Source organism: Rana temporaria, chromosome 2 (assembly GCF_905171775.1).
Source record: "Rana temporaria chromosome 2, aRanTem1.1, whole genome shotgun sequence".
In the NCBI taxonomy this organism is placed as follows: Eukaryota; Metazoa; Chordata; class Amphibia; order Anura; family Ranidae; genus Rana; species Rana temporaria.
Genome location: NC_053490.1, coordinates 65,905,167 through 66,121,107, shown reverse-complemented (window position 1 = coordinate 66,121,107; position 215,941 = coordinate 65,905,167). Strand labels below are relative to the sequence as shown.

The window sequence follows — 215,941 nt, the reverse complement described above, 5'->3', positions numbered from 1 at the left end:
CGCTTTTGCAAAATCCAAGTATATCACGTCCACAGCCACGCCTCTGTCCAGGGTTTTACTTACCTCTTCATAAAAGGAAATCAGGTTTGTCTGACAACTTCTGTCTTTCATGAATCCATGTTGTCTGTTGCTTAAATAGTTTTTATCCAGCAAGAACTCATCTATGTGGTCTTTTATTAAACGTTCCAGTATCTTCCCAACTATAGAAGTTAAACTAACAGGTCTATAGTTACCGTATTTATCGGCGTATAACACGCACAGGCGTATAACACGCACCCTAACTTTAGGAGGAAAGTTTCAGGAAAAAAACTATCCACAGCCCCCTGCGTATAACACGCAGGCACAGTTTACCCTCTATTTTCAAGGTAAAAAAGTGAGCGTTATACGCCAATAAATACAGTACTTGGTAAAGACTTTGTTCCCTTGTTAAATATGGGCACCACATTGGCCCTACGCCAATCCAGTGGTACTATCCCCGTCATTAATGAATCCCTAAATATTAGATACAGTGGCTTTGAAATTACAGAGCTCAATTCTTTTAGGATCCGTGGGTGGATGCCATCAGGTCCAGGTGCTTTATTCTGTCTAAATATTTCTGGACCATATCACTTTTGAGCCATTGTGGATCATTTGGGGCTGTGTCACTCCCACCCCCATTATGGACATGAGCTCCCCCATGCTCCACTGTATACACAGAGCTGAAGAAAGTATTTAAATTAGCCTTCTCTTTGTCCTCAGTCACCCACTCTTTAGATTATTTTGTAAAGGGCCTACATGTTCAGACCTGACCTTTTTTACTATTAATATATTTGAAGAATTTCTTGGGGTTTGTCCTACTATATTTTGCAATCTGTCGTTAATTTTGAATTTTTGAATTTCTTCAGTGTTGTCACATGAAGAGATATAATAAAATATTTACAAAAATGTGAGGGGTGTACTCACTTTTGTGAGATACTGTGTATGTGTGTGTGTATATATATATATATAATTATATATATATATATATATATATATATATATATATATACAGTTGTGTCAAATGTTTGCAGACCAAAATGATGGACAAATGAGGGGGAAATAGGGACAGAGGGACACTGCTCCAAATCAGGGACAGTCCCTCGAAATCAGGGACAGTTGGGAGCTATGTATTCCCCACCGTTACAACCTTTTGTACTGTTTGCTCCACTCTATTAGATTGTAAGCTCTTCTGAGCAGGGCCCTCTTAACCCTCTTGTTTTTTTATTGTATTTTAACTGTATTGTCTCCCTTTTACATTGTAAATCGCTGCGTAAACTGTCGGCGATATATATAAATCCTGTATAATAATATTGCACACATAAACACTTGTTAGACACATATTTATCCCTTTGATTGCCTTAGATCAGGGGTGTCCAAACCTTTTTCAAAGAGGGACAGATTTGATTCGGTGAACATGCATGAGGGCGGGCCGACCATTTTGCCTGACATTCTTTGAACCATTAAATTCGGTCTAAGTGTGTTCGTCCGAGCACTAATACACTGCCCAACAAGTTGATTGGTCACTCTACAGAGCTGCACCAGATTTTGTGTGCACCTGTTTTAGTAAATCTCCCCCTTAGTGCCAGATTGCCCACTGTCCCGCTCTAAGTCTCTGATCAGTGCCATTACGAGTATAAAAATAGAAATACACAAAAATTCCAGTATATATCCCATAGCTTGTAGATGCTATCATTTTCATACAAAGCAATATACAGGTATACACTTACTGGGATTTTTTTTTTAAACCAAAGACAAGTAGCAGAATACATTTTGGGCACAATTTGTTAAGATTTTTTATTTATTTTTTGAGATTTGTTTTATAGCAGAAAGTAAAACATATTGGGCCAGATTCTCATACATTAACGTTGCTCCTGGGCAGCGTAATGTATGTGCTATACGCTACACCGCCGCAGGTTTACAGGTTTACATCCTGATTCTCAGAACACTTACCTGTAAACTTGCGGCGGTGTATCGTTAATTCGCTCGGCGCAAGCCCGCCCAATTCAAATGGGGCGGGCACCATTTAAATTAGGCGCGCTCCCGCGCCGAGCGTACTGCGCATGCTCCGTCGGGTAAATTACCCGACGTGCATTGCGCTAAATGACGTCGCCCCGACGTCATTTGCTTAGACGTTTACGTGAATGGCGTCCAGCGCCATTCACGGACGTCTTACACAAACAACGTATTTTTTTAAAACTTTGACGCGGGAACGACGGCCATAGTTAACATTGGTTGCCCCTGCTAATAGCAGGGGCAACCTTACGCGTCGCGTACGCTACGGAAACGACGTAAATTCTCAGCGTCGGACGCGCGTAGGTTCGGGAATCTCGCGTTCTTACCTCATTTGCATAGACGACGGGGAAAACGACGATGCGACACCTAGCGGCGGGAAAAAAAATTACTTTTAAGATCTGACAGCGTAACAGCCTTATGCATGTCAGATCTAATGGTTATCTATGCGCAACTGATTCTGAGAATCAGTCGCATAGATACCCGGGGCCAGATGAGGAGTTACGACGGCGCTAATGGTGTTGCGCCGTCGTAACGCCTTTGAGAATCTGGCCCATTGTTTTTTTTGTTATTTTTTTTAAACTGTCAGTCATTTTTCGTTTATATAATAAAAAACCCAAAGGTGATCAAATACCACCAAGAGAAATCTCTATTTTTATATAAAATTTGTTTGGGTACAGCAATAAACATGTACGTCATCCTACCTGCCTGTGCAGCTCTGCTGCTGTATATCTACTGTGGTCATGCAGCAAGCAGTTATAGGAGTTCTATGGTCACAGCACATACTTTCATTTTATAACATCAGCATTGTAATAACAATAGCTATTTTTCATAATCCAATAAAAGTTTATTTGAGAAAAAACTATTTTCATGTTATGAGTTTTGCATATACATATCCCATGGTACCTTGCTGCCTGCAAGCAAGTGATTCCTGTACTGACTTCACCCCTTGAATCTCTTCCTCTCAGGTCTCTATAGATCAGAAGGCAGGCTCTGTGAAATGTGTGACACAGAAGTGCCTACTCACAGGACATTAATCCATATTCACTAAGAATTCAAGGAGGATCCTTAAAATGAATAGGAGTAGACTAGAAAGAACTGAAATGTAATGTGGAAAATATTTTATATGATTTTAAATGTAACCTTTTCATCGTTCCCCCAGTTCTGTTTTCTTGTTCCAGCCTATTGTACTCTAAACGCTCACATTTATAGAAACCTGTTCCTAGCCCAAATAAGGACATAAAATATGTGCATAAATGCCTGTATACTACATCTACCCCTAAGCCTTGTTTCACACATTATTCTGTGTTGGGATGGACCTGTATATGTGTGTATATACACAGGGCCGTCTTAATAGCATCATGGGCCCCTGGGCAAAGTAATGCTCTGGGGCCCCTACAATGGAGACAGTGCATGTAAACAGAAATCAAGTAGGTAGAAGGTAGGAGATATCTAGGGTGTAGAGGGGTCAGAGTGCTGGGGGATAACTGGGATGTAGAGGGGCAGCCTGGGCTCAAGGACCAGCTGCTTTGGGGAAAGGGCAGGGGCCCCCCATGCAGCTGGGGCCCCCGGGCAGTGCCCAGGTGTGCCCTCTCATTAAGACAGCCCTGTATATACATTATATTGTCAAAGCTATTTGGACGCCTGCCTTTATACGCACATGAACTTTAATGGCATCCCAGTCTTAGTCTGTAGGGTTCAATATTGAGTTGGCCCTCCCTTTGAAGCTATAACAGCTTCTACTCTTCTGGTAAGGCTGTCCACAAGGTTTAGGCTCCATTAGGTAGATTCAGAGAGAATGGTGCAAAGTTGCGGCGGCGTAGCTTAGCGTGTTTAGGCTACGCCGCCGTAAGTTAGCGAGGCAAGTACTTGATTCTCAAAGTACTTGCCTGCTAAGTTACGGCGGCGTAGCCTAAAGCGGGCAGGCTTAAGGGTGCCTAATTCAAATGTGTGTAAGGGGGCGTGTTTTATGTTAATGGGGCTTGACCTTACATTTTTGACGTTTTTTTTCAACTGCGCATGCGCCGGGCGCCTACATTTACCAGTGTGCATTGCGGCTAAGTACGCCGCACGGGCCTATTGATTTCGACGTGGACGTAAACGACCTAAATCCCTATTCACGGACGACTTACGCAAACGACGTAAAAATTTCGAATTTCGAAGCGGGAACGGCGGCCATACTTTAACATTACTATTCCATCTATTAGATGGAATAACTTTAGGCCTGATAATGCCTTACGGAAACGGCGTAAATGTACTGCGGCGGCCGGGCGTACGTTCGTGAATCGGCGTATCTACTAATTTACATATTCTACGCCGACCGCAATGGAAGCGCCACCTAGCGGCCAGCCTCAATATTGCAACCTAAGATAGGACGGCGCAAGCCGTCGTATCTTAGATATGTTTAAGCGTATCTCTGTTTGAGAATACACTTAAACATAAGTCGGTGTAGATTCTGAGTTAGGTCGGCTTATCTACTGATAAGCCGGCCTAACTCTTTCTGAATCTACCTACATGTACATAGCATTTTTTTAAGCTCCTAGAAGCTCTTATTAGAATTTTCTTTTCTGCTCCTAGAAGCTAATAGTGTTATCCTATGTGTCCATGCACACTACTTTAGGCTATTCGCATTTTTTGAGCTTCAGCTCTACTGCTTCTAAATTCTACTAACAGCTTTTTTTTTTTTTTTTGTTTCTTCCTTTATCAAAAATGCTACTAAAAGATAGAACAAAAATTATATCAGCTTTTTTCGTCCAGCATTGTTTTCTAGCTTTTTTTGAGCTTAACAAAAATGCTAGTGTGCATGGAGCCTTAGGAGTGTGTCTATGGAAATGTTTGACCTTTCTTCCAGAAGCGTATTTGTGAGGTCAGTCATTGAGGTTGGACGAGAAGGCCTGGCTCGCAGTCTCTGCTCTAATTCATCCCAAAGGTGTTCTATCAGTTTGAGGTCAGGACATTCAAGTTCCTTTACCCCAAACTGGCTCATCCATGTCTTTATGGACCTTGCTTTGTGCACTGGACCAAATCATTTGGCGGAGGGGGTATTATGGCGTGGGATTGTTTTTCCGGGGTTGGGCTTGGCCCCTTAGTTCCAGTGAAGGGAACTCTTAAGGCGTCAGCATACCAACACATTTTGGACAATTTTATGCTCCCAACTTTGTGCAAATAGTCTGGGGATGGCCCCTTCCTGTTCCAACATGACTGCGCACCAGAGCACAAAGCAAGATCCATAAAGACATGGATGAGCCAGTTTGGGGTTGAGCAACTTGACTGGCCTGCACAGAGTCCTGATAGAATACGATAGAACACCTTTGGGATGAATTAGAACAGAGACTGCGAGCCAGGTCTTCTCAGCAAACATCAGTGCCTGACCTCACAAATGCGATTCTGGAAAAATGGTCAAATATTCCCATAGACACACTCCTAAACCTTGTGGACAGCCTTCCCAGAAGAGTTGAAGCTCTTATAGCTGCAAAGGGTGGGCCAAGTCAATATTGAACCCTATGGACTAAGACTGGGATGTCATTAAAGTCCATGGGCCGGATTCAGATACATAGCAGTATCTGTCGGCGCGGCGTAACGTATCTCACATACGGTACGCTGCCGTAACTTAGGGCGCACGTTCCGTATGCAGAAAGAACTTGCGCCCTTAGTTACGGCGGCGTAATGTATGCTTGTCGGCGTAAGCCCGCCTAATTCAAATGGGGATGATGTGGGCGTGTTTTATGGTAAAATCACTGTGACCCCACGTATTTGACATATTTTACGAACTGCGCATGTGCCGTTCGTGAAAAAATCCCAGTGCGCATGCTCGAAATTACGCCGCAAGTCGTCATTGCTTTAGACGTAAGCGTAACTTACGTACAGCCCTATTCGCGAACGACTTACGCAAACAACGTAAAATTTTCAAAACTCGATGCGGGAACGACGTCCATACTTAACATTAGCTACGCCTCATATAGCAGGGGTAACTTTACGCCGAAAAAAGCCTAACGTAAACGACGTAAAAAAAATGCGCCGGCCGGACGTACATTTCTGAATCGGCGTAATACCTAATTAGCATATTCATCACGTAACTATACGGAAGCGCCACCTAGCGGCCAGCGTAAATATGCAGCCTAAGATACGACGGTGTAAGACACTTACGCCGGTCGGATCTTAGGGAAATCTATGCGTAACTGATTCTCTGAATCAGGCGCATAGATACGACCCCGCACACTCAGAGATACGACGGCGTATCTGGAGATACGCCGTCGTAGCTCCGTTCTGAATTTGGCCCCATGTGTGTGTAAAGGCAGGTGTCCCAATACTTTTGACAATAAAGTGTATGTACATGCTAGAAACGCTGTGTGCTGCCTAAAGCCTATGCTGTATTACAGAGGACAGTGACTATTCTGCTACAAACACAGTGTGGATTAGATTTACATTGTGAACATAATCCTCATATTCTTCAACATTTCAATAAGAAAAAAAGGTACACCTTTGTCAACACCCCTCCTATATCCCACCCTGGTCAACCTACAGCACAGCCAAATCTTCCCTTTATAAAGGTGGTAAAATTATACTTCTGGTACAAAAAATATTGTGATGTTATTGAAAGGAAACAGATATAAAAAAGGCAAAACGTTTACATAAAAATAGTGGGCCAGATTCACAAAAGAGATACAACGGCGTATCTCCTGATACTCCGTCGTATCTCTGTTTCTATCTATGCGACTGATTCATAGAATCAATTACGCATAGATAGGCAGAAGATCCGACAGGTGTAATTGTTTTACACTGTCGGATCTTAGGATGCAGTACCGCGGCCGCCGCTGGGGGGAGTTCGCGTCGTAAACCAGCGTCGGGTATGCAAATTAGGAGTTACGGCGATCCACGACAGATTTTCGCGTTCGCTACGTCGCCGCTAGTCTAGTTTCCCGTCGCAAAGTTAGTAGTCGTTTTTGGTGCCTTAACTTTACGCAGCAATCGTATTGCTGTATAAAGTATGGGCGTCGTTACCGCGTAGAAATTTGAAAAATAACGTCGTTTGCGTAAGCCGTCCGGGAATACGGAATTACGCTACGCGCGTCGCCGTTCGAAAAAATGACGTCACGGCAAGCAAAGCACGGCGGGAGTTAGGAAACTGAGCATGCGCGGTAGGTCCGGCGCGGGAGCGCGCCTAATTTAAATGGCACACGCCCATTTGAATTGGCCCGCCTTGCGCCGGAGGCCGCCGGCGTAGGTTTTCATCGCAAGTGCTTGGTGAATCAGGCACTTGCGATGAAAACTTGCGGCGGTGTAACGTATCTACGGCGAAATCTACGATACGTTACGCCGCCGCTCACCTACGTGAATCTGGCCCAGTGTTTTCAAAGTTAGTGATTGGACTTTACCACAGTGCAGAGTAAGGGCCCTTTCACACGTATGGATCCCGTGAGGATCCGTTCCTTGAACACCCGCTTGCTCAGCGGGGATCGCTCCATTGATCCCCGCTGAACTGGCAGATGACTGGGCGGACCGCTCTGTCATTTCGCCCTGTCAGATCACCGCTCTCCTCTATGGGGGGATCGGATGAACACGTACCATCTGTCCGTGTTCATCCGATCCGCAGACGAATGGAAAAATAGTATTTTCCTCCGTCTGCAGAATCGAAGCATAGCGGAGACCGATGAGATCAAATGTCAGCGGATGTTCATCCACTGACATCCGCAATCCTATAGGGATACATGTATGTCCCTTTTTCATCTGAAAACGGATGGATGAAAAACATTACCGTTCATAATGGAGTAAGCACATTCATCACGCTGTAACAGACTGAAAAGCGCGAATCGTCTTTTACTAAAACAAAATCAGCAAAAGCAGCCCAAAGGGTGGCGCCATCCGAATGGAACTTCCCCTTTATAGTGCCGTCGTATGTGTTGTACATCACCACGCTTTGCTAGAGCATTTTTTTTTCACCAAACGTGTGTAGGCAAGGCCGTTTTAATGATCGGGTTGAAAAAAAATGTTTTAGTTTTTACTAGACCATTAAAAACATCATTTTTTACAACCTGAAAAACGGTCGTGTGTACGCGGCATAAGAGTTTAAATTTGTATGCAATCAGGCAGGCCCTTGCACTATGTTACATGGTTTTGGTAAACCTGAAGATAAAAACCTGCAGGAAAACTGAATGGGCCAGATTTACAGAGATCGGCGTATCTCTGTGCGGGCGTAGTGCATCTCATATACGCTACGCCGACGTAACCTAGAGAGGCAAGTACAGTGGGGTGGATTCAGGTAGGGGCGCGCAAAACTGCGGCGGCGTAACGTATGACATTTACGTTACGCGGCCGCAAGTTTTACAGGCAAGTGCTTGATTCACAAAGCACTTGCCTGTAAAGTTGCGGCGGCGTAGCGTAAAAGGGGCCGGCGTAAGCGCGCGTAATTTAAATGATCCTGTAGGGGGCGTGGATCATTTAAATTAGGCGCGTTCCCGCGCCGAACCTACTGCGCATGCGCCGTCCCTAAAATTTCCCGACGTGCATTGCGGTAATTGACGTTGCAAGGACGTCATTGGTATCGACGTGAACGTAAATGGCGTCCAGTGCCATTCACGGACGACTTACGCAAACAACGTAAAATTTTGAAATCGCGACGCGGGAAAGGACGTCCATACTTAACATTGGCTGCGCCTCCTAATAGCAGGAGCAGCCTTACGGCGAAAACGACATACGCAAACGACGTAAAAAACGAGCGCTGGCCGCACGTACGTTTGTGAATCGGCATAAGTATGCAATTTGCATACTCTACACTGACAACTACGGGAACGCTACCTAGCGGCCAGCGTCAGAATGCAACCTAAGATACGACGGCATAAGAGACTTATGCCAGTCGTATCTTAGGCTACAGTCGGCGTATCTAGCTTTCTGAATACAGAAAGTATATACGCCGGCGCTACTTAGCGATTACGCTGCGTATCTATGGATACGCAGGCATAATTGCTCTCTGAATCTACCCCAGTATTCACAAAGCACTTGCTCCCTAAGTTGCGGTGGCGTAGCGTAAATGGGCCGGCGTAAGCCCGCCTAATTCAAAGTAGGCTGGTAGTGGGCGTGTTGTATTAAAATTAATTGTGACCCCATGTAAATTAAGCACCGAACGAACGGCGCATGCGTGCCATTGCTCAGATTCACGTTGAATTTACGCCCTAAGATACGACGGCTCAATGGCAACGACGTGAACGTAACCTACGCCCAGCCCCATTCACGTACGACTTACGTAGACAACGTAAAAATATACGCTTGTTCCGACGTCCATACTTTGCATTACCTGCGCCTCATATAGCATGGGTAACTTTACGCCGGACGTAAGCCTTACGTAAACGGCGTAGCTAAATCCGACGGGCGCAAGTATGTTCGTGAATCGGCGTATCTAGGTAATTTGCATATTCGACACATAAATCTACGGAAGCGCCCCTTGCGGCCATCGTAAATATGCACCCAATATACGACGGCATACGGCAACTTACGTCAGTCGGCTGAAGCCATATTTCAGGCGTATCTAGTGTTAGGAATCAGGCGCATAGATAAGACGGCGCATCTGGACACTTACGCTGCGTATCTGTAGATACGCCAGCGTAAGTGTTCTCTGAATCTGGCCCATAGTGTGTATGGGGCTTAAGAGTTATTCTCTAAAGCCCCTTTCACTTTGGGGCGTTTTTTTGGGCGTTTTTTAGGTGCTTTGGCTTTAACCACTTAAGACCCGGACCAAAATGCAGGTAAAGGACCCGGCCAGTTTTTGCGATTTGGCACTGCGTCGGTTTAACTGACAATTGCGCGATCGTGCGACGTGGCTCCCAAACAAAATGGGCGTTCTTTTTTTCCCACAAATAGAGCTTTCTTTTGGTGGTATTTGATCACCTCTGTGGTTTTTATTTTTTGCGCTATAAACAAAAATAGAGCGACAATTTTGAAAAAAATGCAATATTTTTTACTTTTTGCTATAATAAATATCCCCCAAAAATATATAAAAAAACTTTTTTTTTCCTCAGTTTAGGCCGATACGTATTCTTCTACATATTTTTGGTAAAAAAAATCGCAATAAGCGTTTATCGATTGGTTTGCGCAAAATTTATAGTGTTTACAAAATAGGGGATAGTTTTTTTGCATTTTTATAAAAAAATTTTTTACTACTAATGGCGGCGATCAGCGATTTTTTTTGTGACCGCGACATTATGGCGGACACATCGGACAATTTTGACACATTTTTGGGACAATTGTCATTTTCACAGCAAAAAATGCTATAAAAATGCATTGTTTACTGTGAAAATTACAATTGCAGTTTGGGAGTTAACCACTAGGGGGCGCTGAAGGGGTTAAGTGTGACCTCATATGTGTTTCTAACTGTAGGGGGCGGGGCTGGACGTGGGACATCATTGATCGTGTTTCCCTATATCAGGGAACACACGATCAATGACAGCGCCACAGTGAAGAACGGGGAAGCTGTGTTTACACACACCTCTCCTCGTTCTTCAGCTCCGGGGACCGATTGCGGGACTCCAGTGGTGATCGGGCCCGCGGTAACGGAGCTTCAGACTGGCGCGCCCGCGACCCACGGCTGGGCACTTAAAGAGGATGTACAGGTACGTGCTTGTGCCCAGTCGTGCCATTCTGCCGACGTCCAGGAGGCGGTCCTTAAGTGGTTATAAAAATGCGTGTAAAGCGCCTGAAAGATGCCTCATCTGCAATCCCAATGTGAAAGCTAAGACCCCTTTCACGCTGAGGCGTTTTTCAGGCGCTTTGGCGTTAAAAAAAATCGTCTCAATGGGAAGGGCGCTTTAGGAGCGGTGTATTTAATGCTCCTAAAGCACTGCAAAGAAGCTGCTTACAGGACTTTTTTTGACGCGGCGCCTCAGTGTGAAAGCACTTGGGCTTTCAAATTGGGATTGCAGATGCAGCTTCTTTTCTGGCATTTTACAGGCACTTTTTTTTTAATGCTAAGACCCCTTTCACACTGGGGCGTTTTTCAGGCGCTTTAGTGTGAAAGCACTCGGCTTTCACATTGGGATTGCAGATGCAGCTTCTTTCAGGTGCATTACCCCCAAACATTATATATATATATATTTTTTTATATATATATGTTGCAATATTTTATGTCACAAGGTATTTGTGCAGCAGTGTTTTAAACGCAACTTTTCGGGAAAAAGACACGTTCAGGAATAAAAAAGAAAAAAGAAAAAGTAAAGTTAGTCCAATTTTTTTGTATAATGTGAAAGATGAAGTTACGCCGAGTAAATAGATACCAAACATGTCACGCTTTATAATTGCATGCACTCGTGGAATGGCGACAAACTACGCTACCTAAAAATCTCCATAGGCGACGCTTTTTTTTTTCTTATTTATTTTTGTAATATAAAATTGTGTTTTAAAGAAAAAAAAAATTGTGATCACTTTTATTGCTGTCACAAGGAATGTAAACATCCCTTGTGACAGTAATAGGTGGTGACAGGTACTCTTTATGGTACTTCTTTGCACTTCAAAGTATTCAGATCGCCAAAAACTGTGATTCTGAATACTGTGTACTTTTTTAAAACCGGCGCCATTGGCAGCCGAGTAAACAGGAACTGCAGCTGCGGGCATCATCCCGGTATAACCCCTGAAAGCCGAGGACGCATATGTGCGTACGCTCGGTGGGAAGGGGTTAAATTAAAAGATATCTAATGGGATCATAAAGCATGAAAGTAGCCCTAAAATGGAGACCTTGAAATTTAAGAGTTTGAAAACAATTGCTGTGTTCTATACAGATTGGCCCATCCTACAATGTGTGTTACATTCAATCAGGGAATAGAAAGTGAAAGTGTCTGGAGGAATTTTCCTTTCTGTCCTAGCACTGAGCTCCATGGCTGATGTACCAAAACAATGTGCTTTCTGTAAGAAGGGTGAGGACGCTGAGAGACTGGACAGAGTTTCTAAAGACATCCTAGCCCATCACAATTGCATGGTTAGTAATTCCTGTCTGTGTGTCCATGTCTACTGTATGTCTGTGATTGTTCCTTCTGCCATGTGGTCTGACAATAGGCTCTGTCTTCCCAGGGATATGGAGATCTGTCCCTGGGAGGAATTGTCAGTGATTTTCAGTACTTCCAGCCGCACTGATATCTCTCCTATGTGTGTTAGATTCACTTTGCTGCACTAATTGTACTTTGGATTACTGCTGTAGACTATATTATGTTTGCTGAGCCTAAAGCTGACCATACACTGATATATACTCACCCACCACTTTATTAGGTACACCTTGCAAGTAATGGGTTGGACCCCCTTTTGCCTTGAGAACTGCCTTAATTCTTCATGGCATAGATTCAACAAGGTGTCAGTGTTGCCAACCGTCCGTAAAAACAGGCACTCCCCCCCCCCCCCCCCGTTTGTAAATGTCCGTGGTTGCGGGAATGTGCCAGTAAAAATAGCCGTGATTGGTTTGGCTTGGAACTGCGCATGGAGATTGGAGGCAAGGGGTGATGGTGGCTGCGGTGGCACCGCAGAGGGGGGTGGAGGCAGGGGGCAATGGAAGCAGGGGAAGATTGGAGGCAGGGGGTGTTGGTGTCACCGCAGAGGGGGATGGTGGCACCGCAGAGGGTGGGGGATGGAGACAGTGGTTGTTGGTGGCTCCGCAGAGGGGGATGATGGAGGCAGGGGGTGATTGGAGGCCGGGGGCCTGGGGGAGATTGGAGGTGTTAGTGGCAGGGGGTGATTGAAGGCAGGGGGTGATGGTGGCATCGCAGAGGGTTGGGATAGAGACAGGGGTTGTTGGTGGCACCGAAGAGGGGGATGGAGGCAGGGGGTGTTAGTGGCAGGGGGTGTTGGTGTCACCGCAGAGGGGGATGGTGGCACCGCAGAGGGTGGGGGATGGAGACAGGGGTTGTTGGTGGCACCGCAGAGGGGGATGATGGAGGCAGGGGGTGATTGGAGGCAGGGGGCCTGGGGGAGATTGGAGGTGTTAGTGGCAGGGGGTGATTGGAGGCAGGGGGTGATGGTGGCAACGCAGAGGGGGAGGGTGGCATCGCAGAGAGTCGGGATAGAGACAGGGGTTGTTGGTGGCACCGAAGAGGGGGATGGAGGCAGGGGGTGATTGGAGGCAGAGGGAGATTGTGTCACCGCAAAGGCGGTGAAGGCAGGGGGGTGTTGGTGGCAGAGGGGGATGGAGGCAGGGGGTGATGTGTCTAAATAATTTGCCCTTAATATATCGAAAATAAAAAAAATATGTTTTTTTACCTTAATATCTACCTTAAATCACATTGCTATTTGCCTAGCGTACTTGTTTGTAGCCTAAATACTGAAATTTGCACCTAAAATGTAATTTAGTAACTTTTGTGAAATGCCAGTAAAAACGTGGCTGCGCCAGTAAATTTCAGGTGTCGTGCCAGTAAATTTCAATCTGGTAGGTTGGCAACACTGCAAGGTGTTGTAAAACATTCCTCAGAGATTTTGGTCCATAGTGACATGATGGCATCACGCAATTGCTGCAGATTTGTCGGCTGCACATCCATGATGTGAATCTCTCATTCCACCACATCCCAATGGTGCTCTATTGGATTGAGATCTGGTGACTGTGGAGGCCATTGGAGTGCAGTGACCTCATTGTCATTTTGAAGAAACCAGTTTGAGATGATTTGAGCTTTGTGACATGGTGCATTATGCTGCTGGAAGGAGCTATCAGAAGATGGGTACACTGTAGTCACAAAGGGATGGACATGGTCAGCAACAATACTTAGGTAGGTCGTGGAGTTTAAATGATGCTCAATTGGTACCAAGGGGCCCAAAGTGTGGCAACAAATATCCCCCACACCATTACACCACCACCACCACTAGCCTGAACATTTGATACAAGGCATGCTTTCATGTTGTTTACGCCAAATTCTGCCCCTACCATCTGAATGTTGCAGCTGAAATCGAGACTCATCAGACCAGACTACATTTTTCCTATCTTCTATTGTCCAATTTTGGTGAGCCTGTGCAAATTGTAGCCTCAGTTTCCTGTTCTTAGCTGACAGAAGTGGCACCTAGTGTGGTCTTCTGCTGCTGTAGCCCATCTGCTTCAAAATTCGATGTGTTGTGAATTGAGAGATGGTATTCTAGAAGAAAGAGAACGGCGCCCTCTAAGTGCAGCATATTTAAAACATCTTTAATATAAAGGCTTCCGGGATTCAGGCTGGCGGGCGGCGCTTCGCGATCGGGACATGCATGTCCCTTCTTTAGGCTTGAGGCCATCAAGCCTAAAGAAGGGATACACATGTCCCGATCGCGAAGTGCCGCCCGCCAGCCTGAATCCCAGAAGTGACGACAACATCACATCACGGAGCCTTCACAATTCCCGTCCCAGCCGCCAGCCAGCGCTGTACACATTCAGTGCAGACAGGACTGCCACAGGACCCAGATGTCCACCATCACCCCGTGATGTACACACTTCACCAGGACTAATGCGGATGAAGCACATTTAACCCTTGACATGCCAGATTATCTCTACTCAAATGTGAGTGTTTTTAATCCCTTTATATTAAAGATGTTTTAAATATGCTGCACTTAGAGGGCACCGTTCTCTTTCTTCGTGTATGTTCTCAGAGCCTCTTCTAGCTTTTTAGACTGGCAGCCATCTACTAACTCAGCTACTTTCCTGTATACCTCCTTACATGGATTATATACCATATATTGATTTTAACCCCTTCCCTGCCCATCCACTTTCCGCTTTCCATTTATATATTTTATTGTTCTTTTTAGACAGCTATATCCAGAGTGCGCCATATCAACCCAGTGTTTTTTGTTTTAGAGATGGTATTCTGCATACCTCGGTTGTAACGAGTGATTATTTGAGTTACTGTTGCCTTTCTATCATCTCAAACCTGTCTGCCCATTCTCCTCTGACCTCTGACATTAGCAAGGCATTTTCATCCACACAACTGCCGCTCACTGGATATTTTCTCGTTTTTGGACCATTCTCTGTACACCCTAAAGATGGTTGTGTGGGAAAATCCCAGTAGATCAGCAGTTTTTGAAATACTCAGACCAGCCCGCCTGGCACCAACAACCATCCTATGCCACTTCAAAGTCACTTAAAGCGGAGGTTCACCCTCAAAACGAAGTTTACTGCATTTATACACTTCAGGCCATTAAAGATTGATGTTGTTTACATTTTTTGTCCACGATGCTCCCTTACCTCTAATCTGCTCCACTTCCGGGTATTCATCCCTACGGGGAGTGGGCGTGTTGCTCTTTTCCCCGACCGCTCTGTGCATTGTGGGAGCAGATTGTATGGTGTCCAGGGAGTGACGTTCAGGCCAATCACAGCACATCCTCAGAAATAGCTAGGCGTCTGGTCTCGCGCTAGCTGGGCAGTCACGTGACGCGGGAGGTGGGTCACGTGACTCGCAAAGCGCTGATAGAGAAGCACTAGTGTGATGGACACAGCGGGGCGTGTCCTTTTCAGGACGCCGCCCGCCGTTGTGATGGTAACTGTGCAGTGTTGACGGCGCGGCTCGCCGTCAACACTGCGCATGCGCGGGATTACGCGGTGAATGCTGGGAGATCAGCATTCGCCGCATCCCGGAAAAGGGTACAGGATCGCTTCAGCCCACAATTAAGATGGCAATGTCCATCATAATATTTTATAAAATATTATTTTCTTGGAAACGAGGATCCTGGCGGCTGCAAGAACGGCACTAGTGAGTAAAATAATTAGTATAGGAACAGCAGCAGATTTGTCTTAAAAAAAAAAAACGTTTTCCCACAGAACCTCCGCTTTAAATTCCCTTTCTTCCCAATTCTGATGCTCGGTTTGAACTTCAACAAGTCATCTTCACCATGTCTAGATGCCTAATTGCATTGAGTTGTTGCCATGTGATTGGATGATTAGCAATTTGTGTTACCTTACCAAACAATTAAACAGGTGTACCTAATTAAGTGGCTGGTGAGTGTGTATGTATATGTATGTGTATATATATATATATATATATATATATAAAACTTCACAGGTGTGGTAGGCAGCACATGGTATACGTCCTAGTGCCAGCAATCAAGCCTTCCCAACAGCCATATATAAGTAAAAGTCCAGGGATTGCTACACTTAAAATGTATTAATTCCACATGTAATAAATGACATAATTTTTATGTTGTTCCAAATAACAGTTTCGGGGGTACAAAGCTTATGTCCTTCTTCAGATGGGAAGCATCTTGTTCCCATCTGAATCTGAAGAAGGATGTAAGCATTGTAGCCCTGAAACTGTTATTTGGAATGACATGAAAATTACCTTATTTATCGGGGTATAGCGCGCTCCTGCGTATAGAGCGCACCCCTAAAGTTGCCCGAATTCCTGTGGAAAAAAGGATGTTTTGTACTTACAGTTTTGGTGTCTTGCGCGGCATCCATCGGCGGCCTCGTCGGGTCCGGCGTCCGTCTGCGGCTTCGGGTGTCCTCTTTGTCGGGTCCGGCGTCCTTCTGCAGCGTCCTCCCCGCTCGTTTCCCGTGCCGAGTTTGAATACTGCGCCGACATATACCGAGCGCAGTACACTCGTGTATCGTCGGGCAGGCTCGGCAACTCTCACGCTGACGTCCTGTACGCTCAGCACGTCAGTAGGAGAGGCGCCGAGACTGCCCGAAGATACATGAGTGTACTGCGCTCGGTATATGCCGGCGCAGTATTCAAACTCGTGGCGGGAAAGTGGGTATCGGCGTATATCGCGCACCCACGATTTTGCCCTGATTTTCAGGGCAAAATAGTGCGCGGTATACGCCGATAAATACGGTATGTCATTTATTACATGTGGAATTAATACATTTTATATGCAGCAATCCCTGAACTTTTTCTTATATATATATAAAGATATCTATATCTATCTCTCTCTCTCTCTCTCTCTCTCTCTCTCTCTCTCTCTCTCTCTCTCTCTCTCTCTCTCTCTCTCTCTCTCTCTCTCTCTATATATATATATATATATATATATATATATATATATATATATATATATATATATGTATATATATATATATATATGTATATATATATATATATATGTATATATATATATATATATGTATGTGTTCAGATACTGGTCTGAGCCCACCTAGGAGCTGTCAGTGCAGAGCAGCAATTTTAAGCAGCCAAGGTTTTCCCGCCCCTTGTATAATGTATGCCTGCGGGGAGGGAAATTCAGGGTGGCTTATGACTGATGGCCCACAGGGACAGCTTCCTGGCAGGATAGCTCAGGCAGGTTCAGGACAGCATCCAAACAAGACTAAGCTCATCCCTAATGCAGAGGTGTGAATGCTCCCTTACATCTGCTGTAGGGCCTATTTGTACGTATAAATCTGTATATAAGTATGACTAAAGCCCAAACGTTATTTATTTTTAAATTTCAAGGTAAAGTTTAGATTCTTTATCACTAGAACATGATTGGCCAGACACCAAGAAATGAGGGTGACAGGTGTCACATGGACAGAAAAACAAACTCATGATGGTTCGAGACTTTCCTTACTTTACTAAAAAGTGTCTTTGTTGCTGTCTTCAGATTCATTTGAGAGACTTCCCTTCAGTTTCCCCCCTGATTCTGTGTCACTAGGACAGGAAGTGAGGGGGTTAGCTTACAACACAGACACGGAAACTGGTAAAAGCCCGACATGGGTTCTAAGTTTCTGTACCCTATCCAAAGCTAAAAAGCATATTTATTGCATTAGAACCCGAAAAAATTGAAAAAACAAAACAAAATACTCAACCCATATGAGAGGCGCCCGCTGTCTTTTCGCTGTGACAACTGTTATATAGGTAAGGGCGGCGCCACCCGCTGATGTAACCGGATGACCCTGCCCCCTCTGATGGCACATGACGTCAGAAGGGCGGGGTCACTTGGTTACGTCACCAGCTGCACCCCCCCCTCCTGTCCACCTGGCTCCATCCCTCCACCTGGCTGCACCCCCTCTCCTGTCCACCTGGCTCCATCCCACAACCTGGCTGCACCCTCTCTCCTGTCCACCTGGCTCCATCCCTCCACCTGGCTGCACCCCCTCTCCTGTCCACCTGGCTCCATCCCTCCACCTTGTACCATCCCTCCACCTGGCTACACCCCCTCTCCTGTCTACCTGGCTCCATCCCTCCACCTGGCTGCACCCCCTCTCCTGTCCACCTGGCTCCATCCCTCCACCTGGCTACACCCCCTCTCCTGTCCACCTGGCTTCAGTCCTCCACCTGGCTGCACCCCCCTCTCCTGTCCACATGGCTACACCCCTATCTCCTGTCCACCTGGCTCCATCCTCCCTCCACCTGGCTGCACCTCCTCTCTCCTGTCCACCTGGCTGCACCCCCTCTCCTGTCCACCTGGCTCCATCCTCCCTCCACCTGGCTGCACCTTCCCTCTCCTGTCCACCTGGCTCCATCCCTCCAGCTGGAGTTCTGGTGCTAAATTTGAATTAATTTAGATTCTTTTTTGGGGGGGGGGGGTGGGAGTAGCTGGACTCGCCTAGGGCGCAAAATAGTCTAGCACTGGCCCTGCCATTTCCAAAGAATCAGCGCACTATCAATCACTTTTCATTCCTGGTATTCAGGGTTTTTCAGGTGCAGCAGACTAAATTAATTGAATTGTCAGTGCTTCCCTTCACCTACACAATGGGGGTGCACAAATACTGCAGCTGCTGACTTTTAAAATAAGGACACTTACCTGTCTAGGGCGCCCGCGATGTCAGCACCTGCGATGGGCCGTAGTTTGGAGACCACAGATGTAGCCCATGTATTTGTGAGCATGATTTATAGACGTTCATATATCTGCTATTAAATATGTGACATACATAAACTAGAAACAAATCATCTGTGTAGTACAGCAAATAAAAATAACCCGGCACTTACATATGATTGTTCTGATTTGCTCTGTTTATTTATTTTTCATTTTATTTTAATTATTTCAGCTTTTCTCACCACAAGTGACTTCAGCATCCCAGCAAGACCCGCAAGACAATGAATTCAATATTGCTTCTGTGATATCAGAAATAAAAAGAGGAATAAAACTGGTAGGAGATATATAAACGTGTGTGTATGTGTATAGATACTGGAGTAGATTAATGTAGGAGATACGCCGTCGTATCTCTGAGTGTGCGGCGTCGTATCTATGCGCCTGATTCATAGAATCAGTTACGCATAGATTTGACTAAGATCCGACTGGCCTAAGTCTCTTACGCCGTCATATCTTAGTTGCAATTTTAGGCTGGCCGCTAGGTGGCGCTTCCGTATATTTACGCATCGAATATGCAAATTAGGTAGATACGCAGATTCAGAAACGTACGTTTGCCCGGCGCATTTTTTTACGTCGTTTACGTTAGGCTTTTTCCGGTGTATAGTTACCCCTGCTATATGAGGCGTATCCTATGTTAAGTATTGACGTCTTTCCCCCGTCGAGTTTTAAAATTTTTACGTTGTTTGCGTAAGTCGTTCGCGAATAGGGCTGGACGTAATTTACGTTCACGTCCAAAGCAATGACGATTTGCGGCGGAATTTCGAGCATGCGCACTGGGATTTTTTCACGAACGGCGCATGCGTTCGTAAAATACGTCAAATACGTGGGGTCACAGTAAATTTGAAAAAAAACATGCCCACACCATCCACATTTGAATTACGCGGGCTTACGCCGGACCACATACGTTACGCCGCCATAACATAGGGCGCAAGTTCTTTCTGAATACGGAACTTGCACCCTAAATTACGGCGGCGTAACGTATCTGAGATACGTTATGCAGCGCGGATCGATACTTCATTCTATCTGAATCCGGCCCACTGTGTGTACATATAGAGAGATTGAGAGAGAGAGAGAGAGAGAGATTACATCCTAGGAGTTGATTGACTATTTGCTTAGATAAGTGAGGCAGCACAGTGGGTTTGCATGTTCTCCCTGTGCTTAAGTGGGTTTCCGCACTCTAAAGACATGCTGGTAGGTTAACAACTTCAATACCGGACACTTTTAACCCCTTCTTGCCTTAGGGCTCTTTCACACGGTGCGGATCAGTAACGATCCACCTCCGTGTGTCCGTAAGCCCAGCGGGGACCGCTCCGTAAATCCCCGCTGAGCCGTCGGATGATAGGGCTGTCTTCGCACACTGTGCAGGGACCGCCCTGTCTTTTCTCTGCTCTCTCCTATGGGTGATCGGATGAACACTGACCTGTATGTCCGTGTTCATCCGATCCGCAGACGGAAGAAAAAATAGGGTTTTCTTCCGTCTGCAAAATCGGATGTTTGCGGAGGCGGATGATTACGGGTGTCAGCGGATGTTTATCCGCTGACACCCGCAATCACATAGGGACCAATGTATGTCCCTTTTTCATCCGCAAACGCATGGATAAAAAAGCGGACATATGGTCCGCACGTCTGAAAGGGGCCTTAATGGAAGTGGCTTTACAAGCATCTCCCTCTTTGTCCACTAGTACATCAAACTTTTTTGATATATGGACTAGGATAGGTGGTTTGCTCCATTGCTTCAGAAATTCTAGATAAAAGGTGCCTGAGGTATCCATATATTCATGGGACCATCTGGATACAAATAGACAAAAGTCCCAAATAAGTTTAGTTAGCTCGAGGCTGTTATGTAGGACCATGACCTCACTCTCCTTACTTTCTGATTGATCGCCCACACTTTCTGAGATGGCGGGGACACCGCCCCTTTTGCGGTGTTAAATAAGGTGCCTAAACTGGAAAAAAGATAACTTGTTTGATGATTTACCATCCAACCGTATCTTGATAGTGCAGGCCACAGCATCCACCTGTGTTTCACTAGCTGGGCTGGATGTTTTGATAAAAGGAGGATATTGTCTTGTTAGTGATAAGAACTGAGACCCAGTACTCATAAAGAAGCTCATAAAGAAGCTTGGATAGTGATCCGAGCCCTCGTGAGGGCTCTGAGGGAAGTGCAGGGTCCAAAGGGGAGACTCTGGAATTGTAAATGGATCTGATCGACCGAAAATCTCAGATACTTCTGTAACAGTTGTAGTATGGGTGCATGCAAGTAAGCATCCCTGAATCCCCAGGTATGTCTAATTCTGCTGTTCTGGGGAATCAAGTCTGACTTTCCCCCGTGACACGGGAAATGGCTTTCTGTACCTTTCTTCAAAGAGTTATTTACTATCAAAAAAACTGTATTTATACTAATTTTGTTTTGACAAAGTGTCAGCCTGTAGTTCTGACCACAATACCCATATGGCTATCACAAGTAGTGACATTAATCTTTCAATGTTGTATGGAATTGTATCCATTGCCATCTTACTGGTGAAGTCGGCTAAGAGCCATAATTCGTCCAAAGCCTTGACTATATTTTCCCTAGGGACATTTTGATAAATCACTGTTTTCGGTCCATGCCCGCAGGGCTTTGGATAAAGATTATAAGGCAATTGCTGACTTCCAGGCATTTATCCACCATTTGGCAAGCTCCTTTAAAGGAGTTGTAAAGGAAAAAAAATGTTTGCCTAAAATTAATGTCTGCAAGGTAGACAGACAGAATAGTGTAATGATTCTGTTAAAAAAACGAGTAAATACCTATTAACCACTTCCCGCCCAAGGACGTCATATGACGTCCTGGACTTTCAGTGGGGATATCTGAATGATGCCTGCAGCTACAGGCATCATTCAGATATCCATCTCTTCAGCCGACGAATCCCTGCACCATAAGAATGATCATAGCGGCGGTTCCGCCGCTTGATCGTTCTTATAGGCGGCGGGAGGGGACGCCCCCCCTCCCGCTGCCATCCGGTGCTTCTCCGGGCTCTTCTTTGCCATCGGAGACCTGGAGAAATGATCCGCCGGCGTCCGATGGAAACCACAGAGTAGACTGGTGACCAGATGGTCACCAGTCATCTCTATGATCGTCGGAGGCCCGTGCACGATGTTATGACGTCACGCCCGGGTCCTGGAATGTAAACACAGCCGCAATCGCGGCTGAAAGCATTAGATCTGTGAATTTTTTTTCACGATCTAATGCTTTCCAGCCTGGAGGAGAGATGTGGGGTCTTATTGACCCTGCATTTCTCCATAAAGAGTACCTGTCACACACTATTCCTATTACAAGGGATGTTTACATTCCTTGTAATAGGAATAAAAGTGATCAAAAAAAAAAAAATTACAAACAAAGTGTGAAAATAAAAGAAATTGAGTAAAATAAAAAATAAAATAATAAAAAAAAATGTTTTAAACGCCCCTATCCCCGGTAGCTCGCGTTTAGAAGCGAACACACACGTAAGTCCCGCCCACATATGTAAACGCCGTTCAAACCACACATGTGAGGTATCGCCGCATGCGTTAGAGCGCCAGCAACAATTCTAGCACTATACCTACTCTGTAACTCTAAATTTGTAACTTGTAAAAAAAAAATAAGCGACGCCTATGGAGATTTTTAAGTACTGATGTTTGGCGCCATTCCATGAGTGTGCGCAATTTTAAAGCGTGACATGTTAGGTATCTATTTACTCGGCGTAACTTCATCTTTCACATTATACAAAAAATTGGGCTAACTTTACTGTTTTGTTATTTTTGAATTCACAAAACTGTTTTTTTTCCCCCAAAAAAAAGGCGTTTGAAAAATTATTGCGCAAATACTGTGCGAGATAAAAAGTTGCAACTATATCACCTCCGGCATTCTAGTTTCTGTTCTCTCATTCACTTCCTAGTTTGCATTGTTCGTTCATGTACTGTAAGAACTACATTTCCCAGTATGTATTGCGGCACGCCCAGTAATTCACACCTCCTTGAAGTCTCTAAGGCCCCGTACACACGACCAAACATGTCTGCTGAAACTGGTCCGCGGGCCAGTTTCAGCAGACATGTTCGGTCGTGTGTAGGCCCGAGCGTGCAGGATTCCAGCAAACATTTGCCCGCCGGGCCTTTTCCCAGCGGACAAATATTCCTGGACTTGTTTTAAAACAGTCCGCTGGAATCCTGTCCCCTCGGACATGTTCGGTCGTCTGTACAGACCTACCGTACATGTCCGAGCGCCCGCCATCCCTCGCATGCGCATGCATGCATCCCTCGGACACGCCCTGCGTATTGTTTACGCGCGGATTTCTGTACGATGGTTAGTACAGCCATCGTACAGAAATCCCCGGCCAGACATGTACGGTGAAAACGGTCCGGCGGACCGCTTTCATCGTACATGTTTGGTCGTCTGTACACGGCCTAACACATAGAGAGCGTCCTGCCGCACAGATGTAGTTCCCAGGATGGGGTGAGCACGCCACTGACCACCACAGTAAAGCCTCCCTTCACGGTGGTCAGTAAAATCAGACAAGCAGGAAGTGAACAGAACAGAGAAGAAATAGAGCAACTTCTGAGCAAAAACGAACAATGAGGAAGTGAAAAGAGGAATGTCTGCAGGTAAAGGATGCTTATTATGAAAAAAAAAATGCCTTTACAACCCCTTTAAGTTTGGGACTATTCGTCTGTCTTAGGCCCCGTACACACGAGAGGATCGATTCGCTGAAATTTATCCGCGGACCTGTTTCAGCGGATAGATCCCCTGGTGTGTACGATCCAGCGGATATTTTTCCGCGGATTTTTTCCCCCGGGGATGGATTTACAGCGGATCAAGATTTCTTAGCATGCTAAGAAATCTATCCGCTGGAATCCAGTCCAGCGGATTGATCCGCTGGTCTGTACAGACTCAGCGGATCAATCCGTCCGATTGCATCCCTCGCATGCGTCGTAATGATTCGACGCATGCGTGGAATTCCTTATATGACAGGGTCGCGCACGTCGCCGCGTCATCATCGCGGCGATGGCGCGACACGTCACCGCGGAGGGAATTCCGCTGGGATTTTGATATCATGGTTAGTACAACCATGAGATCAAAATCCGCCAGAGGATTTATCCGCGGAAACGGTCCCCCGGACCGTTTCTGCGGATTGATCCTCTCGTGTGTACTAGGCCTTAGGCTCCATTCACACCTAGGCAGACAAATTGGCGGCGTTTTGTCGCCGCAAATCGCGGTACAAATAGCGGCGTTTTGTACCGCGATTTGCGGCGACAAAACGCCGGTATTGTCCGCCTAGATGTGCCCCAGATTGACCCCCTCTATGGAGATGGTTGCCATCTCCTAGCCGAACGCCGAAAGCCGCCTGAAAAAAAGGTCCGGGACCTTTTTTCAGGCGGCAGGCGTCCGGCGTCCGGCGTTCAGCGTGGAGATGTGAACCATCTCCATAGAGGGACATGTGTTTTCATCCCTCTGGCGGCAGCGGCGTAGCACTACAGGCGTAAAAACGCCTAGGTGTGAATGGGGGCTAAAGCAGGGATAAGCAATTAGCGGACCTCCAGCTGTTGCAAAACTACAAGTCCCATCATGCCTCTGCCTCTGGGTTCATGCTTGTGGCTGTCGGAGTCTTGCTATGCCTCATGGGAATTGTAGTTCTGCAACAGCTGGAGGTCCGCTAATTGCACATCCCTGGTCTAAAGGATCCTCAATTGAGGATGAATCATCGATTGGTGAGATTAAATTCTTTGTTATACGAACCACTTCCTTGTCTACCTCCAGTGGACTGCCTGGCATTGCAGAATCTTGTGGATAAAGTGGATAAAGTTTTCCTCTAATTTTTAATATGATGATCGACGTGCGCAGCCCTGAAAGGTCAATGCTTCCACGCATGCGTCGAATCACTTCGACGCATGCGAGGGCTTTCGGCCGAGCGGACATGTCCGGTGAGTCTGTACAGACGACCGAACATGTCCGACGGACAGGCTTCCAGCGGACATGTTTCTTAGCATGCTAAGAAACATTTGTCCACTGGAAACCTGTCCGATCCGCCGGAAAATTGTCCGGTCGGCCGTACACACGACTGAACATGTCCCTGAAACTGGTCCGCGGACCAGTTTCAGCGGACATGTTCGGTCGTGTGTACGGGGCCTTAGAAGTAAATTACAAACAGACCTTAAAAATCTAAGCAAGCACGAATTCTCTTGGTGGGGCAGATTATCTGCTTTCAAAATGATTCATCTTCCACAGGTGTTGTATTTTTTTCGGAATTTACCTATTACTATTCCCAATATTTTTTTTTAAATCCTTGCAAACACTTTTATCCAAATTTATTTGGAAGGGAAAGAGGTCTAGATGTGCTCATAACAAATTAATTAAACACTGAGGGCCAGATTCATAAAAGAGATACGATGGCGTATCTCCTGATACGCCATTGTATCTCTGAGATACGACGGTCGTATCTATGCGCCTGATTCATAGAATCAGGTTACGCATAGATCTCCCTAAGATCCGACAGGTGTAAGTGACTTACACCGTGGGATCTTTAGGCTGCAATTCTAGGCCGGCCGCTAGGTGGCGATTCCATTGCGGTCGGCGTAGAATATGCAAATGAGTCGTTACGCCGATTCACGAACGTACGCTTGCCCGTCGCAGTAGATTTATGCCGTTTGTGTACGAGATATGCGGCGTAAAGATAAAGCTGCCCTCTAGGTGGTCTAACCAATGTTAAGTATGGCCGTCCTTCCCACGTCGAAATTTGAAATTTAACGTCGTTTGCGTAAGTCGTCCGTGAATGGCGCTGGACGCCATTAACGTTAACGTCGAAACCAATGACGTCCTTGCGACGTCATTTAGCACAATGCACGTCGGGAAATTTTAGGGACGGAGCATGCGCAGTACGTTCGGCGCGGGAACGTGCCTAATTTAAATGATACTCGCCCCATTTGAATTAGGCGGGCTTGCGCCGGGCAGATTTACGCTACGCCGCCGCAACTTCGCAGGCAAGTGCTTTGTGAATCAAGCACTTGCCCATAAAACTTGCGGCGGTGTAACGTAAATGTAATACGTTACGCTGCCACAGAGATGCGCCGATTCTACCTGAATCTGGCCCTGAATGTCTGGAGGAGTGGGATACATTGACTTTCAAGATTATTATCATTCCTCCATTCTAACACAAGTGAGGGAGTGGTTTAACACTACTTCTACAACTAAATGGGGTAATATTGAATCTAGTTACTGTATGTATGGCCCAACCAATATTTGGTTATATGGGGCCATTTTGGGGGTTAAAATCCCAACACATCTACCACCTACAATGGCTGTTTCCATTAAAACATGGCTTAAATTCTTGACCTCTTATGAACTAACAGATCCCAGCATTGATATTAAGGTCCCTATCCAAGCTTTATACCTTCTTATTAGTCACATTCCGATTGCTTCCTGGCACAAAAAAGGCATTAATTATCTACAGGACTTTAACTCGAATGGATACATTAAATCCTTCCAAACTATTCAATCCGAATATGACCTACCTCACATTAATCATCCTCAATATGCGCAAGTGGTACATTGTTTATATAAACTAGGCCATTTCTTTAAGCTTATTAACACTTCGGCTTGGTCCTATTTGACATCACCAGTACAACAAAAAAAGAGGCATTTCCTTATTTTATAACTTGCAACAAAAACGTACTTTCACTAAATCTTCTTCTCATCTACAGTGGGAAAAAGACCTTAAATGTTCCTTTACAGAAAACCAATGGCATATAGCTTGCAAATCAATCTGCTTCTAAGTGCACCTCCCTATGGGAATTATCTACCAAAATGACTCTACGTTGGTACTATACTCCAGCAGTAATGTCCAAATTTAATTCCCAATCCCCTAACACATGTTGGAGACTGTGTACCACTAAATGGGACATATTTAATTTATTCTGGAGCTGCCCTAAGCTTAAAAACTACTGGACAAAAATTTTCCAAACAATCTCTGATTTGACACAAACACAAGTAACTCCCGATCCTGCATTGGCTCTGTTATCCCTGGGAATAGAAAAATTCCCAGCTAATCTACAAAGAACCGTAACTCACTTCCTCTTGGCGGCTAGACTATCTATTACTAGGAAATGGAAAGATTCTAAGGCCCCATGCACACGAGACGCTGCTAAACTCGAGTTCAGAGGCATTTGGGCATTTTTTTCAACTGCCCCTGAACACATTTAATGTTATCCTATGTGTCCATGCACACGATCACGTTTTTTGGCGTTTTAAAGCAGTTGGGTTTATGTCCGTTTTTTCAGACGCAAAATTTTGGGTTCAGAAGCGTTTTATTTTTGCGTTTTAAACTTTGGGAGGGTCTACAATGTCTTTGAGATAAGCGCTGACAGCCGCAAACGCGGCAAAACGCCGCGCAATTTGTGGCAAAAACGGGCGTTTTAAACGCCGGTTTTTGCCTTTGAAAACGTGAGTTTAGAGGTGTTTGTAATTGCTTCTCGTGTGCATGGGGCCTTATCCGCCATCTCCCGATGATGCTATTGACCTTACCAACCTTCATAACTCCTATGAAAAAATACTGGCATCATCCTTAGACTTACTTCATAAATATACAATCCAAAAGCCCCGTACACACGACCAGTTTCCTCGGCAGAATTCAGCTTCCGACCGAGTTTCTGGCTGAATTCTGCCGAGGAAACTGGTCGTGTGTACACTTTCGGCCGAGGAAGCCGACGAGGAGCTCGACGAGGAAATAGAGAACATGTTCTCTATTTCCTCGTTGTTCTATGGGAGCTCTCGTCCCGCCGAGCTCCTCGGCGGCTTCAGGGCTGAACTGGCCGAGGAACTCGATGTGTTTGGCACGTCGAGTTCCTCGGCCGTGTGTACGAGGCCATTGGGCTTCTTGGAATCTCTGGTACGATACCCTGTCATGATTTACTTCATTTAATTTAATACTAATATTTACTCTTTTTGTTTAGTTAACATTTATTATGGAAGGATTGCCTCCCGGGCACTATGAGTCCCCTCGGGGGTGTTCGGGAGGGTTCAGTCCTCCCTTCTACGATTGAAATTAGATTTTTGTTTCAACGTTGGATATTACTAGGAATTCTTTACCTTATTTAAACAATATTGTATGTACTTGACTTCGTAACTGGCATTGTATATGTACAATCGAAGATGTATGCTATTTCACCTCTTGTATACTGTAAAACATTATTATTTTATTTGCTACTATTGTAAAATGTTTAATAATACAATAAAAATATATTGAAATAAAAAAAATGATTGCGCAAATACCGTGCAAGATAAAACATTGCAATGACCGGCATTTTATTCCCTAGGGTGTCTGCTAAAAAAACATATATAATGCTTGGGGGTTCTGCGTAATTTTCTAGCAAAAGAATGATGATTTGTACATGTAGGAGAGAAGTGCCAGAATAGGCCCGGTATTGAGGTGTGTATAAAAGCCCGGTATTGAAGTGGTTAAACAACATTATTTTTATCAAGTTGTTATGGGTATAACAGTTCCACTTTAAGTCCCTTGTGATTGTTTTTCTGTTTTTACATTTGGCTGCACTTATGCCGCGTACACACGATAATTTTTCGGCATGGAAAAAAAAAAAAGTTTTTTGCATGTAGAAAAAATGAAGTTTTTCTCCAACTTCATCATTAAAACGACATTGCCCACACACCATCGTTTTTTTAAAATTCTCTAGCAAAGCGCGGTGACGTACGACACGTACGACGGCACTATAAAGGGGAAGTTCCATGCAGATGACGCCACCATTGGGGCTGCTTTAGCTGATTTTGTGTTAGTAAAAGACGATTTGCGCTTTTCTGTCTGTTACAGCGTGATGAATGTGCTTACTCCATTATGAACGCTAGTTTTACCAGAACGAGCGCTCCGGTCTCATAACTTGCTTCTGAGCATGCGCGGGTTTTTAACATCGTTTTAGCCCATCATTTTTTACAGCCCGAAAAACGAAAAAAAAATGTGGTGGTTTTTCGGAACTCGAAAAATTATGTGAAGCCCACACACCATCATTTTAAATTACATTTTTTAAAAATGAAGTTTTTTTCATGCCGAAAAATGATCGTGTGTACGCGGCATTCAGCTTTACTATTCATTCAAGCACTGCTCCTTTAAATTTGTATCCTAATTTTAATTTGATGTTTTTTTTGGGGGGGTGGGGGGGTTTCATTGTGCATATTTCTGAGCAACAAATAATTAAAATATTTATATATCTGTTCAATTTTCAGAGGTGTGGAATATGTAAGAAAGGTGGAGCTACTGTTGGCTGTGATCACAAAGAATGCAAAAGACAATTTCATTATCCATGTGTGACTGAAGCCAAAGGTAGAATTATAAGAGATGAGGAAAAAGAACAGTATATGTAAGTCCCATTTATATTCAACTTTTTTTAAGCTACGTATAATATGGGTGTCTTTCTATGGCTCCATAGCAAAGGGCTAACAAGGAGTAAAATCTTGACACTGAGGGAACCTTATTGCTATATTAAACTTTTAAATGTCACATACAAGGTTGTCTGCTTTTACTTTTAGCCGGTGCAGGTCCTATTTAGCTTTACATGGACTTTTTATTTTATTTTGGATACAATAAGGGAGGATTACAACCCTTGTCAGTTTTTTGCCATCTGTGTCCCATTGAAGACATTCCCCTTTACTTCCAGTCTCAGATCCAAAACAGGAAGTGATGGGAAATCCCTCCAAAGTGAGTGAATCCCTGGTTGTCACTAGAACTAGTGTACCTGTTGGAAGATTTCCTGCTATTACCATAATGTATATGCCTGTATAAAAATGCAGTATTTATCTACCAAATAGTGTTTTATAGTACTAGACCTTTCATACAACGTATACGTTGTTAGAATTGTTTATTTCAAAAGCCAGTTTAAAGAAGTAGTGTTAAAAAGTACTTGTGGGTTTAAATTTAACCAATCATTTTTTTCTGCATTCATTCTCTAAGTAATGGGGGTGTGCCCTTTGCCTACACACTGTTTTGCAAATAGGAGCCTCTGTTTCTCAAGAAAGCTTGGAGGTAAGTGCTACTGTTCTGGTGACAACCCAAAATTTTATTTTCACTTTTGGTGAATTAATAAACATGACAAATCGAGAGATTGTATCTTTCTCACGGGGACACAGACAATAAAAACAAAAAAAAAACCTGACAGGTGTTCTAATCCCTCTCCCCGCTATCCAAAACAAAAAAAATAAGAATTGCCTTTAGTTATACTTTAAAGGGTTAGTAAAGGTTCTTTTTTATTTTTTTTTAAATAACAAACATGTCATACTTGCCTCCACTGTGCAGCTCATTTTGCACAGTGGATCCTCGTCTTCTGGGGTCCTTCAGCAGCTCAAGAGCTAACCCCCTTCTGGAAAGCGCTCTCCCAAGGGGGATAGTTAGTGGGCGCGCTCCCGTGATACAGTCGGAAGCCATAGCCGCCAAGTGTATCACTCGGCCCGCCCCCCGGCACGCCACGTCATTAAGTTGATTGACAGCAGCGGGAGTCAAAGGCTTCGCTGCTATCAATCATCTAATGAAGAGCCGAGAAGACAGGGCCGAGAAGTCAGCGTGTTCATGACGCGGGACTTTCGAGGGCTCAGGTAAGTAAACGGGAGGGCTGGGGGCTTGTAAGCATCGGAAGTTTTTTCACCTTAACGCTGTCTCCTATGGAGAGGTCGGACAAAATTGGACAGCATGTCCGTTTTCATCAGATCTCACCCGATCCGATCCGCCATGGATGGATGGCGACGTATCGCCATCTGTCTGATTTTAGCGGATCAGATCAGGTCGGTTGTGAGCGGACATGTCACCGCCGACATCCAACGCTCCATGGAGATGTGTGGAGCGGCCATTCAGGTCCGCCGACAAAACTGACAGGCGGACCTTTCACCGTGTGAAAGGGGTCTTATAGGCTTACCTATAGGTACAAATAATCGATTGAAGTTTACTTCCACTTTAACAAAACAGACCTTGCTTGTTGTGATAGTGCATGAACTTCTCAAACAGAAAGCTTTACATAGCTGGATTATGTCTAGGCTCATCATCAATTATTCTCACAGTTGTTCTGCTTCACGTTTCGCTTATTCTGAAGTGGGATTTATATAAATGGTTTGTTATTCAAATGTTTGTTTTCTCTTTACAGTGTCTATTGTCGTGACCATGCCAACTGTAAGTCAAAATATTTGTTACCTTAAAAAAAATTGTTATGAATCTATCTCTTCAAATACAAAAACGTTTTATTTTTTCATGCTATTATTTTTAATTCTGCATATAATACGTGGTTGATACTGCCAATTCTACTTCTTCCTGGTTGTAAATTGACCATGCAAGAATGGAAGCCGATTCATGCTAGTGTGGTCAGTTTACTTACCATGTACCTCCAATCGAATTTACAGGCACACTGTGCAAGCGCACAGCAACCATGTATTTTACAAAATCTGTTTTGAGCCACGCTTTCTGCCCACTCCTCCTCACTTGATTGGTCGCCCTTTCAAGCCACCAGATTATTGTCATGCTAAAAATAAATTAGATAGGTGGTGCATAGTAAAACACACTGGGCCGTATTCAAAGAGATTTGCGCATTTTTTACGGAGGCGCAGGGCAACGATTTTACCCGGCGCCCCCGCAATTTTTTTGTGCTGCCCTTGATTCACGGAGCGTAGAGCGCATGCTCCGTCGGGAAACTTTCCCGACGTGCATTGCGGCAAATGACGTCGCAAGGACGTCATTTGCTTCAAAGTGAACGTGAATGGCGTCCAGCGCCATTCACGATTCACTTACGCAAACTACGTAAAATTCAAATTTCGCGACGCGGGAACGACGGGTATACGTAACATGGGCTACCCCTGCTAATAGCAGGGGCAGCCTTGCGCGAAAACCGCTGTACGTAAACGACGTAAATTGCGTACGCAGGGCTCGCGCAACGTTGTGAATCGGTGTTAGTATGCAATTTGCATACTATACACTGAGCACAACAGGAACGCCACCTAGCGGCCATCGCTAGAATGCAGCCTAAGATATGCGGGCATAAGAGCCTTATGCCGCGCAGATCTTAGGCTGCAGTCGGCGTAACGAGGTTCCTGAATCAGGACCACTCATTACGCCGGGGCAAGTAAGCAATTGCGCTGTGTAACCCATGGTTACACAGGCACAATTGCTTCTTGAATCCACCCCACTGATAATGTATTAAGCACACTACATTTGAGGACCTGTACATCAATAGAACCAAATACACTGTGTGGAATTTAGAAATAAACAACAAAAACCACTTTGAATAAAACACCACTGTGATGCCTAAACCAGTGATAATCAGTGATAGGTGTTTTCAGCAATATAAAGTAAGCTTGAAAACACAAAAAGTCCAATATAGTGAAGAGGCTAGTCCATGGGTCCCATAAAAGGTTCACAGCAAATTCCAGAGCCCGCCACCTTCACAACTAAGCGCTCACCTGCAATACTGACCTTCCACAGGTCAACATGGGTTTTCCCCTTTAAGGGGCTAAAGAAACCTCTGGTAGGTGGTTGGATCTTTAGTGGTAAGTAAATCCTCTATCTTCTGCGACAATCCTTATTGGTAGTACTCATAAAGAAATCAGAAAACTGAACTGTTTAAAACCACTTTAATAAAAACCATAAGAAATGACATTTTTTAGTGCACTAGCTCTGGGCACTCACATAGCACGCGTAGCACAATAAGGGTGTGCAGCCCCCTTAAGGATCGCTTGGATGTAGTACTAGCAACCACCAAACAGGGTGCAATCTTCCTCTGAAAGCGCGCTGACATCATCAGGCCTTGTCATGACTAGTTTTGTCACACTGCACGTGACTTTATCAAGGAGAGTTTTTGCCGTGCGCTTCGTTTCTGTAGAAACGCAATTCCTAGTCGACATGCGTCATCAAGCACAGGTAGTCTCGCCCAGGTGGTCATGCCCACCGGCTGCTCCTTGATGCACTATGTAGAGGATCAGCCTGGGGCAGGGTTAAAAAGGGGTTAATTGAAGAGGGCAGGTGCTTCCCCTTCAGACCTGCTTATTGCCAGCTGGGCTTAAAATGTCAGAGAGGAGTTGTGCGTTTGGAGAGAGAAACATAGCAGCATGCTGTGTCAGAGGATCCATTGCTGGATTGTGGCCTGCTGGGGTTAGCTAAATTATATAAAAGACTGTTGCTCTGGTTAGAGCGGTGTGTTGTGCACCCCAGCCTGTGGGTGCAGAGACTGAATTTTTACATACGTGCACCTGTATTGCAAGACAAGCCTGACGTTTCTTCTATTTTGTTTTGACGTTTTGCTGAATAAAGCCATATCTGTTTTACTGGACTGTCTCAGCTGGTTGTTCACCCCTCTGATCCTACATATCGGTGAAGAGTGTGGGCAGTTTGAGGGGTACAGGCCAATCCTATGTCCTGGGTGAAAGCTGCACAGGCAGTTACAGGGACCGCAAAGTTCTAATGTGCAGAAAATAATTGGCTAAACAACATAAGTGCTTTTTCCTTACCTCTACTTTACCTTATATTAGCAGGATAAAAAACTTTAAGCAGTAAAATAGTTCCTTTTGTATAGAGATGAGCACATCAGACCAAAACTAGGGACAACTGAAGCTGCATGAGGGACAGAGGGATTTGATCCTAAAAGGAGGGACAACTGGGCACTATGCCAAACACTGCTAGACCTCTGATGTACAGTAGCTCTCCAGTTCACAATAGAGAAAAATAGGGCCGAAACAACTAATCGATTATGAAATTAATCGATTACAATTTTCATAATTGATTAATCGGCCAGTAACATAATGGGGTTAAAAAAACTAAAATTAGCCCTTTATAGTACAAAAAGAGCAAATCGCTACTGTAAATATTACTTTCAATGTCCCACAGTAAAAAAAATGAACCCCTGAGGCCTAGTACACACGAGAGGATTTATCCGCGGATACGGTCCAACGGACCGTTTCCGCGGATAAATCCTCTCGAGGATTTCCGCGGATTTGGATCCGATGGAGTGTACTCACCATCGGATCGAAATCCGCGCCGAAATCCCATCGCGATGACGTGTCGCGCCGTCGCCGCGATGATGACGCGGCGACGTGCGCGACGCTGTCATATAAGAAATTCCACGCATGCATCGAATCATTACGACGCATGCGGGGGATCCATTCGGACGGATTGATCCGGTGAGTCTGTACAGACCAGCGGATCAATCCGTTGGGATGGATTCAAGCGGATAGATTTTAAAGCATGTCTTCAAATTTTTATCCGCTTGAAATCCATCCCAGGGGATAAAAATCCGCGGAAACAGATCCGCTGGATTGTACACACCAGGGGATCTATCCGCTGGAGCCGGTCCGCGGATCAATTCCAGCGGATGGATCCTCTCGTGTGTACGGGGCCTGACAGTAGTGATTATTTGCTCTTTTTGTACTTATTTTTGTTTTTTTAACCCCATTATGTTACTAAACATCTCAGGCTGGGGGTCACACCTCTGTTTTTTGGTGCTTTTTGCAGAAAAACACTACAGTTCATTTACATGTTTTCCTATGGGACACGTTCACATCCATGATTTTTTTTCAGCTGCTGCGTATTTGGAATAAGGGCAAGGAATCTGCCCAACAACAAATTGGCCCCCCAAAAAAAAATAAGAAATGCAATTTTTTTTTTTAAATGCTATTATCTGATTAATCGAAACAATAATCGGCCAACTAATCGATTATGAAAATAATCGTTAGTTGCAGCCCTAGAGAAAAATGAAGTCACTAATAATGAGTAGTAAATGAGCATATCAGCCAATTTAGATTTTATGGTAACTACCATAAACTGAAGCCCAGGCCTAGAAAACCACGTATTTGTAGACAGAACAGTTCTCATTTTATTTAGAAGGTCTAAGATTTTGAATCCACCTTAATTATTTCCTTCCAGGTGAACAATAAGTGTATCCAACACAGCTCACATTTGCAAAGAGGGAATATGATCAGCCAGCGATTGCAAATACATTCCCCATTCCCATTGAAATCAATGGGAAACCGCAGTAATACCGCCGGCAATGTGCCTCTGCAGAGGCGCATTGCCGGAGGTATTAATCCTTTTTCAGGCCACTAGTGGGGGTTAAAACCACACTGCTAGTGGCCGAATATCGTGGTAAATACAACGGTATAGCGGCAATAAAAATCGTGCCGCTATACCGCCACCATACCTCACATGCCCAGTGTGAAAGGGGCCTAACATTAAGGAGACTGACACAGTCTGTGTACATTCCCGACCCTCAGAGCCTTCACTCACCCCTAGTCCTGTGATGATGATGAGGGTCCTGTTGGAGTGATGTGGATCACGATGTCAGGCCCATGGTAGCAGCTTCAGACCCGCTGCCTACCTGGCTCACGCTGGCAGGAACAGTGGCCCTGTGGGTGTCTGAAAAAGAGTAGGGCCTCTTTATCCTGTGTATTCTTTCACGGTAGCTTCTGTCCTGTTGGCCTGTGCGCTGATACTTCCAGTCAGCGGTCCTCCTTTTCTGGTCCCTGTAAAGTTCCAGTGGTGATGGGATGCTCCTATAGTCTTGCCTCAAGTATTGGTCTGCCTACCGGTGGAAGAAAAGTTCCCTGGCTGACCCAAGATAAGCTATTACCATCAGTATACAGGGCAGCCCTGGCACTTCAGGAATGAGAGGCACAGGGCCCACAGATGTAAGTGAAGATACAGCTGTCGCCAGTGAAAACTGAGGGTGGAAAAGTAAAAAATGAATTGATTAAATGACTGAGGCAAGCCTTCCTCCATGGGGAATTAATCAGTTGAAGTAGTCCATGAAGTAGAATATCCATTCTGGGCTGAGAGCAGGGGAGAATACAGAAGTGAGTCCAGCTGAGAGACCTGAGGTAAATGCTGACTCCGCCCAGTGACAGGAGAGGATGAGAGGATAGAAGTAAAAGGTTAAACTCATTGGCTAGATGTTTCCCGCCAAAGGATTTGTCACCTATCCAGTGCTCAGCAGCTCAGGTAAATCTTCCTAGCAACAACAGGCACCTTGTCACCTGAAACACAAAACAGAAAGAACCAGCAAAGCAGTGAAAGAGTCATGTACCTAAATTATTTTTTTAAAAGCCAGCAACTACAAATACTGCAGCTGCTGACTTTTAAAAAATGGACACTTACCTGTCCAGCGCGCCTGTTATGTCGTCAGCCGAGGAAGAGCAATCCCTAGTCCCTCGGCTGCACCCGCCACCATCCCCAGTTAGGGAATCGGGAAGTGAAGCGTTGCGGTTTCACTGCCCGGTTCCCTACCGCGCATGCGCGAGTAGCGTGCCGTGCCGTCACTGGTCCCCGCTCTCTCCTGGCAACAGTGTGTTTCCCAGAAGACAACGGGGGCTGAGGGTAGGGGCATGGCTGCCGCAGTTCCGTATTCCCAGAAGTGGGTGCAAATACATGTCTTAGACAGGTATATGCACCCCCTGCCCCCTGAAAGGTGCCAAATGTGACACCGGAGGGCGGGAGGGTTCCGAAAAGCAGAAACTCCATTTTTGGGTGTAGCTCCGCTTTAACAATCACTATAGCCCTCTGTTAAGCCCCGTACACACAATGAGATTATCAGACGAATGATCGTCCGTTTTTTTTTGCATGCTAATCGCACGTTGAATCTGATGAGTTTACTAAAGTCACAAAAATTCTCGTACGACAGAATAACAATTCGGAAGTGATGTCATGTGTTGTAATGCATTTGTATTGCATTTTCGAACGACAGCTGTACTGACTAAATGAAAATCGCACGATCTAGCATCGTACAAAAAAAAGTTCCATGCATGTCTGATAGAAAAATATCGGATGAACTGAAATGATCGGCTCTCAAAAGCTCTGTACTAATGATCTGATTATCGTACGATCGCTTCGAAAGCAACATTTTTCATACGATTTTCGGATCGTGTGTACAGGGCATTATGGCCTCTTTCACACGAGGCGGACTCCGTCGCTACAGAGTCCGCCAGCTCAGCGGGAGATCTCTCCGCTGAGCCGGCGGATGACAAGTTCCTCTCTGCTTACTGAGCGGGGAGGGGCTTGTGCAGCGCCATTGTCGCCTATGGAGAGATCTGATGAAAAAGGCATGTCCGTTTTCATCAGCTCTCACCCGATTCGATCCGCCATGGACGGATGGGGACGTATCGCCATACGTCTGATTTTGGCGGTTCGGGTCGGATGTCAGCGAAAATGCATGGATAGTCATGCATGGAGCGGTCGTTCTGGTCCGCCGACAAAACTGACAGGCGGACCTGAACGGTCCAACTGCGTGAAAGGGGCCTAAGAGTAACATTTATTTATAAAACAAATGGGCGTTAGAGATGACAATCCCATGGGGCCACTTCTCTATTTTATTCTTTAGTGGCCCTGACATTGTAGATGCATAAACCAATACACCAGCCGCATTTTTGGTTTTATATACAGTGTCTCACAAAAGTGAGTACACCCCTCACATTTTTGTAAATATTTTATTTTATCTTTTCATGTGACAACACTGAAAAATGACACTTTGCTACAATATAAACTAGTGAGTGTACAGCTTGTATAACAGTGTAAATGTGCTGTCCCCTCAAAATAACTCAGCACACAGCCATTAAGGTCTAAACCGCTGGCAACAAAAGTGAGTACACCCCTAAGTGAAAATGTCCAAATTGGGTCCAATTAGCCATTTTCCCTCCTTGGTGTCATGTGACTTGGTAGGGTTACACGGTCTCAGGTGTGAATGGGGAGCAGGTGTGTTAAATTTGGTGTTATCGCTCCCACTCTCTCATACTGGTCACTGGAAGTTCAACATGGCACCTCATGGTAAAGACCTCTCTGAGGATCTGGAAAAAAAAATTGTTGCTCTACATAAAGATGGCCTAGGCTATAATAAGATGCAGCACGGTGGCCAAGACCATACAGCGGTTTACCAGGACTGGTTCCACTCAGAACAGAACACGTACTGTTGTTGCCAGTGGTTTAGACATTCATGACTGTGTGAGTTATTTTGAGGGGCCATCTTTATGTAGAGCAACAATTCTTTTTTTTTTTCAGATCCTCAGAGTTCTTTGCCATGAGGTGCCATGTTGAACTTCCAGTGACCAGTATGTGAGAGTGAGAACGATAACACCAAATTTAATACACCTGCTCCCCATTCACACCTGAGACCGTGTAACCCTAATGAGTCACATGACACCGGGGGGGGGGGGGGGGGGATTGGCCTCTTTCCTCTCCTGACCTGTTTCCTTCCTTCTCTCTAATATAGTGCGCATATAAATGACTGTGATCTGTCATTGGACTGCTCAAATCCTAGGCACACAGTGCAAAGTATCAGGCCCTGTACACACGACCAGTTCATCCGATGAGAATGGTCCAACGGACCGCTTTTATCGGTCCACCGCTGAAGTGGCCTGATGGTCTGATGTGTGTGATGTGACGTGGTGATGTAAAACATACGACGTGCTGAAAAAAACGAAGTTCAATGTTTCCAAGCATGCATCGACTTGATTCTGAGCATGCGCGGGTTTTGAACGGGTTTTGAACCGATGCTTTTGTGTACTAACCATCGGTTTGGCCCGATCGGTCAGCGGTCCATCGGTTCGATTTTAAAGCATGTTTTCAAATTTTGGACCGAAGGACAACAGACCGATGGGCTATACACACGGTCGGTTTGGACCGATGAAACTGAACCTCGGTCCATTCTCATCGGTTTTGTCCGACCGTGTGTACGCGGCCTCAGAGTGGCTCTGTTCCTTGTGATCGCAGTGAACTACAACAATCACAAGTGTAAAGACACTGCTAGTGTTTAAAATAAAAAAAAACATCAGCTCAATCACAACAGAGAAAGGGGAGAGATGAATAATTGTAAACACAGCAGAAAGGAGGATCATGGTGAATTGAAGGTGAAAGTGGGGTTTTTAACCACTTGCCGACCGCTGCACACGAATGTACATTGGCACAATGGCAGCGGTGGGCAAATGGGCGTACCTGTATGTCCCCTTTAATTTGGTCCATGAGTGTTCCCGCAGGGCCCTACGAACTCGATGTTCACTAGTGGCACGCGATCGTGACACGGAGAGGCAGAACGGGGAAATATAAACAAGACATTTCCCTGTTGTGCCTAGTGACATGACAGGGATCTACTGCTCCCTGTAATCGGGAGCAGTGATCACTGTCATGTCAGTGGTAGCCCACCCCCTCACAGTTAGAATCACTCCCTAGGACACACTTAACACCTTGATCGCCCCCTAGTGTTTAACCCCTTCCCTACCAGTGTCATTTACACATTAATCAGTTCATTTTTAGCAATAAATAAATGAAAATGGTCCCAAAATAGTGTCAAAAGTGTCCGATGTGTCCGCCATAATGTCGCAGCCCAGATAAAAATCGCAGATCGCCGCCATTACTAGTAAAAAAAAAACGCTATAGTAGACGCTATAACTTTTGCGCAAATCAATCAATATACACATATAATACAAAATATGTAGAAGAATACATATCGGCCTAAACTGAGGAAAAAAATGTTTTTTATATATATATTTTTTGGGGATATTTATTATAGCAAAAAGTAAAAAATATTGTGTTTTTTTTTCAAAATTTTTGTTTATTGCGCAAAAAAATAAAACTGCAGAGGTGGTCAAATACCACCAAAAGAAAGCTCTATTTCTGGGGAATAAAAGGACATACATTTTGTTTGGGTGTAACGTCGCGCGACCCCGCAATTGTCAGTTAAAGCGACGCAGTTCCGTATCGCAAAAAGTGCTCTGGTTAGGAAGAGGGTAAATCCTTCCGGGGCTAAAGTGCTTAAGTGCCGATTGTGGGATTATGTTTTAAAGGTGGAGAAAGGGAGGTTTAGAGTACCAGTGATCCCCCATTGATTGTGGGCTTGATTTCTTTAAAGGTGGTAATGGTGTGGGTGGTGGGGTGGATAAAAGTGCTACTGATCGCCAATGATTGTAAAACAGTTTTTTTCAAATAAGGCAGGAAGGGAGTTAAAGGGGTTGTAAAGGTACGATTTTTTCCCCCTAAATAGCTTCCTTTACCTTAGTGCAGTCCTCCTTCACTTACCTCATCCTTCCATTTTGCTTTTAAATATCCTTATTTCTTCTGAGAAATGCTCACTTCCTGTTCTTCTGTCTGTAACTACACACAGTAATGCAAGGCTTTCTCCCTGGTGAGGAGTGTCATGCTCGCCCCCTCCCTTGGACTACAGGAGAGTCAGGACGCCCACTAACACACAGCTCCTTTCTTTATCTGCAACGTATAGAGCGTCCTGACTCTCCTGTAGTCCAAGGGAGGGGGCAAACCCGACACTCCACACCAGGGAGAAAGCCTTGCATTACTGTGTGTAGTTACAGACAGAAGAACAGGAAGTGAGGATTTCTCAGAAGACATAAAGATATTTAAAAGCAAAATGGAAGGATGAGGTAAGTGAAGGAGGACTGCACTAAAGTAAAGGAAGCTATTTAGGGAAAGAAAATGTACCTTTACAACCCCATTAATCTCAGACCCACAATAAACATGGGATTGTTTTTTTAAGGGCAAAGGAAAAGTAATCCCACACTGCTTGCCGACCAGCACACGACTATATACGTCGACAGCATGGCACGGACAGGCAGAAGCATGTATATATATGTCCCCCTTTAAAAAGCCGGCATTGTGGGCCCGCGCCCGCCGGGAGCTCCGTGGGTCCCGCAGATTCGATGTCCGCAGGCATACCCGCGATCGTGTCACTTTGAGGAAGGGGGAAATGCTTATGTAAAAAAGCATCTCCCCAGTCTTCCTAGTGAGAGGACAGTGTACATGGCTTTCTCTAATCAGAAGCTGTGATCACTGCCGTGTCACAGTAAGCCCATCCTCCCTACAGTTAGAACACATCCCTAGGCACACTTAACCCCTTTAGCACCACCTAGTGGTTAACCCCTTCACTGCCAGGGTAATTTTCACAGTAACCAGTGCATTTTTATAGCACTGTTCATTGTAAAAATGTCAATGGCCCCAAAAATGTGTCAAAGTGTCCGATGTGTCCGCCATAATGTCGCAGTCATGATAAAAATCACTGATCGCCGCCATTACTAGTAAAAAAAAAAATATTAATAAAAATGCCATAAAACTATGCCCTATTTTGTAGATGATATAACTTTTTTTTTTTGTTTTGTTTACCAAAAATATGTAGAAGAATACGTATTGTCCTAAACAGGAAAAAATATGGTTTTTTTGTATAGTTTTTGGGGATATTTATTATAGGAAAAAGTAAAAAATATTGAATTTTTTCAAAATTGTCGCTATATATTTTTGTTTATAGCGCAAAAAATAAAAACCACAGAGGTGATCAAATACCACCAAAAAAAGCTCTATTTGTGGGGAAAAAAAGGACATAATTTTTGTTTGGGAGCCATGTCGCACGACCGCGCAATTGTCAGTTAAAGCGACGCAGTGCCGAATCGCAAAAAGTGGCCCCGTCATTGACCAGCAAAATGGTCCAGGGCTTAAGTGGTTAATAAATACCACCAAAAAAAGCTCTATCTGTCTCAAAATAATGATACAAAATGTATTTGGGTACAGTGTTGCATGACTGAGTAATTGGCAGGTAAACTATCAAAGCACTGAAAATTGATAATGGTCTTGTAATCAAGGAGTGTATTTATAATCAGTGGCGGCTGGTGCTCCAATTTTTGGGGGCTGCAAACAAACTGAAAAATTCTGAAAAAAAAACCATCAATTGCAGCATCACTTTGCCCATCAAATGCAGCCACTGTGCCATCAATTACAACCACTGTGCCCATCAAATGCCGCAAACGTGCCCATCAAATGCCGCCACTGTGCCCATCAAATGCCGCCAATGTGCCCATCAAATGCAGCCACTGTGCCCATCAAATGCCGCAATTATGCCCATCAAATGCCACAATTGTGCCCATCAAATGCCGCCATTGTGCCGCATCAAATGCAGCCACTGTGACCCCCGCCCGCTGTCTGACCGGCACTTACCCCATCTTGGGGGTGGGTCAGGCGAGCTGGCACAGACGAGCTGTGTCCTCCGTGTGTCTCTTCTTACTCCCTGCTAGTAATAATAAAGTAGTAGTAGTAGTAGTAATTAAGTAGTAGTAATAAACATCGTGCCCCAATTATAACAGGCAGGATTTAGACTTTTTTTGCATACATCAATCTCATGACGTGCAAGGTCCTCTTTCCCCTCGACTGTCCTCACTGGCAGGCTAACCTGTCTTCTGCAGAGAACAGTAAGATGAATAACTCCTGACCAAATGAAAATTACCCAGGAATCGAGCAGAATGCCGTGAGCAGTGATTCCTCATGCAAGGGCCGATTACCCATATTAATCACCTGCTACACACGCCGGGTGCCAGGACTATAAGGCACTTTTAAATGTGAGTGAAATAATTTTTTAACTTTGTATTGAATAAATTCGTTGAATGGCATAGCGCAATGAACATCTTCTTTTGTTATTTCCATCCATTCCTATGAGACTTATTTCTGCATGAAAACGTCATTCCAAAAGTTTTCTACAGGGGTATCCCCACACGCTTAAGAGACCATACTAGAGATAGGTGGTCAACATCCTGGGGTGAGTGTACATCTATGTGGTGCACCCAGTCTGAGCACATCTGCACAGGAGACATCAATTAAGCACGAGCACTGTACATTATCACCTTATAGGAAACCTTATTTGTTTCTTTGTGTGTTTTGTATGTTTATAGTTGATCAACACTAAGCGCAGCAAATTGTCCTGTTATTGCCTTTTGCTCATTTGCCTTTGCTTTTTAGCTAATGATCTACAATGCGCTGATTGTTCAGATCAAGTAGAGCCTTACTTTCTGTAATATAAATTTATATAATAAACGTAGTTTCTTTTTCATCATTTCACATAGGCAGACTGCATTTTGAACATCAAAACTGTTTGTGTATTTTTACTTTCAGCCACTCAGTTAAGTGAGGACACTGAAACTACTGGAACATTCAAAACATCAGCCTCTTCAAAGAAGCCACGTAAAAACAATAGACAGGTAAAGGAAATGAAAAGTTGGTTACTTGTTTTAGGCCTCGTACAGACGACCGGATCTATCCGCTGGGATTGATCCGCGGATCAGTTCCAGCGGACAAATCCGGTTGTCTGTAGGCCTAGCGGATATTTATCCGCGGAGATTTCTCAGCCGGATCGATTTCAAGCGGATATAAATTTCTTAGCATGCTAAGAAATGTATCCGCTTGAATCGGGTCCAGCGGATTGATCCGGTGGTCTGTACAGACTCACCGGATCAATCCGTCCGCTCCCCTCCCTCGCATGCGTCGTAATGATTCGACACATGCGTGGAAGTACTTACATTCCAGCGTCGCGCACGTCTCCGCGTCATCATCGCGGCGACGGCGCGACACGTCACCGCGGATGAATTCCGTGCGGATTTTGATCCGATGGTGAGTACAAGCCATCGGATCCAAATCCGGAGGAGGAATCTCCGCTGGAAACGGTCCGGCGGACCGTTTCCAGCGGAGATCCCCTTGTGTGTACGGGGCCTAACACTGTATTATGCTCAGAGAAACCTTTTTCTACAATAATGCTTAATTTACATGTGTGGCAAGGGGGTGGTAGAAGCCAACGGTTGAGCTGTGGCTTTATTGACTGCCCACCTAAAAGATATAATGCAGCCAAAGAGGGTATTACACATGCTGCAGTTATAATGCCTGCTTTGTAGAAAATTTAAGTTGTTAAGCTTGACAGATGACACTGCCTGTCAAACTTGCAAAATTAGGTCAATGGGACCACTCTATAGCTGTAAGCTTCAGTATCGGCATGGTATTGCAGTACAAAATTCAGGTTTGGCTATATGTATGTACTGTATGTGCGTATATATATATATATATATATATATATATATATATATATATATGTGTATATATATATCCTTGAAAAAGTATTGTATTTTATTGGTATTTTATGTGATAGACCAACACAAAGTGGCACATAATTGTGAAATGGAAGGAAAATATTAAATGGTTTTTAAAATGTTTTACAAATAAATATATGAAAAGTGTGGGGTGCATTTGTATTCAGCCCCCCTGAGTTAATTCTTTGTAGAGCCACCTTTCACTGCAATTACAGCTGCAAGTCTTTTTGGGGATGTCTCTACCAGATTTGCACATCTAGAGAGTTATGCCCTGTACACACGATCGGTCCATCCGATGAAAACAGACTGATGGATTTTTTCATCAGTTATGCGATGAAGCTGACTGATGATCAGTCGTGCCTACATACCATCGGTTAAAAAACCGACCGTGTCAGAACGCGGTCACGTAAATCACGTAGGATGGCACTATAAAGGGGAAGTTCAAATCCAATGGCGCCACCCTTGGGGCTACTTTAGCTGATTTCGTGTTAGTAAAAGACGATTCGCTCTTTTCTGTCTGTTACAGCGTGATGAATGTGCTATCTCCATAACGAACGCTAGTTTTACCAGAATGAGCGCTCCCGTCCCCTAATTTAGTCTGAGCATGCGTGGATTTTTTACCGATGGACATGCCTACAGACGATCGTTTTTTTCCTATCGGTTAGCTAACCATCGGATAATTTTAAAACAAGTTCCTAGTTTTCTAACCGATGGATAAAAAAAACGATGGGGCCCACACACGATAGGTTAGTCTGATGAAAACGGTCCATCAGACCGTTTTCATCAGACAAACCGATCGTGTGTACGCGGCATTACATTTTTGCCCGTTCTTCTTCGTAAAATAGCTCAAGCTCTGTCAGATTGGATGGAGAACATCTGTGAACAGCAATTTTCAAGTCTTGCCACAGATTATCAATTGGATTTAGGTCTGGACTTTGACTGGGCCATTCTAACACATGAATATGCTTCAATCTAAACCATTTCATTGTAGCTCTGGCTGTATGTTTAGGTTCTTTGTCCTGCTGGAAGGTGAACCTCTGCCCCATTCTCATGGTTTTTGCAGAGTCTAAGGCCCCGTACACACGGCCGAGGAACTCGACGTGCCAAGCATGTCGAGTTCCTCGTCGAGTTCTGGGATGAAGCCGCCGAGGAGCTCGGCGGGCCGCCTTCTCCCATAGAACAACGAGAAAATAGAGAACATGTTCTCTATTTTCTCGACGAGCTCCTCGGCGGCTCCATCGAGCCAAAAGTGTACAGACGACAGAGTTTCTCGGCAGAATCCGGGTTTTGACCGAGTTTCTCGGTGAATTCTGCCGAGAAACTCTGTCGTGTGTACGAGGCCTAACAGGTTTTCTTCTAAGATTCCCCTGTATTTGGCTTCATCCAGCTTCCCATCAACTCTGACCAGCTTCCCTGTCCCTGCTGAAGAAAAGCATCCCCACAACATGATGCTGCCACCACCATGTTTTTTTCACCGTGGGGATGGTGTGTTCAGTGTGATGTGCAGTGTTAGTTTTCCACCACACATAGCGTTTTGCTTTTAGGCCAAAAAGTTAAATTTTGGTCTCATCTGACCAGAGCACCTTCTTTCACATGTTTTCTGTGTCCCCCCACATGGCTTCTCTCAAGCTGCAAACGGGACTTCTTGTGGCTTTATTTCAACAATGGCTTTCTTCTTGCCACTCTTCCATAAAGGACAGATTTGTGGAGTGCACAACTAATAGTTGTCCTGTGGACAGATTCTCCCACCTGAGCTGTGGATCTTAACGGCTCCTCCAGTGTTACCATGGGCCTCTTGGCTGCTTCTCTGATTAATGCTCTCCTTGCCCGGCCTGTCAGTTTAGGTGCACGGCCATGTCTGGGTACGTTGTCAGTTGTGACATACTCTTTCCATTTTTGGATGATGGATTGAAGATTTTTTTTATAACCTAACCCTGCTTTGAACTTCTCCACAACTTTATCCCTGACCTCTCTTGTTGACTAAGGTTCTCTTGCAAACCTCTGAGGGCTTCACGGAACAACTCTATTTATACTGAGATTAAATTACACACAGATGGACTCTATTTACTAATTAGGTGACTTCTGAAGGCAATTGTAATTGTATTTGTAAAAAATTGTGAAAACCATTTATCATTTTCCTTCCACTTCTCAATTATAGTTACATAGTTAGTCAGGTTGAAAAAAGACACAAGTCCATCCAGTTCAACCACAAAAAAATAAACAAACAAAATAAAAAACAGTACAATCCCATACACCCAACTCCATACCCACAGTTGATCCAGAGGAAGGCAAAAAACCCCAGCACTTTGTGTTGGTCTATCACATAAAATCATGATAAAATACATTTTCAGTTTTGGTTGTAACATAACAAAATGTGGAAAATTTCTAGGAGTAAGAATACTTTTTCAAGGTACTGTAATATTATAAAAATCAGGCATCCGGGAGGCAGCAAGATTTCCTCCTCAATGCCTGGAGTATGCTGATCCACTATGAATTGATTTTCTGAAGGGCGGTAGAGACTGCCTCTGGATAGATTTCAATAAACATTTGTCAAGCTTATAGCAAGCTTCAATCAGCTTTCTTGATGCCTTTAAAGCAGAGGTTTTAAAGTGATTGTTATTTTTATAGAAAAAAAAACGAGACTTTACAAACATGTTATACTCACCTGCTCTGTTTAGTGGTTTTGCACAGAGCAGCCCAGATCCTCCTCTTCTCGGGTCCCTCTTCTGTGCTCCTGGCCCCTCCCTTCTGTCGAGTGTCCCCACAGCCAGCAGATTGCTATGGGGGCACACGAGCCGAGTCACAGCTCCATGTGTCCATTCAGACAGAGCCCTGGTTTGGCCCACCCCCTCTCTCTCCTGATTGGCTAATTGACTTTGACAGTAGCGGGATCCATTTTGGGGCTCAGGTAAGTAATAGGGGGGCTGCTGCACACAGAAGTTTTTTTTTATCTTAATGCATATGCATTAGGATAAAAAATCTTCTGAATTTACAACCACGTTAATCTTGCTGTACATTTTCAAGTGAATGTTCGTATAAAAATTCTTTGTACATTTGATGACTGGACAAATGTCAATCAAAAGTACTTAAAAAATGTTGCTTCCTTTTAGCATTGTATTTTGCAATGAATGTAATTTCCTGATTGAAAATCACATTCGCTGTTAGAATTTGTTTAAAAAAAATTTCCGTCTTTCTCTTTACTGCAGTCAAAAAAGAATATACATTTGAGCCCACTAATAATTAGAAAATCAAACAAATGTTCTTAAATTCCTCTAGTATATAGCCAGTCTTATTAAATATAGAGGGTGTCAAGTGCGGCCCCTGAAATACCTAACAACTTCATACATAATGAGTGTAAACCTACAGAAACATTCATGCCGCGTACACACGATCGGAGTATCCGATGGTCTAAAATCCAATGGATTTTTTAATCGGAATTCCATTCAAGCTGTCTTGCATACACACTGTCAGACTAAATTCCGACCGTCAAAAACGCGGTGACGTAAAACACTACGACGAGCCGAGAAAAATGAAGTTCAGTACTTCTGAGCATGCGTCAACTTGATTCTGAGCATGCATGGATTTTTCTCCGACGGAATTCCACACAGACGATCGGAATTTCCCATCGGATTTTTTTCCATTGGAAGAATTTAAAACATGTTTTTTTACTCCGATCCGAAAAAATCCGATCGTGTGTACGTGGCATTAGAGACTGTGGACTTACTGCCGGAGATTGGAAGAGTCAGTGGGCATACTACAGATGTGGAGGGAGGCTGTGATCTGAAGCGGTCTCCTATTGCACTCCCCCAATAACACTGCCCCCTGTCTTCAACAATGATACAGGAACTAGTCAAAGACTTGTGAAATGTTGCATGAGACTGCTGAGGATTACAGCTCCATTATTAATCCATGATCTCACACCCCCCCCATAATGCTCCCTACAACCTCAATAAAAATTACTGTCCACACAGCAAGATCAGATGTAAAAAAATAATAGTAATAGAAAAAAGGGAATGTGCAGAAAAAGTAAGAAGTCATAAATAAATAAACCAAACTATTTAATTAGCAGAAGCTGGCCCAATTAATATTTTTTCTTCCCTGGGCTGATTTTTGGTTCTGGCAGTGTGGGCACATAAAGATTTCTCTGACTGCAGCGCAGAATGAGGAATGACTTTCTTTGTGGCACAAGTCATGTGATGCAGAGCCCTAAAGAGTGTCATGTATGCATCTTGTATTATTAGTAGTATATATTATTTATAATATAACATTTTTAATTCAAATTATTAAAACATTGTTTTTAGTAACTATTTTTATGGAACTTAACAATTAAGCCCATGTAGGTGTGTGGCATACAAAAGGAATATGACATAGCATCACGAGAAACAAATTAAGTCTGCCAGCCAGTGAAAGGCTCAAGTCTCCATTTGCCATGTTTTAATATTCGTATGGACAATATTATGTTCCATTGGTAGTTGTGTGCATTGTTTTGGGTAAGTTACAGGATGTTGGGTTAAAGCTTGTGGATTGGAAGTGGGGCCCGGTGGTCCCCAGGGACCCGGATGGCATCCCCCCTTTTTTTTATTAAATTTTTCGTCAGCACCCAAAGCCCCCCCCCCGACCTCTAAGGGGCCCAGTGGTACCCAGGGCCCCGGATGGCATCCCCCATTTTTAAAAATATAAATACATTTCGTCAGCACCCAAAGCCTGAGCACCTCTAAAGGGGAACCCGGTGGTCCCCAGGGCCCCGGATGGCATCCCCCTTTTTTTTATTTATTTTTTCGTCAGCACACAAAGCCCCCCCCCCCCCGACCTCTAAGGGGCAGCGCCCCCCCCGTCATTCGCGGCCCCCCCAGGCTTCTCAACGTGCGTCAACCCCCCGCTTCTCAATTATTTGCGGCGCAGCACCCCCCCCCTGTTCTCTGCTTCAAGGGGCCCATGCCTCTGAAGCTGTGTAAGGGGCCCCAAAATTCCTGATGGCGGCCCTGGACAGGGTATAGGAAGGGGTTATTGGGATTTTTTAAGGGTAACCAAGATAAGGTAAAGTGACAGTAAATGGTATCCTTATTCTCCAAATATAATACATACATATCCATTTCTTATTGGCCATGTGATCTATCTATTACATAAAATGATGTCTTATTGTTTCTTATCTACTAGATTGTGCTCTAAGCATATCACACATCTCATAGTCCCTAGTACATATTGGGTGTGAGCAAAACAGGGTGGCTATGTTCCTATATACAGTGGGACCATGGAGAAGAAACATAGCCATCCTCTAACAGGAAATCAGATCAAACAAACAAAACAATCTGTAGATTTGGAGGATGCAGAGATCACTAGAAGGTACTTTTCCCAGTTAATGCGACTCCAGCCATCCACCTAAAGGCTAAATAGCCAGAGAAGGCTGTTCACATGCCGTGGTCATGATGCTTTGCATCGTAGTCGCATTAAATTTACAATGACATGCAGAGTTGACAGGCGACACCTGTTGGTGCTTATCACTCTTGGCCAGCTCGCACTTTCAGCACATTAGCCCCATTATAAACTTATAAAATAAAAGCTTTGGCTAGTGTGAACCTAGTCTTATCCTGTTAATGTCTTTATCAGCTGCCTGGGATGTTTTAAATGAATGTTGTAAAGAAAGATAAATATATTTAAAATTTTATTGAAGGAACCGTGATATTTTATTTTTAACTTTTTTTTTCTCAAGAAAAAAAGGAAAAAGAAAATGGAACACGGTACTGCAAGGTAAGGGGTTAAACCTTGAAACACTGGAGAGACGTAGGTTCCTTCCGCAGTCTGGGGGATACACAGGAGAGGAAACAAAAGGCAGCCAAAATAGGCATTAAACCCTGCACCTCATACAGCAAACCAACCACCTTTCATAATGCAGAAATCAAGATGACGCGTGCACCAGAGCTGGCTGCTAGCTGTTAGACTATGATGTGTCTTACAACTCCAAGCTGTACTTAAAGTCAGGAATCAATCAGTGTTGTTCTTCATCATGTGCCCACTATGACAGCTGTGACATTATGATCACATGCAGAGGCAACACCAGCAAAAGGTTGCATTCTGCCAGAGAACTGGGGTGGGACTTTATATGAGGTATGTGTGGCAACAGAAACGCAGTCAATAAAAAATACAATGTTTATTGATAAATAATAATTGCATAACATGTAAGAAAACGTATTCATAGGTTTGTGTCCTTAAAGCGGGGGTTCACCCAAAAATTCTTTTTTAACATTACATTCAGCCGAGTTGTCAGAATGACAATCGGCTGTTTTTTTTTATTTTATCTCTGTACATACTGTATTTTCACCGCCGTTTCCAGGTATGTCTTCTGCGGGACTGGGCGTTCCTAACTGATTCACAGGCTTCCGACCGTCGCATACAGCGCGTCACGAGTTGCCGAAAGAAGCCGGACTGCGAGTCGGCTCTATACGGCGCCTGCGCACCGACGTTCGGCTTCTTTCGGCTACTCGTGACGCGCAGTATGCGACGGTCGGAAGCCTGTCAATCAATTAGGAATGCCCAGTCCCGCAGAAGACATAACCGGAAGCGGCGGTGAAAATACGGTATGTACGGGGATAGAATAAAAAAAAACAGCCGATTGTCATTAGGACAACTCGGCTGAATGTAATGTTAAAACATTTTTTTTTGGGTGAACCCCCGCTTTAATGACCACATGTAACAAACATGGTATCTAGAAAACTGGCAACAATAAATGATACATTGTATAATAAACATATGACCACTGCATTAAGATAATACATCGTAGGCTGATTATATAACAGCCATCCTAGCTGACACGGACCACCTCAGAAACAGTATAAGGATAAAATCTGTATATATGAAACTGGTCTAAATCATCTAATGAAGATGAGATGCATACGATTTTTACCTACGAGCTTCATGGATTTATTACACTCTTCAGGGCCAAATGCATTAAATATCTGTGGAAAAACACAAATATATAAAGTAAAAAATTTAACTGTATAAAGCAATCTAGCCAGGGTAATCTAGCCACCCTGGCTAGATTGCTTTATACAATTTGATTTCCACTTTATATATTTGTGTTTTTTTTACAGATATTTAATGCACTTGTTGCGTTTCTGTTGCCGCACATACCTCATATAAAGTCCCACCTCGGTTCTCTTCTGTTTGCCTTTATTTAGCGGCCCATTTTAACGTTAGTACTAGGACACCAAGGTGTGAGTGAGTGAGATACTTATATAGCGCTACAAATGCGAACTAAATCGTCTCAAGGCGTCGTCCTGATCTTTCAGAAGAGGTGGGTCTTAAGTTTTTTCCCGAAGGCCCGATGGTTTTCTTCAATGCGCATGTTTGTAGGTAGAGCGTTTCATAGCCGTGGTCCTTGGACTGCAAATCTTCATTCTCCTTTAGATTTTTAGCGGGTTTTGGGGATGTGGAGAAGGTTTTGGTTAGTTGACCAGAGGGCGCGACTAGGGGGTGTAGTATTTTATTTTCTCGCATAGGTATTGAGGAGCATTTCCTTGTGTGCATTTGTGAGTGAGGCAGAGGGTCTTGAATGTAACCCGATCCTTCACAGCTAGCCAATGTATGGACCTCAGGGATGGGGTGATTGATTCCCAGTTTTTTTTTCCTGTTGCCAGTCTGGCTACTGTGTTCTAGTGTGAATTGGCGATAATGGTAATACTCCATATTCCCATCGCACATTTTCCTGGATAAAGCTCTAGAAGATTTGGGTGCTGCAGCAACCACCAGCTGGAAACTGGTATAGAAAGTCACAATGAGAATATTTGCCAGCACACCATGGATCGACAAGTAGCGTCCAAGCGTATTGTTTCATTGAAACATGATCACATCACAGAGCAGGTAGTGCTCTGCCGTAATGATGTCATCTATATATATAAAACTCAACGTGTGTGTGTGTGTGTGTATGTATGTATGTTCCAGCATCACGTCCAAACGGCTAAAGATATTAACATGAAACTTGGCACACATGTTACTTATATGTCAGCAACAAACATAGGATAGGTGGTTTAACCCTTACCCACCCCCATTTGCCATGGTCAGGGTTTTTCTTTAAAGTCCCATTCAACTCTATGGGAAATACATGTTACTTCATAACTTCCAAACGGCTGTAGATATTTCGATAACACTTGGTCACATGTTACTTATATGTCCACTTAAACTATAGGATAGTTAATTTATCCCTTAACTACCCCCATTTGTGAGGGCCGGGGTTTTTGTTTAAAGTCCCATGCAAATCAATGGGAAATGTATGTTCCCACTTAACTTCTGTACGCCTGGAGATATTTCAATAATACCTGGTACACATATTACTTATATGCCAAATAAAAATATATGACAGTTAAATTAACCCTTACCTACACCCTTATATAAAAGATGGGTATATTTATATTACTATGATTTTCCTCCCCAAAAGGTTAAGATAGGAAGACCGGGCAACGCCGGGTATTCAGCTAGTTGTATGATAAATGACATTAAAAATGTATAACATATACAGTATATAGGATATTAATGTACTTCTGGTAGATTACCAGGAATGTTTCTGCAACTGTGGTATATTATACATGATTTTCCTTGATATTGTTCATATTCTTTATTACAGGAAAAAAAAGAGCTTTGGAGGAAAACCTGAATCTGGTGAGAAATTAAATCAAAGCAAACTTTTCACAGACAATTAAACACTATTTGCTTATGCAATAATCATTATGAAGAGGAGAGAATTTTTTTTATTTTTGGCTGTAAAGCCAAATTCCCACCCGGTATAAATATATACCTCCATGCCAACTTTACAACATTGTGTTTATTTTGATACTGTATTTTAGAAAAGTTGAGAGAAGATTCCTACATACTGATCATCCCCCACAGCAACTACCCTTTGTTCCACTTGACCCTCCCTTCTAGATTGTAAGCTCTAACGAGCAGGGCCCTCTGATCCCTCCTGTATTGAATTGTATTGTGACTGTACTGTCTTCCCTGATGTAAAGCGCTGCGCAAACTGTTGGCGCTATATAAATCCTGTATAATAATAATAATAATACATACTTCTGTTCTCTAAATACTGTCTGAGAACTTTCCTGTGAATCTGATATTTTTCAAAAGAAATGGCTACCGGTAGCATAGGAAAAGATCAGAACCTCTCTTAGATTTTAAATTTTGTCTGTGTCCCCATTGGGAAGATGAACCCTTTTCATATCCCCAGATAACCAATGTCATCAAGACAGAAAGTGTTATGCCCTGTACACACGACCGTTTTTCGAGGCAGGAAAAAAAAAAGTTTTTCCTCTCAAGCCTGCCTTGCATACACACGTTCAGGCCAAATACCGCCCGTCCAAAGCGCGGTGACGTACACCACGTACGATGGGACTATAAAGGGGAAGTTCCATTCAAACAGCACCACTGCTGCTTTTGCTGATCCTCGTGTTAGTAAAAGTTTGGTGAGAGACGATTTGCGCTTTTCAGTCTTCGTGCTTTTCAGTCCGTTACAACGTGACGAATGTGCTATCTCCATTCCGAAACGCTAGTTTTACCAGAACGAGCGCTCCTGTCTCAGGCCCCATACACACGATAGAATCCATCCGCAGATAAATCCCAGCAAATGGGTTTCTGCGGATAGATCCTATGGTGTGTACACGCCAGCGGATCCGTTTCCGCGGAGAAATCTCCTCTGGGATGGATTCCAGCAGATCGGATATTTGCTGACATGCACAACAAATCCATCTGCTGGAATCCATTCCAACGGATGGATCCGCTCGTCTGTACAGACTTACCGGATCCATCCGTCCAAAGGGATTCCCCGCACGCGTCGTAATGATTTGACGCATGCGTGGAATTCCTTATATGACAGCGTCGCGCCGTCGCCGTGTCATAATAGCGGCGACAGCGCGACACGTCATCGCCAGAGGATTTCAGCGCGGATTTCAATGCGATGGTGTGTACACGCCATCGCATAGAAATCTTCTGAAATCCTCGAGAGGATTTATCCGCGGATACGGTCCGCTGGACCGTATCTGTGGATAAATCCTCTCGTGTGTATGGGGCCTTATACTTGATTCTGAGCATGCACTTTTTTTTCCCCTCGGAAAAGCATACACACGACCAAGTCCGATGGACTTGTTTCATCGGAAATTCCAATCGTGTGTGGGCCCCATCTGACTTTTTTCCATCAGGGTAAAAAAATAGAACATGTTTTAAATTCTTCCGATGAAAAAAAATCTGATGTGAAATTCCAATCGTCTGTGTGGAATTCCGTCGGAGAAAAATCCATGCATGCTTAGAATCTAGTCGACCCATGCTCGGAAGCATTGAACTTAATTTTTCTTGACTCGTCGTAGTGTTTTACGTCACCGCGTTTTGGAGGGTTGGAATTTAGTCTGACAGTGTGTATGCAAGACAGCTTGAATGGAATCCCGATGAAAAAATCCATCAGATTATAGACCATCGGATACTCCGATCGTGTGTACGCGGCATAAGACTTTACAGTGCTTTTTTGCAGTTTCCTTAAGTTATCCATTGCACACAATGCAATTTGTTTACATTTTATTTTGTTTTCAGGAACTGTGCAAAATGCAGAAATGTGTTTAAACTCAGATGATGAACAAAGGGCATCACACCAGTTGCTGAATAACCATATAGATGAAGAAGACATGGTCAGTTCTGTGATAATTTGTAAATATATCAAACATTGCTATATTAGGGCATGCAGTAGCTACTCCAATAACCAGTATTATTGTTTAGTGTGTGTACCTATTCCAAAACGTTCTGTGAACTACTTTTTCAGATCTGTTTACTGTACCTGATGGGTTTTTTTTTGTAACTCTTCTTGGTTCTCCCTTAGAGTAGAAAGGATAAGTATTTTAGGCACGGTTCTCTGGGTTGCACTCAGTATCTTCCGCTGTAATTGCAGCAATTAGGGCACCTTTCACATGGGCATCTGGTCTGATAAGCAGAAGATCCATTAACAGATGTTAACTGAGGCCTCGTACACACGACCGAACTCGACGGGCGAAACACATCGTTTTGTTTGTCGAGTACCTTGTTAGGCTGTCAAGGAACTCGACAAGCCAATTTTCTCCATTCCCATTAAGGAAATAGAGAACATGCTCTCTTTTTGGCTCGACGAGTTCCTCGACAGTTTCCTTGTCGAAAAATGTACACACGACCGGTTTCCTTAGCAAAAAAAAAAAAAACAGCAAGTTTCTTGCTGATTTTTGCCGAGAAACTGGGTCGTGTGTACGAGGCCTGAAAGTAATATTAATGACAGATCAAAAAAACAAAATACTGTATACTTACCTGCTGTGTACAATAGTTTTGCAGAGAGCAGACCCAATCCTCCTCTTCTCAGGTCCCCCACTGGTGCTTCTGGCCCTTCCCTCCTGCTGAGTGCCCCCATAGCAAGGGAAGAAACAATATCAAGCAAGTGGACATTGATGGTCAGACTTTCAGGCCAAAGAAGTATGGTTTTGTAAAAAAATATATAATTTAATGGCATATAAATAATTTAAACAAGATATACAGAAGATAAAAATAAATACAAAAAAATTATCACAAATTGATCAACAGCAAGTGACCACTGTACATTCCTCGGAAGTCGCCAACGCACGTTTCGCCGTGGGGCTTCTTCAGGGCGAGGATGAGGAATATAAATTTAGCAGAGAGATAAAGACTTATATGACTGATGGTCCTCTGGCGGATGCATCCACGGGGCATATAAGACACAGGTGGAGACAAACAGGTCGAGAAGTAAGCTTGAATAAAGGCTTTCATATATCGAGAATCTTGGGTAGATCGAAAATAAAAATCCAAGGAATGGAAATTATAGACCACAAGGGGAATTGTAACTCAGACTATTTCTATGAGGTCCTGGACAAACTGGGACAGCAGATGGCAGCAAAGCAGCAGTGTAAGGGAGCTTTTACAAAAGAACCCCTACTGAGCAGCATTTGCATAGGGCATAAGTAAGAGCCATATAGCTGATTGCAGCAATGCGTCTGTGTCCCAGGGTGTACACACGGTAACACGTGTTACCGTGTGTACACCCTCAGTAGGGGTTCTTTTGTAAAAGCTCCCTTACACTGCTGCTTTGCTGCCATCTGCTGTCCCAGTTTGTCCAGGACCTCATAGAAATAGTCTGAGTTACAATTCCCCTTGTGGTCTATAATTTCCATTCCTTGGATTTTTATTTTCGACCCTTTCGATCTACCCAAGATTCTCGATATATGAAAGCCTTTATTCAAGCTTACTTCTCGACCTGTTTGTCTCCACCTGTGTCTTATATGCCCCGTGGATGCATCCGCCAGAGGACCATCAGTCATATAAGTCTTTATCTCTCTGCTAAATTTATATTCCTCATCCTCGCCCTGAAGAAGCCCCACGGCGAAACGTGCGTTGGCGACTTCCGAGGAATGTACAGTGGTCACTTGCTGTTGATCAATTTGTGATAATTTTTTTGTATTTATTTTTATCTTCTGTATATCTTGTTTAAATTATTTATATGCCATTAAATTATATATTTTTTTACAAAACCATACTTCCTTGGCCTGAAAGTCTGACCATCAATGTCCACTTGCTTGATATTGTTTCTTCCCTAATATAATTACAGATGTGGCCCATGTGAGTGCTATCCTCATGTTTCCACTTTAACCTTTTCCCCCCCTGTTTCTCTTCCCCCCCCCCTCTTTTTTTTTTTTTTTTCTCCTTTTCTTATCTTTTTCTTTTTTCTTTCTTCCTATTCTTCCTCTTGGTCCCTTAAAACTCCCCCCCCCTTCTTTGAACCATGCCCCCATAGCAAGCAGCTTTATATGGGGCACCCAAGCAGGCTTGCTCTCGACCTGCTGCTCTGTGTGTTCATTCACATACACAGAGTTGCCCTCGCTCTCTCCTCATTGGCCCACTACGGTCTCGGCCAGTGAGAAGGGAGAAACCTGGGAGAGCACAATGCACACGCTGGATCGAGATGGAGCTCTGGTAAGTAATATGGGGGACTGTGGAGGCTGCTGCACACAAAGGGTTTTTACCTTCATGCATAGAGTGCATGAAGGTAAAAAATCTTGAGCCTTTACAACCACTTGAATCACAGCAGAATGGAATACATGTCACTTTTTTCACATCTTTGTCTATTGAGTTTTTTGTTCCATTTAGGAACCAGAGCTTTCTTATGGGTTAGACCTATGGGCAACCGGATGTAAATGGACCTTCATCCGGTTACATGAGGCTACATCAGATCCATCACATTTACTGTAGGTCTGAAAATACTGAAAAGGATGCAGACCTTTTCTGTGCTGGACAGACTCAGTGGCTATATCCGATTCATCATATTTAGGTCTGACAGTAAGGAAAATGATGCAGACCTTTTCCATCCTTTTTATATTAGAACAGACTTGGAGTTAATTGAATGTAAATGGAAATGTGCAGGGCTTTTTTTCTCTGAGAATAGGTGCAGGAACTCCTCCCTTCTAAGCCATGATTGACTCCGCCCCCTACCCACCTCCGAGCAAAAATAGATCCCCTTCAGCAATAATAGAGTTCCCAGTTGCCAGCATCAATAGACCCTCCAGCAGCCAGCAACAAAGATCCCTTCCTCAACAGTACATACCTCTTAGCAACGACTGACCCCCCAGCAACAATAGATCCCCCACGAGCAACAGAAGAACTCCCCAGCAACAATAAACCCCCTTCCTTCGCAAAAATAGACCCCCTCCAGCAACAATATATCCCCCAGCAGCCAGCATCAATAGAATCTCCAGCACCTCTTTCCATTACATACATTCAGTTTGGAAGGTGCCGGAACTGCGTTCCCCCACGTTCCTGCTGAAAAAAGCCCTGGACACGTGTCTGTTTACATTCAGCCACCCATAGAAGCCCATGAAGCTTCCGATCAGGTCTACCTAAAAACATGAAAGGCAGACCTGGTTGGACCACCTGTGAAAGGGGCCTAATTCTTTGTGTGTGTATATGCACAATTATTACAAATGAGCAACCTGTTTTCATCATTTGTTTAAAAACTCTCTAAGGTTTCTGATAACTACAGCCTACAGTAAGCAACACGTTTGCATAAAATAGCCTTGGGTATACTTTTTTTTCAGTATGTTTCTGCACCTTTATGTGAAAGTTGACACTGCACAGTATTTCAATATTAAGTATTTGTTGATGTCATTAATATCTAGGAAGTCCCAGGACCATCTAGGACAAACCTTGATAATACGTAAGTGATATTGTTTTAGCTAACAAGAAGTGATACATCATGATTAAATCTGTGTTATTTCTGTGGTCAATTTTTCCTACTGTGAGCCCTGGTTCACACTGGGTACGATTTGGAACGATTTGAGATGCGATTTGACATGTCAAATCGCATCTCAAATCGGCGGCAATTGTCGGCAATGGCACTGTCCTAATCAGTGCGACGCCGCATCTGCGATTTCAAAAAGTAGTTCCTGTACTACTTTTTGCGATTTTGGGCCGCTATTTACATTAAATTGCGGCCGAAATCGCGGCCGCAAAATCGCGGTAAAATTGCGCATTTTTCCGCGATTTTGAATTCGCAGCAGTGTGAACCTAGGCTCAATAATGTAAATCTCATTTTATGTGACACCTTCCAAGGAGTGCAAGAGGACATGGTTCACAGGACCTCACATTCTGGGGAAAAAATTCAAGATCTGCAATACCTTTTTTCCCAATAGCTCATGATGAAGACCTGTCCATATTCACTATAGGGATGAAGGGGCTTTAAAAGGTTGCATGCAAAGTGCAGATTTGTAGAGACAAGCAGAAAAGCATGTAAATGTTTAACCAAATTTTACCCAAGCTCAACTGCTAAACATAGGGCCAGATTCATGTACCTGCGCTGCGGCGTAACGTAACTCATTTACGTTACACCGCCGCAACTTTTCAGCGCAAGTGCTTAATTCACAAAGCACTTGCCTGTAAACTTGTGGCGGCGTTACTTAAAGCGGGGGTTCACCCTATATAAAAAAAAAAAAAAATTTCCCTCTAGCATTAAATTCGGCATAGTAGCGCGAGCTACACTATGCCTGTCTGTATTTTTTTTTCCCCGTACTCACTGTTATATCGTACCTCGAAGATTCCGGGGAATGGGCGTTCCTATGGACAGGGAAGGTGATTGACGGCCGGCCCTGGCACGTCACGCTTCTCCGGAAATAGCCGAAATAGGCTTGGCTCTTCACGGCGCCTGCGCATAGCCTGTGCGCAGGCGCCGTGAAGAGCCGAGACCTACTCCGGCTGTCTTCGGGGAGCGTGACGTGCCAGAGCCGGCCGTCAATCACCCTCCCTCTTGCTAGGAACGCCCATTCCCCGCGGCAGACGGAATCGTCTAGGTACGATATAACCGTGAGTACGGGGATAAAAAAATTAAGACCGGCATAGTTTAGCTCGCGCTACTATGCCGGATTTTATGCTGAAATGTTGTTCAGCAGGGTGAACCACCGCTTTAAATCTGTCCGGCGCAAGCCCGCCTAATTCAAATGGGGCGTGTGTCATTTAAATTAGGCGCGCTCCCGCGCCGAACGTTCTGCGCATGCTCCGTGTGAAAATTTCCCGCCGTGCTTTGCGCAAAATTACGGCGGCCCGATGTGTTTTTGAACAGCAACGTGCGTAACGTACTTTCGTATTCCCGGACGTTTTACGCAAAAAAATAAAAAATGTTAAATTAGACGCGGGAACGACGGCCATACTTTAACATGGCTGGTCTAAATCTAAGCCATGAAATAGCAGGCTTAAGTTTGCGACGGGAAAAGCCGACTAGCGACGACGTAAGAGAATGCGACGAACGCGCGTACCTTCGTGGATCGCCGTAAACAGCTAATTTGCATACCCGACGCTGGAAAACGACGCAAACTCCACCCAGCGGCCGCCGGAAAATTACACCTACTATCCGAAGGCGTACGAAGCCGTACGCCTGTCGGATCTATGCCGTCGTATCTTGGTTTGAGGATTCCAAATCAAGATACGACGCGGCAAATTTGAAAATACGCCGGCGTATCAGTAGATACGCCGGCGTATTACTGCTGTGAATCTGGCCCATAATGCCTAGTACATATGATCGGTTTTCCCCTGTACACACAGCCGGTTTTCCCGACAGGAAAACTGCCAGGAGAATTTTGGTCGGGAAAACCGTCCGTGTGTATGCTCCCGCGCAGTGTTTCCCATAGGAAAACTGCAGGGGAAAAAAACGCTGCGATTCGCGGTGAGAAAAAATTCTCATTTTTTAAACTGTCGTTTTCCTGTTGGCTAAGGAGCATACACACTGCCAGTTTTCCCGGCCAAAGGAAAACACGACAGTTTTCCCGACGGGAAAAAAGGTCTTGTGTACTAGGCATTAGGGGCCAGATTCACGTAGAATCGCGGCGGCGTAACGTATCCTAGATACGTTACACCGCCACAATTTTTCATCGCAAGTGCCTGATTCACCAAGCAGTTGCGATGAAAACTACGCCGGCGGCCTCCAGCGCAAGGCGGGCCAATTTAAATGGGCGTGTACCATTTAAATTAGGCGCGCTCCTGCGCCGGACCTACTGTGCATGCTCCGTTTCCTAACTCCCGCCATGCTTTGCGCGTCGTGACGTCATTTTTTTGAACAGCGACGTGCGTAGCGTACTTCCGTATTCCCGGACGGCTTACGCAAACAACGTTAAATTTTGAATTTCGACGCGGGAATGACGGCCATACTTTAGACAGCAATACACTTGCTGACTAAAGTTAGTGCACCAAAAAAAAACGACTAACTTTGCGACGGGAAACTAGACTAGCGGCGACGTAGCAAACGCGAAAATCCGTCGTGGATCCGCCGTAACTCCTAATTTGCATACCCGACGCTGGTTTACGACGCAAACTCCCCCCAGCGGCGGCCACGGTACTGAATCAGTCGCATAGATAGAAACAGAGATACGACGGCGTATCAGGAGAAACGCCGTCGTATCTCATTTGTGAATCTGGCCCTAGAAGTGTATGCTGAGGCCAAGTGCACAAGCTGGGATGTCCAGTTCCCTGTATAGTAAATCCAAAGCAGAAATTTGACGTAAATTAGACGTAATTCCTTTCTCTAAGTAGGCAGAAGCACAGTGATTTTCCCTAATCACAACTACGTTTTTAATAACAAATCACGACTTGCCTTACCAGAATGAAAAGCATTTGGCAAGTATGGTAGTAGATGTAGTGGTGTAAAAAGGGAGATTGCCACAGTCATAAATGTGACACACAGTATGGACATGGGGTACTGAGATTGGTAGAGTTCCCAGCAATGAAGTTATTGTACATAATGTATTCATAATGTCACAGATGCGGCCATATTAACCAATTAAGGACCAAGCCTACTTTTTAAAATTACTTAGAACTCCTAAACATTATATATATATTTTCAGACACCCTAGAGAATAAAATGGCAGTCGTTGCAATACTTTGTCACACCGTATTTGTGCAGCGGTCTTACAAACGCATTTCTTGGGAATAAATACACTTTTTTTAATAAAAAAATAGGAAACCAGTAAAGTTAGCTCATATTGTGAAAGATAATGTTTTACACTGAGTATATTGATACTCAAGATGTCATGCTTCAAAATTGTGCCCGCACGTGGAATGGCGACAAACTTTGACACTTAAAAATCTCTATAGGCGACGTTCTACAGGTTACCAGTTTTGAGTTACAGAGGAGGTCTTTTGCTTGAATTTTTGCTCTCACTCAAATGATCGCTTCGATACCCCACGTGTGGTTAGAACACTGTTTACGTATGCGGACGTGAATTACGTATGCGTTCGCTTCTGTGTGCGGCCACGGTGGAACGGGGCGATTTAACATTTTTTTTCTTATTTATTTTACTTTTTTTTAATTTATTTTTTACACTGTCCCTTTTTAAAAAAAAATAATAATTTTGGAGCACTTTTATTCCTATTACAAAGAATGTAAACATTCCTTGTAATCGAAAAAATGCATGACAGGACCTCTTTAATGTGAGATCTGGCGACAAAAAGACCTCACATTTACATTTGTCTTTTTTTTTTCAATAAAAAAAATTGTCCCTTTTAAAGCTGTTGGACAGAAGTGACGTTTGGCGTCGCTTCCATCATCCAATGGCATTGAGTCGAGTGGGGGCCATCATTCCCTCACTCGACTTCCTTAAATATCAAAGTCGCAACGTAAATCTACGGTGGGTTGGTCTGGAAGTGGAGCACTGCAGGGAAGAAATTATGTAAAAATTATGTATAATTAAACCACAAGGATTTCATTGTATGTTTTGTTCTTTGCATGTGTAGTATGGCAGATAGATTAAAGATCAGCATAACATATTTGCCTAATACAACCCATTAGGCCTGCATGCTATACAATGTTTTTGTGTATTTTCAGGACCACACCAACCTTTGCCATGTTTGCTGTATCTTTTAAAGGTTGGCTTTACAAAGAAACAGGACAATGATGGCAAAACAACGACGGGTCTATTTATAAAGCAGTGAATGTGACTTTCAAAATTCTCTTATGAGGATGAATCCATCACTGTTATTTAAAACACATGCACCAGGAAGATTTACCTGCAGGGAATGTTTGGCAGATGTACTGCTTTCGCAGTACTTTTGCATAGCATACTAGCTCATTATGTAATACTCACCTCAAATTGAAGCCCCCACAGCCGTCCTCGTTCACCGATCGGATGGCCAACATCTCTCCCAGGTGCTGTGATTGGCCGGAGCCGTGGTGACGTCACTCCCACGCATGCGGGCAGGAGCCGCCAGTCACGGCACGGTCACCATTGCTAAAGTGCGCCTGCGCCGTTTTCTACGGTGAATGCGCCATAGACATCGGCACCCACGATTTTTGTAAATATCTCCTAAATCGTGGAAGTTTAGGAGATATTTCAAGCACCTACAGGTAAGCCTTAATCTAGGCTTACCTGTAGGTTAAAGTGGTTGTAAAGGGTTTACAACCACTTTAAGTTTGTCCTAAACATGTTTAGATTTACTTACTGTTGATGGACTTTTAGTATAATAATACTTTGTTAAAAAAAAAAAAAAAAAGAGATCCTGTACCCTTAAAGTAGATTAAACAGCACAGTGCTTGTGTTGTCTAATCTGTCCTTCTCTAAAAAAAAACCTTCTGTAAAAAACCTGGTTGATTATACCTGCTCCTGTGTCCCGCTTAGTGTGCTAACCACGGTAATCATGATGGCTGCTGATCCATGATTACTGTGGTCAGGTTAAATACCTCCGTCATCCCACTTCTCCCCCTTTCCCCTCCCTCCCTGTCAGCTCCTATGTGTGTAAACTGTCTAAAACACTTCTAGTAGCTGGCAGTAGAACTAAAGATATATTAATATATTATTGTCAACCCCTCTGTTCTATCTACCACTAAAGTGTAGATCTACATAGCGGAATCAGGACTTCCTTTATCCTGTTGGTGATCCATTTAGTAATAAGTAAGGGCCAGATTCACATAGAATTACGCCGGCGTATCAGCAGATACTCCGACGTAAGTCCGAATCTAAGGCCGTCGAATGTTTAAGTGTATTCTCAAACTGAGATGCACTTAAACATACCTAAGATACGACGGCCAGCGCCGTTGTATCTTAGGGTGCAATATCTACGCTGACCGCTAGGTGGCGCTTCCATTGCGGTCAGCGTAGAATATGCAAATGACTAGTTACTCCGATTCACAAACGTACGCTTGCCCGTCGTAGTGATTTTACGTCGTTTCTGTAAGAGTTACGCGGCGTAAAGATAAACATGCCCCCTAGGTGGCGTACTCAATGTTAAGTATGGCCGTCGTTCCCGCGTCGCAATTTAAAAATTTTGCGTCGTTTGCGTAAGTCGTCCGTGAATGGCGCTGGATGCCATTTACGTTAACGTCGAAACCAATGACGTACTTGCGACGTAACTTCACGCAATGCGCGGCGGGAAAATTCGAGACAGAGCATGCGCAGTACGATCGGTGGACTTTACGCTACGCCGCCGCAAGTTTACAGGCAAGTGCTTTGTGAATCAAGCACTTGCCCGTAAAACTTGCGGCGGTGTAACATAAAGGAGATACGTTACGCCGCCGCAGTTATATGAGAATCTGGCCCTAAATATCTATATAAGGAAATCAGAACCACCTCCCTCCTGCTGGTGACCCTATGGTGACAATGAAGATCTTTATAGGGGAATTAGGACCTTCTTCCTCTTGCCAGTGACGTCTCTAGTAATAAGTAAACATCTATTTAGAGGACTCAGGATCTCCTTTCTCATGCTGGTGATTCCTAATAGCAATAATCCCTGCCCAGAAACCCTTCAGTTATATCACTTATAAACAGAATAAATAGAACAGCTCCTAGTACAGAGTAGTATCACGGCCGCTGGGCACACGCATCGGCTTCGTCATCGTGCCAGGGGCGCGCTCCCCCTAGTGTTTTTAAAGCGGCCGACGTATACTTATGCCGATTTACCCAGACGAACCAACCTGCCACAGTATAACTGCGGCGGCTGGTCGTCTAGTGGTTAAAAAGCTTTCCTTGGACCCCACCAATCTTAACAACCTAAGCCCCATCTCCTTGCTCCCCTTTTTCTCCAAACTCCTTGAATGTCTGGTCTACAATCAGGCCCCACTGCTAGCCAGTTCATCTGCTGCCTCTGCCCCTAGAAGCCCTGACAAACCACCTTCTCCTTTAGAACCGATACGATCCTCCAACCTGTGATGCCGCGTACACACGATCATTTTTCGGCATGAATTAAAATGACGTTTTTAAAAACGTCATTTAAAATGATTGTGTGTGGGTTTCACATCGTTTTTCGGCTTCTGAAAAATGACCAAAAAAAAATTCAAACATGCTGCATTTTTTAACGTCGTTTTTAAAAATGTAGTTTTTCGTGTTGTAAAAAATGATTGTGTGTGGGCTAAAACGACGTTTTAAACACGCGCATGCTCTGAAGTAAGTTATGAGACGGGAGCGCTCATTCTGGTAAAACTACCGTTCATAATGGAGTAAGCACATTCATCACGCTGTAACAGATAAAAAAGCGTGAATCGTCTTTTACTAACACGGAACCAGCTAAAGCAGCCAAAAGGTAAATAGAACTTCCCCTTTAGAGTGCCATCGTGTTGTATGTCACCGCGCTTTGTTCATAATTTTTTTAAAACGATGGTGTGTGGGCAACGTCGTTTTTAATGATGAAGTTGGAAAAACGTTGTTTTTTGTACATGCTGAAAAAAAAGTTTTTTCTTTTCAAGCCGAAAAAATGATTGTGTGTGCGCAGCATTATTGCTAGTGTCATTTAAATCTGAGAAGACGGAACAGAAACATTTGTTTAAATGATTTCATACAACCAGGTCTTCCTCAACATAAGTATTGTACTCAGTTTTCATTTTTGTGATCGCATAGTTTTGTTTTGTTTTGTTTTGTTTTGTTAAAAATCTGGCATGGAAACACAATATTGGTCCAATGGAAGATGAGTGGAACTAGGCTTTAACGGCACGAAGGCAAATGCCCCCTAAAACAGAACTGTGGGCACAAAAACACTTCAAAGGATATAAATATGCTTTGTGTGGCCCAAATGTCTTTGAAAACCTAGTTATAAGTTGTAAAAGTAGCAGCAGGGCAGCCATCACAAATTTTGGGGCCCCTTACACAGCTTTAGGAAGGGCGCCCGTGAAGTAGAGAACCGGGGGGGGGGTTGCTGACGAACAAAAAAATACAGGAGGGGGCCGGCTGGGCCTGTAAGGGGCCCTGGGGACCATTGGGCCCCTTACAGGTGTAATGCAAAAAAATAAGATTAAAGCAAAAAAATAAGGAGGGGGGCCAGCCGGGCCCCTGGGGACAGGGAGAGAGCAGAGGAGCACTTTTTTCAGTCAAGACACCCTTTAAAAATTACAGACTATCTTGCGGCACACTAAAAATTATGGACAGTCTCAAGGCGTATTCTAAAATGTAAAAACGATTCTAATAGATTTACATAATGCAGCAACATCCATACGTGTAGGACACCCAACGTTAGAGGTGATTTATTCTTCCAAAGCAAATACATTGTTCCAATGTTCCTGTTCTCCCTCAGTTTTTCTGCATCACTCGGCTAATGTGACACCAATACTGATGGAGAGGGGCAGAGGAGGGTCAAACAAGGATGCAGGCGACTGACATCCTCCATATCAACTGATGATGCTGCCATTGGTTGTTAGGATGCCGGCAGCTAGAAGGTTGTAATGGTGCACAATGAAAACCTGTGGCTTTGTGCAACTAAAAGGCTTCATCCACATGCCGGATTGTATACAATTTTTGGGCAATTTTTAAGCATTTTGCCAAGGCACCCCTGAAAATACCTTAAGGCATCCCAGGGTGCCTGGGCACCCCGGTTGAAAAAAAAATGGCTTAGGGGAATTCGACAGGGCATCATTTAATTCTATGGTGTAAAGCATGGGTCTTTAAACTACGGCCCTCCAGTTGTTCAGGAACTACAATTCCCATCATGCCTAGTCATGTCTGTGAATGTCAGTGTGTTACAATGCCTCATGGGATGTATAGTTCTACAACAGCTGGAGGGCCGTAGTTTGAGGATCCCTGGTGTAAAGCATTGGTCTCCAAACTTTCTAGGCGTTTTTTAAATGGGCCTGTTGCCATTTTGTTCACCCGTTAGTTAAAATACTTTGGGATGTTCCATGGTTATGATTAGCAATTGTATGTCTTGTACTGTATGATTAAGAAAATCTTTTTTTGACTTACCTGTAAAATCCTCTTGGAGTACAGTACAGGACACAGGTCCCTCCATACTGTTCCTTCCGATCCGCCTGATGTCCTTGCAGCTTCTTTGCCAGTGTCCAATCACCTAAAGGTAGCTGTCTATAACCCAAGAGATCCGGTGTCCTGTATAGTACTCCAAGAAAAAGGATTTTACAAGTAAGTCAAAAATCCTATTTTACATACTTCCAGGCAAAATGCAAGATTCTTTTAAACAAAGATGATGCTTTCATTATTAATTTCCTAAATATTTTTCCCTTCAATGGTTATAAGAATCTGTTGATCCTTGTATTCTGCTAGTTTTCTTGTTTCTTGTGTTGAGCCGCAATGTCATGGTCCCAAAGGAAATTAATGGACTAATAAATTGGACATTTGGCGGTACAGGTAGTTAATGTAAAAGATCTATAAATATTTATTTTGTAAAAAATGCATTAATAGAAACTTGTATACATAATTTCATGAAACAATATCAGCATATGATATCAGTGCATTTGTGCTGGGAAGGGAGATGCGGCTGATTGTGCACCAGGAGCCGATGAGGGAATTCTGGGCTAACAGGAGGGTTTGGGGAAATTGTGCAGGCAGGGGAGATTTGTACTAGGAGGGGGAATTGGGGTGGCATTTGTGTCCATTAATAATGATTTTCATGTATTTTTTTGTGAAAATATTGTAAAGAATACCGTCAGGTTGTACGGGGCCCCATGATTCCTAACAGCGGCCCTGCCAACGCGGTGACGTAAAACACAACGACGTGCTGAAAAAAAGTTCAATGCTTCCAAGCATGCGTCGACTTGATTCTGAGAATGCGCGGGTTTTGAATGCGATGCTTTTGCGTACTAACCGTCGGTTTTGACCGATCGGTTAGGCGTCCAACGGTTCAATTTTAAAGCAAGTTCAAAATTTTTGGACCGAAGGATAACGGACCGATGGGGCCCACACGCGGTCGGTTTGGACCGATAAAACTGAACTTCAGTTCGTTTTCATCAGTTTTGACTGATCGTGTGTACAGGGCCTTAGTGTTTGAAGCTGAATCCAATATGCAATATACGGAATCACGGCGCCTATGCATGGACCTCCGTTTTTTGCTGGTCTTTTTCCTTGGCTGCTCCAACTTTGATTTGATCAGACACTGTCCTACTTACTGACAGATTTATTTTTCTGTTGGTAGCTGCTGAGGTGGTTACCTCCCCTCTATTGTCTGGCCAATTGGCAATCTGCCATTTGGAGTCTACTTCAGCCTAAGGTCTGCCAGTGGGATCCCGGTTAGGGCTTTTATGCCCGTTTATATACAGTGTTTACCAACAGTTTGTGCCATAATCCTATCTTTGTACCTTTAGACACAACGAGTACCTACCATATGCCCAGGAGGCTGGTTAGGTTAAAAGCGTTGTACATTCCTTACCACACAATCAGTGGTTGGATCGACTCTTTGAGATTCGATTGACCCACCCTTATGTTCCTGATAAAGCGTCCTGTACGCGAAACATGTCGAGAGTAAATGCAAGATCTACTATTATGCATATTGGTTTTAGCTTCAAACATTAAGGCCGCGTACACACGGTCGGTCCAAACCGATGAAAACGGCCTGATCCAGTTTCATCGGTCCAAACCGACCGTGTGTACGGCCCATCGGTCTGTTGTTCTTCGGTCAAAAATTATATAACTTGCTTTAAAATCTAACCGATGGACCGCTGCCTGATAGGTCCAAACCGATGGTTAGTACACAAAAGCATTGGTTCAAAAGCCGCGCATTCTCAGAATCAAGTCGACGCATGCTTGGAAGCATTGAACTTCGTTTTTTTCAGCACGTCGTGTGTTATACGTCACCGCGTTCTGACCCGATCGGATTTTGAACATCAGGCCACTTCAGCGGTGAACCGATGAAAACGGTCCGTCGGACCATTCTCATCGGATGGACCGACCGTGTGTACGCGGCCTAAGAGTTCTATACCTTTTTGACACTATGGGCCAGATTCACAGATTCACTCTCAGAGTATCTATGCGACTGATTCATAGAATCAGTTACGCATAGATAGCCCTTAGATCCGACAGGTGTAATTGTCTTACACCGTCAGATCTTAGGATGCAGTACCTCGGCCGCCGCTGGGTGGAGTTTGCGTCGTATTCCAGCGTCGGGTATGCAAATGAGGTTTTACGGCGATCCACGACGGTTTTTCGTGTTCGTTACGTCGTTGCTAGTCTAGTTTCCCATCGCAAAGTTAGTCGTCGTTTTACCTGCCCTAACTTTACACAGCCCATGTTAAAGTATGGCCGTCGTTCCCGCGTCGAATTAAAAAAAAAAAATTCTTGCGTAAGACGTCCGGGAATATGAAAGTACGCTATGAACGTCGCCGTTCGAAAAAATTACGTCACTTCGCGCAAAGCACGGCGGGAATTTCAAAACGGAGCATGCGCAGTAGGTCCGGCACGGGAGCACGCCTAATTTAAATGGCACACGCCCCTTTGAATTACGCGGAGGCCGCCGGCGTAAGTTTTCACGCAAGTGCTTGGTGAATCAGGCACTTGCGATGAAAACTTGCGGCGGTGTAACGTATATACGATACGTTACGCCGCCGCGATTCTATGTGAATCTGACCCTATGTGCTTTTATGCCATGAATGTATCTGTATAAGTATAAATCTATCTTTTACTTTGTGTTGGATGCACTGATATCATATGCTGATACTGTTTCATGAAATTATGTATACAAGTTTCTATTTATGCATTTTTTACAAAATAAATATTTATAGATCTTTTACATTAACTACCTGTACCGCCAAAAGTCCAATTTATTACTCCATTAATTTCCATTGTCACTTTCCTGGGACGTTGGTCCACTAAAATTAGTGCATTCACAGTGATTAGTCGCCCTGGGATTTTATGCAAGTCTGGCAAGATCCATTTAAATGTCATGGTCCCAGTGCTGAAATAAATGATATCAGTGATATTAAACAGGTCATAGTGCTGTCTACACCCACAGACTTGCTGAGCCACCACACCTGTACGCCACTGAGAGGGGACATCATTAGAGCCTGTCCACTGTCTAGAAGGGAAGAACAGCTTGGGAGCTATTGTTAATCACTTGACCTACGTTGTACATGTTTACCTGTGTTTGACTGTTTTATTTCAAGCACTAACACTGCCCTACCCTCATGTATTCATCCTTTATTTATTTTTTTAACCACAGTACATCAAGCATTAGCAAAGATTCCAGTGGTTCTCGGACCCCACAAATATTACGTACTATCTCTCTCAGTAAGTGCAGTATAATTTGTTTTATTGTGGAAGACAGAGAGTTATTATACATTCCCATTAGGGCCAGTTCACACCAGATGCAGTTCTATTTTTTCTGCACCAATACAGTCAGTTCCGAAACTGAACGGAACTGCGTTTGGTGTGAACTAGCACTTATAGTAAAGATTTATATTTGTCATGACTCAGCAAATACATCTTAAGTTTATTTGTAGGGGTTATTTTACGTTTGCGCTATTACGAACATTTGTGATATACTGCTTCTCTTTCTTAGGGGATTATAGCACTAAATAATCAGTTAGAAACTATAAACACAGCTTTTGACAATCATACCAGCATTACACAGACTATTAGAAATAAGTTGATTGAATTTTGTTCATTAATTTCCTGTAATTACAGAGCACAGATGTTTTATGCAGGTTGGTGTACTTACAACCATTCACATAAATCCTTGTCCTCCTAAAAGTTTCTAATCTGATATATCCATGGATTTTTTTCTCAGAGAAATAGGTGCGGTTACTCCCCCCACCCTCCAGAGTCACCCCTTGCCCTCGCCTCCCACCCACTGCCAAGCACTGTCCATGGGTTCCTCCCTATATCCACCTCCTAGCACTGCCCCTATTAGAGAATACAGAACCAAGTATCATTTAGTGGTGCTAAGTAATTTAATTTATAGACAAAATGGTAATGATAAGAAAAGTAGATCCCCAGCAATAATAGATCCGCCCACAGCAACAATATACTCCCCCTTCCCAGCAACAATAGCTCCCCACAACAGCAATAATAGATCTCCCAATACTAGCATGAATAAAACCTCCAAGAGCCATCAACAGTAAGTCCATCCCAGCAACAATTGACCCACCAGCATTTTAAGAACTATCCAGCAACAATAGATCTCCCCAGGAACAACAGACCACATGCAAAATTGAATCCTTTCGCAGTCAGCATCAATAGACCCTTCAGCACAAACCAGCACCCCTTGTCATTACATAGATTTAATGCTGGAGGTGCTTCATTCCCCTACATTACCGCTGAAAAAAGTCCTTTAGATGCTCACCTAAATACTAGGGCAAGATTAGGACATACAAATGTAATGGCAGTGTGGTACTGGTTGCTGATTATAAGCTGATGATTTTGCTGCCATGTCTTATATTACTACATGTGCCACAAAGGTGGAGTTGCATAGTAATGGCTATTGACCCATCAGCCGAGATTTCCCATATAAACCGTGCAAGTAGATATAATTATGTTAACGTATATGTGAACCCTCACCTTGTAAAACAACCATTTCAAAGTAAAAAAAAAAAACAAGGTAAAACATTTGATATGAAATATGAAAAACATTATAAATATATTTTTCTTTCCTTTTTTATAAGTGATCACATACCTTCTGTTCTCAGCTGCATAAGGATCTCAAAAAGTCAAGGGAGGAAAAACAGCAGCACACTGAGAAGGCTTTCATGTTTTCTGAATAACTAACTGCTTTAACTGGTGTCTTCATACCTGCTCAAAGTTCAGCTTTTTACCTACAAATATATTTTTATAGGTGGCTTTCCAAAAATAAATAGGAAGCGCAAACGGAACAAAAATAATCCAGAGGTATGAGCATTTGCTTATTGTACCTTTTTGTAACCTTTTATATTCTCACTATTCTCACTATGGGTCAGCTACTGTTGTTTAACTTTACCAGAAATGTCTAGTCCGAGCAGGCAAAACAATGGATACTTTAACCTTGGCCTTAACACCGAGTGGCCGCCTATATGTAGCCCTGTTAAAAGAATTTACCGTGCTAAAAGTGTGCCCCCAGCGTGGTAGCCGTCAGGTACCGGAAAGCTCCTGGTGCATACTAGCGATCGGGAGCTTTCCGATCATGTAACTACTGTGACAGGCAATCACGGCAGTCACTAACAGGAACCCCAACCCACCCCCTGGCATCCGAAACCCCTTTTTTTACTTGAAGTGATTGTAAAGGTTTATTTTTTATTTTTTTAAATAACAAACATATCATACTTGCCTCCACTGTGCAGTTAGTTTTGCACAGAGTGGCCCTGATCCGCCTGTTATGGGGTCCCTCAGTGGCTGTCTCGGCTCCTCCCCGCAATAGCTAGCCCCCTCTGGGAAGCTCTCTCCCGAGGGGGTTAGCTTGCGGTCCCGCCCCCCGGCGGCCATGTCATTGGATTTGATTGACAGCAGTGGGAGCCAGTGGCTGTGCTGCTAACAATCTATCCAATCAACGGCGAGACTCCGTGGAGAAGAGGACACCAGGGGACGTGCACAGCAGGTGAACGAGCTCAGGTAAGTAAAACAAGGGGGCTGGGGGGCCCGTGACAGCGAGGTGTTTTTTCACCTAATGCATAGGATGCATTATGGTGAAAAAAAATTAACCTTTACAACCCCTTTAAGGAAAAATGAAAGATGCAGCGCTCTCAACAGAAGCAATCCGATCCTAATGTGCAGCCTGCAGCACAGGTGCCAATGCTCGGTGTGTCTTTTCACACTAAATACAATATATAAGAGAGAAGAGCCAGCAACTCAAAAGTCCTTGATGCAAATATGTATTGGCTACATATGAGCATTAATGCAGACTAGGCCTGAGAACCTGCTCGGCAGTTTTTACCCCCTACACACGGCCGTTTTTTCCTGGCAGGAAAACTGCCACAAGAGTTTTGGCCAAGAATCCCGGCCGTGTGTATGCTCCACCGTGTGTATTTCCCATAGGAAAACTGCCGGGAAAAAGAACGCCAGGAATCCCCGCAGGAAAAAAGAAAACATGTTCTATTTTTTCCCTCCGGGATTCCCGGCGTTTTTTGGGAAAACTACCATGGACCATACACACGGCCAGTTTTCCCGGCCAAAAGCTGTCATGGCAGTTTTACAGATGGGAAAACTGGTCGTGTGTACGAGGCATGAGGTGAAAAAGTCTGTCAAGATTAGAAGTCCACCATTTTTATTCTGTGAAGATAATGAGTAACAATTTGCCAATGTGAAGCTCCAGCATTGCAAATACTTGTTCTATGGGTATCCCATATCCCTTTCCCCCAACCAAGTTCAATCCCCCAAATAAACAACAAAACAAAGCAGAAGACTTTTAATTGTCTACAAGTGTGACGTATGGATGTCTGGCAGCAGGGTGAATATGCTTGAATGTTAGTAACTAGTGGCAGCACACCGCTACGGGGCAATAGTGGGAGGTGGGTAGAGGTTGGAGCCAAGGGACGGTGCTCAAATGTGGGTGGGGATGGAGAAAAGGGGTGACTCTGAAAGGGGGAGTTCCTGCACCTATTCTCTGAGAAAAAAAAGCCCTAGCCCTGAAGTATGTCTTTTTAAACCTAAACTGTACTTGATGTTTTGATGTTTCTTTCTTTGCAATAACAGCTTGAAACTGCTTTATTGTCTATGCACTCGGATGAAAGGGAGGCCATTTCTCAATTGTATGATGAAGTTGGAGGTGAGCGCATAAAAAACATCACATTGTTAATTATTTATATTAAAATCTTTAAAAGGAAAAGAAAAAGCAGCGCAAAAAATAATACATAAATATAGCCCCCAAACTGATTTAACCACTTGCCGACCACGCTCTAGGCGAATGAGGGCTACAGCATGGCCAGCCAGTTGTGGGAGGACATTTGACCACCAACAGGAGGACATCATAAAATGTCCTCCGGACACAGCTGATCACAGATCAAGGTAAAGAGCCAATCAGCGGCTCTTTACCACATCATGTTGACAGCAAGAGTAGAGGAGAACCAATAACCAGCTTGTGTAAATGGGACATCTACACTGATTAAAAGGGCACTGATTATGAGTGCAGTCCCAACAGTGCCCATTAGTGCTGTCAATCAGTGTCCTTATCGGTGCAACCTCATCAGTGTCACCTATCAGTGCTGCCTATCAATGCATTCTCATCAGTGCCGCCCCATCAATGATCTGTTTATATTTCATATTGTATGCTCATGGTGAACAAAACCGATTGGAACTTCCCTCTATGGCAAACGTAGGCTGTACTAGACAAGTAGAACAGGCCAGATCACAGTATGCAGAATGACCCAGGTTTCTGAGGACTGTACTGTACTTACGGAGTTCTGTAGCTGCTGAGCTGTAATTAGAAGAGATAGTCAGCTGTATAATTGAGCAGAATACATTCTATGTAAAATACTAAGCCTGTGCACAGGGACTTAGATCCCCCGCATTTACTTATTTTTCTCTAAGAACATTGCAAATAAAATCTTATTTGCATCTCATTTCAGGTTCATTTCCCATGTTTGAAGACATCTGTGAGGTAAGTCTTTTTTTTTTTTTGACAAATTTACTATTTTGTCATACAACCTAGGTGTATTGTTTGTATTTTCCCACCATGATCCTCAGTTTATAAAACTTTAAAGGAGCCCTTACTTACCTCTTATGACAGCTGAGGCCTCTCGTGTTGTTTACAGCTTGGCTGGTGACATCACATAGACTTGTACGAGACATTGCTTCTGCAGCACATGTACATCCCTTTAAAGTAGGATGGAGTGCCGCAAGCACAAAGCCCATTTTGCCCTGGATCAATGTTATGAGTTGGTGTGCAGACCAGCCATCAGCACCATAACATCCAATGGTGCTCTAGGGCAGGGTGCATGGTGTCATTTGTTACTGTTCATCCTGGCCCTCCTGCACAATGGCAATGCATAACACTGATCCAGGGCAGGCTACTCCCCACATTCAGAAGAAAACAAAAGCCTGTCTCCTCCAGATCTGCTCTGCCTCTTGCCCTCTGCATTGCTGCTGCAGCCAAAAGGTAGGGCTCTGATATGAAGAGGGAACTTTGTGAATCAAGGGCTTTATGATGGGAGAACAGTGTGATTGGGGGGCTCTGTTATGGGGGGAGCTGTGTGATTGGGGGACTTTGATATAATGACAAGACACTGTGATTGGGTGACTAAGTGACGATGGGAAGACTTTGATGTGATGGAGGTATTCTGATGAGGGGGCTTTCCTTTAGAGGGGACTGTGATGTGATGGGGGACTCTGACGTGAATGGGGGACCTCTGATCTGATGTGTGTTGGGAGGCCTCTGACATGAAGGGGGCTCTAATGTGACCAGAATACCTCTAATGTGATAGGGGGACCTCTAAAGTGTGTGGGGGGGGGGGTGGCTCTGATTTGAAGTTATTTTCATCAAGGTGGTTGTGCACATCATATCAGGCTCATATTTCCCATTAATAAGTTACATTTATGTTTTTTACATCTTGGACTGGGCTGCCTCAAGATTATGCATACTTTTAAAGAGTGTTGCGACTCAAAACAGGCTGGTTTAGTGTATTGTTAGGGAAGGAAGGGATCAATCCTGGGATTCTTGAATCTGTTCTTTAACACAGGGATAGGGATCTTTTTTTAGTGATGTGCTTGCAATTTTTAAATCCCATTGGACTCAACTGACTCACTTTTTTGAAAATAAAACAACTACTATTGTTCCATGAATCTTGTGCCATGGATGTAATAGCTAAAAAAATAAAATAAAAAAAGATATAAAACAAAAGTATATAAATATATACACTTTAAATACAATTGACTCGAAACCAATATTAATTTTAGCCTTCACAAGCAAAAACAAGGTAGGTAAAAAATACTATTCACGATGTTTATATTTTAATTGCCCAGCCTTAAAATATTATTTTTTTTCTGAAGGATAGAGTTTTTAATTAGTACTAAATTTCTGCATGCATTTATATGAATGTACTGTAATAGAACCAACATATAATGCAGTCGTTTACAGAGTTGAATTTGTTTTTGCCCCAGAGTAGAATATAATCTAACATACATGTCACAATCGATTCACCCCCCCCCTCCCCGCGCGCGATCTCCAGGCTGGATGACCCACGATTTTCGGGTGCGGTCATAGGAAAGTCAGCGACTTTGGCCTAGCTCCATCTTGGTACACCCGGCAGCAGCTGTCTCGTCAGGAAGTGACGTTTCGTCGCCGCCATCTTGCTCCACCCTACACTCCTGCACAGTAATGTTAGTGAGAAGGGGGCAAGCAGACATCTTGTTACTCCCAACAGAGTTTAAAATGTCACAGTTATTTTCAACACAAAACGGAGCTTATGTGCTTAAATACAGTATTTGTAAATCTGACAGACTGTCTACATGTTAAATTTTAAAAGCAGAAGCAAACCTTACATGCTTGCTAATGTGACAGAACACCTCCTAATTTTCACATTTAGTTAAATGTGAAAATCAGAGGTGTTCTTTCACATTAGCAAGCATGTAAGGTCAGCAGATTTGCTTCGGCTTTTAAAATTTAACATGTAAACAGTCCGTCAGATTTACATAGACTGGGCTAGATTCAGATAGGTGAGCGGATCTTTAGATCTCATTTACGTTACGCCGCCGCAAGTTTTTCAGGCAAGTGCTTTATTCACAAAGCACTTGCCTGTAAAGTTGTGGCGGCGTATCGTAAATCCCCCGGTTGAATTCAAATTTGGCGGGTAGGGGGCGTGTATCATTTAAATGAAGCGCGCCCCCGCGCCGACCGAACTGCGCCGTCCCAAAAAAATCCCAGAGTGCATTGCTCTAAATGACGTCGCAAGGACGTCATTGGTTTAGACGTGAACGTAAATTACGTCCATCCATATTCGCGAACGACTTACCCAAACGACGTAAAATTTCAAAACTCGGCGCGGGAACGACGGCCATACTTAACATTAGCTACGCCTCATATAGCAGGGGTAACTATACGCCGGAAAAAGCCGAACGCAAACGACGTAAAAAAAAAGCGCTGGGCGGACGTTCGTTTCTGAATCGGCGTAGATCCTCATTTGCATATTCCTTGCGTATACAAACAGAAGCGCCACCTAGCGGCCAGCGTGAGATTGCAGCCTAAGATCCGACGGTGTAAGTCACTTACACCTGTCGGATCTTAGGGATATTTATGCGTAACCTGATTCTATGAATCAGGCGCATAGATCCGACGGCCGGACTCAGAGATACGACGGTGTATCTCTTTTCTGAATCCGGCCCACTGTATTTAAGCACATAAGCTCAGTTTTGTGTTGAAAATAACTTTAAATACATATTTTTTTGAGAATTGTGAGAGAATCGTGAGAGAATCGTGAGAGAATCGTGATCTTCATTTTATGCAAAAGAATCTAGTGTATACGTTATAAGTTCAACTTTTTTAGAATTGCAAATGACCAACTCACACACTACTTGAAAAAATACACCCTTTAATGTTTTTTATTTTTTAAATTAATCAGTCTAAAAGTTTAATTATAACATAACGTTATTTATACTTATTTTCAGGATGAGCACATGGAGGATACTTCCGGGACTGTGGAAGACATTTCAAAGGTATCTAACACAGTAGCCAGTTGATTGGTTGTCATTGTCCTCAGTGATTTTTCCAAATAATTCTATAGAAGGTTTCTTATTGAGTAGTGGGCATATAAACAGTGTATCATTGTTAGTGGGATTATTTAGAGGACTCAAGTGTGGATTGAAGCCAAATTCACATACTCTTACAGCAATGTCATAAATTGAGGAGCAGTACCTATCAAGATACCATGGAGCACAAGAAGGTCTGGCAGCAGGTGAAACCCTGGCCCACTTTACCCAAATAATTTCTTCCATTGCTTCTAAAGCAATATTCCCTTTCTTTTAGAAAATACAGTGATTCTTTCATTGTGTGTGCAGTGAAATAAAATTGACCATTTAAGTACTGTAAAATGTACGACTGGTTCAACTGTTCAGGCTATGGACAATTAAATATTTACATAATCTTAACAAGCAATTAATAAGGTTTAAAAAGTCCTCCCCGACCTCTGTAGCGGCAGAGCCAGTCGTCAATCAGGTAGCTTAGTGGATCCCAACAATATGGCCGGGATTCTTCCAGAGCCTGGACCAGCTGTGTGAGGTCAGCTTACAGCAGGCAATAACCAACTATAGGCTGACTCTGGGTCACAGTAGCACAAAAGTAAGTGCACTCCTGTAAACCAGGAGAGAAGTATGGCGAAAAAAGCTTTGGTACAGTGGATGCCACCCTTGTCTTCTATTTTGCACAATTTCAAGGACATAATAGAATGGGAGAATACATCTCTTCAGTACACTAGGGGATCTTTTGCTTAAGGTTTATCTCCTTTTATATGTTGCACAATTTAGTTATAAGTGGGTATTGTATAATTAGTGCTAGTGATACTTTGATGTCCCTATAGAAAAATCGATGGCTTTTTACACATATCTGCAAATATTGTTATCAGCCATTACAAGGACGCAGCAATTGTTTTTCTAGGATGGACATTTTTGCTAAAAATCCTCAAATATTATTGGGGAATCTGGATATGTTTAAACATGCTTAGCTGGATTCAGAGAAATGTGCCTATCTATAGGCGGGCGTAGCGTATCTCAGATACACTACGCCGCCGTAAGTTAGAGCAGCAGGTCCTGTATTCACAAAGAAGTTGCGCTCTAACTTACGGCGGCGTAGTGTAACTGGGCCGGCGTAAGCCCGCCTAATTCAAATGTGGAAGATGTGGGCGTGTTGTATGTAAATTCATTGTGACCCCATGTAAATGAAGTTTTTTACTAACGGCGCATGCGCCGTCCGTGGACGTATCCCAGTGTGCATGCTCCAAATTACCTCGCAAAGACTCATTGGTTTCGACGTGAACGTAAATGACGCCCAGCCCCATTCACGGACGACTTACGCAAACGTGAAAAATTTGACGCGGTTCCGACGTCCATACTTAACATTGGCTGCGCCATCTTTTTGGTGGTTTATCTTTACGCCTGAAAACGCCTTACGTAAACGGCGTATCTTTACTGCGACGGCTGGGCATACGTTCGTGAATAGGCGCATCTCGCTGATTTACACATTCTAGGCGTAAATCAGCGTACACGCCCGTAGCGGCCAGCCTAAATAGGCAGCTAAGACACAACGGTGTAGGAGGTCGTATCTTAGCAACATTTAAGCGTATCTCTGTTTGAGCATACGCTTAAATGTACGACGGCGCGGATTCGGAGTTACGACGGTGTATCTACTGATACGCCGTCGTAACTGTACCTGAATCCGGCTAGCTGTGTTCTTTGATGTGTAATGAGGACCATGTAGTCTGGCTCAAATCTTCTAGCTTTTAATAGGAACACAAATGCAAATTTAACAAGGAGTGGAATTTAGTTGGTGGGGTAAATATAAAAGTAAAAAAGATTACATTTATGTGTTTACAATACACTATAAAAATAGAAAAAAATAATAAAAACTGCAGGCAAATCACAAAATTTAGTTATAAATATGTCAAGTCAAAGTCAAAGTTTTTTTTTTGATTTTTTTTTTGCCTGCTTTTCTTTTTCTGGGGAAATTACATTCAATGCTTTTCATGGGCCTGTAGAAGAATTCAAGACCTATTTTCCCAGCAATGTTCTGTTTCTGTGAGTTACAAGTCGTGTAGTAGCTATAACATATATTGCAATTTTTCCAAACCCCATGTAACTGTAAACTTCTGATGTGTTGTATATGGAAACTTGGGTTAAAAATTACAATTTTTTATGGCATTTTTTACAGGATCAACATATTGGTACAAAGGCAAGATCCGATAGACTTAACCCTAAGATTGCTACATTAGAGTCTTCAGTGTCAATACGTACTCCAGAAGGCCCGTGTGCCAGCTCCACTACTGTACATGATGCCACAAGCGTTTCCCAACTTCCTGGACATTTTCCTAGTGTTACAAGTTCGCCATCTCGACAACTTATTAATGTTAATAACAAAGTAAAAAGAACAGACAGTCTTCAAGGTACAACATTCAATACATTGAAAGTTGTTATTGGCATCGAAAAGTTAGCTTCCACTAATGGTGAAATGTTAAAATCTGCAGATTCTACTGATGGTGTAAGCAATGCCAGAGCACAACCTAAGGACATATGTAATGGTAAAGATAAGTTTGTGTCCATAAGTGCAGTCTATCATAAGCCTACAAAACCTTTAGATGACCATCCTTTGGGGCCCAGCAGTACAAACAAGGCATCAGGTCAACAGCAGCTTATGAATTCTCCAAATAATAACATATCAAGTGAGGAGCATAAAAAAAATACCAAAAACAAGGATCTAGTGCTGGCAAGTTTAGGAAAGACACTGAAGAAACATGCATCTCAATTTTGTTCTAACCATGCCCCAAGCAAGACTTTGGGCTCTGCTAATACTGACATACTGTTGAATAAGGAGCCTCTGAACTCTCCAAGTCTTAGCAAGACATCAAATGAGCAACCTATGAACCTTCAATTTACCAGCAAGTCAACAGAGGACCAGTGTAAGCAATCCCCAGGTGTTAGCAAGTCATTAGGTGAACAGTCCACAAGGAATGTCCATACCACAAAAGCTTTGGTGCACGCCGTAAATTCTCACGATTTCAATGTTCCTGTAGACCAGATGGCAACAGTCCTCAAGAAACAAAGTCAACCAGTAGTTCATCTCTTACCCATTACTACTGGAACTGAGTTGTTAAATTGGCAGCCTTCATACTCTTCCCTTGTTGATAGTAAATGCACAGAAATTGCAGCCAGCTCCCCTACTGGAAAGGAGGCCTTCCTTGAAAAGGAATTACTTAGGAAGAAAGCTCATGCTTCCAGGGAAGATGTAAAACAGCTCAAGCAAGGTAGGTTGTGTGTTCTATCTTGTTTATTAGTCTAGAAGGTAATGTTTAGGTTTGCATAAAATATATATATATAACAAAACATTATCAGTTCATATTTGCAATGCATGCACATTCCCTGATGATTTGTATATATAAAAACACAAGTACTGAAAAATACCCATTGATCTTCCAGATGTGCGGCACTGAAATACCAACAGTGTTATCAGCTCTGCTCAGTTCTCTTGTACTCAAACACCTTCCCCACTCCTTATTGCCATAACATAAGGTGGAAGTGTTCTGTAGTCGACAGAGGAAAACTCAGGCTAATAACACTGCTTGAAATTTTAGTAGAAGTGGAATATCAGTTCGGTAGAGGCAGAGTTAACATGGAAGATAGAAGCTTACTGGGTTTCTGGCAGATCAACAGGTTTTGTTTTTAAACAGATATTTATTACAGAGATGTACTATGTTGTTTCTTTAACTACTTGCTGCCTGCTAACGGTAGTACATGTTCTGCTAGTGGGTGGCACAGCAATGCACTGCGATGTACCTGTATGTCGTGATGAACTTAAGGATTTTCGTGCACACGCCCCTTGCTGACCTGTGCTGTGATTGGACACAGCACAAGTTTGTCAGCAGGTTGCAGCCAATGGTTTTTGCTGTATACCTGCTGTATACATTTAATTTGGGTACAGTGCTGCATGACTGCATAATTGCCAATTAAAGTAGCGTAGTGAAATAGCAAATAAATGGTCTGGTCATGAAGGGGGTAAAACCTTCTGGAGCTCAAGAGGTTAAAGGACACAAACAAGACTTTGAACACTGTTCATTTGATGCACATGGTATGTATTTAGTTGAATTAATGAAAAAAAACTTATGTAGCGCAACACAGATGTAACAAATGCAGTTACCTATGGTGACCAGATCTCAAAGTACCGTATTATATTCAGATATATGAAAGATTACTTCTGATTGGTTGCTAAGGGTCCCTGTACTTTGTATTTGGCATTACAAAATAGAATGTCAATATGTTCTCTCCTTCCACCCTCTGTTACCAGAATAATGAAACTATTGTTATTTTACACATACAGATGACTTGGTCGCTGAACAATCTCCAGAACACAGTATCATTTCCCAGCAAGTAAGACAATGTTTGTTCTGCACTGTTGTACATCTCAAGACTGATCTAAACTTATCAGGTATACTAAGCTTGCTTTCTTTGTAACAGGTTCAGAATTATTTGAGTAATGTCGATGAAAACCTAGGAACCTCAGGTACTGTTTATTTTTCTGTACAAAATTCACGTTTTCTGGGCTTTTATTTTCTTGATTATTGGACTGCTTGATGACAAGCCTTAAAGAATGAAAATATATATATATATAAAAGAAAAACGGCGGTATTACCTATGACATCCTCTCATTTTCTTGCCTCTAATATAAGAAAAACATGTCCTGAATATTTTTTTCTAAAAGCAGTTTTCATTTACATACATTAACCCATTGGTAGCAATGTCTGTACAATGCTTTTGCACCTTCATTATTCTAAGAGGAGTGTAGCACTTCCCCCATAGGGGCTGTTGGTAATAGCTGGTTCTTCCCTAATAGTGCAGTGTAACACTGATACACACGTGAACGTGGTCTGCAATCTCTGAATTTGTAATACGGGAGCTTTTTAAGTCATGCAAGCATTTAAGAGACATTTACCACAGGCTGTTTATCTTGAGTGTTGGGTTAAAGAGAAGTCCCGTCCCCCCAGCAAAAAAATGTAAGTCAGCACCTACACATAATGTAGCGCACAATCCCAAGAATAGACCAGAAACCACTTCATAGGTATTAGATTGCCTATCCCCCTTTATGCCAAATAATCTCATGTCTTTGCACCAGGCTAGGAAAAATATGGATGTCATGGACCTCACAACCAAGTAGGTCCAATAGTACAAGTTTCCAAACGATGCCAGTGTATAAACACACTGTACAGCTTCCTAATATCTAAGCACCATTCCCACCATGCTCGCATAACCCCTTTCCTATGGCCACTAATGTGATCCTTGTCTCTCACTACCATTCACAGACTCCAGTGTCTCCCCCTGTTTCAAAGCATTGGTGTTTCAATGCACTAATATGTAATGTCCATGAGCAATGAAAGATTGTAAAATACAGTTGTGCTCATAAGTTTATATACCCTGGCAGAATTTATGATTTCTTGGTCATTTTTTAGAGAATATGAATGATAACACAAATACATTTCTTTCACTCATGGTTAGTGTTAGGCTGAAGCCATTTATTATCAATCAACTGTAATTACACTTTTTAAATCATAATGGCAACAGAAACTACCCAAATAACCCTGATCAAAAGTTTACATACCCTGGTGATTTTGGCCTGATAACATGCACACAAGTTGACATAAAGGGGTTTGTGTGGCTATTAAGGGTAACCATCCTCATCTGTGATTTGTTTGCTTGTAATTAGTGTGTGTGTGACAGACTCAGACCCTCTTATGTCTACTAGGGGCATAGGATGACTGAGAAATTATATCTTGGACTACCTGAGATGGGATTAGTATGTAATTATTATCCACAATATATTCCAGGATATCTGTAAAGAACTATTTACTGGTTGTTGATTCTGAACTCAACGGGTTAATTGTAAGAGTGACTCCTTCATACTGTTAGATGCAGAAGCACAGAAGCGGAGTGTGGGACGTTCCCGTTACAGTGTGTAAAGGAGATCAGCGGCACACAGAGGCACTGTGTGAATCGAGCGAGGTCCCGCTCGCTCACACAGCGCGGTGGCATCGCTGGATCCAGGGACAAGGTAAGTAAACCAAGCCTGTGGATTCTGCGAGGCGAGCCCGAGTCTGACTCGGGGTTACCGATCCCAGCACAAAAATGTAACCCCGAGTCAGACTCGGGAATACCGCAAGGGGGGTTAAACTGTATATAAGATTGTATTCTTGGTCCTATTAAACACTCCATGTTTAGCACACAAACAAGTCTCATCCCGTTGTGTGTTGAGGGCAGCTGGAATATCTGATATCTATATCCAGACTGATAGAAAGCGGTATATGACGGAAGCACGGAAGCGGGGTGTGGGACGTTCCGTTACATTGGTGGCTTGCAGCGGGACGCTTCCTGCAGTCGGGGACATCCAACCTCCACTTGGATCCAAGGTTCGGATAGAAGAGAGAGAAGCAGATACAGCATAGAGGACCAGTATCAGAGCAGGTCCTGCTGGGATGGTCGGATTCTGTACGCTGCGAACTCTGGAAAGAAGGGCTAGCCCATGAGCAGCGACACCAGGGAAAAGTTCTCCCCTCCAACCGCAGTATGGATTGCGGGTGCTGTTGTTGGGAGAAAAACCGCACAAGGAACAGACAGCTGAATTAAGCAGGCTGGTCTGGGCAGAGATGTGGCTGGATGAGAGCTACAGAGCCCTTCGGTGGCATGTATCCCAAGAATGTCCCTGGATAGCGGATGACAGCCCAACGGAAGGCTTAAGCTACGGCGGCCTGGGACTGTTGTATGTGAAGCTGACAGGGGACTCTAACTTTGGGAATGATTTGGAGTGGCGGTTGGACGAAATCATGGATTTCAGAGAAGGGCTACTGAACATCTCGAAAGTGCACTGGAAGATTTGGAGTTTCTGGCTGTTCAGGAATGGGAGCTGGAGATCACCTACAGACGGCTGCTAGACTCTGCTCAGCGCCAGGGCTGGGCTCCCTTTGCCTGGGACTATCAGGAAATACCAGTGGACAATGCCGAAATCCTGGCTGAAGAATCGGCAATGTGGCAGAGTAACAGTGTGCTTTGCCAACCTGCCCCCCGCAGCTATGGACGTAGAGGCGGATGCAGCAAGAGCTGACTGACCTTGATGATCCTGTTTCTGCATGGGATGATCGGGGATGGAGGAATCCAGCCTCCTTCCCCAACGGTTAGCTGGAGTGGATGATGTGGAGTCCCCAGCAGAAGTGCTGGCAAAAGGGCAGAGCGACGCTGGCCCTTGCCTAGCACATACAGTGTCTCTACAGCTTCATGAAGCTGGGGCAGACGGCCCCTCTGCCCAGCAGCAGGCCAAGCCCCGGAATGTTAAAAAACACCCAGCTGAAGAACTGGCAGCTGGACAGAGAGTCAATGACCTCTGCCCCACACCTACTGTTTTCAACTACTCCTTGCAGCCAAGATTGGAGGTCATGCGGACAGACTATGTGAGTTCACTTTGTCCGACTAACGCATGTCCAGACCAGGTGGAAGTCTGGGACCTTGTTAGTCGACTTTTAATGGGGGAGAAATGTGACAGACTCTGACCCTCTTATGTCTAAAATCATCCTATGTCCACTAGGGGCATAGGATGACTGAGAAATTATATCTTGGACTACCTGAGATGGGATTAGTATGTAATTCTTATCCACAATATATTCCAGGATATCTGTAAAGAACTATTTACTGGTTGTTGATTCTGAACTCAACGGGTTAATTGTAAGAGTGACTCCTTCATACTGTTAGATGCAGAAGCACAGAAGCGGAGTGTGGGACGTTCCCGTTACAGTGTGTATAAAAGGTCAATGCGTTTCTGGACTCCTCACAGACCCCTGCATCTTTTATTCAGTGCTGCACTCACTAACATTTCTGGATTCTGAGTCCTGGGAAAAGCAAAAACATTGTCAAAGGATCTGCAGGAAAAGGTAGTTGAACTGTATAAAATAGGAAAGGGATATACAAAGATATCCAAGGAATTGACAATGCCAATCAGCAGTGTTCAAACTCTAATCAAGAAGTGGAAAATGAGGGGTTCTGTTGAAACCAAACCACGATCAGGTAGACCAACTAAAAATTTCAGCCACAACTACCAGGAAAATTGTTCGGGATGCAAAGAAAAACCCACAAATAACTTCAGATGAAATACAGGACTCTCAGAAAACATGTGGTGTGGCTGTTTCAAGATGCACAGTAAGGTGGCACTTGAAGAAAGATGGGCTGCATGGTCGAGTGACCAGAAGAAAGCCATTACTACGCAAATGCCACAAATTATCCCACTTACAATACGCCAAACAGCACAGAGACAAGCCTCAAACCTTCTGGCACAAAGTCATTTGGAGTGATGAGACCAAAATTTAGCTATTTGGCCACAACCATAAACGCTACATTTGGAGAGGAGTCAACAGGGTCTATGAAGAAAGCTACAAAGGTGGATTTTGGGGATGTGTGAGCTCAGCACAGGAAATTTGGTCAAATTATTGGCAAGATGAATGCAGAATGTTATCAAAAAATGCTGGAGGAACATTTGTATTCATAAGCCAGGAAGCTGCGCATGGGACGTACTTGGGACGTACTTGGACATTCCAACATGACAATGATCCAAAACACAAGTTCAAGTCGACCTGTCATTGGCTACAGCAGAATAAAGTGATGGTTCTGGAGTGGCCATCTCAGTCTCCTGACCTCAATATCATTGAGCCACTCTGGGGAGATCTCAAACATGCAGTTCATGCAAGACAGCCCAAGAATTTACAGGAATGGGCAGCTTTACCATCTGAGAAGATAAGGAGCCTCATCCACAAATACCACAAAAGACTTAAAGCTGCCATTGATGTTAAATGGGGCAATGCACAGTATTAAGTATTAAGTACTGGGGTATGTAAACTTTTGATCAGGGCCATTTGGGTAGTTTCTGTTGCCATTATGATTTAAAAAGAGTAAACACAGTTGATTGATAAGAAATGGCTTCAGCCAAACACTAACCATGAGTGAAAGAAAAGTTTTTGTGTTATCATTCATATTCTCTGAAAAATGGCCAAGAAATCATAAATTCTGCCAGGGTATGTAAACTTATGAGCACAACTGTAAGTCAGTCAGATTCACTTCAACAATTCACACAGGTTTGAGCATTCAGGAAAGGCAGGCCTACCAACTCAACAGCATCATTATAATATTATGGGTACCCTTGAATATATACTGACTGTATATAGCCTTTGCCTTTTTTTTTTATCTCCTGCTCTTTCATTGCCATAAATTGTTTTTTGTTTTTTGTTGTCTACCTTTTAATGATCTCAAGAAATGCACTGGACGTCAGGCTGTTCCATGGCTCTCCATCAGAATAATGTATATCATTATTTTTACATATGTAGGTGGTGCGACCTCTGGACAAACTTCAGAACACTGTATCATTTCCCAACAAGTAAGACAATGTGCACATACATCTGAAAACAGACCTATATCAACTTATTACTATAGGTGTGCTAATCGTACTTTCTTTGTAACAGACACAGAAATATTTGAGTAGTGTGGATGGAGACCTTAGAAATTCAGGTATGGTTTATTTTTTTTTATTGGAGCTGTGTAGTTTAGGTGGTTTTCTTAAAAAAAAAAAAAAAATGTGTAAAAGAAATTGAGGTAGTACCTATGACATTCAGTCACCTGTTTGTCTTATCCTGCCTAGGAATAAAAATATACCCTGATATCATAACTGCCCTAAGGCAGCTCCAACTGGCATCAGAATAAGGATGTTGGACTTACTGCATCTGCAATCAAAGTTGTAGGCCTAGACTGTGACGCTTTGTTAAATGTTTCATTATAATGAACTTACGTCTTACCATAAAACTAAACTAAAACATACCACCTGTACTTTGACATCAACATTATTTTAATTATTTAGCAAAACCAGGGATTATGCAAGAGATCGTATTTCAATAATGTACAATATTTTATATTACAATATTTTTATTGAGGTTTTGCAAAGAAAGACATAAGTAATAATCAAGAGGAAACTGCACGGATGTCTGTTATACATGCAAAACATTCGGTGGTACCAGCCAGTTTAATAGAAACTGGGCCAAAATTCGGTCCGTGTGTATAACAGCCTGTCTGACAGAATTTGGTCGATTGCGGACATGAAGGGACATGACCGAAAAAGGTCTGCTGATCGGCAATGGCTAAGAGCACTGACCGGTGTGTTCTTGGGGGGGGGGGGTGCGGCGCGGCAGTCCCCCTGTCAGAACAAAGAACCCCAGCGGACATCCCGGCACGGACCTATAAGAAGTCAATTGTGCGCCACCTGCTAGATGCAGCCAAGGCTTGCATTCCACTATGCTGGAAGTCCCAACACCTGCCAACTGTTGCTCAGTGGCTTAAGAAAGTGGACGATATCGGTCGAATGGAGGACTTGATCCTCACTAGTCAACAAAGACAGGAGACATACACAAAGACCTGGCGAATGTGGAATCTGTTTAGGTATTCTGATGAGGGACGGAACCTCAGAGGGGAAGTCCAGGTGGCTGGTCAGATCAGCCCTTGCACAAATGCTCTGGCCCCTGGCGTTTAGAGCCTGGGGACAGGCTCTGTTGCAATAAGGCCATATTGGGCCCCCCCCCAGACCCATGATTCGCACTCACCTTCCCCCCCTGTTGCCCTCCTCCCCCCTCCATCCCCCCTGCTTCTTATTTTATCCTCCTTTATCTTTCCTCCCCCTATATTCTGGGGCTATATCTCGAATCCTCTCTCCCCTGTCTTTACACTCCTCCTTCTGTCTGTCCATTTTTCTCTATTTTAATCTTTGAAAACTGGGGAGGTGGCTGGGCCTATTGGTCCTTGACCCCTGTGGCGGGCACGCACAATTGAATAGCGCAGGATCCCCTCCTGCACACGCATCCTTCCAAACACTACACCTGAGTCCCCTTAAGGGGTCACAGACAACATGATACTTAGTCCTGAACTCGTGATGACGTGTAATGCAACCTTTTGTATCTTCGCCTGTATTCCTATATGCTTGCTGTATTCTGTTGTTGAGGTCCATGTGGACCAGTTTCTCTGCTATGAATAAATAAAAAATAAAAAAAAGAACACAGTAGCCCAGCGGGGGAGATCGCTGTGCTAACGCTCGGTTGAACAAAAAAAAAGCTGGTAGTTTATACCAGGCTTGGTCTAGATCTATCAAAGGCAAGAAATAGCCCTTAATTTATCTATAATATCTACAACCCTTGTGGAATCTAATTATAAAACGCTACTATGATGCTACACAGTCCCCACCAGAGCAGCTAAAATGTGCCCACAAATGTCATCTCAATGTTTTAGATGTTTTAGAAACTGTGGCCAAGTGGGTACCATGCTACACATAAGGTGGTGATGCCCTAAAATAACTAGATTCTGGGTCAGAATCTTCAAATTAGTTAATTCTGTCACCATGGTGAATATCTCTAGGCCACTAGAAGAAGCACTGTTTCATAAAATAGACAATGGACTCTAAAAAGGATAAGTGTCATATATAATCCTAACCGCTAGAATTGTGATCGCAAGGTTGTGTCTACTGACCATGTCAAACACAAATTAAACTGGATTAGGAATAAAGATAAACTCACGTGTACTTAATAGCACCCAAATCAAGTTTGAGAAAGTGGGACTCATGGACATGGTATCAATCAGTTGACAACGTGAAACACCAGAGATAACAATCCTCCCCTTCATCATCTATACATTTTTTTCTTCTTCTCTCCTAATCATTTCCCGTCTTTTCCTCACAATTAGCAAAACAAGTTATTTGGTACTTTCCCATCTTCTCATTTGTAACATGGAATAAGATGGCACACCTATAAAAGGGATTGAAACTATACTGTACATTTTTGTAAGTTAATGCAACAATGACCCTTTTCAGATAACATTGTACTTTATATTGTATGATGATATTATGTGTGCCTGTATCAAAACAAAATTACTTATAGCCACTACTGCACTGTCCAACACTGAAGGAAATGTGACCAAATTCTGAATGTATGTTCTCTTTTGTATGTGAAAACGCTAAAAAGAACATATTAAAATATAAAAATGTTAACTCCAATATAACTAAATGAGAAGACATAACAAAAATAATTTTGTGTCGAAAGGTATTTACTTCAGCTCCATTTGATGTTTAATATGTTTATGATAATAATGGTTACAGGGCAGACAGTGGATGAGACAGCTTCTGCTGGTGACCTTCTAGAAGATAGTCACATGCTTGTGGAGGAGGTAGCAGATAAATACACTGTACCCCTTTCTGGTGAGCTCAGATTTTTTTGGTTGCCTATAAAATGTGTTTCTTTGGCTTGGCTGATTATTATTATACAACTATATACAGTACACATATATGTTTTTGATAAGAAAATAATGGTGGTGGCAATTTAGTTAGGCATAACAGATGGTATTTTGTGTTGAAAAGTATTTACATCAGCTCTATTTAATGCCTTTTTTTTATGGTTAAAATGGATACAGGGCAAACACTGGATGATTCAGCTTCTCCTGGTAACCCCCCAGAAGATGGACGCATGCCTGATGGTGAAGACACTGTACTCCTTTCTGGTAAGTTTTTTAGCTGCACATAAATGTGTTGCTTTGGCTTTCCCAAGTGTTAATAAACATGTATACACATATATATCTTTGTAATAAGAAAATAATTATGGCATCAAGTAAGAAGGCTTAACAGATGGAATTTTGTGTTGAAAAGTATTAAAGTTGCTTCTTTTTAGGCTCCATGCACACAGAAGCTGATAAACTGCAGTTTATTGGCGTTTTGGCATTTTTTTAACCCCTTCCCTACCGGCGCATTGTAAAATGACGCCGGCAGGAACCCTCCCTCGATCCGGGTGGACGTCATATGACGTCCTGTGTTCCCGGCGATCTAGGGCGCGCGCCTGCGACCCGGCGCGGGCACCCGCGATTGCCGCCGGGCACCCGCGATTGCCGGTGATCACGGCAGGAGTGTGGATCTGTGTGTGTAAACACACAGATCCTCCTGTCAGCGTTGGGGAGACCAATGTGTGTTCCCAGTACAGAGGAACACGCATCGGTCTCCTCCCCTTGTGAGTCCCCTCCCCCCTACAGTTAGAACACACCTTAGGGAACATATTAATTCCTTCAGCGCCCCATAGTGGTTAACCCCTTCCCTGCCAGTCACATTTACACAGTAATCAATGCACATTTATAGCACTAATCGCTGTATAAATGTGAATGGTCCCAAAAACGTGTCAAAAGTGTCCGATGTGTTCGCCGCAATGTCACGGTCACAATAAAAAATTGCAAATTGCCGCCAATACAAGTAAAAAAATTAATAAAATAAAAATGCCATAAATCTTTCACCTATTTTGTAGACGCTATAACTTTTGCGCAAACCAATCAAAATAAGATTATTGCGATTTTTTTTTACCAAAAATATGTAGAAGAATACGTATCAGCCTTAACTGAGGAAAAAAAATGTTTTTTTTTTTTTTAAATGTGATATTTATTAAAAAAAAAAGTAAAAAATATTGTGTTTTTTTTTTAAATTGTCGCTCTTCTTTTGTTTATAGCGCAGAAAATAAAAAACTCAGAGATGATCAAATACCACCAAACGAAAGCTCTATTTGTGGGGGGGGGGGGGAATGTGTTAGTTCGGGTACAGTGTTGCATGACTTCGCAATTGTCATTCAAAGTGCAACATCGCTGAAAACTAAAAATTGATCTGGGCAGGAAGGGGGTGAAAATGCCCTGTATGGAAGGGGTTAAAAAAGTCCATAAACTGAACTCTATGTTAGCCTATGTGCCTATGCACACATGGGCGTGTTTTTAGTGTTAATGAGCTTTGGAGTTTATTGGCTTTTTTCTGAACGCTGGAAATTTGTGTTCAAAGTTCCGTTTTTCAGCAGGAAAAAACGCTAAAGAATGCTAAACGCCGAAAAACAATGGCGCCGGCGTTTTTTACGTTTTTTTTTTTTAATCCATTGAAAAGAAAAAGCTAAGAAACGCTACACTGAAAAACGCTAATAAACGCTATTGCAAAAACGTTGAAAGGCTACCTGCAAAGCTACTGGTGTTTTTATAGCTTCTGTGTGCATGGTGCCTAACACTTTAATATTTTTTATGGTAATAATGGATGCCAGGCAGACATCAGAGAAGCCTGGTGAACTTGATGAAAATGAATGCATGCTTGTAGAGGAAAATAACACACGCAGATGAAGACACTGTACTTCTTTATGTTGAGTTCAGATTTTCCTGCTGCCCATAAAACAGGGTTTGACAAATTTGCTTAGAATCTAGGAGCCAGCTAAAAAAGTTAGGAGCCATAAAACGCACCCCGTCCCGACGAGCTTGCGCGCAGAAGCGAACACATACGTGAGCAGCGCCCGCATATGTAAACAGTGTTCAAACCACACGTGAGGTATCGCCCCGATTGGTAGAGCGAGAGCAATATTTCTAGCCCTAGACTTCCTCTGTAACTCAAAACATGCAACCTGTAGATTTTTTTAAACGTCGCCTATGAAGATTTTAAAGGGTAAAAGTTTGTCGGCATTCCACGAGCGGACTCAATTTTGAAGCGTGACATGTTGGGTATGAATTTACTCGGCGTAACATTATCTTTCATAGTATTAAAAAAAATGAGGATAACTTTACTTTAAGTGCGCTTGTAAGACCGCTGCGCAAATACGGCGTGACAGAAAGTATTGCAACGATCGCCATTTTATTCTCTAGGGTGTTAGGATAAAAATATATATATAATGTTTGGGGGTTCTAATTAGAGGGAAGAAGATGGCCGTGAAAAATAGTGAAAAATTACATTAGAATTGCTGTTTAACTTGTAATGCTTAACTTGTGATACCAACGGCCACCACCAGATGGCGCCAGCTCGCACATCTGGTGGTAATAACTTGTAATACCAATGACTCACCACCAGATGGCGCCCACCTTCCAAGCCAAGTCGCCAGGACACCATTTCTAGTCGCCATGGTGACCTGGCGCCCGGGATTTGTCGAGCCCTGCCATAAAATGTGTTGCTTTGGCCTTGCCAAGTGTTAATATACATGTACAGTATACATATATATCTTTTTACTATGAAAAGAATAATGGCAACAAGTAAAAAAGTACTGTATTTATTGGCGTATAACACTCACTTTTTTACCCTGAAAATAGAGGGTAAACTGTGCCTGAAACTTCCCTCTTATGCCGCGTACACACCATCACTTTATGTGATGAAAAAAAATGAAGTTTTTAAAAACGTCACTTTAATTGACCGTGTGTGGGGGAAAACGTTGTTTTATGTCTTCTAAAAAACGACCAAAAAAAATTGAAGCATGCTTCAATTTTATGTGTCGTTTTTCAAAACGTCAACTTTTACTTCACAGAAATTGACCGTGTGTAGCAAAAACGTCGTTTAAAACGAAGTTTTTTCATCCGCGCATGCCCAGAAGCTACTTATGAAGCGAGCTTCAATGGAAAAACGTGGTGGAACGTAACCTCGCTTTGCTAGAACATTGTGAGAAAACGATGGTGTGTAGGCAACTTCGTCTTTGAAAATTGAAGTTTCAAAAACGTCGTTTTTTACTTCACAGAAAATGTCGTTTTTTTTCATCACATAAAGTGATGGTGTGTACGGGGCATTAGAGTTAGGGTGCGTGTTATACGCTTGTGCGTGTTATACACCGATAAATACGGTATGTATAAAGACTACGTATTGATTACTCAGAAAACATAAGTAAAGAACAATACATGTATAAATGGGCATGAGTGGAGGATGGACAGTGCAAAAGATTGGGCAAGAGTATTGCAAACTACCAGCCTCACATACAGTGCCATGAAAAAGTATTCCTACCCCTTGACATTTTCCACATTTTGTCATGTTACAACCAAAAACGTAAATTTATTTTATTGGGATGTTATGTGATAGACCAACACAAAGTGGCATATAATTGTAAAGTGGAAGGGAAATGATAAATGTTTTACAAATAAATATCTGAAAAGTGTGGTATGCATTTGTACTCCCCTGCGTCAATACTTTGTAGAACTACCTTTCGCTGCAATTACAGCTGCAAGTCTTTTTGGGGATGTCTCTACCAGCTTTGCACATCTAGAAAGTCACATTTTTGCCCATTCTTCTTTGCATAATAGCTCAAATCCTGTCAGATTGGATGGAGAGTGTCTAATCAGCAATTTTGCATGACTAATAGTTGTCCTGTGGACAGATTCCCACCTGAGCTGTGGATCTCTGCAGCTCCTCCAGAGTTACCATGGGCTTCTAAAGGTAAAATATTTTTTCCTAAATAGCTTTCATTTACCTTAGTGCAGTCCTCCTTCACTTACCTCATCCTTCCATTTTGCTTTTAAATGTACTTATGTCTTCTGAGAAATCCTCACTTCCTGTTCTTCTGTCTGTAACTCCACACAGTAATGCAAGGCTTTCTCCCTGGTGTGGAGTGTCATGCTCGTCCCCTCCCTTGGACTACAGGAGAGTCAGGACGCCCACTAACACACAGCTCCATTCTCTATCTGCAACGTAAAGAGCGTCCTAACTCTCCCGTAGTCCAAGGCAGGGGGCGAGCATGACACTCCACACCACGGACAAAGCCTTGCATTACGGTGGTGAGTTACAGACAGAAGAACAGGAAGTGAGCATTTCTGAGAAGAAATAAGGACATTTAAAAGCAAAATGGAAGGATGAGGTAAGTGAAGGAGGACTGCACTAAGCTAAAGGAAGCTATTTAGGGAAAAAATTTTTTCCTTTACAACCCCTTTAATCCATCTTGACTGCAGATGGTGCCTTTAGGGAGTCCCTAAAAATATAAAAGAGAATCGCAATAGTAAAGTACCAAAAAAAAGCTTTATTAAATAATATGATTTAACTCTCATATGTGAAGTTCATCATCAGCATATTATAAGTGCATTAAATCCATCAGGCTGCAGGTGCAAACTTCAGCATCACAGCACTCACACAGTTCCATCTCCGAGCATGATGTCGTCAGCACACCCATCGTACACATAAGCGTTTTGTCAAAGTGACTTCCTCAGGGTCTGATGGGAAGTCACCGTCATCACGCTTTTATACAATTACCATCCAACAGGACCACCCCAGGATAGGTGCATTTGACCTGCACTTGATATCCTTCTGACCTGCATTTCACCTCCTTCAAGTGGGTTTTACTTTCTTATAGACATATATGGCAATGCAAGTCCATGGACACAGGCTCTAAATGAGCAGCCAACTACCGGGGTTTACAGTACATGAGCTTACAGAAGACAAATCCCTTTGTTTCAGTGGTATTCAAGGTTCAAGGTAAATTTATATTTCAAAGGGATCTGTAACTTTTCTATGCGCCCCCCCCCCCCCCCCCCACCCCCATGCACTAATACAGTTTTGCTGTAATTTAATGGCTTGTTAAACAAGCATTTTCATTTGAACCCATCCTGCAGTGTGGATTTACTTATAAAGTATTTTATTTTCAAGAAATAGGAAATAATATAAAGACAATAAATCACAATACATCTAAGGCCCCATACAGACGAGAGGATTTATCCGCGAATACGGTGCAGCGGACCGTTTCCGCGGATAAATCCTCTCGAGGATTTGTGCGGATTTCCAATGTGATGGAGTGTACTCACCATCGCATTGAAATCCGCGCCGAAATCCTCTGGCGATGACGTGTCGCGCCGTCGCCGCGATTATGACGCGGCGACGTGCGCGACGCTGTCATATAAGGAATTCCACGCATGCGTCGAATCATTACGACGCATGCGGGGGATCCCTTCGGACGAATGGATCCGGTGAGTCTATACAGACCAGCGGATCCATCCATTGGGATGGATTCCAGCGGATAGATTTGTTTAGCATGTCAGCAAATATTTATCTGCTGGAATCCATCCCAGGGGATAAATATCCGCGGAAACAGATCCGCTGGAGTGTACACACCATAGGATCTATCCTCTGAAACCCATTCGCTGGGATTTTTCAGCGAATGGATTCTATCGTGTGTATGGGGCTTTAGTGTAATCAAGATACCTCCCGAGAGGGATATAACAAAAAAGAAAGGATAATCAACAAACAATAAGCGAATATAAACAGAACAGATTAAAAAAAAAGGGAAAAAATAACATCGGAGATACAAGAATATTGGTTAGGGTAGCTTAAGCATCAAATAAGAGGCTAGACTATGCCTAAGAGGCCCCTGAAATGCTGGCCATATGAGGAACGGGTATCCCTATCTCTCCGCGGCACCCTTATAGGGATCAAGCTGTGCCCCGAAGAGAGGACCTTCAATCCCCCACATGAACTTAAATTATAGTCTTTCTAGACTCTATTAAGTCTGCAGTGTGGATTTAGTGCTACTTTCACCCAGAGATCAAATAAATTGGTCTGAAATGGCACACCAAAGCAATGTCATGCCAACAGTTTTGGATCCTGGAGCAAAGATACACACAAGCCTGGTTTCCCAGACTACACCAAAATCTGGTGTCTCTGGGGAACGGTACACCAGCAATTAAGGTTGCTGAAAACTCTGCCAAGAAATTTAACAATAATAAAAATAAGGTAGGATATGTGGAGAATGTAAGGAGCTGCATTTGGTGGTGTCTACATAACAGGATATGTGCAAATTAAAACATGTTTAATCCCCTGATGTGGTTTTATTGAATGATTTACAGGATTTCCTGCAAATGCTGGCAAGCTGATGAATCTAGGCATTGACCAAAAAGTAAGAATTTCCTGAATGTAATTACCTTTTTATGCCCAGTAAACATTGGTATTTGATTATATCAATGTATTCAACTATCATTTTTTTGTATGTGTTTGTCAGTGTCCTGCATATGATATGCCCTTGGTATTTTACTCTAAAGAGTCCCTTTTTCTGCTATTTTATTATGTTGTTGTAGACAGATTTTGGATTAACTTTATCCTGTATGAGCAGAGCACAAGCTTGGATGTACTTAGAGGTTGAGTGCAATCAGGCCTGGACTGAGCCAAAAAAAAGACCCGCCACCCAGGCATTTTAGACTGAGCAGCCCATGATTCCGGTCCCTTCTTCACTCTCCATCCTGACAGATCCCAGAAGCCAGTGGGAGAAAGGAAAGGAGAACCTGTCAGAGCTGCAGGGGGTGAGGGGGTCTGGGAAAGAGCACAGGGGTGGCGGAAATGACAGGTAGGGGTGGAGAGCACTGGGTGGGGGTAGAGAGCATAGGGGGGGCGGAGAGCACTGGGGGTGCCAGAGAGCACAGGGGGAGCAAGAGAGCACTGAGGGGAGCTAGAGTGCACTGGGGGGAAGTAGAGAGTACAGGGGGTGGAGGGCTGGAGAGTACTAAGGGGGGGAGAGAGCATTGGGGGGGGGAATGGAGAGCACTGGGGGGGAGATGGAGAGCAGTGTGGGGAAGCTGGAGAGAACTGGGCGGAGGCTGGAGAGCAGGGGGGGACAGAGCAGTGGGGGGGAGCTGGAGAGCAGTGGGGGAGGCTGGAGAGCAGTGGGGAGAGCTGGAAAGTACTGGGGGGGCCAACAAAAGAAGTTGGACAGGAGGAGCGGGAGGGCAGCTGCATATAGAGGAATTGATCTTTCCATATTCCTCCTGCAGCCACTGAATGCCTGCTTCGCCTCCTCTCCTTCCTGCAGGAATTCAGGAGGAATATGGAACGATCAATTCCTTTTACAGTGCCTTGAAAAAGTATTCATACCCCTTGAAATTTTCCACATTTTGTCATGTTACAACCAAAAGCTTAAATGTATTTTATTTGGACTTTATGTGATAGACCAAAGCAAAGTGGCACATAATTGGGAAGTGGAAGGAAAATAATTGGTTTCTAACGTTTTTTACAAATAATTTTCTGAAAAGTGTGGCGTGCATTTGTATTCATCCTCCTTTACTCTGATACCCCTAACTAAAATCTAGTGGAACCAATTGCCTTCAGAAGTCACCTAATTAGTAAATAGAATCCCCTGTGTGTAACTTCATCTCCATATAAATACAGCTGTTCTGTGAAGCCCTGTAACAGGCGCTCCGCGCGCCTGTTACTTTCTATTGACAGGCGCTTTCGGCGCCGTAGTGCGTTCCATGCTGGAACGCATACGGCGCTTGCGCGATGACGTCATCGCCCGGCGCCGTGCTGCGTTCCAGCGTGGAACGTGGAAGTGCGCCGTGCAGTACGGCGGTCTCCTTGAATCAGTGCGTTGCACTGCAGCTGCATACCTGCCTATAAAGGCACTCGTTGCACACTCTGTTCTATTATTGTCAGCCGTAGTTCAGCCACGCTACTGAATGGTGTCATCGCTCCCCAGCCTGCAACACCGCTCTAGGCAACAACTACTCTTTTAGTGCTGTTGCACCTGCTACAACTCCTATTTTCTATGTGTACTCTCAAAGTACCTGAGCTATATTGCTTGTCATACGCAACTATTAGTTGTCACTACAACTCATATTTACTACGTGCTTGACTCAAGTATAAATTGCTTATAGGCCTTGTCCTACTTGTTGAACATGTTCTCGCTAACTTTTCTATGCTAAGTGTAGATGGTATTTCATACTATCTCCCTTAGTGGCCTAATACATCCCTATATGTAATAAGTGATATGATGCAGAGAACCCCCAAACTCCTGTTGTGAGCAGTGACGCCTGGGGTCCCTTACTGATAATCACTTGCATATAGAGGTGTATTGGAATCTCCAGAAATATATATTTTAAACGCTAAGCTCTGGTCGCATGTTGTAATGCGTCCATGCTTAGTAGCTCAACACCTTTCTTTATGCGACAGAGAGATGATGTAGAGATCCCCCAAACTCCTGTTTGTGTGGAGTGATGCCTGGGGCCCACTACGGAGTTGTCACATAGAAAAGCACATTGAAATCCTTGCTAACCGCAGTTGTGGTTCACTTCGTTCACCAGTGCTGTTACAAGCCCTCAGAGTTTTGTTAGAGAACCTTAGTGAACAAACAGCATCACAAAGGCCAAGGAACATACCAGACAGGTCAGGGATAAAGTTGTGTAGAAATTTAAAGCAGGGTTACTCTTTCACGGAGCAATGTTCAATCCATCATCTGAAAATGGAATGAGTATGGCACAACTGCAAACCTTCCAATATATGGCTGTCCACCTAAGCTGACACGTCGGGCAAGTAGAACATTAGGTAGAGAAATAGCCAAGAGGCCCATGGTAACTCTGGAGGAGCTGCAGAGATCCACAGCTCAGGTGGGAGAATCTTTCCACAGGACAACTATTAGTCGTGAACTCCACAAATCTGCCTTTATGAAAGAATGGCACGAAGAAAGCAATTGGTGAAAGAAAGCCATAAGAAGTCTCATTTGCAGTTTGCGAGAAGCCATGTTGGTGACACAGCAAACATGTGGAAGAAGGTGCTTTGGTCAGATGAGACCAATATTGAACTTTTTGGCCTAAAAACAAAATGTTATGTGTCGCATAAAACTAACACTGCACATTACTCTGAACACACCATCCCCACCGTGAAACATGGTGGTGGCAGCATCATGTTGTGGGAATGCTTTTCTTAAAGCGTAGTTCCATCCAAACGTGCAGGGGAGTGTGTACCCTCTTTTTAGTGGGACTTCCTCTCCCACTTACTCTTTTTTTGGCTGCCTAGGCGACGACTCCTCTCGCCTAGGTGGCCCCTCCCTGCCAGCGATCTTCTGGGACACAACTCAGGTCCCAGAAGATCGGCTGGCCAATAGGAGAGTGTAGTGCGACTTGTGCATGTGCAGTGCTCGCCAGGCCGTGAAGCCGTAAGCTGTCACGGATTGGTGCCCATAGTTACTATGACGGCGCCAAGAAGGGGGAGAGGAGCAAGCTTCCGGGCGACTGCATCGCTGGACCATGGGGCAGGTAAGTGTCGGTTTATTAAAAGTCAGCAGCTATGCTTTTTGTAGCTGCTGACTTTTAATAAAATAAAACACGGGTGGCACTCCGCTTTGATCGGGGAAAGGGAAGCTGGTCAGAATTGATAGGAAGATGGATGGAGCCAAATACAGGGCAATCTTAGAATAAAACCTGTTAAGCCCTGTACACACGATCGGATAGCTGACGGATTCTAATCCGATGGATTTTTTCGTCGGATATCCGATGAAGCTGACTTTCATCCGTGTTGCCTACACACCATCAGTCAAAAATCTGACCGTGCCAAAACGCAGTGACATAAAACACTACCACATGCCGAAAAAAAATGAAGTTCAATGCTTCTGAGCATGCGTCGACTTGATTCTGAGCATGCATGGATTTTTATCCGATTTAGTTCCACACAGACGATTGTTTTTTTCTATTGGCTTTTTATCCATAGGAAAAAATTAAAACATATTCTATTTTTTAACACTGATGGAAAAAAAGACCGATGGGGCCCAACACGATTGGTTTGTCCGATGAAAACAGTCCATCGGTCTGTTTTCATCGGACAAACCGATCGTGTGTACACGGCTTTAGAGTCTGCCAAAGACTTGAGACTGGGGCTCAAACATACAACCAGAGCTACAACGAAATGATTTAGATCAGAGCATATGTATGTGTTAGAATGGCCCAGTCAAAGTCCAGACCTAAATCCAATTGAGAATCTGTGGCAAGACTTGAAAATTGCTGTTCACAGACGCTCTCCATCCAGTCTGACAGAGCTTGAGCTATTTTGCAGAGAAGAATGGGCAAAAATGTCCCTCTCTAGATGTGCAAAGCTCATAGAGACATCCCCAAAAAGACTTGCAGCTGTAATTGCAGTGAAAGTTGGTTCTACAAAGTATTGACTCAGGGGGGCTGAATACAAATGCACGCCACACTTTTCAGATATTGATTTGTAACAAATTTTGAAAACCATTTATCATTTTCCTTGCACTTTACAAATATGTGCCACTTTGTGTTGGTCTATCACATAAAATCCCAATAAAATACATTAATGTTTTTGGTTGTAACATGAAAAAATGTGGAAAACTTCAAGGGTTATGGCCCTTACTGGGCAATTGCTGAGATTTAATCCTTTGCAGCATTTACTGGGTCTCAGATGATTTGCTCTACATGTACAGGAAAGCAATAAAATCAGTAAAGCACAGTCACTGTACAGCATATATATTGTAGATGAATGTCTACATTCACAAAACTACAACCAATCATTTTCTTTCCATTAAACTAATCATATATACTGTATATCTAAGACGCTTTTAAATCACTGTATATTCTATTTTATCTATTGAATTATTTTATAGGAGAAATATATCCTGATAGTAAAAAGTCTCTATTGTTTGCTTTTAGAGTAAACTGATGGAGAGTTATAAGGAAGCTGAAAAACAGATGTCAAGGACTGGAGATAGGACAAAAGGTTGGTTTAAAATGGTTTTACATAACTCTAAATGTGGTATAGGTCATTAGACATTATAAAACAATACTTCCTGACCACATCTGTTAGCTCTATGTAGATTATAAAATAATTAACCAATAGGCTATATAAAATATATAGACATAAAAACTTGGTCAATCAAGTCATTTGGAGTAATTTCAACCTCTCATCGTGAAGCCTGCTTGGAATCTCCCATTGTACCTGGCACAGCAAAACCAACTGCAACCAAGATGATATGGAATCGTTGGCGTTCATCCAACTTGTTCTAACTTGTTCTAATTTTGCTACCTATTTAAGCCAGGTGGACAGGAGGGTGTGCAGCCATGTGGGGGGAGGATTGAGCCAGGTGCACAGGAGGGGGGTGCAGTGAGGTGGACAGGATGGAGGTGCAGACAGGTGGACAGGAGAGGGGGTGCAGACAGGTGGAGGAATGGTGCCAGGTATACAAGAGAGGGGTGTGCAGCCAGGTGTAGGTATGGAGCCAGGTGGACAGGAGAGGAGGTGCAGCCAGGTGGAGGGAAACCATAACGAGGTGGACAGGAGAGGGGGCAGCCAGGTGGAGGGAGGATGGAGCCAGGTGGAGGGATGGAGCCAGGTGGACAGGAGGGGGGTGTGTAGCCGGGTGGAGGGATGGAGCCAGGTGGACAGGAGGGGGTATAGCCAGGTGGAGGGATGATGGAGCCAGGTGGACAGGAGGGGGGATGTAGCCAGGTGGAGGGATGGAGCCAGGAGTATAGGAGGGGGGTGTAGCCAGGTGGAGGGATGGAGCCAGGTGGATAGGAGGGGGGTGTAGCCAGGTGAGGGGAGCATGAATGAATGAATGAAAACTTATATAGCGCGACACATGCGAACTAAATCGCCTCTGGGCGCTTGTTGTTCCTGTCTCCTTTGATATCAAAAGAGATGAGTTTTGATCTTTCTCCTGAATGCTAAGTGGTTCTCCTCCAAACGAATGCTGGTTGGTAAAGCGTTCCATAGTCTGGGACCCTGGACCGCGAATCTTCTATCTCCTTTGGATTTGTAGTTGGCTTTCGGTATCTGGAACAGGTGGATAGGAGGGGGTGTAGCCAGGTGGAGGGATTGAGCCAGGTGGATAGGAGGGGGGTGGAGCCAGGTAGAGGGATGGAGCTAGGTGGATGGAAGGGGGTGGAGCCAGGTGGAGGGAGTCACACACCAGTGAAAAGGTCTGACTGGAACATGGAAGCCTTCATCCCCAGCGCTTCCTCCGACCACCTGACAAGTTCTTACCTTAGGGCACTGCTTTCCAGCTCCCTCCACATGGCAGCGGGCATCAGTCGGTGTCACAAGTCCCAGGATTAGAAGCTGGGGTCTCCTACAGGCTGTGAGTTACAGCTCACGCACAGGAGACCTCCTCCAGCTCGTCCCCCATCCAATCAGCTGCTCATTTGGTTCCACCCCCGGGCTCCGGCGGACAACCGTGGAGAGGCTTGGTAAGCAGGGCGGGCTGCAGGAGCAGCTTTGCTTTGGGCTCCTCAAAGACAAATGGCCCGGTGGCCTTGGCCCAGCATGAGTCCTATGGCCAGTCCATCCGGCTGTCTCTGTACACAATGCTGCTCGTCCAATGGCTGCAGATCACCCAGGGAGGGAGGCGGGGCGGGCAGAGAGCTAACACCCATGGCTGCTGGACATTGGTATGGTCTCCCCTGGCTCTGGGGGAGGGGGGATCTGCCAGCCAGATGGAGCCGCTTCCCACTACACTCCGCATCGTACCACCTGCCAGGGGGGAACCAATCCTCTCGGGGGGACCCAGCGGCTGTGGCTGCGCCCCTAGGCGGCTGCCTAGTTCACCTAGTGGGAGCGCTGGCCCTGTTTACTAGTTGGAAAGTGGTGGGTGTGATATTCCAGCATTACAGACTTGGGTCTTCACTGCATAAATAAATCATTCATTCTCACGCACTACCTTCTACTGAAGTATACGTCTCCCTACGTAGCACGTCAGTACTATCATTTGTTCCCTCTATATACTGTACCTCCTATCCTACAGTCAATCAATGTTCTATATATCCAGATGTCACCATATATTTGTGTAAATTATATATTCAGTCCATACACTTATTCTACGTTTACCATAAAATATTGTGCACAGACATAAATATAATGCAGTATAATTTAAATATTATGCACACCAAAAGAACTCCAATTTTATACACGAAAATCAAACATCCCAAATATTGTCCATCCTGATGGGAAATTAATAAAGCCCTTGTGACAATATATATTCTTCGCATATGTTTTCTTGTGTTCTTCTTCTAGTGCTCCACCACATAACTACACACTTGTTCGGTTGTGCCCTCACCTCTGGTAGTTGACCTTAGTTTTAAAAGGTCTATTAAAGCCTTTTCCCTTCATAAAAGACCAGTATACAGAAAGGACCAAAAGGGTATTAGCTTAGTAAATGAGGTAAAGCTTCACTTTGCAAATAATACCCAATTACATGCAATGAAAACAATGAAGAAAAACAGCATTTTTGCTTGCACATGATTGGATAATGGAAGTCATCAATCAATGGCTAATTTTTTAACTAATACCCTCCCAGGAGTCAGCAGGGAAGTGAACAGGAGTCAGTAGGGCAGGGTACAGGGGTCAGCAGGACCAAGGACAGTAGTCAGTAGGGCAGAGTACAGGGGTCAGCAGGACAGATGACAGGAGTCAGTGTGGCAGGGTATGGGGTCAGCAGGACAAAGGACAGGAGTCAGTAGGGCAGGGTACAGGGGGTCAGCAGGACAGAGGACAGGAGTCAGTAGGGAAGGGTACAGGGGTCAGCAGGAAGGACAGGAGTCAGTAGGGCAGGGTACAGTGGTCAGCAGGACAGAGGACAGGAGTCAGTAGGGAAGGGTACAGAGGGTCAAATCCCCCCCCCCATTCTTCCTGTTAACCAAAATCCCCCCACCCCCTTTAAAATTTACCCCCCTTCATTCTACTTAGCAAAAATACCCCTCCCCTCCCTCCCAAAATAACTTTCCCTGTGCAAATAGCCCCCTCCCCCTCATGTCATACCTAATCTCCTCCCATACAGCACATGACACCAGTCAAGTCCATAGATAAAATTGTACACTGTATGATTCCTGCCGCCCATCCACATTTCCTGCTGCTGAAAGGACATAGGGGGCACTAATCATACAGTGTACAGTCCAACCTATGGATCCTGGAGGATCGCTGGAATGACAGGAGAGGTAGAGCACAGCCACTGTCACTTCTTTCAGCGGCCAGGTATGCTATCCGTGGGGGGGCACAGGTAAAATCTGGAAGGAGGGACAGCCCACCCCACCCCATCGCCCCAACCACATGGCTCTCCCCACCTCCCCCCTCATGTCTGCATCACAACCCACACAGTGTTATGCTCCTCACCTGTACACTGACTGACAGCGGCATTGAACTCCTCCCTCCTCAGACTTTGGCTCTCTACATATGATATTGACAGTCTAGACCAGTGGGGGTTAGCGTTGTGGTGGAGATCACCGAAGGCCTTACAGTGAGTACACGCCAAAGGAGTCAGAACGGCGCGTCCAGAACTAATTCTACTTCTGGATGTTGCAGCTGTGATCTCCGCCCCCCCCCCCCCCCCGTACGCCCCGGAAGGAGCCGCAATCTGCACTGTATGATTGTATGGCAGCCAGCATCTCTCACCAACGGCTGCCTGTCACACATACACAGCAGCGCGGTACCCAAAATGCCCCATACAAGGCGCAGAATCCAGGCCAGTTGGGAGGTATGTAGATTTACATCAGTAAAAAAAACTATGGCCCGGATTCACGTAGCACTTACGCCGACTTATCTCGAGATACGCCGAGTAAGTGTAAATGTGCACCGTCGTATCTGTGTGCTGTGCCCACAGAACTAGATACTGAAAATAGGCTTACTACGACCGACGTAAGTTTCCTACGCCGTCGTATCGTGGGCGCATATTTACGCTGGCCGCAAGGGGCGCTTCCATTGATTTACGAATCTAATATGCAAATGAGGGAGATACGCCGATTCACGAACGTACTTGTGCCCGGCGCATTTATATACGCGGTTTACGTAAGTCGTACGTCCGGCGTAAAGTTAAGCCTCATAAAGCAGGGGTAAGTCATGTTAAGGTATGGACCAGGGAACAGCCGTCGTATTTTACGTCGTTTACGTAGTAGTACATGAATAGGGATGGGGGTAGGTTACGTTCACGTCGTAGGCAGTGATTCGACATATCTTAAGGAGTATTTCCAACCTGATTCTGAGCATGCGCACTGGGATGCGTCCACGGGAAGGCACATGCGCCGTTCGTTCGGCCCATCATTTGCATGGGGTCACGTTTCATTTAAATGGATCACGCCCACCTTCCACCTACTTTGAATTAGGCGGGCTTGCGCCGACTAATTTACGTTACGCCGGCGCAACGTTGGGAGCATTTGCATTGTGAATTCGGTGCTTGGCTCTCTGCTTTACGTCGGCGTAGCGCATATGAGATGCTCTACGCCCGCCTAAAAATGCGCCGATGTCTGTGAATCCGGGCCTATATGCCTAAAAACATTGAATAGGCAGCAGTGTGCAAAAGGCCTAACTAAGCCTAAAATGTAAGTTCTTACTTGAACTATGATCTGCTTCTTTGATGCAATCTATGATATTTGGCTTGTATACTTGATACTTTGAGGTTGATTTTCTAAAACTGGAAAGTGAAAAAATCTATTTCCATAATTTTTTGTTAAAGCTTAAAGGGGTTGTAAAGGTTTGTTTTTTATTTTCTAAATAGGTTCCTTTAAGCCAGTGCATTGTTGGTTCCTTTTTCTTCAATTTCCCTTCTAAATGTTTTTTTTCTTTGTTGTCTTTGTCTGAATTTCTCACTTCCTGTTCCTCCTCAGTAAGGTGTTCAGTAAGCTGTTCTAAATGACTTTCCACCGCTCGGATGATGGTGGAAAGCTTACTGAGGAGAAACAGGAAATGAGAAATTTAAACACAGAAAAAAAACATTTAGAAGGGAAATGGAAGGAAAAGGTAAGTGAACCAACAATGCACAAGCTTAAAGGAACCAATTTAGAAAATAAAAGACGAACCTTTACAACCCCTTTAAGACTCCATTCACACTTGTTGCACCAACTTTGGAGTGCAACTTTGGGGCAACTTTGATGCAACTTTGACGCAACTTTGGATGGGTGCAACTTCAATACAAGTTTGACTTTGACAAGTGATAATGGACAACTGTTGCACAACTGTCGTATTGTATAACATTCATTTACGACTTTCATGCAACTTTTGAGGGTTAACATTGAAGTCCATGACCCTCAATTTGCATGAAAGTTGGACCAAAGTAGTGCATGAACTACACTGAAGTTGCTGCAACTTTAAGTCACACATATATGAATAGCTATCATTGGAAAACACAGGAAACGATTTGCCATGCAACTTTGATGTCCAAAGTTTTATGACAAGTCGCACAAGTGTGGATGGGGCCTAATTGAACAAGCTGAAGTTAGAAGCTGATTGGATACCATGCCCACTTGCACCAGATTTTGCACTCTCCAGTTATAGTTATCAAACTCATTATTCTGCACCTATTTTGGAAATCATTAAAAAGTTTTATAAAAAATAATAATGCCATTCATTGTTTTCTTATAACAAAATTCTAATAATTTTGAATATGTTTATAGCAGCTCAAGCTTTCTGGGACTTGTGTCGAGATAACAAATGTCGAGAATTCTTGCTAACCTCGGTAACATGCTACATGACATCGGTCTTTCACATAATTGTTCACAAAGCGCCCAAGGACAGAGGTATTATTATTATTGCTGCTATTAATTACATATACATTCAACTATTCAACGGTAATTGTAAAGTAAAACTGAAGGAATATATATTTTATATATATATATATATATATATATAAAAAAGGAAATAAAATAATATAAATAAAAATTATTTTTTTTTATAAAAAAAAGGGGGGTTGCCATCCGGGGCCCTGGGGACCTTTGGGCCCTTTAATAATAAATAAATAAATAAATATATATATATATATATATATATATATATATATATATATATAAAAAATAAAAAAATAAATATATAAAGAAAAAAGGGGGTTGTCATCCGGGGCCCTGGGGATCTCCAGGCCCCCCGTACCCCTAAAATAAAAAATTGGCCCTTTTTTTTTTAAAGTGGGTTGCCACCTGGGCCCCTGGGGACCTCCGGGCCCCTTACAGGTGTACTGCCTGTACCCCCCTGATGGCGGCCCTGTGCTCCACTACTAAAACCGATACCTGCAGACTTGGTTCACATATGTGCGGGCCGGTTTGCAGTGGTGCGATTTCAATGCAAATTGTAGTGTATGAGATTAAAAATCGCAGTTGAACCAGACTGAAATCGCACAGGACTTTCTTTCAAATCGCACTGTGGCTGGCCTGAACATATTAGAATTAGGTTAGAATTATTTTTTTTTACTTTTGATGCTACATTGATGCATACAGAGCTGCAGTCATTTTATATCTACCTAGAGTTTGACTTTAAAATGTACCCTCAAAATTAAAGTATCCTTCACTTCCCCATATAAAATGTTGATTGCCTCTCAACATTTTCTTTCTCTTTTGTTTGTCCTGGTTACAGGAAAACCAAAACCTTCATTTTTTTTATTATTTTTATGCATGTATATAGTATATATGGCCAGGGCCGGCCTTAGGTGTTCAGGCGCCCTGTGCGAGCTAATCCTGTGGTGCCCCCCACCCCAACCGCTACACACTGACTGCTACACAATACACACTGACCGCTACACATAATACTACCCACAGACTACTACACAATACACACAGACCACTACACAATAAACTACCCACAGACCACTACACACTGACCGCTACACAATACACACTGACTGCTACACAATACACACGGACCGCTACACAATACACACTGACCACTACACATAATACTACCCACAGACCACTACACAATACACACAGACCACTACACAATAAACTACCCACAGACCACTACACACTGACCGCTACACAATACACACTGACTGCTACACAATACACACTGACCACTACATAATACACACTGACCACATACAGTATGGCACATTCCTGATAGGTTCCATAATGGAGAACATGCAGTAGACTTTAAACCTTTATGAAACCACAAGGAGATATTCCTCACTTTCCAGCTATCTGGCTACAAAAAACATTAAAGCCCAACTCCAGCCACAACATAAAAATACCTTTGGACTCTCCCACTTAAGGGTAAATACTCATTGCAGGAGAGGCGCAATCACTTGCCTTTCTCCTTGCTTCAGCAGGGTTCCTCCAGCAGTGTGACTGGTCCCACCTTGTAGCCTCCCCTGTAAGCTTATGTTGGCCCTGATTGCATGCCTGCCCCACCATGTACAGTAGAGGGTTAATAGGCCTGCATTGTACATGATGATGCAGAGTGACTGCCTACAGTTCAGAGCTTTGAGGAGAAAAGGAAAGTACGGATCAAGGAGACTGGTACGTAATGCTGCCTCTTCTTGATTTAGCAAGCATTTAACCCTTGAAGCTCAGAGGAGCCCACTACAAGGGTATTTTTATTCTGTGCCCAGAGTTGGGCATTAACAAATTTACCATTTAACCTTTTTTGGGTCTGAATAACTCCTGTTGACCTTCTAATTATTTTTATCTTCAGACTTTGAGCAAGCATTTGCCTTTCTCCAAGCAAGTGGACGTTTTGCTAATTTTATGAGTGGAACAGAAGGTAAAAATGTATATAGCATATTTTTTATATATTCTATAAAAAAAAATTAGGTCTGTATATATATAATAAAGGAACCATCACAAAGGGTGTTATTGGATTTAATGGAATAGGTTTCACTAACAGAGTATATTTTCTTCACAATGAGGTGGGGATTATTTACGAAAGACAAATTCACTTTTCACTACAAGTGCACTTGTAAGTGCACCGAAAATGCATTTGTAATTGCTGTAGATCTGAGGGGAAGATCTGAAATGAGGGGAAGCGCTGCTGATTTTATCATCCCATCGCATACAAGCTAAAATTATGTTTTTTATTTTCCTTGCATGTCCACCTTCCTTGCATGTGCAGATTTACAGTAGTGCAAACTGGATTTGCCTTTCGTAAATAACCCCATGTGTGTTTATTAGTGATGTGGGAGCACTGTTTATACCGTCTTTAAAGGGTAACTCCACTTTTGTGGGTTGAAAAAAATTGCAAATAAAGAAAAGGACCTGGCCTTGGGGCGGCAAAGGAAGTAAATCTGGGCCTGTGTGCGGCCGTCTCTTGGCAGGTTTGCTGTTGTGCCATGTTCTTTCCATTTGGTTATGATAGATTTGATGGTGCTCCTAGGGATCCTTTGGAGATTTTTTTTATAACCTAACCCTGACTTGTACTTCTCAACAACATTGTCTCTTACTTGTTTGGAGAGTTCCTTGTTCTTCATTGCAGTGTTTGGTTAGTGGTGCCACTGGCTTGTGTATATGTAATGACAGATCATGTGACACTTAAGGCCCGTACACATGATTGGATTTTCCGACGGGAATTGTGTAATGGCAGGCTTTTGTCGGAAAATCCGACCGTTTGTATGCTCCAACGGACAATTGTTGTCGGAATGTCATGCTTTAAAATTTTCCGACAGTACAAACACGAATGCTCTGAAGCAATACTTACCATAACACAAAATTAGCAGAAATTGCCCAAAGGGTGGCGTTAAAGAGCTGAAAAACCACATCGTTTCTGTTTGCTGAACGACAATTCTTTGCCGTTTGTATGCAAGACAAGTTCACGGCCAACGCCCTTTGGACACAAGTCCTACGCTTTTGTCCGCGGAAAATCCGATTGTGTGTACCAGGCTTAAGACACCAGACATCATTTCACTAATCATGTAACTTCTGAAGGTAATTGGTTGCACCAGAGCTTTTTATGAGCTTCAAAACAAAGGGGGTGAATACAAACACACATGCCAATTATCAGTTTTTTATTTCTGAAAAATAGTTTTATGTATATATTTTTCTAATTTTACTTTACCAACTTAGACTATTGTGTTCTGATACATCACATATAATTCAGATTAAAAAAAACATTGAACTAAAGGATGTAATGTAACAAATAGGTAAAAAGCCAAGGGGGTGAATACTTTTGCAAGGCACTGTATATGAGACCCCTGGAGTTCAGATGCCGCAAAATCTGGCCAAGCGACAGATATCAGTCCCAAGAACAGGACAGGCTGCAGTCAGCGTTTGTCTGCAGCCAAGTTGGATATTTCAGAGTTTGATAGATGTTGGAAATTTAGACCATGAATTGGCTTTGTATATTTCTCAGGGAATTGTTGTGAATTTGGTATTTAGTTCCCGGATCTGCATACCTGCTGTGGCCATTATGAGGGGTCTCATTCTCCCTGTTGGATCCTTTACTTTATCTTATGAAAAATACAACAGCTGAGTTAGACAAATGTATTCAGAAATACTCAACATTCTAAAGTGGACAGAAATAGAGTCGCAAACCATAGCAGGTATGTCTTGCTGTTGAAATATCCAAGACATATAAGAAGTCAAGAGTTGACTCCGCTCATCGGGTTCTACTTATACAGTAGGTGTTTGTGATATTGTGCTTTTAGCACGACAGCGTCGCGCTGATACTCGGCGACATGGTGCCGAGATCTCGCCGACATCTTGCACTCACTGGAATAGTGACAGCACATCCCAGCAAGCGCGTCATAGAAGCGACGGGAGATCCGACTTGGATTCCCGCCAATTCTACACGTGTGCGGCGTTTGCTATGAATCCTGAGGGGGAAGTCCCCGCCGGATTTTAAATAAAAATCCGGCATGGGTCCCCCCCTCAGGAGCATACCGGGCCCTTAGGTCTGTTATGGGTTGTAAGGAGAGCCCCCCTACGCCGAAAAAAACGGCATAGGGGGTCCCCCTACGATCCATACCAGACCCGTATCCAAAGCACGCTACCCGGCCAGCCAGGAAGGGAGTGGGGACGAGCGAGCGCCCCCCCCTCCTGAGCCATACCAGGCTGCATGCCCTCAACATGGGGGGGTTGGGTGCTCTGGGTCAGGGGGGCGCACTGCGGCCCCCCCACCTCAGAGCACCCTGTCCCCATGTTGATGAGGACAGGGCCCCTTCCCGACAACCCTGGCCGTTGGTTGTCGGGGTATGCGGGCGGGAGGCTTATCGGAATCTGGGAGCCCCCTTTAATAAGGGGGCCCCCAGATACCGGCCCCCCGCCCTAAGTGAATGAGTATGGGGTACATCGTACCCCTACCCATTCACCTGCAAGAAAAGTGGTAAAAACACAAATAAACCACACAGTGTATTAAAATATTTTATTAGTCTGCTCCGGAGGCCGCCCCCTGTCTTCTTTATTAGCTCTTTTACCAGGGGGGGCTTCTTCTTTGACGTCTTCGGGTGGGTGGGGGCCGCCGTCTGGTTCTCTTCCACCGCCGGGGGGGGTGGCTTTTAAAAAAAACCCCACCCCCCCGGCGGGTTTCCTCCGGCGTCTTCGGCGGGGCTCTTCTTCTTACGCTATCCCGACGGGTCTTCTCCGCTATCCGGGGGGTCTCGCCGCTCTCCGCTGTTGACTCGTCGCACCCCGGTTCTTCGTCTCGCAGTCCGGTCCCTTCTTCCGTGCTGTACGTCTTCTTCCGTGCTGTGAGTTCTTCTTCCGTGCTGTGACGTCATGTTCTTCACTTCTCTTCTTCTCCCAAAGTTGACACGCCGGTCCTTCTCGCTGAAATGACAGATGCGCACCTTGCATCGGACCTATATAGGCCTCACAGTCCCATCATGCTCTGTACCTACCCATGTGATCAGGCCCGCTGATAAGCCAGTACAGGCAGCCCTGTTGTACTGGGCCCCGGCCAGCAGGGGGGCCCGGCAATCTGAACAGAGTTCAGAATAAAAAAAAAAGTCTGTGACTGCACAGGACTGACCGAGGGAGGAGGAGAGCGTCACCCAGGAGCATTGACATCGCCACTGCTCAGATAAGAGAAGAGCAGACTTGTATTCCTGTCAGCACCCGAGCCCCCCCCCCCCTCAGGAAGGACAGAGCAAGCAGGACAACACACGGGGCTCTCCTCAAGGCAAGATAACAGAGGATAGATTGCATTCTTCTCCTGTGAGTCACAATTGTTCTGTCTATGTACAAGTGTGTGCTGTAAACTTGTCCTGTACCTCAGCAGGACAGGTCTGGTGAAAGTGAAAGTAAAATGCCTGAATATGTAAGGAATATATATAATGGGACTTTTCAGGTACTACACACAAATATATTTCTCAAAATCATTATTTTTAATATATGTGTATGTAGAATATATTTATGTAGTACCTGAAAAGTCCCAGTGTATTTCTAACATATTCATAAAAGTTCATTAACAGCAAAGAATGTGTGTGTGTGTGTGTGTGTGTGTGTGTGTGTGTGTATGTATGTATGTATGTATGTATGTATGTATGTATGTGTATATGTGTATATATATATATATATATATATATATATATATATATATATATATATATATATATATATATATATATATATATATATATATATGAATACAGCCTATCTCCAGGAAATTAAAGTCCAATGTTGCAGTGTGTGGGGGAGGGGAGAATAGACTCTTTCACTTACCTGTTTCAATGCTACAACCAGCTGCAGTGTTCTCTTCCTCCACCAAAACCTCAGCCTCATCACATACCATACAGGAACATTTACCCTGTATGGTATAAGGGGGCTGGAGTGTGAGAAACTGAGCATGGTCAGTTAGACCGCTTTCACACTGGAGGCATTTTTTCAGGTGCATTTGGGCTAAAAATAGCACCTGTAAAGCGCCTGAAAAATGTCTCCCCTGCAGCCTCAGGGTGAGAGCCTGAGCACTCTCACACTGAGGTGATGCACTGGCACAACGTTAAAAAACTCCTGCAAGCAGCATCATTGGAGAGGTGAAGGAGCGCTGTATACACCGCTCCCGCCCATTGAAATCAATGGACACCGCTGCCAAAGCACCTGCAAAGCGCTCCGGCAGCAGTGCTACACGGTGCATTTAACCCTTCATCGGCCGCTAGTGGGGTTAAAAGTGCCCCGCTAGCGACCAAATAGCAGCACTAAAATGACAGTAAAGCGGCGCTAAAATTAGTGGCATTTTACTGTCAACACCCGCCCACTCCAGTGTGTAAGCAGCGTAAAACATACACAGGCACTGTGGGGAACCAGTCAGCACTGAAAGAAGCCAGCTGAAGCAAGGAATTAGGTAAAGTTGGATACACACACACATCAAGTTTCAATTTAGCAGGAATCGTCCCAATTTTGATCTCTGTGTATCCCTCCCTGTTAGAAGCCAATCATTAGACCACCTTAGTATATTCATGCCATCCCACATACTGACTCCTACCACCTTGACCACTTCAAATCACTGAAGTGGTCATGGTGGTTAGAGTGTTACTTTTATATCTCTCAGAAGAAGTAAACCTGTGTATACTGATTCCATTTCATTAAATCATCCTCTAATTATATTAAATTGGTGGGGGGGTGCTCCCTGTATACACTAGCCTGTCTACATAACCTAGCCTCTTGGTATACCTTAGCCCCTTGGTATAGGGGTGGGGCTGAAGGAGGGATCAGGGGCGGGAACAGGGGTGGGGCTGAAGGAGGGAACATGGGTGGGGCTACATGGGGCCCCGTCAGGTAGGCTGTACGGGGCCCCATGATTTCTATCAGCAGCCCTGCATGTGATACCTACCCACGTGGGTAGGTATCACATGGGTAGGTACAGAGCATGATGGGACTGTGAGGCCTATATAGGTCCGATGCAAGGCGCGCATCCGTCATTTCAGCGAGAAGGACCGGCGTGTCAACATCGGGAGAAGAAGAGAAGTGAAGAACATGACGTCACAGCACGGAAGAAGAACTCACAGCACGGAAGAAGACGTACAGCACGGAAGAAGGGACCGGACTGCGAGACGAAGAACCGGGGTGCGACGAGTCAACAGCGGAGAGCGGCGAGACCCCCCGGATAGCGGAGAAGACCCGTCGGGATAGCGTAAGAAGAAGAGCCCCGCCGAAGACGCCGGAGGAAACCCGCCGGGGGGGTGGGGGCTTTTTTAAAAGCCACCCCCCCCGGCGGTGGAAGAGAACCAGACGGCGGCCCCCACCCACCCGAAGACGTCAAAGAAGAAGCCCCCCCTGGTAAAAGAGCTAATAAAGAAGACAGGGGGCGGCCTCCGGAGCAGACTAATAAAATATTTTAATACACTGTGTGGTTTATTTGTGTTTTTACCACTTTTCTTGCAGGTGAATGGGTAGGGGTACGATGTACCCCATACTCATTCACTTAGGGTGGGGGGCCGGTATCTGGGGGCCCCCTTATTAAAGGGGGCTCCCAGATTCCGATAAGCCTCCCGCCCGCATACCCCGACAACCAACGGCCAGGGTTGTCGGGAAGGGGCCCTGTCCTCATCAACATGGGGACAGGGTGCTCTGAGGTGGGGGGGCCGCAGTGCGCCCCCCTGCCCCAGAGCACCCAACCCCCCCATGTTGAGGGCATGCAGCCTGGTACGGCTCAGGAGGGGGGGGGGGGCGCTCGCTCGTCCCCACTCCCTTCCTGGCTGGCCGGGTAGCGTGCTTTGGATACGGGTCTGGTATGGATCGTAGGGGGACCCCCTACGCCGTTTTTTTTCGGCGTAGGGGGGCTCTCCTTACAACCCATAACAGACCTAAGGGCCCGGTATGCTCCTGAGGGGGGGACCCATGCCGGATTTTTATTTAAAATCCGGCGGGGACTTCCCCCTCAGGATTCATAGCAAACGCCGCACACGTGTAGAATTGGTGGGAATCCAAGTCGGATCTCCCGTCGCTTCTATGACGGCTCTGTCTCCATCGCGTCAAGCCAGCTCGGCGCTGGCTCCCGCGATGGGGCTCGTAGGTGCTCAATCTCGCCGAGAAAGAGAGCGAGATTGACACAAAATCGGGTTCACCTACTGTAGTTAAAATATCAGTTTTGGATGGACAGGACAGGTTATTTAGTAGTAATTAACACACATCCTAAAGCGGATCGGATTTTCTGACAACAAATGTGTGATGGCAGGGTTTTGTCGGAAAATCTGACCATTTGTATGCTTCATCGGACAATTGTTGGATTTTCCCACAACAAATGTTGAATAGCATGCATTAAAATTTTCCGACAACAAATGTGTGATGTCGGATTACCCGATCGTGTGTACAAAATCCAAAGTAGTAACACGCATGCTCAGAAACAAATGCTAACCATAACACAACATTATTAGAAGTTGCCCAAAGGATGGCGCTAAAGAGCTGAAAAACCACGTAGTTTCGTATTTGTTGGCTGACAACGTTTTGCCGTCTGTATGCAGAACAAGTTCACGGCGAACTCCCTTCGGACAAAAGTCTAATGCCGCGTACACACCATCGTTTTCTGCGATGGAAAAAAGCGACGCTTTATGTGCTTTAAAAAAACGTCATTTTTCAAACTTCAATTTGAACAACGACGTAGCATACACACCATCGCTTTTTCACAACGCTCTAGCACAGCGCAGTTCCGTCAATCACGCACTACGTCACTATAAAGGGTCGTTTCCATGCGGAAGACGGCCTCTTTTGCTGATATCGTGTTGCTGCGTGTTAGTAAAAGTTTGGTGAGATACGATTCGTGATTTTCAGTGACTGTGCTTTAAATTTCGTTTTCTTGTCTATAAGCTGAAAAACACCTTAACGAATGTGCTGATTCCATTCTGAACAGTCGTTTTACATGAATGAGCGCTGCCGTCTCCTAACTTGCTTCTGAGCATGCGCGGGCTTAAATCGACGTTTTTACGTACACACGGTCAATGTTTAGAACACAGAAAACGACGTCGGCCAAAAACGACACATAAAATTGAAGCATGCTTCAATTTTTTTCTGTCGTTTTTTAGAAGACATAAAACGACGTTTTTGCCCACACACGGTCAATTAAATTGACGTTTTTGAAAATGACGTTTTTTTCCATCGCAGAAAACGATGGTGTGTACGCGGCATAACACTTCGATCGTGTGAGGCTTTATGCTAACAAAACCAAAATAAAGATTGATGGCTTCTGGCCTTCAATACTTTTGATTTGTTAAACCATTTACCTTAAATAAAAGATGTTAAAGCGGGAGTTCACCCGAAAAAAAAATTTTAACATTAGATTCATGCTCATTTTGTCAAGGGGAATCGGGTGTTTTTTTAAAATCGAAGCAGTACTTACCGTTTTAGAGAGCGATCTTCTCCGCCGCTTCCGGGTATGGTCTTCGGGACTGGGCGTTCCTATTTGATTGACAGGCTTCCGACAAGCTTCTGACGGTCGCATACATCGCGTCACGAGTAGCCAAAAGAAGCCGAACGTCGGTGCGGCTCTATACGGCGCCTGCGCACCGACGTTCGGCTACTTTCGGAAAATCGTGACGCGATGTATGCGACCATCGGAAGCCTGTTGGAAACCTGTCAATCAAGTAGGAACGCCCAGCCCATACCCGGAAGTGGCGGAGAAGATGCATCTCTAAAACGGTAAGTACTGCTTCGATTCTAAAAAAAAGGCCCGATTCCCCTTGACAAAATGAGCCTCGATCTAATGTTAAAAAAAAAGGTTTTTGGGTAAACCTCCACTTTAATGAGTGAAATAATTGATTCAGTTAAAGTGGTTCTAAAGAGAAAATAAGTTGATGTAAACGCTCACATATACCCAGTGAAGTGAACAGCCTCGGATGATATGCAGGGATAAAACAAATCTCCCTACATACATTTCAGCTGCTTTTATCTCCTGTGTCAGAGAACTTGTCGGGAGTGATCATGCTGATAACAGAAGAACAGAGCAGCAGAAAATCACAGAACTTAGTGCTTTGGAGAGAGATAAGTAAACACTACATTTATATGTGCTCAGGTCAACTTTAATGAATCGGGTTTAGATCCACTTTGCTTTCCCTCCATTAAGTAAAAAAAATGTTCCATTATCTGTATCACCCCCTCACCCCCCTAAATACTTACCTCACTCGATCCAGCCCTGCACCCGTCTGCTGTCAATCAAATCCAGTGAGCAGGGGCAGGACCAAGCTGCACTGTGTGTGTCAATGGACACACAGAGCAGGGCTCAGGAGTGCGACCACACATGTGCCACCATAGGAAGTGGATTTCTATGGTGGAACACGGAGAAGAGGAGGACCCTAGAGCACCAGTAGGGGACCCCAGAAGAGGAACATTGGGGCCACTCTGTACAATACCATTACAAAGACCAGGTAAGTATAAACCTGTTTATTATGTCAATAATAAAAAAAAGGTTTATAACCATAAAATAAAACTAGCAACACATATATATGAAAACTCACATACATACATGTAAAATAAAGAATTGTTCTTATGAGATAGTACCAATAAGCATTACTTCTGTGATCTTCAGTTACCAGTCTCTTTGCAGCAGCACCTTGTTTAGGTCCTGGCTCTCTGAGAAGGAAAAAAGGCATAGCAAAGAAGGTGTTCTGTGATCCTTGGGGGACAGAATGCAAGACTAGCAGTAAAGTGTAGTACAGGGATATGCAATTAGCGAACCTCCAGTTGTTGCAAAACTCGAAGTCCCATCATGCCTCTGCCGCTGGGTGTCACTCTTGTGTTACATGCATCCAATAAAGACCCAAGGGCAAGATTCACGTAGATCTGCGGCGGCGTAACGTATCGCATCTACGTTACGCCGCCGCAAGTTTTACAGGCAAGTGCTTGATTCACAAAGCACTTGCCTGTAAAGTTGCGGCGGCGTAGCGTAAATCCCCCGGCACAAGCCCGCCTAATTCAAATGACCCGGGTAGGGGGCGTGGATCATTTAAATTAGGCGCGTTCCCGCGCCGAACGTACTGCGAATGCGCCGTCCCTAAAATTTCCCGACGTGCATTGCACTAAATGACGTCGCAAGGACGTCATTGGTTTTGACGTGAATGTAAATGGCGTCCAGCCCCATTCACGGACGAGTTACGCAAACAACGTAGGGGACATGTTTATCTTTACGACACGTATCTCTTACGGAAGCTGCATAAATTTAGTGCGCCGGGCAAGCGTACGTTCGTGAATCGGCGTAACGACTCATTTGCATATTCTACGCCGACCGCAATGGAAGCGCCACCTAGCGGCCAGTGTAAATATTGCACCCTAAGATACGACGGCGCATCTTAGGCGCAGGCCGTCGTATCTTAGGCATGTTTAAGTGTATCTCAGTTTGAGAATACACTTAAACATACGACAGGCTTAGATTCGGAGTTACGTCGGCGTATCTGCTGATACGCCGGCGTAACTCTTTGAGAATCTGGCCCCTTATCTGCAAAGAGCAGAATTACAGAGGTTACATGGCAACGATTTTGGTGGTTTTGGTGGTTGTGCATCCAAATTCTAATTCTATTTTACAGGTGACCAGGCAAAGATCAGTTCCAGGACTACTAGAGAGACATACAATGAAAGTGATTCAGATAGTGTTGGTTCTTGTACAGAAGTAGAAGACCAAGGGGAAATCACCAGAGATGAAGACCCTGATGATGATATACAAAGTGAATTGTGTGAATCATGTTCAGAGAGCAGCAGTAAAAAGCAGAGCACTGAAGGGGACGACCTAGACAGAATGGAAATAGACTCTCCTGCAGCATCTCTAGTTTCGCCTTCAGTAAGCAGGGAAAGTGATCTGATTCTGCCTGAGAACGCCTCTCGGAGACATAGGGCTTTAGAAGATATTCAATTAAAGACCATGAAAACAAATTTGCGGGTTGTGAATTCTCAGCTGCAAACCTTACAGTACCAATTGCAGCACCAAACTGAAGATGGAGATGCAGGTTTTGCCACAAATCTAATTCAGTTTTTAAGAAAAGTTCCAGAAGATAAAAAGTTGTCCACTCAAATGTCTATTCTAAATGTCTTATCATCAGTTTTGGCTCAGCAGCCAATGTCTATATCAACCCCTAGTTATGTACCATAACAATAATCAAATCACTCTTCCCCCCAGACGTAGTGGACAAACTAAGCCATAGCCACAAGCCTGAAATGTAGACATATACCAATAAATGGCTGTCACAATACAGAACATTATATGCTTATTATGACATAACAGTCTTAAAGTGGTTGTAAAGGTTCCCATTCAAAAAAATAAAATAAATAACAAACCTGTCATACTTTCCTCCACTGTGCAGTTCGTTTTGCACAGAGTGGCTCTGATCCTCCTGTTCTGGGGTCCCACGGCGGCTCTCTCTGGGCCTCCCCACAATAGATAACCCCCTCTGGGAAGCTCTCTCCCGAGGGAGTTACCTTGCGGGCGCGCTCCTGTGTCATACACTCGGCGTCCATAACCGCCAAGTGTATGACTCGGCCCCGACACCTGCATCATTGGATTTGATTGACAGCAGCGGGAGCCAATGGCTGCACTGCTATCAATCTATCCAATGAAGAGCCGAGAAGCCGCGGAGAGAGCAATGCGGGATCGCGCCCACGGAAATTTGGGGATCAGGCAAGTAAAACAGGGGGGGGGGGCTGGACACAGCAAGGTGTTTTTTCAGTTATGTCATAATAAGGTGAAAAAACACTAACCTTTACAATCCCTTTAAAAATGATAACAGTAATGTTATATATAAACTGATTGTTGTCATCAAAATATCTATTTTTCACCAGGACCAAAAAAAGTAATAAGAATGCATTAGGTGAAAGCTTGCATTAGGTACTGTTTCATATAATGGTACTATATTAGGTCCATTAAATAAAGGAGAGAAAATTATATTAACTTCTTTATTGCTCAATCTTCTCTAAGTAACTTGAGCTAACCAAAATCTGGTTTGTTGCTAAGGGTTAGGCCCCATGCACACGAGACGCTGCTAAACTCGAGTTCAGAGGCATTTGGGCATTTTTTTCAACTGCCCCTGAACACATTTAATGTTATCCTATGTGTCCATGCACACAATTACGTTTTTTGGCGTTTTAAAGCAGTTGGGTTTATGTCCGTTTTTTCAGACGCAAAATTTGGGGTTCAGAAGCGATTTATTTTTGCGTTTTAAACTTTGGGAGGGTCTACAATGTCTTTGAGATAAGCGCTGACAGCCGCAAACGCTGTAAAACGCAGCTAAACGCGGCAAAACGCAGCGAAATTCGCGGCAAAAACTGGCGTTTTAAACACCGGTTTTTGCCTTTGAAAACTTGAGTTTACATGTGTTTGCATTTGCTTCTCGTGTGCATGGGGCCTTACTGTTGAAAAAGTTACTGATTGCATTATTTTAGGAGCTTAGTTGCACCAAAGGTTTTTAGTTGCTTACTACTAGCATGGTATGAACATCTTACTGACACTTGGCTTATGTGTATCAGTTGCAACATGTTATAAAGAACAATGGAGAATATTCTGTTTCTGTCTAGCATGAACCTTTTTTGGAAAAATACTGTGTGATAGAATGGTCGGCTTTCCTATTCCGGAAAAGCCTTCATAGACAATATTGTATCTGAATGACTGGTATGGTGTCCTAGGAGAAAAAAGGAGAAAAAAAATTCACTGGTAACTTTATTTCTGTCAAAGGCCCTAGGAATATATTATTCTGTTTTATAATATCGTTTTCAGTTTAATGTTGTTTTTATACTGTACTGTGCAATTATATGTTATACTTTGTTATATCGGATACGTAAAAAAAGAATTGTAAGAAAAAGAATAAAAGCTAAATAAAACAATAATATTTTGACTGATTTTAAAAGTTGTTCATTATTAAGAAATTTTTTTGACAACCTGACTTGATTACTTTTTGGATACCGGCCTGGAAAATGTATACAAGTCAGTAAAGTCAAAAGTCCCCATGAGCAGAGTAACCCAAAGTGGTGTACCACTGAAGGCCCATCCAGACTGCTTATGCCAGCCACATATGCCAGATAAATAAGGACTCGTCCCATCGTCTTTCAAAAATATCCAAAGCTTGTCAACAGCAAACATGCAAATCAGGAGTTTCAATCAACTATTGCCTATAGATGGAAAAACCATGCTTCTCATTTCACTTCACTAATTTCCTTAAATGTAAATTTAGGTTAAAGTGGATGTAAACCCCAATTTTTTTTTTTTATGTCACAATGTAGAGTATAATATTCCCTATAATCTGTGCCCAGTCTTGCCACACAGAGTTAATCCAGCGCTGAGCAATCCTCTTTTAATGTTCAGTGAAAATTAACAGAATTCCAGATAAAAACTTGCCAAATTATAAAGTCTGTTTCTCTGTTCTTGCTTTGTCTTACAGGTTATTTACATATCTAGAGCTTGGACATGTTTATCATATGTTATGTTATGTTATGTTTATCATAATATGAGGTGATCCAAAGTTCATTGTATATTACCAGGATATGTAAATAACCTGTAACACAAAGCAAGAACAGAGAAACGGACTTCTTAATTTGGCACGTTTTTATCTGGAATCCTGTTAATTTTCACTGAACATTAAAAGAGGATTGCTCAGCGCTGGATTAACTCTGTGTGGCAAGACTGGGCACAGATGATAGGGAATCTTATACTCTACATTGTGACATAAAAAAAAAATAATAATTTGGGTTTACATCCACTTTAAGGAAAGGGTGTTTTTTCATGGGTGTGGAAATTGTGTTTATTAAAGGGAAATGGGCTACAAAATGGCAGTATAGAAATGTGTTTTGCCACCCCCCGTTTCTGCCCCCCCCCTTTTTCACTGTTCTGGGGGTTCCCCCCCTCCCTTCCCTGCCCCCCCCGCCTCGGGGGATGGTATTCCGCTGGGGTGAGGGGGACGGAGAGTGACCAGATTTTTTCAACTTGGTCGCCTATGACTAGAGGCTTCTTTGGATAACAGGGGCCGTGGCCCCACTGTGCCAATTATAGGGGTACTTGTCAATAGTTACTGTGTGCACCAATGTTTTTGAACATGTACATCAACCCTGTCTTATTCCTCCCTTTATTTGGTGATGTTGATTGTGTCCTCCTTCCCCCTTTTTCCCTTTCTTCTTTTTGTTTTTTGAATGTCCTTTCATGTATGTTTGTTCCTATTGTCTTAGCCCATGTTGGGCTCTAATAAAATAAAAATTTATATATTTGAGAAAAAAAAAAGAAATGTGCTTTGTAGCTTTAGGAAGTTCACTGTTGCTAATGGAGTCTGTATATAAATATCACCCTGCCCTCATGGCTCTACAATGAGTTTATTGTGGAGTTTTCATGAATCTATATGCAACAAAGCTGATTAACATGTCTGATTCAGATGGTTGTGGAGGTGTGTTCTTATGTGCATATTTGTTTTTGGATAGTAGTGACCCATGCAGCCATTGATAGTCCAAACATTTTCCAACATGTTCCTTTGTCAGAATTAAAAAAAATAATCAACTTCTTTAACCACTTAAGACTCGGACCAATATGCAGGTAAAGGACCTGGCCCCTTTTTGCGATTTGGCACTGTGTCGATTTAACTAACAATTGCGCGGACGGGCGACGTGGCTCCCAAACAAAATTGGTATCCTTTTTTTCCCACAAATAGAGCTTTCTTTTGGTGATATTTGATCACCTCTGCGGTTTTTATTTTTTGCGCTATAAACAAAAATAGAGCGACAATTAAAAAAAAATGCAATATTTTTTTAATTTTGCTATAATAAATATCCCCAAAAAATATATAGAAAAACATTTTTTTTCCTCAGTTTAGGCCGATACATATTCTTTTACATATTTTTCATAAAAAAAATCGCAATAAGCGTTTATTGATTGGTTTGCGCAAAAATTATAGCGTTTACAAAATAGGGGATAGTTTTATGGCATTTTTATTAAAAACATTTTTTTACTACTAATGGCAGCAATCAGCAATTTTTTTCATGACTGCGACATTATGGCAGACACATCGGACACTTTTGACACTATTTTGGGACCATTGTAATTTTCACAGTGAAAAGTGCTATAAAAATGCACCGATTACTGTAAAAAATTACACTGGCAGTGAAGGGGTTAACCAGGAGGGGCGCTGTAGGGGTTAAGTGTGTTCAGAGGGATTGTTCTTACTGTGGGGGGGGCGTGGCTATGCGTGTGACGCCACTGATCGTCATTCCCTAACACAGGGAACAGACAATCACTGACAGCCACACTAGGAAGAATGGGGAAGGTTTGTTTACACTCGCCTCTTCCCGTTCTTCCTCTCTGTGACCCGATCGCGGGACACTGGCGGCGATCGGGTACGGCGGGCGCGGTCACTGAAAACAGGACCAGGTCACGAGCGCGTCACTTTCAGTATAAGCCTTTGCATGAGTATCGATACTCCCACAAACGCTTAGTATCGGCACCGATAACGGTATCAGTGCAACCCTACTATTTTCTCTATTTGCTTTTATAAATGGGCTCCTGGTCATTCTTTCATCAAAGCGTATACAATATCAAAACTTTTTGTTTTATATATAAATTTGGGACAGGTTAGCCACCCTGTTAAAGCGGAGGTCCACCTAAACAAAAAATATTAAAAGGCAGCAGCTACAAATACTGCAGCTGCTGACTTTTAATAAATGGACACTTACCTGTCCAGGGTGCCCTCGATGTCGGCAGCCAAAGACAAGCAATCGTTCGTCTCTCGGCTGCCCCCGCCGCCATCCTCGGTGAGGGAACCAGGAAGTGAAGTGCTATACTGCCCGGTTCCCTACTGCTCATGCGCAAGTCGCGCTGCGTATTTTCACTGGTCCCGCTGTGTTCGGGGAACTGTGTGCTTCCCAGAACACAGGGGGGGGGGGGGCAGTATTCTGCGGATATCTCTCCCCGGAATTGGGTGCAAATATCTGTATTATAAGGATAAATAGTGGATGTTATGGCATTTCTTGAGAAAGACATTAATGCTGTTAAAACGTTTCTGCAGAGCTGACAGGCGGGAGTAAAAGATTTACATGAGATATTTAACTAATCATTTATCCAGACACATTCCTTTAGTAGACATAAGTCAGACATTTTAGTAGACAAGTCTGACCTTTAGACTGTGCTAACTCACAACACACATCTATCATCAATACAGTGTCAATTAGCATAACTCAATGAAAGGTCTTTAGGAGCCATCCTAAGGTTCATTTACATCACAGTAGCAGACGACATTACCACAGCAAGCTTAATAGTACACATCAGCCAACACACAATATATATACAATATATACAATATCTATACCTCATTAAATGTGACTAGCATAGACCATAGTGGGGTTCTCATTCACCCTGTGCCCCATCTCATGTAGTCCAAGATATCATTTCTCAGTCATCCTATGCCCCTAGTGGACATAGGATGACTTTAGACACAAGAGTCATCGGTGAAGCTGAAACAGGAGTATACTTTCGAAGCGCTTTTGGATTCCAGGGGCCCTCCCGTTACAGACTCCACTCCCTTTTTTTTGTGGACTGGATTAAAGGATTAAAGGATTAAAGGAATGCGTGGACCTACCAATAGAGACCACCTGAAAAACTTACAGGCGGACCTGATCGGACCAATAATGTGAATGAAGTCTAAAGCTGTGTACACACGATTGGTTTGTCCGATGAAAACAGACCGATGGACTGTTTTCATCTGACAAACCGATCGTGTGTGGGCCCCATCGGTCTTTTTTCCATCGGTGTTAAAAAATAGAACATGTTTTAAGTTTTTCCTATGGATAAAAAAACAATAGAAAAATCTGATCGTCTGTGTGGAACTCCATCGGAGAAAAATCCATGCAAGCTCAGAATCAAGTCGACGCATGCTCGGAAGCATTGAACTTCATTTTTTTCGGCTTGTCGTAGTGTTTTACATCACCACGTTTTGGCACAGTCGGAATTTAGTCCGATAGTGTGTATGCAAGTCTGATGAAAGTCAGCTTCATCGGATATCTGACAAAAAAATCGGATTAGATTCCATCAGATATCCGATCGTGTGTACAGGGCTTTACAGTGTTATCTTATTGGAACTTAATTTTAGTCTTATTTGCAGCCACCATCCAGGTCAGAATTATCCTTCAAAAGGGCCTCCTCCAAGTTGGGACAGTTAGGATTAATACATACTGTATGGATCTTGTTGAAGATATTTTTTCAAACAAACAGACTGGGCACTTGATATACTGTATATATAATCACTCTGCAAGTGGGATATAGAATACTTCCATGTTTTTAGACATCACTCTGCAAGTGTGGGGCAAACGCAAGGGTCCAGATTCATAAAAGAGATACGACGGCGTATCTCCTCATACGCCGTCTTATCTCTGAGATACAAAAGTCGTATCTATGCGCCTGATTCATAGAATCAGGTTACGCATAGATCTCCCTAAGATCCGACAGGTGTAAGTGACTTACACCGTCGGATCTTAGGCTGCAATTCTAGGCCGGCCGCTAGGTGGCGATTCCATTGCGGTCGGCGTAGAATATGCAAATGACTAGTTACGCCGATTCCCGAACGTACGCTTTGCCCGTCGCAGTAAATGTACGCCGTTTCCGTAGAGATACGTGGCGTGAAGATAAAGCTGCCCTCTAGGTGGTCTAGCCAATGTTAAGTATGGCCGTCGTTCCCGCGTCAAAATTTGAAATTTAACGTCATTTGCGTAAGTCGTCCGTGAATGGCGCTGGACGCCATTTACGTTAACGTCGAAACCAATGACGCCCTTGCGACGTCATTTAGCGCAATGCACGTCGGGAAATTTTAGGGACGGAGCATGCGCAGTACGTTCGGCGCGGCAACGTGCCTAATTTAAATGGTCCCCGCCCCATTTGAATTAGGCGGGCTTGCGCCGGGCGGATTTACGCTATGCCGCCGCAACTTTACAGGCAAGTGCTTTGTGAATCAAGCACTTGCCCGTAAAACTTGCGGCGGTGTAACGTAAATGCGATACGTTACGCCGCCGCTACGTTACGCGATTCTACCTGAATCTGGCCCCTGGTCTTTAATTTTTATCAAAACAACTTAACAATATAAATTCAAATCCTGCATACCTGTACCTGTATACAAATAAAGCTGCAAGCAAAATGTGGGCTAAACCACTTTCAAGTCATGCAAAAACAAATGTGCTGCGTTATTTTAAGCTAAACAATATAAATGACATACATGTGTAAAACTCTATAAATATCAGCAAATAACATAATTATGCAAAGAAACAAAATTATTATTTAAGAGGTGGTATTGGTCTTATTAATAATTAGCTTTCTTTCCACAATCATACATACACATACAGTAATATCTCGGATTGCGAGTAACGCGGTTTACGAGCATTTCCCAATACAAGCCCCCTTTTTTTTTCAATTCTGACTTGGTTTGCGAGCGTTGTTTTGCAAGATGAGCAGGATTTACCCCTCTGGGGTGTGCAGTACCGCACTTGGCCAGAGGTGTGGGGGGGGGGGCCAGTGCTTCTCGGAAACACTCCATTCCTGAGTGTCTCAGAGTGCATCCGAGCGGCCCCCGAGTGGTCTCTGTGTGTCTCTGGCGCCCTCACCTCTGGCCACATGCGGTACTGCATACAATAGCAGTCACTGTAGAATGAATTATCTGAGTTTCCATTGACTCCTATGGGGAAACTCACTTTGATATACGAGTTCTTTGGATTACAAGCATTCTTCTGAAACTAATTATGCTTGTGATCCAAGGTACCACTGTATATGTAATTTATATTATTTTAAACAGGCGCAGCACATTTGTTTTCCCCTACATTTTAATGCCTGTGACATAGACACACACTTTTGTAGTCAAAGAATTCAAGTGCAAAAATCCTTTTTAGAAAACAAATATAACACAAAACATCAGTAACCAAATTCTTTTACACAAATAAAATAAATATTAATGAGTTTAATTAAACATGAGCTTGCAGGCCACACCCCCTTCCCTCCCAAACAACCATACAATTTTAACGTTAATAATAATGATTAAAAAAACAAAAAAACACAATAACCTAATGGCAGAAAAATGGCCACAGCACTTTTATTGGTCTAAAGTGGTTCTAAAGGCTAATAATTTTCTCCAAAATGCATCCTTTGCATTAGGGTAAAAAATGTCCTACTAATTGTATCGCCCCCTCACCACTCCCCCCCCCCTCATATACTGAGTCCTTGTGATCCAGCGCAGTGCCTGTCTGCAGCAGCTCTACCCTCCACAGGGGCAGCAGTGGGAGCCAATCAGGCTGAGCCATGCTGTGTGGCTGTAGACGCACACGGTCTGGCTCGGGAACAGGCCCACAGGTGTGCCCCTATAGGTAGTGGCTTCCTATAGTGGCTCACTGAGATGAGGAAGAGCCATGAGCGCTGCAGGGGACCCCTGAATAGGAGGTTTGGCACCTCTCTGTGCAATACCATTGCACAGAGCAGGCAAGTATAACTTGTTATTTTCATTAACCACTTGAGACCCGCGCTATTGACAAAAGACGTCAACAGCGCGGCTCTCAGGTGCCAACTGGACGTCATTTAAAAGCATTACCCATCGCTGGAAAGCCGATGCGTGTACCTGGTGGCCGCGATGTCCGCCGGGTACACGCGATCGTCGGTAAGACAGCAGGGACGTGGAGCTCTGTGTGTAAACACAGAGCTCCACGTGCTGTCAGAGGAGAGGAGACCGATCTTTGTCTCTTGTACATAGAGACACAGCATCGGTCACCTCCCCCAGTCAGTCCCTTCCCCCCACACAGTTAGAACACACCCAGGATACACATTTAACCCCTTCCTCACCCCCTAGTGTTAACCCCTTCCCTGCCAGTCACATTTATACAGTAATTAGTGCATTTTTATAGCACTGTTCGCTGTATAAATGTGAATGGCGCCAAATTTGTGTCAAAAGTGTCCGATACGTCCGTCGCAATATCGCAGTCCCAATAAAAATCGCAGATCGCCGCCATTACTAGTAAAAAAAAAAATAATTAAAAAAAATCATAATTCTGTCCCCTATTTTGTAGGCGCTATAACTTTTGCGCAAACCAGTCGCTTATTGCGGTTTTTTTTTACAAAAATACGTCGAAAAGTACGTATCGGCTTTAACTGAGAAAAATAATTGTTTTTTTTTTTTTTTTTAAATTGGGATATTTATTATAGCAACAAGTAAAAAATATATATATATTTTTAAAATGGTCACTCTTTTTTTGTTTATAGCGCAAAAAATAAAAACCGCAGAGGTAATAAAATACCACCAAAAGAAAGCTCTATTTGTGGGAAAAAAAGGACGCCAATTTTGTTTGGGAGCCACGTCGCACGACCGCACAAATGTCAGTTAAAGCGACGCAGTGTTGTAAGCTGAAATTTCGCCTGGGAACGAAGGGGGTTTATGTGCCTAGTAAGCAAGTGGTTAAAACATTTATGTACCTTTTATAAATGCTTTAAATTAGAATCAAATAAATGATCTTTATTAAACTGAATAAACAAATATCAAATAAATACACAAAAACAAAACACATATCAGTCATCAGGACTCGGGCAAAAGAAATTCAAATTATTTAACAAAATGTTCATCCTTGATCAAGGCTGACAAACCACATAAAGTGCCTTCATGCCAGGTGGGAGGGTGGGGGTGCTTACTGTCCTGTAGCTGACCAACTGCAAACAAGTCTGAGGATATAGTCCTTGACATACTGAGCCCCATGAGCTATGGAAGAATCTACATGAGCAGGCGGAACACATTTTCCCACGACTGCTTCAGGGCTGTCTTAATGAGAGGGCACACCTGGGCACTGCCCAGGGGCCCCAGCTGCATGGGGGCCCCTGCACTTTCCCCAAAGCAGCTGGACCTTGAGCCCACGCTGCCCCGAAATTGGGGGCCCCATGATGGTACTGAGAGTGATAGATACACAGGGGAGGCAATCTGCCTCCTACCTTGATGTCTGTTTACCTGCACTGTCATCATTGTAGGGGCCCCAGAGCATTACTTTGCCCAGGGGCCCATGATGCTATTAAGAAGGCCCTGTACTGCTTTACTCCAATCTAAATCTAAAAGAATCACACTGGAGAAAATATATTCCTGAACTAACAGCCAAAGTGTAGGACATATTGTCCTTTCAGGTCTCTACTGTTATGTATAACTTTCAGAGACCAGGTAATGCAAGTAAAGTTTCTTCATTGTATTTACTATACTCCCCATGTCCGTTTTGGAATGGGTAGGTTATAATCTTCCTCTTGCCCCAAATGCCTGGGAGCGGATGGTACATTTTACCATATGGTGTGGGATTGCCCGGTCATACGATCCTTTTGGTTTGCAGTGAAAATGTTACTGGTTCTGGGCTCAGACTATCTATTATATGTAACCCCTACCAGTGTCTATTGGGATATCTAGATGAAAAAACTCTTTCTATAAAAAAAATTATAGTTACTTGGAAATTACAATACGTTCTGGTAAGAGAAGTCGGTAGTGAAACACTACGGCTTCACCCTGGGTCCCTTCTGCACATACGCGATTCACCGCTGCGCTCTCCTACTGGCCCAGTGGCAGGCGAAGGAGGAGGAAGCTGAATTGCTGACATAATGCGCCCCTGCCCCGATCTTCCAGATGTAGGGACATGTATCCGCCCCCCCCCCCCCCTTGAAAGGTGCTTTAAAATAGACCCAAAGGCAATTTTTTTTAAATTTTGGAGAGAGTGAGACCTCGTACACACACTCGGTTTTCTCGGCAAGAAACAGCAAGAAAACTGCTGGCAGAGCTTTTTGCAGAGAAAACCGTGCGTGTGTATGGTTTTTCGTCGAGAAAACTGCTGGGAATCTCGACGAGAAAAATAGAGAACCTACTCTCTATTTTCTCGTCAGGATTCTCGACACTGCCGAGAAACCCGAGCGTGTGTATAATTACCTGCCTTCATGGAAACCCACGCATGCTCGATGAGACTTCGGCGCATGAACGGTAGCTTCCAAGGCATAGTGTAGGGTGTAGCAAGATGACGGCAACGGCATCGAATGTGACAAGTGCATGCTCGTCGTAGTCGATGACGTCACCGCGTTCTTGCCATTCAAAAGAACGGTGGTTCTTTTGAATGGTAGACACTCGACGAGCGAGAAAGCTTGCCAGGAATCTCGTCAGGAAAACCAACGTTTTTTTTCTGACGAGATTCCCGGCATGTGTACAGGGCTTGAGGGTTAAAGGAGTTGGAAATAAAAACATTTTTTTTGCTGAAATGACTGTTTACAGGGTATAGAGACATAATCAGTGCTTTAAGTGGGCCAAAAGAGGTGCCGGTACTCTATTAGGCGCCGGTGCTCCCCCCCCCCCCAATACTGAACATGAAAATATATATATTTTACAAACCCTCTCTTAGACGAAACCTAACATTTGATTTTGCTGCTAAAATTACATAAACCAGCTGATGATGTCAGAAACTAAAAAAAGAGAAGATAAAATGGGCACAAAGCATGACAAGGGACAGACACCACAGAAAATAGATAGGAGAAGTATAGAATATACATATCAGTCTGTGAGCAGCCATAGCAACAAAACATCACTCACCATTAGTACTGAATCTGTACTTCAGATCCAAAGCAAAGTCCGATGACTGATTTTTCACTTGCTGCACCGTCCTAGGAGGGCCAGTCACCCGCTCACATCCACCACGCCGCACTGATCGCTCCTCACAGGAGCGCGGAAAGGAGTTGACGTCATCTAACGTGAGGTCAACTCCCTGCCTGCGCCTGCATGTACGGCTCAAGCCGTACTCTGCACACGGCCCGCCCCCCTCCACTAGCTGATGGCCGGCCCAGCCAATGACTATTATGGAGGAGACGGTGCGCGATGTAATTCGCCCAGCGGCCAGCCACTACAATGCTGTAGCTAGCTCTCCGCCCGGGGGCCGGATTAAAAGGTCCGTCGGGCCGTATCATCATATTCCTGGCCTGGGGCTGCGTCCAGGTACGGGAAACCCACGTACTGGGCGCACGGAGAGGTGCTGGTACTCTCCAGGGCCATTTTTTGGAAGTGGCGGTACTGAGTACCGCCGCGTTCCGGCCCAGTTAAAGCACTGGACATAATAGTTAACTGATTCCTTTTAAAAATGATTAAAAATAAAAAATAAAGTTTCGTTTTTGCATGCTGTTTCCTGCCTGTGATGTACAGAGCCACAGAGCCAATAAAGGGCAGTGATGGTTTGGAAAACAAAACTGATTGGTGCTGAGGGGTTTTAGACACACAGTAATCACACCTCCTTGAAGTTAGTGACCACAGAGAGAAAGCTCCCAGTACTGTGGTTATAAGGAAACAGACAACCAGTAAGTGTGGAGATCAGAGAAGAATTACAGCAACTTGAGAGCAAAAACGAACAATGAGGACATGAAAACAGCACTGCATTAATGTAAAGGAATCTATTAAGATAAAAAAAAAAATTCCTTTACAAACCCTTTAAACCCTGTCAGGTTTAATTTTGCTATCATCTGTGTCCCATTTGTGGGAGGTTTCCCTTCACTCCTTGCCCCATAGCCAAAACAGGAAGTGAGAGGAAATCCCTCAAAAAGTGAGAGGGAGTCCCTGGTGGTCACCGGAACTAGTGTCCATATTGGAACATTTCCCCTCTATTCCTGACCTGGGGAGAACCCAACATTTGGGATTTTCTTTTACTTTCACTCCATCCTAGCCCAAAAAAAGTTTTGGCTTTAGTTACACTTTAAAAAAAAGGTGAATGGGGTCATGAAGAATAAAAGTAGCTCAGGACTTCTAAGCGGCTATGAATGGAGACCTGGAGCTTTAAGAGTTATAGCAACTGACGCTCTATTGTATCACAGGTTGGCCCATCCTACAGCTTGCGTTATATTCAATCTGGTAATAGAAAGTGAAAGTGTCTGGAGGAGATTGTTTTTCTTTCCTAGCACTGAGCTCAATGGCGGAAGTACAAGAAGAGGTCTGTGCCTTCTGTAAGAAGAGTGGCGAGCTTATGATCCTACAGGATACCTCTGAAGAGATCCTAGCCCATTACTATTGCATGGTTAGTAAATCCTTCCCATGTCAGTGTACATGTCATTAATTGTTCCTTCTATGATGTGTTCATAGCTGATATTCCTGTATTGAATTGTATTGTAACTGTACTGTCTTCCCTGATGTTGTAAAGCGCTGCGCAAACTGTTGGCGCTATATAAATCCTGTATAATAATATAATAATAATAAAAATAATAGGATCATCCTTCCTGGGACAGTACTAGATTTTGAAGATTGATCCCTGGAAGCAATCGTCTCTGATTTTCAGCACACAAAAAAGTAAGAACATTTTTTTTTTTTTTAAATATGTGTTAGTGTTTTAGAACTATATCAGCCGTATATCAGTGTCGCCAACATTGTGGACATACAGACTGCTGCTTTTATACAATGCACCTCAATGCAGGAAATCAAATGCGTTTGTGGCTCAAGTGTTGTGGAAGGCACCATTTTCATTGTTATTTTGATATATATTCACTACCGTATTTATTCGAGTATAACGCGCACACGTGTATAACGCGCACCCCTAATTTTCGATTAAAAATCGGTATAAAATCATTGTAATTGCCAAAAATAATTTATTGTATTTATTGTATGTCCAGCCATGTCCCCCGTATGTCCAGCCATGTCCCCCGTATGTCCAGCCATGTCCCCCGTATGTCCAGCCATGTCCCCCGTATGTGAAGCCATGTCCCCCGTATGTGAAGCCATGTCCCCCGTATGTGAAGCCATGTCCCCTGTATGTCCAGCCATGTCCCCCGTATGTGCAGCCTTGTCCCCTGTATGTCCAGCCATGTCCGCCGTATGTGCAGCCATGTCCCCTGTATATGCAGCCACCTACTGTTAATCACCGCGGCGCGGGAACATTACAGACAGCGTTCGTTTGAACAGCTGTTTTCCCTGCCGCGCATAGACACTCCCCCTTGCTCGCGATTGGACAGATCCGTCCAAGGGGGAGTGTCTATGCGCGGCGGGGAAAACAGCTATTCAAACGAAAGCTGTCTATAATGTTCCCCGCGCCAAGGGGGAGTGTCTATGCGCGGCGTGAAAACAGCTATTCAAACGAAAGCTGTCTATAATGTTCCCCGCGCCAAGGGGGAGTGTCTATGCGCGGCGGGGAAAACAGCTATTCAAACGAAAGCTGTCTATAATGTTCCCCGCGCCGCGGTGATTAACGTTGTAGCGGCATTGGTGGCGGCGGTGGTAGCAGCAGCGGTAGCTGGGGCGGCGGCGGCGGCGGGGGGAAGTATTCTAGTATCGGCGGTATTAGCGGGAGTACGAGTAATCCCGCTAATACTCGGTATCGGTCCCGCCACTGCCATCCCACCCCAGTCCTCGTTTATAACGCGCACCCAAAACTTTGATTTTTTTTGGGGTATAAAATTTTGCGCGTTATACTCGAATAAATGCGGTACTTACTGCTCACAGTAATAAACCATGAGCTGTACACGTAACGGGTTAATTTAAAACTTATTTAAAAGGGTTGAGAACGGCTTCTTTTTTTACAGCTATCATACTTTACTATACCAACATACTGTACCGCCAATACAGTATACAAACTTTATATTGGGGTATAAATACATGTATGCAATAAATTAGAGGCTGGATAAAATCTTTAGTGAATAGTTAGGCCGTATTAGTAAAACAAAAAGTAAACTAGTGCACACCCAAATCACAACATCAGTGCATAAAGGGTTAATTACATGAATAAGGGTGCTTGAACCATAGATTGAGTTTCCTCAAGAAAGTCCCTGGAAGAATAATCTATAAATAAATAATAGGCATCACTCCATAAAGCTAGTGAGAGGTGGATCTCATATGAGAAAGGGCCCTTTCACATGGACGTGTCCGTGTCCGGGCTCCGCTTTGCTCAGCAGGGATCGCTCTGTCGATCCCCGCTGAGCAGGCAGATGACAGGTCTGTCTCTGCACACTGTGCAGGGACCTCCCTGTCAGAGCGCCGCTCTCTTCTATTGGGAATCAGATGAAGACGGACCATAGAGTCCGTTGTCATCAGATCGGATCCGTCAGACGGATGGAAAATAGGGTTTTCATCTGTCACACTTTAGCGGGTCGGATGTCAGTGGACATGTCACCAGGGCTGTCTTAATGAGAGGGCACACCTGGGCACTGCCCAGGGGCCCCAGCTGCATGAAAGGGCCCCTGCACTTTCCCCAAAAGCAGTTGGTCCTTGAGCCTATGCTGCCCCATGATGGCACTGAGAGTGATAGATACACAGGGGAGGCAGTCTGCCTCCTACCTACTTGATGTTTATTTACCTGCACTATCATCATTGTAGGGGCCCCAGAGCATTACTTTGCCCAGGGGCCCATGATACTATTAAGATGGCCCTGCATGTCACCGCTGACATCCGTCGCTCCAAAGAGGTGTATGGAGCGTCCGTTTAGGTCCGCCTAAAAAACTGACAGGTGGACCTGAATGGTCCACCCGTGTGAAAGGGGCCAAAGGGTTTTTACGCCAAAACTTTGCGATTCCCACCTCCACCTGATCCTGAGTGTCCACCTGTCAGCTGTTTTTTCTGGTATCTATCCATGTGTTTTGATGTTTGTTCATTTTAATTACATTTTTAGCCTGGATCTCCCTCCATTTCTGCTTATGCCGCGTACACACGATCATTTTTCGGGTTGTAAAAAAAATATTTTTTTTAAAATGTCATTCAAAACGATCGCGTGTGGGCTTCAGAGCATTTTATGGGTTCTGAAAAACGTAGAAAAAATATTTGAACATGCTCTATTTTTTCACAACGTTTTAAACAATGTAGTTTTTCGGGTTGTAAAAAATGATCGTGTGTGGGCTTTAACGACGTGAAAAACCCGCGCATGCTCAGAAGCAAGTTATGAGACGAAGCGCTCGTTCTGGTAAAACTAGCGTTCGTAATGGAGTAAGCACATTCATCACGCTGTAACAGACTGAAAAGCGTGAATCGTCTTTTACTAACACGAAATCAGCAAAAGCAGCCCCAAGAGTGGCGCCATCCGAATGGAACTTCACCGCGCTTTGCTAGAGCATTTTTTTTCACGATTGTGTGTAGGCAAGGCCGTTTTAATGATGAAGTTGGAAAAAAAATTTTTTTTCTAGAGGCTGAAAAACATTGTTTTTTACAACCCGAAAAATGATCGTGTGTACGCGGCATAAGAGTTTGTCTAGAACTGTGGGGATATCTTGTGCATGTACTTTGCTGTACTGTTATTTCTCTATCAGTGGTCTCCAAACTGTGACCCTTTTGCTTGCTTTTATCCGGCCCTTGGGGATTACTCTCACAAATATTAAGAGCTATTCCTCTCACTGATATAAACAATGAAACATTATTTCTTTCACTGACAATAATTGTGGGGCACCATTCTTTCCACTGACACCAACAATGGGGCAATATTCCTCCCACCAACATCAACAATGGGGCACTATTTGTATTCCTCCCACTGACACAATTGATGGGGTACCATTCCTCCTAAAAATACTAAAGATGGGGCAATATTCCTCCCACTGACACCAATGATGGGAAACATTATGGGGCAGAATTCCTCCTCCTACTGAACACAATGTGCTATTTTTTTTTTTTTTTGTGCGCCACTCCTAAAGTCTGAAGGACAGTAAACTGGCTTTTTTGGAGACCCCCACTCTATATAATGATACAGTGCCTTGAAAAAGTATTCATACCCTTTGAAATGTTCCACATTTTGTCATGTTACAACCAAAAACGTAAATGTATTTTATTGGGATTGTATTTGATAGACCAACACAAAGTGGCACATAATTGTGAAGTGGAAGAAAAATGATAAATGGTTTTAATTTTTTTTTACAAATAAATATGTGAAAACTGTGGTGTGCATTTGAATTCAGCCCCCCTTTACTCTGATACCCCTAACTAAAATCTAGTGGAACTAATTGCCTTCAGAAGTCAACTAATTAGTAAATAAACTCCACCTGTCTGTAATTTAATCTCAGTAGAAATACAGCTGTTCTGTGAAGCCCTCAGAGGTTTGTTAAAGAACCTCAGTGAACGAACAGCATTGTAAAGGCCAAGGAACACACCAGACAGGTCAGGGATAAAGTTGTGGAGAAGTTTAAAGCCGGGTAAGGTTATAAAAAATATCCCAAGCCTTGAACATTTTAAGAAGCATTGTTTAATCCATCATCCAAAAATGGAAAAAGTAATGCACATCTGCAGACCTACCAAGATATGGCCATCCTCCTAAACTGACAGGCAAGAAAAGAATTCATCAGAGAAGCAGCCAAGAGGCCCATGGTAACTCTGGAGGAGCTGCAGAGATCCACAGCTCAGGTCGGAGAATCTGTCCACAGGACAACTGTGATGCCGCGTACACACAACCGTTTTTCATGACGTGAAAAATGCAATTTTTTAAAATGGTCATTAAAAACAATTGAGTGTAGGCTCCAGAGCATTTTTCTCGACGTGAAAAATGGGCATTCAAAATTTAGAACATGCTCTAATTTTTCGTAGTTTTTTCGTCGTTTTTCACGTTGTAATTTTTCACGCCGTGAAAAACGGTCATGTGTAGGCTTTAACAACGGGAAAAAACGTGCATGCTCAGAAGCAAGTTATGAGATGGGTGCACTGGTTCTGGTAAAACTAGCGTTTGTATTGGAGATAGCACATTCGTCACGCTGTAACAGACTGAAAAGCACGAAGACTGAAAAGCGTCTCTCACCAAACTTTTACTAACACGAAAATCAGAAAAAGCAGCCTAAAGGGTGGCGCCATCTGAATGGAACTTCCCCTTTATAGTGCCGTCGTACCAGGGCTCAAATCCTGCGGGAACGCGTGGGAACGGAGTTCCTGCACTTTTTTCACAGCAGGAACTCGGTTCCCTTTGCAGGACTATAGCAGCCGAGCCGCCCGAGCCAATCCTTCACTAAGCAGCGATGCCCAGCTCGAGTCACAGTCATGGGCAGGCGAACCTTAGTAATCCTTTATGTTACTGGCCGTTTCCTGTGTATGGATTAATCGGGGCGAGTCATCGCGGGATTTAGAAAGAACTTGCTTCTTTCTAAATCCCGCGATAACTTGCGGCAGACCTCCGCAATGTCTCCTGGGAACAATGACAAAAGCTCCCAGGAGACATTGCGGCTTCGAGGAAGTGACGGAATACCCGCACACTACCCGATGAATCTATATACAGGAAACGGCCAGTAACATAAATGATTACTAAGGTACAGTGGATCGAAAAAAATAAAAACATGCGGTTTAGTAATTATGCATATGAGCGTATCATTTTTTATTTTTTTTTGGTGGGGGAGTGGATCTTGGGTGGGAGTTCCCACACTTTTTTCCCCAGGACTTGACCCCTGCGTCGTACGTGTTGTACGTCACCGTGCTTTTCTCAAGCATTTTTTTTCACAATCGTGTGTAGGCAAGGCAGGCTTGACAAGAATCACGTCGAGAAAAACGTTGTTATTTCTAGGACATTAAAAATGATCGTGTGTACGCGGCTTTAGTCGTGCACTCCACAAATCTGCCCTTTATGGAAGAGTGACAAGAAGAAAGACATGGTTGAAAAAAATACATAAAAAGTCACATTTGCAGTTTGTGAGAAGCCATGTGGGGGACAGAGCAAACATGTGGAAGAAGGTGCTCTGGTCAGATGAGACCATAATTGAACTTTTTGGCCTAAAAGCAAAACGCTATGTGTGGCAGAAAACTAACACTGCACATCACCCTGAACACACCATCCCCACCGTGAAACATGGTGGTGGCAGCATCATGTTGTGGGGATGCTTTTCTTCAGCAGGAACAGGAAAGCTAGTCAGTTGATAGGAAGATGGATGAAGGCAAAAACAGGGCAATCTTCGAAGAAAACCTGTTAGAGTCTGCAAAAGACTTGAGACTGGAGCGGAGCTTCACCTTCCAGCAGGAAAACGACAAAACATACAGCCAGATCTACAATGGAATGGTATAGAAGATCAAAGCATATTCATGTGTTAGAATGGCCCAGTCAATGTCCAGACCTAAATCCAATTGAGAATCTGTGACAAAACTTGAAAATTGCTGTTCACAGACGCTCTCCATCTAATCTGACAGAGATTGAGCTATTCTGCAAAGAAGAATGGGCAAAAATGTCACTTTCTAGATGTGCAAAGCTGGTAGAGACATCCCCAAAAAGACTTGCAGCTGTAATTGCAGTGAAAGGTGGTTCTACAAAGTATTGGCTGAATACAAATGCACGCCACACTTTTCAGATATTTACTGTATTTGGAAAACCATTTATCATTTTGCTTTCACTTCACAATTATGTGTCACTTTGTGTTGGTCGAAACAAATTGCACATGTCTATTCAGGGGTGCTTTGGCAAAATGCCTAAAAATTTTCCAAAACTTGAATACAAGGCACCAGGTGGATTAACCTCCCTGGTGGTATGATTCTTTCAGAAAAAAGGTGCTGAAAGCGGTACCATTATTTGCAGGGAAATTTGGTGATTTGTACTGTAGGCCTGTAATTTTTAGAAATAACTCACTTAAATCTGACCAAACAAGAGACTAGTAGGCATCCCGGGTATGACATTTTTTTAAAAACAAAATTATAAATTATAATATAATAAATAATTATAAATAATTATAACAAATAATAATATAATTATAATAAAAATTATTCAATAATGTAATCAAATCAAAAAAACATTTTATGACGAATTTCCCCACAAATCGCTATCGCACAATTCTGCAAGTGATTATAATTTATTATCGCTGTTTTTTAGCTGCTCTAAAACTATTTTTGACATAAAGGGACACTTTTGGTTGCTATGGACAATCTACAGTTTTCAGGCAGAAAGAAATTTTTTTTTTTATATAAAAGTACATGTAGGGCACTGGGCAGACCACTAGGGACAAGGGGGGTGTGTATTTTTTACATACAGTACTGTAATCTATAAGATTACAGTATACTGTATGTAATATGTTTGTTTACTTTTTTGAATTTGGCGCCGTTCTCCGCTCCCGTGCGTCGTAACGTCACAGGGAACGGAGATCGGCGGCACAGAAGGACACTGTGTGAATCGAGCGAGGTCCCGCTCGCTCACACAGCGCGGTGGCATCGCTGGATCCAGGGACAAGGTAAGTAAACAGTGCCTGTGGATCCAGCGAGGCAAGCCCGAGTCAGACTCGGGAATACCGCCAGGGGGGTTAAGCCTGCCTTTTAGTTACATTGTGCACCATTACAACCTTCCAGCCTCCTAACAACCAATGACTTCATTGGTTGATAGGGAGATCTTTGGCGCTTGCATACCAGCCTCCTGATCCCCTCTCCTTCAGCACTGGGGTCACATTTTTTTTCTTTGGAAGAATAAAGCAGCTCTAATGTTGGGTGTTCTACATGAGTTGATGTTGCTGCCTTATGTAAAATTATTAGTTTAGTTTTTTTTTACATTTTAGAATGGGGTGCCTCGAGGTTTTTCAGTCAAGGCACCCTTTAAAATTATTTAGGGTTGGGAAACGCTGATTTAAGATACAAGCGGTGATGAAAAGATAATCAGGTATCTTGTGTTAGCGGGATGCCAGCTGAACTACTAGTTTCCCTATGTAGCTCATGCATTTGTTAGCAAGATGTATAGCCATTCATATCTCTGCTATTACTTGTGTGGTATAAACATATAAATGCATACTGGAAAGGATGGACACAGGGGGACTTATGTCTCCGTGAATCAAACAGGCATGTATGGAATAAACCAATATGTCGATAACTGGAAGAATCCTTATTAGGTGTACATCATGACCTCAGATCATCAATAGTAATGGTGCGACAGAACATGCAGTGGAAATTGATAATGGATACGCAAACTTGTTCTCAGTAGATGTCAATAATATGAGGAGATAAAAAAGGAAAATGGCCACATAGCGTAATCTCGTTTTAAAAGATACAGTATTTATTGCAGCTATTGCACTTACATGTAGCTGAGATGACAAACACTTGTATATATAAGTGAGGCGGCAGTGGAGTCCTCCCGATGCGTTTCGTGTTACAACACTTCGTCTGGGGTTAGACAAAGTGTTGTAACACGAAACGCATCGGGAGGACTCCACTGCCACCTCACTTGTATATACTTGTCATCTCAGCTACATGTAAGGGCAATAGCGGCAATAAATACTTTATCTTTTAAAATGAGATTACGCTATGTGGTCATTTTTCTTTTTTATCTCCTCATATTATTGACATCATGATGTACACCTAATAAAGATTATTCCAGTTATCGACATATTGGTTTATTCCATACATGCCTGTTTGATTCACAGAGACATAAGTCCCCCTGAGTCCATCCTTTCCAGTAAGCTCACAATTTTACTGGTGGTGGGTCATCACACTTTGTACAAGAAGTCACGATTCTGTGTTCACAAGAAACACTTGGAAGTTGTTTCCTCTCTCCATTTTATATTTTATTTTTTCTTGGCACTTGGCGGACTATCTATTTCTTTATGGACTTTAGTTTACCATTTTATGCTATATTTTTATTGGATTGTTCATGTTACAGTGAGCTATTACTACTTTGTCTTATCACTATTTTTTGTCATACTTATTCATTTTATACAATACTTGGTATCATATTTTGTATTGTTTAAGTGCTACACTTATACACCCATTTGTTTTTGCTTCTTCCAACCAGCCGTGTTAGCAGCTATATTGTATATTGGCAGCGCAGGGTTATTTACACTATATAAATGCATAAACTAGAAACCAATCATCTGTGTTATAGTACAGCAAATAAAATGTATCTAGCACTTACATATGATTGATTCAGATTTGCTCCCTTTATTTACTTTCTATTGCAGCTTTTCTCACCAGGAGTGATTACAAGTCCCAAGAAAGACTCACAAGACAATACAGTTGAATTTGATATTTCTTCTGTGATAAAGGAAATAAACAGAGGAAAGAAACTGGTAAGAGATATATACACTTATAAAATATATATTAGAGGGCTTGCATCCTTGGATAGGTGCGATTGTTCTTTTGACTATACAGTCGCAGTAGTAATATTTCCCATAGCAACTCATGCAGTTATTGCTTATATACATAGATTTCCAGCTGTACAGCTTTCTCACATCTGCCCCAGCCTGGAAGATTAGACCGCCTAGGGCATGCATGGGGCTAGAGATGGGAATCAGATGTATAATAGTAGTCCCTGGGCCGGATTCAGGTAGGAGATACGACGGCGTATCTCCAGATACACCATCGTATCTCTGAGTTGCGGCGTCGTATCTGTGTGCCTGATTCATAGAATCAGTTACGCATAGATTTCCCTAAGATCCGACTGGCGTAAGTGTCTTACACCGTCGTATCTTAGGCTGCATATTTACGCTGGCCACTAGGTGGCGCTTCCGTCGATTTACGCAAGTATTATGCTAATTAGGTAGATACGCCGATTCACAAACGTACGTACGCCCGGCGCTATTTTGTTACGTCGTTTACGTTTGGCTTTTTCGGCATAAGATTACTCCTGCTCTTATGAGGCGTACGCAATGTTAAGTATGGACGTCGTTCCCGCGTCGAATTTTGAAAGTTTTATGTCGTTTGCTTAAGTCGTTCGCGAATAGGGCTGTACGTAAGTTACGTTCACGTCTAAAGCAATGACGATTTGCGGCGGAATTTCGAGCATGCGCACTGGGATTTTTTCACGAACGGCGAATGCGCCGTTCACAAAAAACGTAAAATAAGCTGGGTCATGTTAAATTTAAATAAAACACGCCCACAACATCCCCATTTGAATTAGGCGGGCTTACGCCGGCCCACATACGTTACGCCGCCGTAACTTAGGGCGCAAGTTCTTTCTGAATACGGAACTTGCGCCCAAATTTACGGTGGCGTAACGTATCTGAGACACGTTACGCCAGCAGAAAGATCCGCTGATCTTTCTGAATCCAGCCCCTTGTCTTCATCTTGGCACAGGCACTTGCAGACTGCAGGATTATATTCAAACCTCCAACATGGTCCATAAGAATGAAAATACTTTGTTACTAATCCTGAATTTCTTCCTTTTTTTTTAAGGTAAAAAAATGTGCTAGTACTATTTTTTGTTTTAGGAGCCTGGAAAGCATTGCACCAGCGATCAGAAGATCCCCTGCAGACTGTTAGGCCTTGTACACACGATCAGTCCAAACGGATAAAAATGGACTGAAGGCTGAAGTCTGATGGACTGATGGTCTGATGTGCCTACACACCATCAGTTCAAAATCCGATCGAGTCCAACGCGGTGACGTAAAACACGACGACGTGCTAAAAAAATAACTAAGTTCAATGCTTCCAAGCATGCGTCGACTTGATTCTGAGCATGCGCGGGTTTTTAACCGATGCTTTTGCGTACCAATCATCGGTTTTGACCAATCGGTCATCAGTCCATCAGTCCGATTTTAAAGAAAGTTTTAAAACTTTGGTCTGAAGGACAAAAGTCTGATGGGCCATACACACGGTAGGTTTGGACTGATGAAACTGAACTTCAGTCCGTTTTCATCAGTTTGGATTGATCGTGTGTACAGGGCCTAAGTGTAAGCTGTCTGCCCATGCATCGTACAGGCAGTTTTATACTAACAGGAGGAATCAATGACAGGGGCGGCCCGTCCATCAGGGGGGCCCAGGCGCCGCCCTCTCTCTCCATGTCACCCCTTATATAGCATAGCATGAATCTATCCACAGCCACTCCCTATTCATGCGTCCGGCCCTTATCAGGGCTTATCAGCGACCAGGTTTTTTTTAGCACCTGATTAGAGCCAGAGGCTCTAATAGGCTTCAAAATAGGGTGGGCTCGGGTCACAGAGAATGCACTCCGATCCCACCCAGGTGTGTTACAACAGCGAATGAATATTCGCTGTTGAAACACTGATCCTCAATCCGGCCAATCAGAAGCTGGTGTGAGACCCGTTTTATGATTGGCTGAAAATAGAAGACTCCTTATTGGCCGCAGAGGAGGAGGGAGGAAATGCAAGCCGCCGCTGCCACCATGATGACCCATGGAGAAAATAAGTTTCTATGGGGAAGTGCTACCGACCGACCAGGGGGGTTGGTGTTGGCATACTGTTTGCCACCCCCCCAAAAAATAAAATCCACCGACCGCCACTGATCAATGAACTACCACAGCACTCAACACCGCCATGGCAGTTCATTGAGAACTACAAGACGACAGCTGAAAAAGATGTCAGTAGTTGTAATCCATTCATTCACAAAACACTACAAAACACTGTGAATGAATGACATGGCTGGGCAGGTAGGGGAAAACACAACTCTGGATACTGTAGGCAAGGAGGGCTCTGTGGGGTACTGCAAGAGAAAAAGGCACCCTGAAAGGCACTTTAAACAAGAGCATAGTCAAGGATTTGAATATAAAGAAGCTGCATACTCATTAAATCTGAAAGTTATTTTGAAAGAGTTTTAAAGTGGTTCCAAAGACTCACGGTTTTTAACCTTCATGTATTCTATTAAACTTTCTGTGTGCAGCAGTCCCCGGAATACTTGCCTGAGCCCCATCTCGATTCAGCGATGTGCACAAGGGCAGCGGCTCTCCTGGGTCTCTTCCTCCTTATTGGCTGAGACAACAGTGGCAGCCATTTATTATTATTGACTGATCCAAATATTGCATGTAATATTGAAAAGCTCAATTCATTATCGGTGTATGCAATGTAGCACCCTCCTCTAATTAGGGTGCTAGTTTAAATTTAGTTTTTGGTGTCACTGTAGTGAGTGGAGCAGTGATCTATTGATTTTGTCTGGTCAGGGTTTCCTAAGCTGGGTGTTTTGGGCCAAATCCACAAAGATCCAGCGTAACTTATTTTTTTCCATTTAAGTTACACTGCCTTAAAATTTCTACCTAAGTGCCCGATCCACAAAGCACTTACCTAGAAATTTTTGGCTGTGTAACTTAAATTCCGCCGGCGCAAGGCGTTCCTATTCAAATGGGGGCGATTCCCATTTAAATTAGGCGCGCTCCCGCGCCGGCCGTACTGCGCATGCTCGTGACGTCATTTTCCCGACGTGCATAGCGTGAAATTACGTTACGCCGAGCTTTGTGGATTGCGACGGGTCAATAAAGTTGCGTTGGGAAAAAAAAAAGATACAACGGGAAAAAGAAAATTCAAAATTTAAAAAAAATCGCGTCGCTGGACAGAAAGGTCTGCTTTTACATGGTGTACTAACTTTACACCATGTAAAAGCAGCCCTAATTTTGCGTATGCAAACTAAAACTTACGGAGAAAAAACTAAGCTGAAAAGCTTCGTGGATCTCCGTAAGTGCTAATCTGCATACCCGAGGCGGCATTTCGACACAAAATGCCCCCAGCGGCGGATGCGGTACTGCATCCTAAGATCTGGCAGTGTAAGTCCCTTACACAAATGTCGGATCTTCTGCCTAACTATGGGAAACTGATTCTGTGGATCAGTTCCATAGTTAGGAACAGGGATACGACGGCGTAACAGCAATTACGCCGTCGTATCCCTTTTGTGGATTTGGCCCCTTATTCTTCCCATCTGCTTCTGGAAAAAGCTTCCAGAATATAGGACAGGGAGTTTCAAATGGCCAGTATGAATATTCATCATGCTCCAGCCAATCCCTAGAGGATGGCATACAGAAGGTGGCTGAGGAGGTGATAAAGCTTGGGATGTCTTGTCAAAGTGTTCTCCAGAGAGGGTTCCAGTTCTCCTGGTGCTTTCTGTGAGATAGATTGCAGCCTGGGCCTTAGCAGGAGCTTGGCTGAGGACCTAGGGAAGTGTGCTGATAGATCGTGTAGCGGCCTGCTATTTTCATAGCTGCCGCTGCCTTAAAGCGGGGGTTCACCCAAAAATTCTGTCACTAGATCCAGCATACTGCTGACATCTGTAGTATGCTTGATTTTTTTATTTTTTTTTGTACTTATCATTTTAGCCGTATTTCTTCTCCTGCACCGAGCGGCGTATCCTTCCGGGTATAGGCGTTCCTAAATAAAGCGCAGTTGATTGACGGGCTTGGATAGCGCGTCACACCTTCTGAAAATAGCCGACGTGACTCTGGGCAATTTACGGCGCCTGCGCAGTCAGCTCTACACGGCAGGCGCAGGCGCCGTATAGCGCCGTAAGCAGCTGAGAGTCACGCCGGCTATTTCCTGTCGGCGTGACGCGCTATCCAAGCCCGTCAATCAACTGCGCTTGATTTAGGAATGCCTACTCCCCGAAGGATTCCCCGCTCGGAGCCGGAGAAGAAATACGGCTAAAACGATAAGTACAAAAAAAAATAAAAAAATACAGCATACTGCAGATGTCAGCAGTATGCTGGATCTAGTGACAGAAAGTTGATTTTTGGGTGAACCTCCGCTTTAAGTTTAGAGGGTAGTCAGAGATTTAACTACCTCTGACTGTATTGTTTTACCAAATTTGGGCCTCTGTTCCAGCTGTGGCTGTGCTGTGAGTGACCACTATTGTTGTCTGGGGTGTTGGTACCACCCCAGGCCAAGGGTGGCAGCAGTCGAGTCAGGGTGTATTGGGTGTTTTTCCTTGGCAGCCAATCAGTGGGGGTTGATCGCCCTGGTGTGCATGCTAGGGAGAGTACTTAAGGGACAGACGTCGTTAGTTCTAGGCGCCATCATGGCCGGGGGTGCGTGTAGACCTGGTAGTCAGACTGGGTCTACGTTCGCAGAGTGGTCCTGTGCTGTCCGTCCTGAGGGAGGAAGCCACCCGATGAAGAACCTGTCTTGGAGAGCTGGTATCTCAAGAGAGGCCTTGAACTTTATCGAAGGACGCACGATTGCTGAGAGGCTGAATGATGGTCGCCTGTCAGTTCACAAGAGTTTATTCAAGAGAGATCTGGGTGCTTAATCCTGTGTTGAGAAGGATTCTGGACCGAATCATCTCCACCTTTGGGAAGATCTGTGGCAGAGACTTTGCTAAAGTTTCCGTGTGACACCCTGGCTGCTAGGCTAGTGAGAGAGGCCTACCCAGGTGCACAATACCCACTCTGGCTAGAGTGGCGACGAAAGCTACATTGCTGGAAGCAGGAGTGTTTCCGAACAAAGTTATACGCCTGAATCTACTACCTATTACCCCTTCCACCTATTCAACTACTATTTTTTACCCTTTTGGGTAATAAAGCAAGGAAAAAGAAGCCTAAAGTATACCCTAGACGGCGAGGAAATAGAGGTAACATGGCACCCAAAATTAACCAGCAGCTCCTTCGGGGATAGTGCTACAATTATATTTCTGGAGGGCATTATCCTGAAGTCCTGGTGTTGAGAAGGATCATTTTATCTCCCTCACTGAGAAACTACTTGTGGATGCTGGGTGGCAGACAGCTACTGGGACGTTGTGAGTAAAGACCTTGCTGTGGTCTTCAAAAAAGACATCCCCTAGACTGAGCCCATATTGTTGGTGTGTATGAAGCTGTGCTTGTGACTGGCAGCCTCTGTGCTATTCTGAAAGACATGGGTATATTCTCAGTGGCCCTTCCAGGGGTAAGCGATCCATGATATTTACCGGAAAATAAGAAATGCACTGTAAATAAGTTGTGGTCTAGCCAATGTATAGTTATTGGTTGGTTGTTCAGGAGCTGGGGACTCCCATCTGACAGGTGAATGTAAACAAAAGAACGAGGGCAGTTTTAAAAATGACGTAGGGGTTCCCCTACAATCCATACCAGGTCTGGTATGAATTTTAAGTGAGGTACCTCCTGCCCCCCCCCCCCCCCAAAACTTCACCAGGTCACATGCCCTCAACATGAGGACAAAGACCTCAAGCCTATTCCCCACAACCCTGGCCCGGTGGTTGTAGGGGTCTAAGGGAGGGGTCTGCTTTTTGGAACCTGGAAGTCCCCCTTAACAATAAGCAGACCCCAGGTACCCCAAATATCCCTAGAAATAACAAAACCAAAACAAAAATATTTTATTCATGTTGTGCAGTGATGCAGGTCTGCCAAATGGCCCAGAAGAAAAAACCCAAGGCCCGCTGAGACAAGACTGATCCTATTGCTTTTCTTACCCACCAAATGCAGCTTATCAGTGCCCATCAGATGCAGCCTCATTAGTGCCCACCAAATGCAGCTTACCAGTACACACCAAATGCAGCCTTATCAGGGCCCTTCAAATGCAGCCTACTAGTGCCCATCAAATGCAGCCTACCAGTGCAGTACCCACCAAATGTTGCCTACCAGTGCCCTTCAAATGCAGCCACATCAGTGCCCACCAAATGCAGCTTATCAGTGCCCACCAAATGCAGCTTATCAGTGCCCATCAAATGCAGCTTATCAGTGCCCATCAAATGAAGCCTACCAGTGTCCATTAAATGCAGCCTCATCAGTGCCCACCAAATGCAGCTTTATTCGTGCCCATCAAATGCAGCCGACTAGTGCAGTGCCTGCCAAATGCAGCCTACCAGTGCCCACCAAATGCAGCCTACCAGTGCAGTGCCCACCAAATGCAGTTTATCAGTGCCTACCAAATGCAGCCTCATCAGTGCCCATCAAATGGAGCCTCATTAGTGCCCACCAAACGCAGCCTACCAGTGCAGTGCCCACCAAATGCAGTTTATCAGTGCCCACCAAATGCAGCTTGTTAGTGCCCACCAAATGCAGCTCTACCACTGCCCATCAAATGCAGCCTACCAGTGCAGTGCCCACCAAATGCAGCCTACCAATGCCCAACAATTGCAACCTACCAGTGCAGTGCCCACCAAAGGCAGCCTACCAGTGCCTTGATAACGATCTCCCACTGTGTCATAGAGTGGCCGCAGTAACAAAGTCCCGGAGCCTCCTATGATACATGTCACACTGATTCAATTGTATCAGTGTTTCGTTTATCACAGGAGCACCTGTCTAGGAGGTGGGACTTTGTTACAGAGCCGTACAATTCAGACCAGAGTTCTGTTAAACAGCGGGAGATCACTGACCAAGTATGAACATGTCTATATTTGACCATTGACATCACCCAGGGGACCCTGGCCCTGGAATTGGAAGTGCATCCCTGCTGCTTAACTAAACAAAGTCTCCTTGTTCACTGTAGTAGCGGGGATCCAGAGCTGCATCCCATTGCTTTCCTGGAATATCACCTATTTTAAGAGTAAAGTACCACACCTATAAAAACAATTGCGCATGTGGTATTTTAGCAGCGTTTTTTGAAAATAATTTAAAATATACCTTATGTGTTTTTTACTGCTATTTGTAATGCAATATTTTAGTCTTAGTGAACTGATCCTGGATTATTGCACAGATCTGAAACAGATACATAAAACACACCGAGATTCACAAAAGAATCCACACCCCTTTTGGATTTAGACAATATATCAACTTTAACTACCTCCCTCCCACCGTATAGTAAAATGACGGCGGGCAGTATCCCCGCTCATTCTGGGGTGACGTTTTATGACGTCGCCCCAGTATCACCACTCTCTCGTGCCCACGGCGATGGCGGTAGCGCCATGTTTCTAGGACATGCCACAACCCTGATCTGGGTAAAGAGCCGATGATGCAGCTCTTTAACGATGTGATTGTCCAATCAGTCGATCACATATAAACACGGAAGTGCTGTTTTTCGGCTCTCATCACTCACACTGTCAGTGTGTGGGGGGTTTTAATTTATTTTTACATTTTATTACCATTATTTATTTTTTATATGTCTCCTTATATACCTACATTTTTTGTTTAATTTTTATGTATTTTTACATAACTTATTGCTATCACATAGGGGACCAATAGCCCACTATGAGCTAGCATATATGAATGAATGACTTGTATAGCGCTACACATGCAAACTGAATCGCCTCTAGGCGCTTCTTCCTGGCTGGTGCGGTCATTTACCCCGTAGGATTTTGACACGCTTGGGACACACAGTCGTATACATATATATACTGGACCAATTTGGCCAGGATCCAATTTACCTACCAGCATGTCTTTGGAGTGTGAGAGGAAACCGGAGTACCTGGAGGAAACCCACGCAGACGCAGGGAGAACATGCAAACTCCAAGCAGATGGTGTCGTGGTTGGGATTTGAACCAGCAACCATTTTGCTGCTAGGTTAAAGTGCTAACCACTACACCACTGTGCTGCCCTCATAGGTGACAGGTTCTCTTTATGGAGACACCCGGGGTTTATTAGACCCTGGATGTCTCCTCTCTGATCCACTGCAGCTGATGGAACACAGACTGTGTTCCATCAGCTGCTTCAACCAGCACTGATCCCGCACAATGACAGCTCCGGTCCAGGAAGTGACGTAATACACGTCAGTTCCTGGTCTGTGTACAAAAGGGAGGCTGAGCGGATAGAGGTCCGCTGAGCTCCCGCTGTCCTTCCCAGGGATATTTGCCATGACAGCTTTGGGCCCGCAGGTGGGACAGCGGAGCCCAGCGAACATGGCGTGGGGGTGGTACATTGTGGCCTGCTGGAAGTGATAGGTGGCTTCACAGCCACACGAAAGCCAACAGTGGGCTTTACTAAATTACACACACCCCCGGTCACTATAGCGCCCAGGAGTGTGTAAAAAAACACATCTGCAGCACTAAAAATCCAGGTCCCCAGCAAGTGGCTTTTTTTTACTACACCCTCCCCCCCCTTCATCCTGGTACCCTAAGGCAGCTGCTTAAGGCACCTTATGCTAGCACCGGCACTGACTGTACTCTTCATTGGTTCATTGCAACATCCTCCTCATTGGATTGCCTTTATATAGGCTATCCCCCCTTCAGTCTAGAATGAATGCTGCTACCAGACTCACCCACCTCACCAACTGTTTAGGGTTTGCCACCCCTCTCTGCCAATCCCTCCATTGGCTTCCACTCACCCAACAAATACAATTCTAAATACTAACAGCCACTTACAAAGCCATCCACAACTCTGCCACCAGCTACATCACAAACCTTGTCTCAAAATACCAACCAAATCATTGTCACCTTCTCTCATGCTCACCTCCAGGACTTCTCCTGAGCATCACCAATCCTCTGGAACACCTTACCCCAGTCTGTCTGACTATCTGCTATTCTGTCCACTTTTAGGCGATCTCTTCTGAAATCCCATCTCTTTAGAGAAGCCTATCCTGCCCCCACCTAACAACTGCACTTTTATTTTCTTCATCAGCTCATCCCCTGCGGTTATTACATTTTGTATCACTTGACTCTTTAGATTGCAGACTCTCTTGTCCCCCTGATTCCTCCTGTATTGAATTGTATTGTAACTCTACTGTCTACCCTCTTGTTGTAAAGCAATCTGTTGGAACTATATAAATCCTGTACTGTAGTAATAATAATAATAATAATAATAATATATGTTCAATTTGCAGAGGTGTTCTTTTTGTAAAAGAAATGGAGCTACTGTTGGCTGTTATAATAATAGCTGCAAGAAAACGTACCATTGTGAATGCGTGAATGAAGTTGGAGGTGTACCTATTGAAGATGAGGTTACTGAACGATATATGTAAGTCCCATTTATATTGAACTGATATGTTCTTTAACACATACCTAAAGGGGTTGTAAAGGTAAAAAAAAAAATCCCTAAATAGCTTCATTTACCTTAGTGCAGTCCTCCTTCACTTACCTCATCCTTCGATATTGCTTTTAAATGTCTTTATTTCTTCTGAGAAATCCTCACTTCCTGTTCTTCTGTCTGTAACTACACACAGTAATGCAAGGCTTTCTCCCTGGTGTGGAGAAAGCCTCTTGAGGGGGCGAGCAGGAGTGTCAGGACGCCCACTAACACACAGCTCCTTTCTCTATCTGCAAAGTAGAGAGTGTCCTGACACTCCTGCTCGCCCCCTCAAGAGGCTTTCTTCACACTAGGGAGAAAGCCTCACATCACTGTGTGTAGTTACAGACAGAAAAACAGGAAGTGAGGAAAGAAATAAGAAATAAGGACATTTTAAAGCAAAATGGAAGGATTAGGTAAGTGAAGGAGGACTGCACTAAGGTAAGGAAAGCTATTTAAGGGAAAAAAATGTTACCTTTACAACCCCTTTAACTTTGAAGTCAATTAAGAGTTCAAATTGGCCAAATTATTTTATGATAATTCGAATAGATATTCTAGGAGAAATATCGTAAAGCATAAGATTGTCTGCATATATAAAGATCTTAAAGGGTTGGTCTCCCACCTCAATGCTACAGATATCTGAGTTGTTCTGTAGTGATGGTGTAGTGCTCCATAACTAAAATAAAGGAGTGGGATGGGGGCAGCCTTGTCATGTTCAATTATTAATATGGATAAGATCCAGTTTGAAAGGCTAGTTGCTCAGATCCTGGCTGAAAGGCTATAGTAAAGAGCTATATTTGTTTTAAGATTGTTTGGGCCTAAACCGGTTTGGTTGACAGTCTCTTCCCTAAAACAGCAGACACTTCTTAGATAGGGAATGATTACAACCAGAGTAGGGTTGCCACCTTTCACAGAGTTCCCCTTTTACATCAGAGTCCACAGAGTTCCCCTTTTACATCTGAATCCGCAGAGTTCCCTTACCCTTTAAGGTAGGACTCTGCAGACTGTGATGTAAGGGAGAACTCTGGGGACTCTAACATAAGGGATGCTCTGGGAACCCTGATTTAGGAGGGAACACTGAGTACTCTGATGCATGGAGAGGACTCTGATGTAAGGTGGAACACTGTGGCTCCTGGTGTAAAGGGAAACTCTGATGTAAGGGATGCTCTGAGAACCCTGATAGTGTACTCACTCAGAGGCAGGAGAGAGAGAAGGCATGAGTGGGGAGACTTCAGTCACAGACAGGGATGGATGGTGAACTCACTAACCCCTTGGCAGTCAGCACCTCTCATGCAGATGTATCTGAAGCTCCTGGACTTCACATTTCTGGCCCTCACTTTCCTTTTCTGAGCCAGAGCTCCGGGGATTGGGACTTTTAATTGGAATGACTGAATGACCTTGTAAAAAATTATTGTTTGGACCGAAAGGTTCTAATAGAAATCGTTTATTGAAAAAATAATAATAAATAAGTGCATAAATATACGGCTATTACTCAATGTAAACAACACATCCAGATGAATGTAGGGCACAGATGGGGAAAAAAAACACAAGCGTAAATGACAAATTACAAATGATAGTAACAATGCAGGACCCAGCTCTGTCTATAGGGTGAGACAGAAAACCCAACATTTCGAGGTTTATTTTTGTTTGTAGAACCTCTTCTTCAGGGGTGGGATATTGCACTATGATAGCAGCGATATCTGTATTTAGTAAAGAGAGAGAAGAATATGGAAAAAACACAGACAACAAAAAAGACAAAACAAAAACAAAGACAAAAAAAAATATGAGAGCATGCCCACCAGCCAATGTTCATCATGCGTAAATAGATATATATAAATATATATATATAGAACTCTATTTATGATATATAGTACTGACCATTCACGCATATGTATACGTATTCATTGGACATTTGGTAGCCGATTAGTTAAAAAATTCCGGTTGAATTGACAGTCAGAACCATGGGCCAAATCCTCAAAAGAGATACGACGGAGTAACTGCTGTTACTCCGTCGTATCCCTGGTCCTAACTATGGAACTGATCCACAGAATCAGTTTTCCATAGTTAGGACGAAGATCCGACATGTGTAATTGAATTACACTGTCGGATCTTAGGATGCAGTACCGCATCCGCCGCTGTGGGCATTTCGCGTCGAAATGCCGCCTCGGGTATGCAAATTAGGACTTACGGAGATCCACAAAGCTTTTCAGCTTCGTTTTTTCTCCGCAAGTTTTATTTTGCAAACGCAAAATTAGGGCTGCTTTTACAAGGTGTAAACTGTTTACACCTTGTAAAAACAGACCTTTCTTGCTCGCAACGCAATTTTTTTTAAATTTAAAAAAAAATTTTTGGCGCCGTATCTTTTTTTTTACCCGACGCAACTTTATTGTCCCGTCGCAATCCACAAAGCCTGACGTAACGTAATTTCGCGCTATGCACGTCGGGAAAATGACGTCACGAGCATGCGCAGTACGGCCGGCGCGGGAGCACGCCTCATTTAAATGGGAATCGCCCCCTGGAGAAGAGGAACGCCTTGCGCCGGCCCGATTTAAGTTACACCGCTCAAAATTTCTAGGTAAGTGCTTTGTGGTTCGGGCACTTAGTTAGAGATTTTGCGGCGGTGTAACTTAAATGGAAAAAGTTATGTTGCGCCGGGTTTTTGAGGATTAGGCCCCATATTCTTTGCCTCAAGGTAGGACCTGAAGGGGGCAGCAAACCCAACCGAGATGTTTTCTAACCCAGTCAATGCTGATGTCACAGAGGGCGTAGAAAATAGGTCCCGTACCTCCTTGGCAATGTACATGCAAGCTGGTTGCAAATATATAGGGGGAAAAAATATATCGAAATATCGAAAAGGTGCCTGAATGTAAACAAAATAATCTTTGTATGGCGGGAGAAAGAGGAGCAGATCGGACCCTCTTTTCTCTCCTGTATGTGTGTGGCAAGGGGGGATTGTTATTGCTTACTTTGGGCAGTGTGAAAGAGAGTGTAACAGACTCTCTCAGCTTAGACAACTGCAGCCAGCAACCCTGCTGGGAGGCCATAGTCCAGTCTGAATAATGTGTCAGCTTAAAACCCGGACACATGATTCCAAACCCGAACTGTCCGGGTGGAGCCTAAACCAGAGCACCAGTGATTCACCCCACTGTAATCATTCCCTATCTAAGAAATGTCTGTGGAATCTCTCTCATCATCATATTTTACATTTGTAGCAATGTGGACTACAATTGTAAAGTACAGTGTTCCTATGCATCACATGTCCCTCTAGTGCCCAGTGTTATTAATTGACATTATATTAGTGAGCCAAGCTAAAGGGGTGGTGGGATGAGTAGTTCCACAGACTGATAATTGCTTCACATGACCCTGTACCTGGACTACACATCCTAGGGGTCTTTGCTGCCATCGGAGAGATTGCTGGGAGAAACTATATAAGAAGCCAAAGCCCTGAACTGTGCTCTGTTCCTCCTGGGCCTGACGTGAGATGGACCTCTCTGTTAATGGAGAGAGAGGTCAAGGCCTACCACGCAGTGTAAACTTTGCAACCCGGATGGGATGGAGATGCACTACTTAAAACAATGGTAACAATTTACTGTTAGCACACAAACTTTGTGACTGTACATACAGATAGATCAATAACATACAATCTGTGGGTAATTCCTCAGTCCAAAGGACGGGGTGATGGTATGATAAGGCAGCTGCTGTCTTCAGAGAGAGCTAACTCTGTATGCAGAAAAGAAGGGATAACACAGAAAGCGCCACCTAAGTGCAGTATTGCAAGCAAATTTTAATGGCAAAGTAGCGGTAAATACTCACAAGAGGAAGTAAAAACATAGGCTCATCTCTAATCTGATGTTGCAGTGGGATCCCGGGGCTCCAGGTGTCCAAGAACAGATCCAATGGGCTTCAATGTGGCTGGAGAGTTAGCAGCATGTCCTGTAGCCACCAGGAAAGCGTAAGGGAACCAGCGTGGAACGCCTGGAAGTAACGTCATGGGCAGCTGGGCTACTTCTGGGATCACAAGCAGGCTATGCACTTGGAGCTCAGCTCCTTCGACAAGCCTTTTTACTTCCTCTTATGAGTGTTTGCCGCTACTGTGCCATTAAAACTTGCTTGTAATACTGTACTTAGGTGGCGCTTCCTGTGTTCTCCCTTCTACCTAGCACTGCTTGCTGTTCGTCGTACATTTATTCAGCACCACTTCGGGTGCCTGCCAACCTGCATAGTTGCCAACATTGTAAAAAAAAATATAGGGACACCTTTTATCTGTAGGTAGAGTCTTTATATAATTAGGGGTGGGGCAGAGGGAAAATGTGCTGCAATGGAAAATGGGTGTAGTTTAAACTTAAAAGTGGGCGTGGTTTAACCACTTCCCTACCGTAGAACATCATATGACGTCCTGGACTTTAGGGGGGATATCTGAACAATGCCTGCAGCTGCAGGCATCATTCAGATATCCTTCTTTTCAGCTGGCGATTGCACGATAAGAACAATCATAGTGGCAGTTCCACCACTTGATCGTTCTTATAGGCGGCGAGAGGGGACATCCCCCCTCCCGCCACCATCCGGTGCTTCTCCGGGCTCTCCTGTGCCATCGTAGACCCAGAGAACAAATCAGCCGGTGCCGGATGAGGAGGATAGAGATTTCCATATGGTCACCGGTTGTTTCTATGACCGTCGGAGGTACAAAAAGTAAAATCGCGGGTAAATGCATGAGATCTCTGAATTCTTTCCCTGATCTCATGCTTTCCAGCCTGGAGGAGAGATGTGGGGTCTTATTGACCTTGCATCTCTCCATAAAAAGGACCTTTCACAATATATTCCTATTACAAGGGATGTTTACATCCCTTGTAATAGCAATAAAAGTGATAAAAAAATAATAATATATATATAAAAAAAATGTAAGTAAAAAAATTAAATTTAAAAATTAAAACACCCCTGTCCCCAGTAGCTTGTGCTCAGAAGCGAACGCGCACGTTAGTCCTGCCCACATAAGTAAACGCCGTTCAAACCACACATGTGAGGTATCGCTGCATGCGTTAGAACGAGAGCAATAATTTTAGCACTAGACCTCCTCTGTAACTCTAAACTGGTAACCTGTAAACAAAATGAAAGCGTTGACTATGGAGATTTTTAAGTACCAAAGTTTGGCGCCATTCCAAGAGTGTGCACAATCTTAAATTAGGTATCTATTTACTCGGCGTAACATCATCTTTCACATTATACAAAAAAATTGGCCTACCTTTTCTGTTTTGTTATTTTTTAATTTGTGAATTTTTTTTTTCCAAAAAAAAGGCATTTGAAAAATGATTGCGCAAATACCGTGCAAGATAAAAAGTTGCAATGACCACCACTTTATTCCCTATGGTGTCTGCTAAAAAAATATATGTAATGTTTGGGGGTTCTGAGTAATTTTCTAGCAAAAAAATTATGATTTTTACATGAAGGAGAGAAGTGCCAGAATAGGCCCGGTAGGGAAGTGGTTAAAGGGGCGTAGCTCAAGGGGGTTTGGTCCAAGTCTGAGATAAACGAGGGGGAGAAAGAAAGAAAGAGATAGAGAGGGGAGGAGAGTGAAGGAAGGAAAGAAAGAGGGATGGAGGGACAGCAGGCCCAGATCCTACACCACAATAGAAATATGTGTATTCCAGAAAGTTTAACAATCAGCAGATAAACATAGTCCAAACACCTTGTGTTTGCGCTTCAATCATCAAGGCATCATGGTTGCTATGTTGTCAGGATGATTGAAGCGCATTATTTCTATTACATTGTAATATAAAATTAAATAGTTCAACTCACCATAATGCAGAATCAGTGGAAGCCCCAAGTGTGTCACTTGCCACGTCGCCTGCCACCAGATTCCTTTAGGCGTCCCCAGCGGAATCCCTTCTTACATCAGGTGTCCCCAGCAGAGTGCTTCCTTACATCAGGCGTCCCCAGCAGATTCCCTCCTTACACCAGGCGTTCCCGGCAGATTCCCTCCTTACATCAGGTGTCCCAAACAGTCCCTCCTTACATTAGGCATCCCCAGCAGAGTCCCTCATTATATCAGACGTCCCCAGGGGAGTCCCTCCTTACATCAGGTATCCCCAGTGGAGTGCCTCCTTACATCAGGCATCACCAGCGGAGTCCCTCCTTACATAAAAAGCATATGTATTATTAAAACAATTATCAATAAAACATTAACAGTGCTGAAAGCCTCTTAGACCGGCTCATGAGTTGTAGACTCATAGGCCCGGATTCACAGACCTCGGCGCATATTTATGCCGCGATAGCATATCTTCTTTACGCTACGCCGACGCAGCGCAGAGAGGCAAGCATGGAATTCAGGAAGCCAGTGCTCCCAAAGCTGCGTCGGCGTGGCGTAGATTTCGAAGGCGTAAGCCAGCGCAGGTGGAAGTGGGTGTGACCCCATGCAAATGATGGTCCGAGCGTGGAGCTGTGTTTTATGCCCGGCGTATCATGAACGGAGCATGCGCAGTGACGCGGACGTATGACTGCACCCCTGTGCGCATGCTCACAAATACGCCAAGCCATACGCCCGTCCGGCGCAAAAGTACATCCTGCTTGTTTCCCCCCCCCTGAAGCAAGGTACTTTTGTTGAGCGATGGCAGCTGCAAATGTTGGCAAAGAGAAGAGGAAGAGGAATTTTTCTATGGAGGAGAGGGCTGTCTTGATTTCGGCAATAGCCAAATTTAATAAATACCTCCATGGTGCCCACAGTGCCAGGACCAGCAGGGCACGTAAGAGGGAGATCCTGGAGGAGATCACCCTGAAGGTCAATGCCCTTGGGCATGAGACCAGGACCCCCGACGATGTCAACAAAAAGATCAATGACATGAGACGTCGGGTCCGTGACAAGCTGGCCCTTATGAGGTGGCACGCCAGGGGCACGAGAGGAGGACCAGCTTCTGCTCTGCTGTTGACGGATGAGGAGGAGGTCATCGCCAGCTGTCTGCAGCGGGAGCAAGTGGAGGGTATGGAGGGCTTTGACTCCGGTGACCAGGCCTTGAGGACAGGTAAGTGTGTTTTATCCCCTATCTGTGTGTAGCATGTGAGGGGGTGGAAGGGAACATGTGACAAGTGTGTGGGTCCACCAACATGTGAATGCTTTGTGTCATCCACAGATGTGCTGGAGGGAGCTGGGCCATCGTCAGCTGCTGGACGACCCACGCCATCCCCGGAGGAGTGTGCCCACACCTCTCCTCCAGAGGAAGTTGAGGAGGAGGAGCATGGGGACCTTGATGATGGTGTATACCTTGATGAGGAGAACATCATCTCTGTACCCTCATAAACCACCTCTCCCATCAGGGGAAGCCCCTCACCCTCCTCCCCATCAGGGAAAGCCCCTCAAGGGCCTCCCCATCAGGGAAAGCCCCTCAAGGGCCTCCCAGATCAGGGAAAGCCCCTCAAGGGCCTCCCCCATCATGGAAAGCCCCTCAAGGGCCTCCCCATACAGACGGCCCCAAGCCTCTCCTGCCCCCAGGAAGGCTACGCAGAAGACAAGGGGTGTTCCTGAATCCCTCCAGGAAGGGCTTGCGAGGGAACAGGCCTGCCAGACGCGCCATATGGGTGCGATTGCAGGTGACCTGCGCCGTGTGGCAGACAGCCTGGCCTCCTCAGCCCAGACCCAGGCTGAATGCACAGTGGCTGTGCAGGGCACCGCAGCCACTGTGCAGCAGTGCCTGACACAGCAGGCTGAGCAGAGCACCTCAATCTGTGAGAGCCTGCAGGATGTCAGTGCGAACTGCGCTGCTATAGTGACCTGCCTTGGGGAGCTGCAGGCCACAACATCAGGCCTCGTGGCAGAGGTGAGGAGCCTGGGAGTGGCGGTACAGGCCAACACGGCTGCCATCGAGGCGGAGGGGCGGCAGACCAGGCGCCACCAGTGGCACACCACCACCCGCCATCTGCGGATGCAGGCTCAGACCAACGCAGTCCTCACCCGCATTGCCCTTGCGTTGGAGGGCAGGCAGCCAGCATCTGGCAGGAGTGACAGAGCAGGGTATGATCCTCCTCCTGATGACCCCCCCCCCACCTGAGGCTCCCCCCAGACAACTGAGGAGCCGGAGACGTGGCACCATGCGTGGCCTACGACAGGGCAAATGAGTGCATTTTTTTCTTTTCTTTGCTCAGGTTATGAGCTTTTTGTTTTAGTTTGCTCAGGTTATGAGCTTTTTGTTTTTGTTTGCTCAGGTTATGAGCTTTTTGTTTTTGTTTGCTCGGGTTATGAGCTTTTTTATTTTTGTAGTGACTGCACACGGTCAGTAGTGCAGGCTACAGTGTGACTGGTGTGTGAATGTGGGTGACATGCCTGCCAGCAATGTGTGTCACCTTGGGTCGTCGGGGAGAGGTTATCCCCACGACCGTGTGAATGTGGTATGAATGGACAGCAACACCATTGGGGCGTGGCGTTGCTGCTCCCAAGTGCTGCATGGTGGACTTGGGCTAAACCAATGTGAAGTGGATGTGGTGTGTGTGAGCACAGGACCCCAGATGGCAAGTCCCCTTTTTTTTTTATAAAAAAACAAAAATATTTTTGATATTTTTAAATTTATTTTTTTATTCTTTTTAGTTCCTTTTTTATATATATATATTTTTCTTTATTTCGTCTTTCTCAATTCGCGGCAGCACCCCCCCAGGCCCATGCCTGAAGTTGTGTAAGGGGCCCCATAATTCCTGATGGCGGCCCTGCCTGGCATGTTGGCATACAGGTGTTGTCCTGCAAGTGTGGTTGCTCAGCTCGTCCGTAACGGTGCTGCTGCAGCTGCTGTCCAGCTGACCTGTGCACGTCTGGTGCTGAGTTACACCTGCTTTATGTGGAATAACTTTAGGCTGGACGTTGAACTTACGCGCACCGCGCGTAGCCTGCGCCGGGGGCACGTACGTTTGTGAATCGCCGTATCTCCCTCATTTGCATATTTGAATACAAAATCAATGGGAGCGGTAAATGCACCCAGCGTAAATATGCGCCTACGATACGCCGGTGTAGGAAAGTTACGTTGGTCGTAGGAAGCCTATTTTCAGGCGTATCTAGATTTGTGGGCACGGCGCACAGATACGACGGTGCATATTTACACTTACGCGGCGTAAGTGCTACGTGAATCCGGGCCATAATCTGCACAAATGGAATAAAAAAAACATGGGTGTAAATTGACAATGTGAATGAACCATATAGGTAATTCCCATCCAATTATTCCAGCCTCCCAGAGTCCTATTCAAAAGATAAAGTCCAATTTGACTCCTTGAATGATAATTCACACAATTCTGGTGGAATTCTCAGGGTGCAATCTCTAATCACATCAGGTAATACAAATTTCACTCTGTCCAACTCCCCTCATGGTGTTGTACTCACCAGATTGTAGATATTACCAGCGTATGAATCTAACCCATACGACCCGTCTCAGCAGCTCTACTCCAGGTGTATGTTGGTATAAGTCATTGGGTGTATACGTGCAGCACAGCGGACATGCAGGGAAGCAAAGGAGACTGCATATGGTGTAAAACCCTTTATTAAGAAATACAACCCCTGCTACCCACATATGCTTACTCGATATGAAAGAATAAGAGCTTGTCACTTAGGATGTTGCATCTGCTCACTCAGAGATAAGGCTTATATTCACCGAATTGTCTCCTCCATGAGTCCCGGGTAGATGCTAACCTCCGTGCAAGTAAAATCGTTGTGTAGCCACGCCCTGACGCGTTTTGTGATTGGCTCACATCTTCAGAGGGCGTGGCTACATGTTCCATCTGGTCTCTTAAATAGGGGATTGTCCGGGTGTTCCCGCCCTCTCACTAACTTGATAGGGTGTGCGCATGCCGCTCCATGAGCTTGCGCCCAATCAGCTGCTGCGCCGTCCTACTAGACGAGCAAGCTGTCCCTTGTGCTTTAGCACACGTCAGTTGCTACGTCATATGGATTAGCCTCACGTTGACAGGGCTTCCCCGCATGTTCGCACATGCGGGTGACCCGCCATAGTGTTGTGGTTTAGCTCTATAACGAAAGAGCTTACCTCAGGCAATCCCAATGACCCTGTGTGAAAAATACAGGACTATTAACCCACAGATTTAGGACTTTACTGATATGAGCAAATGCATATATCCTCAAACCTTTTACATAATCACAGAAATCGGCACTAACTTCTGTGCAAAATGTGCAGCTATAGAGTATGCCATCACAGTTTTAGTCCATATACAGTGTGTATCATTTAACTCTGCCACAAACATTGAAGTATAATTATAGAATAATTCTATTAAGAAAATGCATATCTATATATATAAAACTCAACGTGTGTGTGTATGTATGTTCCAGCATCACGTCCAAACGGCTAAAGATATTAACATGAAACTTGGCACACATGTTACTTATATGTCAGCAACAAACATAGGATAGGTGGTTTAACCCTTACCCACCCCCATTTGCCATGGTCGGGGTTTTTCTTTAAAGTCCCATTCAACTCTATGGGAAATACATGTTACTTCATAACTTCCAAACGGCTGTACATATTTCGATAACACTTGGTCACATGTTACTTATATGTCCACTTAAACTATAGGATAGTTAATTTATCCCTTAACTACCCCCATTTGTGAGGGTCGGGGTTTTTGTTTAAAGTCCCATGCAAATCAATGGGAAATGTATGTTCCCACATAACTTCTGTACGCCTGGAGATATTTCAATAATACCTGGTACACATATTACTTATATGCCAAATAAAAATATATGACAGTTAAATTAACCATTACCTACACCCTTATATAAAAGATGGGTATATTTATATTACTATGATTTTCCTCCCCAAAAGGTTAAGATAGGAAGACCGGGCAACGCCGGGTATTCAGCTAGTGTATATATATAAGTAAGACAAAATTTATGTATAAAAATATACATATATATAGAAAGAAAAGTATATATTAATGCATTCAACAGCTATATATATATATATATATAGTAGGTAGTCAATATATTAATTAAATGCTACCTATCCTGCGACTCACATGTTATATCATCATAATTACAGTGAAAATCGTATCAAAACTTGTATATACCCTCTATCGCAAAAGTATATTGTGCGTTAAATTTCAAATTAAAATATTAAAGTAAATTAAAATATTTTTTAAATTAAATCAATTCATTCAAAATTCAAGAATCATGATATCTAAGTTAGAATAATCACTGATTCAATTTTTGGTCGATTGTAATCGACTGCCACTGACACTTGACACCTAACCCATTATACGTCCCACTGGTGAACCTTCATCTCTGACCCCCCACTCTCAGGTGGGAGACCAGTCATCATCCACCCAAGAAACGTACTGGGCCAGTAAAGAAAACCTGTATTCAATAAGATGTTATAACCTCCTTATCCAATAATTCCATTAATAATTACTAATAAAACAATTTAAATCTACATCTATATTCAGGCCATTAGGACTCAAGGTATTGGTCAAATATAGCCATTGGGTTTCGCGTTTTGAGATTCCACGGACCATATTAGCCCCCCTCTAATTGGGGCCAATTCGGTCAATACCCCAAAACTTCAATCCTATGGGGTTCTTATCGTGTTTCTCCTGGAAATGTAGCGAAACGCTGTGCTCTTTGTAACCGATGGTTATGTTATAGATGTGCTCAGATACTCTTTTGGACAATGTTCTTTTTGTTCGTCCAATGTACATCAAACCACACAGCCATTCAAGAGCATAAACCACGTGTGTTGTAGCGTACGCAATACACGCTTTGATCTCAAATACTCTGCCATTTGCAGTGGGTGTGAAACTAGTTAGACCTCTCAGGTGGGTTGTCACTTGGCGACACGATTTACATCTTCTGCATGCCGTGAACCCTACTTTATTCCAAAACATCTGAACTTTCTTCGGAGGGTCCAGAACTTTCTGGACTATTTGATCTCCAAATGTCACTGTTTTCCTGTAGATAAAGGGTGGGGCATCTGGTAACACTGGCTTAAGTACTTTGTCCATTGTGAGTATATTCCAGTGGTTTTTAAATATAGACTCTATCTCACGATACTGTTCGTGGTAACTGGAAATTAAGCCCCATTCATGTATTTGGTTAGGCAGACGTTCTCTGGGTTCCAATAGTACTGCCTGTGAGCTTTCCCCCACTTGTTTTATACGTTTATCCAGATGCACCTTGTTATACCCCTTCTCCACAAACCGTTGTTTGATCAATAAGGCTTGGGCCCAATAGTCATCATCCTGAGTGCAATTGCATCTAATGCGCATAAACTGGCCTTTAGGTATATTCCGAAGCCATAGTGGATGATGTCCACTCTGTACCGGGATATAACTGTTTCTATCCGTGGCCTTGAAATATGCCTTAGTATACAGATGACATCCAAATAGTGTATTTCATGTTGGTCCCAGGTAAATTCCAATTTGATGTTATTCTTATTGCTATTAAGCCAAACTGAATGCGCCACGAGGGATTCTTCAGAGCCCTGCCATATCATGAATAGATCATCTATATATCGTTGGTAGAAGATCAGTTCTCGTTTCCTATTGTTATGGATCCACCTATCTTCCCATTCACTCATGAAAAGATTGGCGAGGCTGGGTGAAAACTTTGCACCCATTGCCACGCCAGTCTTTTGGCTATAGAACTGCCCCGCATACCAGAAGTAGTTGTGCGTAAGGCAGTAATCTAATGCCATTTTGAGGAATTTATTTTGGATGTATGGTAGGTCATCCCTTTTACTGAGTGCCCAATTCAGGGCAAGTAGGGCGTCATCGTGCTGAATGTTGGTATATAGCGAAGAAACATCCGCTGTTACTAAAAACACTTCGGATCCGGTAGGGAATGTTATTTCCTTTAGCTTTTGTATAAAGCTTGTAGTATCTTTTAGGAACGCCTTAGTGGTGATCACACTACTCTGCATGACATGATCTAAATACTGTCCGATCCTAGCAGTGACCGAATTGATACCATTGACGATTGGCTGGTGGTAGTGTTGAATGTTTATGTATTTTAGGGACTGTATATATTGTTGGTGTCCTATTGAAGCTTGGACATAGATATAACTTCTCCTTCTTAGTTATCACTCTCATATAGTAACCATAATCAACCAGATTGCGTAAATCCACTCTATATTGTTTTGTGGGGCCACTCTTTAGAAATTGATACGTATTTTGATCGTCCAACATCCCCTGGAGTTGGGAGTGGTAGTATGTTTTATCCATTACCACCCCCCCCCCCCCCCTTTATCTGCTAAGTATATCAATTAGCTTTTTTCTATTTGCCACGGGGGAGGACCAAAGCTAGTGCTTTCATTTTTTAATCAGAAATCTTTACATTGCTGGATGGTGTTCAGACTCGGCATTATTTATTGTCATTTCTTCTGCTACATGTTTTTCTTATTTTAAACTTCCAGTTATAAAATTGATTTGTTATTCAAATGTTTTTGCTCTCTTTACAGTGCCTTTTGTCCTGATCATTTAGGAGATATCGAAGTTGTACAAAGTAAGTTTATGTTTTAGGTTTGTTGTAAAGAGAACATTTTCACAACGGTCCCTATGTATTCCTAACTATAGCTAGCAACCTTGAGTCACCTAAAAGCGTAAGAATGTGTACAAAAATATAAATAGTTCCACGTGAAGAAAGACGTAAGGCCCAGGAGTGCAAAATCATTCTTCTTCAATGAAAATGCGCTCCACGTGAAAAGACACAATTCTCCACCTTCCCCTAAAAGGTGAAGGATCACCTCCAGAAATTGACCCTCGCCACAAAGGTCAATTTAGCATGTTGGCAGCCACAAGAATTTAGGGAACATGTTCAATCTGTTGCAGCTTGAATATGCAGTCAGAGGCACTACAAGACCACAATTCTTGACGGAATGGACCACAAAGGATATTAATCTCTCAAGCTCAAAACGAAGAGAAGAAAACCATACTGCTCACCATTTAAAAACTTTTTTTTACCAATTTCGTTATGGGATTAATTAAGTATACTGCATTCTGTAAAACACTTTATTAAACCAATATAAATACACTTGCATGTAAAATAAAGCCAAACAGGTGCTTCTGAATGACTCCAGCCAGTATGAGATTCAGTGCTGTCTGGGAGGAGTATGAACAATATGAACAAATACAACTGTGTTAAAACAGGGATCCTTCCAGTTCACATGCAGTCAGCTCAATCCAGGATTGCTGTAGCTCTGCTCTACATGCTTCATTACGCATGATGTGCCCATGCCCCTGATGATGTCATTCGTGACAAAATATATAAGGCAAAGATACAATGATCCTGGATTGAGCTGACTGCATGAGGACTGGAAGGATCTCTATCTTAGCACAGTTGTATTTGTTCATACACCTCCTGAAGAACATTGAATCTCATACTGGCTGGGGCCATTCAGAAGAGCCTGTTTGGTTTTATTTTTTATAGTTTTAATAAAGTGTTTTTTAGTGTTGAGCACTATGATTTGCTTCTCTTACTTTTGAGCTTAGGATATGGATATCCTTTATGGTAAATTTCATCAAGTAATGTGGTTGTGAAGTTGGGTCTTGTGGTTCCTCTGATTCACTGCATATACAAACTGGATCAGATTGAAAATGTTTTCTGTGTTCTGGTGCCTGCCAACATGCTAAATTGACCTTTGTGTTAAGGGGCAATTTCTGGAGGTGAGCGTTCACCCTCTAGTCTAGGGGAAGGTGGAGGATTGTGTCTTTTCACTTGGAAAACACTTTAATTGAAGAAGCATGATTTTGCACTACAAGGATTTATGTTTTTCTTCATTTGGGACTATTTATACTTTTTTAGTCATGGTTTGAATTATTTTTAACAATGTATTTGTGTGCAACATATGAGCTATTTTGGGTAACATATGAGTTGTTTTTGGATAAACTATTTTTGTCACTTTTATACACGCATATTTGTATGGCGATATTTAATGCAGTGCTGTATATGATATTTACAGTATGTTTTAAGTTTGTTTAGTTTGGAGTTACAGTGATACATATTATTGTCTGAAAAAATGCTTTGGATAGTAAAACATTTATTTTCTGCCAGTAAATACCTTATACAGCCCACTTTCTGTTTCTTGCCTGGTCATTAGCCTAGGCTTATGACATCATGCACAGCACTCTCTCTCACTCTTGTGAGAGTTTGCCAGGAATTGAGGGGGGTGAGTTATAAGAGGGCCAATAAGAGCTGCAGGGCTGGAGGTGTGCCTCTGTGTGTCTGTGTAAATCCAGGAAGTGAACAAGTAGCAGCTTCAGCTGCCCACGGTTAAAATGGTTGCAGTCAGACTCAGTGGAGGGAGATTTCTGCAACCTATTTGGCAAGTAAAGAATCACAGTATATATAAAATAATATGCAAAGTGGTTGGAGGGAAGCTTGAGAATGGCAAAGATGTTTTTATTACAAATGATGTAAGCAGGCGGCAGTTCCTCTTTAAGACTCTTCTCTACGTCACTGTTGGAGCTTTGCCTCTTCAGTTGCAGCTGTTTGGGGTGGTTGTCCTCAGCCTAAAGAGTACCACATCCAGACTCTGCTGGTGTGAAGGTTGCAGGTACAGCCTCTCAGTGACTTTGCGGGCACTGGGTTCCACATAGGGTGCTTTTGAGACTGTGTTCTGGAAAAAAGTAGCTGTGGAGCACTTTCCAGGTCTAGGGCATTGCTGTAGCGCTTGCCTTGTCTTTAAAGATTTACTTAGTAAGTAGATTGGTCTGGCCAAGCATCAGAACCTACCTCAAATACTTAGGTTGCTCGATGCCATTATTCCCAGTTCCTGCCAATATTGCCTCTCCCTCCCGCTTTTTGCAGCAGGGAGAACATTGATCTCTGTTTCTGCTGCCCGCCTACTGTGACCTTGGTTACCTCTGGTCATCTAGCCCACACCTGCTATGAGCTGCTTAGGTTACAGGAGTACCTGGGGCATTACCTCTTAGGGCCCTTTCACACGGGGCGGATCAGTAATGATCCGCCTCCGTGTGTCCGTAAAGCTCAGCGGGGATCCTCTGTAAAATCCCAGCTGAGCCGTCGGCTGACAGGGCGGTCCCCACACACTGTGCAGGGACCGCCCTGTCTTTCCTCCGCTCTCCCCTATGGGGGGATCAGATGAACACGGACCATATGTCCGTGTTCACCCGATCCAATCTGCCAGACGGAAGAAAAATTTTCTTCCGTCCGAAAAATCGGAGCTTTGCAGAGGCGGGTGATTACGGGTGTCACCGGATGGTCAGCCGCTGACACCTGCAATTACATAGGGACCAATGTATGTCCTGTTTTCATCCACATAGGAATGGATAAAAATGCAGACATACAGTCTGCACAAGGGGCCTTACCCTGAGCCTATACACTGCCTTACAAAAACATGGCCATGGTACAGGGTGCTCCCAGCTTACATTCGATATTCCAGGGCTGTTTGCAGCATGAGGATGGGTCTGTCTTGTTACTGACTTCTGAAATAATGGTATGAGCCCAGGCACTTAGCCAAACTCCATTATACAATAATTAGTAGAGCTAGTTTGTCCAGGAATTACCAAACATTAACCATTAATGGGTATCATTTTGCTTTGTTATCAGTGTTGTGTGTTATATAAAATGGAAGTAATTTTGGGCATTTGATATAACCTAGAGCTCCTAGCAACATTAGAAACAACAAAATAACAATTCCAGATGCCTGTTAAATTACATGTTAATCTGCTTATATTATCTGCTATGTTATATTATTGGTACTAAAACCTATATCACATGATGTATATCATGATGTATATCACATCACAAATAATGTTCAACAATGTACACATTAGGGTAAAATGAACATTCTTCCTAGGATTCTATACTTCTTCAGAACTATCCCTTAAAGTGGTTGTAAACGTTTTTTTTTTCTAAATTTGTTCCTTTTATTGTTGGTTCACTTACCCTTTCCTTCGATTTCCCTTCTAAATGTTTTTTTTCTTTGTCTGAATTTCTCACTTCCTGTTCCTCCTCAGTAAGCTAGCCCCAATCATCCGAGCCGTTCTGGCAGGGGGTTAGTCAGCGTGCTTGTCCCCTCCCTTGGGACTACATCCCTGCGGGGAGATGTTAAGCTTACTGAGGAGGAACAGGAAGTGAGAAATTCAGACAAAGAAAAAAAAACATTTAGAAGGGAAATCGAAGAAAAAGGTAATGGAACCAACAATGCACTAGCTTAAATGAACCTATTTAGAAAATAAAAAACAAACTTTTACAACTCCTTTAGGCAGTCCCCAGAGGAAAGATGCTAATGACTCAGAATAAAATGTATCATTATATGGGGTAAAGAGAGACCTAGAATTACCAAATCAACATTGTACACATCTAAACACAAAGAAGGCCTAGGAGTTTCCAGTCTTATAATTTATTATCAAGCTGCACAGATAGACCATTACAAGGGCACCTTTACCCCAATGGATTATTATGGAACATGTATCCTGCACTTCATGGTCTATTGGAACCATTGCATGGATTCCTATAAGGCCGTGTTCCCCTATTATGCAACCTACCTTACCATACTGACTTGCTGTATGGAACAGACATCTTTACTCTTAGCACATTCTTTTAGCTCCTAAATTGAACGATCCCGAACTCCCTCCTAGCCAATCTTCACACCATTTTTGGTGGTGGGAAAATAAAGGACTAATGCCGCGTACACACGACCGTTTTAAATGTCATGGAAAAAACAACATTTTTCTCGACGTGATTCTTGTCGAGCCTGCCTTGCATACACACGATTGTGAAAAAAAAATGCTAGAGCAAAGTGTGGTGACTTACAACACGTACGACGGCACTATAAAGGAGAAGTTTCATTAGATTGGCAAAATCCTTTGGGCTGATTATTCAAATTTCCCTTCTCATAACCTACTGCTGATCATACGCGTTTTTTCCCCCGTTGTTAAAGCCTACACACGACCGTTTTTCACGACGTGAAAAACAACGATGTGAAAAACGATGAGAAAAAATAGAGCATGTTCTAAATTTTTAATGGCCATTTTTCACGTCGAGAAAAATGCTCTGAAGCCTACACACGGACGTTTTTAATGACCATTTTTTCTCGTCATGAAAAACGATGAATAGGGGACTTTTTATCTGGAAATGATACACACACACTTTAGACAACTACAAAGACATATTTCAATTGCTCCCAATTTAAATGTTTTGTTGCAATCAACTTACATTCTATCTTAACACATGTCATCCCTCCTTAACTTCAACAATATTTTAATTATCTTGCAAAACTAGGAATTCTGCATGAGGTCCTATTTCAATAATATACAATAATTTAACCAAACCAAGTTGTAAACTCCCATATACTATATGAAAGAATAGGAACAAGACTTCTCAGGCCGCGTACACACGGTCGTTCCAAACCGATGAGAATGGTCCGACGGGCCATTTCCATCGATTCAGCGCTGAAGTGGCCTGATGGTCTGAAGTGCGTACACACCATCATTCCAAAAAACGATCGGGTCAGAACGCGGTGACGTCAAACACACAACGTGCTGAATAAAACGAAGTTCAATGCTTCCAAGCATGCCCCGACTTGATTCTAAGCATGCGCGGGTTTAAACCGATGCTTTCTGTACTAACCATCAGTTTGGACCGATCGGGCAGCGGGCCATCGGTTCGATTTTGAAGCATGTTTTAACATTTTGGACCGAAGGACAACAGACCGATGGGCTATACACACGGTCGGTTTGGACCGATGAAACTGAACCTCGGTCCATTCTCATCGGTTTTGTCCGACCGTGTGTATGCGGCCTCAGACTCTTATCAGAGTGGCAAGAAACACCCCATGAGTTATCTAACATACCTATTAATACAACTTTTGTGAAATCTAATTCTAAAACACTAGCATTAGCTAAAACGTGCCCACAAATATCATCTCTATACTTTAGAAATTATGGCTAAGCAGGTACCATGTTACAAATATGGTGACAATGTCCTAAAATAACTTGATTCTGGATCAGAATCGTCAATTTAGTTTGTTCTGTCACGTTGGGATAAATGTTTCTAGGTCACTAAAAGAAGCACTATTTCACAAAAATTACAGTGAAATCCCTACATACCTAAAAATATCAGTGTCATACAGTAAATAATCCTAGCAGCTAGAATCAAGATCGCAAAGAGTGGGAAACAGTTGGTTGTGTCTATTGACTGTCAAACACAAATACAACTGGATTATGATTAATGATGAACTCATGTGTATATTCCATGACACACAAATTAAATTTGATAAAATGTGAGACCCATGGTCCCATCCTCTCCTCTATCATTTATACTTTTTCTTCTTCTCACCCAATTATTTCCCTATTTTTCTTTGTTTTACTTTTCTTCTCTATATTGAAATAACTAACAGTTCAAAATAGGTTATTTGGTACTTTCCCATCCTCTCATCTGCAATGTGGAATAAGATGGCGCACCTATAAAAGGGATTGTAATTATATATTTTGTAGGATTATACAAAAAAGATTTTTGAATAGTATATTGTATGATGATGTTATTTGTGCTTGCATCAAAAAAAAAAAAAAAAAAAAAAAAAAAACACACCACTGAAATGTACAATGTTGAATCCAATGTGACCAAATACGTAATGCTTGGCCTAATAAGAATTTTTTAATGACAATTCTAATAATGAGTTTACATGATAAAAATGTAAACATTAAAGCGGAACTTCACTCTCTCAATCAACATTGACTATTTTTAATCCGTATGCTGCTAGCATTAGTAAGTAGATAGGAGTCTTCTGGAGGGGAGGAGGGGGCTACTCAGCTAAGCACACCCTCCTGCTTGTATGCCTGAACCAAGGGCAGATCTGCCCTTACTTAAGGTGGCCACAACCAGAAATGCTAGGAGGTGTTTTTCAAAGTGATTTCTCAGCAAAATAAAGAATGGAGATATGGATGAATGGGGGGGGGGGGGGGTTTGCTTTGAATATTAAAAATTGATTTAATCACATATTTGCTTTGCGTTGCTCAGATGCAGTGTACACTAGTTCCACTTTAATATAGCTAAATGAGAAGACATAACAAAATGAATTTTGTGTTGAAAGGTATCATCAGCTCCTTTTGATGCTTACATTTTTTTTATGATAATAATAGATAATGAGCCAGTTGCTCCTGGTGACCTCCCGGACGATGGAATTATGCTTGTGGAGAATATAACACACACAGATGAAGACACTATACTCCCTTTTGGTGAGCTCAGATTTTTCTGGATGCACAAAAAATGTGTTGCTTTCACCTTGCTGGTTGTTAACCACTTCAGCCCCAGAAGAATTTACCCCCTTCTTGACCAGAGCACTTTTTGCGATTCGGCACTGTGATTTAACTGACAATTACACGGTCGTGCGATGTTGCACCCAAACAAAATTTACGTCCTTTTTTCCCCACAAATAGAGCTTTTTAAAGGCGGCAGGGTGGCAAGCGGTTAATATACATGTACTGTATACACATATCTCCCCAGTAGACAGAAGGGTCAGTATATCAAGCACCACATCCTAATTAGTTACACCAAATAATAAAAGAGGAGGATACTGTGGACTTTAAAGTTCACAGTGTCCTCCTCTTTTAGATTTTTTGATGCACATATACTGTGCATCATTTTAATATGAACGGAATGGTGGCAGCAAGTAAGAAGGAATAACAGATGCATTTTGTGTTGAAAAGTATTCAAATCGCTTCATTGACACTTTATATTTTTAATGGTTTTAATGGATACAGAACAGCCATTGGATGAGACAGCTTCTCCTAATGACCAGAAAATTGGACACATGCTTGTGGAGGAAACAACACACACAGATGGAGATAGTGTACCCACTTCTGGTGAGATTAGATTTTTCTGGCTGCCCATAAAATGTGTTGCTTTGGCCTTGCCAAGTGTTAATATACAGTACATGTACACTATACAGAAAGAGTTCTGTCAGTTTTAACCGCTTAAGCCCCGGACCAATATGCAGCCTAAAGACCCAAGGTGTTTTTACAGTTCGGGACTGCGTCGCTTTAACAGACAATTGCGCGGTCGTGCGACGTGGCTCCCAAACAAAATTGGCGTCCTTTTTCCCCCCACAAATAGAGCTTTCTTTTGGTGGTATTTGATCACATCTGCGGTTTTTAGTTTTTGCGCTATAAACAAAAATAGAGCGACAATTTTGAAAAAAATTCAATATTTTTTACTTTTTGCTGTAATAAATATCCCCCAAAAACATATATAAAAACATTTTTTTTCCTCAGTTTAGGCCGATACGTATTCTTCTACCTATTTTTAGTAAAAAAAATCGCAATAAGCGTTTATCGATTGGTTTGCGCAAAATTTATAGCGTTTACAAAATAGGGGATAGTTTTATTGCATTTTTATTAATTATTTTTTTTTTACTACTAATGGCGGCGATCAGCAATTTTTTTCGTGACTGCGACATTATGGCGGACACTTCGGACAATTTTGACACATTTTTGGGACCATTGTCATTTTCACAGCAAAAAATGCATTTAAATTGCATTCTTTATTGTGAAAATGACAGTTGCAGTTTGGGAGTTAACCACAGGGGGCGCTGTAGGAGTTAGGGTGCACCTAGTATGTGTTTACAACTGTAGGGGGGTGTGGCTGTAGGAATGACGTCATCGATCGTGTCTTCCCTATAAAGGGAATGACGCGATCGATGCGCCGCCACAGTGAAGCACGGGGAAGCCGTGTTTACATACGGCTCTCCCCGTTCTTCAGCTCCGGGGAGCGATCGCGACGGAGCGGCTATAAACAAATAGCCGCGCCGTGGTCCCGGATCGCTCCCCGAGCGGACCCGACCTCCGCATGTAGCGGGGGGGTCCCGATCGGACCCCCCACCCGCTAATAGGCAAGGACGTACATGTACGCCCATGTGCCTGTACGTGCCATATTGTGGACGTATATGTACATGCGGGGGTCGGGAACTGGTTAAGCAGGTGTGTGAAGAAATACTGTAAAATAATAATTCTTTCAAAAATATATATTATAATTGTTTAATCCATCTGGCAAATGTGTACACTGGTCATTGAGTTCTTGACAAAGTAGTGGTACAAGCTTTCTAACATCCACAGAAGGCTACAGATTGTTTACGGAGATGACACCATTGACAAGAGTATGCAGAGATGGAAGAAAAAATGTCAATGGTGTCATCTCCGTAAACATTCTGTAGCTTTCTGCGGATGTTGGACAGCCTGCACCCCTACTTCATCAAGAACTCAATAATGGCACATTGCTTCTGTTGGTAATTAATTTATTAATTAGACTATCATCTTTTTTTCAACAAAGAAAAAACCTGCCCCTACTGGAGAAGAAGAGGGTCGGATAAAACCTCTTTCCAAGTTGTCTTTTACGTATTCCTCCATGGATTTTTGTTCAGGCAAGGACAGAGGATAGGTCCTTCCTTTGGGAAGAGGTGCTCCAGGAATCAATTTAATTGCACAATCAAAAGAACGATGTGGGGGTAAAACTTCTGCCTTTTGCTTGCAAAATATGTCTGCAAACTCATGGTATTCACGAGGCAAGGTAGGTGGGATGGTCACGGGAGCCAACATACAAGCAGAAAGTCTTTTGGGTTGAGACAAACAGTTTGGATGACAGAAAGACCCCCAAGAGGTTAGTTCTCCATTTTCCCAATCAAAAGAAGGGTTATTTTGTTGTAACCATGGGTAACCAAGGATAACAGGAAGAAGTGGAGAATCAATAAGAGACAAGACAACTTCCTCTTTGTGAAAAACGCCTACCTGAAGGGTGATTGTCGTAGTCTCAAATTTTACAATGCCATCTCCCAAGGGTTGTCCATTCAGGGTGGTAATGTTCAGGAGTCTAGACTTTGGAACAAATGGGATGTTATTTTAATGCCCAATTAGTCTCCGCAGCACGGGTACAGAACTCGATAGCATATTGTGCCACAGACCTGGTGCCAGGAAGATCCTGGTGCCAGGAAGATCCCGGTTCAAACACACCCAGGTACATGACACCCACCTCTCCTTCAAAATATCTACGAGATAAAATGAACCTCCAGCCAACCTTTTACATTTGGACCAATCTTTTTAAAATCAGTTGTGGGGGGGGGGTACTCCAAGAGTCTCCAACCATTCTCGCCAATTTTTTGAGAAATTTTGGGCTGCATTTCTATGCTGATAAGTGTTTTTCTTGTCATTTTATTGTCATTTTATTGACTTGTTAAACCCATTGATGACTTGTTGAACCCATTGATGACTTGCGGGGACTTAAGGAGAGAGCCAGTATCTTGCTATCATTTTCCTGGCTAAATAGAGCAGTCTAACCAATGCAATATACAGTACGTAGACAGTAAATAAAGCTCTTCCAGCAAGCCACCAAGTATACATGTAATTAGATTCAGTTGTAACTGGACTTGATCTATACAATTAATGGTCCTGACCACCTCCTCCCAGTATCTTACTAATTTAAGACATTTCCAAAGCATATGAATAAGGCCTCGTACAGACGAGGGGATGTCCGATGGAAACTGTCGGCCGGACCGTTTCCATCGGACATTTCTCCTCCGGATTTTGATCTGATGGCTTGTACTCACCATCAGATCAAAATCCGCGCGGAAAACATTCGCGGTCACGTGTCGCGGCGACGTGCGCGACGCTGGAAGGTAAATACTTCCACGCATGTGTCGAATCATTCCGACGCATGCAAGGGATGGGGAGCGGACGGACTTATCCGGTGAGTCTGTACAGACGACCGGATAAGTCCAAAGGACAGGATTCCGGCGGATAGATTTTGTAGCATGCTACAACATTTTTATCCGCTGGAAATCCGTCGGCTGGATTTTTATCAGCTGGGAAATGTCCGCTCGGGCCTACACACGACCGGATCTATCCGCTGGAACTGATCCGCGGATAAATCCCAGCGGATAGATCCGGTCGTGTGTACGGGGCCTTAGACTCCCTAAATTTAACTGGCATTTTGGGCAAATGGGGGAGTCCCTGCTGCCCCACCTATGCAACTGTATTGACGTTCTATATGTACGATGGAGAATAAACAAATGAGACAGTTTTTGGGTCACTGAAACTGACACAGTGGGTCAGCCGCCAAGATCTTTTCCCAGCTGTCCCTGTATTTGGGACCCACATCAGCCTCACATTTTTCTCTACAAGGCAGCAAATCTGGGGCTTGTATATAGATCAACAAACAAGCGTATATGCGAGAAATTGTTACTTTTTTAATCTGTAGTGGAAAGTAGAGAGTCAAAAAACCCTAAGGCCCCTTTCACATTTATACGACTTCAAAGTCGTGCGATTTTGCCGCGATTTGGGATCAGTACAACTTCGACTTTGCCACAACTTTGGCATTAACCAATAAAAACATACATGGTGTGAGGCAATTCATTTTCCTGCCACCGCAGTTGTCATTGCTGCTGCGGCAGTAGCAGTGCATGAGGAAGAAGAGGAGGAGAAGCGGAGGCGGAGAAGACGTTGATATTGGGTACATCCCATCATTGCCAATCGTGAAGATAGGGGTCAATTTTGGGTCCTCTATAATAAAGAATGAGAAGAATGCCCCTTACATTGGTGGTCAGTGGGAAGAATGCTCCTTACATTGGTGGTCAGTGAGAAGAATGTTCCTTACATTGGTGATCAGTGGGAAGAATGTCCCTTACATTGGTGGTCAGTGAGAAGAATGCTCCTAACATTGGTGGTCAGTGGGAAGAATGCTCCTTACATTGGTGGTCAGTGGGAAGGATGTCCCTTACATTGGTGGTCAGTAGGAAGAATGCTCCTTACATTGGTGGTCAGTAGGAAGAATGCTCATTACATTGGTGGTCAGTGGGAAGAATGTCCCTTACATTGGTGGTCAGTGAGAAGAATGCTCCTAACATTGGTGGTCAGTGTGAAGAATGCTCCTTACATTGGCGGTCAGTGGAAAGGATGTCCCTTACATTGGTGGTCAGTGGGAAGAATGCTCCTTACATTGGTGGTCAGTGAAAAGAATGCTTCTTGCATTGGTGGTCAGTGGGAAGAATGCTCCTTACATTGGTGGTCAGTGGGAAGAATGCTCCTTACATTGGTGGTCAGTGGGAAGAATGCTCCTTACATTGGTGGTCAGTGGGAAGAATGCTCCTTACATTGGTGGTCAGTGAGAAGAATGTTCCCTTCATTGGTGGTCAGTGGGATATTGTCTTTGTAGATTGTCTTTGTAGTTTATCTCGTCTTTGTAGTTTGTCTTTGTAGTTTATCTCGTCTTTGTAGTTTGGGTCACAGAAATCATAAATAGCTGGGCACCCACGGATAAATCGAATGATTTGCTCATTATCGAGGACGTTTTTTTTTTTTTACCTGTTTGGAGCACATTTTTCCTGAGGGAATAACCAGGAAGTGAATGTGTGGTAGAAAAATGTGCTTGAGAGGGGCTTCTATGCTGAAAGTATTGGGTGGGACAAGGGTTAAAGCTGCTTGTGCATACAAAGTTGTACTGAAATCGTACTGAAATCATGTCTATATTATTCAGGTACGATTTGCATGCTACTTGAGGGTTTAACATTGAGGTCTATAGACATCAACTCGCATGGAAATTGTACCAAAGTAGTGCAGGGACTCACCATGTTTGGAGGAGGAGGAATGCTGCCTATGACCTCAAGAAAACCATCCCCACCGTCAAACATGGAGGTGGAAACATTATGTTTTTCTGCTAAGGGGACAGGACAACTTCACCACATCAAAGGGAGGATGGATGGGATGGGGCTTACAGCAAAATTAAAGGAGCTGCAGGAATATCTGGCAAGTACTGGCTGTGTGGTACATGTGACAACAATCTCCCGTATTCTTCATATGTCTGGACTATGGGGTAGAGTGACAAGACGGAAGTATTTTCTTCCAAAGAAAAACATCCAAGCCCGGCTAAATTTGGCAAAAACACATCTGAAGTCTCCCAAAAGCATGTGGTAAAATGTGCAACGATCTGAGGAAACCAAGGTTGAACTTTTTATTCCAAAAGATATGTTTGGCACAAAAACAACACTGCACATCACCAAAAGAACACCATACCCACAGTGAAGCGTGTTGGTGTCAGCATCATGCGTTGGGGTATTTTTTCTTCAGCTGGAACAGGGGCCTTAATCAAGGTAGAGGGAATTAAGAATAGTTCCAAAGACCAGTCAACATTGGCACAAAACCTTCAGGCTTCTGCTAGAAAGCTGAACATGAAGAGGAACTTCAGCTTTCAGCATGACAACAACCCAAAGCATACATCCAAATCATCAAAGGAATAGCTTCACCAGAAGAAGATTAAAGTTTTGGAATGTCCCAGCCAGAGCCCAGACCCGAATCCGGTTGAAAATCTGTGGGGTGATCTGAAGAGGGCTGTGCACAGGAGATGCCTTCACAATCTGAGGCCTCGTACACACGACAGAGTTTCTCGGCAGAATTCGGCGAGAAACTCAGTCAGAGCCGGATTCTGCCGAGAAACTCTGTCGTCTGTACACTTTTGGCCCGATGGAGCCGCCGAGGAACTCGTCGAGAAAATAGAGAACATGTTCTCTATTTTCTCGTTGTTCTATGGGAGAAGGCGGCCCGCCGAGCTCCTCGGCGGCTTCATCCCTGAACTCGACGAGGAACTCGACGTGTTTGGCACGTCGAGTTCCTCGGCCGTGTGTACGAGGCCTGACAGATTTGGAGTGTTTTTTGCAAAGAAAAGTGGGAAAACATTGCCAAGTCAAGATGTGCTGTAAAAAATTCAAAAGGTGCTTCAACAAAGTATTAGTTTAAGGGTGTGCACACTTATGCAACCATATTATTTTACTTTTTTATTTTTATTTCCCTCCACCTAAAAGATTTCAGTTTGTTGTTCAACTGAGTTGTACAGTTTATAGGTCACATTAAAGGTGGAAATCGTTCTGAAATGATTTATTTTTGTCTCATTTTTTTACATCACAGGAACCTTAGGGACCTTAGGAAACTCATAGTGCAGTAAACTTCAATACCATTGTAGCGGGGTCACCCTGTCAGAACTTTACGACAGGTCTTCCCCACTGGAACTTTATCCATTTTTTTGTAAATATGTAAGATACCTTTAAGGAAGTTATGCATTGTGGGAATGCAAGTAGCAGGAGATATGGACTCCACCGACTCGTAGGAGAAACAGACTACACTTCCCACATTGCCCTGTGTTATTGGAACATGTGACACCTCTGCACGGACTTATGGGGGAGGTTATTTAAGGAAAGGGAGTGGTTGCTTTCGCTCTCTCGGGACCTGCAATTCTCTCCTCTGCGGAGCCGCTAGCAGAACTCAGCCGTGCTGTTAGGCCAGAAGCCTGGGGCCTATCCATTGAGAAGCCAACCATTCAGACGGAAGCAAGACTCCAGCATCCGGCCCGTGCGCCTGAAGATTGAGGAGACTGCTCAGCTGACACTGAAACAGTGGAGCGCCTCCGTCCGGGATCCTGTGTGTCCCGTGGAGCAGTGCTTGTCAGCGCTCCCTTTCTGAGGAGAATTCAGGTGGATCGGCCTGTTGGGTGAGAGAGCACTTGCTCAGCTTCAGACTCTCGGTTTAATACAGACACCTAATACCATTTCACAGACCACAGACACTTGTTCGGCCCCTAGCCGGAACTTAGAGGTTCATTTAACTGTTCCAGTGTTACACAGAAGTGGTTGACGCTGACGAGCAGTCAATCCACCAACATCCAATTACCCTAGACATTCTGTTGCTTAGGCCTCTTTTCCCCAATTGCCACCTGTGGATTACAAACTCTTACGTGCACCGACCGGCCGCAACGGGGATAGTAACTGTTCTGTAGGACTGCCCGTTAGAGGGCGCTCGCGAACATGGACTTCCTGCTATTAGAGTAAACGAATGGTACCATTCATAGGTTAATTTCCGTCTGATTACATAAATTGCAGATCCTTGCAAGGGCCCTTGCGGATATTTAATTCTTAACTTGCTAGTTGTGTTTATGTTTGAACTTATGCGTGCCCTGTTAAGTTCTATACAGTAAACTTACCTCTTCCTATATTCACTGTGTGGAGTGTATTCTTCATCTCTCTTCCTTTGTCTGGAGGGACCGTCCACAGCCACAGGTAATTCCATTGCTATATTGTCACTGTATGTTGCATGCTTGCTATTGTGACCCCAGCTCAGTAGGGGTCACAATATCTCATTCTCCAGATTTCTGATGTGTCAATGGAGGGTTTGAGCCAGTTAAATAGGGGTGAGCAACACCAAAAGAGAGTAGATCCCAAACAAATCAGCGGCTCCTGCAGGGGGTAGTGCTACACCATTTATTAATGGGGTATTGCACTTACAAATCAGCAGTATATGGTAGTTTATGGTACAGGGTGTCAAACACAATCAGGGTTCGAGCACCACCATGAGTAGTGGCAGCGCACATGCACAATGACATCACTCAATCAGCTCCATCTGACATGTCCCTGAAAGGGCATCTTTAAGATTTTTAAGTGCAATACCCTATTAACCACTTCCGGACCGCCGCACACCGATATACGTCATTTGTTTGAAGAGGGATATCTTTGTTATGGCAGCGCTGTTGGGCACTGGTAGGCAGCACTGTTGTACACTGGTAGGTGGCACTGACAGGAAGACAGATGAGCTGGCGGCAGCTCTCCCTGATCGGGACCGATGTCCCTCTGTTAGCCGCCGGTGATTGGCTTTTTTTTCTCCTCGCGCTATCAGCCTATTACCGGCTGTTTACATCATATGATCAGCTGTCATTGGCTGACAGCTGATCACATGGTAAGGGGTCGAGATCGACCCCTTACTCCGATCTGTGATTCAGTCTCATAGACTCGCTGATCACAGAGCGTGCCACGCGCGCCCTGCAGTGAGCACGCAGGCCACTCGAGCACGGGAGGACGTCTATTGACGGGCTTCTGGCAAAGTAGGTCCGCGCTGTAGCCTTCATTCGGCTATAGTGCGGATGTGAAGTGGACAATGATTGGAGGTTTTAAGTAATTTTCCTGCCAAAAAAACAGTTTTTAAAGCGGAGGTCCAGCGAAAAAAAACATATACACTTTTGTATTGCTGAAATCACTATGGGCCAGATCCACAAAGCACTTACGCCGGCGTATCTCGAGATGTGCGGCGTAAGTGTATATATGCGCCGGCGTAACTATGCGCCGTATCCACAGAACTAGATACGCCTGAAAATAGGCTTCTTCCGACCTACATAACTTTCCTACGCCGACGCTGGACGCATCTGGCACTCCCATTGATTTCCTATTCAAATATGCAAATGAGGGAGATACGGCGATCCACAAATGTACGTGCGCGCCGCGCGTAAGTTGTACGTCCGGTCTAAAGTTACCCCTCATAAAAGCAGGGGTAATTCAGCAGCAGACATGCACAGGTCACCCGGAGAGCAGCTGCAGCAGCATCGTTACGGACGAGCTGAGCATCCACACTTGCAGGACAACAATCGGTATGCCAACATGCCAGGGGCATCCATGGTCATAGCTATATTACTGGCTTCACAGGCGCGTAGGAGGAGGGCACGGGAGAGGATATACCGACCGCGCATAAACGTCTTTGGCATGGGTGATTCGGAGGTGTATCGCATCTTCAGATTCAGCCCCGATGCCATCCTGGAATTAGCCACAACCCTGCAAGATGACATCACCAGCAAGACAGATCGCTCACATGCAGTGGAGCCACTGGTCAAGGTACTGGCAACACTCCATTTCCTTGCCAGTGGCTCGTTCCAGCGTACAAGTGGAGTCGTGTCTGGGATGGCACAATCCTCCATGAGCAGATGCGTGCACCAGGTTGTCCCCACAATCCTCAGACGCATGTCCCACCACATGATTAGACCCACCCAGGAGCATCTGCGGCTGAAGGTAATGCAGGATTTCTTCAGAATTGCAGGATTCCCACGCACCGTGGGAGCCATTGATTGCACACATGTGGCACTACACAACTACGCCATGAGAAAGGGCCTGGAGATTGACATATGTGATGACCTGACTCCCGAACCAGACATTCCCCCCCTAACCGAGGCTACCCCGTCTGCTGAGGGAAGAGCAGTCAGGAGATGCCTCACAGTAGGCATCTTTGCACGTTAAACACACACATTCATCATGGCACATGGACAATGCATGCATGCACACCACTGTGGTCCCTAGCTCACACACACCACATCCACATCACATTGGATTAGCCCAAGTCCACCATGCAGGACTTGGGAGCAGCAACGCCGTGCCAAGGCTCCAATGGTGTCGCTGTCCATTCATACCACATTCACATGGCCTTGGGGATAAATTCTCCCCGACGAGCCAGGGTGACACCCCTTACTGGCAGGAGTGTCACCCCCACATTCACACACCAGTCACACTGTAGCCTGCACTACTGACCGTGTGCTGGGTCTACAAACAAAAAAAAACTCATAATCTGGGTATACAAAAAAAACGCACTCATCGGCCCTGTCGTGGCCCACGCCTGGTGCCACGGCCACGGCTCCTTAGCTGCATGGTGGGAGCCTCAGGTGGGGGGGGGAATCAGGAGCATCCCCTGGTCTCTCCCTGGCTGCCTGCCCTCCATCGCCAGGTCGATGCGGGTGAGGACCGCATTGGTCTCGGCCGGCAGCAGCCTTGACTGCCTCCTCTCCGCCTGGATGGCAGCAGTATTGTCCCGTACGGCCTCGGCCAGGGTCTGGACCTCTGCCACTAGGCCTGCAGATCCCCCAGGCAGGTGACCACAGCAGCACAGTTGCCACTGACATCCTGGACACTGTCAATGATCTGTGCAGAGGAGGCCATGCTGTCTGCCACTCGCCACATCTGGACGGCAACCTCACCCAGATGGCGGGTCTGGCGGGCCTGTTCCCTCTTGAGATGTTCCGGGAGGAACTCGGACACCCCCCTAGTCTTCCTGGTAGCCTTCCTGGGGCCAGGAGAGGCTTGGGGCCGTCTATAAGGGGAGTCCCTTGAGGGGGTAGACCTGTTGGGGGAGGACCCTGAGGGGCTTCTCCTGATGGGGATGGAGGTCTGAGAGGGCCCGGCCAAAGAGGGAGACTCCTTTAAGTAGAGGCAAACATCTGTATTAATGTTCACCGTCTCCTCCTCAACCACCTCCTGAGGAGAGGTGTGGCCACTCCTCTCCACCGATGACTCATGGCTTCCCAGGGGGTCAGGCTCAGAATGATGTTCGGAGGATAGTGTGGGATGGCCACTGGCAGCAGATGGCCCCGCTCCCTCCTGCACATCTGTGGATGACACAAAACATTCACATGTTGGTGGACCCACACACTTGTCACATGTTCCCTTCCACCCCCTCACATGCTACACACCAAATAGGAGATAAAACACACTTACCTGTCCTCAAGGCATCCTCAATGGAGTCAAAGCCCTCCACCTGCTCATCAGGAGTGAGCGTCAAAGTAGTGGCTGGTCCCCCTCCAGTGCCACTGGCATGACTCCTTATCCTGGCCAGCTTACCTCGGACCAGGCGACGCAGGTCATTGATCTTTTTCTGGATGTCCTTGGAGGTCCTCACCTCATGTCCCAGGGCATTGACCTCTGTAGCAATCTGCAAAAGGATCTCCTCCTTCTTGGCCTGACTGGTGGTGCCACTCTGTGCACTATGGAGGTACACATCATACCTGGACATGGCCCCGATGATCACATCCTTCTGGTCGGAGAAATTAAGCTTCCTCCTCTGCTTCCCAGTAGCTGGAGCAGACATGGCTCTAAACCAAACAGCAGACAAAAGTACCTTGGGAAAGAAGCGGATGTACTTTTGCGCTCGATGGGTGCATGTCTGGGCGTATTTATGCCCTGGGCGTATCTCAGGGATTATGCCGGGTCTAGTTGCGAGCATGCGCAGAGGGGTGCGGGACATACGTCAGCGTCACGGCGCATACGCCGTTCGTTCGGCCCTTCATTGGCATGGGGTCACGGTTCATTTAAATGGAACACGCCCACTTCCTTCCTACTTTGAATTACGCCGGCTTACGCCTACGAATTTATGTTGCGCTGGTGCAACGTTGGGAGCAAATGCTCTAAGGATACGGTGCTTGCCTCTATAAGTTGAGCCGGCGTAGCGGAAATGAGATGCGCTACGCCGGCCTATATATGCGCCGATGTACGTGGATCTGGCCCTTTATATTTATTTGTACATGTGAAACACTTTGATTAATTGTTGCTATAAGTGATATTATTCATTAATTTGAGTGACTATACACATGAGTTGAGAGCATAGATGAGTTTTCTTAAAGGGGCAAGTGCACTTGAAACATTTTATGTTAAGTCCAGTGTTTAGACCCCCCCAGGCCCCCCCCCGCTTATTATCTTGCATCAGAAGAGAAGAGATTGCACTTGTTTTTTTCATCAGCACCCCGCCCCCCCCCCTCGGTTCTTTGCTCCAGGGGGGCTGTGTAGGGGGCCCTTGTTGGCCTAGGCCAGGATACAGCGTTGCCATAAGTATGTAGATGCAAACCAGTATAGAAATAATACAAACATTATATAAGAAGAGATAAATACCTGTATGTACTTTGGATGTATGTACTGTTATTATCAGCAAAGGGCTAGGTGATGCAAACTCAAGCTACAGGAGCCCAGAGGATCATGCGGCATCTGTCCTTGTGTCGGTGACCTGAAGGCAAGATCTGCAGTCATGGGAAGGTCATCCAACTGTTCGCCAACCATCCTGGAATGGCTATCTGGCACTGGCAATCCTGATCGTAATATACTCTCTGCCCATTGGAGAGGTGTTCTGTAGTCCATACAGTTACTTCAGGGAGAGCTTGCTTGAGGGTCCAGTGCAGCATTGTCAGCATGCTGCAAGAAGTTAGGAAATTACTGGAGTTCTAGCAAAGTCAACAGGCACAGAATGGGCTCTGCTTCAGATCTGGGTGAAAATACAGCAAGCAGCAAGTCCCCTGGACAGGGCATGTGGCTGAGAGTTTCTCTCTCTCTCTCTCTCACTTCCTCTGTCCTGTTTTTTTCAAGGCCCAGCCAGCAGGGGCAGGAAGCGATACACATAAATATACACAAAACTGTGTAATATTTGCAGGTAACAGTAGAGGGTAGTAGATCCCTACACTTGCAATAGTGAAGTATGATAAAACGGCTTTATTAAATAATAAAAAATGAAGCTCACATGAGTGAAGATCACATCAGTATATCACAAGTGCATAAAAGCCATCAGGCTGCAAGTGCAAACTCCAGCACCACAGCCTTCATACAGTTACGTCTCCTAGGATGATGACGTCAGCAGACCCACCCTACACATACGAGTTTCGTCAGAGTGACTTCCTCAGGGGATGATTGGAAGTCGCTGTCATCATGCTTTCATGCGATTACCACCTGAAAACACCAGCCACAAAAGATAGGTGCATTTGACCTGCATTTGATATCCTTCATTTCACCTGCTTCAAGTTGCTTTTGTTTCCCCATAGAATTGTATTGTATCTAATGCATCAACAGCTCATGTACACAGGCTCAAAATAAGCAGCCAGCAACCAAGATTTATATGAGGTTGCATAAGATAAATACTTTTTTTTCAGTGATATTCAGTGCTCCACAATTTGCAGGGCAAAGTGACAGGTTCCCCTTGAAAGAAAACCCTCCCAAGAGCTCAACCAGAGATCAAATAAATTGGTTATAAATCGCAGACCAAGGCAGTGGCATGCCAATAATATTATGTTCTGGAGCAAAGATTCGCACAGACATTGGTTTCCCAGACTACACCAAAACCTGGTGTCTCCGGCAATAGTACACCAGTTTCTAGGATTGCTGAAAACTCTTCCATAAAATTTACCAATAAAATTAAGGTGTGATATGTAGGAAATTCAAGTAGCTGCCTTTGGTGCCTATAAAACAGGACATGTGCAAATGACAAAGTTTAATCCCCTGATGTGATTTTATTGAATTCTTTACAGAATTTCCTGCAAATGTTGACAAGTTGATGAATCTAAGCAATGACCAAAAAGTAAGAATTTCCTGAATGCCCAGAAAGCATTGGTATATGATTAAATGAATGTACAGTATTTGATTGAATGTTTTTGGCGTGTGTGTCAATGTCCTGCGTGTGATATACCCTTGGTGTTTTACTCCAGAGAGAGTCCCTTGTTCTGCTATATTATGATGTTGTCATAGACAGATCTTTGATCATATTTTCCCTGTATGAGCAGAACACATGCTTGGATGTACTTAGGGGTTAATTACAAAAACTTTGGAGTAATGTCATGTGCGAAAGGCGCATGCTGATAGGAGAAGACAGCATAGTGACAGAGTGACATGCTCAATACCTTGGCTTCCCCTTTTCTGTCCAGTTACATGTTGGCGGTGGGTGCATGACGGCTGGGGCTCAGTGATATTAGGTTAAAGGAAGCTAGCCCTCTCCAAGCAAGGAGACTAAGGAAAATTGTGGTAGAAAATAAATACTGTGTGGGAAATCTCCAATTTTTAAGTGAAAATTGCATCACCATTCAAACTTTTAATGAGCTATTCCTTTTTTTTTTTTTGGGCTGAAGCTTTCCTTTGAAGCGTACTAAAAGGATGCACAAGTGTGTTTTAAACCCTAACTGGTTTATAACTCAACCCCAGCCAAAAAATGATATTTTGTTCTAGATAAAGTTTTAGGTTAACGTTGTCTTTAATTTTTCTTGTCCAAGTGCCAGCTGCTCCCCTCATTTCTTATCCTAATATCATTGGGGCAGGAGGGAAAGTAAAATCTCCCCAGTGGGGTGATAAAGAACAATAAGATTCTTCTCAAGTCTATTTAAAGCAATGACAAATTGCCTTCTCTAAATAGGATAGTGTGCTAACCTTTAGGCTGGATTCACACTTGTGCGGTGCGAATTCCAGCGCTCTTATCTCTCTGCAAAGAGATAAGAGAGCTGTTCAGCAGATCATCTCCGTTTTAGCTGCGAATTTGGAGACCTGGGAGAGAGGAGGGGGAGGGGGGGGGAAGTGTATTGAGGAGAATGACAGAAATCTTGATGAGAAATGAACACATCTGCAAATCAGATGCGTGCCCATAGAAGATAATGGGCCTGAATTTGCACCTGAGCCGCACTGCAATGCCTAGAAAAGGCACAAGTTTTTTGGGCAATGTGCAGTGCGAATGCAACGCACATATGTGAACCAGCCTCAATAAAATCAATGTATTTTCTAATGTTATATGAAATTAGATGAGGTTTAAGCCTCACTCAATTCGCATAGGTGTGAACCCGGCCTTATGGCCAGTTCAAACCAGACGCAGTTCCGTGTGCTTTTTTTATGCACAAAATGCATGCACAGTATTTTCCATGTATTCCAATAGCTTTAGTTGACTCTAGTGCACACCATGCAGTCAGTTTCTGGTCAGTTTCTGCACAAATCAAAGTGACAATATAATGAAAAATGTGAAGCTGCCCTTTAAGTGAATAAACCACCTCTGAAAAGGAAGAACTATGAAAAGAAAAGCGCTAACACAATAAAAGTAATATACAATAATTGCATGTGAACAAAGGATAAATCCAAGAAAACGTGAAAGTCCAAAAGTGAGAAAAAATTTACCGTATTTATCAGGGTATTGCGCGCTCCGGCGTATATTGCGCACTTCTAATGTTGATCCGACAACCTGTAAAAAAAAAACATTTTATTACTTACAGTACTTACAGTTTTTGTGTCTTGCCCGGCTTCCTTGTCCGGTCCGGCGTCCGTCCGCGACCTCGGTGGTGTCCTCCCGGCTTCTCCGAGTCAAATCCCCACTTCCCGCGCTCAGTTTGAAGCCTCCGCCAACATATACCGAGCGCACTACACTCGGGCACATTCGGCCACGCGTGGCTTCTTACGCATAAACGTCACAGAGCGTGACCACGAGCGAAGCCGAGCCTGGCCGAATGTACCCGAGTGTACTGCGCTCGGTATATGTCGGCGGAGGCTTCAAACTGAGCGCGGGAAGCGGGTATCAGCGTATATCGCGCACCCACGATTTTGCCCTGATTTTCAGGGCAAAAAAGTGCATGGTATACGCCGATAAATACGGTATATATAAAATTATAAATTATTATTAAATATTGCACAGTCCAAATTTTTTTTTCAGAAATCTTGCTGAAAGAATCTCCAGTCACCATGCTCTTGGTCTTATAAGTGCCTTATAAAGATACTCTTTATATACAGTGAGGGAACAAAATGAATTTTAACAGTGAGAGACAGAATAACAACAAAAATATCCAGAAAAACGTAGCAAAAAAGTTATACATTGATTTGCATTCTAAAGCGGAGTTCCACTGTTTTTTTGTTTTTTTTAAGTCAGCAGCTACAAATACTGCAACTGTTGACTTTTAAAATAAGGACACGCCTGCGATGTCGGCACCCGAAGCCTTACGGCTTCACTTCCTGGTTCCCTACTGCGCATGCGCGACTTGCGCTGCGCGATCCCACTGGTCCCCGCTGTCCTCTGGGACCTGTGTGTCTCCCAGAAGACAGCGGGGGGATGGAGAAGGCGCCGGAAGTGGCGTAGATACCCACGGGTGGGTATCTACTCCCCCCTTCCCCCTGAAAGGTGCCAAATGTGACACCGGAGGGGGGGAGGGTTCCGAAAAGCAGAAGTTCCATTTTTGGGTGGAACTCCATTTTAATAAGTGAAATAAGTATTTGATCCCTCAGTCCGAGTCGGCGTGCTTTCCAAAATGGGCGAATGTTCTAAGCGGATCAAACCAGAAATGACGTCACGTATGGCGAACGCACAGCCTCAATGCATTTCGCTTGTCAGCATCGTCAGGAAGCTTGTCTTTCAGTACCCTCTGTTCCACCTCCAGCGGGACCAGCCCTGGAGATACAAGAGAGGCCGACCTCGTCACTTCAGTCTCCCTTCAGGTACGTGACAGGTACCCTAAGACACCAAAGGCGCATTATAGATGCTGTTGGTAAGTGTGCATTTTGTACACTTTGTGGTGGACCAATTATATAAAGAGTATCTGAGGCACTTATAAGACTAAGAGCACAGTGATTGGAGCTTTCTTCAGCAAGATTTATAAAAAATTGTTTTGGACTGTGCAATATTTAATAATTTTATATATAATTTTTTAGCACCTTTGGACTTAAGTTTTTTTGTATTGTCATTTATCCTTTGTTCAACAACACAGAGCTAGCTATCTGACCCTGTGCATGTGAGATAATAACAATAGGACCGAGACTTGTCTGTCACTAGGATTCAGATCACAAACTTATGGGCAGCTTCAGTTGGAACACAGAGCACAGAAACAATTACCTAATAGTCTCTGCTCCTGGTTTGGATAAAATACAGTATTTCAGTAATTAAATTTGTGTATGTGGACACGTAGTGTCACCTCCTCCCTATCTCTTTCAATTTCCTCCTTATAGGGTTTTCAAGCCAGTCTAGCAGGGACAGGTAGTGCTACACACTAAATAAATTACGAATACAGACAGTAGAGGGCAGCAGATCCCCACAGTTATTTAAAGCGGAGGTTCACCCTAAAACATGTATATACCATTCCATCCAGCATACTGCCGACATGTACAGTATGCTGTTTTTTTTTTCCGCTGTACATACCCTTGTATAGCTATTTTACCCCCAGGCTTCCGGGTAGTGCCTCCCGCACCCAGTGGGCGTTCCTATTCAGAGACTAAGTGATTGACGTGATGACAAAAGCTTCCTCCCGGCACATAATGTGCGTCGAACTGTGAGTCGAATCTATATACGGCGCCTGCGCACCGACGTTCGGCTTCTTTCGGAAACTGGTGACGCGCATTATGCGCCGGGGGAAGCTTTTGTCATCACCTCAATCACTTAGTCTCTGAATAGGAACGCCCACTCCCGTGGGAGGCACTACACGGAAGCCGGGGGGAAAATAGCTATACAACGGTATGTACAGCGGAAAAAAAAAAAAAACAGCATACTGTACATGTCGGCTGGATGGAATGGTTTATACATGTTTTTTAGGGTGAACCTCCGCTTTAATTGCAAGTTCACAGACAGCAAAAGTAAACTTGACATTTAACTGTACAATGGTACAATAAGATGAAGAACATACATAAAGCCACTAACCAGAAACCATGACAAGTATTACCAAATACTGTTGATATCTGTGTCACATATTAGTTAATGTATCTGCCAGAACAAATGTACCACTGGCCATGAAACAACTGTGTACGGGAAATCAGGGCAGTTGGTGCAGTGGATAGGTAAGGGAACTATGTAGGTAGTTGCCCGAAATGAAGAAGAGCAAAAATAGGTAGGCGAGAAAGATAATGGAAACCAAACTGGGGATGGGTGGAAGCCCACATTGACATAAATAACTACAAACAACTGTTTCCTTTCCATTAAGATAATCACATTCACATACACTATATATGTAGGTGACTTTTAATTCACTGTTTATTCCTTTTTACTTTAAAATAAATGTATTCTGATAGTAAAATATCTCTAATGTTTGCTTCTAGAGTAAACTGATTGAGAGTTATAAGGAGGCTGAAAGACAGATGTCAAGAATTGGAGACACAACTAAAGGTTGGTTTAAAATATAACTCTAAATGTGGTATAGCTCATTAGATAGTAGAGGGGGACTAGTTGTCTTTGAGCCGCACATCAAGTGAAGACCTTCTGCATGATAGTGAATGGCAGTCTCAGTCTGGACCCCCAGCAAGTCACGCCCTCCAACATGTTTCACTCCACCTACTGGTGCTTACTTATGTGGAGTCTCCAGGTGGAAAGGGGCAGTTAAATGCATATTCGGCCCCCACAAAGAATGCATATCAGGTGTGTGAAGTGGTTTTGAAGGGCTGGTGATAGAGGCCATGGGCCAGATTCAGGTAGATCCGCGCAATATTTGCGTGGGCAAAGGGCAACGATTTTTGCTCTGCGCCCACGCAAATATTTCGATTTGCCCGCGATTCACGGAGCAGTAGCTCCGTAAATTGCGCGGGCGCTATGCTAATTAGCCCGGCGTAAGGGCTCCCGCGCCGAGCGAACAGCGCATGCTCCGTCGGGAAACTTTCCCGACGTGCATTGCGGCAAATGACGTCGCAAGGACGTCATTTGCTTCTAAGTGAACGTGAATGGCGTCCAGCGCCATTCACGAATCACTTACGTAAACGACGTGAAATTTAAATTTCACGAGCGGGAAGGGCGGCTATACTTTAGCATTGGCTGCCCCTGCTATTAGCAGGAGCAACCTTGCGCTAAAGTCGCCGTACGGAAACTCCGTACCTTGCGTGCGCAGGGCCCGCGCAACTTTTGTGAATCGGTGGTAGTATGCAATTTGCATACTATACGCCGATCACAATGGCCGCGCCCCCTAGCGGACAACGCAAGAATGCAGCCTGAGATATGAAGGCATAAGGAGGCTTATGCCTGTCATATCCTAGGCTGCAGTCCACGTAGCGATGTTCCTGAATCAGGGGCATTCGCTACGCGGGAGCAAAACAGCTGTTGCGCGGGCGCAATAGCCTCTTGAATCTGGGCCCATGTGTTTAAGGAAGGAACTACACATAGAAGAACTGGTTGCAAAGCCTTAGTGGCAACCTCTTGTAAGGCATGTGTAAAGAAACAAATGTGCATGAGTGTGATGATTACAAAGATGCAAATATTCTATCCCCTCCCCATTGAAAAATCAAAAATCTTTAATAATGTATCTCTTAAAAACAATATTGATGAGAAATCTACTGAAGCAAATCCTAGTAAGAAAAGATAACCTTACGGGGCTATTTACTAATGTAAATGTAAATAAATTAGTTGAATAAATTAAAGGGTTACACTAGCAAGACTCTCTGTTTTTTAGAATAATGTAATAATGAATGAAAAAATGGGGCAGAAATAAAGATTAAAAAAAACAAAAATAATAAAAATATATGAAGTAATGATCAAAACTCAAAAAGAACATAAAGCAAAAGAACCTAGTTATATGTACCGAAACTGAAAAAAAGAGAAATTGCATAACGATGGTAATGGATGTAAGGGAGGACGTGACCATGTATCAATGTATTGTCAATATTGTCGAGAGACTCTTGGATATCTCATAAAGAGGGAGATAGGGGTATTGAAACAACGAATGGGTGACTCATAATACAAAATGATGGAAACTATTCCTAATAATGTGTGAGATCCCATTCGCAATTTAAACCTGCGAGTATGAAGCTTAAAGTGGTTGTAAACCCATATAAAAAAAACAAAAAAAACCTGCAAGACAAAGGCATAATGCATGGCATACTAGCTCATTATGAAATACTTGCCTTAAATTGAAGCTGTTGCAGAGGTCCCCGTACACAGCTGTGACCGGCAACATGTCTCCTGGAGTTATTTCAGGGTTCACGGTCTCCAGCGATGTGATTGGCCTGAGCCGCGATGACGTCACTCCTGCGCATGTGCACGGGAGCTACCGGTCACGGCACAGGCCCTTTAGAGATGGCACGATTGAGCCGTTTCTTTAGTGCACACGTGCCGATGATGTTGGCGCAAGCGTATATGGTAAATATCTCCTAAACTGTGCAGGTTTAGGAGATATTTACAGTACCTACAGGTAAGCCTTTTTATAGGCCTACAAGTGGTGTACCAGGGTTTACAACCACTTTAAATATCCAGTATACCTCCCTCCTACAGAGGGAGAAATAATCGCCCCCCCCCCCCCTTAAACCTGAACTTTGAAAGACTATTTATTTTGACTATGAAATTAGTTAAAATGTCTGGCTATAATAATGTTTTTTTAATCGCAAATTACAAACGCAATTCACACCAGAGAGAAATATTCTATTCTTTGGATGTTGGTTCACATTTTAGCTTTCCTTATTTGTGGGCAAGTTATATTGTTTTGTAAGATAATTTCTGATTGGTGGCTTACGGTTGCACATTGTCTTCTTTATTATTTTCCTATTACAAATGTTTATTCATTTTGAATATGTTCATAGCGGCTCAGGCTTTCTGGAATTTGTGCAGAGAGAACAAATGCAGAGAATTCTTTCTAAACTCGGTAAAATGTAACATGAAATCAGTCTTTCAGAAGATTATTCATGAAGAGCCCAAGGACAAAGGTATTATTATTACTGCTATTAATGCCGCGTACTCACAGTCGTTTTTCGGCATGAAAAAAACAAATTTTTTAAAAATGTCATTTAAAATGGTCGTGTGTTTTTCGGCTTCTAAAAAACAACAAAAAAAATATGTGTTTTTCAAAATGTCGTTTTTCGTGATGTAAAAAATAATCGTGTGTGGGCAAAAACGAAGTTTTAAACCCGCGCATGCCCAGAAGCAAGTTATGAGACGGGAACGCTCGTTCAGGTAAAACTACCATTCATAATGGAGTAAGCACATTCATCACGCTGTAACAGACAAAAAAGCGCAAATCGTCTTTTGCTAACAAGGAATCGGCTAAAAGCAGCCCAAAGGCAAATAGAACTTCCCCTTTAGAGTTCCGTCGTACGTGTTGTACGTCACCGCGCTTTGTTCATCATTTTTCCAAAACGATGGTGTGTGGGCAACGTCGTTTTTAATGATGAAGTTGGAAAAACGTCAATTTTTTTCATGATGAAAAAATGTCACTTTTTTGTCATGCCGAAAAACGACCGTGTGTACGCGGCATAAGAGAATAGAGTCAACTGCCAGTAATTTTTAACTGGATTGTCCATTTACACAAAATTGATATTGTTTTTCAGAGGATAGATTTGTCTTTCTTTTAATAACATGTTAAAGCTGAACTCTGGGCAAATAGCTAAATACACATAAAAAAATACATATAAAAGGAGCTGTTTAACCTGTGCTAGGATTTGTATTTTTGTCCATCCATTTCTAAAATTTATGAAGCTCTTTCACACAGCAAAAGCCCTGTCTGGAATTTAGGGGGACCTGCACTTTGTATGCTGAAGTTTCACTTGGGCCCCTTTCACATTGAGGAGTTTTTCAGGCGGTACAGCGCTAAAAATAGCGCTGCTATCCCGCCTGAAAAAGTCCTTCACTGCAGAGGGCTTTCACACTGAGGCGATGCGCTGGCGGGAGACAAAAAAATCTCCTGTCAGCAGCATCTTTGGAGCGATGAGAGGAGTGGCATGTATACCACTCCTTCCCATTGAAAGCAATGGGAAACCGCTGCAATACCGCCCGCAATGCGCGTCTATAGAGGCGCATTGTGGGCGGTATTAACCCTTTATCGGCCGCTAGCGGGGGTTAATACCGCACCGCTAGCGGCTGATTCCTGTGGCAATCCCGGCGGTATAGCGCCGCTATTTTTAGCGGCGTTATACCGCCACCGCTGCTCCCGCCCCAGTCTGAAAGGGGCCTTACATGTCTCCTCCCAACCCTCATAATGTGAAAAGACAGAAAAATAAGAAGCAGCACACTGATGAGTAGACAAGTGCACTGCCGAAAAATTCATTCGTTTTCATTTCAGTTGTTTTTTTTATTTAATTTTTTTCGGGTTTTTTTCAGGTCATTCATTATGAGCAAAATTCGTTATGTCTAATAAATTTGGAAATTCGGAACAGTTTGAATTCATTATTTTCCATTCATTCAAACACAGTATTCGTTATTTTGCCTTGTTTTAAAAAAAATAACAAACATGTCACCACTTTGCAGTTAGTTTTGCAGAGAGTGGCCCCCTGTCTCTTCTTCTGGGTTCCCCCGGGGGGCTGGCAGCTCCTCCCCACATCGAGTGCCCACATAGGAGAAGCACTCTCCTGTGGTGGACACCTGTGCAGGCACGCTCCCAAGTTCTGCTTCTGTGTCCATTCACACAGAATGCAGGACTAGGCCCTGCCCCCTGGCTCCTACATCATTGAATTGGATTACAGCAGTGGGAGCCAATGGCTGTGCTGCTATCAATCTATCCTATCAAGTATCAAGAGCCGAGACAATGGGCAGAGAGGTAGAGCGCATCTCTGTTGTGGGAACGAACAGGCTCAGGTGAGTAAAACGGGGGGGGGGGGGGGGGAGGGTTTAGGATACATTAAGGTGAAAAATTTTAGGTATTGGAATTTCCTTTCAAATTTGGCTGTTAGTGAACGTAAGGAATACGAATTTATGCAAAGTTACGAATTATCCAAAATAACGAATGCTGCATCTAAATGAGTGGAACATAATGAATAAATAATAAATAATAATACGTTTTTATTATTATTATTCATTTGTTACGTTCCATTTGTTTAGATGTGGCATTTGTTATGTTTGATAATTCGTAACTTCGGATATTTGTTACGTTCACTAACAGCCAAATTTTAAAGGAATTTCCAATACCTATAGTTTAAAATTTAGTAATAGTTTTTATTATTAGTTAGTCAGTTATTTATTATTATTTCGTATTTTCATTCTTATTTTCGAATTTCTGAAAAAATTTGTTAAACAGGTTTTCCTTAATTCAAATATTTCCGAGTTGTCGCATTTCTTTGAAAAATATATACGGAACAAAACAAATTGCACATGTCTACTTATGAGCTTATCCTTCTGTCACTCTGCTCCTTTCTCCTATCAGCATGTCTTTTTTAAGCACCTTAAGGACACCTATTTGGCTCTTTGTGTTTTTTTTTCCTCCCCCTGTCTGGGCTCTGTTGTACAGAGGCATCAAAAGACTGATATAAAAAAATTAGGTACTTACACTAATTGTCAAAAAAAAATACTTTTGATGCTTTATTAGTGCATACAGAGTCATATTCATTTGTGTCTTTTATATTTGTCTTGAGTTTGACTTTAAAATATAAAGTTAATTGATGTGTTTTATTCATGTAAAAGCTGAGAAAAATTAAAAAAGTAGATCAAAATCTTCAATTTCCCCTGCAAAAATCTTGATTCCCTTCCAACATTGTCTCTTTCTTTCTCTTTTGTTAGTCCTAGTCACAAGCAAACCAAACCTGTGTATCATTCAGTTTGTATTTATTTTAACAGAATCCCATATACTGTATACAATATTGTGCAAAAGTTTTAGGCAGGTGTGAAAAAAATGCCATAAATTAAGAATACTTTGAGAAATATTAATTTTAATAGTGGATTTTTATAAAAAAAAAAATTACAAAATGGAAAGTAAATGACTAGAAGAGAAATCCAAATTAAATTAATATTTGGTGGGACCACCCTTTGCCTTCGAACCAGCATCAATTCTTCTAGGTACACTTGCACACAGTTTTTGAAGGAACTCAGCAGGTAGGTTGTTCCAAACATCTTCGAAATCTAACCGTAGATCTTCTGTGGATGTAGACTGCATCAAATCCTTCTGTCTCTTCATGTAGTCACAGGCAGACTCGATATTGCTGAGATCAGGGCTCTGTGGGGGCCTAACCATCACTTCCAGGACTCCTTGTTCTTCTTTATGCTGACATTGGCTGTATGTTTAGGGTAGTTGTCTTGCTGCAGAATAAATTTGGGACCAATCACATGTCTTCCTGATGGTATGGCATGATGGATACATATCTGCCTGTGTTTCTCAGCATTAAGGACACCATTGATCCTGACCAAACCTCCAACTCCATTTGCAGAAATGCAGCCCCAAACTTGCATGGCAGACACTCATTGTTGTACTGCTCTCCAGCCCTACGTGAACAAACTGGCTCCTGCTACAGCTAAATATTTCAAAATTTGACTCATCAGACCAGAGCACCTGCTGCCATTTTTCTACACCCCAGTTATTATGTTTTCATAGATAGTTGGAATGCTTAGCCATGTTTCCACGTCAGAGGTATGGCTTTTTGGCTGCAATTCTTCCATGAAGACCACTTCTGGTCAGACTTCTCCAGACAGTAGATTGGTGTACCTGGGTCCCACTGGTTTTCGCCAGTTGTGTGCTCATGGCACTGCCGGACAGCTTCCAATGTCAAAGGGAAGCAAGTATGATGTGTCTTTCATCTGCTGCATTAAAGGGGTTGCAAACCCTCCTGTTTTTTCACCTTAAGGCATCCTTCACCTTAAAACATCTGACAATTACCGGCCCCCCAGCCCACCCATTTTACTTACCTGAGCCCTTGGAATGTCCCACGCCGAGGAAGTGCTGCATCTTTGCCCTGGGTTCTAAGCTTTTGATTGGATAGATTGATAGCAGCACAGCTATTGGCTCCCGCTGCTGTCAATCAAATCCAATGACGCGGGCGCTGGGGGGCGGGCCGAGTTCTGCATTCGGCGGCTATGGACACCGAATGCTGGACACGGGAGCGCACCCGCAAGTTAACCCCCTTGGGAGAGCGCTTCCCAGAGGGGGTTATTTGACGCAGGAAGGAGCCAAGAGAGCCGCCGGGGGACCCCAGAAAACGGCATTCGGGCCACTCTGTGCAAAACGAGCAGCACAGTGGAGGTAAGTATGATATGTTTGTTATTTTTTTTTTTTTTTAATCGAACCTTTAGTATCACTTTAAGTTTCCTTGACCAACCACTGTGTCTACAGTGCTCAAAATTACCTAGTCCTTTGTGCTTCTTCAAAAGAGCTTGAACAGCACATCTTGAACCCCAGTCTGCTTCAAAATGTTTGCCTGGGAGAGACCTTCTTGATGCAGTATAACTACCTTGTGTCTTGTTACTGTGCTCAGTCTTGCCTGTGAGTTTGGCCGTTCCTCACCCAGTTTTAAGCCCCCAACATACAGTAACTGTTTCTGTTTCAGTTAATGACTGTTTTTCAACCTGCTTATAAAATTGATCATCATTAGCACCTGCTTGGTATAATTGATTAATCTCACACTTGACTCAAATCTACAAAATCCTTGACTTTGTGCAAGTGTACAAGTGTAAGAATTGATGCTCCTTTGAAGTCAAAGGGTAGTCACACCAAATAGTGGTTTGATTAAGATTTTTCTTCTGTTCGCTCACTTTTCATTTTGTAAATTGATAAATATAAACAATTAAAATGTATATTTTTGAAAGCATTTTTACTCTACAGCATTTTTTCACACCTGCCTGAAACTTTTGTACAGTACTGTATGTACACATATACACACACACATATATAATATGTATTTATAGAGCATATAACAGTGGTTCTCAACCTACCTAGAGCCATGACCCCTTGATAAAATTTCCCAAGTTGTGGGGAACCCCTAACAGTGAAATTTTCATAGCGTGGGTTGTCAGCACCCAAGGCAAGACAAGTAATTTGCGCCCCTAACCCATGGACATTTAGTGCTCCTTGAGTCCCCTCCACTCGTACAGTAATACAACCCCTTGTGGTAAATGTTAGGATGTATCACTCTCTCTTTGTTCTCCTTTCTTTCTCTTTTATCCCTCTATCCTAATTTCTTTTTTTTTTCCACCATCCCTCTGTCTAGCTGTCTTTCTTGTTCTTTTATTCTTTCTCTCACTTTTTCTTTGTTCCTCCCCCTCTTTTCCTCTCCCTTCCATGTATTCTCTATTTTTATGCCTTCTCTTACTCCTTGGGGGGGGGGGGGGGGTGAGTGGCAGTGCTGTTGGGGGGTTCTGATCAGTCAACTTAGGTGCTCTTGATCAAGGTCATCTGATGATCTGAGAACTGTAGTGGGGACTTTTATTAGCAACTCTAATCACAGGTAGTGTTACTCACTGTGTCTCTGGCTTTACTATGCCTCCAGCTCTGTGATTTCTCGCAGCAGTGACACCTATGCCGGAATCAGGGGATGGGGTTTCCTCCAGACCCTCCTACTTCACATTCCTCACCAGTCAGCTGACATCTAGTCTCTGCCCCCTAGCCATGCTGTGAACTTAATGGGCAGCTGCAAAGAGGCTAAGTGGGCGGCCGCGGGCTCCAGGGACAGCCCTGCTGGGCGGCCACGAAAAGGTTGAGAAAGCGGTGCAGGCTTCAGAGAGAGCGCAGGATTCGTGACCCCTGGCAAATCGTCCGAGACGGTTCAGACCCCCAGGTTAAGAACCACTGGAATATAAAAGATCAATTCTCTAATGGAGAGCATGTACTACATGTTGAGCTTTTATAAAGCCACAAGGGGGTATACATCACTTCCCAGCTCTATGACTGCAAAAACATTAAAGCCCAACTCCGGGCACAATGGAAAAAATACCCTTGTGGGCCCTCCCACCCTGCAAAGGAGTAAATGCTTGTTAAGTCCATGGGGTTATAGAAGAAGCCGTATTGCTTACTTTTCTCTTCACTTCAGCTGGGTCCCACAGCGGTGACCAGTCCCCTTCAGCGCCCTCTCTAAGGCTCTTTGCCCTGATTGCTGCTTGCCCCACCACATACAATACAGCATTAATAGCCCTGCATTGTACATGATGACACCAAAGGAACAGCCCACAGACCAAAGCTATGAGGAGAAGAGGAGCGGGGTGAGTAATGCAGCCTCTTCCTGTGCCCACTCGACTTTCCGAGCATTTAACCCCTGCAGAGCAGGAGGGAGGGGCCCATTGCAAGTTTTTTTCCCCCCGAGCTTTAACAAAATAACTAGTTAACTTTCCTGGACTGAATAACTTATGTTGACCCTCTTCTAATTTTATCTTCAGATTTTGAACAAGCATTTGCCTTTCTCCAAGCAAGTGGATGTTTTGCTGATTTTATGAATGGAACAGAAGGTAAAAATGTATATAGCGTATAATTTTTTATATATTCTGGAGAAATATGTTCTATAGGAACCATTGTGAAAGGTTGCGAAAGGGGGGGTAGGTAAGACTTTAATTGAAGCAGTGACTGGGTAGTGTCATATGACTCCATCCCTGGTACAATGCCAAATAGGGGGAAATTTGGGACTTTAAATGAAGCACACGGCTATGAAAAAAAATTGATATCCCATCATGTTTATTGGTCGATATTCACATGTTCACAAAATATAGTGACTAAATAGTATTGCTCATTAGTAACACATGGTACAGATATATACATACATATTGCTGCACCACCGTGGTGTTGGTTGATAACCTAGACCTCTCTAAGTGATATAAAAAGGTCAATAATGAATCATGATGGTAAAAGCAAGTATGATCAGTATGATAGCATAGTTACCCCAAAATTTGACAAATTTGCTTGGAATCTAGGAGCCAGCTAAAAAAGTTAGGAGCCAGAAAATGCGCCCCGTCCCGACAAGCTTGCGCGCAGAAGCGAACACATACGTGAGTAGCGCCCGCATATGTAAACGGTATTCAAACCACACATGAGGTATCGCCGCGATCGTTAGAGCAAGAGCAAGAATTCTAGCCTTAGACCTTCTCTGTAACTCTAAACATGCAACCTGTAGATTTTTTTAAACGTCACCTATGAAGATTTTAAAGGGTAAAAGTTTGTCGGCATTCCACGAGCGGACGCAATTTTGAAGCGTGACATGTTGGGTATCAATTTACTCGGCGTAACATTATCTTTCACAATATAAAAAAAAAATTGGGATAACTTTACTGTTGTCTTATTTTTTTATTAAAAAAAGTGCATTTTTTCCCAAAAAAAAGTGCGGTTGCAAGACCGCTGCGCAAATACGGCGCGACAGAAAGTATTGCAACGATTGCCATTTTATTCTCTAGGGTGTTAGAATAAAAAATATATATAATGTTCGGGGGTTCTAATTAAAGGGAAGGAGATGGCAGTGAAAATAGTGAAAAATGACACACATTAGAATTGCTGTTTAACTTGTAATGCCAACAGACACCACCAGATGGTGGCAGCTCACAGAAGGAAGAGCTGGGGACTTCACAAGGCCGTGGCCTCAATTACCGGTCGTCACAGGCCCGCCGTGATCGCGCGGAGGAGGTGGGGGCGCACGGAGACACAGGATCCTGTGCCTATATTGTCGACCTCTGAGTTACCCTATCACTACCATCTGATCATACTTGCTTTTACAATCATGATTCATTATGGACCTTTTTTTATATCACTTAGAGAGGCCTAGGTTACCAAACAACACCACCCACACCACGGTGGTGCAGTAATATGTATATATATATATATATATATATATATATATGAACCATATAATGAGCAATACTATTTATTCACCGTATTTTATGGCTCAACATGTGTATATGTATTAATAAACATAATTTTATAGATACATTTTTTTAATTTTTGCATCATGAAAGGTTGGATTGCACTGAATAGGTTCCCTTAACAGAGTATGTTCTCTTCACAATGAGATATGGACAGCGCATTTATTAGTGATATGGGAGCACTGATTATATTGTCTGTAATGGTGGTCATAGATTTCCAAGGGTAGATAGATGTGCATGTCCCAGGGCCTGGCAAGTACATAACACATGTATTGTGCTTTGCCAAACATTCATGTTTGTATGGATGGAGAGTGGCGGGGCAAATAATTCCTGAAGGACCACTAAGATACTTAAAGCGGGAGTTCACCCATGTATTACATTTTTTTTTTTCTCCCCTTAGATTCCTGCTCGTTCGGTCTAGGGGAATCGGCTATTTGTATTAAAATATGAGCAGTACTTACCCGTTTTCGAGCTGCATCTTCTTCCGTCGCTTCCGGGTATGGGTCTTCGGGAGCGGGCGTTCCTTCTTGATTGACAGTCTTCCGAGAGGCTTCCGACGGTCGCATTCATCGCGTCACTCGTAGCCGAAAGAAGCCGAACGTCGGTGCGGCTCTATACTGCGCCTGCGCACCGACGTTCGGCTTCTTTCGGAAAATCGTGACGCGATGGATGCGACCGTCGGAAGCCTCTCGGAAGACTGTCAATCAAGAAGGAACGCCCATACCCGGAAGCGACGGAGAGGATGCATCTCGTAAACGGGTAAGTACTGCACATATTTTAAAACAAATAGCCGATTCCCCTAGAGAAAACGAGCAGGAATCTAAGGGGAAAAAGTGCCCTCTAAGGGTGAACCCCCGCTTTAACTGTATTACTGCATCAGATATTCAGCTGAATGTTTTAGATCTTCTATACTTTTTATTATAAACATGGGACCTCTGGAGTTCAGAAACTGCAAAATCTGGCCATGCAACCGATATACAGTAGTCAATCCCAAGAACAGGACAGGCTGATGAGTCCTGCAGATCAAGCCAAGATAAATCATTTCTGGTTTTGATACATGCTGGAGATATAATCCATGTATCATCTTTGTATATTTCTCAGGGAATTGGCAAGATTTCTATGCTAAGTTACTGGATCTGCACACCTGCTATGGCCATTGTGAGGGCTCTTATTCTCCCTGTTGGATTCCATTTATTTTATATTAAGAAGAATGCAACAGGAGCAGAGCAGGACTTAGGATGGTGGGGGCCCCTGGGCTTGAGTCACTTTCGGGCCCTACCCGAAAGTGTCTCAAGCGTATTCAAAATTCCAGAATCAGATTCAGTGATTCAATTATACTGGTATAAGCAACCCATAATGAAAAGTGGAGGGTACTTTTCTCCCACTTCAAAGGGGTATGCCTAGGGAAGCAAAACAGCATAAAATGTATGTGTGTGTATAGGGATAAATAACCCAATATCACCACAAAGAGCCTGGCAAGGAAAGAGCTTCCGCTGTACATGTCAGATGGAGAGGGATCAAATAATTCCGCCGTACGAGTCATCACGTCTGTCCATTGGTAGCGGCCGCAGCTATAAATAGTGTCATTCGGATTCCCGCACATGAGCAGAAGAATGACCGGGCGTAATGATGTCATTGTGACCGCGTTGCATAATGATGATGTGTAGTCATCAATAGTAAACATAGCGTTGTCCCAAAGGACATGATGTATACTGCGCATGGGCACAAAAAAGCAATGACACAAGTCAGAGTGCAATGTATTCAAAGGGCAAATCCAGCAATTGGAGCCAAAGTAAGATGCCACATCCAGCAAAAGGACAGACACCGGGCATAATATTGCAAAAATAGCTTCACAAGGGTAATAATAAAAGAAAGACAGTTTGTCTACTTGGATGAAGGACAAAAATAATCAATGTCCCTAGAACAAGTAAAAATGCTAGACCAATCAACACACTTTAAATGAAAAATTTAATGACTGGTGTAACGGAACGTCCCACACTCCGCTTGAGTGCTTCCGTCATATACTGCTTCCTATCAGTCTAGATATAGATATCAGATATTCCAGCTGTTTACAAGCACACAACGAGACGATACTTGTTTTTCTGCTGAACATGGAGTGTTTAATAGAACCAAGAATACAATCTTATATACAGTTAAAGAGGAGGTAACCAAAACATAAATTAACATGACCTAATTAACTAATCATTTACCCAGACTAGGTGACTCATAGATATGACCTTTCAGGGTAGACGTTACATCTCCTCGCTCACCTGCTATACAATACACATTGTCATAAGTGTAAACACAGGACATCTTCACACAATAGCAGAGTCAATTAGCACAGAGAACAGACAGATGGCTGGTGGTGAAGGCATTAGCATCTCCTTACACTGTATGTCCCAACAGTATGAATCAGTCACTCTAATATGGCATATATAGGGTCTCCAGGCATACAGCTCACAAAGAGCACCGTTCCCCGAAATGCCAGGGCCCATGATCGCAAGGCAAGAGGCTAGCATTCAGTCCCCTCCAAAAGCCTTTGTCACAACTAGCATAGCTATAATAGACAAAGGTTAGACAAAATAGACAAAGAAACAACCAACATTCCAACATGGACAGAAACAGCCGGGAATCGGGAACCATAGTAGGTAGGTCTTGCTGTTGAAATACCTAAGACATGTAAAAGTTCAAGGACTGACTGTGCTCCTAGTCTCTAACTATAACTAAAATCTCAGGTTACACGGAGGTTACATGGCAAAGGTTGAGGTGTTTGAACTGTGCATCCAAAATCAACAGTTTATAATATAGTGTATTTGTTTCATAGATGACCAAACAAAGATGAATTCCAGGACTAGCAACAGACAAGAGTCATACAATGAAAGTGATTCAGAAAATGCTGGTTCTTCTACAGAAGTGAAAGGCCAAAGGATATTTACCAGAGATGAAAACCCTAAAGAGATGGAATCTGAATCCCCAGATCCATCCCAAACGAGCAACAAAGTAGGGCAATGCACCACAGAAGTGGAAGGTGAATGGTCCAAAACATCTTCATTGTCAGTAAACAGCAAAGTAAAGAGAAGCTCCAGAGTTGAAGACCTCAATGGAATGCAAAGTGAACTGTCTAAATCACCTTTAAAGGGCAACAGAATAGAGGGAAGCTGTAGAGAGAAGGACCATGACGATATACAATGTGAAATAACTTCAGAGAGCCGCAGGAAAGAGGAAAGCTCAAAAGGTGAGTACTTAGACAAAATGGAAACGGAATCTCCTGCAGCATCTCTATTTTCACATTCGGCGAGCAGGAAAAGTGATGAGACTTTGACAGGGAACACCTCTCGGAGACACAGGGTCTCAAAAATAAATCGGTCTAAGGCCATAAAAGCAAATTTGCGGGTTTTGAAAACTCAACAGCAAACCTTACTATACCAACTGAAGCAGCAAACTAAAGATGGAGATTCAGGTTTTGCCACAAACCTAATTCAATTTCTGAGGAAAGTTCCAGAGGATAAAAGATTGTTTACTCAAATATCTATTCTAAATGTCTTATCATCTGTTTTGGATCAGCAGCCAATGTCTATATCAAACTCTGCCTCCTGAGACATAAGCCACAAATGTATGAGACCGGCTCTGACAAATGACTGCCACGCAAGGGAAATTGTATACTTTGACATAACTGTCCTAAAGATGCTAAGAATAATAATAATAATATGGCATATGAGCAGATTATTTACATATATATATATATATATATATATATATTCTTATGCTTCCATGTATATAATTAGGTAGATTCAGGTACATTTGCCTAAACTTGCGGCGGCGTAGCTTAGCGTGTTTAGGCTACGCCGCCGTAAGTTAGCTAGGCAAGTACATGATTCACAATGTACTTGCCTGCTAAGTTACGGCGGCGTAGCCTAAAGCGGGCGGGCGTAAGGGCGCCTAATTCAAATGTGTGTAAGGGGGCGTGTTTTATGTTAATGGGGCTTGACCTTACGTTTTTGACAGTTTTTTTTAACTGCGCATGCACCGGGCGCCTACATTTCCCAGTGTGCATTGCGGCTAAGTACGCCGCACGGGCCTATTGATTTCGACGTGGACGTAAACGACGTAAATCGCCATTCGCGGACGACTTACGCAAACGACGTAAACATTTTGAATCTCGAAGCCTGAACGGCGGCCATACTTTAACATTACTATTCCATCTAATAGATGGAATAACTTTAGGCCTGATAATACCTTACGGAAACGGCGTAAATGTACTGCGGCGGCCGGGCGTACGTTCGTGAATCGGCGTATCTACTAATTTACATATTCTACGCCGACCACAATGGAAACGCCCCCTAGCGGCCAGCCTCAATATTGCAACCTAAGATAGGACGGCGCAAGCCGTCGTATCTTAGATATGTTTAAGCGGATCTCTGTTTGAGAATACACTTAAACATAAGTCGGCGTAGATTCTGAGTTAGGTCGGCTTATCTACTGATAAGCCGGTCTAACTCTTACTGAATCTACCTAAATATGTTTTTGTTTGCTCTGTATTCCTGACCATATAAAGAAAAACTCAGCCTTAGAGCCAGTTAACACTGGGGCGACTAGTCAGGCGGCTCAGCCTCCTGATGAGTCGCGTCCCATTCTATGCAATAGAACCGTTCTAATAGGAGCGACGCAAGTGGCTCCGACTTAGGCCTTGTACTCACGAGAAGACATGTCCGATGAAACCGGTCCGCGGACCGTTTTCATCGGACATGTCTACCCGGGGACTTCTGTTCGATGGCTGTACACACCATCGAACAGAAGTCCGCGCGTAAACAATACGCGGGGCGTGTCCGCGGTGTCGCCGCGACAATGACGCGGCGACGTGGGCGGCCTGCCTTTAAAATGCTTCCACGCATGCGTCGAAGTCATTCGACGCATGCGAGGGATGGCGGGCGGCCGGACATGTACGGTAGGTCTGTACAGACGACCGTACATGTCGGGGGGACAGGTTTCCAGCGGACTGTTTTAAAGCAAGTCCAGGAAACAGTTGTCCGCTGGAAACCTGTCCGATCCGCCCGAAAATGGTCCGCTCGTGCCTACACACGGCCAAACATGTCTGCTGAAACTGGTCCGCGGACCAGTTTCAGCAGACATGTTTGGTCGTGAGTACGGGGCCTAAGAAAAAGGTTCTTGCACGACTTCGGGGGCGGCTCAGGGCGACCTGCATTGACTTCTATATAGAAGTCATTTTGCTAATCGCCTCTGAAGTCGTCTTCAGGACGACTTGCAGAGTCGCCCCCGAAGTCGTGCCGCCGCAGTGTGAACCGGCTCTTAGCCTTAAAAAAATAGATATTTTCCCTACAAAATATATATACATTTTCACCAGGATGAAGAAGCTGAATGAGAATGCATTGTGTGAAATCTAGCATTACATTTACTTACAAATAATAATACATGTCGGTTTTATTAAGTTTGAACTGTTACACTAATATGTAAACAAATAAATGAAAACAAAACAAATAAAATCATTTTAAAAGTTGTTCTTTATAATATATATGTAGCACTACCCCCGGAGGAGCTGCTGGTTAAATTTTGGGTCTGCACGTTACCTCCTAAGCTTCGTTGTCGGGGTAGGAAAGTCCATAGTAAATGCAATGTCCAGACAGATGTAAAACCTTCAAAAGTTTGGTTTTATTTTCACTGCAGGGTAACTTGAAAAAGAGAAAGTAGAAGGGAGGAGAAGAACAGGGAAGTTCAGGCACACGGTACAGAATACTCAAAAATAGTCAATCAGTCTCCACTCTCAACTATTGAGTGGGTATTGCTCACCCGGGTAGTCCCCTCTCACATGGCCCAGCAGCCGGGCTGATGCACTTATGTCCAGACAGTCTCTGCCACAGACTGTTGTGGAATGAACTTGGTCTCTGCCACAGACCTTTTAGATGAACTTGGATGCGTCCAGGAATCCTCTGCCACAGGATTTTAAAGTCACGAACCTCCCGCCATGCAGTGGAAGAGCCTTTAGGTTGAACCGACGAACTGCAAGGCTTTCAATAAAGTGGATCCCTCCTTAATCAGGCCACCAGGCCTCACCCGAGACGCCAGCACTTTGCCGGTCTCCTCCAGGGCAGGTCCTCCCCCGGTTTCCTTCATTAAGACAGCTTCCTCCCTTGTGGACAGACAGCTTGGGATCCCCTTTTAGAGTTGTAGGCCCCAGCCAGCATATCTGGGCCTAATCGACAGCGAAGTGACCCTGGGCCAACGTGCCCCCGAAGTCAGGTTCACACACACACGCACCTCGCGCCAGGAGGGCCACGAGGCGAAGGACCCCGATCAATGGCGTCTGCCCCTTAAGTACCCCTCCCCAGCATGCACAGCAGGACACCACCCCCACTGCACCGCTGCCGAGAAGGGACACCCAACACACTATGGTACACCTGCGTTCCAACATGAAACAGGCCTGAGATGGTAACGCCACCTGCAGGCAACAAGGGAAAACTACCAAGTAGTACCACAGCCAGAACAGAGGCAAATTTGTATTAATCAAATAGGTCTGGGCCTAAGTATTGGCCCAGACATCCCTTAAATTTGAAATAGCACCCCCCTAAATTTGGGGTGGGCGCTACATATATATATATATATATATATATATATATATATATATATATATATATATATATAGAGAGAGAGAACATAGTTATATTTCTCTGTATAGGAGGCCACTGAGCTAGGACTCTCAATTCTGATTTGCTTCTGAAAATGTAGCTGTCTGGTTGTTATCCTGACTTGATTACATTTTGAGTCACCGACCTGAAAAATGTATACAAATCAGTAGTCAAAAGCCCTTATTAACAGAGTTACCCAAATTGGTGTGAAGAAATTACGCTTTGATACAATGTAAAGTAGTGAGTGTACAGCTTGTATAACAATGAACATTTGCTGTCCCCTCAAAATAACAATACACAGCAATTAATGTCTAAACCGCTGGAAACAAAAGTGAGTATACCCCTAAGTGAAAATGTCCAAACAGGGCCCAATTAGCTATTTCCCCCCCCCCCCCGGTGTCATGTGACTTGTTAGTGTTACAAGGTCTCAGGTGTGAATGGGGAGCAGGTGTGTTAAATTTGGTGTTATCGCTCTCACTCCCATACTGGTCACTGGAAGTTCAACATGGCACCTCGTGGCAAAGAACTCTCTGAGGATCTGAAAAAAAGAATTGTTGCTCTACATAAAGATGGTCTAGGCTATAAGAAGATTTCCAAGACCCTGAAACTGAGCTGCAGCATGGTGGCCAAGACCATACAGCAGTTTAACAGGACAGGTTCCATTCAGAACCGGCCTCGCCATGGTCGACCAAAGAAGCTGAGTGCACATGCTCAGCGTCATATCCAGAGGTTGTCTTTGGGAAATAGACGCATGAGTGCTGCCATCATTGTTGCAGAGGTTGGGGGGTGGGAGGGTAAGCCCGTCAGTGCTCAGATCTTATGCCGCACACTGCATCAAATTGGTCTGCATGGCTGTCCTCCAAGAAGGAGGCCTCTTCTAAAGATGATGCACAAGAAAGCCTGTAAACAGTTTGCTGAAGACAAGCAGACTAAGGATATGGATTACTGGAACCATGTCCTGTGGTCTGATGAGACCAAGATAAACTTATCTGGTTCAGATGGTGTCAGGTGTGACAGATGAGGAGAACAAAGACAAGTGTGTCTTGCCTACAGTCAAGCATGGTGGTGGGACTGTCATGGTCTGGCGCTGAATGAGTGCTGCCAGCACTGGGGAGCTACAGTTCATTGAGGGAACCATGAATGCCAACATGTACTGTGACATACTGAAGCAGAGCATGATCCCCTCCCTTCAGAGACTGGGCCGCAGGAAAGTGTTCCAACATGATAACGACCCCAAACACACCTCCAACATGACCACTGCCTTGCTAAAGAAGCTGAGAGTAAAGGTGATGGACTGGCCAAGCATGTCTCCATAAACCCTATTGAGCATCTGTGGGGCATCCTCAAACAGAAGGTGGAGGAGCGCAAGGTCTCTAAGGGCCCTTTCACACTGGGGCATTTTTCAAGCGCTTTAGCGTTAAAAAAAGCGCCTGTAAAACGCCTGAAAGAAGCTGCATCTGCAATCCCAATGTGAAAGCTCGAGTGCTTTCACACTAAAGCGCCTGAAAAACACCCCAGTGTGAAAATGGTCTTAGCGTTAAAAAAAAGCGCCTGAAAGAAGCTGCATCTGCAATCCCAATGTGAAAGCCTGAGTGCTTTCACACTGAGGCGCTGAGCTGGCAGGGCGTCAAAAAAAGTCCTGCATGCAGCTTCTTTGCAGCGCTTTAGGAGCGGTTAATACACCGCTCCTAAAGCCCCCTTCCCATTGAGGAAGCTTTTTTTAACGCCAAAGCGCCTGAAAAGCGCCTCAGTGTGAAAGGGGTCTTAGCAGCGCTTTACCAGCGTTTTTCGGGCGCTGGCAGTGTGAAAGGCCTCTGAAAGCACTTGGGCTTTCACATTGGGATTGCAGATGAGGCTTCTTTCAGGCGCTTTACAGGCTTTTTTTAAACGCCAAAGCGCCTAAAAAACGCCCGAAAAATGCCCCAGTGTGAAAGGGGTCTTACATCCACCAGCTCCGTGATGTCGTCATGGAGGTGTCTTGTGATAACTGAGCAGAGTAAACTGTGTATTACTCCGCTCAGTATATGAATAAACAGGAGCCTCTGTCTCCCATTCATGTATCTTTAGTGCTGAGAAAGGGACTGGGGAATGTGTGTCCTTAGTCCCTTTGTCTGTCTCTAAGGGTAGATGTCAGTAGGGTTGCCACCTTTTCTTCAAATCAAACCCGAACATTTAGCAACACACAAAATTGTCTTTTGATAGTATAAACTATACATATAATTTGCCATTATATAACATTTCTAATCGCGTGACGTTAATAACAAGAGTTCCCCTTTCACATCTTTATCCACAGAGTTCCCCCTTTACATCTTTATCCACAGAGTTCCCCTTTCACATCTTTATCCACAGAGTTCCCCTTTCACATCTTTATCCACAGAGTTCCCCTTTCACATCTTTATCCACAGAGTTCCCCTTTCACATCTTTATCCACAGAGTTCCCCTTTCACATCTTTATCCACAGAGTTCCCCTTTCACATCTTTATCTACAGAGTTCCCCTTTCACATCTTTATCCACAGAGTTCCCCCTTTACATCTTTATCCACAGAGTTCCCCTTTCACATCTTTATCCACAGAGTTCCCCTTTCACATCTTTATCTACAGAGTTCCCCTTTCACATCTTTATCCACAGAGTTCCCCCTTTACATCTTTATCCACAGAGTTCCCCCTTTACATCTTTATCCACAGAGTTCCCCCTTTACATCTTTATCCGCAGAGTTCCCCTTTACATCTTTATCCACAGAGTTCCCCTTTACATCTTTATCCACAGAGTTCCCCTTTCACATCTTTATCCACAGAGTTCCCCCTTTACATCTTTATCCACAGAGTTCCCCTTTACATCTTTATCCACAGAGTTCCCCTGTACATCTGTATCCACAGAGTTCCCCCTTTACATCTTTATCCACAGAGTTTCCCTTTCACATCTTTATCCACAGAGTTCCCCTTTCACATCTTTATCCACAGAGTTCCCCTTTACATCTTTATCCACAGAGTTCACCTTTACATCTTTATCCACAGAGATCCCCTTTACATCTTTATCCACAGAGTTCCCCCTTTACATCTTTATCCACAGAGTTCCCCTTTCACATCTTTATCCACAGAGTTCCCCCTTTACATCTTTACCCACAGAGTTCCCCCTTTACATCTTTATCCACAGAGTTCCCCTTTACATCTTTATCCACAGAGTTCCGCTTTACGTCTTTATCTACAGAGTTCCCCTTTCACATCTTTATCCACAGAGTTCCCCTTTCACATCTTTATCCACAGAGTTCCCCTTTACATCTTTATCCACAGAGTTCCCCTTTCACATCTTTATCCACAGAGTTCCCCCTTTACATCTTTATCCACAGAGTTCCCCTTTCACATCTTTATCTACAGAGTTCCCCTTTCACATCTTTATCCACAGAGTTCCCCCTTTACATCTTTATCCACAGAGTTCCCCCTTTACATCTTTATCCACAGAGTTCCCCCTTTACATCTTTATCCGCAGAGTTCCCCTTTACATCTTTATCCACAGAGTTCCCCTTTACATCTTTATCCACAGAGTTCCCCTTTCACATCTTTATCCACAGAGTTCCCCCTTTACATCTTTATCCACAGAGTTCCCCTTTACATCTTTATCCACAGAGTTCCCCTGTACATCTGTATCCACAGAGTTCCCCCTTTACATCTTTATCCACAGAGTTTCCCTTTCACATCTTTATCCACAGAGTTCCCCTTTCACATCTTTATCCACAGAGTTCCCCTTTACATCTTTATCCACAGAGTTCACCTTTACATCTTTATCCACAGAGATCCCCTTTACATCTTTATCCACAGAGTTCCACCTTTACATCTTTACCCACAGAGTTCCCCCTTTACATCTTTATCCACAGAGTTCCCCTTTCACATCTTTATCCACAGAGTTCCCCCTTTACATCTTTACCCACAGAGTTCCCCCTTTACATCTTTATCCACAGAGTTCCCCTTTACATCTTTATCCACAGAGTTCCGCTTTACGTCTTTATCTACAGAGTTCCCCTTTCACATCTTTATCCACAGAGTTCCCCTTTCACATCTTTATCCACAGAGTTCCCCTTTACATCTTTATCCACAGAGTTCCCCTTTCACATCTTTATCCACAGAGTTCCCCCTTTACATCTTTATCCACAGAGTTCCCCTTTACATCTTTATCCACAGAGTTCCCCTGTACATCTGTATCCACAGAGTTCCCCCTTTACATCTTTATCCACAGAGTTCCCCTTTACATCTTTATCCACAGAGTTCCCCTTTACATCTTTATCCACAGAGTTCCCCTTTAAATCTTTATCCACAGAGTTCCCATTTCACATCTTTATCCACAAAGTTCCCCTTTACGTCTTTATCCACAGAGTTCCCCTTTACATCGTTATCCACAGAGTTCCCCTTTACGTCTTTATCCACAGAGTTCCCCTTTACATCTTTATCCACAGAGTTCCCCTTTCACATCTGTATCCACAGAGTTCCCCTTTACATCTTTATCCACAGAGTTCCTCTTTCACATCTTTATCCACAGAGTTCCCCTTTACATCTTTATCTACAGAGTTCCTCTTTCACATCTTTATCCACAGAGTTCCCCTTTACGTCTTTATCCACAGAGTTTCCCTTTACATCTTTAGCCACAGATATCTTTATCCACATCTAAATACACAGATTTATCCCTTTACGTCTTTGTGATGCATTTGCCTATATGTCTCAGTTTAATTCTCCCTGCTTGCCATGTGTGATTCAGTCCTCGGCTAACAGGTTATTGAAGTGCTAATGTCCCCTCACTATTTCTAAAGGTTAATTGATCTATTGTGTTGTGTGAAGGAGATCTGTGTTTAAGTGGCTTGTGTTAATTATTCTGATTGCTCCATTGTGGTAATTATCTCTCTATATGCGGGGTCGAGCTGTCTAGTTAATGTATTCAGTACAACTAGTAATCAGCGTCACTGATGTCATTGTCTAAAGAAAATGTGTTTTCAGAATCGGCTCCGTCGTGTCTGCCTAATCATCTGTATGGAAGCCCCAGTGTGAGGGGGGCGGAGATTTGTCATTGTAACAGTTTTGGAAATTACATATAAGCTCTGTGTTATAACATTAAACTCTGTCTTGTTCTAAGCAGTAAGCCTGGACTCATGTGTGGCTTAATGGGCGATCTCAGGAATATTCCTCCTAGTGGAATATTGGGTGATGTTCTTATGGAAGAAGGGAATCTTTGACGGGGATATCATACCAATACCGTCACAATTGGTTGGCAGCAGAGGGATTTTCCCTTCTACTCTCCTTTACACCCGGATTCCAAGCAGACACTGGAAGAACTACTGGAAGTTCGTGGAAGGATTGCTAGCAACAAAACCAAGCGGGTCATCATAGCAGAATCAATGGAGCTAGACCAGGAGGACGGGATTGCAGCAACGCCAGCAGTACAAGAGATGGAGACACCAGTGATTCAGGAGGAGGAATCGCCAGCCAACAAGCTAATGAGAGAGAATCTAGCGTGGTTCGGCCCGAACCCAACGCCGGATGTGGTGCTGAAAGTGATGGACCTGTTAGTAAACACAGAGCTACAGTTAAAACTGGCAGCAGTCCGACAAGCAGCCGCACATTCTCCAAACAGTGAGTACAGCACAGCAGACGCAAGGAAGATTCCGTTTAGCGCTTTTAAAGCTTTTGATGAAAAGGACTGTGAAATTGATAACTACCTGGCGGATTTTGAGCGACAATGTAAGCTGCACCGAATAGCTAGAAGAGAGTGGGTTGCAATATTGTCAGGCAAACTGTCAGGCAAAGCTTCTGATGCTTTCCGGACCGTGCCAGATCAGGATATCCATAGCTACGCCCGGGTTAAAGAAGCGCTCCTGGCTCGTTATGCAGTAACCCCAGAGTCCCACCGACAGAAGTTCAGGGACTCACGCAAAACCACGGAAGACTCTTACGCGGAATGGACATGCCAGTTATCCCTGTCGGCCTCTAACTGGGTTAACAGCAGCCAGGCCACCACCGCAGAGGACATTTTGCAACTAATGCTCCTGGAGCAATTTTACAATCACATCCAGACGGACGTCAAAGACTGGGTGAGAGATCGCAGGCCCATGACTCTACCAGAGGCCGCGAAGTTGGCGGATGAATATGCGGATACTCGCAAGACAAACCAGGTCACACCACGGGTACAACCTCCACGACCAACGGCGCCCTCACACCCACCAGCCGCTAGATACCAACCTCCTAACAGACCGATGACATCGAGCCCTCGCTATCCACGCCAGGAGGACAATGAACAACGCTGCTTCCGGTGCAAACAGCTGGGTCACTTCAAGCAAAATTGCCCCATGAATGACAACACCAGGTCAAATTGGTCTCAACCTGGGTACCGCCCACCAGCAGCAGCCCATTGTGTAGACTCGGCTTGGGATCCCCAGGAGCTGGGTCCGGAAGAACCATTGGACACCCTTTACGAAGTCCTCACGGTACAATCTGTTATTACGGACAACAGGGAACACCATTGTCAGCTAGTCATGGGCGACAGCCATGAGACGGAGGGGCCCTGGAGGGAGCTGGGCAGAAAGAGGCACCGCCGGCTACCCCCCAAGAAGAAGAGGTCCTGGAAGCCGTATAACAAGCTGACCTGGGAGGATAAGAAGCGACTGGAGGAGAGGGAGTCGCAGCGGGCGTCCCAGATGCGGGCCGAGATGTTCGCCAAGGGCCCACCGGTGGCCCCTTACACCACCACCCAGTTCCTGATGATGAAGGACCACGTGGAGAGCCTGCAGGACATGAGCAAGCAGGAGCTGATCCGTGAGTACATAGAGCTGGAGGAGTGCATAAGCCGCATGGAGGAGAACAACCACCTGAGGTCACAGCAGGCTGACCCCCCCAGGCTCCATGAACTGGAGATGGAGCTGGAGAAGCTCAAAGAGGAGAACCAGCGGCTGCGGAGGGAGCAGAGGGTGGCTGACCCTATGGGGCCCTGATCCCCCCCCCGAACTCTGAGCACCAGTGCTACAGCATTTCAACAAATATAACTTTTTCTTTTTTATGAATCACCTGTGATTGTCACTTCAGAGCCATAACCTGCCCCTCCCATAGCGGGACACCTAGATGGCGGCGCACAGACCCATTCGCCGTCTTCACACTGACTTCTGGTGACTCTGCAGATCGCACAAAGACTTGGGGACTGAACGGCGTGTGATCTGATGACCTAGTGGCATACCTGAGTCGGGAGCAGTTGCCAAGGGAGGTCAGTCACGCCAAACGGAGTTAACCTCGGACTAAAAGCTCTGAACCAGGGAAGGTCCAACCGGGTTTGCCGGAGCAGGGAGAAAAAGGGGGGCCATTGTGATGCATTTGCCTATATGTCTCAGTTTAATTCTCCCTGCTTGCCCTGTGTGATTCAGTCCTCGGCTAACAGGTTATTGAAGTGCTAATGTCCCCTCACTATTTCTAAAGGTTAATTGATCTATTGTGTTGTGTGAAGGAGATCTGTGTTTAAGTGGCTTGTGTTAATTATTCTGATTGCTCCATTGTGGTAATTATCTCTCTATATGCGGGGTCGAGCTGTCTAGTTAATGTATTCAGTACAACTAGTAATCAGCGTCACTGATGTTAATGTCTAAAGAAAATGTGTTTTCAGAATCGGCTCCGTCGTGTCTGCCTAATCATCTGTATGGAAGCCCCAGTGTGAGGGGGGCGGAGATTTGTCATTGTAACAGTTTTGGAAATTACATATAAGCTCTGTGTTATAACATTAAACTCTGTCTTGTAAGCAGTAAGCTTGCACTCATGTGTGGCTTAATGGGCGATCTCAGGAATATTCCTCCTAGTGGAATATTGGGTGATGTTCTTATGGAAGAAGGGAATCTTTGACGGGGATATCATACCAATACCGTCACAGTCTTTATCCACAGAGTTCCCCTTTACATCGTTATCCACAGAGTTCCCCTTTACGTCTTTATCCACAGAGTTCCCCTTTACATCTTTATCCACAGAGTTCCCCTTCACATCTTTATCCACAGAGTTCCCCTTTACATCTTTATCCACAGAGTTCCCCTTTACATCTTTATCCACAGAGTTCCCCCTTTATCCACAGAGTTCCCCTTTACATCTTTATCCACAGAGTTCCCCCTTTACATCTTTATCCACAGAGTTCTCCTTTACATCTTTATCCACAGAGTTCCCCCTTTACATCTTTATCCACAGAGTTCCCCTTTACATCTTTATCCACAGAGTTTCCCTTTACATCTTTATCCACAGAGTTCCCCTTTCAATCTTTATCCACAGAGTTCCCCTTTCACATCTTTATCCACAGAGTTCCCCTTTCACATCTTTATCCACAGGGTTCCCCCTTTACATCTTTATCCACAGAGTTCCCCTTTACATCTTTATCCACAGAGTTCCCTGTGGGTTGGGGGCAGGGTTCTAAGGAGGGGTGTAGGGTACTATGGGTTGTGGTGCAGGGTACTATGGGTTGGGGCAGGGTTCTGTGGAGGGGTGCAGGGTACTATGGGTTGGGGCAGGGTTCTGTGGAGGGGTGCGGGGTACTATGGTTTGGGGGCAGAGTTCTGTGGAGAAGTGCAGGGTACTATGGTTTGGGGGCAGAGTTCTGTGAAGGGGTGCAGGGTACTATGGGTTGGGGGCAGGGTTCTGTGGAGGGGTGCAGGGTACTATGGGTTGGGTTGCAGGGTTCTGTGGAGGGGTGCAGGGTACTATGGGTTGGGGGCAGGGTTCTGTGGAGGGGTGCAGGGTACTATGGGTTGGGGCAGGGTTCTGTGGAGGGGTACATGGTACTATGGGTTGGGGCAGGGTTCTGTGGAGGGGTGCAGGGTACTATGGGTTGGGGCAGGGTTCTGTGGAGGGGTGCAGGGTACTATGGTTTGGGGGCAGAGTTCTGTGGAGGGGTGCAGGGTACTATGGGTTGGGTTGCAGGGTTCTGTGGAGGGGTGCAGAGTACTATGGGTTGGGGGCAGGGTTCTGTGGAGGGGTGCAGGGTACTATGGGTTGGGGCAGGGTTCTGTGGAGGGGTACATGGTACTATGGGTTGGGGCAGGGTTATGTGGAGGGGTGCAGGGTACTATGGGTTGGGGGCAGGGTTCTGTGGAGGGGTGCAGGGTACTATGGGTTGGGGTGCAGGGTTCTGAGGAGGGGTGCAGGGTACTATGGGTTGGGGCAGGGTTCTGTGGAAGGGTGCACTGTACTATGGGTTGGGGGCAGGGTTCTGTGGAGGGGTGCAGGGTACTATGGGTTGGGGCAGGGTTCTGTGGAGGGGTGCAGGGTACTATGGTTTGGGGGCAGAGTTCTGTGGAGGGGTGCAGGGTACTATGGTTTGGGGGCAGAGTTCTGTGAAGGGGTGCAGGGTACTATGGGTTGGGGGCAGGGTTCTGTGGAGGGGGGCAGAGTTCTGTGAAGGGGTGCAGGGTACTATGGGTTGGGGGCAGGGTTCTGTGGAGGGGTGCAGGGTACTATGGGTTGGGGCAGGGTTCTGTGGAGGGGTGCAGGGTACTATGGGTTGGGGGCAGGGTTCTGTGGAGGGGTGCAGGGTACTATGGGTTGGGGCAGGGTTCTGTGGAGGGGTGCAGGGTACTATGGTTTGGGGGCAGAGTTCTGTGGAGGGGTGCAGGGTACTATGGGTTGGGGCAGGGTTCTGTGGAGGGGTGCAGAGTACTATGGGTTGGGGGCAGGGTTCTGTGGAGGGGTGCAGGGTACTATGGGTTGGGGCAGGGTTCTGTGGAGGGGTACATGGTACTATGGGTTGGGGCAGGGTTCTGTGGAGGGGTGCAGGGTACTATGGGTTGGGGGCAGGGTTCTGTGGAGGGGTGCAGGGTACTATGGGTTGGGGTGCAGGGTTCTGAGGAGGGGTGCAGGGTACTATGGGTTGGGGGCAGAGTTCTGTGGAGGGGTGCAGGGTACTATGGGTTGGGGCAGGGTTCTGTGGAAGGGTGCACTGTACTATGGGTTGGGGGCAGGGTTCTGTGGAGGGGTGCAGGGTACTATGGGTTGGGGCAGGGTTCTGTGGAGGGGTGCAGGGTACTATGGGTTGGGGTGCAGGGTTCTGTGGAGGGGTGCAGGGTACTATGGGTTGGGGGCAGGGTTCTGTGGAGGGGTGCAGGGTACTATGGGTTGGGGTGCAGGGTTCTGAGGAGGGGTGCAGGGCACTATGGGTTGGGGGCAGGGTTCTTTGGAGGGGTGCAGGGTACTATGGGTTGGGGCAGGGTTCTGTGGAGGGGTGCAGGGTACTATGGGTAGTGGCAGGGTTCTGTTGAGGGGTGCAGGGTACTATGGGTTGGGGGCAGGGTTCTGTGGAGGGGTGCAGGGTACTATGGGTTGGGTTGCAGGGTTCTGTGGAGGGGTGCAGGGTACTATGGGTTGGGGTGCAGGGTTCTGTGGAGGGGTGCAGGGTACTATGGGTTGGGGCAGGGTTCTGTGGAGGGGTGCAGGGTACTATGGGTTGGGGGCAGGGTTCTGTGGAGGGGTGCAGGGTACTATGGGTTGGGGTGCAGGGTTCTGTGGAGGGGTGCAGGGTACTATGGGTTGGGGCAGGGTTCTGTGAAGGGGTGCAGGGTACTATGGGTTGGGTTGCAGGGTTCTGTGAAGGGGTGCAGGGTACTATGGGTTGGGGTGCAGGGTTCTGTGGAGGGGTGCAGGGTACTATGGGTTGGGGCAGGGTTCTGTGGAGGGGTGCAGGGTACTATGGGTTGGGGTGCAGGGTTCTGTGGAGGGGTGCAGGGTACTATGGGCTGGGGTGCAGGGTTCTGTAGAGTGGAGGGGTGGTGGCTGGGTGCAGGGTATATGGGAGGTACAGGAAGGAGAGAGCTCCCACACAGGGTTCAATGGAGGAGCAGAGGAAAGTGTTAGAGGGGATCCTGGACATTGCACAGCCTGGAACGGTCGGAAGGACCTGGATCAGAGCTAGGGGGAGAGCATCTGGAGATGAACGAGCACTTAGGAGGAACCTGAGGACTGGGAAGCACGGGGGGGACTCGGAGACACAGGCAGCGCTCTGCCCCCAT

The 215,941-nt window shown here is 44.1% G+C and overlaps 2 protein-coding genes across 6 annotated transcripts; both read left to right on the top strand.

The window, feature by feature from the left end:
- The first annotated feature begins 11,826 nt into the window (after window positions 1-11,826).
- On the top strand, window positions 11,827-118,422 carry LOC120929095. 2 transcript variants are annotated; one of them, XM_040340303.1, is made up of 25 exons: window positions 11,827-11,989; window positions 18,929-19,030; window positions 28,994-29,127; window positions 30,898-30,923; window positions 42,660-42,745; window positions 49,335-49,372; window positions 52,242-52,276; window positions 54,191-54,285; window positions 57,802-57,839; window positions 69,530-69,597; window positions 71,141-71,193; window positions 72,970-73,042; window positions 73,842-73,873; window positions 76,876-76,923; window positions 79,130-80,219; window positions 81,290-81,339; window positions 81,427-81,472; window positions 86,325-86,374; window positions 86,460-86,505; window positions 89,440-89,526; window positions 95,611-95,660; window positions 100,189-100,255; window positions 105,916-106,038; window positions 107,921-107,989; window positions 117,669-118,422. In XM_040340303.1, exons 1-25 carry the CDS (start codon window positions 11,888-11,890, stop codon window positions 118,226-118,228), a joined length of 3,168 nt encoding a protein of 1,055 aa, XP_040196237.1. In that variant the 5' UTR covers window positions 11,827-11,887; the 3' UTR covers window positions 118,229-118,422. The 2 variants fall into 2 exon arrangements, with proteins under 2 accessions (XP_040196237.1, XP_040196238.1); XM_040340304.1 differs by lacking the exon at window positions 89,440-89,526 and having other exon boundaries at window positions 11,828-11,989; window positions 73,842-73,876; window positions 76,873-76,923.
- A 12,458-nt stretch (window positions 118,423-130,880) lies between these two features.
- On the top strand, window positions 130,881-202,042 carry LOC120929093 (PHD finger protein 11-like). 4 transcript variants are annotated; one of them, XM_040340299.1, is made up of 11 exons: window positions 130,882-131,130; window positions 139,916-140,023; window positions 149,357-149,490; window positions 162,966-163,009; window positions 169,612-169,707; window positions 170,233-170,334; window positions 183,374-183,423; window positions 187,887-187,953; window positions 190,347-190,469; window positions 196,831-196,899; window positions 201,122-202,042. In XM_040340299.1, exons 1-11 carry the CDS (start codon window positions 131,026-131,028, stop codon window positions 201,892-201,894), a joined length of 1,671 nt encoding a protein of 556 aa, XP_040196233.1. In that variant the 5' UTR covers window positions 130,882-131,025; the 3' UTR covers window positions 201,895-202,042. The 4 variants fall into 4 exon arrangements, with proteins under 4 accessions (XP_040196234.1, XP_040196233.1, XP_040196236.1 ...); XM_040340300.1 differs by lacking the exon at window positions 170,233-170,334 and having other exon boundaries at window positions 130,881-131,130; XM_040340301.1 differs by lacking the exon at window positions 190,347-190,469 and having other exon boundaries at window positions 130,885-131,130.
- Window positions 202,043-215,941: the final 13,899 nt, after the last annotated feature.

Excerpts from the sequence above, each read along its gene's own strand:
- LOC120929093 (XM_040340299.1), top strand. The coding sequence starts at position 131,026 with ATGGCGGAAGTACAAGAAGAGGTCTGTGCCTTCTGTAAGAAGAGTGGC. Across the intron at positions 169,708-170,232 it reads AGACACTATACTCCCTTTTG|AACAGCCATTGGATGAGACA; the intron begins GTGAGCTCAGAT and ends TAATGGATACAG. Across the intron at positions 170,335-183,373 it reads AGATAGTGTACCCACTTCTG|AATTTCCTGCAAATGTTGAC; the intron begins GTGAGATTAGAT and ends AATTCTTTACAG.
- LOC120929095 (XM_040340303.1), top strand. The coding sequence starts at position 11,888 with ATGGCTGATGTACCAAAACAATGTGCTTTCTGTAAGAAGGGTGAGGAC. Across the intron at positions 57,840-69,529 it reads AGGACAAACCTTGATAATAC|TACATCAAGCATTAGCAAAG; the intron begins GTAAGTGATATT and ends TTTTAACCACAG. Across the intron at positions 89,527-95,610 it reads AGACACTGTACTCCTTTCTG|GATTTCCTGCAAATGCTGGC; the intron begins GTAAGTTTTTTA and ends AATGATTTACAG.